At 42.9% G+C, this 242,501-nt stretch overlaps 9 protein-coding genes across 34 annotated transcripts; 4 read left to right on the top strand and 5 right to left on the bottom strand.

The window, feature by feature from the left end:
- Positions 1-35,049: 35,049 nt before the first annotated feature.
- adm2b (adrenomedullin 2b) lies at positions 35,050-40,637 on the top strand. Its single transcript, XM_036955816.1, has 3 exons — positions 35,050-35,174; positions 35,430-35,672; positions 40,189-40,637. Exons 2-3 carry the CDS (start codon positions 35,572-35,574, stop codon positions 40,619-40,621), a joined length of 534 nt encoding a protein of 177 aa, XP_036811711.1. The 5' UTR covers positions 35,050-35,174; positions 35,430-35,571; the 3' UTR covers positions 40,622-40,637.
- Positions 40,638-65,125: 24,488 nt separating this feature from the next.
- On the top strand, positions 65,126-68,159 carry miox (myo-inositol oxygenase). Its single transcript, XM_021572362.2, has 10 exons — positions 65,126-65,259; positions 65,725-65,808; positions 65,907-65,987; positions 66,184-66,346; positions 66,442-66,509; positions 66,633-66,742; positions 66,956-67,023; positions 67,120-67,169; positions 67,300-67,412; positions 67,497-68,159. The coding sequence occupies exons 1-10, from the start codon at positions 65,242-65,244 to the stop codon at positions 67,603-67,605; spliced, it is 864 nt and encodes a 287-aa protein (XP_021428037.1). The 5' UTR covers positions 65,126-65,241; the 3' UTR covers positions 67,606-68,159.
- A 120-nt stretch (positions 68,160-68,279) lies between these two features.
- Positions 68,280-80,977, bottom strand: lmf2a (lipase maturation factor 2a). The gene is made up of 15 exons (XM_021572340.2): positions 80,627-80,977; positions 75,209-75,325; positions 74,987-75,123; positions 74,869-74,897; positions 74,343-74,536; positions 73,911-74,089; positions 73,649-73,790; positions 73,405-73,530; positions 73,225-73,330; positions 72,997-73,093; positions 72,416-72,598; positions 72,081-72,249; positions 71,823-71,934; positions 71,538-71,646; positions 68,280-68,855 (listed from the first exon to the last, which is right to left on the bottom strand). The coding sequence occupies exons 1-15, from the start codon at positions 80,718-80,720 to the stop codon at positions 68,442-68,444; spliced, it is 2,208 nt and encodes a 735-aa protein (XP_021428015.2). The 5' UTR covers positions 80,721-80,977; the 3' UTR covers positions 68,280-68,441.
- Positions 80,978-81,815: 838 nt separating this feature from the next.
- On the bottom strand, positions 81,816-141,077 carry c2cd5 (C2 calcium dependent domain containing 5). 12 transcript variants are annotated; one of them, XM_021572241.2, is made up of 28 exons: positions 140,105-141,077; positions 138,940-139,062; positions 138,714-138,800; positions 138,163-138,334; positions 135,322-135,417; positions 135,060-135,215; positions 130,025-130,256; positions 125,530-125,690; positions 117,584-117,672; positions 116,216-116,324; positions 101,704-101,757; positions 99,982-100,138; positions 99,716-99,889; positions 99,161-99,352; positions 98,690-98,876; positions 98,407-98,571; positions 97,283-97,420; positions 96,831-96,894; positions 96,657-96,718; positions 91,440-91,538; positions 91,222-91,311; positions 88,493-88,565; positions 88,244-88,336; positions 87,633-87,671; positions 87,200-87,301; positions 84,974-85,170; positions 84,664-84,810; positions 81,816-83,241 (listed from the first exon to the last, which is right to left on the bottom strand). In XM_021572241.2, the coding sequence occupies exons 2-28, from the start codon at positions 139,027-139,029 to the stop codon at positions 83,116-83,118; spliced, it is 3,351 nt and encodes a 1,116-aa protein (XP_021427916.2). In that variant the 5' UTR covers positions 139,030-139,062; positions 140,105-141,077; the 3' UTR covers positions 81,816-83,115. The 12 variants fall into 12 exon arrangements, with proteins under 12 accessions (XP_021427916.2, XP_021427941.2, XP_021427995.2 ...); XM_021572266.2 differs by lacking the exon at positions 125,530-125,690 and adding an exon at positions 127,048-127,169 and having other exon boundaries at positions 138,940-139,048; XM_021572320.2 differs by lacking the exon at positions 125,530-125,690 and adding an exon at positions 127,048-127,169 and having other exon boundaries at positions 87,230-87,301; positions 100,024-100,138; positions 138,940-139,048.
- A 4,824-nt stretch (positions 141,078-145,901) lies between these two features.
- On the top strand, positions 145,902-149,803 carry tnni1c (troponin I, skeletal, slow c). Of its 8 annotated transcripts, none has more exons than XM_021572195.2 (10): positions 145,902-146,031; positions 146,177-146,258; positions 146,442-146,445; positions 146,527-146,568; positions 146,728-146,733; positions 147,730-147,771; positions 147,903-148,034; positions 148,613-148,702; positions 148,861-149,043; positions 149,186-149,348. In XM_021572195.2, exons 2-10 carry the CDS (start codon positions 146,248-146,250, stop codon positions 149,282-149,284), a joined length of 609 nt encoding a protein of 202 aa, XP_021427870.1. In that variant the 5' UTR covers positions 145,902-146,031; positions 146,177-146,247; the 3' UTR covers positions 149,285-149,348. The 8 variants fall into 8 exon arrangements, with proteins under 8 accessions (XP_021427870.1, XP_021427889.1, XP_021427834.1 ...); XM_021572159.2 differs by having other exon boundaries at positions 145,931-146,031; positions 146,223-146,258; XM_021572204.2 differs by having other exon boundaries at positions 145,941-146,031; positions 146,240-146,258.
- Positions 149,804-152,352: 2,549 nt separating this feature from the next.
- On the bottom strand, positions 152,353-195,190 carry LOC110496319 (beta-1,4-N-acetylgalactosaminyltransferase 3). 3 transcript variants are annotated; one of them, XM_036955699.1, is made up of 21 exons: positions 194,573-195,190; positions 177,292-177,347; positions 177,087-177,158; positions 165,500-165,595; positions 165,314-165,404; positions 161,359-161,459; positions 161,180-161,247; positions 160,531-160,609; positions 160,355-160,421; positions 160,086-160,238; positions 159,888-159,997; positions 159,706-159,806; positions 159,408-159,481; positions 156,479-157,784; positions 156,320-156,382; positions 156,123-156,235; positions 155,436-155,589; positions 154,948-155,020; positions 154,673-154,826; positions 154,468-154,594; positions 152,353-154,351 (listed from the first exon to the last, which is right to left on the bottom strand). In XM_036955699.1, exons 1-21 carry the CDS (start codon positions 194,709-194,711, stop codon positions 154,240-154,242), a joined length of 3,309 nt encoding a protein of 1,102 aa, XP_036811594.1. In that variant the 5' UTR covers positions 194,712-195,190; the 3' UTR covers positions 152,353-154,239. The 3 variants fall into 3 exon arrangements, with proteins under 3 accessions (XP_036811594.1, XP_036811591.1, XP_036811595.1); XM_036955696.1 differs by having other exon boundaries at positions 156,123-156,382; positions 194,573-195,189; XM_036955700.1 differs by lacking the exons at positions 165,314-165,404; positions 165,500-165,595; positions 194,573-195,190 and having other exon boundaries at positions 156,123-156,382.
- Positions 195,191-198,961: 3,771 nt separating this feature from the next.
- On the bottom strand, positions 198,962-219,322 carry LOC110496313 (peptidyl-prolyl cis-trans isomerase FKBP4). The gene is made up of 11 exons (XM_021572140.2): positions 218,882-219,322; positions 205,455-205,599; positions 205,159-205,301; positions 204,918-205,038; positions 204,652-204,808; positions 202,466-202,556; positions 202,210-202,293; positions 201,436-201,621; positions 201,155-201,298; positions 200,944-201,039; positions 198,962-200,313 (listed from the first exon to the last, which is right to left on the bottom strand). Exons 1-11 carry the CDS (start codon positions 218,975-218,977, stop codon positions 200,245-200,247), a joined length of 1,332 nt encoding a protein of 443 aa, XP_021427815.1. The 5' UTR covers positions 218,978-219,322; the 3' UTR covers positions 198,962-200,244.
- A 333-nt stretch (positions 219,323-219,655) lies between these two features.
- On the top strand, positions 219,656-233,752 carry ddx11 (DEAD/H (Asp-Glu-Ala-Asp/His) box helicase 11). Of its 4 annotated transcripts, none has more exons than XM_021572088.2 (28): positions 219,656-219,792; positions 220,267-220,422; positions 220,502-220,735; positions 220,858-220,944; positions 221,042-221,175; positions 221,281-221,338; positions 221,435-221,542; positions 221,624-221,711; positions 221,956-222,161; positions 222,249-222,323; positions 222,466-222,543; positions 222,644-222,690; positions 222,781-222,860; positions 225,704-225,745; positions 225,829-225,896; positions 226,035-226,073; positions 226,164-226,314; positions 226,478-226,609; positions 226,695-226,807; positions 226,904-226,976; positions 227,164-227,267; positions 227,373-227,522; positions 227,600-227,668; positions 227,801-227,901; positions 229,636-229,720; positions 232,189-232,264; positions 232,415-232,569; positions 232,663-233,752. In XM_021572088.2, exons 2-28 carry the CDS (start codon positions 220,291-220,293, stop codon positions 232,696-232,698), a joined length of 2,721 nt encoding a protein of 906 aa, XP_021427763.2. In that variant the 5' UTR covers positions 219,656-219,792; positions 220,267-220,290; the 3' UTR covers positions 232,699-233,752. The 4 variants fall into 4 exon arrangements, with proteins under 4 accessions (XP_021427763.2, XP_021427776.2, XP_021427756.2 ...); XM_021572101.2 differs by having other exon boundaries at positions 220,502-220,738; positions 226,041-226,073; XM_021572081.2 differs by having other exon boundaries at positions 220,502-220,738.
- LOC110496295 (WASH complex subunit 1) lies at positions 232,917-240,770 on the bottom strand. Of its 3 annotated transcripts, none has more exons than XM_021572129.2 (11): positions 240,636-240,770; positions 239,886-240,026; positions 239,588-239,699; positions 239,334-239,480; positions 237,858-237,994; positions 237,605-237,740; positions 237,219-237,411; positions 236,953-237,108; positions 236,721-236,876; positions 234,113-234,181; positions 232,917-233,998 (listed from the first exon to the last, which is right to left on the bottom strand). In XM_021572129.2, the coding sequence occupies exons 1-11, from the start codon at positions 240,641-240,643 to the stop codon at positions 233,850-233,852; spliced, it is 1,404 nt and encodes a 467-aa protein (XP_021427804.2). In that variant the 5' UTR covers positions 240,644-240,770; the 3' UTR covers positions 232,917-233,849. The 3 variants fall into 3 exon arrangements, with proteins under 3 accessions (XP_021427804.2, XP_021427797.2, XP_021427788.2); XM_021572122.2 differs by lacking the exon at positions 240,636-240,770 and adding an exon at positions 240,151-240,604 and having other exon boundaries at positions 236,721-236,867; XM_021572113.2 differs by lacking the exon at positions 240,636-240,770 and adding an exon at positions 240,151-240,602.
- Positions 240,771-242,501: the final 1,731 nt, after the last annotated feature.

The following is a 242,501-nucleotide window of genomic DNA, read 5'->3' as shown; positions in this document are numbered from 1 at the left end:
GTCTTTCTGTTACTCTTCCTCTCTGTCTTTCACACTCCGTGCTGCTCTGCTGTCGAGAAGCACCGCCACAATGCGTTAAGTCATTAAGTCACCAGGAAGCTGTGAAGCACTGGGGAAGCTGTGGAGCCAGCTGTAGACTTGCAGGATTGTATTTGAGTCTGTTATTAAATGTGTATGTTTCTGCTTTTCATTAAATCATGTATGGCTACAAATATTGTAGCCCAGGCCTGTATAGATTTGTTCATATGAGCAGAATATTGTATATTTGTTAATGTGGTTATAGAAGGGGCCGAAGGCTAAAAACAGCCAATATCTAGTTTCTACAATGTATTGTTGTTTTATCTATTTTTCTTACACTGTCCATTAACATCAATTCACTATAAAACCTTTAATCAACAAAAAGCTTACCAAAATACAAAAAAAATATGGGGAGAAAAGAAATGGGCCTAAAACATTTTATTTAAAATAACCAAAAAATACAAGGCTACATGGCAATGAATCGCCATTAAAAACTAGTTCAGGTCCAAATCTTTCAAGAATGTGCTTAACATGCTGGTCTCATACGGATTGTCGTTGAGACCAACATCCATTTTGTTGAAATGGATGTGTTATAAAGAAGTGTCCAAGTAGGCTAGGTGCTCATTTTTCTCAGATGAATTTTGCAGCGTCTTGTCATTTGTGTGGTATAAAAAAATATTATTATAATGTATCCAGTCATGTAGAATTTCAGGAAATTATTTTAGAAAGGGCTATGTTTTTCTCAGTATATGTCCCCGTCAGTCCCTGGTCTTCAGGGCTGCGTTCCTGGTTATGAAACTCTGGTGAAGTCCCTGTTGCTTGTTCTGACCTAAGAATAATGAATGCTGAGGGTAGCAATGCAGATTAGCATATGAACGACTTGCAATTCGATTGCTGGACTATCAAAGCCATCCATCTAACCCATTTATTCAGATCTGGTAGTTCAAAGAGGATCGGTTCAAAGGTAATCGATTGGGCCTAGTTATTGTTCATTAGCGGCATACATTTGCTTTCATTCTCTCTTAAATCTCTTAAAATAGCCTATACTCGTCTTGTGCAATGTATAGCCTTCTGCACTGTTGGTGAGAATCTTAAGTTAATAATTATTTAGACATGAGGTGAATATAAAAATGGTTTTAAAAGATGCTGGGTAGATCTTTTAGTATAATAGCCTATAGAGTCAACTCAAATATGGTAAAATATGAAATAGCCTACATTTTCCATATCATAATGAGACTAAATGAAATGACATAGACCAAATGGATTTGGTCATGTTTTCCTATATTACATGGACTTATTAGACTGTTTAAAATGTAGGGGGGAAAGCATTTTATATAAACATTGGATTTCTGTGTCTGAAATGTCATCATTTTAGTTTTCAGATGTTTTCTTTTGGTAGGCCTACCCATGTCTCTCCTCACCCAGATAGCCTGCTCACTGAAAGTTGATAATTGTGACTTCATTAAATTGGAATGATGTGAATAATGATTGTGATGATGGTGAGTGCCCAGTATAGCCTAACACGTTGATAATAGGCTATTGTTACTTTGTGTTTCTCAAATCACAATGTTTCAAATTCTAGTCGTGTGATCGATTATCGTAGATTTATCGGTGGTGAGTGTTTCCTAGCCTCAGTGCATCTGGGAGGAGGTGGTCTTATTCTCCATGGACTTTACAGTGTCCCAGCACTTTTGGGAGTTTGAGCTACAGGGTGCAAATTTCTGTTTGAAAAAGCTAGCCTTTGCTTTCCTAACTTTCTGTGAATATTGGTTTCTAACTTCCCTGAAAAGTTGCATATCGCGGGGGCTATTCGATGCTAATGCAGTACGCCACAGAATGTTTTTTTACTGGTCAAGGAGTGAACCGAGGGCTACATCTGTTCTTAGTTCCATTTTTTTTTTATGTGGCATGCTTATTTAAGATGGTGAGGAAAGCACTTTAAAAAAATAACCAGGCATCCTCTGCTGACAGAATGAGATCAATATCATTCCAGGATACCCGGGCCAGGTCTATTTAGAAAGGCCTGCTCAGTGATGAGGGGTGGTCGTTTGACCGCAGACCCATTACGGACGCAGGCAATGAGGCAGTGATCGCTGAGATCCTGGTTGAAGACAGCAGAGCTGGTCAGGATGATATCTATGAGGGTGTCCATATTTACGGATTTAGGGTTGTACCTGGTGGGTTCCTTGATAATTTGTGTGAGATTGAGGGCATCTAGTTTAGAGTGTAGGACGGCCGGGGTGTTAAGCATATCCCAGTTTAGGTCACCTAGCAGAACAAACTCTGAAGATAGATGGGCGGCAATCAATTCACATATGGTGTCCAGGGCACAGCTGGGAGCTGAGGGGGTCTATAACAGGTGGCAACAGTGAGAGACTTATTTCTGGAGAGATTCATTTTTAAAATTAGAAGCTTGAACTGTTTGGGCATAGACCTTAAAAATATGACAGAACTCTGCAGGCTCTCTCTGCAGTAGATTGCAACTCCTCCCCCTTTGTCAGTTCTATCTTGATGGAATATGTTGTAGTTGGGGATGAAAATCTCAGAATTTTTGGTGGCCTTCATAAGCCAGGATTCAGACATGGCAAGGACATCAGGGTTGGCAGAGTGTGCTAAAGCAGTGAATAAAACAAACTTAGGGAGGAGGCTTCTGATGTTAACCTGCATGAAACCAAGGCTTTTATGGTTACAGAAGTCAACAAATGAGATCGCCTGGGGACACACAGGGCCTGTGTTAACCTCCACATCACCTGAGGAACAGAGGAGTAGTAGGATGAGGGTACGGCTAAAGGCTGGTCGTCTAGTGCGTTGGGGGCAGAGAATAAAAGGAGCAGATTTCTGGGCATGGTAGAATAGATTCAGGGCATAATGTACAGACAGGGGCATGGTAGTGTGCGGGTACAGTGGAGGAAAACCCAGGCATTGAGTGACGATGAGAGATGTTGCATCTCTGTAGGCACTAGTTATGCGAGGTGAGGTCACCGCATGTGTGGGAGGTAGGACAAAGAGGTATCTAAGGCATGTTGAGTGGGGCTAGGGGCCCTGCTGTAAAATAAAACAATGATAACTACCCTAAACAATAGTATACAAGGCATATTGACAGTAGAGAGACATAAAGCGAGGCATAAAGCAATCACAGGGGTTGATTGGGGGAGCTAGCTAAGACAACGGGTAAGACAACAACAACAGGTAAAATGGCGATGAATGGGCAGAGAGGGTCAGTTAACTACACACAGGGCCTGAGTTCAAGGCTGGGGCAGACAGATAAACTAAATGGAGTACAGTGATTAATGAACAGTCCAGCAGGCATCAGTTATGTAGCCAGGTGATCATAGGGTCCAGTGAACAGCAATAGATGAAACAGGGAAGCCTTTAGTTAGTCATTACTACCCAAGCAAGCGGGTGACACGGCGTACATAAAGTTATGTCCGTTGTGCCCTCAACCGGCCTTTGCCGGAAGTCGATGAAGACGCTTCTGCTAGCCCCGGCCTGCTATCTTTATGCTATCTTTACCTCTGCAGACCAGTCGTGGAGGATCAGCAGGGCTCCGTGTTGACAAGGGGTCCAGGCTAATTGGCAAAAGAGGTATTGTAGCTGGAGTAATTTTGTTTGCTATCCGGGAGATGCGCCTGGCTCAAGGCTAACTGGTGAAAGCTTCGGGATAAGGGCGTTAGCTAGCTGCTACCGAGTGGCTATCTACGATGCAAAGGTCAAATCAAATCACATTTATTTGTCACATACACATGGTTAGCAGGTGTTAATGCAAGTGTTGCGAAATGCTTGTGCTTCTAGTTCCGACCATGCAGTAATATCTAACAAGTAATATAACCTAACAATTTCACAACTACCTTATACACACAAGTGTAAAGGAATGAATACGAATATGTACATATTATATAAATGAGTGATGGCCGAACAGCATAGGCAAGATGCAGTAGATGGTATAGAGTACAGTATATACATATGAGACGAGTAATGTAGGGTATGAAAACATTATATGAAGTGGCATTGTTTAAAGTGGCTAGTGATACATTACATCAGGATGGCAAGATGCAGTAGATGGTATAGTGTACAGTATATACATATGAGATGAGTAATGTAGGGTAAGTAAACATTATATAATATAAAGTGGCTAGTGATAAATTGATTACATACATTTTTCCATTATTAAAGTGGCTGTAGTTGAGTCAGTATGTTGGCAGCAGCCACTCAATGTTAGCGATGGCTGTTTAACAGTCTGGTGGCCTTGAGATAGAAGCTGTTTTTCAGTCTCTCGGTCCCAGCTTTGATGCACCTGTACTGACCTCACCTTCTGGATGAAAGCGGGGTGAACAGGCAGTGGCTCGGGTAGTTTGCACCGGGTGATGTATTGTGCAGACCTCACTATCCTCTGGAGAGCCTTCCGGTTATGTGCAGAGCAGCTGCCGTACCAGGCAGTGATACAGCCCGACAGGATGCTCTCGATTGTGCATCTGTAAAAGTTTGAGTGTTTTTGGTGACAAGCCGAATATCTTCAGCCTCCTGAGGTTGAAGAGGTGCTGCTGCGCGATCTTCACCACGCTGTCCGTATGGGTGGACCATTTCAGTTTGTCCGTGATGTGTACGCCGAGGAACTTAAAACTCTCCACCCTCTCCACTACTGTGCCGTCAATGTAGATAGGGGGCAGCTCCCTCTGCTGTTTCCTGAAGTCCACGATCATCTCCTTTGTTTTGTTGACATTGAGTGTGAGGATATTTTCCTGACACCACACTCTGAGAGCCCTCACCTCCTCCCTGAACAGCATTCGTACATAGGTATTCCTCTTGTCCAGATGGGTTAGGGCAGTGTGATGGCGATTGCGTCGTCTGTGGACCTATTGGGGCGGTAAGCAAATTGGAGTGGGTCTAGGATGTCAGGTAGGGTGGAGGTGATATGGTCCTTGACTAGTCTCTCAAAGCACTTCATGATGACGGAGGTGAGTGCTACAGGTCGGTAGTCATTTAGGTCCAGAGCTTATGGAAGGAATCCGGTGATGTAGCTTCTAGTCGTGTTGGTGAAGAGTCCGGGAGGCGTCAGCTGTGTAGCCAAGTGTTAATAGGGTCCACTGAGCAGGCTGGGATGTGGGCCTGGCTCAAGGCTAGCTTTGGGGCTGGGCCACTCGGGAGCAGCTAGCTAGCTGCGATGATATGGAGTAATGGTCCAGAGCTTACGGCAGGAATCTGGTGATGTAGTGGAGAAGAGCAGTCCGGTATGCTCAGGGTTGATATCGTGCTGTGCAGACTGGCGAGTATTATCCAAGCTAAAAGCGGCTGGTGTCTGAGCTAAAGGTAAAGGCCACTAGCAGTGGCTAACAATTACTAAATAGCGAGTAGCTAATTAGCTGGTTAGCATCTGATGGCTAGCTCCTGATGGAGGTTCTAGCTATAAGGTATAAAAATAGCAGATCCGTATCACATTGGGTGAGGCGGGTTGCCGGAAGGTAAATTTAATTTCAAAATAGAAAAATATTGAAATATATACAATAAAAGACAGGGAGGGAAATTATATATCAGTATACCACCACCTGTATACCACAGATATGACAAAAGTATATTTTTACTGTTTTAATTATGTTGGTTACCAGTTTATAATAGCAATAAGGAACCTCAGGGGTTTGTGGTATATGGCCAGTATACCATGGCTAATGGCTGTATCCAGGCACTCGGCATTCCGTTGTGCATAAGAACAGCCCTTAGCTCGGGCCTTATTGCTTAAGTATAACCCATCTCTCACTGTGTCAGCCCCTCAGCTGATTTGTTATGCTGTAGAAGCATTTCCATTATGACCAGACACATAGGTCATTCAATCACATAACACAGACACATAATTAATTCACTGAATTGCCCATGCGCGTAGTAGTAGTAAATCAAATCAAATCAAATCAAATCAAATTTTATTTGTCACATACACATGGTTAGCAGATGTTAATGCGAGTGTAGCGAAATGCTTGTGCTTCTAGTTCCGACAATGCAGTAATAACAAGTAATCTAACTAACAATTCCAAAACTACTGTCTTGTACACAGTGTAAGGGGATAAAGAATATGTACATAAGGATATATGAATGAGTGATGGTACAGAGCAGTATAGGCAAGATACAGTAGATGGTATCGGGTACAGTATGTACAAATGAGATGAGTATGTAAACAAAGTGGCATAGTATAGTATAAAGTGGCTAGTGATACATGTATTACATAAGGATACCGTCGATGATATAGAGTACAGTATATACGTATGCATATGAGATGAATAATGTAGGGTAAGTAACATTTATATAAGGTAGCATTGTTTAAAGTGGCTAGTGATATATTTACATCATTTCCCATCAATTCCCATTATTAAAGTGGCTGGAGTTGAGTCAGTGTCAGTGTGTTGGCAGCAGCCACTCAGTGTTAGTGGTGGCTGTTTAACAGTCTGATGGCCTTGAGATAGAAGCTGTTTTTCAGTCTCTCGGTCCCAGCTTTGATGCACCTGTACTGACCTCGCCTTCTGGATGATAGCGGGGTGAACAGGCAGTGGCTCGGGTGGTTGATGTCCTTGATGATCTTTATGGCCTTCCTGTGACATCGGGTGGTGTAGGTGTCCTGGAGGGCAGGTAGTTTGCCCCCGGTGATGCGTTGTGCAGACCTCACTACCCTCTGGAGAGCCTTACGGTTGAGGGCGGTGCAGTTGCCATACCAGGCGGTGATACAGCCCGCCAGGATGCTCTCGATTGTGCATCTGTAGAAGTTTGTGAGTGCTTTTGGTGACAAGCCGAATTTCTTCAGCCTCCTGAGGTTGAAGAGGCGCTGCTGCGCCTTCTTCACGATGCTGTCTGTGTGAGTGGACCAATTCAGTTTGTCTGTGATGTGTATGCCGAGGAACTTAAAACTTGCTACCCTCTCCACTACTGTTCCATCGATGTGGATAGGGGGGTGTTCCCTCTGCTGTTTCCTGAAGTCCACAATCATCTCCTTAGTTTTGTTGACGTTGAGTGTGAGGTTGTTTTCCTGACACCACACTCCGAGGGCCCTCACCTCCTCCCTGTAGGCCGTCTCATCGTTGTTGGTAATCAAGCCTACCACTGTTGTGTCGTCCGCAAACTTGATGATTGAGTTGGAGGCGTGCGTGGCCACGCAGTCGTGGGTGAACAGGGAGTACAGGAGAGGGCTCAGAACGCAACCTTGTGGGGCCCCAGTGTTGAGGATCAGCGGGGAGGAGATGTTGTTGCCTACCCTCACCACCTGGGGGCGGCCCGTCAGGAAGTCCAGTACCCAGTTGCACAGGGCGGGGTCGAGACCCAGGGTCTCGAGCTTGATGACGAGCTTGGAGGGTACTATGGTGTAGTAGGAGGAGGAGGAGGAAGAAGATCAGAGAGTCCAGACTACAACAAAGTGCAATCACATTGCTGGAGCAATGAAACACACACATCTGGAGCATCCCTACCTGTAGCAGCAGTATGTCTCTGAGAGGATCACACTCACCGGACTGGACCAGGCTGAGTGGTTCGCAAGCAACAGTCAGTGCACACGCACACACCAACTGATTAATGGACTGCTGAATGTATAGATTTTTTCTCTTGCTTTGTTTTCTCTTTTCCGTATTATGTCTATTTCTGATACTCAGGAAATGGCTGAAAATAGCCCATATTAATTTAGGAGCCTTAGGTTCATGAAATCAATAACTTGCTAACATCAGATAACATTTCATATATTAGCCATTTCTGAGACTCACCTATATAATTTATTTGATGCTACAGCAGTAGCAATACAAGGATACAACATCTATAGAAGAGACAAGAATGCTTATAGGGGAGGTTTTTCCATATACTGTATATTCAGAGCCATATTCCTGTAATGCTTAGAGAAGATCTTATGTCAAGTGTTATTGAAGTGTTGCGGTTGCAGGTTCACCTTGCACATCTAAAGCCTTTTTTTTGCGGTGTTGCTATAGGCCGCCAAGTGCTAACAGTCAGTAACTAAATCATATGTATTAAATGCTTGATAGTGTATGTGACGTAAACAGAGAGGTCTACTTTCTTGAGGACCTGATTATTGACTGGTTTTCATCAAGCTGTCTGCTCAAGAGGAAGCTTCTCACTGTAACCAGTGCCTGTAATCTGGTTCAGGTTACTAATCAACCTACCAGGGTGTTTACAGACACTACAAGAACCAGGAAGTCCACATGTATTGATCACATTTTTAGTAATACTGTAGAACTTTGTTCTAAAGCTGTATCCGTACCCATTGGATACAGTGATCACAATATAATGGCTATATCGAGGAAAGCCAACATTCCAAAAGCTGGACCTAAAATTTGTGTTTAAGAGATCATACAAAATCTTTGGCTCTGACTCTTACGTAGATTTAAATATTTGTTGGTGTGATTAATAAAATCATCTAGATGCTGCACTTGATGAATTTATGAAATTGCTTCTTCCAATTAATGATAAACATGCACCTGTTAAGGAACTGATTGTTAGAACTTTTAAAGCTCCATGGATTGATGAGGAATTTAAAAACTGTATGGTTGGAAGAGATGGGGCAAAAGGAGTGGCTAATAAATCTGTCTGCATATCTGACTGGCTGATTTACTGCAAATTGAGAAATGATATGACTGAACTCAGCAAAAAGAAGAAGAAACTATTATGAAGCCAAGATCTATTATACACTGCTCAAAAAAATAAAGGGAACACTAAAATAACACATCCTAGATCTGAATGAATGAAATATTCTTATTAAATACTTTTTTCTTTACATAGTTGAATGTGCTGACAACAAAATCACACAAAAATTATCAATGGAAATCAAATTTATCAACCCATGGAGGTCTGGATTTGGAGTCACTCAAAATTAAAGTGGAAAACCACACTACAGGCTGATCTAACTTTGATGTAATGTCCTTAAAATAAGTCAAAATGAGGCTCAGTGGTGTGTGTGGCTTCCACGTGCCTGTATGACCTCCCTACAACGCCTGGACATGCTCCTGATGAGGTGGCAGATGGTCACCTGAGGGATCTCCTCCCAGACCTGGACTAAAGCATCTGCCAAACGTCCTGCACGGTGTTGGGCTGTCAGCACAACCCCCACCTGTGGACGTCGGGCCCTCATCCCACCCTCATGGAGTCTGTTTCTGACCGTTTGAGCAGACACATGCACATTTGTGGCCTGCTGGAGGTCATTTTGAAGGGCTCTGGCAGTGCTCCTCCTGCTCCTCCTTGCACAAAGGCGGAGGTAGCGGTCCTGCTGCTGCATTGTTGCCCTCCTACGGCCTCCTCCACGTCTCCTGATGTACTGGCCTGTCTCCTGGTAGCGCCTCCATGCTCTGGACACTACGCTGACAGACACAGCAAACCTTGCCACAGCTCGCATTGATATGTCATCCTGGATGAGCTGCACTACCTGAGCCACTTGTGTGGGTTGTAGACTCCGTCTCATGCTACCACTAGAGTGAAAGCACCGCCAGCATTCAAAAGTGACCAAAACATCAGCCAGGAAGCATAGGAACTGAGAAAACCATTTGATGTTGGCAATTATTTTTATGATTACTTCAGTGACAAAGTGCACAAACTTGGGCAGTAAATGCCAACAACGAACAGTGAGCCATTGTACTCATGTATTAAAAAAAACGAATAATGAAAGAAATGCATTGTAATTTTGTAAAGTGTGGGAGAGGTGGAAAGATTGTTCAAAAATGACAAACCTCCTGCCGTTGACAACTTAGATGGAAAGCTACTGAGGATGGTAGCTGAGTATATAACCACTCCTATCTGTCATATTTTTTATCTGTGTCTAGACTAAAGTCTGTCCTCAGGCCTGGAGGGAAGCTAGAGTCATTCCGCTAAACAAGAGCGGTAAACAGCCTTTACTGGTTCTATCAGGTTGCTGCCAGCTCTTAGCAAACTGTTGGAAAAAATGGTGTTTGACCAAATACAATGCTACTTCTCTGTGAACAAATTAACAACACTTTCAGCATGCTTATAGTGAAGGACACACAACATGTACTCCACTGATACAAATAACTGATGATTGGTTGAAAGAAATGGATAATAAGAAGGTTGTATGAGCTGTGCTGTTAGATATCAGTGCAGCATTTGATATTATTGACCAAAACCTGTTGTTGAGAAAACATATGTGTTAAGGCTTTTCAACCTCTGCCATGTCATGGATTCAGAGCTATCTATTTAATAGAACTCAGAAGGGTTTCTTTAATGGAATTGTTCCTGTTCCCAAGAAAGCTAAGGTAACTGAGCTAAACGACTAGCAGTAGCACTCACTTCCGTCATCATGAAGTGCTTTGAGAGACTAGTCAAGGACCATATCACCTTATCACCTCCACCCTACCCGACACCCTAGACCCACTCCAATTTGCTTACCGCCCAAATAGGTCCACAGACGATGCAATCTCAACCACACTGCACACTGCCCTAACCCATCTGGACAAGAGGAATACCTATGTGAGAATGCTGTTCATCGACTCCAGCTCGGCATTCAACACATAGTACCGTCCAAGCTCGTCATCAAGCTCGAGACCCTGGGTCTCGACCCCGCCCTGTGCAACTGGGTACTGGACTTCCTGACGGGCTGCCCCCAGGTGGTGAGGGTAGGCAACAACATCTCCACCCCGCTGATCCTCAACACTGGGGCCCCACAAGGGTGGCTGAAGGAGGCTGAAGAAATTCGGTTTGTCACCAAAAGCACTCACAAACTTCTACAGATGCACAATCGAGAGCATCCTGGCGGGCTGTATCACCGCCTGGTACAGCAACTGCTCCGCCCACAACCGTAAGGGTAGTGAGGTCTGCACAACGCATCACCGGGGGCAAACTACCTGCCCTCCAGGACACCTACACCACCCGATGTTACAGGAAGGCCATAAAGATCATCAAGGACACCCGAGCCACTGCCTGTTCACCCCGCTATCATCCAAAAGGCGAGGTCAGTACAGGTGCATCAAAGCTGGGACCGAGAGACTGAAAAACAGCTTCTATCTCAAGGCCATCAGACTGTTAAACAGCCACCACTAACATTGAGTGGCTGCTGCCAACACACTGACACTGACACTGACTCAACTCCAGCCACTTTAATAATGGGAATTGATGGGAAATGATGTAAATATATCACTAGCCACTTTAAACAATGCTACCTTATATAATGTTACTTACCCTACATTATTCATCTCATATGCATATGTATATACTGTACTCTATATCATCAACTGCATCCTTATGTAATACATGTATCACTAGCCACTTTAACTATGCCACTTTGTTTACATACTCACCTCATGTATATACTGTACTCGATACCATCTACTGTATCCTGCCTATGCTGCTCTGTACCATCACTCATTCATATATCCTTATGTACATATTCTTTATCCCCTTACACTGTGTATAAGACAGTAGTTTTGGAATTGTTAGTTAGATTACTTGTTGGTTATTACTGCATTGTCAGAACTAGAAGCACAAGCATTTCGCTACACTCGCATTAACATCTGCTAACCATGTGTATGTGACAAATAAAAAATGTGATTGGATTTGATTTAATGGAAGCTTCTCTAATGTCAAACATGTAAAGTGTGGTGTACTGCAGGGCAGCTCTCTAGGCCCTCTACTCTTACCAATGACCTGTCACTGCCATTAAACAAAGCATGTGTGTCCATGTATGCTGATGATTATTGACCATAACCTGTTGTTGAGAAAACATATATGTTATGTCTTTTCAACCTCTGCCATATATTATACAATGGCGCCGGATCAATTGTGCGATTGTGATTTTTTTCACGTTATTTTTTACTTATTTTATACATAATGTTTCTGCGACCATCTCTTCTGACCGAAAAGAGCTTCTGGATATCAGGACAGCGATTACTCACCTCGTACTGGACAAAGATTGTTTCTTTAACGAGTTGGATGCCAAGGATTTACTTCAGACACCGGACAAGGCCCAAATCCCCGTCATTCACATGAAGAAGATACAGAGATATCGGGGATGTAAACTCAGCAAAAAAAAGAAACGTACTCTCACTGTCAACTGCGTTTATTTTAAGAAAACATAACATGTGTAATTATTTGTATGAACATAAGATTCAACAGCTGAGACATAAACTGAACAAGTTCCACAGACATGTGACTAACATGGAATGTGACATGGAATAATGTGTCCCTGAACAAAGGGGGGGTAAAAATCTAAAGTAACAGTCAGTATCTGGTGTGGCCACCAGCTGTATTAAGTACTGCAGTTCATCTCCTCCTCATGGATTGCACCACATTTGCCAGTTATTGCTGGGAGATGTTACCCCCCTCTTCCACCAAGGCACCTGCAAGTTCCCGGACATTTCTGGGGGGAATGGCCCTAGTCCTCACCTTCCAATCCAATCCCAGACATGCTCAATGAGTTTGAGTTCTGGGCTCTTCGCTGGCCATGGTAGAACACTGACATTCCTGACTTGCAGGAAATCACGCACAGAAAGAGCAGTATGGCTGGTGGCATTGTCATGCTGGAGGATCATGTCAGGATGAGCCTGCAGAAAGGGTACGACATGAGGGAGGAGGATGTCTTCCCTGTAATGCACAGCGTTGAGATTGCCTGCAATGACAACAAGCTCAGTCTGATGATGCTGTGACACACCGCACCAGACTATGATGGACCCTCCAAATCGATCCCGCGTCAGAGTACAGGCCTCGGTGTAATGCTCATTCCTTTGACGACAAACAGTTGCCTCCGGTAAGACAAGGGGTAGCGGTCTGTGTATATTTGTCAATAACAGCTGGTGCATGAAATCTAATATTAAGGAAGTCTCTAGATGTTGCTCCCCTGAGGTAGAGTATCTCATGATAAGCTGTAGAGTATCTCATGATAAGCTGTAGACCACACTATTTACCAAGACAGTAGTCATCTATATTTTTCATAGCTGTCTATTTACCAGCTGTATAAGGCCATAAGCAAACAAGAAAATGCTCATCCAGAGGCGACACTCCTAGTGGCCGGGGACATTAATGTAGGGAAACTTAAATCCGTTTTACCTCAATTCTACCAGCATGTTACATGTGCAACCAGAGGGGATAAAAACTCTAGACCACCTTTACTTCACACACAGAGATGTGTACAAAGCTCTCCCTCGCCCTCCATTTGGAAAATCTGACCATAACTCTATCCTCCTGATTCTCAATTACAAGCAAAAACTAAAGCAGGAAGTACCAGGGACTCACTCAATACGTAAGTGGTCAGATGACGCAGATGCTAAGCTACAGGACTGTTTTGCTAACACAGACTGGAATATGTTCCGAGATTCTTCCGATGGCGTTGAGGAGTACACCACATCAGTCACTGGCTTCATCAATAAGTGCATTGATGACATCGTCCCCACAGTGACCGTACGTACCCCAACCAAAAGCCATGGATTACAGGCGACATCCGCACTGAGCTAAAGGGTAGAGCTGCCGCTTTCATGAAGCGGGACTCTAACTCGGACACTTATAAGAAATCCCGTTATATAAAACAATGCAGGATTCAAGACTTCATGCTTTTCAGCTAAAATTATTACATAGAATTATTGCCACCAACAAAATGTTGAATATTTGGGGCATAAAATCATCGAAGCTCTGCAGATTTTGTTGTGAGGATAAAGAATCAGTAGACCATTTATTTTGGTAATGCCCTTAGGTAGCCTGTTTCTGGTCTCAGGTTCAGGAGTGGCTGAAAATGCATAGCATTGATCTAAAATTGACCCTAGAAATAGTACTGTTAGGAGATCTGGAGAGACCGGGTCAGACAATTACTAATATACTAATACTTTTCGTAAAAGTATTTATCTTCAACACACAATCTGTAGATTCTATTCTATTCGATTGATTGAAATTGTACGTTAAAAGATATGTGTTGCATAGAAACACGAAGTAGGTGGCCAGCAGAGATAGATGGAATGGGCTGAGAAAAGCTGAGGGTTGGTATGTGGAATTGGAGACAAGTGGGAGTGGAGTTGCTGTGTGTGAGAGAGAATGATGGTCAAAAGATAAAGGGGAAAAAAGTCAAAATAAAACATAATAAAAGTACATTTGAATGACACTAAGTGGCAGTGTTTTTACAACTAATGCCGGTTTGCCTGAGGCTGATGCCGTCCAGGTGTTTGTACACATGCATATACACACACTCATAAACTCATAAACACATACAAGAACACACACATACATGTAATAGTGCCAGACATGCACACAAACATATAAAGTAGGCATTGCTGTTATGATTTCAGTTGACCTTGATGTCCTTTGTTTTAAATGTATTATTATTTATTTTTTTGCATTGCTGTTTGCTGTTTTCTTCTGTCTTTCATTTTTTCTCTTTAGTTCATTCTCTTAGTTGTTGGTGCATTGGGGGTTCTTGGGGGTGGGGAATGGAATTATTATTATTTATATTTTTTATTCTGGGGGAGGGGCTGTGGGAGGGGTCTCGAATGGTTGAGGATCAGCTTTTGGGGAACTGTGGGGGGGATCTTGGAGGGTTCGGGCTTCACAAGATTGTGATCATGAAAAAGGAAACTATGACATATATTTTATATCACTACCACGCACCCTCACACATAAGGATGGCTCTGTTGCAGAAAGACTGATATATGTTTGATAGTGTCTTGATGCTGTATTATTTGTCCTTCATGTTCCAATAATTTAATGTTATCCCTTCCTTGTGTTTTTTGTAATAAATAATTATAAAAAATAAGAAAAAAAGAAATCCCGTTATGCCCTCTGATGAGCCATCGAACAGGCAAAGCGTCAATACAAGACTATAATCTAATCGTACTACACCGGATCCGATGCTCGTTGGATGTGGCAGGGCTTGCAAACTATTATGGACTATAAAGGGAAGCCGCAAGCTGCCAAGTGATACGAGCCTACCAGACGAGCTACAGTGCCTTGCGAAAGTATTCGGCCCCCTTGAACTTTGCGACCTTTTGCCACATTTCAGGCTTCAAACATAAAGATATAAAACTGTATTTTTTTGTGAAGAATCAACAACAAGTGGGACACAATCATGAAGTGGAACGACATTTATTGGATATTTCAAACTTTTTTAACAAATCAAAACTGAAAAATTGGGCAGCCCCTTTACTTTCAGTTCAGCAAACTCTCTCCAGAAGACTCTCTCCAGAAGTTCAGTGAGGATCTCTGAATGATCCAATGTTGACCTAAATGACTAATGATGATAAATACAATCCACCTGTGTGTAATCAAGTCTCCGTATAAATGCACCTGCACTGTGATAGTCTCAGAGGTCCGTTACAAGCGCAGAGAGCATCATGAAGAACAAGGAACACACCAGGCAGGTCCGAGATACTGTTGTGAAGAAGTTTAAAGCCGGATTTGGATACAAAAAGATTTCCCAAGCTATAAACATCCCAAAGAGCACTGTGCAAGCGATAATATTGAAATGGAAGGAGTATCAGACCACTGCAAATCTACCAAGACCTGGCCGTCCCTCTAAACTTTCAGCTCATACAAGGAGAAGACTGATCAGAGATGCAGCCAAGAGGCCCATGATCACTCTGGATGAACTGCAGAGATCTACAGCTGAGGTGGGAGACTCTGTCCATAGGACAACAATCAGTCGTATATTGCACAAATCTGGCCTTTATGGAAGAGTGGCAAGAAGAAAGCCATTTCTTAAAGATATCCATAAAAAGTGTTGTTTAAAGTTTGCCACAAGCCACCTGGGAAACACACCAAACATGTGGAAGAAGGTGCTCTGGTCAGATGAAACCAAAATTGAACTTTTTGGCAACAATACAAAACGTTATGTTTGGCGTAAAAGCAACACAGCTGAACACACCATCCCCACTGTCAAACATGGTGGTGGCAGCATCATGGTTTGGCCTGCTTTTCTTCAGCAGGGACAGGGAAGATGGTTAAAATTGATGGGAAGATGGATGGAGCCAAATACAGGACCATTCTGGAAGAAAACCTGATGGAGTCTGCAAAAGACCTGAGACTGGGACGGAGATTTGTCTTCCAACAAGACAATGATCCAAAACATAAAGCAAAATCTACAATGGAATGGTTCAAAAATAAACATATCCAGGTGTTAGAATGGCCAAGTCAAAGTCCAGACCTGAATCCAATCGAGAATCTGTGGAAAGAACTGAAAACTGCTGTTCACAAATGCTCTCCATCCAACCTCACTGAGCTCGAGCTGTTTTGCAAGGAGGAATGGGAAAAAAATTCAGTCTCTCGATGTGCAAAACTGATAGAGACATATCCCAAGCGACTTACAGCTGTAATCGCAGCAAAAGGTGGCGCTACAAAGTATTAACTTAAGGGGGCTGAATAATTTTGCACGACCAATTTTTCAGTTTTTGATTTGTTAAAAAAGTTTGAAATATCCAATAAATGTCGTTCCACTTCATGATTGTGTCCCACTTGTTGTTGATTCTTCACAAAAAAATACAGTTTTATATCTTTATGTTTGAAGCCTGAAATGTGGCAAAAGGTCGTTAAAGTTCAAGGGGGCCGAATACTATATACCATGTCATGTTGATGATGTTCTTGTTGTTGTATGTTTATTGAAAATCTGAGGTCAAATTTCCCAAAGGTCATGTATTCTGTAGGTCAGGCCTGGGCAAGTCCAGTCCTCTGGGGCCTGATTGGTGTCACACAACTAATCATGATCTTCAGTTAAAAATGCAATTAGTTTAAATCAGCTGTGTTTGCTAGGGATCGGGGGAAAGTGTGTTTAAATCAGCTGTGTTTGCTAGGGATCGGGGGAAAAGTGTGTTTAAATCAGCTGTGTTTGCTAGGGATCGGGGGAAAGTGTGTTTAAATCAGCTGTGTTTGCTAGGGATGGGGGGAAAGTGTGTTTAAATCAGCTGTGTTTGCTAGGGATCGGGGGAAAGTGTGTTTAAATCAGCTGTGTTTGCTAGGGATGGGGGGAAAGTGTGTTTAAATCAGCTGTGTTTGCTAGGGATGGGGGGAAAGTGTGTTTAAATCAGCTGTGTTTGCTAGGGATGGGGGGAAAGTGTGTTTAAATCAGCTGTGTTTGCTAGGGATCGGGGGAAAGTGTGTTTAAATCAGCTGTGTTTGCTAGGGATGGGGGGAAAGTGTGTTTAAATCAGCTGTGTTTGCTAGGGATGGGGGGAAAGTGTGTTTAAATCAGCTGTGTTTGCTAGGGATGGGGGGAAAGTGTGTTTAAATCAGCTGTGTTTGCTAGGGATGGGGGGAAAGTGTGTTTAAATCAGCTGTGTTTGCTAGGGATGGGGGGAAAGTGTGTTTAAATCAGCTGTGTTTGCTAGGGATGGGGGGAAAGTGTGTTTAAATCAGCTGTGTTTGCTAGGGATGGGGGGAAAGTGTGTTTAAATCAGCTGTGTTTGCTAGGGATCGGGGGAAAAGTGTGTTTAAATCAGCTGTGTTTGCTAGGGATGGGGGGAAAGTGTGTTTAAATCAGCTGTGTTTGCTAGGGATGGGGGGAAAGTGTGTTTAAATCAGCTGTGTTTGCTAGGGATCGGGGGAAAGTGTGTTTAAATCAGCTGTGTTTGCTAGGGATGGGGGGAAAGTGTGTTTAAATCAGCTGTGTTTGCTAGGGATGGGGGGAAAGTGTGTTTAAATCAGCTGTGTTTGCTAGGGATGGAGGGAAAGTGTGTTTAAATCAGCTGTGTTTGCTAGGGATGGGGGGAAAGTGTGTTTAAATCAGCTGTGTTTGCTAGGGATCGGGGGAAAAGTGTGTTTAAATCAGCTGTGTTTGCTAGGGATCGGGGGAAAGTGTGTTTAAATCAGCTGTGTTTGCTAGGGATGGGGGGAAAGTGTGTTTAAATCAGCTGTGTTTGCTAGGGATCGGGGGGAAAGTGTGTTTAAATCAGCTGTGTTTGCTAGGGATGGGGGGAAAGTGTGTTTAAATCAGCTGTGTTTGCTAGGGATGGGGGGAAAGTGTGTTTAAATCAGCTGTGTTTGCTAGGGATGGGGGGAAAGTGTGTTTAAATCAGCTGTGTTTGCTAGGGATGGGGGGAAAGTGTGTTTAAATCAGCTGTGTTTGCTAGGGATGGGGGGAAAGTGTGTTTAAATCAGCTGTGTTTGCTAGGGATCGGGGGAAAAGTGTGTTTAAATCAGCTGTGTTTGCTAGGGATGGGGGGAAAGTGTGTTTAAATCAGCTGTGTTTGCTAGGGATGGGGGGAAAGTGTGTTTAAATCAGCTGTGTTTGCTAGGGATGGGGGGAAAGTGTGTTTAAATCAGCTGTGTTTGCTAGGGATGGGGGGAAAGTGTGTTTAAATCAGCTGTGTTTGCTAGGGATGGGGGGAAAGTGTGTTTAAATCAGCTGTGTTTGCTAGGGATGGGGGAAAAGTGTGTTTAAATCAGCTGTGTTTGCTAGGGATGGGGGGAAAGTGTGTTTAAATCAGCTGTGTTTGCTAGGGATGGGGGGAAAGTGTGTTTAAATCAGCTGTGTTTGCTAGGGATGGGGGGAAAGTGTGTTTAAATCAGCTGTGTTTGCTAGGGATGGGGGGAAAAGTGTGTTTAAATCAGCTGTGTTTGCTAGGGATGGGGGGAAAGTGTGTTTAAATCAGCTGTGTTTGCTAGGGATGGGGGGAAAGTGTGTTTAAATCAGCTGTGTTTGCTAGGGATGGGGGAAAAGTGTGTTTAAATCAGCTGTGTTTGCTAGGGATGGGGGGAAAGTGTGTTTAAATCAGCTGTGTTTGCTAGGGATGGGGGGAAAGTGTGTTTAAATCAGCTGTGTTTGCTAGGGATCGGGGGAAAAGTGTGTTTAAATCAGCTGTGTTTGCTAGGGATGGGGGGAAAGTGTGTTTAAATCAGCTGTGTTTGCTAGGGATGGGGGGAAAGTGTGTTTAAATCAGCTGTGTTTGCTAGGGATCGGGGGAAAGTGTGTTTAAATCAGCTGTGTTTGCTAGGGATGGGGGGAAAGTGTGTTTAAATCAGCTGTGTTTGCTAGGGATGGGGGGAAAGTGTGTTTAAATCAGCTGTGTTTGCTAGGGATGGGGGGAAAAGTGTGTTTAAATCAGCTGTGTTTGCTAGGGATCGGGGGAAAGTGTGTTTAAATCAGCTGTGTTTGCTAGGGATGGGGGGAAAGTGTGTTTAAATCAGCTGTGTTTGCTAGGGATCGGGGGAAAGTGTGTTTAAATCAGCTGTGTTTGCTAGGGATGGGGGGAAAGTGTGTTTAAATCAGCTGTGTTTGCTAGGGATGGGGGGAAAGTGTGTTTAAATCAGCTGTGTTTGCTAGGGATGGGGGGAAAGTGTGTTTAAATCAGCTGTGTTTGCTAGGGATGGGGGGAAAGTGTGTTTAAATCAGCTGTGTTTGCTAGGGATGGAGGGAAAGTGTGTTTAAATCAGCTGTGTTTGCTAGGGATGGGGGGAAAGTGTGTTTAAATCAGCTGTGTTTGCTAGGGATGGGGGGAAAGTGTGTTTAAATCAGCTGTGTTTGCTAGGGATGGGGGGAAAGTGTGTTTAAATCAGCTGTGTTTGCTAGGGATCGGGGGAAAGTGTGTTTAAATCAGCTGTGTTTGCTAGGGATGGGGGGAAAGTGTGTTTAAATCAGCTGTGTTTGCTAGGGATGGGGGGAAAGTGTGTTTAAATCAGCTGTGTTTGCTAGGGATGGGGGGAAAGTGTGTTTAAATCAGCTGTGTTTGCTAGGGATGGGGGGAAAGTGTGTTTAAATCAGCTGTGTTTGCTAGGGATGGGGGGAAAGTGTGTTTAAATCAGCTGTGTTTGCTAGGGATCGGGGGAAAGTGTGTTTAAATCAGCTGTGTTTGCTAGGGATGGGGGGAAAGTGTGTTTAAATCAGCTGTGTTTGCTAGGGATGGGGGGAAAGTGTGTTTAAATCAGCTGTGTTTGCTAGGGATGGGGGGAAAGTGTGTTTAAATCAGCTGTGTTTGCTAGGGATGGGGGGAAAGTGTGTTTAAATCAGCTGTGTTTGCTAGGGATGGGGGGAAAGTGTGTTTAAATCAGCTGTGTTTGCTAGGGATCGGGGGAAAGTGTGTTTAAATCAGCTGTGTTTGCTAGGGATGGGGGGAAAGTGTGTTTAAATCAGCTGTGTTTGCTAGGGATGGGGGGAAAGTGTGTTTAAATCAGCTGTGTTTGCTAGGGATGGGGGGAAAGTGTGTTTAAATCAGCTGTGTTTGCTAGGGATGGGGGGAAAGTGTGTTTAAATCAGCTGTGTTTGCTAGGGATCGGGGGAAAAGTGTGACACCAATCAGGCCCCGAGGCCTGCTGCTTTAGGTTATCTATGTTCTCTATAAAGATTTTAGGTCGTTCCATGAGTAGACTGCCTTTTGCATCCCTTAGACATTTTAAGTAGAAATTGTGCACCAATATTGCATTTTAAAAGCCTGATGTATTAAATGAAGTGCCCTTTAATTTAGACCTCATGGGAAATTCAATACATCTTATTTTGAATAAATCAAATTAAATGTTACTTGTCACATGCGCCTAGTACTACAGTGAAATACTTACTTACAAGCCCTTAACCAACAATGCAGTTAAAGAAAAAAATACCTAAAAAATAAAAATAAAAACATTTGATTTGAGCGTTGGGCCAGTAACCGAAAGGTTGCTGGATCGAGTCCTTGAGCTGACATGGTAAAAATGTTGTTCTGCCCCTGAACAAGACAGTTAACCCACTGTTCTCAGGTAGGCGTCATTGTAAATAAGAATTTGTTCTTAACTGACTTGCCTAGTTAAATCAAAGTTACATTTAAAAATCATGTACTGCATTGTGTGCATGCCATTCCAAAACCACCCACAGGGTGGTGGCAGTTTCCTACTGTAGTACAAAGGCACCAATCCTATTGTAGCTATCACACTAATCCAGTGTCAAATGTAGACACCATTGCAGATCTACGCACCGAGTGAGTGATTGTAAATGTATAAAGGCTTTAATGGATATGTTAGTTCTGTTCTTTCAGTGGAACTGCCACTGTTGATCTTATAAATGTGAACTGCTACAGCCTTAGCCTTGTTATAAACGTCTGATAAAAGTTTTACTGTTGTTCTTTGGTCGGTCCAGAAGCGTGTGTGCATGCTTGTGTGTGCATCTGAGCCAGACAGACAGACGGATGGATGGAGACCTCAGCCAGACAGAACACTCATTGAGTCTGAGCTCAGCCTGAGGTGGTAAATTAAGATACATTCTATCTGACTTCATTACTGAAATGCAACTCCTCCATGGTGAACTGAAATTTAGGAGATCAGAGAGATGGGAAAGATACACAGACTTACTTGCACGCACACACACACACACACACAGTGGTCTGTGCTAAAAGCAGACTGAAGGTGTGCTAATGCACATATTGGACTGTGATGGGGATCCCTGAGTTAAGAGCAGAGCTAAGAAGGTATTACTGTAGACTGCTGAGTCACACACGCGCACGCACACACACACACACACACACACACAAACACACACACACACACACAAAGCATTCTTTTAATCAGGGCCAGACACTGATCCTCTAATCTCTTCACACCGTATCACTCCATCTTTCCTCCATCCAACCATATCTTACCCCAACATATCTCTCATATCTCAACTCTCCATCTCTCAACTTCTCCTGACTTCATACCGGTCTAGTTTTTCTTTCGGTTCTTGAGTGAAAGAAGCCAAGATTTCTCTTTCATTCGCTCTCCATCCCTCAATACAGAGAACCCGGTCCTGAGCTGTGTCCACATCCCTCCACCCTGACACAATGCCAAAGACAGCCTGGCCTACAAATCCAGGCCAAGAGGTTGCCTTTTATTGATTGATTAATGGCATTGTTTGGCCAGACAGTCCAGTCACCTATTGTCTCAGATCTGAATCCGTCTGAATAGAGGGAAAATTTGAAAAATGTTGCTAAATGTTGTGAAGAACTGTGATAAATCACGGTGTGGGAAATCAGACCCAGTTGATGATGGTAAGGCCGTTGACATACTGTAGTTTACATGTCAACTATTGTTGTGGTTTGGCCATGGTTTACCGCCACTGTCTCTGTGGTCTGCTCAGCTCTTCTGGATCACCATCAGGATTTTCCCAGAACTCTTGTTCCATATGTTCCCACTTTCACTCTGACTGGATTGGGAATGCCCTGGCACTGGCCGGCACTGTCAACTAACAGCTGCACACAGTTTTAGGGTGGATTGCACCAACATGGTTTAAATAATAATGACGAATACCAAAATGAGTTTTGAACAATACACAAACATTATTACATTACATTTATATTCAGTAAATTCATAATGTTTTTTCTTATATCATTAGCACTTAGCAAATGCAAGCAAACAACCTGCGACGAGGTAGGCCTAGTCATTCAGCATTTTCAAAATGGACACCGACAGAAATTCAGATAGATGATAGTTCAGATAAATTCATCAAGATGATGAGGCCTTAACTTTACTCTTCTTCAAGTCACCACAGACAGAGAGACAGACAGAGAGACAGACAGAGAGACAGACAGAGAGACAGACAGAGAGACAGACAGAGAGACAGACAGAGAGACAGACAGAGCGACAGACAGAGAGACAGACAGACAGACACTCGGTTCACCTACCATTTGAAGTATTTTATTAGGCCTATGTGGTCTAAAAAGGAAGGACAATACAATCATGAGGATCCACTTTTAAATGCACAGACAGCGCATTGCGCAAACCAGACCCTGGCAATATCAACTGGAATTACATGTCTCTATTACTAAACTTTTTTTTATTTTTTATATTTGAATGTTTGACTGTCACTGGCAAACATGGTTAAAGACCCAACAACATTATATAGTATCTCATCCTCGTCAAGAAAAGCACATTTATAATACACAAAGTAAGCAAAACAATTAAATCATTTCAACATTGGCAAAAATTATGAATAAGATACTAATGACAATTGAGATGTACAAACTATGGCATGAGGGAATGATCAGCGTATAAGAAGCAATCCGTCATTTCGATTAAGACGTTACAATAATGAGTGAGCTAAGTAGGACGTAGTCAAAATAACTATTTGTTTAGTACTTTGAAATGTACAGCGACATAATTCAGAACATGGGCCATTCTTACAGTATTCTCCCTGTACACCAAGTCAAAAACATATAATAAATAAAGGGGGAATATAAGCAGATAATGACATTTCTCTAAAACAGACTATAGGCTACATGTGCACCACCTAGTCAGAACAGTAGGCTAAGTTGAGGGGGAAAGGGACCAAGTAATGAGGGTGAGGCACATGAGCTACTAACTTACTACACAACATACACTTAGTATTACTTTCTTAGCTTCAGTATACATATCCCTGGCATATTACATAATTTATGTAATATCTAAGTCCGTGGGGATGTAGATGCGGTCCCGAGGGTAGGTGGCAGGAGTGGGTTTGCTCTCCAGAGCCTGCTGGATGTCCACATCTACATCCCAAAACACAGGGCCAACAATACAGGAGGACCGATTGATGGGCTGGTGGACACTCACAGGGCCCTCCACCGATATGGAACCACAGGGTGCGGGAAAGCAGGTCCTCCAACATCCTGGTCCCCAGGTGGTAATCCTCCTCTCTGAACAGGAGATGGTGGAAATATGGCGTTGGAGCCATGTGAGGACAAGGATGACTGTGTACCAGTGCAGAGGATGAGAAGGAAAGACTTGAGGGTGAGTGGACCTGTGACGTGCGTAATAGTGCTGGATCCCAATGGTCGCATAGCCAACACTTGGACTAGAAACGGAGAGGAGAATGTGTATGAAGTGATGTGCAGGGAGGAAGCAAGGGCCTGATCAATAAAATTCCCTGCGGCACCGAAATCCACTAGAGCTGTCCCTCTGCTCTTGTGGATTCCGGGTTGGGACGTACCGGACACCCTCCTAGCCACAATAGGGACAGAGCCCTAACTGTCTCAGACAGTGTCGCTCAACTGCGAGGGGGGGGGGGGGGGGTATTTGGCCCCTACGTTCATGGGTTCAGACTTTGACTCTGAACGGTCAATGTAAGCGGTAGAGAGGCAATTGCGGTGCCTACGCTCCCGAAGGAGGATTGTCTCCTGGGCACGCCAACTCCATCTGGACCTCTTAGCTTAATCCTCTTCTGAATAGGGCGCAGAGCGCGGCTCATTCCATCCACTGGATGCTGCCACTGTCCAAAAGGTGAGCGCATACTCCGGCGTGGTCTGACCCTATTGCCATAGTTGAAGTAGGCGCTCACCCCCCCCCCCTCTCTGCCCTCTGGTGGATGGTCAAAGACCCCCCTGAACAGAGCCATGAACCCCTCATAGGAACCCAGCTCCTCCTCTCCTCTCTCCCACAAGGCTGTAGCCCACTCCAACGCCCGTCCGGTCAGAAGGGAAATAACCGTGGCCACCTTGGAACTCTCGGTGGTAGGTGCTCCCATCTGATGAGTGAAATAGAAGGAGCACTGGAGTAGAAAGCCACAGCATTTGGATAGAGACCTGTCATATTTGGGCATCACTGTCACATTGGGCGTCGCTGACCTGGGTGGACTGTTGGCAGGGCTGGGGTGCTGACTCGCTGGGTTAACTTGTATTAGAGAATCCTCCGCTTGTTGGAGGTGACACTCCTCTGGAAATTTTGAACGTGGAGGACCTCATCCATATGTTAAGATAATGGGCATAATGCCAACCCAGAGATGGCGCTAGTGGGGCACCCATCTAGGATATATAAACAGGTGCATTATCAGTGTCTGATTAGGATGTTGTGACATGTTATACCTGAGTAAAGGACCATGTTTGATCTTTACCTAACTCTAAGACATGAGTTATTCGCATACAAATAAAAACACATTGCTGTCCCCAGTTATTCCAGCTGGTTTCGGGGTTGGCGAAGTAGGTGTCCCCGTTTGCTGACCATCTGGGAGATGTCCTGATTAACTGCTGCTTCCATTTGTTGAGGTAGTATTCTGTAATGTTGACATGGGGAGTCAGGAAGTAGGTGCAGTTAGTGAGTTTAATAATAACGAACATAAAACGATACAGAACAACAGAAATGTAAGACAAGGAAACTGAACTGATAACAAAAGAGTGCTATATAAAGTGTAAGTAATCAGGGAGTAATGAAGTCCAGGTGGGACTGATAATGAGACGCAGGTGTGCGTAAAGATGGGTTGCCAGGACCGATGGTTAGTAGACCGGCATTGCCGAGCACCAGAGAGGGGGAGCAGGAGTAGACATAACAGCACTGCCTGGATATTGTACCAGCCATGGCACCAGCAGCAAAAACACCAGAGAGGCCAAGCAAACACCCCGGAACTGACGTGAACCAAGCTCATATTGGTGTTTTGGAGAGAGCTGGAGTGAGAAAAACATTTTAGGTCCTGAATTTACAAAAATAGCTACTGCAATTTCAGGAACAGAAACTTATTCAGGGAAACAAATGCCCACTGTGTAAAGAATGCTGATCTTTTTAGTTATTTAAACAATTATTTATTAAAACAATGCTTTCCAAGCAATTTGGTGTCCTCCAGTCTTGTCCCCACTCTTGTGTTTTGGTGCTTCCAGTTCCACCCTGTATGGTATTGAGAATAACAATGTCGTAATAATACATTTTAGTACAGACAGCCTAATTAGGAATTGTACTTGTCTATTACAATATACACCTTAGGCTGCAAAATGGTTCTCAATCAAGGTTCTCCTTACAGCATTCCAGTTGCATTGGCAGCATGTTGCCATCTTCTCCATTCTCTTCAGGTAGGTCCTCAGCCTACTCGGTCGGGGAACTCGTCTCCTTGTCTCTTGCAAAAGTTATACAAAACTGACACTGCGATAATGATTGTTAGTGTAGTGCCCATCTTCGTTGCGGAGCCCCTCCTGTAGGCACAGGAATCTTTTTTTCCACACTCCAAAAACTCTCTATGATACCTCTTGCCAAGAGTGTGCAAAGCTGTCATCAAGGCAAAGGGTGGCTACTTTGAAGATTCTCAAATATAAAATAGATTTTGATTTGTTGAACACTTTTTTGGTTAATACTTTATTCCATATGTGTTATTTCATAGTTTTGATGTCTTCACTATTATTCTACAATGTAGAAAATAGTAAAAATGAAGAAAAACCCTTGAATGAATAGGTGTGTCCAAACTTTTGACTAGTACTGTATAAAAAAGTATTGAAAAATTGAGCAACGGGCTTAAAATTAATCTAGGTTGAAAGTGAAAACTAAATTTAGATTAGAGAAAGGATTTACTTTAACCAGGATTAATTTAAAACTGGGTTTAAAGTGTGGTGCAACACATTCCTGTTTCCACTGACACTTAAAATTTTAGCCAAATTAGGGTTAAATTCAAGGTGGCTCGAATGTATTTCCAAATTCGAACCTGGGTTGACTTCAAAGTACCAATGGAAACAGGGCTCAAGATTAATAGATACACCTTGATTTAACCCAGTTTAACAGTTAATCCATGTTGATGCTACCCATCCACAGTCTTTAGTCAGTGTGTGAATGGGGTATCTTACTGAAGTCATATATCACTGCAGGCTCTAACACTAACGGGTGTGACTGCCTGGGTTTGAACTTGGGTCAACTGTGTGTTTCAGGCAAGGTTACTCATCATGTAAGTGTAGTTCACTAAATCAACTCCATAACAGAGGTTTTGTTACTGAAGCTTTAAATGGGCACGGTGACACTGGACTAGGAGACACTTTTCTTCTGTACCTCACAATAAACATTTTTTAATAAATGTCACATTTTGCAGCTTGTTTTACTGAATGTCACCAGGCCAGGTTCTGGTTTAAAAAGGCCAGAGAGGTGATTGGAGGAACAGAATACGCTGAGAGTCCCGCTGACCAATAGAGACAGCCCAGAGTGACCACTGAGACAGGCCAGTAAAACAAGACTTTTTACTGTCTGTGGGGTGACCCATCTCACATCCAGTATATCTCCAATCTCTCTCATATCAATCTCTATATCATCATAGAGAATTAACACATTAGTCATTTACAACACTTCAAAAATGATGCTGTACACTCTGGATCTCTAACCATTTATAGCAGCTCATAGCTCCTTTACAACGGCCTTTATACAGTGGGTATGAGTTAATACAGAATTCATATGGGCCTATAAAGACATTTTGAGATGCTTTCCAGTTCCCACACAGCTAGAAGTCTGAAAAAAATAGTCTAGGGCTCTATTCTATCTGTATTGCTGAAGCGTTCAGATTGCGCGATAGAAATGTATAGGCAATTTCCTATTGACTCAGCCGACTTTTTCATAGTTTAACGTGAATACAGTTTCCACTAACACAGGAACTTTGCCTTTAAAGCCCCCATGCAGTCTTTGTAAAAATAAAAAAATTCATCACTCTATGTCTAATAAATCACTGTGTGTGTTTATTTTTTTATTTTTTTATTTTTTTTTACTCAAGAATATATTTTTTACCATTTATTTCACTGAGCCTCCTTTGGTACTTGAAATGCTCAGGACTGAATGTGTGGCCATTAGGAAACACGTTTGACGATATTTTCATACACAGTCCTGATTGGCTGATAAGATGGTCTAGAGCCCACCCCCTTACCCAGATGAACAGACATTGGTCTAGTATAATCAGATCACATTGTGACATCATAACGTGTGCCAATAATTTTTTAGAACAGCTCTTACACAAAAAGGCTGTTATCGTATTTTTCACGATTTCAGAGCTCTAATTCGACCTCATAGTGTGGAATGGCCAATGGTGAAAAAAGTACTATATTGTCATACTTGAGTAAAAGTAAAGAAAAAATGACTCAAGTAAAAGTGAAAGTCACCCAGTAAAGTACTACTTGAGTAAAAGTCTAAAAGTATTTGGTTTTAAATATATTTAAGTTTCAAAAGTAAATGTAGTTGCTAAATTATACTTAGGTAAAATTATGAATGATAAAAACAATCCTTATATTAAGCAAACCAGATGGCACAATTTTCACACGCCAACACTCAGACATAATTTAAAAACAAAGCACTTATGTTTAGTGAGTCTGCCAGATCAAAGGCAGTAGGGATGACCAGGGATGTTGTCTTGATAAGTGTGCAAATTGGAACATTTTCTGTCCTGCTAAGTATTCAAAATGTAACGAGTACTTTTGGGTGTCAGGGAAAATGTATGGAGTAAAAATAACATTATTTTATTTAGGAAAGTAGTGAAGTAAAATAAAAAGTTGTCAAAAATATAAATAGTGAAGTACATATACCCCCCAAAACTACTTAAGTAGTACTTTAAAGTATTTTTACTTAAGTAATTTGGTGTAACTGGAAATAGCCTACAAAAAATCTGGAAATCAAGTTTTAACTACATTGCTCCTTTAAGGTCTAGCCTGGCGATAACTAACACTCTGATGTTTTGCAGATGTTGGAGGTGTGTTGGCGCTGTCAAAAATGGGAAAAGCTGACCATGCGTTCATTGTTATGTAGTCACACCCATCCCACTCGTTCTGAACTACGTCAAGTTCAGAACGAGAAAGTGTAGGCTATATAGAAATAATTGAAAATGTATAATCATTAAATGAAATAATGAGGATTTCTATCAGCCTAATCAAGGTGTAGATTACATCTCACTTCCCAGTGTTCGAATTTGTAAACTGCATGTAATTTGTCTTAATGCAAATCTGTGCAGCTAATGTCAATGTTGGCTTTAAGCATTGGTGTAAAGTACATAAGTAAAAATACTTTTTAAGTACCAGTACATCTTTTTTTTGTGGGTCGGGGGTATCTGTACTTTACCACAGTGGCTTGTGAAAGTATTCACCCCCTTGGCATTTTTCCTATTTTGTTGCCTTACAACCTGGAATTAAAATGGATTTTGGGGAGATTTGTATTATTAGATTTACACAACATGCCTACCACTTTGATGATGCAAAATATTTTTTATTGTGAAACAAACAAGAAATAAGACAACAAAAACTGATAAGTTGAGCGAGCATAATTGGCGAACACCAAACCTGTTTGCTTATTTTTTTTCATTAAGCAATGGCTTGTTCTGGCCACTCTTCCGTAAAGCCCAACTCTGTGGAGTGTATGGATTAAGGTGGTCCTATGGATAGATACTCCAATCTCTGCCGTGGAGCTTTGCAGCTCCTTCAGGGTTATCTTTGATCTCTTTGTTGCCCGTCTGATTAATGCCCTGCTTGCCTGGTCAGTGAGTTTTGGTGGGCGGCCCTCTCTTGGCAGGTTTGTTGTGGTGCCATATTCTTTCCAATTTTTAATAATGGATTTAATGGTGCTCCGTGGGATGTTTCTGATATTTTTTTATAACCCAACTCAGATATGTGCTTCTCCACAACTTTGTCCCTGACCTGTTTGGAGAGCTCCTTGGCCAAAATCTAGGAAGAAACCTAGAGAGGAACCAGGCTATGAGGGGTGGTCAGTCCTCTTCTGGCTGTGCTGGGTGGAGATTATAACAGAACATGGCCAAGATGTTCAAATGTTCATAAATGACCAGCATGGTCAAATAATAGGTCTGGGACACGGTAGCACGTCCGGTGAACAGGTCAGGATTCCATAGCCGCAGGCAGAACAGTTGAAACTGGAGCAGCAGCATGGCCAGGTGGACTGAGGACAGCAAGGAGTCATCATGCCAGGTAGTCCTGAGGCATGGTCCTAGGGCTCAGGTCCTCCGAGAGAGAGAAAGAAAGAGACAAAGAGAGAATTAGAGAGAGCATATTTAAATTCACACAGGACACCGGATAAGACAGGAGAAGTACTCCAGATATAACAAACTGACCCTAGCCCCCCGACACATAAACTACTGCAGCATAAATACTGGAGGCTGAGACAGGAGGGGTCAGGAGACACTGTGGCCCCATCTGATGATACCCCCAGACAGAGCCAAACAGGAAGGATATAACCCCACCCACTTTGCCAAAGCACAGCCCCCATACCACTAGAGGGATATCTTCAACCACCAACTTACCATCCTGAGACAAGGTTGAGTATAGCCCACAAAGATCTCCGCCACGGCACAACCCAAAGGGGAGGCGCCAAGCTAGACAGGAAGATCACATCAGTGACTCAACCCACTCAAGCACCCCTCCTAGGGACGGCATGAAGGAGCACCACTAAGCCAGTGACTCAGCCTGGCAATAGGGTTAGAGGCATAGAATCCCAGTGGAAAGAGAGGAACCAGCCCGGCAGAGACAGCAAAGGCGGTTCGTTGCTCCAGAGCCTTTCCATTCACCTTCACACTCCTGGGCCAGACTACACTCAATCATATGACCCACTGAAAAGATGAGTCTTCAGTAAAGACTTAAAGGTTGAGAACGAGTTTGCGTCTCTCACATAGGTAGGCAGACAATTCCATACAAATAGAACTCTATAGGAGAAAGCCCTGCCTCCAGTTGTTTGCTTAGAAATTTTAGGGACAATTAGGAGGCCTGCGTCTTGTGACCGTAGCATACATGTAGGTATGTACGGCAGGACCAAATCAGAGAGATAGGTAGGAGCAAGCCCATGTAATGCTTTGTAGGTTAGCTGTAAAACCTTGAAATCAGCCCTTGCCTTGACAGGAAGCCAGTGTAGGGAGGCTAGCACTGGAGTAATATGATCAAATTTTGGGGTTCTAGTTAGGATTCTAGCAGCCGTATTTAGCACTAACTGAAGTTTATCCGGGTAGCCAGAAAGTAGAGCATTGCAGTAGAATAACCTAGAAGTAACAAAAGCATGGATTAATTTTTCTGATTTTTGCAGTAGATGGAAAAAAGCTGTCCTTGAAACAGTCTTGATATGTTCGTCAAAAGAGAGATCAGGGTCCAGAGTAACGCCAAGGTCCTTCACAGTTTTATTTGAGACGACTGTACAACCATTAAGATTAATTGTCAGATTCAACAGAAGACCTCTTTGTTTCTTGGGACCTAGAACAAGCATCTATGTTTTGTCGGAGTTTAAAAGTAGAACGTTTGTAGTCATCATCTTCCTTATGTCTGAAACACAGGCTTCTAGCGAGGGCAATTTTGGGGCTTCACCATGTTTCATTGAAATGTACAGCTGTGTGTCATCCGCATAGCAGTGAAAGTTAACATTATGTTTTCGAATGACATCCCCAAGAGGTAACATATATTGTGAAAACAATAGTGGTCCTAAAACGGAACCTTGAGGAACACCAAAAGATGAGGACAAGCCATTCACAGAGACAAACTGATAACTGACAAACTGATAAGATTTAAACCAGGCCAGAACTTGTCCGTGTAGACCAATTTGGGTTTCCAATCTCTCCAAAAGAATGTGGTGATCGATGGTATCAAAAGCAACACTAAAGTCTAGGAGCACGAGGACAGATGCAGAGCCTTGGTCTTTTTTATATTTTCTGGGTCAAGGTTTGGCTTTTTCAAGAGAGGCTTTATTACTGCCACTTTTAGTGAGTTTGGTACACATCCGGTGGATAGAGAGACGTTTATTATGTTCAACATAGGAGGGCCAAGCACAGGAAGCAGCTCTTTCAGTAGTTTAGTTGGAATAGGGTCCAGTATGCAGCTTAAAGGTTTAGAGGCCATGATTATTTTCATCAATGTGTCAAGAGATATAGTACTAAAACACTTGAGTGTCTCTCCACAACATTTATTCCATGGAACAAAACTAGGTCCAGAGTATGACTGTGACAGTGAGTAGGTCCAGAGACATGTTGGACAAAACCCACTGAGTCGATGATGGCTCCGAAAGCCTTTTGGAGTGGGTCTGTGGAATATGAATATGAATATGAATATTAATATGTGAATATTAAAGTCACCAAAAATTAGAATATTATCTGCTATGACTACAAGGTCCGATAGGAATTCAGGGCATTCAATGAGGAACGCTGTATATGGCCCCGGAGGCCTGTAAACAGTAGCTATACAAAGTGATTGAGTAGACTGCATAGATTTCATGACTAGAAGCTCAAAAGACGAAAACATATATATTTTTTTTGTAAATTGAAATTTGCTATCGTAAATGTTAGCAACACCTCCGCCTTTGCGGGATGCACGGGGGATATGGTCACTAGTGTAACCAGGAGGTGAGGCTTCATTTAGCACAGTAAATTCATCAGGCTTAAGCCATGTTTCAGTCAGGCCATCTCACATCAAGATTATGATCAGTGATTAGTTCATTGACTATAATTGCCTTTGAAGTAAGGGATCTAACATTAAGTAGCCCTATTTTGAGATGTGAGGTATCACGATCTCTTTCAATAATGACAGGAATGGAGGAGGTCTTTATTCTAGTGAAATTGCTAAGGCGAACACCGCCATGTTAAGTTTTGCCCAACCCAGGTTGATGCACAGTGGCAGACTCCACTAAGCTGGCAGGCTGGCAAAAAGGCCTGCACACTATTTCATTGTGGTGCTAGAGGAGTTAGAGCTCTGTCTATGTTGGTAGATAAGATGAGAGCACCCCTCCAGCTAGGATGGAGTCCGTCACTCCTCAGCAGGCCAGACTTGGTCCTGTTTGTGGGTGAGTCCTTGAAAGAGGGCCAATTATCCAAAGTGGATAACAATATCTCTATACTCTCTACACTCGCCAGTTTTAGCTTTAGCCAGCACCATCTTCAGATTAGCCTTAACGTCGGTAGCCCTGCCCCCTGGTAAACAGTGTATGATCGCTGGATGATTCGTTTTAAGTCTAATACTGTGGGTAATGGAGTCGCCAATGACTAGGGTTTTCAATTTGTCAGAGCTAATGGTGGTAGGCTTCGGCGTCTCAGACCCAATAACGGGAGGAGTAGAGACAAGAGAAGGCTCGGCCTCAGACTCCGACTCGCATAATGGGGAAAACCGGTTGAAAGTTTCTGTCGGCTGAATGAGCGACACCGGTTGAGGATTCCTACAGCATTTCCCTCCAGAAACCTTGAGAAAGTTGTCTGGCTGCGGGGACCGTGCGAGGGGATTTATACTAACGTTACTATCTGTACTTACTGGTGGCACAGACACTGTTTCATCCTTTCCTACACTGAAATTACCCTTGCCTAACGATTGCGTCTGAAGCTGGGCTTGCAACACAGCTATCTTCGCCGTAAGGTTCTCTGTATTTTTGAACACAATACAGGAGAATGAAAAATATATATATATATATATTTTTATTTTTTTTGTTGAATTGTGGGTGAGTCCCAGAAAGAGGGCCAATTCTCCCCAATTTCATGGTATCCAATTGTTGTAGCTACTATCTTGTCTCATTGCTACAACTCCCGTACGGGCTCGGGAGAGACCCGGCGGGGACCGTGCGAGGGGATTTATACTAACGTTACTATCTGTACTTACTGGTGGCACAGACACTGTTTCATCCTTTCCTACACTGAAATTACCCTTGCCTAACGATTGCGTCTGAAGCTGGGCTTGCAACACAGCTATCTTCGCCGTAAGGTTCTCTGTATTTTTGAACACAATACAGGAGAATGAAAAAAATATATATATATATATTTTTTTGTTGTTGAATGGTGAGTCCCAGAAAGAGGGCCAATTCTCCCCAATTTCATGGTATCCAATTGTTGTAGCTACTATCTTGTCTCATTGCTACAACTCCCGTACGGGCTCGGGAGAGACCCGGCAAGGTCTGAAGGTTGAATGTCATGCGTCCTCCGATACACAACCCAACCAGCCGTACTGCTTCTTAACACAACGCGCATCCAACCCGGACGCACCAATGTGTCGGAGGCTACACCATGCACCTGGTAACCTTTGGCTAGCGCACACTGCGCCCAGCCTGCCACAGGAGTCACTGGTGTGCGATGAGACAAGAAGATCCCTACCGACCAATCCCTCCCTAACCCGGACGACGCTAGGCCAATTGTGCATCGCCCCACAGACCTCCCGGTCACGGCCCGTTACGACAGAGCCTGGGCACGAACCCAGGGACTCTGATGACACAGCTGGCGCTGCAGTACAGCGCCCTTAACCACTGCGCCACCCGGGAGGCCTTGAACAAAAATATTAAACCAACATGCAACAATAACAAATATTTTTATGAGTTACAGTTCACAAGGAAATCAGTCAGTTGAAATAAATTAATTACGCCCTAATCTATGGATTTCATTTGGCTGGGAATACAGATATGCATCTGTTGGTCACAGATACCTTAAAAAATAATTTTAAAAAATTAAAAAGTAGGCGTGTGGATCAGAAAACCAGTCAGTATCTGGTGTTACTGTCTGCCATCATGCAGTGTGACACATGTCCTAGAGTTGATCAGGCTGTTGATTGTGGCCTGTGGAATGTTGTCCCACTCCTCTTCAATGGCTGTGCGAAGTTGCTGGATATTGGCGGAAACTGGAACACGTTGTCGCACACGTCGATCCAGAGCATTCCAAACGTGGGTGGTGAGTATGCAGGCCGTGGAAGAACTGAGACATTTTCAGCTTCCAGGAATTTTGTACAGATCCTTGCGACATGGGGCCGTTTATTATTGTGCTGAAACATGAGGTGATGGCGGCGGATGAATGGCATGACAATGGGCCTCAGGATTTTCAAATTGCCAATGATAAAACGCAATTGAGTTTGTTGTCTGTAGCTTATGCATGCCCATACCATAACCCCACCACCACCACCCTGTTTACAAAGTTGACATCAGCAAACCACTCTCCCACACATGCTGTCTACCATCTGACATGTACAGTTGAAACTGGGATTCATCCACGAAGAGCACACTTCTCCAGTGTTCCAGAGGCCATTGAAGGTGCGCATTTGCTTAAAGTTGGTTATGACGCAGATCTTCAGTTAGGTCAAGACCCTGGTGAGGACAACAAGCATGCAGATGAGCTTCCCTGAGATGGTTTCTCTAAAATCCCGTTGGAGGTGGCTAATCGTAGATAAATCAAGATCAAATTCTCTGTTAACAGCTCTGGTGGACATTCCTGCAGTCAGCATGCCAATTGTACTCTCCCTCAAAACTTGAGACATCTGAGGCATTTTGTTGTGTGACAAAAATGCACATTTAAGAGTGGCCTTTTATTGTCCCCAACCAAAGCAGGGTCTCCCCACTTCCTCTCCTCCCACAGCTGATGATTAGCAGCAGCAGGCTATCTAAACTCATTGAAAGCGGGCTCCTGTGGTTGGCGGTTGCAGTAAAACATTTTTTTTCTAAATTTTTCTCTGCCTCAAGGGCCCCCTACGGGCTGGGTCCCGGGGCTTCAGCCCTTTAAGCCCCTGCATTAATCACGCCCTGCTCCCGAATTATAAAGGCGCGCCATGCCAGCGCACTATCATCTCCAGAGTTCTGTCCGAACCCGCAAGACGCAACCGAGACTACACTGATAATTATTAACACCAAACTGGGTTAGTAGCCTACTAGGACTGTTAATATAATCTTGTTTAGGTGATTTTCAATCAGGAAAGCAATATTCTGAATAATTTAAACATTTGAAAAGTTGATTTAAATGTTTTTGTCATGAAATCTTGATGCATCGTTTTTCCATTGAATTTCGCAAAATTGCTGCTATTTTGTCACGCAATTAGCTTACAACTAAATACCGTAGTTATGATATACTGATAGTTATTTAATTTAAGGAATTCCACGTATGTTTCTTTTAGACTTCAACAGGTGCGCTGACTAAACCATTCCTCAGTGAGGGGAGATTCTGCCTTTGCCTGAGAACAGTGGAGTTTTTCTTCAGTTGAGCTTTTCTGGCCTGTTCTAACCTGTACCCGAGGGTTGTGACTCCCGCTTGCCGCCATGCCCTCACTGTTCCCGGCATGGCTCTGCTGCCTTAGCCTGCTAACCGTGGAGACACACACAATGGCCCTGCCGCGGCCAGCCCGGACACAGCCTCACAGGTACGGCCACTTCACATTATCACTGTAACTGATATAACATGGTTTTGCTGCAAACCTCTAGACTACTGTAGTAAATCAATCAAATGACAGTATGCGAGTCCTAGGGTTTAGGAGGTGAGGGTGCAAGGCAAAATAAGGCGTCATTACTTTATTATTATTTTGAAGGATGGAGATCAAGCAGTCCATAATGCAACATATTTAAGAAGAGACAGTATGAGCTAATGATATTGATCCAGACAGAGCTGTGGGCCAATCTCTGTGTTCACTGTTTGGTTCATCATATCTGTCTTTGCGATGTGTGTGTCTGCTTCAGTGTATTAGGTGGAAGGGAGAGCTGGAACATAAATTATACACCCCCCCCCCCCATCTTCTTCATTTTACACACACCCTGCCCCTAACCTCTCTCTCTGTCTGGCCATTGCAGTGGCAGTAAGTTATGTGTGAAAAGGTTACAACAACAGAATGAGGTAATTCCTCTAAAAGCCCCCGGAAGAATGACCCTGTATAATGAATGAGAGGGAGGTGGAGGGCTATGCGGGTGTGTGCGTGTGTGTTTGTTTCCATTGTGATTTAATAAGGATTGGGAACACTGATACACAATATTAACACCTCAGTTTGTGAGGGAAGGTTGAGGGGCAGTGTCTTGCTCAGTGTTGTGTGTACAGGTGTGTGTGTGTGTGTGTTTACAGTAGGAAGTAAATTGCTTCATCAGATATCTACTGTAGTGACCAGTATCTCTCTGGAAGCTGTGTTTTGAATGCTAACTAATGGAGCAGGCGCTAGTTATGGTATCTTACCACCGTGTTTCTCAACTCCAGTCCTCCACCCAACATTACACATTTGTATTATAACCTGTCACGTGTATGTGGTGGGTGTCTTACAGTGTTACAGGTCCTGTGTGGCTCAGTTGGTAGAGCATTACACTTTCAACGCCAGCGTTTTGGGTTTGATTCCCACGGGGAACCAGTCGCTCTAGATAAGAGTGTCTGCTAAATGACTCAAATGTCAAATAAATGAGACATGTAAAGAGTTGAAAAGGACAGGCGGAGGAGAGAAAGGAGAAGTAGGGAAGTAGTGTTTCTCTCATCTGAAGTGGTTGTGAGGGGGTTGGTGTGTGAAAGATGGTTGGTGTGTGCTTCTCTTTGGTTCAGGGCTCATGCTGGGCTCTAACCTGGGAGGAATGCAAGAGTAGCTCTTTATTCACACAAATGGACGTATGCACACACACAGCCCTTCCATATTCAGAGGTAGTGATCAGGTACAGTAGTCTGATGCTAGAATCAGTATTTTATCAGATCTCTGCAGACTTTATCATTTGATCGGACACAGTAGCGTTTTTTTTTTCATTCTCTCCACCCAACCTTAATCTTTATTTCCACACCAGTCAATCGTTATTAGTCACATAGAGGGAGCCGTCACCACCTCCTCTCTCATTCTCTCTCTCTCTCGTTCTCGTTCTCTATCCCTCTCCCTCTCTCTCTCTCTCTCTCTTTTTTTCTCTCTCTCTCTCTTTTTTTTCTCTCTCTCTCTCTCTCTCTCTCTCTCTTTTTTTCTCTCTCTCTCTTTTTTTTCTCTCTCTCTCTCTATCTCTCTCTTTTTTTTCTCTCTCTCTCTCTATCTCTCTCTCTTTTTCTCTCTCTCTCTCTCTCCTAATAGATATGATAGTTTATCAAAATGTTATTTGTTTTCAAATTCTTTGTGGGTCTGTGTAATCTGAGGGAATCTTATGACACACACACACACACACACACACACACAAGTAGCGGGTGGTGGTTGGTCAGTGGCCTACATTTTGGTGCCAAGCGCCTTTTTCTTCAGGAGACGACCTTGTTCTGACACGATCCCCAGGTGGTCCTGGCGCTCCAAATCGGTAGAGAGGTGTGTGTGTGTGTCTTAATGGTGCATGGAGCATAAGAAAACACTATAACTGCCAGGAAGTCAGGTGTAGGGTGCACGTGTTTGTCCTACTAATGTACAGCTAACGTTTAACATTTTACTGATGTCCAGAGGGTCTGGAAACAGAGACAATGTGTGTGTCTCTGTGACCGTTGACCTGTGTGGTTTAATATGGCAGCCGTTTTACACAGGGTCATGATGTCCCTTCAGAGAGGACTGAATAACACACTGGATTACTGGATATTAAAGATAGGCCTGCATACCAGCCTACATTACCTCACATACACTATAGTTTGGGCAGATGGTGTTGAAAATGATTTGAGCTTTATACCTAAAGCTCGTTTTTCTAGAGTGTGACAGTAAAACTTAACAATAACAGTGAAATCTGCATTTTGTCAACTAATGCCATAAAATAACAGCTACAGTACACATGCAAATGGCATAGAGAGTAATGAGAACATGGAATGTCTGTAATCCCTCCATGAGTTGATATAGCTTATGCACACTCGTCACATTAGAATGACGGCATCTGTAGGAAGACAATTGAAGGATGGAAGGGTGCAAACTAGGTAGGGTTGGCTAGCCCATCATACAGTGGAGTCACCTGATCCAAGACCTGAATTAGTGTCACCCACCTCCAAGTCTTGTTAAAAACCTACCATAGTTTCTGAGGAGGTGCTGATTGGACCATTTACTTTCTGCATTATTCAAAATGGCCTTCTATTGGAGGAAAGCCAGACTGAATCAGTGAAGTGAAATAGTAGTGAAACAGGGAGACATTCACTTTGGATTCCAGGCTAGGTCTCTTTTACATAGAACTAAACTATGGACTTTCATGTTACCAGTCAGAGTTGCTTTTACTTTTGTTTGGCGTGTGTGTGTGTGTGTGTGTGTGTGTGTGTGTGTGTGTGTGTGTGTGTGTGTGGTCAGATGAAAGAGATGAATGAGACTCTGAAGCAGACACTGTGTCTCCTGTCATCAACACGCACACTCACAGGCCATATACCCATTCATGACTAATATTTTTTAGTGTGTAAAAGGGTTCAGGTAACATAAACACTAATGTTGCAACATGCTGTGTGATCCACGCACGCACTTACTAACACAGGCTGACAGATGGATAGACACAGAAAAGGACTGTTTTAGCAGTATAGTCAAAGTGAATTATATCATGACATTTGGAGGGGCCTCAATTTTTTCACGGGACCTCCTATGTGTGGACACTTGCACATGCACCCATGTGAACATTTATGAACCTAATAAAAATGGCAATTTAACTGTAAAAATGTAATAACTTTTAATGTGGCATGAACGCAACCAGTCATGATGTCTTCATGTGATTGTCAAACAAATTCCTTCAAAAACTAGGCTAATTGCGCACATTCGTCCACTGCATAATAATTCCAGCATCCAAACAGTGCACTGTGCACTCGCCGTTTGATGAATGGAAAGACACAGCTGTTACACAACACCATAAAGTGTAATGACATGCAACGATTGTAACCTGAATTAATTGAGGCGTCTTTTTTGTAAAAAGAAAAGTCGGGAAACATGAAAAGTGTCCGAAATACAGTTGAAACCATGACAGAGAGGTGGGGGTGTTCGTTCAATTTAGAATACGTTTTGATTTTCATATTTACCACTGTAGCAGTACAAAATTGCATTTCAATCAAATTAGCATTATTTAGAGACCCCGACCCAAAGTTTAACTTTTGTTGCCTTTATGGGAGCTCATGGCTCATTCAGGGTAATTCGTACACTGAGTACAGTGTGTGTGTGTGTGTGTGTGTGTGTGTGTGTGTGTGTGTGTGTGTGTGTGTGTGTGTGTGTGTGTGTGTGTGTGTGTGTTGCATAATCGCTCAGGCAGGTCACCCAACTCATCAGACAGCCTCTTACTGCCACTCAGACTGCTGGATAAAGGAGGGAGGGAATGAAAAGAAAGCGTGGGGGGAAAACGAGGGGAGAGGCCATTGTAGTAGAGTGAGAGACAAGAAAGGAGGGGAGGGAGGTGAAAAGCCTAAGTATAAAAGATGAAGCATTAAAATAGAGAAGAGGAGTAGAGGCTCTTGACTGAGTAGGTCTCAGGAAGTCTCTCCCCCTCCTCTTTCTCACTCTCTCTGGTGTGTGTTGTTTAGACATTTCTTAAGACTTAAAAAACAAAGAGGTGTTGTTGATTAACTCTAAATACATGACTAATCATACGAGACTGCAATCATTGAATGAATCCCAAGAAATGTCTCGTAAGGCTTTAACTTAAATATAGAAACATTAATAAGCATGACTGTCATTTCTGTATGAGTTGTATAACTGGACATTTTCCCCTATACCGTATATTAAAAAAGCCAAGTTCATTTGTGTCTGGAATATGAGGTTCTTGCACAGCATATTTCTGGAGCCAGGTCTCTCGCTCTCTGCCTCTCTCAGTTCTCCTCAGGTTACCTGTTCCGAGTGTGTCTGTGAAACATTCCTCCTCGTCTCAATGCTCAAATTACACTCAGAAATCCAAGTAGTAATTGCTGTACCTGACTGCTGTACCTGACTGGGGTGTGTGTGTTTCTGTGTGTGTGTGAGTGCGTGTTTTTGCGGCATGTATGCGACTGTCTCTCTCTTTCTCTCTTAGGTTTATATTATCCAGAACCTCCTGGACACCTGGGTCGTCTTCGTCTCTCACTATGGCGACGGTTGTCACCCCGACTGTTGCCCTGGACGACAGCGTTGCCCTTAGAAACAGATGGGCCGTCTGGAGGGCCCTGCTCCCTAATGGACCCCCGAGGCAGTCTAACCTAATGCCTGACCATGAAGGCCCACTGGCCAAGCCATCCAGTCCATTGCCTGACCAGAACTACCACCTCTCTAGAGAGGGGACGTCACGGGGTCGCCGTCATGCCAACGGTAGTGGTGGGCGTGGCCAGGGTCAGCTGATGAGGGTGGGGTGTGTCCTGGGAACCTGTCAAGTTCAGAACCTCAGTCACCGACTCTACCAGCTGATTGGACAGAGTGGGAGACAAGACTCCTCCCCCATCAATCCCCGTAGCCCGCACAGCTACGGCTGAATAACTTTATCAGCAACCAACAAACAGGCACAGTCACTGTTGAATAACATTATCGTCAACCAATATACAGACACAGCTACAGCTGAATAACTTTATCAGCAACCAACAAACAGGCACAGTCACTGTTGAATAACATTATCGTCAACCAATATACAGACACAGCTACAGCTGAATAACGTAATCAACAAGCAACACAGGGCCACATCTGAATACATTCATGAACAAGACAACAACCTATACACAGACACGGCTAACGGCAGAATGTGGGTCAGATGCAAAGTGGTGGAAGAAACTTAGAGTTTTAAGTGCTGACTGTGGGTAGGGTGGAAGAAACTTAGTTTTAAGTGCTGACTGTGGGTAGGGTGGAAGGAGGTCTGTAATACCTTGTTGTTCAAGTCATTATTCCTGTCCCCAATGAGCTGAGCTGATCTACAATCCCCTCCATGATCATCCCTATATTCTTGTGTCTCTAAACTCTCAATTTCAATTATCTCTCTCTCACTCTCACTCTCTCTCTCTCTCTCACTCTCTCTCACTCTCTCGTGTCTAGTGAGCTACTTGGTCAAGTGTATTAGAAATCCGTGAAGCACTTTAAAGTAAATACTGTTTTATGTTTGCTATGACTTGAACGTTTAAAGATATGTTGTTTAATTTAACATTTATTCAAGCTTATTTGTTGTAAATATTTCACTGACTAAACCAGTGAAACGAATGTGGCCGAAATGTTTCCCCAAATGTACATTGTCTGTTTTATTCATCTTAGTCTATATCTTTGTATAAGCTGTCATATTTAATAAAGAGTATGTGTTTAAATGTGTCTTGTGAGTGTGTTGTGTCTGTGTGACAGAGAACCAGCCACCACTTTCCATGTCCACAATAACATTTCCTGCACAAGCTAATCAATGACTACTGTAGATACAGAACACACACATCTGTACTGCTGTCAAGGTCAAAGGTCAGTGTGACATGAGGTGACCTCGCTCCTCTTGCGTGATCTAGTTCACTGTGACTCATTATTGGGGTCATCACAGCTGCATTGCTGTAGGTCACTTTCTCAATCTCCAATCACCATTAGTGTATGAGGTGGTCCAGGGCTGCATGGAAACAAGCCTCACACAGTGTGGCCTCTAGTCTGTGTGCGTGCCTACATCCAGTATCCTTCTTTCTCAGTCTCTGATAAAATACTGCTGACAGATCAATACCATAGAGATAAAGATACTCTGATAGAATACTGCTGACAGATCAATACCATAGAGATAAAGATACTCTGATAGAATACTGCTGACAGATCAATACCATAGAGATAAAGATACTCTGATAGAATACTGCTGACAGATCAATACCATAGAGATAAAGATACTCTGATAGAATACTGCTGACAGATCAATACCATAGCGATAAAGATACTCTGATAGAATACTGCTGACAGATCAATACCATAGAGATAAAGATACTCTGATAGAATACTGCTGACAGATCAATACCATAGAGATAAAGATACTCTGATAGAATACTGCTGACAGATCAATACCATAGAGATAAAGATACTCTGATAGAATACTGCTGACAGATCAATACCATAGCGATAAAGATACTCTGATAGAATACTGCTGACAGATCAATACCATAGAGATAAAGATACTCTGATAGAATACTGCTGACAGATAAATACCATAGAGATAAAGATACTCTGATAGAATACTGCTGACAGATCAATACCAAAGCGATAAAGATACTCTGATAGAATACTGCTGACAGATCAATAACATAGAGATAAAGATACTCTGATAGAATACTGCTGACAGATCAATACCATAGAGATAAAGATACTCTGATAGAATACTGCTGACAGATCAATACCATAGAGATAAAGATACTCTGATAGAATACTGCTGACAGATCAATACCATAGAGATAAAGATACTCTGATAGAATACTGCTGACAGATCAATACCATAGAGATAAAGATACTCTGATAGAATACTGCTGACAGATCAATACCATAGAGATAAAGATACTCTGATAGAATACTGCTGACAGATCAATACCAAAGCGATAAAGATACTCTGATAGAATACTGCTGACAGATCAATACCATAGAGATAAAGATACTCTGATAGAATACTGCTGACAGATCAATACCATAGAGATAAAGATACTCTGATAGAATACTGCTGACAGATCAATACCATAGCGATAAAGATACTCTGATAGAATACTGCTGACAGATCAATACCATAGAGATAAAGATACTCTGATAGAATACTGCTGACAGATCAATACCATAGAGATAAAGATACTCTGATAGAATACTGCTGACAGATCAATACCATAGAGATAAAGATACTCTGATAGAATACTGCTGACAGATCAATACCATAGAGATAAAGATACTCTGATAGAATACTGCTGACAGATCAATACCATAGAGATAAAGATACTCTGATAGAATACTGCTGACAGATCAATACCATAGAGATAAAGATACTCTGATAGAATACTGCTGACAGATAAATACCATAGAGATAAAGATACTCTGATAGAATACTGCTGACAGATCAATAACATTGAGATAAAGTAAGGTGTTAGAGCAGGACTTTCGTTCCAGACCAGCACTAACACATTTCAACTGATGCAGCTACTAAATTAAAGTGTTAGAGCAGGACAGGAGCAGAAGCTTCTCTGGGGACAGAATTGAAGACCACTGCTCTATGGGAACCATAATCACAAATCTGCAAGAAATGACTTAAATATGATATCATCGATTTCTCCTATGCTATTTGTATTATTCATGGAACCTATGGCCCAGACAATTTGCCAGTCGAAGGAAATAACACCAATTTACCTAAAATCTAGTGACCACTTCATCTCATTATACGTGGACAGTGTTTTGCTAGACAATGTATCTCAATCGCTTCCAAACACACTGAAGATCATAGAGAAATTCAGCTTAATCTCAAATTATAAAATGAATCTAACCAAATCAGCCTATTGCCTCTCAAGACCCCAACGGAGGGCTCCATCTCTACTTATGGAATCCCAATCGTTTCCCCTTTAAAATATTTGGGAGTATATATATTTCCTTCCTTAGATAAAACTTTTACAGAATGCCCAAATCAACTCAATTTGACCTCAGTAGATGGACTAACATCCTTTAACCGTCAGAACACCTATTGTCAAAATGAATATATTGGGCTCATTTGAGTGGTAAGGGGTGACAGGTAGCCTAGTGGGTAGAGAGTTGGGCCAGTAACCATAAAGGTTGCTAGATCAAATCCCAGAGCTGACAAGGTAAAAATCTGTTGTTCTGCCCCTGAACAAGGCAGTTAACCCACTGATCCTAGGCTGTCACTGTAAATAAGAATTTGTTCTTAAAACCTGTTAAGGATATGGCAGACATACGCCCCCTTTGGAGAGATTGGGTACCCCTAGTAAACTGGAAAAAAAATCTGTCAAAAATTGCTAATATATGCAAATAAAAATTATTATTGGATAGAAAACACTCTAAAGATTCTAAAACCGTTGGAATTATGTCTGTAAGTATAGCAGAACTCACAGGGCAGGCATTCTTCCAAACTAGTTTTTGTGGCCATGAAAGTTGGAGCAACTTTGACGTCATGGCCCCCACCCTTCCCAACCAGTTATGATTCTGGGGACACTTTCTATCTCTTCCGCTAGATGTCCTCTTTCAGTAGAGCTTTGAATCGTTCAAATCCCGCGAGAATTGACCCTATGGGAGTGAAATTAGTGCGTGCCACGAGAGAATAGGCTGTGCGTATGGGCGCGAATTGGTCCCAGCCATTCCTTTGTTCCAGCACTCAAGAGAAGGGCAGACGATGGCCGATTGAATTGAAGTTTGTTTTGCGTGTCTAAAACATCATAAAGCTTGCTTCTGCACTTAGTTTGACCTGTTTAGTCGACATATAATATGTAATTTTGAAGTTTTGATGCGCAACTTTTCCGGACCAGAGGACGTTTTGGGTGCATTTCAGCTGATGTTATTAGCAGTAGCTAATACAAAGACGCAAGACTTGAAACCAAACAATGTATTGGGTAAGTATGAAGCCTTCCAGAACATTCTGAACGAAGACCATCGAAGGTAAGGGAATATTTATGCTTAAATCTGTGTTTCTGTTGACTCCAACATTACGTAGAAATGTAGCTTGGAACTGAGCGCTGTCTCAGCATATGGAATAGTGTGCGATTTCTGTAACGTTAAAAATAAATCTAACACAGCGGTTGCATAAAGAAGCAGTGTATCTTTCTAACTATATGTAGAACATGTATATTTAGTCAAAGTTTATGATGTCTATTTACGTTATCTTGCCGCGCTACATAGATTTCCTGCGGGCATTTTTGAGTAATTTCTGAACGTGAACTCACTGTAAATGGACATTTATGGATATAAATGGCATATTATTGAGAAAAAAAAATATGTACTGTGTAACATGTCATATTACTGTCATCTGATGAAGATTTTCAAAAGGTTAGTGAGCGATTTATTTTTTAATCCTGCGTTTGTTGATTGCATGTTTTGGCTATTCAAATGAGCTGTGTCTGGTGGTGGTTTTACATATATATGTGCTAAGTTTTTTCGCCGTAAAACATTTTAGAAATCTGACTTGCTGGCTAGATGAACAAGGTGTTTATCTTTCATTTGAGCTATTGGACTTGTTAATGTGTGGAGGTTAAATATTTTTAAGAATATTTTTGCGTTCCATGCGCCACCGTTTCAGCTGAACGTGGGAGGGTTGATTCCCAATTGGGAACCAGTATCGTAGACAGGTTAACTGACTTGCCTAGTTAAATAAAGGTAAAAACGATATTAAAAAAACATGCACATACACAGCCAACATCTCAAATGGTGACCCCATGGCCCCATAATAAATCAGTTGTTGACCTCTGACCCTGACAGTAACCTGATCCCCAGTGGTCAAACCTAGATCTCATCAACATGTCTGTTTTACAGGGATATAACCAAAGGAGGTTGGTGGCACCTTAATTGGGGAGGACGGGCTTGTGGTGATGGCTGGAGCAGAATGGATGGAAGGGCATCAAATACATCAAACACATGGGTCCCCAGATCTTCAAAAAGTTCTACAGCTGCACATCGAGAGCATCCTGACTGGTATGGCAACTGTTCGGCATTCGACCGCAAGGTGCTACAGAGGGTAGTGCTTACAGCCCAGTACAACACTGGGGTCAAGCTTCCTGCCTTCCAGAACCTATATACTAGGCGTGTCAGAGGAAGGCCCACAAAATCGTCAAAGACTCGTCACCCAAGTTATAGACTGTTCTTTCTGCTGGCGCACGGCAAACGGTACCGGAGTGCCAATGTAACGGATGTGAAACGGCTAGCTAGTTAGCGGTGGTGCGAGCTAAATAGAGTTTCAATCGGTGACGTCACTTGCTCTGAGACCTTGAAGTAGTGGTTCCCCACGGCTTTTGTGGAGCGATGGGTAACGATGCTTCGTGGGTGACTGTTGTTGATGTGTGCAGAGGGTCCCTGGTTTGCGCCCGGGTATGGGCGAGGGGACGGTCTAAAGGTCCAGGTCCAAAAGGCTCTTTAACAGCTTCAACGCCCGTCTTTGATTTTACACTGGCTGTTAATTATCTATGCATAGTCACTTTATCCCTACCTACATGTACAAATTACCCCCGCACATTGACTCGGTACCACCACCCCCTGTATATAGCCTCATTATTGTTATTTTATTGTGTTACTTTTAATATTTTCTACTTTCATTTATTTCTTAACTCTATTTTCTTAAATCTGCATTGTTGGTTAAGGGCTTGTAAGTAAGCATTTCACGGTTGTATTCTGTTGTTTTCAGCTCCGTTTCAGCTATCTCCCCTCAGCAGCCTCCACTGGATGTAACACTTCATCCTTTTTGAGACCCTGGTGAGGTGTGTGTGTGTGTGTGTGTGTGTGTGTGTGTGTGTGTGTGTGTGTGTGTGTGTGTGTGTATGTGTGTGTGTGTGTGTGTGGTGGTTACCCGTTACTATGATGTGTGATTTACTGTGAAGGTGTAATGTCGACCACACAAGTCCCTAACACAGGATGGCTGTCAGTCCCAGAGAATCTTGTTTCTCATGGTCTGAGAGTCTTTAGGTGCCTTTTGGTAAATTCCAAGCTGGCTGTCATGTGCCTTTTACTGAGGAGTGGCTTCCGTCTGGCCACTCTACCATAAAGGCTTGATTAGTAAAGTGCTGCAGAGATGGTTGTCCTTCTGGAAGGTTCTCCCATCTCCACAGAGAAACTCTGGAGCTCTGTCAGAGTGACCATCGGGATCTTGATCACCTCCCTGACCAATGGCCTTCTCCACCGATTGCTCAGTTTGGCCGGGTGGCCAGCTCTCAGAAGAGCCTTGATGATTCCAAACTTCTTCCATTTAAGAATGATGGAGGCCACTGTGTTCTTGGGGACCTTCAATGCTGCATACATTTTTTGGTACCCTTCACCAGATCTGTGCCTCGAAACAATCCTGTCTCGGAGCTCTACGAACAATTCCTTCAAGCTCATGTCTGTCAACTGTGGTACCTTATATAGACAGGTGTGTGCCTTTCCAAATCATGTGCCTTTTCAATTGAATTTTCCACACGTGGACTCCAATCAAGTTCATCTCGAGGATGATCAATGGAAACAGGATGCACCTGAACTCTATTTCAAGTCTCATAGGAAAGGGTCTGAATACTTACGTAAATAAGGTATCTGTTTATATTTGTAATACATTTGCAAAAAATTCTAAAAACCTGTTTTCCCTTCATCATCATGGGGTATTGTGTGTAGATATACAGTGCCTTCAGAAAGTATTCAAACCCCTTGACTTGTTGCACATACATTTAAAATGGATTAAACTGAGGTTTTGTGTCCTTAGTCTTCACACAATACCCCATAATGTCAAAGTAGAATTCTGTTTTTAGTCATTTTTACAATTGAGTTAAAAATGAATACCTGAAATGCCTTGAGTCAAGTATTCAACCCCTTTGTTGTGGCAAGTATAAATAAGTTCAGGAGTAAAAATGTGCTTAACAAGTCACATAATAATTTGCATGGACTCTGTGTGCAATAATGGTGTTTAACATGTACCCCACACATAAAATTAACTGTATGGTCCCTCAGTCGAGTAGTGAATTTCAAACACAGATTCAACCAGAAAGACCAGAGAGGTTTTCCAATGCCTCGCAACGAAGGTAAATGGGTAAATTGGTAAAAAAAAAAGGCAGGAAGGCTGTACAGAATAAAAATATTCCAAAACATGCATCTTGTTCGCAACAATGCATTAAAGTAATACGGCAGAACATTTGTCAAGGCAAGTAACTTTTGTCCTGAATACATAGTGTTATTATTGGTGAACAATATTAGGACCAAAGTGTAGTTTACATTGTTTAAGGGATATATCGGTGAAGGTCACCTCTACCAGGGCAATAAGAGATACCATACGTCTCTCTATACTCAGCCAAGGAGACGGAAGAATCATGTCTAAACCAATTTAGAATAGGGCAAAATGCTAGTGCCTGGAAATACAATTTATCGTTTGATACGGATAGTCCTAGGAATTTCCCTTTTTGTAAATGTGTTAATTTGATCCAGGATAGCTTAGCTTGCCAACACTAACTTCCCTGATTTATTTGATTTATATGTTTGGTTGTAGGCCCACCACTTTTAACAACAATTCTGAGTAGTCTGTATGTTTTGACACTTCCCGGGAACCACCAAGTCTGACAGCAAAGAAATCTCCAGTCCTTCCCAGCTCAAAGGTGTGCTTACTGCACCCTGTGTTGCGTGGTTACTTCTCGAAGTTGTAGCAGCTCAGCCATTGTTGGTGTGGCACTTCAGGGAGTCTTGGGTCATCGGATCACAGAATAATTCCCCTTGGTAGCCCCAATTGAGAGCCCAATCTTCTCAACACTTCTCTCTGAAGCTTTGGGATGTCAATGTAGTCAGTTGTAGTTTTCAATGCATAGACACTTCACCTTCGAGACTTGCTATTGTAGAGTCTTCTTTAGCTGAAAGATATAACAACATTTGGTGATTACTTTGTCTATAGAATTGTATTACTATCAGTGCAGAAATGTAGTGTGCAGAGCACCTAATGAAAATATAACAGCGATAACATGTATTATATTGTATTGAGCTCTAGTAAATGTAAATGTTTTAGTAATCACAATCTAGAGGACAACTCACACTTACATCATGTTGCCCTACACATTCTCCAAGGCTGGATGATGGTTACAAAGTTTGTAGTCAAGTGCTGCCAGTAGGGTTCCAGCCTCAGGCTGGAGAAGGGAAAGCAAACTGTCTACATGAGTATGTGATTCTGGAATGTCTCCAGCTCCGATTTTAGACCTAGATCAGGGTAGGCCTACTCCAGTCCTCGGGGGCCTGATTGGTATCATCCATCCCCCAGCCCTATAACTGTCACACCTGATTAAACTAATTGCATTCTAAACTGAAGACCATGATAAGTTGATTATTGGAGTCAAGCTAGCTGGGGCAAAAGTGTCACCAATCAAGCCCCCGAGGACTGGTCACAACTTGTAGACTTGTTTACGTGCTGCTGTGCAGTTTGTTGGTAACCTTACTTTGCTACCTGCCAACATTAAGTTTTTTACTTTTTAATTATGGATTTATATTTACATTTTATCCCTCGCTCAAATTTTTTCATTCAACTTTTTCACCCCGGATGCTTTATCTGGACGTGGTTCGTCAGGACCTCCAACAGCCAAAGCTAAGTAGTAACATTGACATTATGCCCTCTAATTGCAGTCACTGTACTCATAATACAGGAGAACGATCGCCTTATGGCGAGGATAGCTGTGCTGCAAGCCCAGCTTCAGACATAATCGTTAGTCAAGGGTGATTTAAGTGTAGGATAGGATGAAACAGCGTCTGTGCCATCAATAAGTACAGATAGTAGTATAAATCCCCTCGCAGTCCCTGCAGCAGAACAATTTTCTCATGGCTTCTGGAAGGAAATGCTGTAGGAATGCTCAACCGGTATCACTCATTCAGCCGACAGAAACTTTTAACCGGTTCTCCAAGGTTGAAAGTCAGGTCAGAGTCAAAAGCAGAGCCTTTTCTGGTCTTTCCTCCTCCAGTTACGGGGTCTGAGACGCTGAAGATTCGCACCATTAGCTCTGACAAATTGAAAACCCTAGTCATTGGCGACTCCATTACCTGCAGTATTAGACTTAAAACGAATCATCCAGCAATCATACACTGTTTACTAGGGGGCAGGGCTACCGATGTTAAGACTAATCTGAAGATTGTGCGGGCTAAAGCTAAAACTGGCGAGTGTAGAGAATACAGGGATATTGTTATCCACGTCGGCACCAACGTTGTTAGGATGAAACAGTCAGAGGTCACCAAGCGCAACATAGCTTCAGTGTGTAAATCAGCTAGAAAGATGTGTTGGCATCAAGTAATCCTCTCTGGCCCCCTCCCAGTTAGGGGGAGTGATGAGCTCTACAGCAGTCTCACAACTCAATCGCTGGTTGAAAACTGTTTTCTGCCCCTCCCAAAAGATAAAATTTGTAGATACAGTACCTTGCGAAAGTATTCGGCTCCCTTGAACTTTGCGACCTTTTGCCACATTTCAGGCTTCAAACATAAAGATATAAAACTGTATTTTTTTGTGAAGAATCAACAACAAGTGGGACACAATCATGAAGTGGAACGACATTTATTGGATATTTCAAACTTTTTTAACAAATCAAAAACTGAAAAATTGGGCGTGCAAAATTATTCAGCCCCCTTAAGTTAATACTTTGTAGCGCCACCTTTTGCTGCGATTACAGCTGTAAGTCGCTTGGGGTATGTCTCTATCAGTTTTGCACATCGAGAGACTGAATTTTTTTCCCATTCCTCCTTGCAAAACAGCTCGAGCTCAGTGAGGTTGGATGGAGAGCATTTGTGAACAGCAGTTTTCAGTTCTTTCCACAGATTCTCGATTGGATTCAGGTCTGGACTTTGACTTGGCCATTCTAACACCTGGACATGTTTATTTTTGAACCATTCCATTGTAGATTTTGCTTTATGTTTTGGATCATTGTCTTGTTGGAAGACAAATCTCTGTCCCAGTCTCAGGTCTTTTGCAGACTCCATCAGGTTTTCTTCCAGAATGGTCCTGTATTTGGCTCCATCCATCTTCCCATCAATTTTAACCATCTTTCCTGTCCCTGCTGAAGAAAAGCAGGCCCAAACCATGATGCTGCCACCACCATGTTTGACAGTGGGGATGGTGTGTTCAGCTGTGTTGCTTTTACGCCAAACATAACGTTTTGCATTGTTGCCAAAAAGTTCAATTTTGGTTTCATCTGACCAGAGCACCTTCTTCCACATGTTTGGTGTGTCTCCCAGGTGGCTTGTGGCAAACTTTAAACAACACTTTTTATGGATATCTTTAAGAAATGGCTTTCTTCTTGCCACTCTTCCATAAAGGCCAGATTTGTGCAATATACGACTTGATTGTTGTCCTATGGACAGAGTCTCCCACCTCAGCTGTAGATCTCTGCAGTTCATCCAGAGTGATCATGGGCCTCTTGGCTGCATCTCTGATCAGTCTTCTCCTTGTATGAGCTGAAAGTTTAGAGGGACGGCCAAGTCTTGGTAGATTTGCAGTGGTCTGATACTCCTTCCATTTCAATATTATCGCTTGCACAGTGCTCCTTGGGATGTTTAAAGCTTGGGAAATCTTTTTGTATCCAAATCCGGCTTTAAACTTCTTCACAACAGTATCTCGGACCTGCCTGGTGTGTTCCTTGTTCTTCAAGATGCTCTCTGCGCTTTTAACGGAAATGTGGCAAAAGGTCGCAAAGTTCAAGGGGGCCGAATACTTTCGCAAGGCACTGTAATTGGCCCTCTTTCTGGGACTCACCCACAAACGGGACCAAGACTGGCATTCTGAGGAGTGATGGACTCCATCCTAGCTGGAGGTGTGTTCTCATCTCATCTACGAACATAGACAGGGCTTTAACTCCTCTATGATATAGGGTGCAGTCCAGGCAGCAGGCTGTTAGCCAGTCTGCCAGCTTAGTGGAGTCTGCCACTAGCACAGTCAGTGTAGTCAGCTCAGATATCCCCATTGGGACCGTGTCTGTGCTTCGATCTTGGGTGGGCAAAACTAAACATGGCGGTGTTCGCTTTAGTAATCTCACTGGATTAAAGACCTCTTCCATTCCTGTCATTATTGAAAGAGATATTGATATCTCACATCTCAAAATAGGGCTACTCAATGTTAGATCCCTCACTACCAAGGCAGTTATAGTCAATTAACTAATCACTGATCATAATCTTGATGTGATTGGCCTGACTGAAACATGGCTTAAGCCTGATGAATTTACTGGGTTAAATGAGGCAATTACCTCCTGGTTACACTAGTGACTATATCCCCCAGGCATCCCTTAAAGGCAGAGGTGTTTTTAACATTCACAATATTTTTTTCTGTGGAATAAATATTGTGGATCTTAATGTTTTTCTTCATAATCCAGGACTATTGGACCACCATTTTATTACGTTTGCAATCGCAACAAATAATCTGCTCAGACCCCAACCAAAGATCATCAAAAGCCTGCTATAAATTCTCAGACAACCCAAAGATTCTTAGATGCCCTTCCAGACTCCCTCCACCTACCCAAGGACGTTAGAATACAAAAATCAGTTAACTAAACCACCTAACTGAGGAACTCAATTTGACCTTGCGTAATACCCTAGATGCAGTCGCACCCCTAAAAAAACAACATTTGCCATAAGAAACTAGCTCCCTGAAATACAGAAAATACCCGAGCTCTGAAGCAAGGTTCCAGAAAATAGGAATTTAAATGGTGCTACACCAAACTGGAAGTTTTCCGACTAGCTTGGAAAGACAGTACTGTGCAGTACTGAAGAGCCCTCACTGCTGCTCGATCATCCTGTTTTTCCAACTTAATTGAGGAAAAATAAGAACAATCCAAAATCTATTTTTGATACTGTCGCAAAGTTAACTAAAAGCACCATTCCCCAAGGGAGATTGGCTTTCACTTCAGCAGTGATAAATTCATGAACTTCTTTGAGGAAAAGATCATGATCATTAGAAAGCAAATGACAGACTCCTCTTTAAATCTGTGTATTCCTCCAAAGCTCAGTTGTTATGAGTCTGCACAACACTGCCAGAACCTAGGATAAAGGAAGACAGTTTTTTAATACTATATCTCTTGACACATTGATGAAAATAATCATGGTCTCTAAACCTTCAAGCTGCATACTGGACCCAATTCCAAGTAAACAACATGTGCTTGGCCCTCCTATGTTGAACATAATAAAGGTCTCTCTATCCACCGGATGTGTACCAAACTCACTAAAAGTGACAGTAATAAAGCCTCTCTTGAAAAAGCCAAACCGTGACCCAGAAAATATTAAAAAACTATCGGCCTATATCGAATCTCCCATTCTTTTAAAAAATGTGAGAGCTGTTACGCAGCAACTCACTGCCTTCCTGAAGAAAAACAATGTATACAAAACGCTTCAGTCTGGTTTTAGACCCCATCATAGCACTGAGACTGCACTTGTGAATGTGGTAAATTACCTTTTAATGGCGTTAGACTGAGGCTCTGCATCTGTCCTCATGCTCCTAGACCTTAGTGCTGCTTTTGATACCATCAATCACCACATTCTTTTGGAGAGATTGGAAACCCCAATTGGTCTGCAAGGACAAGTTCTGACCTGGTTTAGATCTTATATGTCGGAAAGATCTCAGTTTGTCTCTGTAGATGGTTTGTCCTCTGACAAATCAACTGTAAATGTTGGTGTTCCTCAAGGCTCCGTTTTAGGACCACTATTGTTTTCACTATAAATTTTACCTCTTGGTTATTTAATTCAGAAACATAATGTTAACTTTCACGGCTATGCGGATGACACACAGCTGTACATTTCGATGAAACACGGTGAAGCCCCAAAATTGCCCTGTGTTTCAGACATAAGGAAGTGGGTAGCGGCAAATGTTCTACTTTTAAACGCAGACAAAACAGAGTTCTAGGTCCCAAGAAAGAAGGAGAAGGAGATCTTCTGTTGAATCTGACAGTTAGTCTTGATGGTTGTACAGTCGTCTCAAATAAAACTGTGAAGGACCTCGGCGTTATTCTGGACCCTGATCTCTCTCTCTCCATCTATGTAACATTGCAAAAATCTGAAACTTTCTGTCCAAAAATGTTGCAGAAATATTAATCCATGCTTTTGTCATTTCAAAGTTAGACTACTGCATTGCTCTACTTTCCGGCTACCCAGATAAAGCGCTAAATAAACTTCAGTTTGCTAAACATGGCTGCTACAATCTTAACTTGAACCCAAAAATGTGATCATATTACTCCAGTGCTAGCCTCCCTACACTGGCTTCCTGTTAAGGCTAGGGCTGATTGTAAGGATTTATTGCTAACCTACAAAGCATTACATGGGCTTGCTCCTACCTATTTTCCGAATTAGTCCTGCCCTACATACCTACACGTACGCTATGGTAACAAGACGCAGGCCTCCTTACTGTTCATAGAATTTCTAAGCAAACCGCTGGAGGCAGGGCTTTCTCCTATAGAGCTCCATTTTACTATCCATGTGAGAGACGCAGACTCGGTCTCAACCTTTACGTCTTTATTGAAGACTCATCTCTTCAGTAGGTCCTATGATTGAGTGTAGTCTGTCCCAGGAGTGTGAAGGTGAACGGAAAGGCACTGGAGCAAAGAACCGCCCTTGCTGTCTCTACCTGCCGGTTCCCCAATCTCTACTGGGATTCTCTGCCTCAAACCCTATTACGGGGGCTGAGTCACTGGCTTACTGGTGCTCTTCCATGCTGTGCCTAGGAGGGGTATGTCACTTGAGTGTGTTAAGTCACTGACGTGTTCTTCCTGTCCAGGTTGGTGCCCCCCCTTGGGTTCGTGCCGTGGGGGAGATGTTTGTGGGCTATACTCCTTGTCTCAGGATAGTAAGTTGGTGGTTGAAGATATCCTTCTAATGGTATGGGGGCTGCGCTTTGGCAAGGTGGGTGGGGTTATATCCTGCCTGTTTGGCCCTGTCCGGGGGTATCGTCGGACAGGGCCACAGTGTCTCCCGACCCCTCCTGTCTCAGCCTCCTGTATTTATGCTGCAATATTTTATGTGTCGGGGGGTTAAGGTCCGTCTGTTATATCTGGATAATTTCTCCTATCTTATCCAGTGTCCTAAGTATGCTTTCTCTAATTCTCTCTCTCTCTCTCTCTCGGAGGAGGACCTGAGCACTAGGACCATGCCTGAGGACTATCTGGCCTGATGACTCCTTGCTGTCCCCAGTCCACCTGGTCGTGTTGCTGCTCCAGTTTGAACTATTCTGCCTGTGGCTATGGAACCCTGACCTGTTCACCAGACGTGCTACCGTGTCCCAGACCTGCTGTTTTCAACTCTCTAGAGACAGCAGGAGCGGTAGAGATACTCTGTAAACTGTAAACTGACATTTACTCCTGAGGTACTGACCTGTTGCACCCTATACAACCATTGTGATTGTTATTATTTGACCCTGCTGGTCATCTATGAACATTTGAACATCTTGGCCATGTTCTGTTTTAGTTTCCACCTGGCACAGCCAGAAGAGGCCACCCCTTGTAGCCTGGTTCCTCTCTAGGTTTCTTCCTAAGTTCTGGCCTGTCTAGGGAGTTTTTCAGAGCCAACGTGTTTCTACACCTGCATTTCTTTGCTGTTTGGGGTTTTAGGCTGGGTTTCTGTACAGCACTTTGTGACATCAGCTGATGTAAGAAGGCCTTTATAAATACATTTGATTGATTGAGTTTGGAGTTGACCATCCTAGACCTAGATCAGAGATAAAACTAACTCAATTTAGAATGCTGTGTTGTGCTGCAGCTGACTAAAGACAGAGCATTCAGATCAAGAACACGGAATATGCAGTTAAGAACATTTACACGATAACACTTTATGCAACTTTGCAGTATTTTATTATTTTGTGTATTTATTTTTTTACATTATTAGCCCAGAACATTTTCTGTGTTATTACATACAGCCAGAAATAACTTTTGGATATCAGAGTGGCGGTAACTCACCAGCATTTAAAAAAAAATGTAACCTTTATTTAACCAGGTAGGTTAGTTGAGAACAAGTTCTCATTTGCAACTGCGACCTGGCCACGATAAAGCAAAGCAGTTCGACACATACAACACAGAGTTACACATGGAATAAACAAACATACAATCAATAATACAGTAGGAAAATCTATATGTGGAAATGAGGTAGGATAAGAGAGGTAAGGCAATAAATAGGCCAGGGTGGCGAAGTAATTACATTATAGCAATTAAACACTGGAATGGTAGGATATGCAGAAGATGAATGTGCAAGTAGACATACTGTGGTGCAAAGGAGCAAGATAAATAAATAAATACAGTATGGGGATGAGATAGATTGGATGGGCAATTTACAGATGAGCTATGTACAGGTGCAGTAATCTGTGAGCTGCTCTGACAGCTGGTGCTTAAAGGTAGTGAGGGAGGTAAGAGTCTCCAACTTCAGAGATGTTTGCAGTTCGTTCCAGTCATTGGCAGCAGAGAACTGGAAGGAGAGGCGGCCAAAGGAAGAATTGGCTTTGGGGGTGACCAGTGAGATGTACCTGCTGGAGTGCGTGCTACGGGTGGGTGCTGCTATGGTGACCAGTGAGCTGAGATAAGGTGGGGCTTTACCTAGCAGAGACTTGTAGATTACCTGGAGCCAGTGGGTTTGACGACGAGTATGAAGCGAGGGCCAGCCAACGAGAGCATACAGATCGCAGTGGTGGGTAGTATATGGGGCTTTGGTGACATAACGGATGGCACTGTGATAGACTGCATCCAATTTGTTGAGTAGAGTGTTGGAGGCTATTTTGTAAATGACATCGCCGATGTAGTGGGCCAGTCTCCACATAACCTGTACAAAAGTGACCTCACGTCCCAATGCCCATACACAGACTAAACCTAGTCTCACACTGGGAGACCAGAAGAACGAGGGCGCCCTCTGGGGGTCACTAGTCTGAAATGCATTAATGGTAATGAACTGGCCTATTGTTTTATAAGGATTGGATTGTTATTTTAAAATGAAGTTTTCCTCAACTCTAAAAGTGCTCTACATTATACAGAGGTAACCCATCCATCACCATATCCATATGGCTACAACAGAGCAACAAGCTGCACTGCTAGACTCAATCTCAATGCCATACATGATGATAGGGATATGTATTTAGCTAATTATAAGGACCCCCCTATGGTGGGTGACAGTATAGATGTGTACAGTGATGATAGACTTATGTATGCTACTGAGCCACCCAGTTGCTTTTGACTGCTGTACAATAATGTCAAGCTAATTCAACTGTAGTGACTCTCTAGCCTCATACAACCCTCCTAAAATCTTGTGAGGTTACATTCTGTTTCGCTACACGAGAGCACAGTGGTCAGGATGGTCTTGGATCAGGCTAGTTTAGCTATCATTCCACTCATTTCCACTGCTGTCATGCTAAACATCTGACTGAAAAATCAATGAATGTGAGCTTTGAAGTACAGATTGTTTGCTCAGTCTCCGTCTGACATAGTAATACAGATATGGTACGTCACAAGCCCCTCCACACACACACACACACACACACACAAACACACATTTACAAACAAGACGTGGGTGTAAAGAGGGGTCAGGGGGTTGGTGTGGACAAGGGCAGACAAACTGATACAGTATAGACAGGCACTAGCCTTTTGGGGGCCCTAAGCGTGATTTGGTTGAGGACCCCCCCACCTCGCGGCAAAACATTTTAGTGTCCCTCCTCTTGATGGTGATTAACATTCTTTAAATTAAAGTTCCTATTCTTCAGTTTTATATATTTTGTCAAAGTGCAGAGAAAATGTGGCAATTTGATAACAAAAGCATTGCCATTTGACTCACTTTGCCATTGAGCAGAGAGGAAAAATGTGTTTTACAGCTAATTTCCTGAAATTCTACCCATTTTTCCATTTGTAGGAGAGACATTTTTTCAGTTTTAAAGCAAATTTTTACAAATTCTACACATTTTAACATGACTTATGTCATGTTAATATTATACTGTATCTGAGCGACAAAATCAATGAGTGCCCCCTAACAAAATCAATGAGTGCCCCCTGGAGGTCAGCTGGCTAGACAAAAAAATGATAAAAAAATGTGCCACAATCATGGCTAATTGTCAGCTAATTGATTGACTGGTATAAAAAGAGAAACAATTCTGATGCACAACCAAATTCGAAATTGCACCTGGAGTATTCTACTATTCTTACTTTCAACAGTAAGTTGAGACCCTGACTTGAGTTCCTTTTTGGGGTCCCTAAGTGACCTTATGCCCTGAATACAGATGCACAGTAAATGTAGACAGAGTTGGGGGGTAGTGAACTACATGTTGTTCAGCTAGCAATTTAACTACAGCAGCAGTCAAAAGTTGACACACCTACTCATTCAAGGGGTTCTTATTTTTTTTACTATTTTCAACATTGTAGAATAATAATAAAGACATCAAAACACATATCAACTAGTAACCAAAAAAGTGTTATACAAATCAACATTTATTTTATATTTGAGATTCTTCAAAGTTGCCACCCTTTGCCTTGATGACACCTGTACACACTCTTGGCATTCACTCAACCAGCTTCATGAGGAATGCTTTTCCAAAACAGTCTTGAAGGAGTTCCCACATATGTGACTCACCACCTGGATTCAGTCTTATGTATCAAAATGTGAAATGGTGTTTTTTACATTGGATAAAATAGACTCAGAGCTACAAAATGGTATATCATACACTGCATTTGTGGGACAATGGGAAAGTAATTCTGCTTTAAAAATCACCTTTGAATGTTTTGATATCTAGTGAAGAGGTCTTCTTTGTCTACACCCATTCAGCATCGTTCACACCCTCTTAAGCTTTAGCCCCACCCATCTCGTTACCTCTGGATAACATGAAAACAGCCTAACCAGCTCTGCTGGCAACAATTTCATTACGCTTTTTTTGCAAACAACGGCCATATTCAACGGGTGTTGTACACACGTCATGTAACGTTAGCTATCGAGACAGCCAGCTAACATTAGGCTCTAATTAGAAAAGCAAACAGCTCTGGGAAATGAATAATAACGCCAGCTAGGGAGCCAGCCAGCTAACGTTAGCTAACTAGTTAACAGTACACTCTAGCTTGAAATGAAACCACTTTCTGTCAAAATTAGAAACTTGTAATATCTGAAATTGTAGCTAGCTAACGCTAGACAATATTACCTGTATACGTCATCATGCATGATGGACCCGTCTCCCTGTCAGGAATGCCATACAACGGTTGCCCTTAGTTTGAAGATGTAATCTGGAGACAGGTGTTTTCTCCATCTCTTTAGCTATCATACTCTAATTCCAATGATTTCAAAACTTCATCCTCCAGAAAGTGGAGAGCAGCACTTATGCAGCTCCACTATACAATAAACGTTTTAAAAAGCTGCATTGACAGGATTACCAACACAGACTGGTGTTAATTTAATCTGGTAACAATTAAACATAGTTTGTGGATTAGATGAATAACAGTAATCAGATTAATGAAAGTAAAGTCAAAAGGGAGTACAGGAGGAGGCTGAGCACGCACCCTTGTGAGGCCCCAGTGTTGAGGATCAGCGAAGTGGAGATGTTGTTTCGTATCTTCACCACCTGACGGCAGCCCTTCAGGAAGTCCAGGACTGAGTTTAGACCCAGGGCCTCAAGCTTAATGATGAGCTTGAAGGGTACTATGGTGTTGAATGCTGAGCTTTAGTCAATGAACAGCATTCTTACATAGGTATTCCTCTTGTCCAGATAGGATAGGGCAGTGTGATGGCGATTGCAGGGTGCGTTCTCAGCCCTCTGGTGTACTACCTGTTCACCCATGATTGCGTGGCCATGCACGCCTCCAACTCAATCATCAAGTTTGCAGATAACACAACAGTAGTGGGCTTGATTACCAACAACGACAAGACAGCCTACAGAGAGGAGGTGAGGGCACTTGGAGTGTGGTGTCAGGAAAATAACCTCACACTCAATGTCAACAAAACAAAGGAGATGATCGTGGACTTCAGGAAACAACAGAGGGGGGCACCCCCCTATCCACATAAACTGGGAAGTAGTGGATAAGGTGGAAAGTTTTAAGTTCCTTGGCATACACATCACAGACAAACTGAAATGGTCCACACAGACAGTATGGTGAAGAAGGCGGCACAGTGCCTCCTCAACCTGAATATTTTGATTTTTTTAAAGGGGTGGATCAGCGTAATATTGCGGAAAGAATTGTCAGCATCATATTGAACCCCTAATATATTTTTTTTGGTAAATATATATATCCATATATATACACACATATCTATATAGATATACATACTTTTTTTTTTTGAATTTACCTTTATTATTCCCCGCAAACCCTACCACCCATCCCTCAATTGGAGTAAACTAATAAACAATCTATTTTACAATAGTTCTATTTTGTTTGTTTTTAGTCCTTCCTCTATTTCTGATGTCCATCCAGTTTGATTTATATTTGTAACTGTGCTATTTCACAACATTTCTGAACCTATATACATTTTACAGACCCCGTATTGGTTATCTTGTTATTAGTCCCACCCTTCAGCTCCATTCAACCCCTCACATTGATCTCTCAACATCCTCCATTTTGGATTTCTATTTGCCATATATTTTCAACTGTGCTGTGATGCTTCACAAAAGTACTGAACCTTTATTCTCATAGCTTCTACAGATTGTAAATTAAAAATATTATATTATTGATTGATTGACTATGGCTTTTCAAATCACCCAGTATTGCTATCTGCAGCGTTAGTTCTAGGCAAATGTTGCAATTCTTCAGCCATGCCTGGACCTGTGACCAAAAACGAGTTACACATGGACAATACCAAAATAAATGATCTAATGACTCTGCCTCCTCACAGCAGAATCTGCAGAGCTGGAAAAGATTGTATCCCCATATACAGTGGGGAGAACAAGTATTTGATAACCTGCAAAATCGTCAGTGTTTCCTACTTACAAAGCATGTAGAGGTCTGTAATTTTTATCATAGGTACACTTCAACTGTGAGAGACGGAATCTAAAACAAAAATCCAGAAAATCACATTGTATGATTTTTAAGTAATTAATTTGCATTTTATTGCATGACGTAAGTATTTGATCACCTACCAACCAGTAAGAATTTCGGCTCTCACAGACCTGTTAGTTTTTCTTTAAGAAGGCCTCCTGTTCTCCACTCATTACCTGTATTAACTGCACCTGTTTGAACTCGTTACCTGTATAAAAGACACCTGTCCACACACTCAATCAAACAGACTCCAACCTCTCCACAATGGCCAAGACCAGAGAGCTGTGTAAGGACATCAGGGATAAAATTGTAGACCTGCACAAGGCTGGGATGGGCTACAGGACAATAGGCAAGCAGCTTGGTGAGAAGGCAACAACTGTTGGCGCATTTATTAGAAAATGGAAGAAGTTCAAGATGACGGTCAATCAACCTCGGTCTGGGGCTCCATGCAAGATCTCACCTCGTGGGGCATCAATGATCATGAGGAAGGTGAGGGATCAGCCCAGAACTACACGGCAAGACCTGGTCAATGACCTGAAGAGAGCTGGGACCACAGTCTCAAAGAAAACCATTAGTAACAAACTACGCTGTCATGGATTAAAATCCTGTAGCTCACGCAAGGTCCCCCTGCTCAAGCCAGCGCATGTCCAGGCCCGTCTGAAGTTTGCCAATGACCATCTGGATGATCCAGAGGAGGAATGGGAGAAGGTCATGTGGTCCGATGAGACAAAAATAGAGCTTTTTGGTCTAAACACTCGCCGTGTTTGGAGAAAGAAGAAGGATGAGTACAACCCCAAGAACACCATCCCAACCGTGAAGCATGGAGGTGGAAACATCATTCTTTGGGGATGCTTTTCTGCTAAGGGGACAGGACGACTGCACCGTATTGAGGGGAGGATGGATGGGGCCATGTATCGCGAGATCTTGGCCAACAACCTCCTTCCCTCAGTAAGAGCATTGAAGATGGGTCGTGGCTGGGTCTTCCAGCATGACAACGACCCGAAACACACAGCCAGAGCAACTAAGGAGTGGCTCCGTGAGAAGCATCTCAAGGTCCTGGAGTGGCCTAGCCAGTCTCCAGACCTGAACCCAATAGAAAATCTTTGGAGGGAGCTGAAAGTCCTTATTGCCCAGCGACAGCCCCAAAATCTGAATTATCTGGAGAAGGTCTGTATGGAGGAGTGGGCCAAAATCCCTGCTGCATTGTGTACAAACCTGGTCAAGAACTACAGGAAACGAATGATCTCTGTAATTGCAAACAAAGGTTTCTATACCAAATATTAGGTTATTTCTAATGTATCAAATACTTATGTCATGCAATAAAATGCAAATTAATTACTTAAAAATCATACAATGTGATTTTCTGGATTAGATTCCGTCTCTCACAGTTGAAGTGTACCTATGATACAAATTACAGACCTCTACATGCTTTGTAAGTAGGAAAACCTGCAAAATCGGCAGTGTATCAAATACTTGTTCTCCCCACTGTATATATACAATGAGTCTACAACCCACACAAGTGGCTCAGGTAGTGCAGCTCATCCAGGATGGCACATCAATGCGAGATGTGGCAAGAAGGTTTGCTGTGTCTGTCAGCGTAGTGTCCAGAGCATGGAGGCGCTACCAGGAGACAGGCCAGTACATCAGGAGACGTGAAGGAGGCCGTAGGAGGTCAACAACCCAGCAGCAGGACCGCTACCTCCGCCTTTGTGCAAGGAGGAGCACTGCCAGAGCCCTGCAAAATGACCTCCAGCAGGCCACAAATGTGCATGTGTCTGCTCAAACGGTCAGAAACAGACTCCATGTGGGTGGTATGAGGGCCCGACGTCCACAGGTGGGGGTTGTGCTTACAGCCCAACACCGTGCAGGACGTTTGGCATTTGCCAGAGAACACCAAGACTGGCAAATTCGCCACTGGCGCCTTGTGCTCTCCACAGATGAAAGCAGGTTCACACTGAGCACATGTGACAGACATGACAGTCTGGAGACGCAGTGGAGAACGTTCTGCTGCCTGCAACATCCTCCAGCATGACCGGTTTGGCGGTGGGTCAGTCATGGTGTGGGTCTGCATTTCTTTGGGGGGCCGCACAGCCCTCCATGTGCTCGCCAGAGGTAGCCTGACTGCCATTAGGTACCGCGATGAGATCCTCAGACCCCTTGTTAGACCATATGCTGATGTGGTTGGCCCAGGGTTCCTCCTAATGCAAGCCAACCTCATGTGGCCGGAGTGTGTCAGCAGTTCCTGCAAGAGGAAGGCATTGATGCTATGGACTGGCCCGCCCGTTCCCCAGACCTGAATCCAATTGAGCACATCTGGGACATCATGTCTCGCTCCATCCACCACAGACTGTCCAGGAGTTGGCGGATGCTTTAGTCCAGGTCTGGGAGATCCCTCAGGAGACCATCCGCCACCTCATCAGGAGCATGCCCAGGCGTTGTAGGGAGGTCATAGAGGCACATGGAGGCCACACACACTACTGAGCCTCATTTTGACTTGTTTTAAGGACATTACATCAAAGTTGGATCAGCCTGTAGTGTGGTTATCCACTTTAATTTTGAGTGTGACTCCAAATCCAGACCTCCATGGGTTGATACATTTAATTTCCATTGATCATTTTTGTGTGATTTTGTTGTCAGCACATTCAACTATGTAAAGAAAAAAGTATTTAATAAGAATATTTCATTCATTCAGATCTAGGATGTGTTATTTTACTGTTCCCTTTATTTTTTTGAGCAGTGTATATAACATTCTATTAGTTGCAAGAATTATGTATATTAATTTAAATAGAAAAATGTGAAGATTTGTGTATCAATTCATAAACCATGTGCCATGGAATGGGTACATCAAAAATCTCTTCACAACTATTTTGCAATTTATATGGCACAGCTGTCAGTTTTTTGGTCCTTAAACCAATTTAATTTATGTTCTTATTTATCACACTTTTCTTGAACCATGTATGTTCTTTAATACAGGGCCGACATACAAGTTCCTTATACGTTTTCCCCGTTATACTTGCTTCTTCCATTTTTATGGTAATGCTGCAATTAGTTGGTTGTAATTTTGGGAAGAGCAAAAATTACAACAACAAAAAAGATTATGCCCTCAACCGCAAGGCTCTCCAGAGGGTAGTGAGGTCTGTACAATGCATCACCGGGGGGCAAACTACCTGCCCTCCAGGACACCTACACCACCCGATGTCACAGGAAGGCCAAAAAGATCATCAGGCACAACCACCCGAGCCACTACCTGTTCACCCCGCTATCATCCAGAAGGCGAGGTCAGTACAGGTGCATCAAAGCTGCAACCGAGAGACTGAAAAACAGCTTCTATCTCAAGGCCATCAGACTGTTAAACAGTAATCACTAACTCAGAGGCTACTGCCTACACACAGACTCAAATCATTGGCCACTTTAATAAATGGATCACTAGTCACTTTAAATAATGCCACTAACAATGTTTACATATATTACTCATCTCATATGTATATATTGTAACTTATACCATCTATTGCATTTTGCCTATGTCGCTCGGCCATCGATCATCCATATATTTAACTGTACATACATATTCTTATTCCATCCCTTTAGATTTGCGTGTACTATGTAGTTGTTGTGTTATTGTTAGATTACTTGTTAGATATTACAGCACTATCAAAACTAGAAGCACAAGCATTTCACTACACTCGCATTAACATCTGCTAACCATGTATATGTGACCAATACAATTTTATTATCTTAAGGGTAGATTTAGTATAGCTTAATTTCTTCCAAGTGTGAAGTAATTAGTAGATTCATAAATAATATTTTCAGAGTAGCTTCCCAACACTGAATGTAAAAAAGGCTTAATTTGGTAACCTCACGTTACCTGGGGTAATACAGTTCAAGCAGGCATTCACTGTCTCTTCGCATGACCTTCACCTCTGGTTCTCTCTCCATTCCTCTTTTTCAAGGATCAAAAATGTATGTTTTTTTCTGTTTGTTTTGTTGTTTGTTCTGTTGGAAAAAAGCCAGACATTCCATCACTCAACAGGGTGCAGCGGTCTAAGGCACTGCACCTCAGTATCACAAACGGCTGTGATTGGCAGTCCCATAGGGCGGCGCACAATTGTCCCAGCATCGTCCGGGGTACGCAGTCATTGTAAATAAGAATTTATTCTTAACTGACTTGCCTAGTTAAAGAAAAGGTTAAAAGAATTATGGTAAATAACGGAGACAAATACGCACACAAACACAACTCTCAAGACCAGCCCAAACCAGATACCCGTTGATCATAGTTAAGGACTCACTGTTCTCTCAAGGAAAACAAACACGCTCTCACACACGTACACACAGAGTAGTCCAGCCAGATGAACCCCGTTAGTCGTTATCTCAGTGGGGGCGGAGTTAAACTATCACTACCTGTATGCTGTGAGGGTGTATGACATAAGTGTTAAACTAGAGGGGTATATACAGGACAGGGTCTGGGGTTGCACTTTAGAGGAGCCAGCAGACCCATACTTACTCATAACCGAATGGACTGACGGACTGACCTCACCATGAGGGTCGTCAATATTGTACGTATGACTGTAGAAAAGTAGAAAAAATATATTTAGCTATTACAGATGTAGGATCTTCACTTGATCAGCCTGTTGCAGGAAAACGTTCCTGTAATGCAGGAAATGTAAAGGTTTAAAAAGGCTTCTGAAGTTAATTTACACTGACATTTCAAACTTGATTTTCCCTTACGAAAAATGCATCAAGGTCTACAACATTAATATAATATAATTAATATAACCCACACAATGCCTGTTTCTGCAGCATTGTTGAGGCAAATGTGTCTGTCTGTATGTGTCTGTCTATCATAAGTTTAACTTGGTGTTATCATGCATCTGATAATCAAATAATATTTTGTGTGATCTACTGCTACAGGTAAAAATTTTGTAGGTCTAATATTTCTATTTGATACGTATGGTGATTTCTATCACATTCGCCATGTTAAGATGCGTACTTGACTTTGTTTGTCTGTCCCTCTGTTTCAGGGTCCAGACCCATCTCTGGCATACCGTCCTATCTTAGACCTGGAGCAGAAAGACAAGGACAAGACAGAATACAGGAATTTTGAGGTCAGCAAATTAGTATGATTATTTACCTTGGTTGCAACATAATATTACTGTTTTAAGGCTGGTAATCACAATACATCTGTAATGTGTGTATGTAACAGAGCGGGAGTCTGATTGATCGTGTGTATAACACATACAAGCTGATGCACACCAACCAGACCCTGGACTTTGTCAAGCAGAAGGTGAGTCTGTCAAGACAGGTTCAGCGCAAATGCAAACTGTGTGTGTCAGGAGAGCAGGCTACACCAACCTGTAATGTTTAACAAGGAGTGTAACTGTGACTGTTAACATTTAAGATGTTATGTAATATTGTCTAATGTTGCAGATAACATGAAAATACCACTCATTAACCTTCCCCACTCCTCCTCTCCTCTGCAGCACTCTGAGTGGTCAGGTTGTGGGCATGCCCAGATGGAGGTGATGGAAGCCGTCATATCGCTGGACCAGCTTGTTGATGAGTCCGACCCCGATGTCGACTTCCCCAACTCATACCACGCCTTTCAGACCGCTGAGGGCATCCGCAGGGAACACCCCCACAAAGGCAAACACACGCACACACACACACACACACACACACACAAGTACGCATGCACACATGGTTCACAACTCCTATCCTTATCTCTCGTCCCTCTCCAGACTGGTTCCAGTTGGTGGGGCTGATCCATGACATTGGGAAGATCATGGCTCTGTCAGGGGAACCCCAGGTGAATGCCTCTCGATGTTACCCTGATACAGGTTGTGATGCTAGGCTACGCTAACAGCAGTGGTAAAATGGCTTGTAATGTTAGGCAACGCTAGGCTAACTGCACTGTGTTCCTGTCCTGCAGTGGGCTGTAGTGGGGGACACATTCCCAGTGGGGTGCAGGTTCCAGAATGGCATTGTGTTTCGAGGCAGTACCTTTGTGGACAACCCCGATGACAAAAACCCTGCTTACAAGTACTGTTACACTTCTCTTTTTACCAATCTAATAAAAAAAGTCTTATCAAACCCCATCATTCACTGCACAACATGCCGGCTACAAGCCAGCCTGGAGAAGTGTTTACATTATGCCATTTAGCAGACACGTATATACAGAAAGTTAATGTGCCATCTTATATACTTAATTTAGATGATAACCTCTTCTTCACCTCATCACCTCTCCCACTCTAGTTCTGAGTGTGGGATCTATAAGCCAAACTGTGGGCTGGACAATGTGCTCATGTCCTGGGGCCATGATGGTGAGTAACACATAAACATACACACAGTCACCACTGTAAGGCACATGGGCCTGCACAGTAACACTACTGAACTGCTGTCTGTGTTGTTTGTTCCAGAGTATCTCTACAGGGTCATGAAGTTCAACAAGTGCACCATCCCAGAAGAGGTGAGAATTGGGGTCTATGGTTCTACATTAGCAAAGAGAATACAGGTTTACAAAAACCCAGTGGTTCTAGTTTAAGACTGCTGCTCAGTGTTAACTCACCTAAGTCTTCACTCCTCTGTTCTCCCTCTAGGGTCTGTATATGATCCGATTCCATTCCTTCTACCCCTGGCACTCCCATGGAGACTACATGCACCTCTGTGATGACAAGGACATGCGCATGATTCCCTGGGTTCGCGAGTTCAAGTACGTCTCAACACACACACGCTGAAATATATTTTCTCTACCCTCTCTGCAGTCAGTTTGACCTCAAACATTTGACCCCTACAGTAAGTTTGACCTCTACACCAAGACCACTGAGCTGCCTGACATAGAGAAGTTGAAGCCATACTACCAGTCTCTCATCGACAAGTACTGTCCTGGGGTACTGAAGTGGTGACAAACACAGACAGATGGGGCAGCCACACATACCCCCACCTCAAATGTTTCATAAATCAATTAACTATCACAATTCATTTCTTTCCCACCCTCTCTCACCTTCATAGAGATCATATCCAGCAGCAACACCAAGGCATCTCCTCAGATATGGGTAACACTATTAGCTTTATCTTCAACAGACCTGGATAACCTTTACCATGTTGTTGTCATCTGTAAGTCAACTACATTATATTCTAATGACAGAACATCCTAAAAGTGTTGTTTGTTGCTTAGAATGCTGATTACATTTCATATGGTTAATAATGAAGAACCAAATGGATACATTTCCTATCTTTATTATAAATGATACAAAAACATTAACATTTTCCATTCATGGATGTGATGTTTTTTCAAACGTGGAAAGACGCTTGGCAGGAAAGTGCAGAATTGGTGATTCAGTACATTATATCTGGCAGCTAAGCAAAGGACCACAGTGGCAAACCAAACACCCTTTAACACACACACACACACACACACACACACACACACACACACACACACACACACACACACACAATGACAAGGAAACTGACAAAAAAAATGATTTTCTCTTGATTGGAATAATACTACAGATAATTGGAAAACTGTCTATTCATTTCAAATAAAGTGATTGTCAAATGTAGAATAAAGCATCAACAAAATTCTTTGGTTAGAAGGTTATTGTTGGCGAAAGGCAGACAAGTAGTCAAGACAGGCAGCTTTCTCTTGAGCACTTGGACACAGAGACTGTTAGTGGAAGGGAGGGCTACCAAATCCCGTGTTTAGGGGTCAGGAGAAACTCGTTATTTCTTGAGACAGTCAGTCAACACTCCCCTCTTCTTCTCCGTCCTCTTCTTCTTCCAGTTCATCTCTTACATCGTTCTCTTCTCTTTCACTCTCCTCGTCTTCCCCCCTTCGCTCATCCTCTTCTGTATCAACCTCCTCCCGATCCTCCTCCTGTCTTTGTCCTAGACCATCTTTGTCGTTGGAATTGGCCTCCTTAGCATCAGGGTGGTGGGGTGGAGCTGTGGGTTTTGGTTCAGCCTTGGCTGCAGTAGGTTTGGTCTTGAGTGTAATTTCCAGCTGCAATCCCCGGAGCAGACAGAGGGTGACACTGCAGAAGAGGAGGCTCCAGAGCAGCAGGGGTGCAGATACACCCCTCACCTGAGAGCGCACCCACTTCACCACCTGGGGCACAGCTGCCTCAGACACACGCCGAGGGAGGGACTTATCCTACACACACGGGTCAGACACAAGGACATACAGGACTCACACACTTAGTGCTTGCTGAGAACTACAGGTAGTTCGTTAGTGCATTTGTAAAGTATTGACTTTTTGCACATGCTGTTATGTTTATCCTAAAATGGATTAAATAAAAATCCTCAATCTACACACAATACCCCATAATAAAGTGAAAACCGGTTTTTAAAGAATAAAAACGTAAACTTATTTACATAAGTGTTCAGACGCTTCACTATGAGATTTTTAAAAATGTGCTCCGGTGCCTCCTGTTTCCATTGATCACACTTGAGATGTTTCTACAACTTGATTGAAGTCCACAGGTGGAGAATTCAATTGACTGGATAATTTGAAAAGGTACAGAACTGTCTATATAAAATGTCCCACAGTTGACAGTGCATGTCGGAGCAAAAACCAAGCCATGAGGTCAAAGGAATTGTCCGTAGAGCTCCGAGACAGGATTGTGTAGGGACAAATCTGGGCAAGGGTACCAAAACATTTCTGCAGCATTGAAGGTCCTCAAGAACACAGCGGCCTCCATCATTCTTAAATGGAAGAAGTTTGTAAGTACCAAGACTCTCACTAGAGCTGGCCACCCGACCAAACTGAGCAATCGGGGGAGAAGAGCCTTGGTCAGGGAGGTAACCAAGAACCCGATGGTCACTGACAAAGATGGAAGAACCTTCCAGAAGGACAACCATCTCTGCAGCACTCCACCAATCAGGCCTTTATGGTAAAGTTGCCAGACGGAAGCCACTCCGCAGTAAAAGGCACATGACAGTCTGCTTGGAGCATGCCACAAGACTCTCTGGTCTGATGAAACCAAGATTGAACTATTTGGCCTGAATGCCGAGCGTTACGTCTGAAGGAATCCTGGCACCATCCCTACGGTGAAGTATGGTGGTGGCAGCATCATGCTGTGGGGATGTTTTTCAGCGAAAGGGAATGGGAGACTAGTCAGTATCAAGGGAAAGATGAACGGAGCAAAGTACAGAGAGATCCTTGATGAAGAGCACTCCGGAGTGTTCAGGACCTCAGACTGGGGCGAAGGTTCACCTTCAACAGGACAATGACCCTAAGCACATAGCCAAGCCAAGCCAATGCAGGAGTGGCTTCAGGACAAGTCTCTGAACGTCCTTGAGTGGCTCAGCCAGAGCCCAGACTTGAACACAATCTAACATTTCTGGAGAGACCTTCAACAAAGTATTGAGTAAAGGCTCTGAATACTTATGTAAAATGTGATATTATTTTTTCTTTTAATAAAATGTGCAAAAAAAAATCCCCAAATCTTTTATCCCCGTAACTAGGGATGCACAATAGATTGGGTAAACATATCGGAATCGGCCGATATTAGCTAAAAATGCCGGCATCGGCCCGATGTCTAGTTTAACGCCGATGTGCAAAACCAATGTCAAAGCTGACCTACATACCTATATAACGTAGGTAGATGACCTACATACCTATATAACGTAGGTAGATGAGGTACATACCAATATAACGTAGGTAGATGAGGTACATACCAATATAACGTAGGTAGATGAGGTACATACCAATATAACGTAGGTAGATGAGGTACATACCTATATAACGTAGGCAGATGAGGTACATACCAATATAACGTAGGTAGATGACCTACATACCTATATAACGTAGGTAGATTACCTACATACCAATATAACGTAGGCAGATGACCTACATACCTATATAACGTAGGTAGATGACCTACATACCTATATAACATAGGTAGATGATATGCAACACTATCACAATCTGCTACACGTGCAACACTTTCATTCCTAATCTAGACCAAAATGTCTGCTGTGTGGATCGAGCAGTCAACAAGTCCAGCAGTCAATTGAAAGAGTAGGAACATTTCAGCGAGACAACTCAAAGGCAAAATCCATTATCGGCAAGATAATGGAATTCATTGCCCTTGACAATCAACTGTTCTCTGTTGTGGATGATGTTGGCTTTCGCCGACTGGTCAAGCACCGGTACACACTACCAAGTAGGTGCTATTTTTCAGATGTTGCCCTACCAGAGTTACACAGTATTGTTGAAACACACCCATGAGCCACTTGCTTCACGACTGACATTTGGACCAGTGATGTCAGCCCCATGAGCATGCTGTGAACAAGCGATTCGATGGCGTTCTCTCTGAACCTCTACTGTGTCGACACCATGCTCAATGCTAGGTACTAGGACCGCTACTTCAATGCAGACAAGAAACAGGGTTTATGTGAAATGTTACAGACATGGCTGGACAAGATGGAAACGGACACAGTGACAGTGCAAACCGAGGAAAATGCCACAGATGAACAGACAGAGCTTTAACTTCACTGCTTGACATGTATGATGACATTCTGGTTGAGACTGAACAAATTAACAAAACAGCACAGCAAGTAATTGAAAGAAATCAGTTTCGATTTTTGCTGGTAATGGGGACATACGTAAATGTCAACAAAATAACCTCGTGGTCAGTGTGTTTGAACTATTCAACTGTACTAAAATGCTTAAAAGGCCGCTTAAATTTGAAATATCGGTATAGTTTTTTTGGCAAGGAAAATATCAGATATCGTTATCGGCCAAAAATGTAATATCGGTGCATTACTAGCTGTAACGTAACAAAATGTGGAAAAAGTAAAGGGGTCTGAATACTTTCCAAATGCACTGTACCTTGAGTCCATGCTGGCTAAGCATGCTCTCCAGGAAGGTGTCGCCCAGATACACTGTGGGATAGAACTCCTCTATGTACACCCTCCTCCACCAGCGCTGAGGATACGACCTACAACACACACAATACAATATGTCAGCTGTGACATTGACTCGCACCTTAACTGAGGATTTCTGCATTTCCTCAAAGATGTCGACATTCAGATTATTGCTGCGCAACATGAATCAACTACCTCATCACCCATCGGTTCTCTGTGTGTATGTGTGTGAGAGAGAGTATGTACTAACCCATCAGCTAGTGTTTTAGTGAACCAGTATTTGTAGCGGTGAGCTCTGAGGTATGTGGGAGGCTGCTGGTGGAACGGGTACTGAGACACATCTGACTGGATGAGCTCAATCACTGGAGAGAGAGAGAGAGAGAGAGAGAGGGGCAAACGTTAAGATATTTTACAATACAGTAAATACAATACAGTTTGTGTTAATGTGGCTGTATTGGCAGTAATGCACTGCCATTAACCTCAAAAAGAAGAAGTGTGTACACCCTACCGTCCGTCTTGCCCTGCAGCAGTCTGTATATTAGGCTGGTGAACCAGGGAGAGTGCGTATGTGTTCCCAGGGCTGCAAACCACATCTGCCAGTCCAGCCGTGGTTGATGAGGGGTGATGACCGAGGGAGGGGCACTGAGGTTCCCTGGCTTATACATAAATTCTATCTCCTAGAGGGGGAGGAGAGAGGGTAGGACAATGGAGACAATTAAAAGTTGGATGAAAAAAAAGAATAGCCTTGGTTAACTTCAGCTTTAAAACAGATTACAGAAACATTACAAATGGGCAAAAAAAAAAACACCTCTCCATATACACCTCTCCCACACACACCCCTACCGTCCAGGTGACTTTATCCATGGATCCCTCAATGACCACCTCGGGCCGGCCCCCCACCCCAGTCATGCGTCTGAACAGGCCGTAGGAGTTGACCAGCTGGTAACGACTGACCGCATCATAACCCCGACGCACCCCCGGCCACACACTGGCGTTACTGTCATACTCTATGAAGGTGAATGGGACCTGGACAAACAAACAAAACACACACACACACACACACACACACACACACACACAGGCCGTAGGAGTTGAACAGCTGGTAACGACTGACCGCATCATAACCCTGACGCACCCCCGGCCACACACTGGCGTTACTGTCATACTCTATAAAGGTGAACAAGAACATGCTGGAACACACAAAGTATGACATGCCTTACCTGAGAGCAGGTACCATTATTCTAGATCAGTGGATCCCAACCAGGGTACTAGGAACCCTGGGGGTACTTGGCCTATTCATAGGGAGTACTTCAGAAGACTCACACGAGATGGGGTACTTCAGGGATACTCCAGGCAGAGCTAAATTCAGTTGGTACAGTAAACAAAAAGGGTTGGGAACCACTGTTCTAGAGTGTTCTACTCACCAGACTAATGGCAAACATAGAGACAGCAGCAGCACCAAACACTGTCCACTGGACTGTACCCAAAAACCTCTTGAAGAACCCTTCCACACACGCACACCTACAGAACACAGACACACATGTAAATACACACACAGCAGTATCCCAAAGCCTCCTGAAGAAACACTCTACACACACCAACACAACACACAGACTAGACCACTTTCCCAGAGAGGTGTGTGTGTGTGTTACCTGAACATGGAAGAGACTAGTTCCCAGGTGAGAGACAGTACTCCCAGCCAGACCGAGGGGAAGGTGACAGTCTTCAGGAACTGGTTAAACTGGTGGAAGGTAAACACTGAGGAGATAACCAGCAATAACAGTCAAAACAATGATTATCTACTACACCTGATAACTGACACGCACACACACCTGTCCTGGAGGAGACAGTCCACTTGTCCCAGTTGATCTGCAGGTCAAACCATGTGACCGTTCCGAAGCCAATTAGAGCCCAGACTGCGATCTCCACCACAAACCCTGCCCACCACAACGAGGAACCTGATTGGAGCAGAGACAGAACCAGGGAGTACATGTCACATCCTGCCTCCAGTAAAACTGACTGACTGTCCTCAATGCAAGTTACCTACACAGTGTGTATGTGCCAGAGTGTGTGTACCTTGGTTAGGGTTAGGAGTGTATTTCTTGCGTAGCCAGAAGTATATATGCTCGTCATCCAGCAGAGACAGACACATCGTCAGAGTCAGGAGGTTGAAGAAGTTATAGTTTCCAGACAGGATGATCAGCACCTGCAGTACCACCTAAATACCACAGGGTGACAGAAAACACTGCACTTCACCTAACCGCCAGAGGGGGGAGACAGACCAAGTCCCCAAACTGTTGATGACAAAATGCTACAACATACACAGAGTTAATCTGACCTGCATATAGAAGGCCCCGAGGCGAAGTCGTCGTAGAGGGCTGAGGAAGAGGAATGGAGCAGCGATCTCAATGGTGAAGGTGGCTACCACAGACAGCTTATGCCACCAGACGGGCAGCTGGTGGGCAAACCAGGCCAAGGGTGTAGGGATACACTGGGTCTCATAGTGATATGTCAGCGCTAGAGACACACACCACCACAGGTTAGAGGCACACATCAACAGGCTAGGGGTGTAGCTACACTGGGCCTCAATGATATGTTAGGGCTAGAGAGAGATATACACGTTACAGGCCAGAGACGGTGTGATACACTGGGTCTCTGTGGTACATCAGGGGGAGAGAAAGACGCTCAGAAACAGCAGTCTGAGTGGCAGTAACATGTCTGATGAGTTTGGTGACCTGCCTGAGCAATTATGCAACACACACACAGCTACCTGTGAGGCCCCACCAGGTAGGGCAGCGGGAGGTGAGTTTGACGATTCCGGAGGCGAACATCAGTCTGAACAGCAGCCAACGGACCAACCAGAAGGTCACAGGGTTGTGCTCCCTGCCCGCTCGCCACCCCCGCAAAGACGTCACCGGGGCGATGAGCACACAGAGGAACCCCGTCTCCAGGAGAAGAGAGTCCCTGGATGCAGTCGCAGAGAAAGGAAGAAAAGGGGAGGGAGAAGGTAGAGAGAGTGTTAGGACCCAGAGACTGAGCATGCCCAGACAGGGCTAATGTTGTACTGTTTTCATCATGATGCTACTATGGTGATGTTGTTATCAATGTGTTATAGTGTTTATAATCTGGCACCTGACAGATGCAGTTGCACAGCAGTAGGAGCACCAATCACACATACACATCACAAGACGACTCATTCTCATACACACACTAACAGCAGTACTGGGGTGTTAATTAACATGCAACCTCAGGGTGGCATTCAGTCTCTGGGTGTGGCAAACACACACGCAACTCACCACTGGAAGTAGAGGAAGACCTGTCCCACCTGGAAATTCAGGCAGAGTCAGAGATCAGGCATACTGTATACTGGCTCCCGCTACAGCAGTGTGTATATGTGTGTGTGGTATAACTGACCTGGTACATTGACAGGTACACGATCCAGAGAAATAGAAACACCAAGCTGTCTCTGAGTGATTCCAGTACTGTAGCAGCCAGGCTCAGTGCTGCCCCCAGCAGGCAGAGCAGCTCCATGGCAGTCTGGGTGTCAAGACCTAGAATACAGTTTACACTGTTAAGAGTCTATTCAAATGATCAGTTAGTCACAATACATTACTAAAATGTTCTTTAGGAACTCACCCAGACGTGGTGCGAGCCACAGTAAGGTGGGAGAGGAGAGGAGCTGCTCCCAGAGAGCCTTACCACTGTACCGCAGTTGCCACCGCGCTGGTAACAGGCCATCATTTCCATACAGGCCTGGAAAACACACACCTTGTCAACAGGGAGAAGTAGTAACTTGTACTGGAGGTTAACTTTAGGATGTAGTTCCATAGGAGGAAAACTCCTACAAGCCTAACAGAACACCTAGATAACATTTTTATTATATTGGTGTGGAAGGACCACCAGAGGGCAGGCTGGGCTCATGGATAGTAGCCCAACAAGGCATGGGAGACAAGGTAACCGGAGGCAATTAAGCACAGCTGACGGTACTAATGACATACTCTCCTTCCCCTATAAGAGAGAGAATGGAACCAGCAGAGAAGGGGGGGAAACTATCTCTGGAAGATGGCCACCGAGAGAGAGGAGCTATCCAGGAAGAACCACTAAGACGGTGACAATCCCGTGACTTTTTGTTGTAGTTTAAAGATAAACCTATTATGTTCTTGTTTCATCTGGAGAAGAAGATGTATGTTTTTCCTTGGAAGATTTTCATTGATCATGTTGGAGTGTTTGTGTTGACCCAATGCCCTCAATAGAGAACTGTGTTCAATCAAGAAAACCTACTCCTGACTCGTTTATTCCACCTTCCCGCTTTAGAGTGACACCCAATTACTTGGTCCGCTCACATTGGACATTCGGTTCTCTCTCCTCAATAGCTATTGAACCAAGTATGCCTTGACAATGAAGATGGTACACTACATGGCCAAAAGTATGTGGACATCTGCTCGTTTCCCCCGCCCTTTGCTGATATAACAGCCCCCACTCTTCTGGGAAGGCTTTCCACTAGATATTGTAACATTGCTGCGGGGACTTGCTTCAATTCAGCCACAAGAGCATTAGTGAGGTCGGGCATTGCTGTTGGGCGATCAGGCCTGACTTGCAGTCGGCGCTCCAATTCATCCCAAAGGTGTTCAATGGGGTTGAGATCAAGGCTTAACCCCATCAAACACACCGATCTTGACAAACCAATTTTGTATGAACCTCGCTTTGTGCACGGGGGCATTGTCATGCTGAAAAAGGAAAGGGCATTGACCAAACTGTTGCCACAAAGTTGGAAGCACTTAATTGTCTAGAATGTGAATATATTTTATGACATGATTTTTTGTTAACTAGTAAATAGTAGCCTACAGCAATGTGTGTTTAAATAATTTCTAACTTGTTCATTTCTGCTAGTTAGTTTTGGCTACCATGCGGGTTTTAGCTTGCTTGAGCCTGCTAACTGAGGAGTGTTCATTCACCTGTTTCCATACATGTTTATTTTTAAAACTTATTACAAAGGAGTTGATTAATCAAACTGCTTAACTATTTATCTGTACATGGAATTGTATTTGTTTTTTTTTACTCATTTTTTATCTAAATCTTTACAGGAAAATGCCATGGGCACTATCTATTGTGTGGAGACATTTCACTGCAGCTAATTAGAAGGAAAAGCTGTGTACATTTGCAAATACTGTGTCAAATCATATGTGAAGAATGCAACAAAGATGCAGAATCTGGCCAAATGCATGAAGTTCCCTCAGCGCTCACAACAAGCAACCTCTGACAAAAGTCCCTCTACTTCGATTTGTGGTGAAAATGATGAATCAGACACTTTATTGATAGCATCATCTCATGGTCCTCCTGGACTCTGAAGTGTTTTTGACTCAATGGAGGAACGTAGTCAGAAATGCTGATGAATGTCTTGCTCGAGCTGTGTATGCAACTGGTTCACCTCTGATGCTCACAGGCAATGTGTATTGGAAGATATTTCTGAATGTTCTTCACCCAGCATACACCCCTCCAACCAGACATGCTTTATCTACTCATTTGCTTGATGCAGAGTTCAACAGAGTTCAAGTGACGGTCAAGCAAATCATAGAGAAAGCAGAATGTATTGCAATCATCTCTGATGGGTGGTCGAATGTTCATGGGCAAGGGATAATTAACTACATCATCTCCACCCCTCAACCAGTATTCTACAAGAGCACAGACAAGGGTCAGACACACTGGTCTCTACATTGCAGATGAGCTGAAGGCAGTCATCAATGACTTGGATCACAGAAGGTATTTGCACTTATGACAGACAATGCTGCGACCATGACGGCTGCTTGGTCTGTGGAGTGGAGGAGCCCTACCCTCACATCACACCCATTGGCTGCGCTGCTCATGCATTGAATCTGCTCCTCAAGGACATCATGCCACTGAAAACAATGGATACACTCTACAAGAGAGCCAAGGAAATGGTTAGGCATGTGAAGGGTCATCAAGTTATAGCAGCAATCTACCTCACCAAGCAAAGTGAGAAGAATAAGAGCACCACATTGAAGCTGCCCAGCAACACCCGTTGGTGTTGTGTTGTCATCATGTTTGACAGTCTCCTGGAGGGGAAGGAGTCTCTCCAAGAAATGGCCATATCACAGTCTGCCGATATGCAAATCCCCATCAAGAGGATCCTCCTTGGTGATTTATGTTGAGAGAGAGAGGTAAGCAGCTTGAAACCTAAAGCAGTAGCCATCGCATGGATTGAGGGAGACAATGCCATCTTGTCTGATGTGCCCTGCCCACTTCACTGTTGCTCCAAGCCAAGGAAACTGCAGTTCTGAAATACATCAAAAAGCGTGAAGACTTCTGCCTGAAGCCCATACACGCCACAGCGTACATGTTGGACCCCAAGTACACTGGCAAGAGCATCCTGTCTGGTACAGAGATCAACAAGGCCTATGGTGTCATCACTACCGTGTCTCGCCACCTTGGCCTGGATGAGGGCAAGGTTCTTGGCAGTCTGGCGAAGTACACTTCCAAGCAAGGGCTTTGGGATGGAGATGCAATATGGCAGTCGTGCCAACATATCTCATCAGCCACCTAGTGGAAGGGACTGAGGCTATTTCCCCTGTTGCCTCCATCATCCTCCAAATCCTACCAACATCAGCCACCTCAGAGCGCAACTGGTCCTTGTTTGGGAACACACACACCAAAGCACGCAACAGGCTGACCAATACAGGTGTTGAAAAATTGGTGTCCCTCCGGGCAAATTTGAGGCTTTTTGAGCCTGACAACGAGCCATCCTCAACAAGGTTGGAAAGTGACAGTCTAGATGAGGACTCAGAGTCTGATGTTCTAGAGGTGGACATTGAGGAGGTCCAGGGAGGAGACATGAGAGGAAGACAACCAAAGCTTTAGTTTCTAGACTATCATTTTACAGATGTATGTTGAAAACGTTTTTGGGAGATGCGATGGATCATTCAATATTCCCTTATGTTATTCAGTGAAATCATCTCATGTGCACCATCAACTCATTTAATTAAAGTTTCATTAGTAACTAAATTGTTTTTATAGTTTTTCTCTCTCTCTATTGGAAGGATTTAATCATTTGCAATTATGTCTCCATTTGATATGGTAAATATATCCAAAGCAAAAAAACATCTACATTTAAATGGTATTAAATTAATTTGCATATATTCCCGTTAATTTCCATGGAAAGTTTCCACCTCCGAATATTCCCCAAAATGTGCATTAAAATTTCCCTTCACTAAAGGCCTAGCCCGAACCATGAAAAACAGCCTCAGACCAATATTAGTCCTCCATCAAACTTTACAGTTGGCACAATAGGTAGCGTTCTCCTGGCATCCGCCAATCCCAGATTCGACTGCCAGATGGTGAAGCGTGATTCATCACTCCAGAGAATGTGTTTCCACTGCTCTAGAGTGCAATGGCAGCGAGCTTTCCGCCACTCTAGCCAATGCTTGCCATTGCGCTTGGTGATCTTAGACTTGTGTGCGGCTGCTCGGCCACGAAAACCCATTTCATGAAGCTCCCGTCAAACAGTTATCGTGCTGACGTGTCTTCCAGGGGCAGTTGAAACTCGGTAGCGAGTGTGGCAACAGAAGACAGACCATTTTTAAACGCTACGTGCTTCAGCACTCGTCGGTCTCGTTCTGTGAGCTTGTGTGGCCTACCACTTCGCGGCTGAGCAGTTGTTTCTCCTAGACGTTTTCACTCCACAATAACAGCACTTACTGTTGACCAGGGCAGCTCCTATGACTGTGCCACAGTCTACTGCCAATGTTTGTCTATAGAGATTGAATGGCTGTGTGCTCGATTTTACACACCTATCAGCAACGGGAGTGGCTAAAATAGACAAATCCACTAATTTGAAGTGTTGTTGACATACTTTTTGTTTTTATAATAAGATTTGGAATTTAAATTTTCAATAGCTCTTACAGAAAGCGTGCCATGACTATGAAAATTATGTATTCAGAATCAGGGAAGGATGGAGAAAATCCACCGCTTATTTTTTGGGGGAAATTTCAGCAGTTTTGTTTATGCTTTCAATCTGCATACTTTCCAACTTTCAAGCTGGTAGAGCTACCTCACGAAATGTCTATGCCTCTTGTCGTAGTGTACATTCCTCTCATGCGGTCTGCATGTAACCGCCGGGGGATACAGGCAAAATGAATTCTTCCTCTTCTGTGGATGTTATATTAAGGTTAGAAACAAACTTTAAGGTGGTTTACCGCCACCAATTTGACTCAAGCTTGGACCAGAGACAGGGAAGGTGTAAATCCTACTAATACTAAAAAATAAATAAATACTACATCCCCTAAAAATTATATCAGCAGTTAATTTAAGCTTTTTAACACCATTACTCCTTAAATCTAAGAACAACCTCTCCCCTTCCTTCCCATATTGCTGTCACTGAAATAGAATGTGTTCCACTCAATGATTTAATTACATACAGTTTTGGGGAGATGTTTGTCCATCTGCCCCAGATTCAGAATATATAATTTCCATAGTGATTCAGAAAAAAACATGTGGATTTTTGTCCATCCACTTCCAATTCAGAATATATCATTTTAGTAATGGAACACTTGGTGTAAGAGCTAATTAAGATCATAATACGATTTCACTTTTTTTTTATACTCCTGATTCAGAATATACCATCTTCATAGTCATGGCAAGCTTGGTTCAATAACTACTATTGAGAATATCGAATATTCATTATAAAACTAAGTGTTCCTTGGTCAGGAAAGTTAAAAAATTACTTAACGATATGTGGCCAGTGTCTAGAGACAGAAATAAGTCGAGCTAAGTATAATTAGTGTCTACCGTTAGCTGGCTAAAAATACTTAGCTAAACTAGACAGCAACAGAGTAACAAGCTTGATAGCTAGCTACAGGGGAACACGTTCCCAATGCAAAAAAGCAATGAAACTTGAAATATGTTTTTGACTTCAAAGTCAAGTACAATGCTATAGGAGGCTAGCTAGCTGGCTAACAGCTGCTAGCATACCATAACACTCATAACTGTCAAGAAAGCTATTCTAGCTAGCTAAATGGGACAGCTAACTAGATATATCACCTGGTATCTGCAGGTAGAGGGAGACGAAGGCGACCATGTAGATGAGAGCCATGCACCAAAGGAACAGGCGGCGTGGCAGAGTAATGTAGCCCATGTCTGCTGTGTGGAGGCCCTTTCTGGAATCTCCTCTCTATCCGTTTCTGCAGGACGCGACAGTAATCTACTGTAGTGGAACGGGAAGTCGGTGTGGGATTTTCACATAACCTGGAGACAAGTCCCTATCGGTGGATCAAAATGGTGACATGGGGGTAAAGGCGTGGGCATGGGTTCCCATCAATTATGTTTATATACACTAGACTTCCCGGGAGCGCTGGTTTGAAGCCACTGCACTTCCATCTGATCTTGGCACTTCCGCCATTCAAAAAAATACTTTGAATGCATTTCTATAGCTTCCTATGTCATTTCTGCCACATATTTTATATTACAGACACCTTATTATACTTACACATGATGACCTAAACATATAAAACATATAAAAACATTTTTCTCAAAGTATACATTTTTGAAAGCTCTAATATTACTGTCCCCACTACACCAACAAATACGTGTAATTCTGTCCTTGAAAGATTTAATTTAAATACTGTAGAATACCATTAATTTCTATGAAGGACTGGTTCTACCAATATAGCTGATCCAGTGACTTCAAAGTCTCTCATTGCCCAATACATAGAAAATAGCGATCCAGGGTTTATATATACATCGTTGGTTCCCACTAAATGTGGCCGCAGCGTAGTCAACATTATCTATATCGACAACAAACATTTGTTTTTGTTTTAATTTAGGGTTAATCATTAGGTGCGCAGTGTGTTTAAGGTTAAGGCCAAGATTACAATGTAATTAGAGAAATAGGCAGGGTTATTACTTTGCCACTTGCCCAGATAGTGAGGACCGGAGGGGTTGGGGAATCGTGTCAGCATGGCCACTTCAAGCTACACCCACCAAACGTACGTCAGTCTGTTCAATACGTTTTGGGGAAACGTGTCGTCCAGTACACACCGTTTCGCAACGTTGCAAAAGTTTAAGCGATCTGAACGCACCTCTGTGTAACTTGATATTTCCTTGTCATGTACAAATTAATCAGTTTCAAAGCATTCTTATCTGCTTTGACATCAAAATGCTTTCAGTAAAAACCATTTATAACAGGAGATAATTGATAGGCACCGATAGACCGGACCAGACACTGGCAGGCTGTTTTTCACTATAGTTCAGTTTATTGTGCAGTACTGTTTATCTCAGGCAACAAGCTGACAGAGTCATGGCAATAGTAGACACATGCTGCTAGACACTAAGTAACACACTCTATATTTATTTATATTCAAGTCTTACAGAGAAAGAGAAACAGGTTGTATTCATTAACAGTAGAACGCATCACGTACCCTTACTTCTTACACAATGAATCAAACTTCAAGGACTTCATTAGACATGCAAAATTAGACACCACTAATATACTTTAACTTTATAAAAATACTAAAATCAGATTTTAGAGTAGATTTACGCAAATAAAAGTTATCGTTGCACCCAGACTATGAACAAAAAGAGGTCATCGCAATAAGTTTATTTTCCAGCATTTACATGATTGTTAAAAACAGGAGAGTTCAGTAGTATGGACACCGTTGAGGCCGCAGTCAGGACAGCCAGGAGTGTGACAGGAGGCTGTCCACAGGGTGGGTGTATGTTTGTGTGCATGTTTGCCAAAAACATTGTCATACAGTGACAGACAATTAAACTCAATTTTGTTCTCTAGTATGGCCATCTTCAGTAGTGGCTACCCTGTACTGCAGGGGTCCCAAATTACTAAATCGTGGGCCTACTTTTCCTTGAGCAGATGGTCAGGGGTCCAGAAAATAGTTATAAATAATTAGTACCCTTCAAATTGACCACAAGAATCCCAAACAGATATAGTATTTCACAAAAACAATCATTTCACACGATTTGATTTTATTATATTAGGATACGATCACATATGCCTATAGCTATGCGTGTGAATACTTGGAAACAGATTTCCTAAATTAAAATCACTTTGAGCTAATTTCCTGGTGATTTTACAGTCTTATGTCAAAGAACAAAAATGATATAAAACCATGTTTTGTTTTGCTCTGAAATGATATAAAACCACACACGGGTCGAATTTGGCCCACGGGCTGCCTATTGGGAAACCCTGCTGTACTGAGTATGGTACTCTTTACCATGGCTGTGTACTAATGACTACCCTGTACACTTTAGAATGGCCGGCTAGTGACTGCTGAGTCTGGATGGAGAGCAATCAGTCTTTTAGCTGCCTAAAACTTCACTATGTATTGGAATGTCTATTATATCACCAACAGACAGACAGACAGACACAGACAGACAGACAGACAAGACATTACATAATGCCTCTAAATGGCTTATGTAGAGTGCCTTAATGGACAATTTCTCCATCAATTAGTCTGTTTATGGCAGACATAAATCACAATTATTTGGATGGCTAGACTCAAGTGTGTGTGTGTGTGTCATGTGGTCCCATCAGCCCCAGTGGTGCTGGTCTGTCCGCAAGTAATCAGAGGGGGTATGGCCTCCTGGTCTGATTCTCTGACAAAGATGACAGCATCACCACTAACATTAATCAGACACTGAGCCTGGAGAGAGACAGAGAGAGAGAGAGAGAGAGAGAAGGGCGAGATAGAAAAAGAAGACAGACATGAGGGTCTGTAGTCCTTTGCACTCACAGCCCGTCATCCCGTACACGGGTTGAAAATGTCAGATTTTGTTATTGAATTAGTTATTAAGTGCCTAAATTGGAACACAGTGGCTGTACAGTAACATGACATGCATGACGTCAGAGCTCCAGTTATCTGCTTCACAGCACTGTATGAGTTTTGACTGACAGCCGTTATAAACTTGAGCATCAAGTGCAACAACATGCTCCCAATCCCTCCTGCTAACTGGGCTACTTTTTTGCACATCTGTTCTCTGAGTGAGGGACATGCTGTAAACCGAGAGGAGTTGATGTGTTCTAAAAGATGATGTTGAGGAATATAATAAATACCACTGATGTCATGCAAGCTAACCACACACCCATGCACCTCACATTTCCTTTTTGAAAACTCAAGTAATTTACAGAATCAACGTTTGTGATCGTTATGTTTGATCCAATTACAAGGAAAACATGCGTTATACCCTGGGTTGTCCTGAACAGAATGAACCTGTTTGTTATATTGTGGAGAAAATTTGCAGTGGAACACGCACTTGAATGCACTCATGACTCCGTACTATGCTCACTAAAATTACAATCTGTTTGTCTGAAGTGCCTTTTGAAAGCCTAACACTGTGAGATCGTATTTTATAACTTAGCTAGCCATGTTGGCAATAGAATAAGATATCAAATGATGCCCACCTGACCCAGATTGCAATTTATAACGGAACATTTTTTAAACATCAAAAGTAATTGTGTGATGGTGAGGACACAGTGCTGTGTTCCAAACAATACACTTCAAGTGTTCTTGCTCTAGTTCCTCAATATCAAAGCTAGAAGAGCTACAAAAAAGCACCTTATAGTTGAAGACTCTTTCCTTGTGTCATAAAAGTGCATTGAAATGACTTAGGAACTGTGTACAGTTGACAGGTGTGTGGCCACTTCAAGACAACCTCTCACTCAAACCCTTGTAATCTTGTTTTCTTATCTTGCACCTACTCCAACATTTCAATGAATATTCTTATTGTTACTGAATAAATCCAGAGTATTTTCAGATTTTGTTATTGACAAATGCTGTGTAAAAGTACAGTAAATATAAAAAGCACATCAAATCAAGTGTAATGTTTGGAGTCTGCTCATTTACCCATAACCTTCAATGTGTTATCTTCGAATTGCTACCATGGTCATACCTATGCTTATTATAGTTCATTTCAATTTGGCCCAAACCACATAGGTCAAGTTCCACGAGTGTAAGGGGTTAACCTGGTGGTTCTTTGAGAAAATATTGTAGTTCAAACAGAACAATGCTATAGGCCTCCAGTTCTTTAATTAAAAGAGCAAATGAACAGTGTGTGTGTGTGTGTACCTGGTTCTTGTTGGGATTTTCCATGAAGACACACTCCTTCATGCTGTATGACACTACGGCGTTGCCCCCCAAAGCTGCTACATGGGCACGGACCATGGCAAACACCTCCGCTATGAAGGAATGCAGGAACCCACTTACACCCCCCTCCTAACAAACACACACAGGTAAATATGTTCATCTTTGCGGAATTATTGCAATGAGCTAGCAGAGGAACAGACTACGCACACCACAGAAAGACATGTAATCATTTCCTACTCATCTCTGATGACACCTGCAGGAATCTATTACACAAACGTGTGTGTGCGTGTACCTCTCGTAGTGACGTGGTCTCTCTAATGAAGAACATGTTGATGATTCCCAAGTATTTGACTATACGCGTCCTGGGGAGAAAGGACAGAGGAGTCATCTTCACCACGGTAACAGGGGCACCGCATGGCAACGACCTGGTGGAGCGTAGGGACCGGGACCGCACCTCTGGGAGAGGACTGCAGCGCTCTGAGGACGAGGCTGGAGAGAGAATGGGGGAGAGAAAGGGAGCGAGCGAGAAAAAAAGGGAGGGAGGGATGGAGATACCAGACTCAGCCTTTAGATGGTGCTACAAAGAATATGATGAGCTATGAGCTGGAGGAAATGGATATAGAGTGTGTGTGTGGAGTTTGAATGCAAACTACAAACGGGTTAAATTTAGGCAGATCCAAATGAGAGCTGGTAACTTTGGAAAAGCACATTTTGAATTAGGGATATCTAATGAATTTCTTTTGTCCACATTTATTTTTCCTCAGCCAACAACATGAGTAAGCAACAGCAAAATCAGACAACCCCATAGTAGAATAGTTTATTTATTAAATTGGTCAGCTTGTCACAATCTATACGAGAAAATAATATTTCTCTCAAGCGTTAGGAGCATTCAAATTTCTGCACAGGAAGAGAAACATGCATGCCCAGTCATTGTACAGCGTTCTTAATGCAGTGGTGGGAACACACACATTTGAAAGCAGTTTTGAAGAGGAGGATCTTTTACTATGCTCATTTCTCAACTCCTAAAAATGTGGGAACTGCACCATTTTAAGCAGCTAGGTTTATGCACATCTAGCACTAGCCAATAGTGTTGAATGCATGGGGAGACCAGGGCTAAATGGCTAAATGTGGCACGGGTCAGGTGTAACTGGTAGGCCTACATTATATTCACTGTACATGGTCCTTTGATGAGTGCCAGTGGCACATTTCCAGGGACTTTCAAACCATCAATATGTTGCTAACTAGCAACAAGATCATTTTTAGAGTTTGGTCTAGCTAATGATCAGCCCAATGGGGTAAATACAGATGAGAAACCCTATGCTTCAGCTTATTTATTTATTGCCACTATACTGCATCAGTTGGGCTACAGCCTGACGATATGGAGAAATATGTTATTGGGCTCATTTCTGGAGGGGGAAATTATATATTTGATTCATTTGAGTAAAGTGTCCATTTAAAAAGTTGCCATAACTTACCTTACAGTCAGTCATTCTATCAAAAAACGTGTAGGTCCCGCCGCGACCTGTAATATTCTGTGATAGGTGTCTTTGTCAGTATATATTGTTTAGGCTCGCCCACAAACTAGGGACCCCACACCTCCCAAATGAACCACTCACTCACTATAAGCTGTGAGTTAGTTAGTTTGTTTGTTTGTGTGTGTGAGAGAATGCGCAGCAGTGTAGCATGATGACAGTATAATCACAGTGATGAAAGCGATGAGCTGCCATGCACCATTCAGTGACAGACAGGCAAACAACCATACAGCCTCTGCAAACAGACAAGACAGACGTACATACAGACAGACAGACTGGCCAGGCCTTGTGTGTGTGTGCATGCATTTACCTGTTTGTGTGTGTGTGTTAGAGTCCCTATGTGGCCTTGTTTAAATTAGCGTGTGTGTGTGTGTGTGTGTGTACGATCGATACAAAACAGAAACAAATTAGGCAGTCTGCTAAGCAGAATGATTCAATCAAGCCAGAGTGTGAAAGATGTTCCATCTCGTAACATAGTGAATGATGCTTCAATCCGACCTGGGACCTTCAGAGCAATTTGAATAACATTAAGTCTGCATCTCAAATCCCTCCCCACTCCCGAGTTAGAGCATTACACAGGGATCTGCCATATGGCTCTGTTCCAAAGTAGTGCATTAAAGGGAATAGGGTGTGATTTGAGACATGTCCTGTTTTTTAATCCCAGTTAATTATGCCCAGTTATCATCACAGTTTATGACAAAGTTCATTTATGTAGCATCAAACTGCAATTCCCCCAAGTCGCCAGCTTTAGTGAGATATGTTTTTAGTGTGTTTTAAGATCCTCTTTCATGTTTACTTCCTCCATGTCTGTCACTATGGCGACAGGGTCAGAGGTTATACGCTGGCTGTTGGTTGGTCATTCCTCTGAGGGGCGGGGCTTCAACTTTCACACTCTAGTTAATCAGCTGGTGCATGATCTGTGATGCTCCGCCCCCCAGCGGCAATTGGGGAGGGATGTGTATGTTTGTGTGTGTGTGTGTGTGTACCAGAGTTTGCTAGCGACTGTGTCCTCCTACTTGTCTTAACTGATCCTCGTCTTATGGTGTGAGCTTTCAGCCTAAGCAGCTCTAGCCAGGTGCTGCATCTGTCTGCAAAGGAACCGTAATCAACCGAGGAAACTGGAGAAACATACACACACACACACGTGCACAAGCTCGCACACACACACACACACACACACACACACACACACACACACAACATCCACACCGCATACATGCGCGTGCATACACACACCACACACGTTCCGAAAACCGCATACACCCATGACATAGAACATAATATAGACACATAAAGAAAAAGAATATAGAGAAAATAAAAGGAGGAGGTTGGGGCGGAGCAGGAGAACAAAAGGATGAGAACTTAAAAAAGGGCCGTGGTAGCCATGGCAGCAAGGAGGGGGTGGGTGGGGGAGCTTACCTCGAGATGAGGAGTGGGTCATGGCACTCTCTGGAAGACCTGTCGACACACACAACCACAGATGTTGACTCTTCAGGCCTCAGCAAGATACGACACACTGTATCTCAATACCTTACAGACACTTCCTTATACCTGGTCCTATATCCACATCTTGTTCCCTTGTCCTAAATCCTATCTCCTAGGTCTAGCTCCTAGTCCTGGCTGTTGTGGAGGGCGGCCATTTTGGTTTAACCCCAGCTCTCTCTCCAGATCAGTGATGACCAGGATTGTTTTTCTTATAGTCATCACAGTGCTACTCAACATAGCTCTACACACACAGACATGGCTGCAGGTCTAAAACACCTGAGAGAGGATGTACCTGGTTATACAGTTACATTATTTACCTGGTCATACAGTCACAGGCGGTAAAGTCATGTTTAACACAACTACTACAGAACATATTGAAATAGAGGACAGAGTAGAACACTATGGTTAAGGGAGCTTCAAGGAGTGAAACGTTCCAGGCGCTTAGAGGATTTCTGATGTTTTGTCTGCTGAGGGATGGCTATTGGAGGTTAAAGGTTAGGCAGTTGTTAGTGATCCAGGATTATAAGAGATAAGGATTGGTGTACCTGAAGGTTTGGCTGTAGGCTGGTTGTTGGAAGACGTTGACTCTCCACACAGCTCCATAGAAAACTGTAGCTGCTCTTCATTCTCACCACTCCCTGGAAAACAAACAAACACACAGAGTTTAATCTCTTTCACTCCTCAACCCACCCAAGTGCACTAACTAAAATCTCAAGTGTCTCGTCTCCTTCAGCTCTCCATAACACCAGACTCTTATCTCTAACCCCTGAACTACAGCCTTTGAGAATACTAACCCTTGTTAAGAGCCTTGTCTGCTGCCAGCTGAGTCTCCTTGTCAAAACTCATGGCTACAGCTGTCACCGCCACCTGGAGAGGACAGGGGGAGAGAAAACGGGAGAGGGTATGTGAGAAAATTAAACTATCATTACCTTGTCGCTATCATTTATTGACACTAATATCAGGTAAAGTGATAGGGGGAAAAATGTATACAGTTTCATATTGCAGTATTATTTTTGGGTATTGTATAGATATTTGACTCAAAGTATCGACTTCTTAAAAAGATAGCTTTAGCTAGCGCTAGTCAGCTGTACAAGCACTAAAACCCATCCTATAGCCCAGGTAAGGCTGAGCGATATGGCCTAAAAATCTTATCCCGATTTTTAAAAACATATAGGGGTTTCTAGATTTTTTCAAATGTTTTTTAAATATATACTTTTTTACTTAATACGCGTTGTTGTACAATTAAAGGTAAAATACACTTCAAATGGTGCATTTCAAATAGTCAGCAATAATCTAATGAATTCAGGGCTTGTGAAGTTATACCTAGGCTAAATATAAGCCTTCCACAACCATAAGACCCACTAATAATTTAAGAATGTTATCAAAATAGTTTAAACTGCTTTTTTTGCAATAATCACTGATCTGGCTTTCAAGTCTGTCTATGAAAATGCCCCTTTTTGTTACAAATTTAACTAGAACCATGCATAATGCACATTCACTAATAATGACTAACATCTTGTAGCAGCCATTAGACTCCACCATTTTTTAAACACGGCTCTCATCAACAATCTCTCAAGCCCACGTGTTAGTGATTAGTCAGCGAATCTTTATATTTCAAGTTTAGCCAACTTGGGATCTATTTGCAAGCTAACAAGGTTGAACAGTTGAATTGTTATGAACACACCATTCGGTCTGTCTCCAACTCTTTGAAAAGCATGTTAGCCTGTCCACATGTTGAAATCAAGCGGCCTACCTTATTTCTCAGAATGGAAACAAGTTGCCAATTCCTTATATAATTGTGTTTTATGTTTATTGCACATTTATAAAACACAGACTAGTTAACAGTCTTTGGCTAAAATGCTGCTAGCGGTATGTGGTACCACAATGCCGCTCGCGACTAACAGAATTCATTTTCCAGAATCAATGTTCATTGATACTCTCGTTTCAGTATTGTCTGCTCTGCACGCAATTTGGGTAGTTGAGACATAAAATGGTCTCGTTAGAAAATTTTACTTCTCCTCTATTACAGTAAAATAATGTCTCACTTTGTTTTTTGGTGTCCATGTGACCGATTCTGTTGGACCAAATCTCAAATAGAGAGTTGTCAGAGAGGAAGATGTAATCTCAACTTTGTTGGCGAATGGAGGCAGGGGGAGGGGCTTGGTGTGTGTGTAAACCATAGTGGAAAAGGCGAAGTTGAAAGCAAAGATTTTTATAACTAAACCAAGATAGACCACAGTCTTTCGTTCCCAATGAGAACAAATGAGTAATAGTGGGCAGAACAAGCAAGGAGGTGGGCAGACCAAGCACGAGCTAGCGAGATCCTATTTGCCTGTTCTAGCATCATCTACATATTTCCGTAAGGGAACGCCTACTCTGTGAAGCGAGTGCGTGTAATAACTCAATTCGCCTTTGCACTCCTTCTAAACGACGCAATTTTTTAAAACTGTAACAAAGGGTAAAGTCTACTCTACTTAGTCCCCTCTGTTCAAAACAGATTCTAGTTTTGGAACAGAAAACTGTATTGAGATCAAATGTTTAATTGATGAGAAAATTTGCAGAATGTCGACCAAAATCCATCTCCTTTCACTGCTGGCCACTGGGCTTCCTCTCACTAGTGGAAACACCGGGCAGATGCTTCAAATTTATACATCCAGTGAAATATCTGTTTCATTGTTCCATCTGTGGTGAAAGGTTTCACTCTTGCTAAAATATTGTCCAAAATTAGGGCAATGCATTTTCTAGAGGCTATCTTTGAACCTAAGCTTGTCGCCTGCCTTCCTGTCTTGTTAGGGCGGAGACATGCATTTCATCATTATATACAGACCTCTAATGTAAATGGGAAGGTGCACACAACACAAGAGGAGTGAATGAGACGAAATCAAAAATACAACATGAGAACAAGCGGACATAAATGCTAAAAAAAAAAACGGAGAATAACAAAACCTTGATTCTTGCGATACAGGCATTTGGAATATGGCACACAAACATATCGCCCAGCCCTAAACCCAGGGTTATTCAACTCTTACCCTACAAGGTCTGGAGCCTGCTGGTTTTCTGTTCTACTTGATAATTAATTGCACCCACCTGGTGTCCCAGGTTGAAATCAGTCCCGGATTAGAGGGGAACAATTAAAAAACGCAGTGAAACTGGCTTCGAGGCCCAGCGATGAGTTTGAGGAATATAGCTTATTCTCCATCTTCTTTTTAAATAGTGAGCCAACATGTTTTCAGCACTTATTTCCCTGAGTGAACAAAACAACATTTCTCATGCTCTCTCGTCTCTCTGCAGCAGATGCATAGTGAACAATATGTTGGAACATCAAATCAATAAAACACCTTTATCGAAACGCAATACATATAGGATCGTGAGAATCGCAATACATATCGTATCAGCACCTTAGTATCTTTATAATATCGTATCTTGAGGTCCCTGGCAATTCCAATTCCCTAATACTGACCAAAATGTTTATAGGAAATATGAACAAAATAGGAGAGGTGTTCTTAGGTGTGTGTCTTCTCACCTGTATGAGTTCTTCCTCTGGTACGGCTACAGTGAAGTTGAGATGGCATAGACAGCAGGGGATCATGGAACGTAACTTAAAGTATAGACTCTACACAGACAAATAAAAAGCAGACATTTCAATTTAATACAGAAGTTAAAGATTACGTAGATTAAGTAAGAGGAACACCAATGCATGGGCTTGACCAGCGTATCCCCATTGTGCGTGTGTGGTCTTACCTTGAGTAAATTCTCACAGAGGTCAGTGAAGATCTTGTTGAGGCCCTGGTTGGTCAGATTGGCATTATTGAGTCTGTACACCCTGACGGATGTAAACATCTAGGAGGGGGGGGATTGGCAAAGAACGAAATATAAACATATTATAATCTCTCAATAACCTGTAGAACAGTAGTAGTAATTGCCAAGTAGTAGTAGTACACTCGTACAGCATTAGTAGTAATACAGTAGTAGTAGTGCAGTAGTAGAAGTTGTGTAGTAGTAGAACAGTAGTAGTTGTACAGTAGTAGTAGTAGTAGTAGTAGTAGTAGTAGTAGTAGTAGAAGAATAGTAGTAGTTGAAGTAGTACAGTAGTAGTAGTACATTAGTAGTAAAAGTTGTACAGTAGTAGAACAGTAGTAGTAGTAGTATTAGTAGAAGTAGTAGAAGTTGTAGTAGTACAGTAGTAGTAGTAAAAGTTGTACAGTAGTAGTAGAAGTAGTACAATAGTAGAAGGAGTAGTACTAGAACAGTAGTATAAGTAGTAGAATAATAGTAGAAGTAGAAGTAGTAGTAGAAGAACAGTAGTAGTAGAACAGTAGTAGTACAACAGTATTAGTACAACATTAGTAGTAGTAGTAGCAGTACAGTAGTACAAGTATTAGTATAAGTAGTACAGTAGTAGTAGTAGTAGTACAGTAGTAGTAGTAGTAGAACAGTAGTAGTAGTAGTAGAACAGTAGTAGTAGTAGTAGTACAGTAGTAGTAGTAGTAGAACAGTAGTAGTAGTACAGTAGTACAGTAGCAGAAGTATTAGTATACGTAGCACAGTAGTAGAAGTAGAACAGTAGTACAATAGTAGAAGGAGTAGTACTAGTAGTAGAACAGTAGTAGAAGTAGTACAATAGTAGAAGGAGTAGTACTAGTAGTAGAACAGTAGTAGTAGTAGTAGTAGAATAATAGTAGTAGTAGTAGAACTAGTATAGTAGTAGAACTAGTATAACAGTAGTAGTATAACTAGTACAGTAGTAGTAGAACAGTAGTTGTAGTAGTACAGTAGTAGTAGAAGTAGTACTAGAGTAGTAGAACAGTACTACTAGTAGTAGAAGTAGTACAATAGTAGTAGTAGTAGAACAGTAGTAGTAGAAGTAATACAGTAGTAGCATAACAGTAGTAGTAGTAGTAGAACAGTAGTAGTACAACAGTAGTAGTAGTACAGAAGTACAGTGGTAGAAGTATTAGTATAAGTAGCACAGTAGTAGAAGTAGAACAGTAGTAGAAGTAGTACAATAGTAGAAGGAGTAGTACTAGTAGTAGAACAGTAGTAGAAGTAGTACAGTAGTAGTAGTAGAACTAGTATAACAGTAGTAGTATAACTATTACAGTAGTAGTAGAACAGTAGTAGTAGTTGTAGAAGTAGTACAGTAGTAGTAGAAGTAGTACTAGAGTAGTAGAACAGTACTAGTAGTTGTAGAAGTAGTACAGTAGTAGAAGTAGTACTAGAGTAGTAGAACAGTACTAGTAGTAGTAGAAGTAGTACAGTAGTAGTAGTAGAACAGTAGTAGTAGAAGTAATACAGTAGTAGCATAACAGTAGTAGTAGTAGTAGTAGTAGTAGTAGTAGAACAGTAGTAGTAGTAGTAGTAGTAGTAGTAGAAGTAGTACTAGAGTAGTAGAACAGTACTACTAGTAGAAGTAGTACAGTAGTAGTAGTAGAACAGTAGTAGCAGTAGTAGTAGTAATAGAACAGTAGTAGTAGTAGAACAGTAGTAGCAGTAGTAGTAGTAGTAGTAGTAGTAGTAGTAGTAGAAGAAAAGGTTGTAGTAGAAGTAGTACAGTAGTCGTAGAACAGTAGTAGCAGTAGTAGTAGTAATAGAACAGTAGTAATAGAACAGTAGTAGTAGTAGAACAGTAGTAGCAGTAGTAGTAGTAGTAGTAGTAGTAGTAGTAGTAGAAGAAAAAGTCGTAGTAGAAGTAGTACAGTAGTCGTAGTAGTAATAGAACAGTAGTAGAACAGTAGTAGTAGAAGAAAAAGTTGTAGTAGAAGTAGTACAGTAGTCGTAGTAGAACAGTAGTAGCAGTAGTAGTAGAACAGTAGTAGAACAGTAGTAGTAGAAGTAGTAGCAGTAGTAGTAGTAGTAATAGAACAGTAGTAGCAGTAATAGAACAGTAGTAGAACAGTAGTAGTAATAGAACAGTAGTAGAACAGTAGTAGTAGTAGAACAGTAGTAGTAGTAGTAGAACAGCAGTAATAGTATTAGTAGAAGTAGTACAGTAGAAGTAGAACAGTAGTAGTAGTAGAAGTAGTACAGTAGTAGAAGTAGTACTAGTAGTAGTAGAACAGTAGTAGTAGTACAGTAGTAGTAGAATAATAGTAGTAGTATAACTAGTATAGTAGTAGTAGTAGAAGAGTAGTAGTAGTACAGTAGAAGTAGAACAGTAGTAGTAGAACTAGTACAGTGGTAGTAGTATTAGTAGTAGTATTAGTAGTAGTAGTAGTAGTAGTAGTGGTAGAACAGTAGTAGTAGTACAACAGTAGCAGAACAGTAGTAGAAGTACAACAGTAGTAGTAGTAGTAGTAGTAGTACAGTAGTACAGTAGTAGTAGTAGAACAGTAGTAGTTTTAGTAGAACAGTAGTAATAGTAGAAGAAAAAGTCGTAGTAGAAGTAGTAGCAGTAGTAGTAGTAATAGAACAGTAGTAGCAGTAGTAGTAGTAGTAATAGAACAGTAGTAGAACAGTAGTAGTAGTAGAACAGTAGTAGTAGTAGTAGTAGAACAGCCATAATAGTAATGGTAGAAGTAGTAAAGTAGTAGAAGTAGAACAGTAGTAGAAGTAGTACAATAGTAGTAGTACTAGTAGTAGAACAGTAGTAGTAGTAGTACAGTAGTAGTAGAATAATAGTAGTAGTATAACTAGTATAGTAGTAGTAGAAGAGTAGTAGTAGTACAGTAGAAGTAGAACAGTAGTAGTAGAACTAGTACAGTGGTAGTAGTATTAGTATTAGTAGTAGTAGTAGTAGAACAGTAGTAGTAGTACAACAGTAGCAGAACAGTAGTAATACAGTAGTAGAAGTACAACAGTAGTAGTAGTAGTACAGTAGTAGTAGAAGTAGAATAATAGTAGTAGTAGAACTAGTAGCAGTAGAATAGTAGCAGTAGAATAGTAGTAGAAGTAATATAGTAGTAGTAGAACAGTACTAGTACAGTAGTAGTAGAACAGTACTAGTACAGTAGTAGTAGAACAGTACTAGTACAGTAGTAGTAGAACAGTACTAGTAGTAGAAGTAGTACAGTATTAGAAGTAGAACAGTAGTAGAGGTAGTAGAACAGTAGTAATAGTAGAAGTAGTACAGTCATAGTAGTAGAACAGTAGTAGTAGTAGGAGTAGAGCAGTAGTAGTATTAGAAGTTGTACAGTAGTAGAAGTTGTACAGTAGTAGTAGTATTAGTAGAAGTAGTACAGTAGTAGAAGTAGAACAGTAGTAGTAGTAGTAGTAGTAGTAGTAGTACAATAGTAGAACAGTTGTAGTAGTAGTAGTACAAGTTGCACAGTAGTAGAAGTAGAACAGTAGAAGTAGTACAGTAGTAGTAGTTAGAACAGTAGTAGTAGAACAGTAGCAGAACAGTAGTAGTACAGTAGTAGAAGTACAACAGTTGTAGTAGTAGTTAGTAGTATAGCAGTAGTAGTAGTACCGTAGTAGTAGTATTAGTAGTACAGTAGTAGTAGAACAGTAGTAGTACAGTAGTAGTAGTAGTACAGTAGTAGTAGAAGTAAAAGTTGCACAGTAGTAGAAGTAGTACAGTAGTAGTAGTTAGAACAGTAGTAGTACAGTAGTAGTATTAGTAGTAGAACAGTAGCAGAACAGAAGTAGTACAGTAGTAGAAGTAGAACAGTAGTAGTAGTAGTAGTACAGTAGTAGTAGTAGAACAGTAGTAGTATTAGAAGTAGCACAGTAGTAAAAGTAGAACAGTAGTAGTAGTAGTACAGTAGTATAATAGTAGTAGTAGTAGTAGTAGTAGTAGCAGCAGAACAGTACTAGTAGAAGTAGTACAGCAGTAGTAGTATAAGTAGTACAGCAGTAGTAGTATAAGTAGTACAGCAGTAGTAGTAGAAGTAGTAGTACAGCAGTAGTAGTAGAGCAGTAATGGAAGTAGCACAGTAGTAGAATAGTAGTATAAGTAGTACAGTAGAAGTAGTATTATAATAGTAGTAGTAGCAGTATAACTAGTACAGTAGTAGTAGAACAGTAATAGCAGTAGTAGTACAGTAGTAACAGTAGTAGAACAATAGTAGTAGAATAAGTAGTACAGTAGTAGTAGAACAGTAGCAGTATAAGTAGTACAGTAGTAGTAGAACAGTAGTAGTAGCAAAAGTAGTACAGCAGTAGTAGAAGTAGTACAGTATTAGAAGTAGAACAGCAGTAGTACAGTAGTAGGAGTACAGTAGTTGAAGTAGAACAGTAGTAGTACAGTAGTAGTAGTAGTAGTAGTAGTAGTAGAACAGTAATACAGTAGTAGAACAGTAGTACAGCAGTAGTAGTAGCACAGCAGTAGTATTAGAAGTAGCACAGTAGTAAAAGTAGAACAGTAGAAGTAGTACAGCAGTAGTAGTAGAAGTAGTAGTACAGCAGTAGTAGTAGAAGTAGTAGTACAGCAGTAGTAGTAGAAGTAGTAGTACAGTAGTAGTAGTAGAACAGTACTAGTAGAAGTAGTACAGCAGTACTAGTAGAAGTAGTAGAGCAGTAGTAGTAGAGCAGTAGTAGTACAGCAGTTGTAGAAGTAGCACAGTAGTAAAAGTAGAACAGTAGTAGTAGTACAGTAGTAGTACAGTAGTAGTGGTACAGTAGTAGAACAGTAGTAGTACAGTAGTAGTGGTACAGTAGTAGTAGAACAGTAGTAGTAGTAGTACAGTAGTACATTAGTAGCAGTAGTAGTAGTAGTACAGTGGTAGTAGAACAGTAGTAGTAGTAGAACAGTAGTAGTAGTACAGTAGTAGAACAGTAGTAGTAGCACAGTAGATGTAGTAGAAGTAGTACAGTAGTTGTAGTAGTACAAGTAAAACAAATATATTTCAAATTTAACCTTTATTTAACTAGGCAAGTAATTCAAGAACACGTTCTTATTTATAATGACGGCCTACCCGGGCCAAACCAGGACAATGCTGGGCCAATTGTGAGGAGCAGTAGTAGTAGAAGTACAGTAGTAGTGGTAGTAGTAGCAGTGTTTCAGTGTGTGAGTCTGACCTGTAGCCCTGAAGTCCAGTTGTAAATCCCAGGCATGACCTCCGTGTTACAGCTGTAAAACCCTGGAGAGAGAGACAGGTAGATGGACAGACATCGTAAAAGAGCATAGCTGAATAGAATAGAACATTTCTTGTAGAACAGTGTGTGTGTGTGTGTGTGTGTGTGTGTGTGTACCTGCAGGCATGGGGGCATCAGTGAGAAGGGATTGGATGTCCTCTACTGCATCAGTGTCATCAATCTAAAGACATGAAAAGAAAAGCATGAACACACAGATTTGATGTGATTTATTAGGATCTCCATTAGCCGACACTAATGGTCCAGCTAGTCTTACTGGGGTCCAACACATAAACAAAAATACATTTTGACAAAAGACTACAATTTCCATACATTTAAAAACATGAACATGTAGTGTGTGTGTGCATCTATCAGTTACACATACATGTCAGTACATACACACAACAAGTAGGTCACATGGGGGAGATGTGTTGTGCCGTGAGGTGTTGCTTTATTTGTGTTTTCAGATCCTTTACAGATCATATGCCCACACACTACAATTACACATCCAACATAACACACACCCCTACGGTACACACACCCTACAGTACAGTGCACACAGCCAACCATACCTCCAGTACGAAGGCGTCCTTCTTGCCGTGGGACAGGTCTAGTTCTGACAGCTCATCTGAACTCTCAGAGGTAGACCTGAACAGTCTGGACCGCTGTCTGTCAGGGATAGGAGACCCCACCACCTCCTCTATACACTCCTACAACAACAACAACAACAACTCAACAATATGTGTGTTTGTGTGTGTGTCTGTCCATCCCTGTCCGGGTTGTGAGACGCTGAGTTAGTCACCATAGAAACACCATCAGTTCCAACCTCATACTAAGTAGAATGATTAGGTCATTCCTAATCACACCCAATTCTACCCACACCCAATATTGTGCAATCATCAGAGTACGTTTCTATATTAGTGATAATCACACACACACACATTTTAATGTGTGTGAGAGTGTACTCACATAGAGCTGTGATTCTAGACTGTACTTAGACAAAGCTGTGATTCTCGACTATCATAAAGCTGTGAATCTAGACTAACCTAGAGCTGTGAATCTAGACTGTACTTAGAAAGAGCTGTGATTCCAGACTATCATAAAGCTGTGAATCTAGACTGTACTTAGTCTGGAATCACAGCTTTATCTATCATTAAGGTGTGATTCCCAGACTATCATAAAGCTGTGATTCCAGACTATCATAAAGCTGTGAATCTAGACTGTACTTAGTCTGGAATCACAGCTTTATCTATCATTAAGGTGTGATTCCCAGACTATCATAAAGCTGTGATTCCAGACTATCATAAAGCTGTGAATCTAGACTGTACTTAGACAAAGCTGTGATTCCAGACTATCCTAGAGCTGTGATTTTAGAGTGTACACATTTACTGTCAAGCTGTGATACTCATACAGCTGTAATTTTAGGACACCTCATATATTGTGATTCTAGAGTGGGTGTACTGAGATAGAGCTGTGATTTTAGAGGGTGGGGTACTCATATAAAGATGTGATTAATAGAGAGGCTAATGTGCCATGCATCACTCTAATTGGGCATGCTAGTACTGTATTCAGGTCAGTGAACGCCTCAGGGTCCAACGTAAATAACTTCTTAATAACCAGAGAAAGACACAGAGAGGAATTAACTATGATGTTCCACACAGACGTGTGTGTGTGTGTGTGTTTGTCTCTCTCTCACCGGGGGGTGTATGTTGTAGAGCTCCTTATTCATGGCGATGGTGTCGTTGATGCGCTTCTGCATGGTTGAAATGTGTTGGTCATAGCTCAGGTCACTGGGGGTCTTACCAGCTATCTGGATACCACCTGGAGCTGGAAGAGCTGACAGGTATACACCCGTTGCAGACTGGACACACACACACACACACACACACACACACACACACACACACGTCAGATACACACCTTGTAACAGACATGAGGAGGGGGTCACACAGACGCACACACTCAAACACAGGACTTACAGCTAGTCCTAGGAGCATGTTTTCTCCCACACTGATCTGAATGCGGAGCCCAAACAGAGCGTTCATGCAGCGCAGCTTCAGTTTGTTCATCAACTGGGTGTGTAGCTCATACTCCATGAAGGGGAGGAGGTTAGAGATGGCTGTGGCATTCACCTCCCCTTGGGCCTTCTTCTTGGTACGACACAACCTGCAATATAACACAACATTACACACACACCTCCCTGGGCCACCTTCTTGGTACGACACAACCTGCAATATAACACAACATTGCACACAAGCCTCCCTGGGCCACCTTCTTGGTACGACACAACCTGCAATATAACACAACATTACACACAAGCCTCCCTGGGCCACCTTCTTGGTACGACACAACCTGCAATATAACACAACATTAGACTTCTTCATAGGAAACAGTTTAGAGGAACAACACAAAGACAGGATATATGTTTGTAGTGGTAGTGTATGCGTTACCTGGCCTGTATGAGGCAGCCCTTCCCAGTAACAGCAGCCTCAGCAGGTAGGTCTATGGTAGTAAAGAGCACATCAGGGACCTTCTGTCTCCTACAGTGGTAGCAGTATGTGAGCTGAGCTGGGAACGGCATGTTGAACTCATCATATGGGATGTGACAAAATCCACAGCTAGGGGGTGACGCATCATCAAACCTGGAATACACACACACTGCTCAGAAAGTATGCTAAAAAGCTATGAAATTCATTCATTCATTAACATTTTACATTAAGTCATTTAGCAGATGCTCTTATCCAGAGTGACCGGAGCAATTAGGGTTAAGTGCCTTGCTCAAGGACACATCAGCAGTATATCCACTTAGTCAGCTCGGTGAACCGGCGACCTTTCGGTTACTGGCCCAACGCTCTTAACCGCTAGGCTACCAGCTGCCTCATTACACCACTGTCCATTTAGAAGTAACCCATGACTAGGTTAATTAGTCTAAAACCCTCCCAGCCACTCAAGTTCTTTCACCCCTACACTAACACCCATCCAACACAGTGTGTGTGTGTTCCTACCCCAGCCAAGATGAGCTAACTTCCCCCTCTGCCCTCTCCGACCCAACCATGCCGAGGGGTGGTTGCCTTGACAACCTTTGGTCGCTGCCGCCGGCGTCCAAACAGCCCTCACGCATGAACCTGGGATTCAACATGGCCGCCGTGCCCGACGCAGACAGGATACACACCTCCTCACTGTGGGCGGAGGGGAGAGGGGAGTAGAGGGTGATATGGGGATGTTAAAATTAGTATAAAATTAAATCCCTTTCTTTGCCCATCAAACAGACCTTGAAATAGAGGTTGGTCTAAGTATGGTGTGTGTAATGTACCAGATGGTGGTACTCTCGCTGTATCCCACCACAGCGTGGCAACCCAGGGCTTTGGCATGAGACTTGATCTCCTGACGAATCTCCTCCCACCACGCGTCCCTCGTCTCTGGCTCGTCTGCAACACACACACACACACCGTCATACACAGATACACACAGTCACACATTCATAGCGATACACGCACAGACACACTGGCTGGCTACCTGACTGACTGTTTGTCTACCAGAATCTAGCAACTATCAGAAATTAGCTGACCATCAGAAACTAGCAGCTATTAGAAACTGGCAACTTTCAGAAATGTACTGACTATCACAAACAAACTTTTGGAAGAAACTATCAGAAATCAGTGACGGAAACTAGATACTATCAGAAACTAGCTACTATCGGAAACAACTGACTATTAGAAACTAGCAACTATCAGCAAATAGATCTGTCTGACCAACAGAGAATCAACTGACACATTTAGCTGATTTGGCTAAAAGGTGCATCATAGCAAGCAGATACCACTTAGCCAACTGTCAGTTTGTAACACAGTGAACATGATGTTGATGACAAATATGAAGACAATGAAGGTGTTTAGTTAGTGTCTGGGCTGTTCTCATCTCCTATAGCATTATCTCCAGGCCAGCCAATCACAGGAAGACAGGGATCTAGTGGGTGGAGTAATGGGGTGGCGTCCCAAGTCCCCTGCATCTCCTTACCTTCATGCCCATTACAGGAGGGGTTCAGTAGGGCACACCAAAGCTAAACATTTTGAAAATGGAAAACGAATAAGAGTATTCTTATTGGACAAGTTCAGGAAGTGCCTTCCTGTTTCAAAACGTTATCTCCAGGTTCTGTGCCCCCTGAACACAATAAGGCCAGGAAAGGAGGAGGAGAGGAGACCATCTCAGAGCATTCATCATATTTAAATGAGGGACATTTGGTGGAGGCTGAACCATGGGTCCTTAATAATGACCATTGGTCCACGCCATACCTCCTTGGACAGGCCACATGCACACAACAGAGAGAGAGAGAGAGAGACACAGAGAGAGAGAGAGAGAGACATCGAGACAGAGAGAGAGACACACAGAGAGAGAGAGACAGGGAAGCTCACATCACGTGCACGCGCAAGGGCGAGCTCATGAACATGTGCACGCTCATGGGCAGAGGGCCATATTCATTCATCACAGAGTCTAAACCACCTCATCCCTGTCTTTATCTCACTACACTACTCTCCGTTGCACTCCCTCCCTTCATTCATGTACCCCCCTCCATTCTCTTGCCTTTTCCCCCCTCCCTGTATGAATACGGCCCAGTGGAAGCCAGGGATGATATGCACATGCCCAGACTATCTTTGTGTGAACCTGGACAGGTTTGTCCACAATGCAGATGCTTTGCTGGGTTAGGGGAGCATTAGGGATGCATTGCGTTACAGACTGCTGTAGCAGGAGAAGCCTGGTAGGGTGGGCTAGCCAAGCGGGGGGGGGGGGGGGGGTTAGCACATGCTCAGCACACACACACAAAGACAAGAGAGAGATGGCAGCTCAGTGAAAGATTGGCTAGTGACTACTGCACCAAAACACTGACAGAGATTTAGCCTGGAGGATTAACAAGATGTTTGCACACCCATAGTTGTGTGTGTGTGTGTGTGAGCTGCCATGTCTCCAGTGTGTGAAACCAGTAGAAGGAGGGAGGTACCTGCAGCAACACTATTCCAGTCTAGCAGTTTGTAAGAGCGTGTGTTACCCAATGCTGGGCCAGAACAACACACACCATTAGTACAGAAAGAGAGAGAAAAAGAGAAGATACAAACTACAACACAAGACAACAGCACCACAGTCATTGCAAAGACAGACCACTGAGTCAATACCAGAGCCTAGCAGAGAGAGAGAGAGAAAAGCAGATACTGTGAGAAGAAAAATGATCCAAGAGAGATGCTGTGGAATTAGAGGAGGGAGAGAACTATAGCCTAAAGAGGTGAGAACGAGAAGAGGCATGCACTAGCAGATCCACTGCTTTCATAAAGTATTCAGACTTTATTTATTTATTTTGTTGTGTTATAGCCTGAATTTAAAATGGCTTAAATTTAGATTTTTTTTGTCACTGGCCAACACATAAAAAATCCTTGAAGAGAAACATGGTTTAGTCTGCTTTCTAACAGACACTGGGATACATATTCACCTTTCAGCAGGACAATAAACTCAAACACAAGGCTGCATCTACACTGGAGTTGCTTACCAAGAAGACAGTGAATGTTCCTTAGTGGGCGAGTTACAGTTCTGACTTAAATCTACTTGAACATCTATGGCCAATGATCAACAACCAATTTAACAGAGCTTGAAGAATTATGAAAATAATAATAGGCAAATGTTGCACAAACCAGGTGTGGAAAGCTCTTAGAGACTTACCCAGAAACACTCTGAGCCAATCAGTTGTGTTCTGACAAGGTAGGGTTGGTATACAGAAGATAGCCCTATTTGGTAAAAGACCAAGTCCATATTATGGCAAGCACAGCTCAAATAAGCAAAGAGAAACAACAGTCCATCATTACTTTAAGACATAAAGGTCAGTCAATATGGAACATTTCAAGAACTTTGAAAGTTTATTCAAGTGCAGTCTCAAAAACCATCAAGAGCTATGATGAAGCTGGCTCTCATGAGGACCGCCACTGGGAAGGAATACCCAGAGTTACCTCTGCTGCAGAGGATAAGTTCATTAGAGCTACCAGCCCCAGAAATTTCAGCCCAAATAAATGTTTCACAGAGTTCAAGTTACAGACAAATCTCAACATCAACTGTTCAGATGAGATTTGCTGCAAAGAAACCACTACAAAAGGACACCAATAATAAGAAGAAACTTGCTTGGGCCAAGAAACATGTGTATTTCCCACCCAAAAGCATGGAGGAGGTGGTGTGATGGTGTGGGAGTGCTTTGCTGGTGACTGTCTGTGATTTATTTAGAATTCAAGGCACACTTAACCAGCATGGCTACCACATCATTCTGCAGCGATACGCCATCCCATCTGGTTTGTATTAGTTGGACTATCATTTGTTTTTCAACAGGACAATGACCCAACACACCAAGACTATTTGACCAAGAAAGAGAGTGATGGAGTGCTGCATCTGATGACCTGGCCTCCACAATCCCCTGACCTCAACCAAATTGAGATGGCTTGTGATGAGTCAGACCGCAGAGTAAAGGAAAAGCAAACAAGTGCTCAGAATATGTGGGAATTCCTTCAAGACTGTTGGAAAAGCATTCCTAATGAAGCTGGTTGAGATAATGCCAAGAGTGTGCAAAGCTGCCATCAAGGCAAAGGGTGGCTACTTTAAAGATTCTCAAATATAAAATAGATGTTGATTTGTTTAACACTTTTTTGGTTACTACATGATTCCATATGTGTTTTCTCACAGTTTTGATGTCTTCACTATTATTCTACAATGTATAAAATAGTAAAAATAAAGAAAAACTCTTGAATAAGAATGTGTTCTAAAACTTCTGACCGGTAGTTTATGTAAATATGATATTTCCATATTTCCTTTTCACGTGACCATGTTGTTTTCACTTTGTCATCATTAGGTATGTGTGTAGATGCCTGAGAAAAAAATATTGAATCCATTTTGAATTCAGGCTGTAACACAACAAAATGTGTAATAAATCAAGGAGTACGAATAATTTCTGAAGGCACTGAATCTCTAGTCTAAAAATTAGGCTAGGCCTAATGTTTTTCTACAGTACTGAGAGTTAAGGTGAAAATACTAGGGCTGTCAGAGTTTAATCAGTTAATTAAAGTTCACTTTTTGTGATTTTTGTGCACTCTTTTTTATCGTCTGAGTGTTCAAAATACACTGAAAACATCCCAAATACATAAAATTACACGATTACAGTCATAGATTATGTTTCATGTCTGAAATTGATTAAAATAAGAATGTTCAACTTCTTTCACCCCAAAAAATGTTTGGGGATCTTTTTCTACAACTGTTAATGTCAGGTATACGCACCATCTAGCCTGCTGAATGGTCCTGGACCCTCTCAAGACCTCCACAGCTCTACATCCCAGATTAACCTTTCTCCTAACCATGTAATATCGAACACTACACCACAACTGACAGACAGAAAGCAGCTGCTCTCTGTGTAATGGGTGATACTGCGATGACACACTGACAATATTTTACTGGGTGTAAAGTCTCCGTTCAAATCAGAGGAGTCTGACAGACACCTTCTCTTCCACTGCACTTCACCTCTTGTTCCAAAGCCACATCTACCGCTCCCACAATACTCAATAGTGTTTTCATGATGCCAGAATTTTTACTTTGATACCAATACCAGGTTTAGTATCACAATGTTTGATACCATCATATTACTCAATACCACTGCAAAAAAAGAAGTCATATTAGCCAAAGTCACAAAATTAACAACTCAGCGACTGCTCTGGGTAACGTTTGAGTTCAATATCATTACATTGAAAACATTTTGCATCAACATTTTTCAGAGACAGCCATGTATGAATAAATAAAATGAATAAATACAAATAAATAAATAAAAATGGACTTTTTACTAACCTAACTACATAATTTATTTTAAACTGGGTAAATCAAGACAGCTACGTCTTGAGTGGTAGCGGTAGGCCTATCCACAATACAGGTGAATGCATATTCAATAGGAGTGTGTGCATGCATTGCGTTATTGAGCTTGGCTGAACGCGATATACACTGCTCAAAAAAATAAAGGGAACACTTAAACAACGCAATGTAACTCCAAGTCAATCACACTTCTGTGAAATCAAACTGTCCACTTAGGAAGCAACACTGATTGACAATACATTTCACATGCTGTTGTGCAAATGGAATAGACAACAGGTGGAAATTATAGGCAATTAGCAAGACACCCCCAATAAAGGAGTGGCTCTGCAGGTGGTAACCACAGACTACTTCTCAGTTCCTACGCTTCCTGGCTGATGTTTTGGTCACTTTTGAATGCTGGCGGTACTTTCACTCTAGTGGTAGCATGAGACGGAGTCTACAACCCACACAAGTGGCTCAGGTAGTGCAGCTCATCCAGGATGGCACATCAATGCGACCTGTGGCAAGGAGGTTTTCTGTGTCTGTCAGCGTAGTGTCCAGAGCATGGAGGCGCTACCAGGAGACAGGCCAGTACATCAGGAGATGTGGAGGAGGCCATAGGAGGGCAACAACCCAGCAGCAGGACCGCTACCTCCGCCTTTGTGCAAGGAGGAGCAGGAGGAGCACTGCCAGAGCCCTGCAAAATGACCTCCAGCAGGCCACAAATGTGCATGTGTCTGCTCAAACGGTCAGAAACAGACTCCATGAGGGTGGTATGAGGGCCCGACGTCCACAGGTGGGGGTTGTGCTTACAGTCCAACACCGTGCAGGACGTTTGGCATTTGCCAGAGAACACCAAGATTGGCAAATTCGCCACTGGCGCCCTGTGCTCTTCACAGATGAAAGCAGGTTCACACTGAGCACACGTGACAGACGTGACAGATTCTGGAGACGCCGTGGAGAACGTTCTGCTGCGTGCAACATCCTCCAGCATGACCGGTTTGGCGGTGGGTCAGTCATGGTGTGGGGTGGCATTTCTTTGGGGGGCCATGTGCTCGTCAGAGGTAGCCTGACTGCCATTAGGTACCGAGATGAGATCCTCAGACCCCTTGTGAGATCCATATGCTGGTGCGGTTGGCCCTGGGTTCCTCCTAATGCAAGACAATGCTAGACCTCATGTGGCTGGAGTGTGTCAGGCATTGATGCTATGGATTGGCCCGCACGTTCCCCAAACTTGAATCCAATTGAGCACATCTGGGACATCATGTCTCGCTCCATCCACCAACGCCACGTTGCACCACAGACTGTCCAGGAGTTGGCGGATGCTTTAGTCCAGGTCTGGGAGGAGATCCCTCAGGAGACCATCCGTCACCTCATCAGGAGCATGCCCAGGTGTTGTAGGGAGGTCATACAGGCACGTGGAGGCCACACACACTACTGAGCCTCATTTTGACTTGTTTTAAGGACATTACATCAAAGTTGGATCAGCCTGTAGTGTGGTTATCCACTTTAATTTTGAGTGCGACTCCAAATCCAGACCTCCATGGGTTGATAAATTTGATTTCCATTGATCATTTTTGTGTGATTTTGTTGTCAGCACATTCAACTATGTAAAGAAAAAAGTATTTAATAAGAATATTTCATTCATTCAGATCTAGGATGTTATTTTAGTGTTCCCTTTATTTTTTTGAGCAGTGTACAACATCCGTGATTAGCATTTAGCCACGCTAGCAAGGTGTTGGAAAATGGTTTTTCATAAGTATGCATATTTTCCCTGCCTTCTCATCATTAAATCAAGTTAAGGAGGATTTCGAAGCCTATGCAGCCTTAATGGAAAATGTTTAAGGTTTGAAATGAGAGATTAGAGAGTTTAATAGTCACATGTACAGGGTTGCAGATGTAATTACAGGGTTTGGTATAAATCTTGAGCTCCAACAATGAACAAAATTAAATAAACCCAAAATAATAATATATACATATTAACAACTGTGGCAATGATACATGTCCATTGGGGTGGGGGCAGGGTAAATGTCCATAGGGGGAGCAGTGGGCTGACTAGTGGTGCATATTCAGCATGATGAATGTCCATTGGGGTGGGGGCAGGGTAAAAATGTCAGTTGAGGTGGGGGCGAGAAACAAACCGGTCCACCAGGGATATGAATGTTTACATACAATGCGTTTGGATGGTAAGATGAAACGACTCAATATCGCCATCTGCCGGACTTTAGGCTACCTACAAAGCTGGAAGCTACCAGTATCTTCTTCCATTTTAAAGTGTTCTGGCCTGTATGGACATTGTTTTGTGAACAGTAGTTAACAGTTTCAACATTTCTACATGCCGTGTCGCATTAAGTGTGTTAACTTGTGTAGCATGAATGGGGAGCTAACATAATGTAGCCGGTGCGAACTAAAATAAAGAGTCGGCTGAGCTGATAGACAGGCTTGATCCGTGAGACACAATTAACAGAAGAACCAAAAATAATTCTAGTATCAAACAGTTTTTCATGATCTAGTATCGAAAAAGTACAGAGGTTTCGGCATACTGTGCAACACTAGTACTCAGACAAACGAAGGCCCTAAAAAGCTCATCATCGGGCACCCGATGATGCATTGGGCTGATTGCACAACCCTCTGGAGAGCCCTGCAGTTGTGGACGGTGCAATTGCCGTACTCTTCAACTATACCATGGAGGAAGTCCCACAGTCTGTGTGAAGGGACCACTTCAGGTAGTCAGTGATGTGCACGCTTTTGACCCTCTCCACTGTAGCCCCGTCGATGTGGTGGGGGTGCGCACTCTGCTGTCACCTGTAGTCCATGATCTGCTCCTTTGTTTTGTTGACGTTGAAGGAGAAGTTATTTTTCAGTGTGTGTGTTTGTGATTAGGGCTGTTGTGGTTACTGTATTACCGCTACACCGACGGTCATGAGTCAGGAAGGCAGTCAAATTCCATGTGACCGTTTAGTCACGGTAATAAGGCTTCTCCTATCTCTGATGCTGCTTATGGTCATTAGTAGCCTACCAAACTTTCTAACTGCCTGGTACTCAGCATTATTGTCCCTCTAATCACTCTGACATCAATGTAAATGTAATAAAACACTTCATGAGAGCCCATGAACTCATGTTGAGCAACCTTTCAATAGGCTATGCAATTGCGCAAGAAAACAGAGTGATTGCCTCTAGTAAAAAGAGGAGGATCAGCTTTCTATAGGCTAGGCTACAATATTTATTTCTCAACTTTCTTAATATTAAGCACATTACTTATATTTACAACAGGACTATAGACTACCTGGCTGGTATGAAAATAAAACACAGCAAAAAGTGTCCTCCATTCATTATTTAAGTGCATAGATGAAATGTATAGCCCAACATTTAAATTAATAACAAAATTAGGCATATAGGAATACCTACTTCTTTGTTAACCGCTAAACCCAGCCGCATTTGCGCACTCCCTCAGATCGCTTGGAGAAAATATCCTTTCCATTTTATTCAGCTTTGTTCAATTGTTTTCTTCATACCATAAAATAATGTGACGGAATTCGAAGCAAATCTTGTCTGCTAAATTAACTAGTGTAGCCCACCTAACATAAGGACAACTCAGAGTATGCTATTCTGTTCTTCTGAAATAGACTACATTTTTTTCATATCATGCTTCTTTAGACCTGTCTAAAATAAATAATGGATTTATTGTGAAGGTGTAGGATATATGACATGGATTTATTAGACTTTTTAAAATGTAAATGTACCAAAGGTCAGCATCAGTGGCTTGTAGGCTGTGTGTGGAAGCCAGGAAATGCAAAAATGTGTTTGTTATTTAACAGTAAATTGTTGATGACATTTTGTGCCCTATTTGTGATGCTTAGCAAAACTAGTCTGAACATGTGAAATCCGCTCTTTTCTGGATGGAATAAAGTGCGAGTGAGAAATATTAATCTGCCCGGCCTTGAGGTTATCATGGGTCCACCCCTACCTGAACGGGTACGGGCCCAAAATGTTAACTTTTCCCTCAGGTCTTGTTTGATTGTCATCGGGTCTATGTAACTATAGCTGATAGACCCGAGTGAACCCGAATGGTAAGCTCAACATTTTCATACCATCCTTCTCTCATCCCGGGATTTACAGTATTACCGGCATAGCTAGTAGCTACCGAATGTACTTTTTGGTGAGTATGGACATTTACATGTGAAAGTGAACAAGAGAAATTGTCCAAATAAACAAAGTTGGGATGCATGCTTTTCTGAAGGAAGAGCGGCATGTGTCCATGGAGTAGATGTGAAAAGAACCGAGGAGGAAAAAAAAGCTAGTAGGAAGCACAGATAGATAACTCACCCAGAGCTCTTTGACTTCTGGCAGAAAGTCATAAGATATCTGATGGCAAACATTTAGTAGTGAATTGCATATAAGTGTAACTTCATCACCTTAAGTGCACTGCACAACAGAGACCTGCAGACAGATATAGAATACTATGGACTAACCATTAAAGGGATGCTTCGGGATTTTGGCAATGAGGCCCTTTTTCTAATTCCCCAGAGTCAGCTGGAGTCATGGATACCATTTTAATGTCTCTGCATGCAGTTTGAAGGAAGCTGCTAACTTACACTAGTGAAATTGCTAATTAAAGTTAGCACAATTACTGGTAGTCTATGGGTATATTCTAGCATGCTAGTAGATACCCATATACTTCCATTCTTTTGCAAATGCTAGTTATCATTGACTCACAAAACTACCTCTAACTTCCTTCATACTAGACATGGAGACATAAAAATGGTATCCACAAGTTCATCTGACTCTGCGGAAGTAGATAAAGGGCCTCATTGCCAAGATTATCTGGTCTGATGAAACCAAGATTGAACTACTTGGCCTGAATGCCAAGAGTCACATCTGGAAGAAACCTGACACCAACCCTATGGTGAAGCATGGTGGTGGCAGCATCATGCTGTGGGGATGTTTTCAGGGACTGGGAGACTAGTCAGGATCAAGGCAAAGCTGAACGGAGCAAAGTACAGAGAGATCCTTGATGAAAACCTGCTCCAGAGCGCTCAGGACCTCAGACTGGGGCGAAGGTTCACCTTCCAATAGGACAATAACCCTAAGCACACAGCAAAGACAACACAGGAGTGGCTTTGGGACAAGTCTCTGAATGTCCTTGAGTGGCCCAGCCACGGACTTGAAACCGATCTAACATCTCTAGAGAGACCTGAAAATAGCTCTGCAGCGACGATCCCCATCCAACCTGATAGAGCTTGAGAAGATCTGCACAGAAGAATAGGAGAAGCGCCCCAAATACAGGTGTGCCAAGCTTGTTGCATCATACCCAAGAAGACACAAGGCTGTAATCGCTGCCCAAGGCGCTTCAACAAAGAACTGAGTAAAAGGTCTGAATACTTATGTAAATGTTTCAATTTTATTTTTTTAATAAATTTGCAAAAATGTCTAAAAAAACATTTTTTGCTTTGTCATTATGGGGTAGTCTGTGTAGATTGATGAGAAAACATTTTTTTCAATCAATTTTAGAATAAGACTAAAGTAACAAAATGTGGAAATAGTCAAGGGGTCTAAATAATTTCCAGAATGCACTGTATCTACAAAGAAATATGGGAGATTGGAAATGATGAAGACAATTACATTGATGGAAGCCACAATCTATCTGCAATATTAAAGCTTATCTACCCCTTAAAAAAAAACACACAAATGACTAGAGGGAGTCCGACTGCAATTGATTTGATTGTGCCGACTGGCTCAGACTTGCAGTGCTGTGTTAAAGAAAATTACAGCGAGTAACTGTGACTAGCACATAGTGTTGCTGAAGCTGCAACATAATTATAGCCATTTCTTTCATAAAAGTTCATGTTACTGAAATGTATAATTTGTTTAGAAAGAAAAAAAACATTCCCCTTATCCCTCAACCCTTGCTCTCTTTATGTGACACGTATGCTTCGCATGCACTTGACCAATAGGGCCTGACCTATAGAATATCATATTCACAAAAATATAACAAACTCTGAACACCATAACACATGACAGCAAAATGGATGCAGAGGACATGATAAACTCTAAACGGGGGAATGTTTACTGGTTGCACAGGAGGTAAAGGGGAAGTCAGATGTGTGGAATAAATTGGACTAATTACGGAAAATGGATGGAGCATATTAGGCCTGTGTGCCAAACAGGCGCTGTTAGATTACAATATAATTTCTGACCTTCTGGAACAATGTAAACAACACAAAATACATTATAAGCGTACCAGAGAATTGGATGTAACGTTTAGTTTTTTTGTAAAGCCTTTATTACAGCAAAGACTAAAAATAGTTACATTAATTCGTGAATGCAATTTCTGAAATGGAACGGTTTAGGTCTATTCATTGTTTATGTTAATTATTAAATGGTTGCGTTGTTATTTTAAAACTAAAACGCTTGATTGCATTTCACATCATGAATGACTCGTATGCTGTGTGATGACATTAACTAATGAATGATTGATTGATACAGTAGCCTATATAAGTATTGAAATACAGACCTAAATTAGTTAAGGGATTAAGACTAAACAGGATGTGCTCTTAGGCCTACAGCTCGATGGTGGTTATAAAAGGCTGCCATACTAAGCCTACTAATGATAACGACATTACTTATTATATTGATGATCATAATAATAACAGTAATAATAACAATAAGAAGGAGATCATGAGAAAATGAGGGTTATTATTATTATAAATACAATCTCTGACAATTTGGAACAGTGTAAACAATACTACATAAATTATAAATAATACCAGAGGCTGGTCTAACAAAAAAAGTGTAAAGTCTTTATTACAGCAGAGCAAAGATTAAAAACAGCAGATAATGTGAAATTGTTGCGCAAGTCTTGGTTCTCACTGAATCAGTAGGCTATCAACCAAACACTAAAACAGGCAACAGAAGCAGGATCTGTCTTATTTCTGTAGATATATATGGATATGGAATCCAGGCACATTTAACAGTTAGGCTATTGATTATACACCTAATTAAGTTGGGTTTCCTCTCTCCTCACTTTTCATAGACAGTTAAGGTAAGGGCTGTTTTCTCATCTCTTGACTCTGCTGCAGCCTCCTCCTCATTGTTCTCAACACCAATATGCCATGCTGGTTAACTTTGCTATTATGCACATAGCAACATGGTCTAGGAAAAGGCATCAATTCAACAGCCACTGTGTTTCAGAACCGCGGACAGCGACCACTATCCAATGCAGGAGAAAGCGCATGTTATAAAATCACATTTTTATTTGTGTTGCACCAAAATCTTAATTGTGCATAAACTGGAATAATAGTGTGGCGTTTCTCTGGCATTTCAAAGATCGTACAAAAAAAAACGTTTGTAATGATCTTTTACCAGATCTAATGTGTTATACTCTCTTACATTAATTTCACAATTCCACAAACTTCAAAGTGTTTCCTTTCAAATGGTATCAATAATATGCATATCCTTGCTTCAGGTTCTCAGCTACAGGCAGTTAGATTTGGGTATGTCATTTTAGGTGAAAATTGAAAAAAAGGTCAGATCCTTAAGAGGACTGATGGACTGTGCCACCACAATGGCCTCCACAATGGATCAGTCCAATCAGAAAGGCGCAAATCAGACAGGTGTCTTGTACACCATGATTATTATTACTATTTTGCTACTGCTCGACTAAAAGAAGTCTCGGTCGACCAACAGCCTATTGACCAAACAATCGACCAGTCGACTAAATGGGGTACGCCCTAATGTATTGTCACATGTATTTAGCGCATCTTACCTGGATATGGTTGTATCAGATTTACCCTCAGAGGGGAATGCCTTGTCTCCCACAAAGACATATGGGCTCGGTGTTTGGGTCCCTGGCAAGCACTCTGGCCTTGGTAGCGGTAGCTGGCCTGCAATGAGTAGGGAACCGGAGTTGCTTTGTGAGAAGATTCCCGCATCTCCCTTCCAACCATATGAGCCCACGTCGATCATGGTGAAGCGGTACTTTGCATCGCAGATTGCCATTAGGATCAATGGGAAAAAAGCCCTTGTAGTTGTAGTACTCGCTGCCTGAGTTTGCCGGAGCTTGGACCCGAATGTCTTCCGTCGACAGCTCCTGCACAAAATTGATAACTCCAACGCCGCTGAAGCAAGTTGTCAAATCTGGCAACAGACATCCGAAAGTACTGAAAATGTATTTCCTCGTCAATGCTTTGCATAGGTTCAACAAGAGACATGTATTCTCCATCGTCCACTCTTATAGTGTTCAGTGGATGAACTTCTTGCCATTTTCTCAGTCTTTCTTTTTCTCTTCCTGAGTAGTAAGAGAAGTTTAAACTCTTGCTGTTCAAGCTCTAGCAATTGCAATTCCTGAGAGACATGTTAGCTACTGCTTCTGTGGCAAAGAATAGAAGCATAGAACACCAGACTAGCCAGACATTCAGCTAGCTGATATTTGTAAACACAAAGGCATAGAACACCGAATGAGAAAGTTCAAATGTCGTCACTAGCTACGAGGCTTGGGCTGTCACGCCCTGACCATAGAGAGCCCGCGGGGTTCTCTATGGTGTAATAGGTCAGAGCTTGACTAGGGGGGGGGGTTTCTAGTTATTATAGTTCTGTTGGTATGCGAGTATGGTTCTCAATTGGAGGCAGCTGAATATTGTTGCCTCTAATTGGGGAGCATACTTAGTGTCCCCCTTTTCCCACCTGCGTTATGGGATATTGTTTTGTTTAGTGCTTATGTGCGCTACGTACTGCACGTTTGTATATCTTTGTTGTTTTTTTGGAAGTTTCACTAGTAATAAAATGTGGAACACTACTCACGCTGTGCCTTGGTCCACTTATTTATTCAACGAACGTGACATTGGCAATATACAGTTTATACTGGGGTATTTCAAAATAACGACGGTATGATTTACAATATTATTTAAAAATACATATATATAATATTATTATTTTGTTTTTTTCCCGTGCTACGTCACTGCTTATAAACTAACTATTGTTTGTGGACTTCAGGAAACAGCAGAGGGAACACCCCCCTATCCACATCGATGGAATAGTAGTGGAGAGGGTAGCAAGTTTTAAGTTCCTCGGCATACACATCACAGACAAACTGAATTGGTCCACTCACACAGACAGCATTGCGAAGAAGGCGCAGCAACGCCTCGTCAACCTCAGGAGGCTGAAGAAATGCGGCTTGTCACCAAAAGCACTCACAAACTTCTACAGATGCACAATCGAGAGCATCCTGGCGGGCTGTATCACCGCCTGGTACGGCAACTGCTCCGCCCTCAACCGTAAGGCTCTCCAGAGGGTAGTGAGGTCTGCACAACGCATCACCGGGGGCAAACTACCTGCCCTCCAGGACACCTACACCACCCGATGTCACAGGAAGGCCATAAAGATCATCAAGGACATCAACCACCCGAGCCACTGCCTGTTCACCCCGCTATCATCCAGAAGGCGAGGTCAGTACAGGTGCATCAAAGCTGGGACCGAGAGACTGAAAAACAGCTTCTATCTCAAGGCCATCAGACTGTTAAACAGCCACCACTAACATTGAGTGGCTGCTGCCAACACACTGACACTGACTCAACTCCAGCCACTTTAATAATGGGAATTGATGGGAAATGATGTAAATATATCACTAGCCACTTTAAACAATGCTACCTTATATAATGTTACTTACCCTACATTATTCATCTCATATGCATACGTATATATACTGTACTCTATATCATCGACTGTATCCTTATGTAATACATGTATCACTAGCCACTTTAACTATGCCACTTTGTTTACATACTCATCTCATATGTATATACTGTACTCGATACCATCTACTGTATCTTGCCTATGCTGCTCTGTACCATCACTCATTCATATATCCTTATGTACATATTATTTATCCCCTTACACTGTGTACAAGACAGTAGTTTTGGAATTGTTAGTTAGATTACTTGTTGGTTATTACTGCATTGTCGGAACTAGAAGCACAAGCATTTCGCTACACTCGCATTAACATCTGCTAACCATGTGTATGTGACAAATAAAATAAAATTTGATTTGATTTGAACTATAAGTTAAGTATAACTATAAGAAACCTAAGATGTGTAAAATAAATGATATCCTGCTCAGTGCTCCAGTTATGCATTTGGTTTGCTAACTTTATAGCTAAGTTGCTAGATGTCAAGATCAAGCTTCTTGGTTACAGCAGAGACATTCAATCTCCTCCTGGATGAAAATCCCTGTTGCCTAAATCGTTTTGTGCATCTCCCAAAAAAATGTATAGTGCCCCTTGTGTGCACTTCCGCTTATACCGTATACGCCGGTATGGTACAGAAACGGTATGACAGTTATGAACATCAGGATACAGCCCATCCCTACTAGCTAGAGTCAAAGAGAGCCACGGACCCTCTTGCTTGGTAAACTACCCTGGCTCTCCCAAGCCCCATAGTGGATATACACTACACAAGGTGGACTTCCTCTCTATATGGAACGCAACGTCTATGTGGACAAAAGTGCGTACTGCCCATAAAAAAACCTGCCTCCGCCCCCTTGCACATGCATGCAAGTCCATCAACGGAGTGAAGCTTGTAGCCACCTTAAGGCTTCGGAGTACAGACCACATCAGGTCAGAGCCTCCTTCAGCCCAAAAGACCAACACACAGCCAAGCCACAGCACACCCCAGCCATGCACTACAAAACCTCAATACCAGGGGACAGCAAACACCACACACAGCACAGAGAGGAAGCTACTACACACACACAACTAGCAGATCCAAGTCCCCATAACCACAGATCTAGGATCCGATTAACCCACCCATAATCCTAAACATTAGGAGGATGAAAATATAATCTGACCCAGTATCAGTGATCCAGGCGTTGGGCCATTAACCGAAAGGTCGCTGGTTCAAATCCCAGAGCTGGCAAGGTGGAAAAATCTGCCGTTCTGCCCTTGAGTAAGGCAGTTAACCCAGAACAAGAACTGCTCCCTGGGCACTGACGACGTGAATGTCGATTAAGGTAGCCCCTCACACCTCTGATTCAGAGGGGTTGTGTTAAATGTGGAAGACACATTTCGGTGGAATGCATTCAGTTGTGCAATTGACTAGGTATTCCCTTTCCTTTCCCAGTTGTTAGGGCTTAGCAGTTCCCAACAGGGCAGGATAGGGCTGAAGGCTTAATGTGAACCTCTCTTTCTCTGGAACATGGTGGGACAGACTTCAGGAAGAAACTGTAGAAGGATTCACCTGCTGTAAACATGGGCTGTAGGCTATTCCCATTCTCCACCCTTCGGGAGAAGTAGTACACACTTTGGGAGAAGGGTGTATAATCGGAGGGGGGGGGGTGTAATGGACCAATAATGTATATAAATCTTTGGTGCTAGCACACACAGAATAGGATCAATGATATAGCTACATCGCTAATATTTTTAAACTCTAGCAGACTAACGCGCTGATCCCACTGTGTGCGTTACCCCTCTAGCCATTTATTGATCCTTAATACAGATGATCCCATTGAGTTTAAACATCTCTTTAACAAGAGTGATCGGTCATGTCATAATCTAACTAGCCTGGAAACACAACCTACACGGCAACATGGATTACAACCTGTAATACATGTTGCTGTGTTCTCCAATAGCTGGGACCGTGTGGTTGTAGGGAACTCACCAGGGTTGTGTATGCGGTCAAGCAGCTTGACCGAGCGGGCGCTGACCACTCCCCCGATGTGAACCAGGAAGCCGGGGGGAAAACAAGTCAACGTGAAGAAGGGGAACTCCTGAAAATACACAGGGTCAGAAAAAAGTCTGGTTAGGGGTCAAACATGTCTGTGAACTCTGGTTACCATGGAAACAGTAGCATTAAGGATTTTGCGCTCAACCCTATCCTCATTTTACAAAAAGATTCAGGGTTGTAAGGGCATAAGACAGAAGATAAAAACCCACACTGACTGAAAGTAGTATTAACATACGTCATTAATTTAGTAGCAGCAGCAGAGTAATCTGCTAAATTAGTTAGTGTTGGTTCATCTCTTCTACCTCAGATACACAACTAGACAGATGACAGGCAGACAGAGTATACAACAGGCCTCAAGTCAAGGTCTGGAGGTCTGCAGTACTGCTGGTTGGCTTTTTGTCCCTGCTAGTTAGTTCAGTTAATTGATTATCACCGAGGTCTGAACCAGTCCCTGATTAGAAGGGGAAGGATGAAAACCAACATCACTGACCTCGAGGTCAGGATTTGAATAACCCTGATATACCGTTTATACAATAACAGCATACAAGTAATACAATGCAGAGTTTAATTGAAAATGTCATTGTGTGACAGAGTCAGCCTCCTGCTGTGACGGTCAATAGTCAACCCAGGTGTGAAGTGTGATCCAGGACAGGTGTCATCCAGATGAGGGGGTAGTGAGTGGAACGGCATCTCCCCATGCAGAGTGAGGCTGTGTGTTTCAGCCATGCCAATGTTATTCATACAAATTGCTACAGCTGGTCTAGACCAGCAATTTCCCAACCTGAGTAAATGTGACATTGCCATGGTAACGGAGTGGATCGTGCTGGTCACCATCGATCAGGGGACTAAGGCTGCATCTCAACTATCTACCTTCTCTCCTCTATCTGCACTGGTGACAAATGACAGAACTGGACAGGTAAAAGCATATTGCTAGTAGGTATCCTCCATGTTGCTTCTTTCTGTCCTGTGTTAACAGATCAGTACAGATGGAGAAGATGAAGTCACTGTAGAATTTTGAGAAACAGCCCAACTCAAGAGTAGAACCCATGAGCAGAACCCAGACAGGTAAGACAGGTTTGATAGAAGCATCCAGAACAGTGAGTGTGTGTGAAAGAGGGACATACCCTGGTGTTTACAAATATACCAGAGGATGAGGCTCCCTGAGAGGAAGGAGTGGTCAAGAACATGGAGAAAGAGAACATTCACTCTTACATAATCATACTTCACCCTCACACACACTTCACAATTACCCTTTCACATAGCACAATGCCGTACGGTGTGTGTGTGTGTGTGTGTGTGTACCCTCTGTTCCAATGCTGATTGGGCCTGCTGCCGGAGGAGGGTCTTCAGAGGCCCTGCCTCTTTCCCAACGCTGATCCCACTCCCCATCCCTGATAGGATTAGAGAACAACACTTCACCAATCACATCGCTTCATTACAGACCGCAGGCATTCCTCAAGAAACATAGGAAATAAGTAAGTACCCTTGCCAGGCCTTGGCTTGTGCGAGCCGGAACGCCTCGACAACCATGCAAATCCCATATTAATCGTATCCCTTAGACTTCTCGGCTAAGATCTACAAAAATATGAACGCAACATGCTAAGTGTTGGTCCCATGTTTTATACACTGAAATAAAAGATCCCAGAAATGTTCCATATTCACAAAAAGCTTATTTCTCTCAAATTCTGTGTACACATTTGTGACAGGTATGGCATATCAAGAAGCTGATTTAACAGCATGATCATTACACAGGTGCACCTCATGCTAGGGACAAAAAAAGGCCACTACAATGTGCAGTTTTGTCAAACAATGCCATAAGTTGAGGGAGTGTGCAATTGGCATGCTGACTGCAGGAATGTCCAACAGAGCTGTTGCCAGATAATGAAATGTTAATTTCTCTACCACAAGCCGCCAATGTTGTTTTAAAGAATTTGGCAATATGTCTAACCGGCCTCAAAACCACACCATCCCAGGACCTCCACATTCTGCTTCTTCACCTGTGGGATCATCTGAAACCAGCCACCCGGATAGCTGATGAAACTGTGGGTTTGCGCAAACAAAGAATTTCTGCACAAACCGTCAGAAACGGTCACGGGGAAGCTCATCTGTGTGCTCATTGTCCTCACCAGGGTCTTGGCGTCATAACTGACTTCAGTATGCTCACCTTCTATGGCCACTGGCACGCTGGAGAAGTGTGCTCTTCACGGATGAATCCCGGTTTCAACTGTATCAGACAGCGTGTATGGCGTTGTGTGGCCGGAGCATTTTGCTGATGTCAATGTGAACAGAGTGCCCCATGGTGGCGGTGGAGTTATGGTATGGGCAGGCATAAGCTACGGACAATGAACACAATTGAATTTTATCGATGTCAATTTGGATGCACAGAGATACCGTGATAAGATCTGGAGGCCCATTGTCGTGCCATTCATCCACTGTCATTACCTCGTTTCAGCATGATAATGCACGCCCAATGTCACAAGGATCTGTACACAATTCCTGGAAGCTGAAAATGTCCCAGTTCTTCCATGGCCTGCATACTCACGAGACATGTCACCCATCCATTGAGCATGTTTGGGATGATCACACCAGATACGGACAGGTTCTGATCCACTCCCCTATTTTTTTTTTAAAAGGTATTTATATTCCCAGTCATGTGAAATCCATAGATTAATCCAATTAATTCATTAATTTAAATTAACTGATTTCCTTAGATGAACTGTAACTCAGTAAAATCTTTGAAATTGTTGCATTTATGGCCTCCCGGGTGGCGCAGTGGTTAAGGGCAGCTGTGCCACCAGAGACTCTGGGTTCACGCCCAGGCTCTGTCGTAACCGGCCGCAACCGGGAGGTCCGTGGGGCGACGCACAATTGGCATAGCGTCGTCCGGGTTAGGGAGGGCTTGGCCGGTAGGGATATCCTTGTCTCATCGCGCACCAGCGACTCCCATGGCGGGTCGGGCGCAGTGCAAGCTAACCAAGGTTGCCAGGTGCACGGCGTTTCCTCTGACACATTGGTGCGGCTGGCTTCCGGGTTGGATGCGTGCTGTGTTAAGAAGCAGTGCGGCTTGGTTGGGTTGTGTATCAGAGGACACATGGCTTTCAACCTTCCGTCTCTCCCGAGCCCGTACGGGAGTTGTAGCGATGAGACAAGATAGTAGCTACTAAAAACAATTGGATAACACGAAATTGGGGAGAAAAAAGGGGGTAAAAAAACGTTAAAAATTGTTGCATTTATATTTTTGTTCAGTGTACATTGTAATTACCACATATTTGTTAATGACAACATTCCCATAGATCTACCTGTGAGGATAGAGTCCAAATAGCTTTATTATCCCCTCTGTACACTACTCTACCTGCCACTGGCCTGGCCTGGCCTGGGAGGCTGCAGACTATGCCACCTTATGGACTCATAAAACAGGGGTGGGGATCTGGACATGCCTTAAACCACACATTGAGGTGGAAAAATGGACAGGGGAAGGTGGTCACTCCAAGGCAGTCAAGTATGAGGCCCAGATACCAGCAGGGATGGACAGTTTACCCAAGGCTAAGTGGGGTATGGTCAAGTAGGGCTAAGCTGGTTTGGAAAACGTGTGCAAATAGTGCTTTCAGAAAGTATTAAGACCCCTTGACCTTATTCTATAATGGATTAAAACATATTTTTTTACCTTCATCAACACACTACCCCGTAATGACAAAGCAAAAACAGGTGTTGAGAAATGTTTGCAAATGTATTAAAAATAAACTGATATTACATTTACATAAGTATTCAGATACCAGAATAAATGATCTATTGATTCTGTCTCTTCACAGCAAAATCTACAGAGCTGAGATTTTTATATATATATATATATATATATATATATAGTATTCTGTTGGTGGCAAGAATTGTATAAAATCATTTAAATTGAAAAATCAACTGTTGTTTTTTGTACCAGTTCATAAACCATGTGTCATGGAATCGGTACATCGAAAATATCATCCCATTTATTTTGCAACCTGTATGGGTCATCTGTCAACATTTTTGTCCTCAAATTAATCTGGTATATTTTTCTATTTATGCCAATTCCTTTCAGCCAATTTGTATCTTTAATATATGGCAGGCAAAAAAAATTCCTACGTTCTCCCTTTTCTCCTTCATTTTTGTGGTAATGCTGTAATCAGCTGGTTGTAAATTTGGATTTAGCTGATATTCCCATAGATTTTCGATAGCTGCATGTGACATGAGTCCTCCGTTTCTATTCATAATATCATTAATAAACATAATACCTTTATTTATTTTTATCCATAAAGAATGTTTTTTTTAAAATATTAAATCAGTATATTTTAGTTTAACCATAACATTTGTTATATCTTCTCTGGAGGATAAAACAGAAATTGTAACCAGCCTGTTCAAGAAAGGGCTATACCTAAAACAAAAATGTAATTTTCAATCAGTCATTAATGAGAAGTTGTAATCTAATTGTTTACTCCATGTGTAACTCTGTGTTGTCTGTTCACACTGCTATGCTTTATCTTGGCCAGGTCGCAGTTGTAAATGAGAACTTGTTCTCAACTAGCCTACCTGGATAAATAAAGGTGAAATAAATTTTGACAAATTTTTTAAAAATATGAAGGAAAAAAAGGCAATTTTTGAACAATGGATTAGCCTTTCTTAATAATCTACTGGAGAACCGATTTAGATTTAACTATAACTTATGTATGAGTGAAGCTTTTAGTGAGAGGTTTAAACCTTTAATAGTTTTAGCCCCCCAAACTCATATTCATTACATAAATTAGGCATGTTTAATTGTCTGACTTATCATTCCAAAAAAGTTTAATTTAAATATTTTTTGCTCATATAAATTTTAAAAACTAGTCATCTGGAGTAGTAAGTACAGTTGAAGTCGGAAGTTTACATACACTTAGGTTGGAGTCATTAAAACTAGTTTTTCAACCACTCCACAAATTTCTTGCTAACAAACTATAGTTTTGGCAAGTCAGTTAGGACATCTACTTTGTGCATGACAAGTAATTTTCCCAACAATTGTTTAGACATATTATTTCACTGTATCACAATTCCAGTGGGTCAGAAGTTTACATACACTAAGTTGACCAGTTGGATTTAGGGGGGCGCTATTTTAATTTTTGGATGAAAAACGTTCCCGTTTTAAACAAGATATTTTGTCACGAAAAGTTGCTCGACTGCATATAATTGACAGCTTTGGACGTTTCCAAGACTGCAAAGATATTGTCTGTGAGTGCCACAGAACTGATGTTACAGGCGAAACCCAGATAAAAATCCAACCAGGAAGTGCCGCATTCTTTGAAACCGCCTCATGCCAATGACTCCTTATATGGCTGTGAATGAGCTACGAATGAACTTACGTTTTCCCCAAGGTGTCTACAGCATTGTGACGTCTTTGTAGGCATTTCCCTTGAAGAATGGCTGTAAGGGACCATATATGGTGTCTCCCGCAGAAAACCTTGCGTAAAATACTGAGGCAGCCATTTTTCCAATCCCTTCTTATGAGAAACCAACTGCCTCGACGGATATATTATCGAATAAATTTGTTAAAAACACCTTGAGGATGGATCCTAAACAACGTTTGCCGTGTTTCTGTCGATATTATGTAGCTAATTTTGAAAAAAGTTTGGCGTTATAGTTGTAGCATTTTTCAGTCGATTTCTCAGCCAAGCATGGTGAAGAAATGGGAGCTTTTTCGCCTACAAAAATAATATTTTTGGAAAAAAGGAACATTTGCTATCTAACTGGGAGTCTCCTGAGTGAAAGCATCCGAAGTTCTTCAAAGGTAAATTATTTAAGTTGGTTGCTTTTCTTATTTTTGTGAAAATGTTGCCTGCTGCCAGCAGAGCCTAGCATAGCATTATGCCATGATAAACTTACACAAATGCTGGTCTATCGTTGGCTGTAACGCATATTTTGAAAATCTGAGATGACAGTGTTGTTAACAAAAGGCTAAGCTTGTGTTTGAATATATTTATTTCATTTCATATGCGATTTTCATGAATATGAAAAGTTTCTAGGGGTATTTATGTCCGTTGCGTTATGCTAATGCATTTGAGGCTATGATTACACTCCCGGATACGGGTTTGCTCGTCGCAAGAAGTTAAACAGCTTGGAAAATTCCAGAAAAGGTTGTCATGGCTTTAGAAGCTTCTGACCTAATTTGAGTCAATTGGAGGTGTACCTGTGGATGTAAGTCCTACCTTCAAACTCAGTGCCTCTTTGCTTGACATCATGTGAAAATCAAAAGAAAATCAAATTGCAGACCTCCACAAGTCTGGTTCATGCTTGGGAGCAATTTCCAAATGCCTGAAGGTACCACGTTCATCTGTACAAACAATAGTACGCAACTATAAACACCATGGGACCACGCAGCCGTCACACCGCACAGGAAGGAGACGCGTTCTGTCTCCTAGAGATGAACATACTTTGATACGAAAAGTGCAAATCAATCCCAGAACAGCAGCAAAGGACCTTGTGAAGATGCTGGAGGAAACAGGTACAAAAGTATCTATATCCACAGTAAAACGAGTCCTGTATCGACATAACCTGAAAGGCCGCTCAGCAAGGAAGTGGCCACTGCTCCAAAACCACCATAAAAAAGACAGAGTACGGTTTGCAACTGCACATGGGGACAAAGATAGTACTTTTTGGAGAAATGTCCTATGGTCTGATGAAACAAAAATAGAACTGTTTGGCCATAATGACCATCGTTATGTTTGAGAAAAAAGGGGGTGGCTTGCAAGCCGAAGAACACCATCCCAACCGTGAAGCACGGGGGTAGCAGCATCATGTTGTGCAGGTGCTTTGCTGCAGGAGGGACAGGTCATTGAAAATAAGAATTTGTTCTTAACTGATTTGCCTAGTTAAATAAAGGTACACTACCGTTCAAAAGTTTGGGGTCACTTAGAAATGTTCTTGTTATTGAAATAAAAAGGAAAACAATTTTGTCCATCAAATTGATCAGAAATACAGTGTAGACGTTGTTAATGTTGTAAATGAGTACTGTAGCTGGAAACGGCTGATATTTAATGGAATATCTAGATAGGCGTACAGATGCCCATTATCAGCAACCATCACTCCTGTGTTCCAATGGCACATTGTGTTAGCTAATCCAAGTTATCATTTTAAAAAGGCTAATTGATCATTAGAGAACCCTTTTGCAATTATGTTAGCACAGCTGAAAACTGTTGTTCTGATTAAAGAAGCAATAAAACTGGCCTTCTTTAGACTAGTTGAGTATCTGGAGCATCAGCATTTGTGTGTTCGATTACAGGCTCAAAATGGAAAGAAACAACAACCTTTCTTCTGAAACTCGTCAGTCTATTCTTGTTCTGAGAAAGGAAGGCTATTCCATGCAATACATTTCCAAGAAACTAATGATCTTGTACAACGCTGTGTACTACACCCTTCACAGAACAGCTAAAACTAGCTCTAACCAGAATAGAAAGTGTGTGAGGCCCCGGTGCACAACTGAGCAAGAGGACAAGTACATTAGAGTATCTAGCTGGAGAAACAGACGCCTCACAAGTCCTCAACTGGCAGCTGCATTAAATAGTACCCGAAAAACACCAGTCTCAACGTCAACAGTGAAGAAGCGACTCCGGGATGCTGAGTTGCAAAGAAAAAGCCATATCTCAGACTGACCAATAAAAATAAAAGATTAAGATGGGTAAAATAACACAGACACTGGACAGAGGAACAATGTCTACACTGTATTTCTGATCAATTTTTTGTTATTTTAAATGGACAAAAAAAAATTGCTTTTCCTTTCAAAAACAAGAACATTTCTAATTGACCCCAAACTTTTGAACGGTAGTGTACTTAAAACCGTAATTTAATCTCCCACCATAATAATAGCTCCATTCGTAGCTTGTAAACAATAGATTTTTTTGAAGAAGAAGTGGGAATCATCATTATTTGGCCCACATAGATTATTAGCCAGATCTGTTTAAGGTCCAATTTAAAATAAAACACTTTTTTTTTTAAAGAATCCATCTTCCTTGATGATCTGTTTGCACAATCGAATCAACATTTACATTAATTAGTATAATCATGGAAACAGAGTACACCAGAGCTCAATTTTAAGTTTCATAGCAAGGGTCTGAATACTTATGTAAATAAGGTATTTCTTTCTTTACAACATTTTTCAAAAAACCTGTTATTGCTTTGTCATTATTGGGTATTGTGTGTAGATTGATGATGCAAAACATTTATTTAATCAATTTTAGAATAAGGCAGTAACATTTAATGTGAAAAAAAGGAAGGGGTCTGAATACTTTCCGAACGCATTGTATACGGCTGTTATAGAGGTTTCTAAGGGGTGGTTATAGAGGTTTCTAAGGGGTGGTTATAGAGGGAGTTTGTAAAAGGTGTTTTAGACATTCAAATGTTGTACTCTGTGCCCTACCTGAGACTATAATAAACGGCTATTTAACTTTAAGTGTAACAGGTGTTATACAGGATGTTGTTTGGCTTTGTGACACCTGCAAGCTGTTATAGTGTTATGAAAAGAGTGTTGTCAGGACTGTTTCAGGACTTTCCTACCAAAGGCTGCCATCAGCTCTTCACTGAATGATACTCTCTCTCAACACATACCCCTCTGATTGGACAGAGGGGAGAGGGGGCAGGGTGTTGGCTTGGGTGGCCGACAAGGCTGCACAGGATTGGCCCAGAGGGAGGAAGGGGCTGGGAGTCGGAGGAGAGGGTAGGGGAACTGGGACGGGAGACAAAACTCTCTTGGGAGGAGTTCACTGTGGGCCAGAGAAAAAGGTGAGGAAAGCGAGAGTGACAGGAGAGGAAGAGAAGAGAGCGATAGAGGCAGGTGGGGAGAGGAGAGAGGTGAGTCAAAAAACAAGACATCAAGAAAAGCAGAGAAGAAAGGGACAGCGGAGGTAAGTCACAAGATCTTAAACCTGACAGGAAAACATAAGGAAGGAAAATACAAATCCTTTAGGAAGAAGGGAGTAGAGAAGAGAGGAAGGAAGGGGGGTTCCTAGGGTGTATTTCCACCAGTAAGGGGAACCATGTCATGCCCTAGGGGGTGTACGGGTTATGACGTGGTCAACCCCAGAAATCTATGGTCCACAGCTGCTGTGTGTGTGTGTTTCTAACACAATGACTTGAAATATATCAATTAAATAAGGAAATGGGATGGAAAAATTAAACAGTCAGGTCCAGAGTGGGGGGTGAGGAAAGGAGCAGACAGAGTGTGAGGAAGGGTGAGGAGGGTGGTGGGGTCTTACCCATCTTGGGCGTCAGACTGAGGTCTGTGTCTGAGGAGGAGGACTGGCGACTGCATAGCTTGGATGGAGAGAAGGGAGGAGGAGAGGAAGAGGAAGGAAGTGTTCTGAGAGGGGTGGGAGGGACAGAGAGGGGGTGGGTTGGGTCCTCACTGAACACGGGCCTGCCAGGAGAACACACACACGCACATCAGTCACCTCACCGTGTGTGTGTGTGTGTGTATGTATGTATGTATGTGTGAGAGAGGTATGTGGAGTGCAAATGACTGGGCTGCAGAACTAAAAAGCCAAGCACATGAAGCGTAAACAGAAGCACACACAGATATATAGAACTGAGGAGGAAAGCATGGCAGAAACACACAACACAACATGGGCCAACCCAACAACACTAAAGGGATGAGTAGTTTCCTGAATTGGAATTGAAAAGGAATTGAGGCCAACAGACTCCAGGGTGACTGCCCCTTGGAGACAAATATAGTTGATTGAACTGAACTAAGGTAGATGCTTGGGGCCCTAAAAAATCTGCATTGGACAGGATCTCAGAATCCAGACATTAAAACGGAATATAATGAATATTCATACATTTATTGAACTTACGGTACTAGAAAATGCATTAATTTGCCCAAGTTAATCATAAGACATGAAATGAAGTGCTGTTTCAGAAACTTTCTGAAACGGCACAGGAATGCACATCTCTGTGTATGTGTGCAGTGCGCATGCATGTCTACACTTTGTGTAGCCGTTGGCGATGAAGCTAATGATAACAATCTTCTGGTAGAGATGGAAAGACTTTCCCAAAAACCTTTTCAATTAAATGTAGCCTATGCCTACCAGACAGAATGATATCATGATCATTTAAATCAATCCAGTGGCCATTTGTTTTGCAAACCCTGCAATCACATGAGCACTAACAGAAACACCACTCACCAAACAACGGTCTCTTTCTGGTTTGCACTTGCATTAAAGGGTAACTACACACAAAACTTTAACATGTTTCATTTTTCCCAGACCTCAAACGTGGTCTCCTGTTGTGGTGTAAACACAGAGATGTGCATTCCTGTGCCGTTTCAGAACATCCAATGTTTTTGTGAGCAGAACGGAATTTGGGAAAGAACTACATAGAATCAGGCAAAATTAGGACAGGTGGAAGGGATGGATCTGATTGGGCAGGGGCTCTATGATTGGCTACGGGGGACACAAGAAGAGGAAGTGTTTGGGGCTGGTGATGTCACAATCTCATCCAATGGCAAGGAAGAATGGGCTCAGAGGTTGATTTTTGTGGTAACTATCTCACCGATGGCTATCCATTAGTTTCTCTGTCTCATGCTCTATTGCTCTCCCTTTTCCCTCAGTTTACCTCGCTCTTCTATGTCTATCTCCTTATTTCTCTTTTATAATCGCTCCCTTTCTATGTACGAGTGAAGAACCATGTAGGAACACAGATTCTGGGACTCCCTCCCTCTCAGGGAAGAGCCTTCCTGCTCTCCCTCCCTCCCTCTCGCTATTTTTCTCTGTCCGTACCAGTAAAGACCAGAGTAGGGACAGAGACAGAGAAGTTCTGGGAGTGGGACAGTCTCTGAGAGCTGCAGGCTGAGTGGACAGGGCTGTTGTGGCTGGAGCGACATCCGTGGGCCAGAGGAGACCTGAATCAATCACCATGTAGAGACGGACAGTGGACCAATCCAAACGCATACAGCAAGAGAAGAGCCAATCCATGTGCAGCAGAGGCAGAGAAGAAGAGAAACACAACACACCACAACATTGCAGCAAAGAAAAATAGAGCACAAGAAAAGACAATAAAAAATAAAGAGGAGAGGTTGTCTACCCCCTCCTTTTGCATTATAACACCCATAACACCACATGCTGCAGCTAAAGAAAATGCTTGCACCGGCACCCACCCTACCTTCTTTTCTCTCTCCATTCATCCACCCCACCTTCCTCCAACCATACTAGCAGGAACAAGCTCATGCACAGCCCTCAGACACACACACACAGTCAAATGAGAGAGAGAACAGCACTAACATGCAAATGCAAAGAGAGTAGAGCCATTAGAAACAGACAAAAAGACAGACACAAGGGAAGGGGGCTGTGTCCATGTGCATATCTCAAATATGGCATATACTATAGCTTTGTCACATGATATAACACACACACACACAAACCCCAAGTGTGACAGGACGTCTCATAAGGGGCGTTTGACGTTAGTTCCTACTTCACAGTAGGGCTGTTGGAAAAAATACATATACATTTTTGGGGGGACAGAAATGCCTTCTTGAACATGTGAACGTTCATGTGCCTTAATTAGAAACTTGTATGGGATCCGTAAATATGACAAATGTAAACTCATTAAACTAGTTTAGCGAAGGAGAAAACACTGAGCTATATAGGGAGAAAGACAAGATCTTTCCTGGCTAGCCATTCTGGGATATGTTCCGGGATTCACCGGATGACATTGAGGAGTTTCAGTCACAGGCTTCATTAATAAGTGCATCAACGACGTCGTCCCCACAGTAACCGTACGCATGTACGTATCCTAACCAGAAGCCATGGATTACAGGCAACATCCACACTGAGCTAAAGGCTAGAGCTCCCACTTTCAGGGAGTGGGAAACTAACCCAGATGCTTTTTATAAATCCCGGTACACCTTCCGACAAACCACCAAACAGGAAAAACATCAATACAGGACTAAGATCTAACCCTACTACACCAGCTCTGACACTCGTCGGATGTGGCAGGGCTGGCAAACTACCACGGATTACAAAGGGAAACTCACCCACTAGCTGCCCAGTGACACGAGCCTACCAGACGATCTAATCTAAATGCCTTCTATGCTTGTTTCGAGGTAAGCAACACTGAACCATGCTTGGAAGCACCAGCTGTTCCGGACAACTGTGTAATCATGCTACCATAGCCGATGTGAGTAAGACCTTTAAACAAGTTAACACTCAAAAGGTGGATTACCAGGACACATACTCAGAGCATGCGCTGACCAGATGGCAAGTGTCTTCACTGAAATGTTAAACTTCTCCCTAACCCAGTCTGGACCCACTCCACATCACATACCGCCACTACAGATGACGCACTCTATTGCACTCCACACTGCCCTTTCCCACTTGGCCAAAAGGAACACCTATGTGAAAATGCTGTTCATTGACTACAGCTCAGCGTTCAACACCATAGCTTAATGATGAGCTTCGAGTGCACTAAGGTCACTGGGACTGAACACCTCCCCCTGCAAATGGATCCTGAGCTTCATGAGGGTAGGCAACAACACATTCGCCACACTGACCCTCAACACAGGGATCCTCAGGGGTATGTGCTTAGTTCCCTCCTGTACTCCCTGTTCACTCACAACTGCGTAGCTGCTCACGACTCCAACACCATCATTAAGTTTGCCAACGACATGGCAGTGGTAAGACTGATCACTGACAACGATGAGACAGCCTATAGGGAGGTCAGAAGCCTGGCAGTGTGGTGCCAGGACAACAACCTCTCCTTCAATGTGAGTAAGACAAAGGAGCTGATTATGTACTACAGGAAAGGGCCAATCACTCCCCATGCACATCGACGAGGCTATAGTGGAGTGTGTCAAGAGTTTCGGTGTCCACGCTACTAAGGATCTATCATGGTCCAAACACACCGACACAGTTGTGAAGAGGGCACGACAATGCCTCTTCCCCCTCAGGATGCTGAGAATATTTGGCATTGGTCCAGATCCTCAAAAAGTTATACAGCTGCACCATCAAGAGCATGTTGGCTAGCTGCATCGCTGCTTGGTATGGCAACAGCTTGGCATCCGACCCTAAGGCGGTACAGAGTGTAGTGTGTTTGGCCCAGTACATCACTGGGCACGAGCTTCCTGCCATCCAGAACCTCTATACCAGGCGGTGTCACATTTTTCTCTGAGACTTCTGCCACCCAAGCCACAGACTGTTCTCTCAGATACCGCACAGCAAGCGGTACCAATGCAGTCTGAAACCAACAAGACCCTGAACAGCTTCTAACCCCAAGCCATAAGACTTCTAAACAAGAATGCTAAATGGCTAATCAAATGGCTACCCGGACTACCTGCATTGACCCTTTTTTTGCACTGACTATGCACACACTGGACTCTACCCAAACACATCCTTACACTGACACCCCAACACACATACATAACATGCACACACATATGCATACTGACACCACACAATTACACACTGTATTTTTATTTGTTATTCACTGTGTATTTATTTGTTATCTTTAACTCTGCATTTTTTTTTGTATTTACCCGCAAGTAAGCAAGTGTATACTAAGCATGTGACAAATACAATCATACAATAAGATCATGTCAATTTGACATAAGCCCTCAGAGAAATCTGGTCACAAATGAAGAGAAAGGCAGAAATACTGAGACACACACAGGAGTTAGTCCAAAGGCAGGGCACAAACACATACACTCTCTTGCTCTCTCTCTCACACACACACACCATGCTCATGCATTCGTTCAATACTCACTCTTTGATTTCCTTAGAGGGGGAGTTGCAGGCATTGGATGCCGGGGCAGTGTTGGGGTGTGTGTTGGTGTTGGAAGCACTCCCAGGGATGAGTTTGTCCAGAGTGCAGGCTGTGCCGATGGCTCGGACCACCAGACCCGACTCTCCCTCCAGATCAAAGCATTGCAGGTAGCCCACCACCGCATTACCACCCATCTCCAACACCTTCAGACCGATCTTCCTCTGCAGCTCACCTACACACACACACGTTCTGATGTAATATACTCTAATACTATAGGATACTTCTATAGTATAATATATATACAGTTGAAGTCGGAAGTTTGCATACACTTATGTTGGAGTCATTAAAACATGTTTTTCAATCACTCCACAAATGTCTTGTTAAGTAACTATAGTTTTGGCAAGTCGATTAGGACATCTACTGACTCAAGTAATTTTTCCAACTATTGTTTAGACAGATTATTTCACTTATAATTCACTGTCTCACAATTCCAGTGGGTCAGAAGTTTACATACACTGAGTTGACTGTGCCTTTAAACAGGTTGGAAAATTCCAGAAAATGATGTCATTGCTTTAGAAGCTTCTGTTTGACTCAAATTATGTAAATTAGCCTATTGGAGGTGTACCTGTGGATGTATTTAAAGGCCTACCTTCAAATTCAGTGCCTCTTTGCTTGAAATCATGGGAAAAAAAATTAATTATCAGCCAAGAACTCAGAAAAACAATTGTAGACCTCCACAAGTCTGGTTCATCCTTGGGAGCAATTTTTAAAACGCCTGAAGGTACCACATTCATCTGTACAAACAATAGTACGCAACTATAAACACCATGGGTCCACGCAGTCGTCATACCGCTCAGGAAGGAGACGCGTTCTGTCTCCTAGAGATGAACGCTCTTTGGTGTGAACAGTGCAAATCAATCCAAGAACAGCAGCAAAGGACCTTGTGAAGTTGCTGGAGGAAACAGGTACAAACGTATCTATATCCACAGTAAAACGAGTCCTGTATCGACATAACCTGAAAGGCCGCTCAGCAAGGAAGAGGCCACTGCTCCAAAACCGCCATAAAAAAACTGCACATGGGGACAAAGATCATACTTTTTGGAGAAATGTCCTCTGGTCTGATGAAACAAAAACAGAACTGTTTGGCCATAATGACCATCGTTATGTTTGGAGGAAAAAGGGGGATGCTTGCAAGCTGAAGAACACCATCCCAACCGTTAAGCACGGGGGTGGCAGCGTAATGTTGTGGGGGTGCTTTGCTGCAGGAGGGACAGGTGCAGTTCACAAAATAGATAGCATCACGTGGAAGAAAAATGTGGATATATTGAAGCAACATCTCAAGACATCAGTCGGGAAGTTAAAGCTTGGTTGCAAAAGGGTCTTCCAAATGGACAATGACCCCAAGCATTCTTCCAAAGTTGTGGCAAAATGGCTTAAGGACAACAAAATCAAGGCATTGGAATGGCCATCATAAAGCCCTGACCTTAATCCTATAGAAAATGTGTGGGCAAAACTGAAAAAGCATGTGTAAGCAAGGAGGCCTACAAACCTGACTCAGTTACACCAGCTCTGTCAGGAGGAATGGGCCAAAATTCACCCAACTTATTGTGGGAAGCTTGTGTAAGGCTACCCAAAACATTTGACCCAAGTTAAACAATTTAAAGGCAATGCTACCAAATACTAATTAAGTGTATGTAAACTTCTGACCCACTGGGAATGTGATGAAATAAATAAAAGCTTAAATAAAATCATTCTCTCTACTATTATTCTGACATTTCACATTCTTAAAATAAAGTGGTGATCCTAACTGACCTGAGAAATAATTTTTACTAGGATAAAATGTCAGGTATTGTGAAAAACTGAGTTTAAATGTATTTGGTTAAGGTGTATGTAAACTTCAGACTTCAACACACACAGTATATCACAAAAGTGAGTACACAATTTGTAAATATTTGAGTATATCTTTTCATGTGACAACACTGAAGAAATAACACTTTGCTACAACGTAAAGTAGTGAGTGTACAGCTTGTATAACAGTGTAAATTTGCTGTTCCCTCAAAATAACTCAACATACAGCCATTAATGTCTAAACCACTGGCAACAAAAGTGAGTACACCCCTAAGTGAAAATGTCCAAATTGGGCCCAAAGTGTCAATATTTTGTGTGGTCACCATCATTTTCCAGCACTGCCTTAACCCTCTTGGGCATGGAGTTCACCAGAGCTTCACAGGTTGCCACTGAAGTCCTCTTCCACTCCTCCATGACGACATCACGGAGCTGGTGAATGTTAGAGACCTTGCATTCCTCCACCTTCCGTTTGAGGATGCTCAATAGGGTTTAGGTCTGGAGACATGCTTGGCCAGTCCATCACCTTTACCCTCAGCATCTTTAGCAAGGCAGTGGTCGTCTTGGAGGTGTGTTTGGGGTCCTTATGTTGGAATACTGCCCTGCAGCCCAGTCTCCGAAGGGAGGAGATCATGCTCTGCTTCAGTATGTCACAGTACATGTTGGCATTCATGGTTCCCTCAATGAACTGTAGCTCCCCAGTGCCGGCAGCACTCATGCAGCCCCAGACATGACACTCCCACCACCATGCTTGACTGTAGGCAAGACACACTTGTCTTTGTACTCCTCACCTGGTTGCCGCCATACACACTTGACACCATCTGAACCAAATAAGTTTACCTTGGTCTCATCAGGCCACGGGACATGGTTCCAGTAATCCATGTCCTTAGTCTGCTTGTCTTCAGCAAACTGTTTGCGGGCTTTCTTGTGCATCATCTTGAGAAGAGGCGTCCTTCTGGAACGACAGCCACGCAGACCAATTTGATGCAGTGTACGGCGTATGGTCTGAGCACTTAACGCTGACCCCCCAACCCTTCAACCTCGGCAGCAATGCTGGCAGCACTCATACGTCTATTTTCCAAAGACAACCTCTGGATATGACGCTGAGCACGTGCAGTCAACGTCTTTGGTCGACCATGGCGAGGCCTGTTCTGAGTGGAACCGCTGTATGGTCCTGGCCACCGTGCTGCAGCTAAGTTTCAGGGTCTTTGCAATCTTCTTAGGCCATCTTTTTGTAGAGCAACAATTCTTTTTTTCAGATCCTCAGAGTTCTTTGCCATGAGGTGCCATGTTGAACTTCCAGTGACCAGTCAGTACGAGGGAGTGTGAGAGCGATGACACCAAACACACCTGCTCCCCATTCACACCTGAGACCTTGTAACACTAACGAGTCACATGACACCGGGGAGGGAAAATGGCTAATTGGGCCCAATTTGGACATTTTCACTTAGGGGTGTACTCACTTTTGTTGCCAGCGGTTTAGACATTAATGGCTGTGTGTTGAGTTATTTTGAGGGGACAGCAAATTTACACTGTTATACAAGCTGTACACTCACTACTTTACATTGTAGCAAAGTGTCATTTCTTCAGTGTTGTCACATGAAAATATATACTAAAATATTTACAAAAATGTGAGGGGTGTACTCACTTTCATGATATACTATATATACAGTGGGGCAAAAAAGTATTTAGTCAGCCACCAATTGTGCAAGTTCTCCCACTTAAAAAGATTAGAGAGGCCTGTAATTGTCATCATAGGTACACTTCAACTATGACAGACAAAATGAAAAAAAAATCAATCCAGAAAATCACATTGTAGGATTTTTAATGAATTTATTTGCAAATTATGGTGGAAAATAAGTATTTGGTCACCTACAAACAAGCAAGATTTCTGGCTCTCTGTAACTTCTTCTTTAAGAGGCTCCTCTGTCCTCCACTCGTTACCTGTATTAATGGCACCTGTTTGAACTTGTTACCAGTATAAAAGACACCTGTCCACAACCTCAAACAGTCACACTCCAAACTCCACTATGGCCAGGACCAAAGAGCTGTCAAAGGACACCAGAAACAAAATTGTAGATCACAAGAACGGTGAGCAAAAATCCCAGAACCACACGGGGGGACCTAGTGAATGACCTGCAGAGAGCTGGGACCAAAGTAACAAAGCCTACCATCAGTAACACACTACGCCGCCAGGGACTCAAATCCTGCAGTGCCAGACGTGTCCCCCTGCTTAAGCCAGTACATGTCCAGGCCCGTCTGAAGTTTGCTAGAGAGCATTTGGATAATCCAGAAGAAGATTGGGAGAATGTCATATGGTCAGATGAAACCAAAATATAACTTTTTGGTAAAAACTCAACTTGTTGTGTTTGGAGGACAAAGAATGCTGAGTTGCATCCAAAGAACACCATACCTACTGTGAAGCATGGGGTGGAAACATCATGCTTTGGGGCTGTTTTTCTGCAAAGGGACCAGGAAAGAATGAATGGGGCCATGTATCGTGAGATTTTGAATGAAAACCTCCTTCCATCAGCAAGGGCATTGAAGATGAAACGTGGCTGGGTCTTTCAGCATGACAATGATCCCAAACACACCGCCCGGGCAATGAAGGAGTAGCTTCGTAAGAAGCATTTCAAGGTCCTGGAGTGGCCTAGCCAGTCTCCAGATCTCAACCCCATAGAAAATCTTTGGAGGGAGTTGAAAGTCCGTGTTGCCCAGCAACAGCCCCAAAACATCACTGCTCTAGAGGAGATCTGCATGGAGGAATGGGCCAAAATAACAGCAACAGTGTGTGAAAACCTTGTGAAGACTCACAGAAAATGTTTGATCTCTGTCATTGCCAACAAAGGGTATGTAACAAAGTATGGAGATCAACTTTTGTTATTGACCAAATACTTATTTTCCACCATAATTTGCAAATAAATTCATTAAAAATCCTACAATGTGATTTTCTGGATATTTTTTCTAATTTTGTCTGTCGTAGTTGAAGTGTACCTATGATGAAAATTACAGGCCTCTCATCTTTTTAAGTGGGAGAACTTGCACAATTGGTGGCTGACTAAATACTTTTTTGCCCCACTGTATATACACTATATATATTATATACACACACACACACACACACACACACACACACACACACACACACACACACACACAGTAGAGAAAGTTAGATAGCTGGGTTATGTACCAGACATGAGGGAGATGAGTCGCTGGCGGGCCTCGTTAGAAGCCCTGGGGGTTCTGATGCGGTCAATCCACTGGTACTCCGGGTCCTCGTTCACCACCAGCTCCTCAACAAAACCATGGACCAGCGCCGCGCGGTAACACCTCGGGATGGATGTTGCTAACACATGCATAAACACCTTATCATCATTCATTATCATCATCAGCCATTTCTTGTGACTAGATCTCTCTACTATAGTACATCCCCATAGGGAACCAGGACTCACTGCAGAAGAACTTGACCCCACAGGAGGACTGTCTGAAGCGGTTTAGGTCGTTGAAGAGGTCCACCTTTACCAGAACATTAATCTCCCCTCTGATACCTGTAGGAGAGGACAGAATGAACAGAAACATTACTACCAGACAAAAACACCACCGAACCATAGAAACTAGAGATCGGCCGATTAATCGGAATGGCCGATTAATTAGGGCCGATTTCAAGTTTTCATAACAATCGGAAATCAGTATTTTTGGGCACCGATTTCCGATTATTAAAAATAAAATAAAACCAACTTTTTTTTTATACCTTTTATTTAACTAGGCAAGTCAGTTAAGAACACATTCTTATTTTCAATGACTGCATAGGAACTGTGGGTTAACTGCCTTGTTCAGGGGCAGAATGACAGATTTTCACCTTGTCAGCTCAGGGGTTCCAATCTTGCAACCGCACAGTTAACTAGTCCAACGCTTTAACCATTGCACTCCACGAGTAGCCTGCCTGTTACACGAATGCAGTAGAAGCCAAGGTAAATTGCTAGCTAGCATTAAACTTATCTTATAAAAAACAAGCAATCATAATCACTAGTTATAACTACTAATCCAGTTTAGCAGGCAATATTAACCAGGTGAAATTGTGTCGCTTCTCTTGTGTTCATTGCACGCAGAGTCAGGGTATATGCAACAGTTTGGGCTGCCTGGCTCATTGCAAACTAATTTGCCAAACTTTTATGTAATTATGACATACATTGAAGGTTGTGCAATGTAACAAGAATATTTAGACATAGGGATGCCACCCATTAGATAAAATACCGAACGGTTCCGTATTTCACTGAAATAATAAACGTTTTGTTTTCGAAATGATAGTTTCCTGATTCGATCATATTAATGACCAACGGCTCGTATTTCTGTGTGTTATTATGTTATAATTAAGTCTGATTTGATAGAGCAGTCTGACTGAGCAGCAGCAGGCCCGTAATCATTCATTCAAACAGCACTTTTGTGCGTTTTGCCAGCAGCTCTTCGCAAGCACAGCGCTGTTTATGACTTCAAGCCGATCAGCCTAATGGCTGGTGTAACCAATGTGAAATGGCTAGCTAGTTAGCTGGGTGTGCGCTAATACTGTTTCAAACGTCACTTGCTTTTAGATTTGGAGTAGTTATTCCGGCTTTTGCGGAGCGAAGGGTAACGATGCTTCGAGTGTGGCTGTTGTCGATGTGTTCCTGGTTCGAGCCCAGGTAGGGGCGAGGAGGGGGACGGAAGCTATACTGTTACACTGGCAATACTATAGTGCCTATAAGAACATCCAATAGTCAAAGGTATATGAAACACAAATGGTATGGAGAGAAATAGTCCAATAAATACTATATTAACTACAACCTAAAACCTCTTACCTTGGAATATTGAAGTCTCATGTTAAAAGGAACCACCAACTTTCATATGTTCTCATGTTCTGAGCAAGGAACTTAAACGTTAGCTTTTTTTACATGGCACATATTGCACTTGTACTTTCTTCTCAAACACTTTGTTTTTGCATTATTTAAACCAAATTGAACATGTTTCATTATTTATTTGAGGCTAAATAGATTTTATTGATGTTTTATATTAAGTTAAAATAAGTGTTAATTCAGTATTGTTGTAATTGTCATCATTACAAATGTAAAAAAATAAATAAATCGGTATCGGCGTTGAAAAATCATAATCGGTCGACCTCTAATAGAAACCCCAACTCTTCACAAGCACACTCCTCTCCCCTCTCAAACCAGGAAGACAGGCGCTACATCATCATTACTAGATAGATACCGTTAAATAACAGCTTTTAGTAAGGCAGTGTTTTTACAGCAGAGGAACAACATGCACTTACAGGCTGTTACACAGAGAACACTGTGTATTTCTTTAGAGGCCTGGTTATGTATCTGAAAAGTACCACTGTGGCCATGCACTGTTGATGGGTAAGTATATAACTTGTGTCATAGATAGTGGAAGTATATAACTGACTGTGTATAGTGTGGTAGATGGGGAATTACACTGAAGAAAAATATAAAACACAACATGTAAAGTGTTGGTCTTAAGTTTCATGAGCTGAAATAAAAGATCCCAGAAATTTTCCAGATGCACAAAAAGCATATTTCTCTCAAATTTTGTGCAAATTTGTTTACATCCCTGTTAGTGAGCATTTCTCCTTTGCCAAGATAATCCATCCACCTGACACGTGTGACATATCAAGAATCTGATTAAACAGCATGATCATTACACAGGTGCACATTGTGGTGGGTACAATAAAAGGCCACTCTAAAATGTGCAGTTTTGTCACACAACACAATGCCACACGTCTCAAGTTGAGGGAGCACGCAATTGGAATGTTGACTGCAGGCATGTCCACCAGAGATGTTGCCAGAGAATGTTAATTTCTCTACCATAAGCTGTTGTTTTTGAGAATTTGGTTGCATGTCCAACCAGCCTCACAACCGCAGACCACGTGTATGACGTCACAGACGAGCTGTTTGCTGATGTCAACGTTGTGAATAGAGTACCCCATTGTGGTGGTGGGGTTATGGTATAGGCAGACATAAGCTACGGACAGTGAACACAAGTGCATTTTATCAATGGCAATTTGAATACAGAGATACCATGATGAGATCCTGAGGCCCATTGCGAGGCCCATTTTCTTTAAGGTATCTGCGACCAACAAATGTACATCTGTATTCCCAGTCATGTGAAATCCATAGATTAGAGCCTAATTAATTCATTTAAATTGACTGATTTCCTTAAAGGATGTTTAACTCAGTAAAATCTTTGAAATTATTGCATGTTGCGTTGATATTTTTGTTCAGTATCTATTAGAAACGCACCGTGTATAGTGTCGTAGATGGGGAACCATCCAGAGATGACGGTAGCAGCCTCGCTGGACAGCAGAGGGTCGATGTCAATGTAGACCTTCCCTATTGCGTCGTTGGCACTGTAAGTGTCATGGTCCAACACTGTGATCTGTAACGGCTCATCCTGTAAATCCTCATCATCCACCTAGAGGAGGGGGGACAAAGTTGGGGAAACAATAATACAGGACAATCATGTTGACTCTACTGGGTTCGCCCCAGGATTTTTTAACAAGGTGATGCTGCTGAGTATGGCCGGGGGATGGACGGGGGATGCCCGGAGGGGCGCAAAGATTTTAGCATGTTTTAACACATGTAACTGACATTTCCTGCAATCTAGAGCAAAAATGGCAAATATAGTTGTTTTTTTTACATTGTGGCGCAGCCAGTCCACAAAGTGGCGAAGTGCCCCTCTTACATTCTTTGCTACACCCTGCTGCAGCTTCTTCACCCTGTAATCCTATGCTATTCACAAACACCTTCCTTCACAGAGAAATAAGTCAAGAAGTCATATTCACACATTTTACCTCAAATTTGAACCACTCTGAGTTCCACTGTGGGTTAAGGGACTTGGGGTAGACATCCGTTTTGAAAGTTGTGTTGCCAAACTTGACCTGTAAGACACAACATCAATGAAGAACACCACAAGACTAGTACTGCATCACTGTAACGAAGTATATGTGTTGAAAGGGTTGTAAAATTACGTTGACCTGATGTTTTTTTCAGGGTAAACTTAGAATGGACCATGCTCACCTCTACAAAGGCATCAGTGAGGTCGCTGGCTCTGTCCATGACTGGTAAGTGACGCCCCGCCACAATCTTAGCTTTCAATTTACCCGGCATGATTCAGCTTTGTCATCACCTTCGGATCAAAGACTTACAGGTAAATAATTGCATTACTACAACAGCAATATTGTGTATTTTACCTGTATTCACCAGATCATGATAAAACCTGGCCAGCAGCATACCACCCTGCATCCCACTGCTGGCTTTGTTTTGAAGCTAAGCAGGGTTGGTCCTGGTCGGTCCCTGGATGGGAGACCAGATGCTGCTGGAAGTGGTGTTTGGAGGGCCAGTAGGAAGCACCCTTTCCTCTGGTCTAAAAAAATATCCCTAGGGCAGTGATTGGGCCATTGCCCTGTGTTAGGTGCCATCTTTCGGAAGGGACTTCAAACGGGTGTCCTGACTCTCTGTGGTCACTAAAGATCCCATGGCACTTATTGTAAGAGTAGGGGTGTTAACCCTGGTGTCCTGGCTAAATTCCCAATCTGGCACTCATACGGTTACCTAATCATCCCCAGTTTACAATTGTCTCATTCATCTCCCCTGTAACTATTCCCCAGGTCGTTGCTGTAAATGAGAATGTGTTCTCAGTCAATTTACCTGGTTAAATAAAGATGAATTGATTCATGTGCTACCAGATCTAAGGTCTCACTGCAGTTGTGGCTACTGAGTAGTAGAAGGCTTATGCGAGTCCTGCTTGGTCCTGACATGGTCAGGCGACATATGTTGGTGACAGTTGACATACAGAGATTGACATGTACCAGCAAAGCAACATATTCTGGCCATGTAGCTATAGCTAATACAGTGGTCGTTCTACCTTATTACTTGTTTCACTGACGTTACTGTAATATGTAAGATAAGTTAGCTAACTGGTTTATAGAACTAGGTTACTTGGATGACAGACTTAGTTAGCCAACGACTGATTCTGTTAATCAGCCAGTTAACTAATTGAGAGCTTATTGCAACAGCCACACAGTTAGCTTAGCTTGACGTTACTGCATAGCAGTTGACTGACAGGCATGCATAACGTTACCCCCTGTATTTCTGTGCGACCAGGTCGCCACACAACATAATGAAATATGTTACAAACAGTATAACAAACTGGCTGTTATTAGACGTCATTGAGTGTCCTTACCCGGACTATGTCAAACGAGAGAGCTGGGGAAACAGCAGCGTTTTTTCAGACGGACTTTGTTGGCAGCCCGCGCGCCAGACCTCCGCATCTCTACCAAACATGACGAGATCTTCTCTCAAAAGCCCGGTAGATGTGGCTAATATTTACTATAACTACGCTTTATGGCCATTGACTGCTTTAAAAAAAAGCTAATTCAAATTCACTGTACACACATTGCGGTTAGCATCCCCGGCCAGCTCAACGAATGGAAAATGCTAGCCAGCGCTGTCTTCTCTTCTGGTGGAAAGGTGGTGACTAAATCTTGTTCACGAGATGTAAAACTGTAACACGGGCTTCATCTTCACGTTAGGCTTTCTCATACTTAGCCCAACTGACCGCATGATGTCGCTATTATTCCATTTACGTCGTTTGTAATCTTACTTTACGCTTTACTATTTAACTAGGCAAGTCAGTTAAAAACAAATTCTTATTTTCAATGACGGCGGAACAGCCTTGTTCGGGGGCAGAACGACAGATTTGTACCATGTCAGCTCGAGGATATGAACTTGCAACCTTTCGGTTACTAAGCCAACGCTCTAACCACTAGGCTACCCCGCCGCCCAGGGTGTCACAAATGGACCGGATCGTACGTAAAACATCCTCCACTCAGGCTGCACTTGTGTCCGTAACCTCCTTAGCTCGATTTAATGGTTTGTTGGTGAAAAAAACGGGGGACATATGCACACTGTCTTAATAAAACAACATTTTCAACCACCATGCTAGAGTGTCTAATGCTAACGTTACTTGCTGATGTTGCCCACCGTGTTCAACCAGGAGTAAGCAAAAAGCGCAAGAGGTGTGCAACATCCAGAAGTTGTCCGAAAAAACAAAAACACGATTTTTTTCCCACATATGAGTTGAGTAAATCAACGCCTGTGCACCCTAAATGGAGGATGTTTCATGTACAAACCGGTCCATGGGGGAGAGAAGTTTTTTACCGGCTGGTCTCATTAGTCAGAAAACAACATAAAATGAATAATAGCGCCACCTTGCGGCCGGTTGGGCCTGTCCCATACACAATGAGGTGAAGTGTGTACAGTATTAATATAACAGTAGATGTAATATGCACTAAAATAGATACATATGCGTCAGATTTTGCCATATCACTTATGCCCTTCAAAATGATCCACAATGAGGGAGAGATGGAGTGTGTGTGTGGCTGTAAGTGTGCACATATGGACCTTAAGTCCCCACAAGAATAGTAAACAAATAGCAATTTAACCAACTGGGGAGGTCAAATGCTATTTCTAAGGGGTTTACGGATTAGTTAGAATTAGTGTTAGAATTAGGGTTAAGAACTAGGGTTAGGTTTAGCTTCGGTTTTATGGTTTGGGTTAAGGTTAGGTTTTAGGGTAAGGGTTAGTGTTAGGTTAAGGGTTAGTGGGTAGGGAAAATAGGATTTTGAATCGGACTGAATTGTGTGTCCCAAGTTATACAAGACTGTGTGTGTGTCCGTGCTGTTTGCTAGGTAGATTTGTCTGAATTAAATGATAAAGCCTTCTTCTTGACACCTGGTTAGTTTGTCCCCGGGGGTGTGTGAGGGGATAGGCTGATATTTTAATCTCCGAGCACACAGATATCCATAGCATCCTTGGAACCTTTTTTCTTCTCTCTGCCAAAGACCCAATGGCCGCTATCAAGGTTACATGGCAGGCTGAGTGGCCGAGCTCATTTCCATTTCAATCTCTCCTTCCTCTCCTAACCCCCACTCCTAGGAATGGATAGCAGTTAGGATACAGAGAATAGACTGCTGTATACAAAAATAGACCCTGGTCATTACACACTTAACATAATATATACAGTGGGGCAGAAAAGTATTTAGTCAGCCACCAATTGTGCAAGTTCTCCCACTTAAAAAGATGAGAGGCCTGTAATTTCCATCATAGGTACACAGACAAAATGAGAAAAAAAAATCCAGAAAATCACATTGTAGGATTTTTTATTAATTAATTTGCTAATTATGGTGGAAAATAAGTATTTGGTCAATAACAATAGTTAATCTAAATACTTTGTAATATACCCTTTGTTGGCAATGACAGAGATCAAATGTTTTCTGTAAGTCTTCACAAGGTTTTCACACACTGTTGCTGGTATTTTGGCCCATTCCTCCATGCAGATCTCCTCTAGAGCAGTGATGTTTTGGGGCTGTTGCTGGGCAACACAGACTTTCAACTCCCTCCAAAGATTTTCTATGGGGTTGAGATCTGGAGACTGGCTAGGCCACTCCAGGACCTTGAAATGCTTCTTACGAAGCCACTCCTTCGTTGCCCGGGCGGTGTGTTTGGGATCATTGTCATGCTGAAATCCCCAGCCACGTTTCATCTTCAATGCCCTTGCGGATGGATGGAGGTTTTCACTCAAAATCTCACGATACATGGCCCCATTCATTCTTTCCTTTACACGGATCAGTCGTCCTGGTAACTTTGCAGAAAACAGTCCCAAAGCATGATGTTTCCACCCCCATGCTTCACAATAGGTATGGTGTTCTTTGGATGCAACTCAGCATTCTTTGTCCTCCAAACACGACGAGTTGAGTTTTTACCAAAAAGTTATATTTTGGTTTCATCTGACCATATGACATTCTCCCAATCTTCTTCTGGATCATCCAAATGCTCTCTAGCAAACTTCAGACGGGCCTGGACATGTACTGGCTTAAGTAGGGGGACACGTCTGGCACTGCAGGATTTGAGTCCCTGGCGGCGTAGTGTGTTACTGATGGTAGGCTTTGTTACTTTGGTCCCAGCTCTCTGCAGGTCATTCACTAGGTCTCCCCGTGTGGTTCTGGGATTTTTGATCACCGTTCTTGTGATAATTTTGACCCCACGGGGTGAGATTTTGCGTGGAGCCCCAGATCGAGGGAGATTATCAGTGGTCTTATATGTCTTCCATTTCCTAATAATTGCTCCCACAGTTGATTTCTTCAAACCAAGCTGCTTACCTATTGCAGATTCAGTCTTCCCAGCCTGGTGCAAGTCTACAATTTTGTTTCTGGTGTCCTTTGACAGCTCTTTGGTCTTGGCCATAGTGGAGTTTGGAGTGTGACTGTTTGAGGTTGTGGACAGGTGTCTTTTATACTGATAACAAGTTCAAACAGGTGCCATTAATACAGGTAACAAGTGGAGCACAGAGGAGCCTCTTGAAGAAGTTGTTACAGGTCTGTGAGAGCCAGAAATCTTGCTTGTTTGTAGGTGACCAAATACTTATTTTCCACCATAATTTGCAAATAAATTCATTAAAAATCCTACAATGTGATTTTCTGGATTTTTTTGTTGTTCATTTTGTCTGTCATAGTTGAAGTGTACCTATGATGACAATTACAGGCCTCTCTCATCTTTTTAAGTGGGATAACTTGCACAATTGGTGGCTGACTAAATACTTTTTTGCCCCACTGTACATTGCACATTACCCCTGTCATACACATTGTACACATCTCATAGTCACATAATACATATTGCACATTTCCCTTGCATCACAGGCACTCTTACCACTGCCCCTGAAAACCGGAGGCATCGGAGTTCTCCCGACCCAGCTGAGGGTGATGGCGTACTAACACAGCTCAGCTTTACATCTTGTTGTTTAGGTATTTAATAGACATAGGAATGACGCTTACATGTAGGGAGCCTATAGTGTCTGCCTGAGGGGAGGCGCTTATTCATGGAATGAAGTACAAATAATTTTCTGCGCTTGTCTGGTAATGGTCTTTTCAAAAATTGTCGGCAGGGATGGCGGTTGCTTCACAACCATGACCTTCATGGCAGTTTGTATCAGGCATGCAATTTGAGATTTCAGTTGGACTGATAAATTGCCAAAATAAACTGTGATCCCATATCTAAGGATATTCTCTATAACCGCATGATAGAAAAGGAACATTATTTTCTGGTCAACTCCAAAAATCTGAGACTATGTAGGAAAGAGGCTTTGTTGGACTCCGACACTCTCTATTTGGACCTTCTAGCTAAGCACATTGTCCATATGTACACCTAGGTACTTGTATGAACTAACCTATGCTATGTTAGCATTGTGGACAACCACAGGGGTGTGTGGTCACCGACAGATATGGGGTCAAACACCATCTCTTTTGTTTTCTTTACATGAAGGATGAAATTGTGCTCATCACACCACTTGACAAACCTTTGAATCTCTGACCTGTACACAGTAGTATCAGCCTAATACAATAGACCAAGAATGGTGGTATCATCTGAAAACTATACAATGTAATTATCAGGATGACTGCTGGTTCATTCATTTGTGTACAGTGTGAATAAGATGGGCAACCTCACACAACCCTGTGCTAATGTCTCTAGACTCAGAGAGGGTTGCATTAACGTTAACCTGCTGAGTCTGGCTAGTCAGGAATGAGTGGTACTGCCGAATGGTGTAGGGGTTAACACCCCTCTGCTTCAACTGGCCCTCCTGTTGCAGACCCAACTGCCATTGCATGCCCTTCGTGGAGAACGCCTTTATTTGTGACTCTAAACAGTAAACACTGTGGATGCCATAAAAAGCATAAATCAATGGGTTGGCCACATTATGGTGGTGTCAGAGTAGTCATTAATTATGATTTCTGAGCACAGACACATGCAAGACAAGCTGTTAGTCTAATCACTGGAGATTGGGCAGGGCTAGACTGGGGCTGAGGAGGGGGCTGGAGCTTGGGAGTTGGGGCTGGGGTGTAACTGGGTTAGTTTGGGCTGGGATACAGCGCTATGCGAGAAGGCTGGGTTAGGTTAGTGTACAGGGTTATGAGAACACTGAGGCTGGGTATAGCACAGGGCTGTGGTGAGTCTGTCACCTGTGAATGATCTATGGTGAGGCAGCGGCTGGGTGGGAGACAGATGGAGGAACGGGCCGCAGCATTGTGTTGAGGACAGAGATAGCAGCAGAAAGGTTACTGAATAAATAGAACACAGTGGAACATCTGCTGTTGACTTAACATAACATACCCCAGGCTCTAACAGTAGACTTTGGGAGAATCTCAATTGCACTCTCCTTGCGTCCCCTCTCCTCGCCTCCTTCTCAAAAACCCATTGGAGGAGAAAGTTAGTTAGAGGGAAGGGACCTCTGGCTTTCTCATCCAATGGGTTTTGAGATGGAGGCGAGTAGAGAAGAGAGAGGACGCGAGGAGTATGCAATTGAAATTCTCCCTATATTCACAAATAAAAGGTGCTGTCTGGAACCTCGAAATGTTCTTCAGCTGTCCTCATAGGATAACCCTTTGAAGAACCCTTTTGAGTTCCATGTAGTGGTTAGAGTGTTGGGCCAGTAACCGAAAGGTTGCTGGATCAAATCCCCTGGCTGACAAGGTACACATCTGTCATTCTCCCCCTGAACAAGACAGTTAACCCACTGTTCCCTGGTAGGTCATCATTGTAAATAGGAATTTGTTCTAAACTGACTTGCCTAGTTAAATAAATAAAAATGTAGGACCCTTTCCACAGAGGGTTCTATGTAGAACCAAAAAAGGGTTCTCCTAGGCAAAAAACCCCTTTGGAACCTTTATTTTAAATTTTTAAAGAGTGTACCTCTCTCTCAAACACATACACTCACTCAAACAGCACAGCTCGATCACACCAGATCATTACAGTAACTTAACTGAATACAGTGATAGAGCTGTGTCTTGTGTGCTGTTTGGGTTATAATCTTGTCAGGCTGTGGGAATCTGTAACATGAGTTAACAGTCCAAGATTTCCAGTTGATCCCGCATGATGGACTGATTGATTTACAGCAGTGTCACCGGGTCACAGGAGGGATGGCATGCTTCACACAGGCAGCCAATACCATTGTCTGGTGTGTGTGTACTATATATACCAGCCGATGCCTACATGCTTGCACAAAAGCCTTCAGTCCAAAAGCTTTCGACAAAGAGAGCACCTAACAGTGCAAATCAGGTAAGGGAACATCAGTAGAGGATTTAGTGATTATTATCAATCAAACTGTCTTATTATTGATTTGGTAATGTATTGCACTGAATGGTAGCTAGTTAATGTTCATTTATCATACTCATACCATGAGGGGTTTATGCCTCAACTGTAGTTTTTCAGGGATGTCTCTCTGACTCTACGTCTCTGATACAAAACAGACTGCTCTCTCTCAAAGGTTCAACAATGGCTGATGAGTAAGTACTACTTTTTAGAATGTTGTTACATAGGCAGTGTTTATTTATCCTAAATAGCTAATTTGTCATATTGAAATGAATGCTTTGTTCAGAAGTGAGTGAAGTCCATGCATTCATATGTCTGTCTGTCTGTCTGTCTGGCTTTCTCTCTCTCCCTCCTTCAACTCTAAATGGCCATTGCAGTGATGTAAGTTTTTCTTTGAACTCTTTTGAAGTAAATCAAAATGAAATGTTTTGATATGTGTACTGACTGTGTGTGTGTCCTCAGAATGCCCCCATGCCAATGGCTCCAAAGGTCGAACACACCAAGGTAGATCTAATGTAATAATTGTCCATCTGTTACAATGGAAATGTGTCTGGAACTCTGCTACCAACACAACACACAAAGCGCTCCCAACACATCTACAGGTGTTATCAATATCAATGTTAATGCTCCTCTCTTGTTTTACCTCTCTTGTTTTATTTTCAGGGAAAGGTATGACAGGTGTGGGTAGGACTGAGTGGGGTACGCCAGTCAGAGAGACTTTGGCTAATTTTAGAGCTGGATGCCATGTTGCTGCCTCTGAACATTATATTAATCCAAGTCTTAACAAGTATTTGCATTATAATTTTTGCAGTTCAGTTAGCTAGCTTTGTGTAGTTAACTTAATAAAATAATATGTGAACTGCTAGGCCACTATTGCCCAGGAAGAAGCAAAATGGCTGCTGCTGAATTATGTAATGCTGTGTAAATGTGTCTTCATGTGCTTTTTGGTTGAAACCGACATCCCCAATCTCTCTATGTTTATGGCTCTGGGATAGACCTGTGTGGGGTATGGCTGTAGGAATGTGTGGGGTAGGGCCATTGCGCTCAAATATAATGCGTACCGGAACCTAAATATAAAGAGTACCGGCACCCAAAATGAATACTGGCACCTATTTCAGTCCACCTCGAGCACTGGGTAGGACTGTAGGAATGTGTGGGGTAGGGTTGTGTGGGGTAGGGCTGTGTGGGGTAAAAATGCATGGGGTAGGGACTTGTGAGGTAGGCCCGTGTGGGGTAAGTCTGTGTTGGGTAAGTCTGTGTGGGGTAGGGATTATTGGGGTAGGGATTTGTGGGGTAGAGTTATGTGGGTTAGGGTTGTATATACAGTATTACAGTCTTAGGGAAAAAAGGTGCTATTTCGAACCAGAAAGGGTTCTTTGGCTTTCCCTATAGGAGAACCCCTTTTGGTTCCAGGTAGAACCCTTTCCAGAGGGTTCTACATGGAACCCAAAAGAGTTCTATCTTGAACCAAAAAAAGTTATACCTGGAACCAAAAAGGCAGATCTATTTAAGGAGCAATACCACATATTCCAACTGTTTTGAAACAAGCAAACTTCCACACTGGCTTTACACAGATGTGGCCCAAATCTAGGACCTTGGAACAGAATGTCACACCCTCAATTATTAAACACTTATTTAAATAGAATTTATTGGTTTTATTTTCAGCCCAAGTCCAAGATCTCATCCTCCCGCAAGGTGTCACTGAAGGTAACAAGCATGGACGCAAACACATGCACACAAAAGCACCATCTCCTCCACACCGTCAAGCTGCCCAAAACAGCTGATAGAGTAAGACACACACACTACCTCTCCAACCTCCGTTCGTCTACCCCCACCAGATCCTCCTATTGTCACGTGCATTAGAGGAGCTGGAGGCAGAGAAACAAGCCAGAGAGGAGGAGAAGGTTCGCTACCTGGGGGAGCAGCTACCGCCCCTGCAGGTGTCTGGCCTGTCCTTGGAGGAGCTGCAGGTGAGTGACAGACACTACAGCAAATCTGGGAGGAGCATGAAGAACTACAGAGTTACTTTACCATTAGAAATAAGGGCTACCTCCCGAGTGGCGCAGCGGACTGAGGCGCTGCATCGCAGTGCTTAAGGCGTCACTACAGACCCGGGTTTGATCCTAGGCTGTGTCATAGCCGGCCGTGACTGGGAGACCCATGAGGTGGCGTACAATCGGCTCAGTGTCGTCCGGGTTAGGGGAGGGTTTGGCCGGACGGGACTTTCTTGTCCCATCACACTCTAGCAACTCTTTGTGGCGGGCCGGATGCCTGCAAGCTGACTTTGGTCGCCAGCTGGTGCGGCTGGCTTCCGGGTTAAGCGAGCAGTGTGTCAAGAAGCAGTGCGGCTTGGCAGGGTCGTTTATCAGAGGTCACATGGCTTTTGACATGCGCGTCTCCCAAGTCCGTAGTGGAGTTGCAGCGATGGGACAAGACTGTACCTACCAATTGGATATCATGAAATTGGGGAGAAAAAAAGGGTAAAAGTACAAAATAAAATAAAAGTACAAAATAAGGGCTAAATGTATACTGTGTGTATGTGTTGTAGAAACTGTGTAAGCAGCTCCATACCAGGATTGACCAAGTGGATGAGGAGCGCTATGACTGTGAGGCCAAAGTCTACAAGAACGGCAAAGATGTATGAAACCACGTAACCACCTACAGTACTACACACCTTCACACTTATTTAAACAAACATCAAATCATCCATCATCTAATTGATCATCATTTTATTAGTTTAATGTCAGGGACCATGTACAACAAATAGCAGTCATCTGATCCCTCCCCCCACTGCAGATCCACGAGTTGAAGCTGAAGGTGATGGACATGGGGGGTAAGTTTAAGAAGCCAGCTCTGAGGAAGGTCAGAGTATCAGCAGAAGAGATGATGAGAGCACTGCTGGGCACCAAACACAAAGAACATATGGACCTCCGATCCAACCTCAAGTCTGTTAAGAAAGAGGACATCAAACAGGAGAAGGTGAGCAAACATGAAACGACAGACAGAATACAGACAGCAAAACCGGGATCTAACAATAAGCCTGATGAATTGATTCGGGCCAGCTAGGACTGGTTTGATGCGGTTATTTCTGGTCTGATGTGGTCTTGTTTGCCCCCGGCAGGAGGGCAACCTGGAAGTGGGAGACTGGAGGAAGAACGTGGAGGCCATGTCTGGCATGGAGGGCAGGAAGAAGATGTTTGATGCTGGCGGGGGCCAATAAGGTGGTTCCTCACCACATGGTGGTGGGGACACAGACTTCCATGACACTGAGGAGTAAAAAAAAATGTTGGAGAGAGAAGAGAGAGAGTGGAGATAGTGAGAGGGACTGGGAAAACCTGTGTCCATGACTGAACTAAAGGTGCACAACTCAGGTCCTAAACCAGGGCTTTAAGACACCACACTTCACACTTCTGAGTCTCTGTGTCAAAGGTATTACTGCTGTAGAGCTCATGTTGCCTGCTGCAGGTTATAGCGTAGCTACAAAAGTGCCTATCAAATCACTACTGCATTTAGTCTAACCAATGTTCTCTCAAGTAGTATCTTTAAAAAAAAATCAAGTTAAGTTTAAGGAATGTGAATATACAAAACTGCCCAATGTTCTTTGTAAAAAGTCAGAAACTTGTAAATAGTAATTGTGTTGACTTAGCCTACACATACTGACTTGTCTGTAGTAACATAGCCAAAGGAAATGACATAACCACAAAAACATATTAAAAATCACTGTAATTCAAAAACCGAAGGTTGTATGTATGAATGTTTGACAACCAGTTGCACAACATGCTGTAGCACCACTATTATAGTATACTGTATACTGAACATAGTAGAATTACACGGTTACACCTGTGGCGTCTCATGAGTCAACAAAACAATTAGATGCTTCATTTTCTATTTTATGAATTGACAATTTCAATATAAATTAGACAGTGATGAATGTACTCTGCATACCACCATGCAGGCAGCTGACTGCATGTATCAGTGTGTGTAGAATGGGATGACCTTGTCTTCAGACATCCTGACAGTGTAAAGGCACAGTGTTAACCTCTGACCCAGGATATACTTAGCCTCTGTTCCTTCCAAGAATTCATTCCACTCTGACAAACGCCTCAGACACGTCACAGGCGACCTCAGTATAACATCACTGAATGACCTCGGAATGACAGGCGAAGGTTGAGAATCAGAAACACCTCAGGCATGCAAAAACAGAGGCCACCAGAGGTGGAACACAGGTGTGTGTGTGTGTTGGCTCACTCGTTCGATGTCTGTATATGTACAGATTTAAAAAAAATACTTGCTCACTCAGAATAGTTTTTTTGCAATTTTGTGCCACCAAACTTCAAAGAAACGTAATATAACATCATGTTGGATAAAAAAAATTAGGATCACAAACTGTAAACTCTATTTATTGCTACAACTAAAGTAGATGGCTTGGCAGATGAAAAACAGCAGCTGACGTTTTGTCAAAACTGGTCATAAACCAGTACAACTCACAGTCGCAGGTTAAAGGGTCCTATAAATTACTCTTGGTGGAAGGAGTTGATGTTGCTGTGGTCCAGGTGTAGCTCTTCCAAGGATGGTAAGTAAAGGTTGAGGCTGTCTCGTGAATTTGTTTGAACTAAGAGAGAGACCGCTCAGGTTCGTCAGAAGCAGAAATACATTGTGAATGAGACTATCCCTGTCTGTGATAAGTTAAGACTTCTTTACCTAAATGGTTTCCACTCAAAGACAGGTGTTTGAGATGAGAGGGCCAAGAAGGATTCTCCTTTAACTCAATTCTATTGGGGCTCAAGTCCAGTAACTCAAGACACTTAATCTGATGGGTGTGGTTGGCGATAGCATGGAGTTTCGTAAACCTGTTTTTTCTCAGGATGAGTTCTTTGAGCCCTGGGAATATAGGGTTGTGTTCACACTCAAAATGCCAAAACCCTGCAGTCTGTAGGACCTGGTTAGAGAGGTCCAACACCTGCAGGTTTGGCAGGCCTGAAATCAGACCACAGAGCATGAAGTTCATAACAGTCCCGGAGATCCTCAGCTTTACCAGACTTCTATTAATATGCAGTACCAGTAAAAAATATGGACACACCTGCTCATTTTACTTTGTAGAATAACGAATAGTGAAGACATCAAAACTATGAAAAAACACATATGCAAATAATCTGCTCAGACCCCAACCAAGGATCATAAAAAGTCAGGCTATAAATTCTCGGACAACCCAAAGATTCCTAGATGCCCTTCCAGTCTCCCTCCGCCTGCCCAAGGACATCAGAGTACAAAAATCAGTTAACCACCTAACTGAGGAACTCAATTTAACCTTGTGCAATACCCTAGATGCAGTCACCATTTGGACAGGTTAAAAGCTCTGATGTAAAGTCCCCTGTTTAGGGGCCCTGCGTGGTTCTGGTACTGATTCAGACTGATTTTTAGCCCTTTTTCTCCCCAAATTCGTGGTATCCAATTGGTAGTTAGTCTTGCCCCATTGCTGAGAGGCGACGGTCGAGAGCCGTGCGTCCACCGACATACGGCCCCGCCAAGCCACACTGCTTCTTGACACAATGCCCGCTTAACCCAGAAGCCAGCCACACCAATGTGTCGGAGGAAACACCGTACACCTGGAGTCGATAAAGCACGATGGGACAAGGACATCCCGGCCGGCCAAACCCTCCCCTAACCCAGACGACGATGGGCCAATTTGTGCGCCACCTCATGGGTCTCATGAGGAGATTCTGTGCTACTTGTGCTGCTTTAACATACTGAACGAATGAGGTAGTCATAAAAAAAAATTATCGAAAACTATTATTGCACATAGTGTGAGTCCATGCGACTTACCATGTGAATTTTTACTCCTGAACTTATTTAGGCTTGCCATAACAAAGAGAGTTGAATAACTATTGATTCAAGACATTTCAGCTTTTCATTTTTAATTAATTGTGTTTATTTTTGTAATTTTGTAATTTTTGTTTTATTTTTTATATTTTAAGTAATATCTTAATTATTGTTACAAATGTATGATGCTCATTTTCCTGAGTCTCTACTCTTTTGTTTGAAAATAAATCGTTTTTACAGCATGGCAGACCGTTAGAGCTCCCAAGACTGGAATGTACAGCAAAACAGAAAGGGCGTGTAGACACGAGACAGAAGGTAGAAACAGCTGCCATGAGTCTGACTTCAGTAACAAAAAGGTCAGATACATAGACAAGGTATTGTGATACTCCCAATCACATTGTGAAATGGAACACAAAATGTAGCATTTTTAAAGCGGCAGTGCCGTCAAAAACAGGATTTCCAGTTTTATTTTTTTTATTTTCACACGGCGGTCGAAATAACACTGAAATTGTGAACATTTTGATAACGCCCTTTTTGTGTAAGAGCTGTTTGAAAAAAAATGCCTGGAATTTCAAGCCTGTTCAGGTGGGTGTTTTTTTTGGCCCAGATCATGACATCAATCTGATTATTCTGACCAATGACCAGCCATCGATAATTTGCATTGCATCCTCCTACTTTGAAGGGGTAAGTGGAGTAGGTTCTCGACTAGAGTTTAGACGATCCAATTCGGGAAATTAGGGCTGTGTATGTAAATATATTAACATTTGTATCAACACGTCCAAAATGATGAGACAAAGCATTTCAATGGCAAAAGGAGGCTCATGGAAATAAATTATAAAAATATATTTGGAGTTATTTTCATGAAATAAACAGTGATTTATTAGACATACAGTGATGATTTATAAATCTAATGTAAAAGACTACATGGGGGTTTTAACTGACAAGTTCAGGTAGTATTTCCACATTTCAAAAGTTTAGTTTTGTGTCAACTGAACCCCCAGCTTCGCCGGAGCTGTAGAGAAGGCACGGAGTAACATTAAAAAAAATTGTTAACTTGCACAAGGGGTTTGGTGCGGGATCCTCTTAAGTATAATCCATAGAAAATGACATAGACAGCGCTCCCGAAGGATACATGCAATAGGCACAATGTGACATCCAAGAGTCAGTAATATGTAGTAGAGCTCTACAGTAGCAGAGCTATGGAGCAGGCACTTATGAATACAGAAGGCTTCATAATGCACATCGCATATTAAAGGAAATATCCCCATCCAGTACAGTAAACTTGCCTGAATCAGAAGTGATCCCCCTTTTCACGTCTTAATTAATTATATGAATAAAACAATGTTTTAAACCAAAAAAAATACAAATCACAGTGATACAGTAACATTGTTGCATTTTGTCATTGTCAATAAATAAGCTGAACCCTGAGTACATACAAATGCTGTATGATCCATGACATTTAAAATTGTGTGTGTGTAGGTGTGTATCGTCTCTGTCTTTGGTTCGGCAGCCCAGGATTGTCCAGACTAGTTCATCAGTACCAGTGACCAGAGCAGGTCATCACTGCTCCCAGTTTTCTTATTAGTCTCTTCACTCTACCAAAGACATCTGTCTTTGTCTAGCCAAAGGAAAATATCCACACTGTGTACATTTTTACTACAACAGTATCTCCTTAGAACAGGATCCTCAGCAGTGTGTTGTTAAAATAGAGTAAACCAGTAGTATCATGTTTAAATAGAGTACCCAGTAGTGTTTTGTCCACCTTTTCTCAATTCCAGTTGTTGAGGTCTGATTCGGGACTGGGGACTGATTCGGACGCAGGTTGTTATTGATTGTCATTAGTCTTTCCCTGGAACAGCTTAGCAGTGGTCATAAAATCTGTTTTGCAACCCGAACCACACTGCTAACCCAAACAATTTTGACTTGGCAGCTGGCCCATCTTGCAGAAACAGCTCAGTTCTGCCTCCAGGGCAAGAATCATGACAATAAACATCAACCTGTGATTCAGACCTGGGACACTGGACGAGTGACTCTCTGGTCAACCAGCAGTACTGCGGATCTACATATTCAGATTTGAGTACCTCTGCTCTAGTTTTCAGTAGTGTCTTTTTCCAGGACAATCAGTACTATGTTGTGTTCCATCATCACCACACCCTCAAACCTTTTGAGTGACAGGGATATCACCCAATGGTGTCAGGAATCCCCATCGTCCTGCCCTCTCATTAACTGATCGACAGCTGTAAATGGCTGATACGAGGAATGGGGACGTTAAAGTGTGGCAGTTTCCTTGCACCCACGGATGAGTCGTCGTGGGTACGGCTGCATCACTGAACGTTTTGGCTGTGTTGTTGTGGGTTACGTGCCGCTGCGTTGGGTGCGTCTGTTCCACATGCCACGTTTAGAGTGGTAGTGATGTAGGAAGTTCCTCATGTAGATACGCTCCACCTCCAGACCCGACTGCAGAATCCTGACACAGAGCAGGGGAGAGCAACATAATTCCTATTAATGATGAGATTGACAGAGCAGGCATGAGCAACAGAACACACACAAACATGCACCAAACAACCATAGACAAACACACACCTGTCCAGCAGCTCCCAGTCCTCTCCTCCCCAGCGGTCAGTGAAGTCATGTGTGTTCATGCCTCCTGCAGCATCCAAGTCAGACTTATAGATCCCCAGCAGACCAAACCCATTCACCTCCCAGTAACCTGGAACACACACAGAGACGTGTGAGACGTGTGTGTGTGTACATGCTTGTGTGTGTGCACGTGCTTGTGTGTGTGTACCTCTGGGCTCCCTAGGCGTAGCCCCACAGTCCAGTCTCATGACGATAGGAGCGAAGGCCATGTGTCCCTCCACACAGTGTTTCCTGACTGAGTCGATGATGGAGGGGGGGAAGTGGATGTGGAGGTCACACAGAAACACTATACTGTGCTCATTCTGGGGAGGAAAAGAGAATATTTATGCCCATTTCATGAAACTCAGTTGATGTATGGAACACAAAACAGGACACACCCACTGTCTGTCACAGTGATGATGTCACTGATCATGTCTCACTCACAGTGATGAGGTCGATGCCGGCCTGTAGACCAGCGGAACGCTCAAAGTTCCCACTCAGCTTCAAGTATTGGTACCTGGTACACAGAGGCAAGTTATCAGGGGTGAAAGTAAGCCGCACGGTTCAATCATTCGCTTATCACAATCATTTAAGCAACGATGCCAACACGGTAGGATTTTACACCATCATTTATTATTGCCGCATCTCAGCCAAATGAAAAATGAGCAAATGGACTAGAAAATTGGTGGTATATGCTCCAAAATGCAGTGTGGTTTCATATCTGTGACGAGAAAAATGAGACATTTGATCAAGGCATAGATGAATGTCCAAGACCGAGACAGCAGTGGACAACACCTCAACATTAATGCTGGAATTATTTTAGAGTGGAGGAATGTGCACAAGTAGTCTACGGGAGGCTTTCAGATGATTGAAAATGGTTTACATACAATTTTTATAATTTATTGCTCAATTAAATGCCACACACTGCATACCTGTGCAGGGTGGATGCCTTTAGTGCTGCCTCTATGTCCATGTCAGTGCTGTTGTAGTCGGTGATGATGAGGTTGAAGTTGGGGTCTCCAGTGGTCTGGTACAGACCCTCCATGTCAACTATCAGCTGCTGCACCCAGCGGGCCTGGTTCTTTACTGACACACACAGATAGACACCCACAAGAATAAAGCAATATATCGCCCTACAACAGCAGGAGAGTAGCAGTAGGGTGTGTGTTTGTGCGTACCTGGTACGATGAAGTGGACAGTAGCAGTAGGGTGTGTGTTTGTGCGTACCTGGTACGATGAAGTGGACAGTAGCAGTAGGGTGTGTGTTTGTGCGTACCTGGTACGATGAAGTGGACAGTAGCAGTAGGGTGTGTGTTTGTGCGTACCTGGTACGATGAAGTGGACAGTAGCAGTAGGGTGTGTGTTTGTGCGTACCTGGTACGATGAAGTGGACAGTAGCAGTAGGGTGTGTGTTTGTGCGTACCTGGTACGATGAAGTGGACAGTAGCAGTAGGGTGTGTGTTTGTGCGTACCTGGTACGATGAAGTGGACAGTAGCAGTAGGGTGTGTGTTTGTGCGTACCTGGTACGATGAAGTGGACAGTAGCAGTAGGGTGTGTGTTTGTGCGTACCTGGTACGATGAAGTGGACAGTAGCAGTAGGGTGTGTGTTTGTGCGTACCTGGTACGATGAAGTGGACAGTAGCAGTAGGGTTCCAGTGAAAACCAACAGGGTTGCAAAGCAACATCTCAGGGGCAGGGCGAAGCGGCGGGAGTCCCCGGGGGCGAGATAGTCTGTGGCGAATCAGAGTATAGATGTAGTGTGACAGGCGAAGGTGTTGGCCATTCACATCCCTCAGCTCCAGCTCCAGGAAGTACCTGCTGCCTTGAGCTCCATCCACTCTCCTCTCAACGTTCAGCACACGCAGCAGGCTGAAACGCCTAGGGAGGGAGGGAAGGACAGGTTTAACACACACTCACACTTCCACATGTACTGTACACACACACACACACACACACACACACACACACACTGACCCATGGTGTCTGTGGTTGAGTTTGTCCATGAAGGCCTTGACGACAGGCAGAGCGTCTCTAGGGCGGAGCAGCAGGTTACCAGACACGTTACAGCGGAGGTCTATCCAATCAGAGCGCATCGCTTGGAGGTCTAAAGGGGTCACCTGGAATGTCTGAGCCCAGTTCACCTCAGGGTCAAACACTGGTCGAGGGGTGGAGTCATAAGACAAGCCCTCCACCTCTTCAGAGTCTCCCTCAAGACCCCATAAAGACTCACTCACACCCACCTCCTCCCCCTCTCTCTCACCACCTCCCCCTCTGTCAACCCCTTCAACCAGACGGTCCATCCCTCTGACCACACCAGGGGGCAGATCCCCGTGGAGTGTGTTGTCATAGTCAGGTTGCGGTCGTGACTTTATCTGTGGTTGTGCTCGGAGGATGACATCTGTCTCTAGGACCTGGACTCTCTTCCTAGTCACAGTTGCTTTGTGGTCCGACTTAATTAGCGGTGGTTTAACCTCAGGCAGTCGTGTGGTCGACTGTTTGGTAACCGCTGACCACAGCTCTAGTGTACGGTTAACAAGTCTCCGCCCTCGACCGACCCTGATGGACCAATTAGAGACAGTGGGAGGTGGGAGGTGCTTCAGGGGATTGGGTGTTGCGCTACCCCAACCCCTCGGACCAGGCTGTTGAACACGCCGGTGACTCCCTTGCAGCTGGGGAAGCTGAACTTCTGGTCCGTCTCCCTCTACTGGCAGGTTCTGGTCTAGTTTTTGTGGTGCAGGTAAAATCTTTAACCCGGCTGAGGTCTGTTCGGCTGGTCTCTCTCTTCGTCTGGTTTGTTTTCGGGCTACTGGTCCCATAACTTCGTTGTCTCCTGGTTTCTGTTCCCCTGCTCTGGACTTCACAGGTCTGAGTTGTTCTGCTGGTCTGTCTGCTGGTCTTTCTGCTAGTCTCAGCTGTTCTGCTGGTGTAGTCTGTAGTGATGTATGTGACCCAGGACCAGGGGGGATCCCCAACCCATCCTGTTCTGTTGCTCTGGTCTGGACTACAGCTTGTTGCTTTACTACAGCTGCTGCATTTGTTTCTCTCCTCTTCCTCCTCTTATTATACGTGAGAGTATCAAACATGTTTGTGTGTGTAGGTGCCCTGTTGGCCTGTGGCAGGGAGAAGAGTTTACGTCGTCGTCTCTGAGTGTAATCGTCATAGTCGTCTCCATAGTCAGGAGGGGCGGGGTCTTTCTTACTAGCCCCTCCCACATTTGGAGGAGCCTCGCCATCTAACCTCTCCTCTGGGACCGCCTTTCTCCTCCTCAAGATGCCATCAACTACCAAACAACACGCAGACAGAGAAGAGTGTTAAAATATAACCAAGGCCGACCTGCGACAGTTCATATACACTGCTCAAAAAAATAAAGGGAACACTAAAATAACACATCCTAGATCTGAATGAATGAAATATTCTTATTAAATACGTTTTTCTTTACATAGTTGAATGTGCTGACAACAAAATCACAAAAATGATCAATGGAAATCAAATTTATCAACCCATGGACGTCTGGATTTGGAGTCACACTCAAAATTAAAGTGGATAACCACACTACAGGCTGATCCAACTTTGATGTAATGTCCTTAAAACAAGTCAAAATGAGGCTCAGTAGTGTGTGTGGCCTCCACGTGCCTGTATGACCTCCCTACAACGCCTGGGCATGCTCCTGATGAGGTGGCGGATGGTCTCCTGAGGGATCTCCTCCCAGACCTGGACTAAAGCATCCGCCAACTCCTGGACAGTCTGTGGTGCGAGACATGATGTCCCAGATGTGCTCAATTGGATTCAGGTCTGGGGAACGGGTGGGCCAGTCCATAGCATCAATGCCTTCCTCTTGCAGGAACTGCTGACACACTCCAGCCACATGAGGTCTAGCATTGTCTTGCATTAGGAGGAACCCAGGAGGAACCCAGGGCCAACCGCACCAGAATATGGTCTCACAAGGGGTCTGAGGATCTCATCTCGGTACCTAATGGCAGTCAGGCTACCTCTGGCGAGCACATGGAGGGCTGCGCGGCCCCCCAAAGAAATGCCACCCCACACCATGACTGACCCACCGCCAAACCGGTCATGCTGGAGGATGTTGCAGGCAGCAGAACGTTCTCCACAGCATCTCCAGACTCTGTCACGTGCTCAGTGTGAACCTGCTTTCATCTGTGAAGGTCACAGGGCGCCAGTGGAGAATTTGCCAATCTTGTTCTCTGGCAAATGCCAAACGTCCTGCACGGTGTTGGGCTGTAAGCACAACCCACACCTGTGGACGTCGGGCCCTCATACCACCCTCATGGAGTCTGTTTCTGACCGTTTGAGCAGACACATGCACATTTGTGGCCTGCTGGAGGTCATTTTGCAGGGCTCTTGCAGTGCTCCTCCTCCTGCTGGGTTGTTGCCCTCCTACGGCCTCCTCCACGTCTCCTGAGTTACTGGCCTGTCTCCTGGTAGCGCCTCCATGCTCTGGACACTACGCTGACAGACACAGCAAACCTTCTTGCCACAGCTCGCATTGATGTGTTATCCTGGATGAGCTGCACTACTTGAGCCACTTGTGTGGGTTGTAGACTCCGTCTCATGCTACCACTAGAGTGAAAGCACCGCCAGCATTCAAAAGTGACCAAAACATCAGCCAGGAAGCATAGGAACTGAGAAATGGTCTGTGGTTACCACCTGCAGAACCACTCCTTTATTGGGGGTGTCTTGCTAATTGCCTATAATTTCCACCTGTTGTCTATTCCATTTGCACAACAGCATGTGAAATTTATTGCCAATCCGTGTTGCTTCCTAAGTGGACAGTTTGATTTCACAGAAGTGTGATTGACTTGGAGTTACATTGTGTTGTTTAAGTGTTCCCTTTATTTTTTTGAGCAGTGTACTTTTTAACCAAAGAAAAATGTGTGTCTCCTACCTCTACCTCTGGCCCGGCCCTCTCCCTCCTGCCCCTCTGGCTCATCCAGCCTCATGTACCTGGAAAACCCATACCTAGAGAGTGGTGATACGGGGTGAGGGGTAGAGAGGGAATGTTATCATCTCTCTCTGACGACATTATCCATAACTTCAGTGATTGCACCCTGCCCTCTGCTGTTTGGTAATGGTAACGACCTCATACAGGTTAAGCCGCTTCTTAGACCAGAGTCATAGATAGAGAGCTAACAAATACAAACACTCTCCCTATCCCTCTCCCGGCCTCTCTCCCTCCTTCTCACCTGTCCAGGTATAGGGGACTGTCGTGGTAGAAGCAGGTGTTGTCTGTCTCCATGTGTGTGAGCCGCGTGTAGTCGTTGGGATAGATGTAGGACATGTGGACCTGGAGACACACAAACATGGTAATAACACGCTCATTTCTGTTAGTTATAGGGATTCGAGGTGGAATATTTATGGTACTTACAAATTGCAGGCCTTGGTATCGCAGCAGAGGGAAGCCTTTGATGATGTAGCTGGGTTTATAGGAGCAGTCAGGTAACACGCCTTGTAGGAACCTACTGTCTAAGGCAGGGACTACACACACAGAGTTATTTGTTCAATCTAGTGACTGTAGTGTTGTGTGTGTGTGTGTGTGTGTGTGTGTGTGTGTGTGTGGTCTTACTCTGGTATAGGGTGTCGCGTGGGTCGACTCTCAGCATGTCGGCTGCAGGCTGGTTGCTCAGCTGGTTGTCGGGCTGGTTGCTAGGCGAGCGGGTGTGACTAGCAGCCGTTTGGGGTACATGAGTGATGTCACTCATCCTCAGAGCAGACTCATCTGTACACACACACACAAACATCTGAAATACATGTCTGAAATAACAGTTAGGTAGTTAAAATTTGTTAGTAATATTGAATAGCTAGAGTGTGTGTGTACGTGTGTGTGTTACTCACTGCTGTAGAGGGATATGTACTTGGAGCTGATGACTGTAAACCTTAGACCCTCCTGGTTCAGCTGCCACTGTGTCAAAACAAATACACACACACACACACACACACACACACTTAAAACTACTGCCCAGATGCGCGCGCACACACACACGAAAGTGTAGAGAAGAGGGGAAACTCACCGCCACCTCTATGTGGTCTGTTCCTCTGTCGTTCTGTTTATGGACTATCTCAAAGAAGTACCTCCTTTGAACTGACAGCCTGCAGAACACACAAAACAGTTACTGTATGCTAGTCTCTGATATGCAGTTGTAGATGCCTGCCATGTCATGCCCCTTAACTGTGAATGCCTTTCTTCCTCCCGCTTCCATAGCTACCTCCCCCTCTCCTGCCAATACCTGACTATCACCTCCCTCCCTCTATCACCTCCTTTAACCTCTCTCCCCCTGTCCCCCTCCCTCTTTCTACTCTACCCCTCTCTAGCCTGTGGTCCATGCTTCATTATGGTAGTTGTGACAGCTTCTTTTGTCAGGATCAAACCCATGTCTCCCTGCACCATTCATCATTGTACACACCCACACTCACCTCAAAAGGTGTGTTTGTGTACATTTCTGAATGTGTGTGTGTGTTCATCCTGGCTCAGTAACATAGCTGAGCCACCACAAGAAGAAAAACAACCTCTGCTAAAAATAACTCTCAGCCCTGTGTTTGGATATATTTTCAGTTATTCACTTGAAACAAATAGATTCATACACAATTTTGCTTCCCGACAAACTTCCGGAAATCATAGCCTTCACTCATACACACCCACACAGTGTTTAGCTGACTCACCAAACCGGTCTGGATGTCTGACTGGCATACTTCCCAAACTCACCAGGAGCAGTCCACTCCATGCCAGTCTGCAAAACACCACACACATTCAGAGAGCTGCCAGAACCCCAAATAAACACTATCATTACAGTCACTGTAGACATCTTAGGTCCAAACTGACAAACACTCTCAGAGCCCACCTTGCCAATCCAGGCCAGTAGCTGCAGGTTGAGTGGAGAGTTATCCCGGCTCAGCCAGAACTCAGAGTTATCATCAGAGCTCACCGCAAACACAAACTCACCTGGAACAAACAGACACACAGAGATGGCAAATCTAGTCAGATAATTCTTTGAATTAGGTGTTCCTCTGGGTTCAGTGTTTGGACCCCTGTGGTTCAGTCACCCTGTGGCATGTAAAGTTGTCAGAACTGATCGTATAATTGAATGGCTGTCTTACTGCACCAAACACAGTTGTCAAAAGCCTTAGTGTTACTATTCACCCAACTTAGATGCTTTACTTCAGAGATCAACAACTACATTCAGCCTTGGGACAATTTTGTCTTGAGTGGATGGTCAGGGTCACGGAACATAATTACAAATAACTAATTTGTAGACTGTGAATTGACTGCAAGAAGCCCAAACATACATAATATTTAACTAAAACAAGCATTTCAAACCTTGCTTACATTTGTATACGATCACATACAGTACCAGTTAAAAGTTGACACCTACTCATTCAAGGATTTTTCTTTATTTTTAAAATGTTGTACTTTGTAGAATAGTGAAGACATCAAAACTATGAAATAACACATATGGAATCATGTATTAACCAAAAAAACTATTGAACCAAAAATATATTTTCCATTTTAGATTCTTCAAAGTAGCCACACTTTGCCTTGATGACAACTTTGCACACTCTTGGCCGTCTCTCAACCAGTTTCACCTGTAATGCTTTTCCAACAGTCTTGAAGGAGTTCCCACATATGCATATCGTCCTTTTGAAAATCAAATTATAGTGCAAACCAGATGGGATGGGCATATCGAACCACACATGCGGAGATCATCCGTACACCTACTCTGCGTCTCACAAAGACACAGCGTTTGGAGCCAAAAATCTCAAATGTGGACATATCAGACCAAAGGACAGATTTCCACCAGTCTAATGTCCATTGCTCATGTTTCTTGGCCCATGCAAGTCTTCTTCTTATTGGTGTCCTTTAGTAGTGTTGTTTTTGCAGCAAATCGACCATGAAAGCCTGATTCACGCAATCTCCTCTGAACAGTTGATGTTGAGATGTGTCTGTTACATGAACTCTGTGAATCATTTATTTGGGTTGCAATTTCTGAGGCTGGTAACTCTACTGAACTTATCCTCTGCAACGCAGGTAACTCTGGGTCTTCCTTTGCTGTGGCGGTCTTCATGAAAGCCAGTTTCATTGTAGTGCTTGATGGTTTTTGTGACAGCACTTGAAGAAACTTTCAAAGTTCTTGAAATTTTCCAGATTACTTTAAGACATGAAGGTCAGTCAATGATGGACTGTCGTTTCACTTTGCTTATTTGAGCTATTCTTGCCATAATATGGACTTGGTCTTTCACCAAATAGGGCTACCTTCTGTATACCACCCCTGCCTTGTCACAACACAACTGATTGGCTCAAACACATTGAGGAAAGAAATTACACAAATTAACTTTTAAAATCTAATTTTATTTGTCACATACGTGTTTAGCAGATGTTATTTTGGACGTAGTGAAATGCTTCTATTTCTAGTTCTAACAGTGCAGTAATGTCTAACAGTAATATCTAACAATTTCACAACAATACACACATCTAAAGTAAAGGAATTAAGAATATAAATATTGGGTGAGCAATGTCAGAGCGGCATACACTTAGATACAGTAGAATAGAACAGTAAATACACAAGATGAGTAACGCAAAACATTTAAACATTAAAGTAGCCAGTGAAAAGTAGCCAGGGATTCCAAGTCCATGTAACCTCAGCAAAAAAAGAAACGTCCTCTCACTGGCAACAAGGGGGGGTCAAAATAAAAAGTATCAGTCAGTATCTGGTGTGGCCTCCAGCTGCATTAAGTATGTCAGTGCATCTCCTCCTTAAATCACCAGATTTGTCAGTTATTGCTGGGAGATGTTACCCCACTCTTCCACCAAGGCACCTGCAAGTTCCCGGACATTTCTGGGGGGGGGAATGGCCCTAGCCCTCACCCTCCGATCCAACAGGTCCCAGACATGCTCAATGGGATTGAGATCTGGGCTCTTCGCCTGCTGTGGCAGAACACTGACATTCCTGTCTTGCAGGAAATCACGCACAGAACGAGCAGTATGGCTGGTGTCATTGTCATGCTGGAGGATGAGGGTCAGGATGAGTCTGCAGGAAGGGTACCACGAGGGAGGAGGATGTCTTCCCTATAACGCACAGCGTTGAGATTGCCTGCAATGACAAGCTCAGTCCGATGATGCTGTGACATTCCTTCGACGATAAACGCGAATCCGACAATCACCCCTGGTGAGACAAAACTGCGATTCGTCAGTGAAGAGCACTTTTTGCCAGTCCCGTCTGGTCCAGCAACAGTGGGTTTGTGCCCATAGGCAATGTTGTTGCCAGTGATGTCTGGTGAAGACCTGCCTTACAACAGGCCTACAAGGCCTCAGTCCAGCATCTCTCAGCCTATTGCGGACAGTCTGAGCACTGATGGAGGGATTTGGCGTTCCTGGTGTAACTCGGGCAGTTGTTGTTGCCATTCTGTACCTGTCCCACAGGTGTGATGTTCGGATGTACCGATCCTGTGCAGGTGTTGTTACATGTGGTCTGCCACTGCGAGGACGATCAGCTGTCTGTCTGGTCTCCCTGTAGCGCTGGCTTAGGCATCTCACAGTACTGACATTGCAATGTTTTGCCCTGGCCACATCTGCAGTCCTCATGCCTCCTTGCAGCATGCCTAAGGCACGTTCACGCAGATGAGCAGGGACCCTGTGTATCTTTCTTTTGGTGTTTTTCAGAGTCAGTAGAAAGGCCTCTTTAGTGTCCTAAGTTTTCATAACTGTGACCTTAATTGCCTATTGTCTGTAAGCTGTTAGTGTCTTAATGACCATTCCACAGGTGCATGTTCATTAATTGTTTATGGTTCATTGACCAAGCATGGGAAAGTGTTTAAACCCTTATAATGAAGATCTGTGAAGTTATTTCGATTTTTACGAATTTTCTTTGAAAGACAGGATCCTGAAAAGGGACATTTCTTTTTTTTGCTGAGTTTATATAGGGCAGCAGCATCTAATATGCTAGTGATGGCTATTTAACAGTCTGATGGCCTTGAAAAATAGCTTCTATCTCTAGGTCCCAGCTTTGATACACCTGTACTGACCTCGCCTTCTCGATGATAGCGAGGTGAACAGGCAATGGCTCGGGTGGTGGTTGTCCTTGATTACCTTTTTGGCCTTCCTGTGACAACGGGTGCTGTAGCTGGACTGGAGGGCAGGTAGTTTGTCCCCGGTGATATGTTGGGCAGACCGCACCATCCTCTGGAAAGCCCTGTGGTTGCGGGCGGTGCAGTTGCCGTACCAGGGTTTTAGGTGCCGAGCCAAATTTCATCAGCCTCCTGATGTTGAAGAGGCGCTGTTGTACCTTCTTCACCACACTGTCTGTGTGGGTGGACCTTTTCAGTGATATGTACACAGAGGAACTTGAAGCTTTCCACCTTATCCACTGCGGTCCCGTCGATGTGGATAGGGAGCCCTCTGCTGTTTCCTGAAGTCCACGATCATCTCCTTTGTTTTTCTGACATTGGGTGAGAGGTTATATTCCTGGCACCAGCCTTCCAGGTCCCACACCTGTTAATTGAAATGCATTCCAGGTGACTACCTCATGAAGCTGGATGAGAGAATGCCAAGAGTGTGCAAAGCTGTCATCAAGGCAAAGGGTGGCCACATTGAAGAATTTGTTTGAAGAACACTTTTTTGGTTACTACATGATTCCATGTGTGTTATTTCATAGTTTTGATGTATTCATTATTATTCTACAATGTGGAAAATAGTAAAAATAAAGAAAAACCCTGGAATGAGTATGTGTGTCCAAACCTTTGACTGGTACTGTATATCTGGGAAAACTTTGGAACAGATTGCCAAAATTTTAAAAAAAATACCGTCGGTATAGGGGTGGAGATAGCCAAAAATCCTGAGGCCGTAGTTCATCCACCTGGGAGAAACAGCCAACTTCTTTACTGTGGTTCTGGACTAGAGGAGAGAGCAAGAGAATGGGTGTAGTCTTCAGTTGAGCTATGACATGTCATGTCATGTATATATGTTGGCTCGGGAACTGTGTGACTCACGTGTGGGTAAAGAGGGTAATGCAGGTTCATGCGAAGCTGAGCTGTAGAGCTGCCACACCAGTCCTCAAAGGTATGGAGATTAGCCCGTCCCTTATACTGGGGGGGAACACATGACAGTTTGATCCCATAATAACACCCCAAGACAGTTTTATTTATTCTTTATTTAACTAGGCAAGTCAGTTAAGAACAAATTCTTATTTACAATGACGGCCTAGGAACAGTGGGTTAACTGCCTTGTTCAGGGGCAGAACGACAGATTCTTGTCAGCTCAGGGATTTGATCTAGCAACCTTGCGGTTAATGACCCAACGCTCTAACCACTAGGCTACCTGTCACCCCAGTTATCTGAGCTGTGAGTGTGTGAGAGAATTAAGCAGGTCAGATCCAAAGCCTATAAGGAGGAGCTGTCTTCAGCTAACAGCAGAGAAGCTAATGATTGGTCATTAGCTTGGTGGCTACAGTCGCTTAGCTTGGTGACAACTAGTCCCAATGTGGCCATGATTTATTACACAGATGGAAACTAAAAACACCCCTAGTCTCTCACGAATGTAGGATAAAATTATATTTTAACTTACTCTACCAAAGTCTAACAAAGTTGCTAAAACACGTGACAAAATGAAGAAAGGAAGGACGGCATGTGAACGGCCAGCCGGGCAAATGGCTGGAGCTTTTGGTAGAAAAATAAGATAGATAAGCCTGAGAAGACAGCTGTGTTGATATGTGACATTTCTCTGACAGAGCGCAATGCTCCTCTATTTTTAATGTGAAGCTCTGAGTTGTCTGACAAACTGCACGATTGTGATTAGCTTGAAAAATCTGTAAGGAGTAGGTCAAACAATAGTTACTAGTTTTACATTTGGGTAACTGAGTGTACAAAACATTTGAAAAATATTGTTTTTAAAGTATACATTTTCTTTATTATCATTTCCCCAAACCCTACCACCCCTCCCCTAATTGGAGTAAACTAAATGGACAACACCACTTAGGCTTCTACATACATTTCACAGACACTATTTATTAGTGTCTTTTTAAATCCCATCCTTCAGCTCCCCTCAACTCTTCCCATCGATCTCTGAAAACCATCCAGTTTTGATATCTAATTGCAATGTGTTTTAACGGTGCTGTTTCACAAAAGTTCTGAACCTTTCCATTCTCAGTTTCTACAGACTCTAAATAAAAAAATTAAATTTTTACTAAGAGTATTGTTATTGATAGATTGACTATGGCTTTAAGTCACCCGGCAATGCTATTTGATATATTAGCTCCAGGTTTTTTTTGTTGCCATTCCTGAACCTGCGACCAGAAACAAGCTACATATAGGCAGAACCAAAACAAGTGATCTAATTAGTCTGTCTTCGCAGCAACATCTGCAGAGCTGGGATGGTTGTATCCCCATATGCATAACATTCTATTGGTTGCAAGAATTTTGCATAATAATTGAAATTGCAAAACTTAGTTTATGAACTGATGAACAAAACCATGTGCCATGGAAGCGGCACATCGAACATTTCTTCCCAACTACTTCAGTAACCTGTATGGTGCAATTTTTTGCTCCTTAAATTAAACTGGTATACTTTTATTTATTTATCACAATTTGCTTTAACCAATGTCTTCAATGCAGGGCCGACAGATCCTTACATTCTCCCACTTGCCTCCATTTTTGCAGTATTGCTGCAATCAGTTAATTATAATTTTGGATAGATCAGACATTTCCATATACAGTGAACAAAAATCGAAACTCAACATGTAAAGCGTTGAGCTAAAATAAAAGATTCACAGACATGTTCCAAAGATAATTTCTCTCAAATTGTGCACACATTTGTTTACATCCCTGTTAGTGAGCATTCCACCATCCACAGGACAGATGTGGCATATCACAAAGCTGATTAAACAGCACCTCATGTTGGGAACAATAAAAGGCCACTCTAAAATGTGCAGTTTTGTCACAACACAATGCCACAGATATCTCAAGATTTGAGTGTGCAATTGGATTGCCAACTGCAGGAACGTCCACCAGAGTTGTTGCCAGAGAACTGAATGGTAATTTCTCTACCATAAGCCGTCAATTTAGAGAACCGGCCTCACAACCGCCAACCACCTTTATGGCATTGTGTGGGCGAGCGGTTTGCTGATTTCAATGGTGTAAACAGAGTGCCCCATGGTGGCGGTGGGATTATGGTATGGGCAAGCATAAGCTACGGACAACACACACAATTGAATTTTATCGACAAGAATTTGAATGCACAAAGATACCGTGCCATTCATCTGCCGCCATCGCCTCATGTTTCAGGATGATAATAAAACGACCCCATGTCGCAAGGATCTGTACACATTTCCTGGAAGCTGAAAATGTTCCAGTTTTTCCATGGCCTGCATACTCACCAGACATGTCACAGTTTGAGCATGTTGGGGAAATTCTGGATCGACGTGTACGACAGGGTGTTCCAGTTCCCGTCAATATCCAGCAACTTCACACAGCCATTGAAGAGGAGTGGGACAACATTCCACAGGCCACAATCAACAGCCTGATCAACTCTATGTGAAGGAGATGTGTCACACTGCATGATGGCAGACAGTAACACCAGAAAACCTCCTGGTTTTCTGATCCACACTCCTACCTTTAAAAAAAAAGGTATATATGACCAACTCATGCATATCTGTATTCCTAGTCATGTGAAATCCATAGATTAGGGCCTAATTAATTTATTTCAATTGACTGATTTCCTTATATGAACTGTAACGCAGTAAAAATCTTTAAATATTGTTGGATGTTGCATTTATATTTTTGTTCAGTATATTTGTTAGCTGCATGTGTGACCCATTTATGATCTCATTAACATGTTTTGTTTTTGTGCACCTGGCTACCGTGTCAGCGTGCACTGCGCCCGGCCCACCACAGGAGTCGCTAGTGTGCACCGGGACAGCAACATCCCTGCCGGCCAAACGCTCCCCTAACCCGGACTTCGCGACAGAGCCTGGACTCAAACCAGAAACTCTAGCGGCACAGCTAGCACTGCGATGCAGTGGCTTAGACCACTGTGCCACTCGGGAGGCCAAGCCCTGTATTTCTAGCCCTTTAATATTATTGTTGGATCTGATTTTAAAAGTGCCATTTTATTATGGCCAATGAAATGTTAGCTAGTGGACAACCCTGTTTTACTCCTCTTGACAGTTTAATACTTTCTGAGAAGTAGCCATTATTTACTATTTCACACCCGGGGTCGGTATAATAACTTTAACCCATAGTACAGTATAAGAGATTCTACAAAATTAAAATAGTCCAGGCATTTATATATAAACTCAAGGACTTTTCAAAAATCAGCTATGAATAACAGACTTGGTTTACCACATTTTTCATGTTGTATTGTTTCCGCTACTTGTCTTAAAGAAAACGTGTCTGATTAGGATGAATAATATTGGACAATACCTTCAAGTCTATGCATTTTGCTAGAATTATTGCATCACAACGCTGAAGTGTAAGGGGCCTCCAGTTGTTTTTTTAGGTGGACTCGATCTTTCTATTTACCACCTTGGTTCTGTTTCAGTAATAGTGAAATCAGACCTTCTTGCTGCCTATCTGATAGTCAACCAATTTTATAGGAGTGGTTAAAAAAGGTTTGATATACCTCAACAGGTATGCTGTCCGTCCATGGAGTTTGTCCGGACTTAAAGGATTTAACTGTATCAAGAAGTTCCTCTTCTGTAATGTGGCCTTCACGTCAGTCTTTCTGTACAGCTCTTCATTTTACACGATAAATAGAAGAAAAATTATTCTTAGAATTAACGTCAGTTAGCTTCCTCTTTCAAAATAGTGTCTGGCAGTCTCTATGGGGGTGCCACAGGGTTCAATTCTCAGGTCTTTTCTCTGTATATATCAATGATGTTGCTCTTGCTGAGGGCGATCCCCTGATCCACCTCTACGCAGATGACACCATTCTGTATACTTCCGGCCCGTCATTGGACACTGCTATCTAACCTCCAAACGAGCTTCAATGCCATACAACACTCCTTCCGTGGCCTCCAACTGCTCTTAAACGCTAGTAAAACAAAATGCATGCTTTTCAACCATTCGATGCCTGCACACGCACGCCCGACTAGCATCACCACCCTGGATGGTTCCGACCTAGAATATGTGGACATCTATAAGTACCTAGGTGTCTGGCTAGACAGAAAACTCTCCTTCCAGACTCATATCAAACATCTCCAATCTAAAACCAAATCTAGAGCCGGCTTTCTATTCCGCAACAAAGCCTCCTTCACTCACGCCGCCAAACTTACCCTAGTAAAACTGACTATCCTACTGATCCTCGACTTCGGCGATGTCATCTACAAAATAGCTTCCAACACTCTACTCAGCAAACTGGATGCTGTTTATCACAGTGCCATCCGTTTAGTTACTAAAGCACCTTATACCACCCACCACTGCGACCTGTATGCTCCAGTCGGCTGGCCATCACTACATATTCGTCGCCATACCCACTGGCTCCAGGTCATCTACAAGTCTATGCTAGGTAAAGCTCCGCCTTATCTCAGTTCACTGGTCACAATGGCAACACCGACCCGTAGCACGCGCTCCAGCAGGTGTATCTCACTGATCATCCCTAAAGCTAACACCTCATTTGGCCGCCTTTCCTTCCAGTTCTCTGCTGCCTGTGACTGGAACGAATTGCAAAAATCGCTGAAGTTGGAGACTTATCTTCCTCACCAACTTCAAACATCTGCTATCTGAGCAGCTAACCGATCGCTGCAGCTGTACATAGTCCATCGGTAAATAGTCCACCCAATTTTACCTACCTCATCCCCATACTGTTTTTATTTATTTACTTTTCTGCTCTTTTGCACACCAATATCTCTCTACCTGTACATGACCATCTGATAATTTATCACTCCAGTGTTAATCTGCAAAATTTTAATTATTCGCCTACCTCCTCATGCCTTTTGCACACAATGTATATAGACTATTTTTTTCTTTCTACTGTGTTATTGACTTGTTTATTGTTTACTCCATGTGTAACTCTGTGTTGTCTGTTCACACTGCTATGCTTGATCTTGGCCAGGTCGCAGTTGCAAATGAGAACTTGTTCTCAACTAGCCTACCTGGTTAAATAAAGGTGAAATAAAAAATAAATAAATAAAAGTAATTTGTAACAAGTTACTGTTAATTATTTTGGGGAGCATTTCTACATTTGAAGATTTTTTTAAAATCCCCATATTCCAGCCAGTTTGCTTTATTTTTTATAATATATTACACTTGATCTTTCTGGAATAAGTTCCTCCATTTATTTTTATGCCAACTTTCTGTGCCTCTATGGTACCATTTTTATTGAATTCTATCTATTGTTAGTTCCTCCATTTCATGACAAACTTACCAGTTGAATCCGGGTGAAAGCTATGATCCCTTGATGTTAAATCCACTTCAAATCAGTGTAGATGAAGGGGAGGAAACCGGTTAAAGAAGGATTTTTAATCCTTGAGACATGGATTGTGTACCATTCAGAGGGTAAATTTGCCTTTTAACGAGGTATGGTAATAGCTGCCAGGTGCACTGGTTTAAGTGTGTCATGAACTGCAACGCTGCCGGGTTGTTTCAGTGTGTATATCAAGTATGATCCACCACCCAAAGGACACCCAGCCAATTTAACACAACTGTGAGAAGCATTGGAGTGAACATTGGCCAGGATCCCTGAGGAATGCATGACACCTTGTAGTCCATGCCCAGACAAATTAAGGCTGTTATGATGGCAAAAAGGGGGTTCTAATCAATATTAGGAAGGTGTTGCTAATGTTTTCTAGACTCCGTGTATGGCTGAGGAATATGTAATGCGCCCAAATGATATACATCTCAAAATAATAAGTCTAATGGGTGAAAAGCAAATTAAGAATATCCAATGGCTAGATAATAAAATACTGTACAACTTTAGAGTAAGACTAAAAAAAACAATGCCTTCCAATAAGATGAAAGTAAAACGGGAGGTTGAAGCCTCCTTGTGAACGAGTTACAAAATAAAAAAGTGTCATTAAAACTTTATTTTGGAGAGCCACACTTATTTTGAAATATAACTACCAATAATTTAATGAAAGTAGCCTATAGCAGGTGCTCCCAAACGTTTTCACTCAGGCCCCCCCTTCCAGCATTGGGGAACATTCCACGCAACCCCTATCGCACAAGCACTGTTCACACCGCTCATTGGTGAAGAGAATTTTGCAAGAATATTTGCAGTTACAGCTAATTTTCTTGCAATTCTATACCTTTTGCCATGTCAAAATTTTATTTTATTTAACTAGACAAGTTAGTAAAGAACTAATTCTTATTTACAATGACAGCCTACCAAAAGGAGACAAATGTAAAATAGAACACACCACAACAGAGACCTAAGAACACAACATAGCATGGCAGCAAAACAACATGGTAGCAGCACAAAACATGGTACAAACATTATTGGGCACAGACAACAGCACAAAGAGCAATAAGGTAGAGACAACACATCACGTGAAGCAGCCACAACTGTCAGTAAGAGTGTCCATGATTGAGTCCCAATGAAGAGACGGAGATAAATATTATTAAAAAGTCCAGTCGGAATGTTTTTTTTGCAGCTTGTTCCAGTCGCTAGCTGCAGCGAACTGAAAAGAGGAGCGACCCAGGGATGTGCGCTTCCCGGACCTTTAACAGAATGTGACTTGCAGAACGGGTGTTGTATGTGGAGGATGAGGGCTGCAGTAGTCATCTCAGATAGTGGGGAATGACGCCTTAGAGGGTTGTATAAATAAGCATCAACCAGTGGGTCTTGCGACAGGTATACAGAGATAACCAGTTTACAGAGGAGTATAGAGTGCAGTGATGTGTCCTATAAGGAGCATTTGTGGCAAATGTCATGGCAGAATGGTAAAGAAACAGCTAGCCATTCGAGAACACCCTTACTTGCCGATCTATAAATTATGTCTCCGTAATCTAGCATGGCAGGATGGTCATCTGAATCAGGGTTATTCTGGCAGCTGGGGTGAAAGGGGAGCGATTACCGTAGAGGAAACCAAATCTAGATTTAACTTTAGCATGCAGCTTTGATGTGCTGAGAGAAGGGCAGTGTACCATCTAGCCATAATCCCAAGTACTTGTATGAGTGACTACCTGAAGCTAAACACTCAGAGGTAGTAATCACACCGGTGGGGAGAGGGGCACTCTTCTTACCAAACCACATGACCTTTGGTTTTGGAGGTGTTCAGAACAAGGTTAAGGGCACAGAAAGCTTGTTGGATACTAAGAAAGATTTTGGTGTAGAGCGTTTAACACAAACCCAGAGAGGGGCCAGCTAAGTATAAGACAATCATCTACATGTAAAATGGATGAACGAGCTTCCTACTGCTGAGCTATGTTGTTGGTGTAAATTGAGAAGCGCGTGGGGCCTAGGATGGAGCCTTGGGTTACTCCCTTGGTGACAGGCAGTGGTTGAGACCGCAGATGTTCTGATTTTATACACTGCACTCATTGAGGGAGCTAGTTTGAAAACCAGGCCAAAGACCACTCAGACACCAATACCCTCACAAAAACAAAATGGTCAAAAGTATCAAAAGCTTTGGCCAAGTCAATAAAAATAACAGCACAACATTGCTTAGAATCAAGGGCAATAGTGACATTATTGAGGACCTAAGGTTGCAGTGGCACATCCATAGCCTGAGCAGAAACCAGATTGCATACATGAGAGAATATTATAGAACCCAAGAAAGCCAGTCAGTTGATTATTGACAAGTTTCCTACACTTTTGATAAACCGGGCAAAATAGAAATGGTCCTATAACAGTTAGGATCCATTTGATCTCCCCTTTAAATAAAAGACACACAGTGGCTGACTTCCAAGCAATTGGAACCTCCCCAGAAACGAGAGACAGGGGCAGCAACCTATCATCACCAAGCCTTAAAGAGAAAAAGGGTCAAGTTTAAGGAGCTCCTTCAGCAACTCGGACTCTGACTGCCTGCAGGGAGAAACTTTGTAGCAAAGCAGGGGGGGGGGGGGGGGGACATGGGCAGCTGTGAGGAGGAGGGTTTATTCTCCAGGTCTTTAACCATTTTGAAGAACTTCTTTGAGTTAGACTCAGAGAACTGCTCCTTAAAAAGGAACTAATTTTGTCCTTCCGGATAGCCTGAGTGCACATACTTCTCATTTGCCTGAATGAGGGCCAGTCAGCCTGAGTATGAATGTGCCGAGCATTTCACCAAATGGAGTTCTTGAGGTGGAGTAACTGCCAGATCATGGTCATACCAGGGACTGAACAGGTTTTTAATTCTCATTTTCTTTAGGGGTGTGTTTGTTAACAATACCACTGAAAATATAAAAAAGAAGGTCAAAGAGTCTCCGACAGAGAGAAGCTGATTCTATACCAATTTACAGAGGCCAGGTCATGAAGGAAAGCTTGCTCATTAAAGTTTTTTTAGCAAGCGTCTGACAAATCAGGAGAGGTTGTTTCACTGAGCAGCCATTACAAACACAGGCTGTAAAACAGTGATCACGAAGGTCATTACAGAAAAAAAACTGATGCCTATCAGGATTATTTGTGAGGATAACATCAAGTAGAGTAGCCTTGTCTGGGTGTTTGGAGTCATAACTTGTGGGATTGGTAATCTCAGGAAGATTTAGGGAGTCCCATTGCTTTAGGACTTGGTCAGGTGGTTTCAGCATGCCCCAGTTTAGGTCACCTAGCTGGACAATTGCAGACTTAGTGGAAGGGACCAGGAGAGCATTTAGGGTACAGGCCGGTGCTGATGGTGGACAATAGCAACCAGCAACAGTCAACAAAGAGCTATTGGAAAGTTTAATGCTTAAAACCAGAAATTCGAATTGTTTGGGGACAGACTTCGTGGAGACAACCAAGCACTGAAGATGTTCCTTGGCAAAGATTGCCACTCACCCGTCTTTGGAAGATCTATCTTGCAAAAAACAAAAAATATCCAGAAAGGTTAACATCAGTTTTCAAAACACTCTTCCTTAACTACGTCTCAGTAATGACCAACACATCTGCATTGGAGCTATGAACCCAAACCTTCAATTGATATATTTTAGGCAATAGGCTTCTAGTGTCAACTTGCAGAAAATCCATGCTTTGAAGCAGATATCAGAGCACAAGTCAGAATTGGGGCTAGCAACAGTAGATGGGCCTTGGTGGATGGGCACATTTTCAGATATCACCAGCAAGAATACAATCAGGGCACGGCCGAGGACAGGGAGAGCTTTGCAGTGTTGATTTATGACAATTGAATTTGCATTAGATGGCAACGAGATCATATTGTACAACAAGTTCATCAGGTAACATCAAATACAAAGCCGGCAGGAGGTGGTTAGAATAGGACGGGAGGCAAAAGAGTCCGTGTCCCACGGTTGGGTAAACAGGCAAGTTCATAGTCAAAGCATGCAGGGGTCATGAGGTAAATAGCATAAAGCACAAGAGAGAAAACAACTTGGGGCTAGCCATTGTAAGTTCAGAGTCACTTGCCACAACAGTGTGTGTGCTGGAGGCAAGCAAAAGCTTGGGAGAGAGGGGGGAATGTGGCGGGGGTACCTGTACCAGACAGGGGAAAGGATAGGATACCAGGACAGGACAGATAGTGAACAGATCGCCAGGTGGAATCCAAGTAGGAGTGCAGCTGGTAATGAGAGTAGGTGTCACACGTCCTTGGGAGAAGCTTTTTTCAGGAGGCAGATTCTTTGTAGGAAATCCCAGCTAGCTAGCAAGTCTCATTTTGAAAAGGAGGTTGTAAGTCATCTCTTCAGTTTTGGCGAATGGTTCTTTACGACGTCCAAATAAAGTTGTCCTGTGGCTGTTGTATTTTGGAGATTGCGAGGAGGATATTTTCTGATGTGATTAAAGCAACAGTACTGTTTCTTATTGAGGTAATTTACAATTGAAGTGTCCTGGCTGCATATCAGTTCAAAATAGAGATGAATCCAGGGGTACTGTATTGTAATAACCTCTGCACAGATTGAGGGGGATTCAAAAGGCATTTGGGTGGGGGAGGTTGCGAAACTCTCCTGCCATTGTTGGGCTAAAAGTCTGAGTTTCTCACTTCACACCCCAGTGCAATTGATCTGTTATGTCCTAGCAAGCTCAGTAGCCTTAATTTAGCATTCAGTCCTTATAAAATGAAAACGTATCACTGGCATTTATTTAGCTGACATGGGCTAGCTAATGTGTATTCATATGATATTTGAGTGAATAAAAATGTACAGAAAGTTTAGGCTTGGTGTTTTTAACTTTACAATGTCGTTTTGTAAATTTAGTCCACTGTAATTACTGCAATTGCAAAAGGGGTCTCTAATGATCAGTTAGCCTTTTAAAATTATAAACTTGGATTAGCTAACACAACATGCCATTGGAACACAGGAGTGATGATTGCTGATAATGGGCCTATGTAGATATTATATATATTTTTTAATACTTTTTTATATATATAAATAAATAGGCCGTTTCCAGCTACAATAGTCATTTACAATGTCTACACTGTATTTCTGATAAATTTGATGTTATTTACTGGACAAAAAAAAAATTGCTTTTCTTTCAAAAACAAGGACATTTCTAAGTGACCCTAAACTTTTAAATGGTAGTGTATATCTGTTGCTTTTATTTTGTTTTGTTTGTGGGACCAATACATTGGCTATGCCTAGGCTAAACGTTCAGGCACTTGAGATGTTTTATTTTTAAAAACTAAATATCCCCTGTATGTTCCGACACCACCACAATGTTTGAGAGAGTTTGGTGTTGTGGCCAGTTTTTAAAGTGAACAATAACTTTTCGGCCCATCCAGTTTACTAAAAAAAACAGTGCAATTACCACAATCGTACACTTGGGAGAGGTTGAAAGGACACTTAAACGTACCCTGGATACCCCATAACATCACCACAATGTTCACAATGAGTGAGGTTGATATGGTATAAATTGTGCTTGAGACTGAAAAAAATTGCATTTGGCGATTGCAAATATGTAATAGCACTGGAATTATCTACTTTACAGGCATATGCCACTTTGGAGAAGTTTAGTGACACTTGGAAATGTCCCATGACCACACCTGATACTAAAACATCTGCCCATTTCTAGTTAGGTCTATCAACACAATTTTTTCATGAAATTGTTCACATATTGTGGAAGCCATCTGATGCGTTTCCAGCTCTGGGCATCAATAATGCACGTATAGCTTGTCATTGAAAGATTACTTCCTAAATAAAATGTTTAAAAAGCATATAATAAAAAAAGTTATTTTGTGTATTCTGAACTCTTCCTCAAATGTCTTTCCAAATATACCAAGTTTTGGCATGTCAGAATCAATGTATTACACATGAATAGCAGTTACTTTTGGGTATGTCTATTTAGGCGTAAATCTACATTTTGCCATTAAGTTAAAGTGGTGAAGCCTTTTGTATAAGATTCTACAAACTTAGCACAGCAGCACACCATGATATAAAAGAAACATGAGGACTCCTACTTAGATTCTGCTCAAACACTGATTACTACTATACACTAAGGCCTAAATACACACACAAGGGGGGGGTGAGCAAGCCTGGGCAGGTTGTGGATGCTTCCTGTGAGGTGAATAAGAGAGCGTACCTCTGGCCTCCAGGGCTGTGGGGTGTAGCTGGAACGCCAGGCTTCTGAATCCTCACTCGCATCACCTCCAAACTGGAAAACGCACAGATGAAGCAACTAATTATATTTTGTGATAACTGGTATGTGACAAATTCTTTCCCATACACACCGTCTCCTACACGCTCTTACCCTCTTCATACTATCCCTGTCTCCCCCCCATCCTTACCAATCTCTCTTGTGTAGGAATTCTCCCGGGGCTATCCTCACTAGCAAGACTGAAACCTGCACAGAGAGAGAGAGACAGAGAGAGAGACAGAGAGAGAGACAGAGAGAGAGACAGAGAGAGAGACAGAGAGAGAGACAGAGAGAGAGACAGAGAGAGAGACAGAGAGAGAGACAGAGAGAGAGACAGAGAGAGAGACAGAGAGAGAGAGAGAGAGAGACAGAGACAGAGAGACAGAGAGACAGAGAGACAGAGAGACAGAGAGACAGAGAGACAGAGAGACAGAGAGACAGAGAGACAGAGAGACAGAGAGACAGAGAGACAGAGAGACAGAGAGACAGAGAGACAGAGAGACAGAGAGACAGAGAGACAGAGAGACAGAGAGACAGAGAGACAGAGAGACAGAGAGACAGAGAGACAGAGAGACAGAGAGACAGAGAGACAGAGAGACAGAGAGACAGAGAGACAGAGAGACAGAGAGAGAGAGAGAGAGAGAGAGAGAGAGAGAGAGAGAGAGAGAGAGAGAGAGAGAGAGAGAGAGAGAGAGAGAGAGAGAGAGAGAGAGAGAGAGAGAGAGAGGAGGGAAGAGATTTTAGAAAGGAGAGAGACACACAATTCTAGGGTCTAGTTAAATGTTAAACCCATAGAATTAAGAATTAGAATACAAGAATGGACATAACATTCTTATGTTGGTCAGGGAGTTGGTCAACTTCGGTTTGCCAGTGCTGTGATAAGATTGTGTAAAATAATGAATGTGAAGAATAATGAATGTGAAGAATTGATATAGTGTACAGCGCAGTCGGAAAGTATGCAGACCTGGACTTTTTCCACATTGTTACGTTACAGCCTTATTCTAAAATATTTTTATTTTTTTATTTGTCATCTTCACACAGTACCTCACAACAAAGCAAAAACTGTTTTTGAAATTTTAGCAAATGCATTATGAATCAAAAACAGAAATATATAATTTACATAAGTATTCAGATCCTTTACTCAGTACTTTGTTGAAGCACCTCCGGGAGCAGTTGCAGCCTCAAGTCTTCTTGGGTATGACACTACAAGCTTGGCACACCTGTATTTGGAGTGTTTCTCCCATTCTTCTCTGCAGATCCTTTCAAGCACTGTCAGGTTGGATGGGGAGTGTCGCTGCAAGGCTATTTTCAGGACTCCGCAGAGATTTTCGATTAGGACATTTAGAGACTTGTTCTGAATTCCCTCCTGAGTTGTCTTGGCTGTGTGCATAGGGTCATTGTCCTGTTGGAAGGTGAACCGTTGCCCCAGTCGGAGGTCCTGAACACTCTGGAGCAGGTTTTCATCAAGGATCCCTCTGTACTTTGCTCCGTTCATCTTTGCCTCAATCCTGACTAGTCTCACAGTCCCCGCTTCTGAAAAACATCCCCACAGCATGATGCTGCCACCACCATGCTTCACCGAGGGATGGTGCCAGGTTTCCTCCAGACGTGACGCTTGGCATTCAGGCCAAAGACTTCAATCTCGGTTTCATCAGACCAGATAATCTTGTTTCCCATGGTCAGAGTCATTAGGTGATTTTTGGTAAATTCCAAGCTGGCTGTCATGTGCCTTTTACTGAGGAGTGGCTGCCATCTGGTCAACTCTTTATTTTAGTTCGAACCGGCTACATTATGTTAGCTCCCCATTCATGCTACACATAAGTTAACACACTTAATGCGACACGGCATGTAGAAATGTTGAAACTGTTAACTACTGTTCACAAAACAAAATGTTCACACAGGCCAGAACAGTTCACACAGGCCAGAACACTTTACAATGGAAAAAGATACTGGTAGCTTCCAGCTTTGTAGGTAGCCTAAAGTCCGGCAGATGGCGATATTGAGTCGTTTCATCTTACCATCCAAACGCATTGTATGTATACATTCATATCCCTGGTGGACCGGTTTGTTTCTCGCCCCCACCTCAACTGACATTTTTACCCTGCCCCCACCCCAATGGACATTCATCATGCTGAATATGCACCACTAGTCAGCCCACTGCTCCCCCTATGGACACTTACCCTGCCCCCACCCCAATGGACATTTATCATTGCCACAGTTATGTATATATTATTATTTTTGGTTTACTTAATTTTGTTCATTGTTGGAGCTCAAGATTTATACCAAACCCTGTAATTACATCTGCAACCCTGTACATGTGACTATTAAACTTAAATTTTTAATTGAATTTATTTGCAAATTATGGTGGAAAATAAGTATTGCAGATCCTCTCAAGCTCTGTCAGGTTGGATGGGGAGCTTCACTGCACAGCTATTTTCAGGTATCCCCAGAGATGTTCGATCGGGTTCAAGTCTGAGACTTGTCCCAAAGCCACTCCTGCGTTGTCTTGGCTGTGTGCTTAGGGTCGTTTTCCTGTTGGAAAGTAAACCTTTGCACCAGTCTGAAGTCCTGAGCACTCTGGAGCAGGTTTTCATGAAGGATCTGTCTTTACTTTGCTCTGTTCATCTTTCCCTTGATTCTGACTAGTCTCCCACTCCCTGCTGCTAAAAAAACATCCCCACAGCATGATGCTGCCACCACCATGCTTCACCGAGGGATGGTGCCAGGTTTCCTCCAGACGTGGTGCTTGGCATTCAGGCCAAAGACTTCAATCTCGGTTTCATCAGACCAGATAATCTTGTTTCCCATGGTCTGAGAGTCATTTAGGTGCCTTTTGGCAAACTCCAAGCGGGCTGTCATGTGCCTTTTACTGAGGAGTGGCTTCCGTCTGGCCACTCTACCATAAAGGTCTTATTTGTGGAGTGTTGCAGTGATGGTTGTCCTTCTGGAAGGTTCTCATCTCCACAGAGGAACTCTGGAGCACTTTCAGGGTGACCATCGGGTTACCACCATGACCAATACCTTCTCCCCCGATTGCTCAGTTTGGCCGGACGGCCAGCTCTAGGAAGAATCTTGGTGGTTCTAAACTTCTTCCATTTAAGAATGATGATGGCCACTGTGTTCTTGGGGACCTTCAATGCTGCAGACATTTTTGGTACCCTGATCAATGGAAACAAGATGCACCTGAGCTCAATTTCAAGTCTCATAGCAAAGGGTCTAAATAGACATTAACAAGACGTGGTGTACATATTCTTTATCCCTTTACACTTGTGTGTATATAAGGTAGTAGTTTTGGAATTGTTAGGTTAGATTACTCGTTGGTTATTACTGCATTGTTGGAACTAGAAGCACAAGCATTTCGCTACACTCGCATTAACATCTGCTAACCATGTGTATGTGACAAATACATTTGTTTTGAATACTTAAGTTTATTTGTAATACATTTTTATATCATTCTAAACCCGTTTTCGCTTGGCCATTATGGGTTATTGTGTGTAGATTAATGAGGATTTTTTTTATTAAATCCAAAAAGTTACAAAATGTGGAAAAAGTCAAGGGGTCTGAATACTTTCCAAATGCACTGTACCTGTGTAAGCTAGCCAGTTTTAGAGGAATGATTCCATATATTTTTTTCAAATTAACTGCCAATATGCCAACATTCCATTCAAACTTGCTGAAATCAGTCGATAGGATTTAGACTAGTTGTAAATGCAACAAGTACTAATATTGTATCATAATAGCATTCAAAGCTTCCTAGAAAACACAATCTGAGACATTTATGGTCTGTTTACAGAGTTGAGGCTATTTATACAGAAAATTGGTACAAAACCCGTAAAACTATTATAATTAAATGACAATATTTTAGGTTGACTATAATTCCATTACACAATTTCTGATACATCACATCCTTTCTATTTTCCTGCATAATTAAAAGCAGGAAAGGCATAAACTGCAATTCATTCCAGACTGGTTTGGATTTATCCCAGATGGCTATCATTTAGTACAGCAACCCTAATTTGCTACAGGGGCAAGTGCCTTGCTCAAGTGCACAGACATATCTTTCACCTTGTCGGTTCGGGTAATCGAACCAGCAACCTTTCAGTTACTGGCCCAATGCACTAACCCCTAGGCTACCTGCTGCCCCATTATGGAACTGTTAGGGATAACAGAGATCCTATTAAATTACTGGAGGGGCTATGGTTAAATCTGTTATCACACAATCAGCTCATAAAAAAGGAAATGACACATGCACACGAATCTAGTTAGCCACTGCCATCCGTTGAATTATCATATTCCACCGTTTGTAAAATTCATAGTCATTTGAATATAGCGCGGGGGAAATGCCCAGTGGACAGGGTAGATATTTAAATGTAGGTGTAGAGGCATGACGCGTTTGGAATTCCATGATCAGAACACTAAAGCTGCATGAACTGTCAAGTCTAAACCCTGTTTTTGGTAAAGACATGGATTGGGTGCATGCATTTCATGATACTCGTTTGCTACAAAACCTTGCTAAAACAAGGACCAGCAAAGTTTCATCTCTTGGTAAAGAGTCAATGTCACCACGGAAATAGTCTCAAATTCATGTCAAAGCCGCTGCAGCCCTTCAGTCAGCAGTTTGTTTGTTACACAACGTAAAAATTTAATTTAAAATACTTTTTTTTTTCTCCTCTCATTGCTCCTTTTATCAGCTGTTAGATGTGAACCAGGCTTACCTTTACTGCTCTTGGGTTAAGTTAGTCAATTTGAAAATTATGTTCATAAAGCGAAAAATAGATTATACATACAGTAGATATTTTACGGTTATTTTCATGACCGTCTTCATCCATAATCGTCAGTTACACGATTATACAATTACCGCGCCAGCCCTATTTAACCCTTTGTAGTCGTGGGAATTGGCCTATATGGCTAGGGATAAAGAGTCATTCCACCTTATAAAGCACAGATTTTAAACACCCACCATCTCAGATTGTTCTGAAATTGTTAATTTTCTTAGAAACATTAGCATTCCTGCAACATTATCTTGTTGAAATAGAATTTTATCTCTTTGAAATGAACCTAATGGATTACATTTAAATGATAAAATTGTAATTTATAGGATTCATATAATGTCAAGAAATAGAGTACCTAACATCCAAATTGGACAAAACTTTTTAGAACAATGAGCTAAACATGAGTAAACGAAAGGACTGGTCAAAAGCCACCCACGGACCCCCACACCAATTCAAAGGTTTGGCGTCACAAATGTTTTTGAAAGAAAAGCACATTTGTCCATTAAAACAACATCATAGTGATCAGAAATACAGTGTAGACATGGTTAATGTTGTAAATTAATATTGTAGCGGGAAACGGCAGATTTTTAATGGAATATCTACATAGGCGTACAGAGCCCCATTTTCAGCAACCATCAAACCAATGGCACGTTGTGTTAACTAATCCAAGTTTATCATTTTAAAAGGCTAATTGATCATTAGAAAACCCTTTTGCAATTATGTTAGCACAGCTGAAAACTGTTGTACTTATTAAAGAAGCAATAAAACTGGCCTTCTTTAGACCAGTTGAGTATCTGAAGCATCAGCATTTGTAGGTTCAATTACAGGCTCAAAATGGCCAGAAACAATGACAATTCTTCTAAAACTCGTCAGTCTATTCTTGTTCTGAGAAATGAAGGCTATTCCATGTGAGAAAATGCCAAGACACTGAAGATCTCATACAGCGCTGTGTACTACACCCTTCGCAGAACAGCAAAAACTGTCTCTAACCAGAATAGAAAGCGTGGGAGGCCCCGGTGCACAACTGAGCAAGAGGACAAGTACATTAGAATGTCTAGTTTCAGAAACAGACAACTGGCAGCTTAATTAAATAGTACCCACAAAACACCAGTCTCAATGTCAATAGTGAAGCAGCGACTCCAGGATGCTGGCCTTCTAGAGTGAGTTTTTCCCCACAAAAGGGCTTTATTACAGACATAAATACTCCTCAGTTTCATCAGCTGTCCAGGTGGCTGGTCTCAGATGATTCCGAACGTGAAGAAGCCAGATGTGGAGGTCCTGGGCTGGCATGGTTGGGAGTACTGCCAAATTCTCTAAAATTACATTAGAGGCAACTTATGGTAGAGACATTAACATTCAATTCTCTGGCAACAGCTCTGGGGGACATTTCTGCACTCAGCATGCCAATTGCACACTCCCTCAACTTAAGACATCTGTGGCATTGTGTTGTGTGACAAAACTGCACAGTTTAAAGCGGCCTTTACATTTTCCCCAGCAAAGTTTCACCTGTGTAATGATCAGGCTGTTTAATCAGCTTATTGATGTGCCACACGTCAGGTGGATAGATTATCTTGGCAAAAAGAAAAATGCTCACTAACAGGGATGTAAACAAATTTGTGCAAAGAATGTAAGAGAAATGCAATTTTTGTGCATATGGAACATTTCTGGGATCTTATTTCAGCTCATGAAACATGGCACCAACATTTCACATGTTGCGTTTATATTTTTGTTCAGTGTAGTATCAGTTCTGTGTCTGACAAGTAGTATGGAGCTGCGGCTTGGGGGATATTGTTAATTCATCCTATGTAATGTATTTCCAATGAATGTGGTGATGTTTTTGCTTCCCCTATTCCGAAATAAGTAATTTCGGTAGTTGGGCTTATGTCCCATCCTACATTCTGTTATTAACAGGTTCTCACCACTAGATGGTGTTCCTTCTATTAGGTTAAACAAGTTTGAATATTCGCCACCCCCTCAATTAAAAAATGTATTATTTACAATGGCGGCCTATCCCGGCCAAACACTGACTACGCTGGGCCAATTGTGCGCCACCCTATGGGACCCAATCACGGCCGGGTGTGATACAGCCTGTATTTGAACCAGGGACTGTAGTGATGCCTATTTCACTGAGATGTAGTGTTTTAGACAGCTGCGCCACTCGGGATAGTTCCAAAAAATTACATTATTGGTTTCAGCCTGGAAGCAGTCTATGGTCAAGGTATGACAGCAACCCATAATTGGTTTTGTTGGCCACTGTTTGAAACAGGGGTTCTGAACCGGATCTAACCCCCAAAAAGTTACTTTTTACACTGAGTGAACAAAACACTAAGGATAGCTTCCTAAGATTGAGTTGCACACCCCCTTTTGCCCACAAGATGGCCACCGTTTTACGGTCTCCTAACCAATTGTGCTATTATGTGGGTTTTTTCGCGATATTTGTAAATTATTTTATACATAATGCTTCTGCAACCGTATCTTACGGCAGAAAAGAGCTTCTAGATATCAGGACAGCGATCACTCACCTCAGATTAGATTTCTTCAACAGCAGCAAGCAGGACTCACATGATATTCTCCAAACAACCCACAGGCCAGACATCCCAATTATTCGCAAAAGGAAGCGACGCAGAGGACAAAGAGCCGGATGTAATATTCTATGCTTCACGGAATCGTGGCTGAATGATGACATAGATATTCAGCTAGCGGGATACACGTTGCACCGGCAGGAGAGAACAGCACACTCCGGTAAGACGAGGGGGGGGCGGTCTGTGCAGATTTGTAAACAGCTGGTGCACGAAATCTAAGGAAGTCTCTAGATTCTGCTCACCTGAATTTTAGTATATTGTGATAAACTGCAGGCCACACTACTTGCCTAGAGTTCTCAGCTATACTTTTTGTGGCCGTTTATTTACCACCACAGACAGATGCTGGCACTAAGACCGCACTCAGTCAGCTGTATAAGGAAATAAGCAAACAGGAAACCACTTACCCTAGTGGCCAGAGACTAATGCATGGAAACTTAAATCAGTTCTACCAAATCTCTATCAACATGTTAAATGTGCAACCAGAGGGAAAAAAATTCTTGATCACCTGTACTCCACACACAGAGACGCGTACAAAGCTCTCCCTCGCCCTCCATTTGGTAAATCCGACCACAACTCTATCCTCCTGATTCCTGCTTACAAGCAAAAATTAAAGCAGGAAGCACCAGTGACTCGGTCTATAAAAAAAGTGGTCAGATGAAGCAGATGCTAAACTACAGGACTGCTTTGCTATCACAGACTGGAACATGTTCCGGGATTCTTCCGATGACATTGGGGAATACACCACATCAGTCACTGGCTTTATTAATAAGTGCATTGAGGACGTCGACCCCACAGTGACTGTACGTACATACCCCAACCAGAAGCCATGGATTACAGGCAACTAGCTCAGTGGGAATAAGGGTAGAGCTGCCACTTGCAAGGTGCGGGACTCTAACTCGGAAGCTTACAAGACATCCCGCTATGCCCTACGACGAACCATCAAACAGGCAAAGCGTCAATACAGGGCTAAGATTGAATCATACTACACCGGCTTCGACGCTCGTCGGATGTGGCAGGGCTTGCAAACTATTACAGACTAGAAAGGGTGGCAGAGCCACGAGCTGCCCAGTGACACGAGCCTCCCAGACGAGCTAAATCACTTCTATGCTCGCTTCGAGGCAAGCAACACTGAGGCATGCATGAGAGCATCAGCTGTTCCGGAGAACTGTGTGATCACGCTCTCCATAGCCGACGTGAGCAAGACCTTTAAAAACAGGTCAACATACACAAGGCTGCGGGGCCAGACGGATTACCAGGACGTGTCCCCTCCTGTACTCCCTGTTCACCCACGACTGCATGGCCAGGCACGACTCCAACACCATCATTAAGTTTGCTGACGACACAACAGTGGTAGGCCTGATCACCGACAACGACGAGACAGCCTATAGGGAGGAGGTCAGAGACCTGGCCGGGTGGTGCCAGAATAACAACCTATCCCTCAAATGTAACCAAGACTAAGGAGATGATTGTGGACTACAGGAAAAGGAGCACCGAGCACGTCCCCATTCTCATCGACTGGGCTGTAGTGGAGCAGGTTGAGAACTTAAAATTCCTTGGTGTCCACATCATCAACAAACTAGAATGGTCCAAACACACCAAGACAGTCGTGAAGAGGGCACAATAAAGCCTATTCCCCCCCAAGAAACTAAAAATATTTGGCATGGGTCCTCAGATCCTCAAAAGGTTCTTCAGCTGCAACATCGAGAGCATCCTGACCGGCTGCATCACGCCTGGTACGGCAATTGCTCGGCCTCCGACCGCAAGGCATTTCAGAGGGTAGTGCGTACGGCCCAGTACATCACTGGGGCAAAGCTGCCTGCCATCCAGGACCTCTACACCAGGCAGTGTCAGGAAGGCCCTAAAAATTGCCAAAGAGCCCAGCCACCCCAGTCATAGACTGTTCTCTCTACTACCGCATGGCAAGCGATACCGGAGTGCCAAGTCTAAGACAAAAAGGCTTCTGAACAGTTTTTACCCCCAAGCCAAAAGACTCCTGAACAGTTAACCAAATGGTTACCCGGACTATTTGCGTTGTGTGCCCCCCAACCCCTCTTTTACGCTGCTGCTACTCTCTGTTCATCATATATGCAGTCACTTTAACGATACCTACATGTACATACTACCTCAATAAGCCTGACTAACAGGTGTCTGTATATAGCCTTGCTACTCTTTTTTTCCCCAATGTCTTTCTGTTTAATTTCTTTACTTACCCACACACACACCTTTTTTTTGGCACCATTGGTTAGAACCTGTAAGTAAGAATTTCACTGTAAGGTTTACACCTGTTGTATTCGGCGCATGTGACAAATAAATGTTGATTTGATTTGAGAACAGCCTCAATTCATCAGAAAATGGACTCTACTAGGTGTCGAAAGCATTCCACAAGGATGCTGGCCCATGTTAACTACAATGCTTCCCACAGTTGTATCAAGTTGGCTAAATGTCCTTTGGGTGGTGGATCACGCTTGATACACATGGGAAACTGTTGAGCATAAAATACCCAGCAGCGTTGCAGCCTTAAACACGCTCAAACTGGTGCACCTGGCACCTACTACCACAGCACGTTCAAAGGCACTTAAATATTTTGTCTTACCCTCTGAATTGCATACATACACAATCCATGTCTCAATTGTCTCATGGCTTAAAAATCCTTCTTTAACCTGTCTCCTCCCCTTCATCTACACTGATCAAAGTGTATTTAACAAGTGACATTAGTAAGGGATCATAGCCTTCAACTGAAATCACCTGGTCATACTGTCATTGAAAGAGCATGTAGAGCACGACACCATTCTGTATACTTCTGGCCCTTCTTTGGACACTTAACAACCCTCAAGGCAAGCTTCAATTCCATACAACTCTCCTTCCGTGGCCTCCAATTGCTCTTAAATACGAGTAAAACTAAATGCATGCTCTTCAACCGATCGCTGCCTGCACCTGCCCAACATCACTACTCTGGACGGCTCGGACTTTGAATACGTGGACAACTACAAATACCTAGGTGTCTGGTTAGACTGTAAACTCTCCAAAGTTAAATCTAGAATTGGCTTCCTATTTCGCAACAAAGCATCCTTCATTCATGCTGCCAAACATACCCTTGTAAAACTGACCATCCTACCAATCCTCGACTTCGGGGCGATGTCATTTACAAAACAGCCTCCAAATAGCCTCCTACTCAACAAATTGGATGCAGTCTATCACAGTGCCATCCGTTTTGTCACCAAAGCCACCATTGCGACCTGTACGCTCTCATTGGCTGGCCCTCGCTTCATACTCGTCGCCATACCCACTGGCTCCAGGTCATCTACAAGACCCTGCTAGGTAAAGTTCCCCCTTATCTCAGCTCGCTGGTCACCATAGCATCACCCACCTGTAGCACGCGCTCCAGCAGGTATACATCTCTGGGCACCCCCAAAACCAATTATTTCTTTGGCCGCCTCTCCTTCCAGTTCTCTGCTGCCAATGACTGGAACGAACTACAAAAATCTCTGAAACTGGAAACACTTATCTCCCTCACTAGCTTAAGCACCAGCTGTCAGAGCAGCTCACAGATTACTGCACCTGTACATAGCCCATCTATAATTTAGCCCAAACTACCTCTTTCCCTACTGTATTATTTTATTGTATTTATTTATTTAGCTCCTTTGCACCCCATTATCTTTATTTATACTTTGCACATTCTTCCACTGCAAATCTACCATTCCAGTGTTTTACTTGCTACATTGTATTTACTTTGCCACCATGGCCTTTTTTTTGCCTTTACCTCCCTTATCTCACCTAATTTGCTCACATCGTATATAGACTTGTCTCTACTGTATTATTGACTGTTTGTTTCACTCCATGTGTAACTCTGTGTTGTTGTATGTGTCAAACTACTTTGCTTTATCTTGGCCAGGTGGAAATTGTAAATGAGAACTTGTTCTCAACTTGCCTACCTGGTTAAATAAAGGTGAAATAAAAAAATTAAAACTGTAATGTTTTGCACACTCAGTGTATAGCGTTCCTTTTTAAACCTCTGAAATCAAACGTTAACATTTAGCTCGACTTCAAATTATTTCACCAAATCAGTGAGGATAGAGCAGCTTACTATGGAGGGGGCAAGCTATTGTTTACATGTATTGGACAGACAAGTGTAGGGCACGAAAGACTGAAATTTTGCAGGTGGAGAGAAAGCGAGAGTGGAGGAGGACGGCTGGCTTGAAGCTCAGGGCATGTTGTTATGACATGCATTATCGGAATTTGGCCGACAGAAATATACCAACGGGCGAGTGGCTTCTATTAAGTAACTTTGAATGTCTTTGAACTACTGAGAATTGGATTAACATTGGACAAACTGGCTAACAAGCTGGTGTATGCAGTGCAGCACCAGATTAAAATAGAAAAACATCTTGCATTTATGTAGGTAATGAATCCCATGTGAAATGTTCAAACTACATCATCCTTAATTAGCATTGAAAGGTAGGTAGTTTACACACAAAGATTTTCAGCTAGCAGGAAGAGATTGGAAAAAGTATGATTGACAGAGTGAGGACCTTGAATAGGTTCTGTTGCATTTTTTTGTGGGATTGAAAAAAAAAAAAACCCTGTGTGTAACAGTATTAAGCAGTTCCCGCGATTTCAAAATAACAGTTATGTTCCAAAACAGTATAGATCCCTTTCATTCCAGGTTGGGATTCTGTTCCTTGAAAAATTTATCCTTTTTTTCAGTTTTCAGTTCCCTGACCCAGATCCCAACCCCTGGTTACAAATGCTGACTTTGCAGTCTTTGTGGCACAAATCCAATGCAAGTTAATGGTACCAATATCAGCATTTTCCCACTTCATGTTCAAATCATCCTGAAGTATAAAAAAATTAACTTTTTTAAAAAGTATGCAGCCCAATGACGTTATTTATAGATGATTTGGCTATGAAGCGTGAAAGTGATAAAATTAGGTACCACTGACTTGCATTGGATTTGTGCAACAAATGCATAAAATGTACCATCTGAAACAGCGGCCAGGTAAACAAAACCAAAGCATGGGTGGCTGTCATACCCTGTAAGCAGTCTATGGACAAGGTAAGTAAACAATTATATACCTAATAGCAGGAACAGCACCATCTAGTAGTCAGAACCTGGTAATATCAGAATGTAGGTGTGTGTGTGTGTGTGGGGGGCAACACTTTACATGTCACAGCTCTATATTTTGTTTGAGTGTACATCGAGTCATCGTAAATGTACAGCATATACCTCACTTAGACAACAAATTTGCAAAAGTTGAACAATTACCGGGATGTATTGGACCAACTTATTGTTGCACGACAAGTGGAAGTTCAGAATGGCTGTCAGTCAAAACTCTAACAGCACTGTGGAGTACAGAGCCAGAGCTTTGAGGTCATGTTCAATTTAGGCACTTAGAGTCCAAATCTGCATTTATCAACCCTTATACAGGTATGAGTGTAAAGGGTAAGTCAGCACACACACCCCTCGCTTCCAAATACAACCCTCTATGGCTGATGTTCCAATAAGGGTTGTCTGCTCGATTCAAGACCATGTTAGCCCAGAGAGCTCAAGCCTAGGAATCAGGTCTGGGAATGAACACCAGCCTTCTGGACTCAGAAACACAAACCAGGCACAAAATGAGAAGAAAAAAAATCCAGAAAAAATCACATTGTAGGATTTTTAATCAGTTTATTTGCAAATTATGGTGGAAAATAAGTATTTGGTCAATAACAAAAGTTTCTCAACACTTTGTAATATACCCTTTGTTGGCAATGACAGAGGTCAAACGTTTTCTGTAAGTCTTCACAAGGTTTTCACACACTGTTGCTGGCATTTTGGCCCATCCCTCCATGCAGATCTCCTCTAGAGCAGTGATGTTTTGGGGCTGTTGCTGGGCAACACGGACTTTCAACTCCCTCCAAAGATTTTCTATGGGGTTGAGATCTGGAGACTGGCTAGGCCACTCCAGGACCTTGAAATGCTTCTTACGAAGCCACTCCTTCGTTGCCCAGGCAGTGTGTTTGGGATCATTGTCATGCTGAAAGACCCATCCACGTTTCATCTTCAATGCCCTTGCTGATGGAAGGAGGTTTTCACTCAAAATCTCACGATACATGGCCCCATTCATTCTTTCCTTTACACGGATCAGTCGTCCTGATTCCTTTGCAGAAAAACAGCCCCAAAGCATGATGTTTCCACCCCCATGCTTCACAGTAGGTATGGTGTTCTTTGGATGCAACTCAGCATTCTTTGTCCTCCAAACACAACAAGTTGAGTTTTTTCCAAAAAGTTATATTTTTGGTTTCATCTGACCATATGACATTCTCCCAATCTTCTTCTGGATCATTCATTGCTCTCTAGCGAACTTCAGACGGGCCTGGACATGTACTGGCTTAAGCAGGGAGACACGTCTGGCGCTGCAGGATTTGAGTCCCTGGCGGCGTAGTGTGTTACTGATGGTAGGCTTTGTTACTTTGGTCCCAGCTCTCTGAGGGTCATTCACTAGGTGATTCTGGGATTTTTGCTCACCGTTCTTGTGATCATTTTGACCCCACAGGGTGAGATCTTGTGTGGAGCCCCAGATCGAGGGAGATTATCAGTGATCTTGTATGTCTTCCATTTCCTAATAATTGCTCCCACAGTTGATTTCTTCAAACCAAGCTGCTTACCTATTGCAGATTCAGTCTTCCCAGCCTGGTGCAGGTCTACAATTTTGTTTCTGGTGTCCTTTGACAGCTCTTTGGTCTTGGCCATAGTGGAGTTTGGAGTGCCAAAAATCTTGCTTGTTTGTAGGTGACTAAATACTTATTTTCCACCATCATTTGCAAATAAACTGATTAAAATTCCTACAATGTGATTTTCTGGATTTTTATTTTGTCTGTCATAGTTGAAGTGTACCTATGATGAAAATTACAGGCCTCATCTTTTTAAGTGGGAGAACTTTCCCAATTGGTGGCTGACTAAATACTTGCCCCACAATACTTACCCCACTGTATTTATAGGCAATGCTATGGGGTTAGCATGTGAGTGTAGCGGGGGTTGAGGTAGGGAGAGAGTACTGGTGCTCTGGAAGTCTGTCATTATCACACGGGTGGAGAGTAGCTCTCGAAAACCCTACTCCATGTGTTGGGTTTTCAGCAGTTACAGTCACCCACATTTGGCTCCATATGAACTACAATTCCCACGCTGTGTTTTAACATTTAGAAAAGTCTATAATCATTGTTTAAACCGGTTTTCGAAACATTTGCAGATCTTATCTTTGATATCAGCGAGAAATAAAATGCATCAAATAAAAAAGACAATTACTGTAGAAGTTTTTGCACTGATCCACAAGCCATGTGCCTCAAGTGGATTGATTACACTTCCTTCCCAGTTATGGCTTACACACAGGTGTCCGGAGCACGCTATATAGCTAAATAGCACAGGTGGCTGTCTGTCTTCCGTAAACAAGAGATGTAACATGGAGATATGGTTAGTGTTCCCACACAGCCATAAAAAGGTGTATAGTAATTTAACCTTAATTTATTGCTGATATGAAAAGATGCTGTATTTGTTTTTAGAAACATAAGTAATGTAAGCAATGCATGGTAATGTATAGAGCAAGCATCAAGGCTCTTCACAAAAACTCCCCGGTCAGATGATACTACCATCAATAGGCACTAAAGCAGCTCGTGTCTATGAATGGGGTAGGTGGAGAGTGGATACATGGTCATTTTAGAGTATTAGACAGAAAAATCATATTTTTAACTCAAAATATAAGAGATTCTATCCTCCTCCTTTCCCTCTTCCCGTGATTTTATGTCTCTCTCGCTCTCCTCTCCCTAGGTGTATGGGCACATAGACCAACATCCGATATACAACATTTGTCCCATCACTATACAGACACACATACTCAGAGGGTGATGTCCTCACTCCCCATTGTGAGGAGGCTCAGGAATGCACTGTTTGTACCTTCTAAGGCAGCTCCTTCATGAGGCTTGGCGTATCTCTGTCCCTTAGTGATGAAGATACAGTTGAAGTCAGAAGTTTAATACACTTAAGTTGGAGTCATTAAAAGTTGTTTTTCAACTACTCCACAAATGTCTTGTTAACAAACTATAGTTTTGGCAAGTCGGTTAGGACATCAACTTTGTGCATGACACAAGTCATTTTTCCAACAATTGTTTACAGACAGATTATTTCACTGTATCACAATTCCAGTGGGTCAGAAGTTTACATACACTAAGTTGACTGTGCCCTTAAACAGCTTGTAAAATTCCAGAATATTATGTCATGGCTTTAGAAGCTTCTGATAGGCTAATTGACATCATTTGAGTCAATTGGAGGTGTACCTGTGGATGTATTTCAAGGCCTACCTTCACACTCAGTGCATCTTTGCTTGACATGTGAAAATCAGCCAAGACCTCAGAAAAAGAAAAAAAAATTGTAGACCTTCACAAGTCTGGTTCATCCTTGCGAGCAATTTCCTAACGCCTGAAGGTACCACGTTCATCTGTACAAACAATAGTATGCAAGTATAAACACCATGGGCCTACGCAGCGGTCATACCGCTCAGGAAGGAGACGCGTTCTGTCTCCTAGAGATGAACGTACTTTGATTTGCACAAACAGCAAAGGACCATGCGAAGATACTGGAGGAAACAGGTACAAAAGTATCTATATATCCACAGTAAAATGAGTCCTATATCAACATAACCTGAAAGGCCGCTCCCAAACTGCCATGAAAAAGCCAGACTACGGTTTGCAACTGCACATGGGGACAAAGATCATACTTTTTGAAGAAATGTCCTCTGGTGTGATAAAAAATATAACTGTCGTTTGGCCATAATGACCATTATGTTTGGAGGAGGCTTGCAAGCCAAAGTTAACCATCGCAACCGTGAAGTACGGGGGTGGCAGCATCATGTTGTGGGTGTGCTTTGCTGCAGGATGGACTGGTGAATTTCACAAAATAGATGGCATCATGAGGAGGAAAATTATGTGGATATATTGAAGCAACATCTCAAGACATCAGTCTTGGTCGCAAATTAATCTTCCAAATGGACAATGACACCAAGCATACTTCCAAAGTTGTGGCAAAATGGCTTAAGGACAACAAAGTCAAGATATTGGAGTGGCCATCACAAAGCCGTAGCCTCAATCATATAGAAATATGGGCAGAACTTAAAAAGCATGTGCAAGGAGGCCTACAAACTCAGTTACACCAGCTCTGTCAGGAGGAATGGGCCAAAATGCACCCAAATTATTGGGGGAAGCTTGTGGAAGGCTACCCGAAACATTTGACCCAAGTTAAACTATTTAAAGGCAATGCTACCAAATACTAATTGAGTGTATGTAAACTTCTGACCCACTGGGAATGTGATGACAGAAATAAAAGCTGAAATAAATCACTCTACTATTTTTCTGACATTTCACATTCTTAAAATAAAGCAGTGACCCTAACTGATCTAAGACAGGGCAATTTACTAGGATTAAAAGTCAGGGACTGAACTGAGTTTAAATGTATTTGGCTAAGTTGTGTGTAAACTTCTGACTTCAACTGTATGTCTCTATGTCCAGAAGGAGGTGTATTATTCATTTTCTCTCCTTTACAAATGCACACACACCTCTTGAACAAGAACTGGAAGGAGTGTGCATTTGAGGTTGTGGGAGAGAGGGGGGATGGGGTTAGGAGGGCCATCTTTACAGGAGTGTGTGTGTATTGACAACAGCGTTCCAAAACTCTGCCCCCTCCAGCCCCAGGTATGAGGCTACCACTGCTACAACAGTCCTGTAAATCTCTCATGTCAGCAGCCCATCAGCAACACCTTACATCTTTCTAAAGTTGGCTAGAAAGTTCTTAGTCCTTACAACACAGGATTTGAAAAAGTTGTTGACTACAGTGGAGAGTAAGTGTTTATTTTCCACCTTGCAGAATAGGCCAACCATTCAATGACACTATGGAATGTACCATTGATAAAATAGCCTAGAATTGGTGAAAAACTATCAAGTTAGCTCATTTGGTAATACAGTTGATTAACTACCAGTACACACACACACACACACACACTTGTTGATCATCATAGTAAATGGTTCAGAAAGCTATCCATGATAGCCTACTCACGACTCTTGGTGCTTCTCCACGGCTTAGTAGCAACAAACTCGTGGTAGACAGCGAAAGCTCCCAACATCAGCAGAACTAAGAACAGCATATGTTTCCCACTCCGTCTCAGTTTCTTCAGCGGGAAGAAAGACTTGACCATGTTGACTGATCTCCCTGCTGCTTGCTCCCGGGGACCCAGTCAGTGAATTTGGCGGCTTTGTTCGTTCGGCAAAGTTGGACCAGGCTGACCGCCCGTCAGTCTCGCAACCCCGTTCGCGATACACGGACGGCGACCCCAACACTCCCACCTCCCGATGGTGGCGAGGTGACTTATTTCATCCCGTAAATAACCCGGCAGGCTCCGGCTTTGAGTTTGCTTTGACTCGAGCGCTATGTTGAATTTACCCCTGTTTAATCGAGTAGAGACTGGCTGTTGGGTTGGTTGACTACTACAAAGCTACATATCGAACTAAACAAAAACCATAGCAACCCCGCACTGTTTTCTGTGCCCTTCTCGCTTCACTGCGCAAACACAAACAGAACAAGCACATAAGCACCCGCTCAGAGAGATTTATGGGTGGGGTTACGTGGCCACGCCCGCGTCGTATCGCAGCCAGTTGCACAGGTTGTAGGTTTCGACGAGATGGGATGCAGTTTTTGTAACCATAACTCTTTCCCTAACCTTAACCTAATTCTTCTAACCTGCTACGAAAAGTCAAATCAGGTAGAAATCTGGGAGAGGCTATACGGACACGCTTGGTGCCCAAATTGATGACGTGTGTCGCGCAGCTGAGAGTTGAGACGAATGGATTAGGTTGAGTCAGTTGTCCTAAACCATTCCCAGCGAGCTCATTTATGCTGGCAACAATAGCATGGCGCTAGTTAAAACTTGTAAAATAAAGTAAAATGTATTTCAATGGGCGAGGTAGAAATAACTTGTAGTATTGGTCACCTTCTGGAAGTCACCTTGACATGACATGCTAATTAGCTAATGTATCAAGCTGGTGTGAATGACCAGTGCAAGTGTTGTATCCATGTGTAGCCAGCAGATCCGACCCACTTGCTTACAGCTGCACTAGGGTCGGACAACATAACTGTGTAGATTAAGGCAATGGGGAGTTTGGAAAATGTACCGCAATCCAGGGATGAGATGCGTTGTACTCTGATTTTTCTCTTTATCCCAACTGTTACACCGAGAAGATTGAACTAGCAGTCTTTCAAATGGTGCTCCTTAAGGCAACCCGCGCACATTCATCCAAACACCTACGTTTATTGTAATGGTATTCTGCGATTGTTATTAGGCCTACACAAAATCAAATGTATTTGTCACATACACATGGTTAGCAGGTCTTAATACAAGTGTAGCGAAATGCTTGTGCTTCTAGTTCCGACCATGCAGTAATATCTAACAAGTAATATAACCTAACAATTTCACAACTACCTTGTGTAAAGGCATTAATACGAATATGTACATACAAATATATAAATGAGTGATGGCCGAACGGCATAGGCAAGATGCAGTAGATGGTATAGAGTACAGTATATACATATGAGATTAGTAATGTAGGGTATGAAAACATATTGTAACGACCCTGGGTTTATAAACGCGGAAATCGACTCTGCCTCACGAGCATGCTTTTTCAGGCACAGTCGATAGCGCGCCGGACCTCGGGCTAAAAGGTCGAGGGTTCGAGACCTGCTAACTGGTGTTTCATTACAATATTAAACAGCATGGTTTAAAGTGGCTAGTGATACATTACATCAAGATGGCATGATGCAGTAGATGGTATAGCGTACAGTATATTCATATGAGATGAGTAATGCAGGGTATGAGAACATTATATAAAGTGGCATTGTTTAAAGTGGCTAGTGATACATTTAATTACATCAAGATGGCAAGATGCAGTAGATGGTATACCCAACAGTATGTATATACATATTAGATGAGTAATGTAGGGTAAGTAAACAGAGCTCAGGCTGCGACAGAGCCTGGGCTCAAACCCAGAATGTCTGGTGGCACAGCTAGTACTGCGATGCAGTGCCTTAGACCACTGCGCCAACCGGGAGGCCTCTTTTCAGTCTTCTGAGGGGGAAAAGGCATTGTCGTGCCATGATAGTTCGTAGGTGATGTGGACACGAAGGATCTTGAAACTCTTGAACCGCTCAACTACAGCCCCATCGTGGTGAATGGGGGCGTGTTCGGCCCTTCTTTTCCTGTAGTCCACGATCATCTCCTTTGTCTTGCTCACGTTGAAGGAGAGGTTGTTGTCCTGGCACCACATTGCCAGGTCTCTGACGTCCTCCCTATAAGCTGTCTCATCGCTGTCGGTGATCAGGCCTACCACTGTGTTGTCAGCAAACTTAATGATGGTGTTGGAGTCATGCTTGGCCATGCAGTCGTGGGTGAATAGGGAGAACAGGAGGGGACTAAGCATGCACCCCTGAGGGGCCCCCGTGTTGAGGATCAGCATGGCAGATGTGTTGTTGCCTACCTTTACCACCTGAGGGTGGCCCGTCAGGAAGTCCATGATCCAGTTGCAGAGGTAGGTGTTTAGTCCCAGGGTCCTTGGCATAGTGATGAGCTTTGTGGGCACTATGGTGAATGCTGGGCTGTAGTCAATAAACAAAATTCTCATATAGGTATTCCTTTGGTCCAGATGGGAAAGGGCAGTGTGGAGTGCAATTGAGATTGCTTCATCTGTGGATCTGTTGGTACGGTATGCGACTTGGAGTGGGTCTAGGGTTTCTGGGATGATGGTGTTGATGTGAGCCATGACCAGCCTTTCAAAGCACTTCATGGCTACTGACGTGAGTGCTACACGGCGGTAGTCATTTAGACAGGTTACCTTCGCTTTTTTGGGCACAGGGACTATGGGGGTCTGCTTGAAACATGTAAGCATTGCAGACTTGGTCAGGGACAGGTTGAAAATGTCAGTGAAGACACTTGCCAGTTGGTCTGTGCATGCTCTGAGTACACATCCTGGTAGTCCGTCTGGTCCTGTGAATGTTGACCTGTTTAAAAGTCTTGCTCACAGAAATTCACGCACTTATTAAGAGAACATCCCTGGGCATCCCTACTGATCTGATCTGGCGGACTCATTAAAGTCAAATGCTTCATTTGTAAATGATGTCTGAGTGTTGGAGTGTGCCCCTGGCTAGCTGTAAAAAAAATAATTTAAAACACAAAAGACAATTGTGCTGTCTGGTTTGTTTAATATAAGCACTTTGACATGACTTATACTTTGATACTTAGGTATATTTTTGCAATTACATTTACTTTTACTTAGTATTTTACTGGGTGACTTTCAGTTGAGTCTTTCTATTAAGGTATCTTTACTCAAGTATTACCATTTGGTATTTTTTAGACCACTGCCAGTGGAGAAGTTATTGTATGGTCAAGTTAATGTATCCGGAAGCATCACACCGGGTCCTGTTCAGTGTTTTGTTGTCATAGTCAAACTATGCTGGCAGCTCTATCGCTAGGGATTGAATAGCTTATGTCAGAGTGTGTGACAGCCTGTGTTCATCAGAAGAGTCAGTGTCTGTAAGATGACACTGCGGATGGCCCTGCCTTGGCGCCCAGTAACCCAATGTGTGTGTTACCCAGCAGTGACCCTGCAATGGGGAGAGAAATCTAACGTTCAAGCCTTGGATCGGCCGTCTTTAAGTCTTCATACAGAAGTCTTCGTATACAAGGTTATAAGAGCATATAGAAAATAAAATCCGTAACTGAAGTAGCTACAATATTGAATTCATTCCGTAGGAACCTGTCCTCTTTTACATTGACAGCAAAGAACTACAGGTGAAAGCAAAAATCTGATATAAGCTACGCATCCATCATGTTGCTTTCACCGGGCTGGTTTTCCCTCCTTTATCTCCAGCCACAGCATGTGACCTGAGCATGTTTACCTATTCAATGAGATGGAAACCAGGACACAGTTGTATGTGAAGGAAACAGGAAGTAGAGCCACCTGATAATGTCATGGCCACCTAAGCAGCCATGCAGGTGAAAGGAGAGACAGGTTCAGCTGATGGTCAGTACTACTGACCCACCACCAACTGAACACAAATGTCTAGTGAACGGAGTTAGCCTAGTTCCTGTTTGTGGTGGGTTCATATCCACAGTTAACAGAACAATAACTTCAACAACTCTGGTCTGATCTAGGATAATGTCGATCCAGATCTGGTTCAGATAGCTGGTTTACAGAAGAGGGTGGTAGGTTTGAGCTCTGTATTGGCCACGTATACTGATTTATATGGCTCTTATATGGGAGAATTGCTTTTGGTTCACCCAATTAGTTTGCATTTGAATCTTGTAAAAACTACTTTTATTGTTTCCACTGTATACTACAAAATTGATTGGTCAAAAGATAGTGACCGAAGTACAAAAAATGAGGAGACAGACCAGAGTTTGAGTAATTTCTGTTTATTAGTCATTAGAGCCTTCAGTCTGAGAACCAATCGTTATGCTCCAATCAGATAGACCTCCCCCAACCAACCAGCATGCAGTTGACACCCCAAACCCTGACCAATCTCACTCCCTAGCTGCTCTGCTTCACAGGACCTTGTTTAGCTGAACCTAGAGCCAGGTCTGCTGGAGATGCTGTATGCAAGAATAAGATTACAGTAAGTCTGCATCTCAAATGACACCAATTACCTATATAGTGCACTACTTTAGTAGCCAACTCTGACCATTGGTCAAAAAGTAGGGCATATTGAGTCATCTACAACAGGATTTCCCAAACTCGGTCCCCCGCCCCCCGCCCTAGCACTACACAGATAATTCAATTAACCAACTTATCATCCAGCTTTGATTCTTTGAATCAGCTGTGTAGTGTTGGGGGAAAATCTAAACGTGCAACCATTGGGGGCCCCAGGATCGCGTTTGGGAAACCCTGATCTACAAGGTATAGAGTGTCATTTGGAATGCAGACAGACTACAGTAAGACTATATATGTAATGTGACTGAGCTTGATACTGGTTCAGTCTGACCAGAATAAGCGGCTTAAGCTGCTTCACACACACCCTTCTAGGTGTGAAGTAAATCATCATCCCATGAAGAACAATTAAGAGAAATCATAAACCCAGAGTAAGAACATACAGTGCGTTTGAGAAGCAGAGAGCAAACGTTTAGTTAGCATGACTGCTGCTAGAGAGGGAGCTGCTACTGTCACACATGTGTATGTGCGGACACGCATGTGTATGTGCGGACACGCAGTCACACATACACACGAAGCAGTCCCCAGGAGTTGATCAGTTGGCCCTGGAAGGTGGTGAGAAGTGAAGGGGATTTGGGGATTAGCCCTTGCTGGGTGAAAGGGGGGTTTACACACACACACACACACACACACACACACAAATACGCACACCCAGTACTGGGCTTCCAACTCCATTAAGCAAAGACCTCTATGAGTAAAGGGGGGGGGGGGGACAGCCTGCTAACCAGAGGGATGGGGGGCACTCCTTTTAGCCACACCTCCTGAGTGCAGTCAGCTACAGAAGGCCCACCCAGCCAGCTAGCTGCCATGACGATAGCACGCAGACACACACACACACACACACTCACACAGGGGATACAATTGAGCCATGGACACACACACACTTATCACAAACACATTCTCTCTTTATAAACACAAATGTCTGAAGTTTTAAAAGTCTTCATGACACAGTCTGACTTCTTTCTCCAGTAGTCATCACTCCTGTCCTCCACTCTCCTCTACATCCATCCCACCTACGTTCTCCGTCCCCTTGTCAGCCTCCTTCTGTTCATCACAGCAGAAACAAAGAGAGAGACATTAAAACAGTAATTTACACTGAGTATACAAAACATTAAGAACATCCTCTTTCCATAACATAGGTCACCCAGGTGAAAGCTATGATCCCTTATTGATGTCACTTGTTAAATCCACTTCAGTGTAGATTTAGGGAAGGAGACAGGTTAAGGAAGGATTTTTAAGCCTTGAGACAGTTGAGACATGGAATGTGTATATGTGTGCCATTCAGAGTGTCAATGGGCCAGACAAAAGACTTAAGTGCCTTTGAAAAGGGTATGGCAGTAGCTGCCAGGCACACTGGTTTGAGTGTGTCAAGAACTGCAATGCTGCTGGGTTTTTCACACGCAACAGTTTCCTGTGTGTATCAAGAATGGTCCACCACCCAAAAGGACATCCAGCTAACTTGACAACTGTGGGAAGCATTGGAGTCAACATGGGCCAGCATCCCTGTGGAACGCTTTCTTATATGATGCTAAGTGTGGGTTAATCTGTTCTGATGTCTCTCCAGTATTCAATCTCAACTCACCTTGGGGCTAGGGGAAGAGTTTAATCTGTAGGAGCTAGGGGAAGTGTAGCGTGGCTACAGGAAATGTGTAGTGTGTTGGCTGTTTGACTCACCTTGGCGTCCCTCTCTGCGAACTTCTGGAACATGTTGGCGTAGAGCCTCTTGTCCTTCTCATGCTGCTCCTTAATCTGTTTCTGGCACAGAGCCACCTGGGAAGGCAGACAGAGAGCCCCGGATCAGACAAAGAGCAAGCAGAGATGGACATCCAGATGAGAGGAGAGGGAAGTTTAGACGGGGCACATAAAGACCATTCTAGTACAGTACCTGGCTCTTGGCGGCCTTGTTGCTAGGATAAAGCTGGGTGACGCGCTGGAAGTCTGCTCTCGCCCTATCAAACTCCTTCATGGCAAACAGCGCCTCCCCCCTCCGGAATAGAGCCTTTTCATTGGATTCGTCTAGCTCCAGGGCCTTCGCACACAAGCGAGAGAGAGCAGAAACCAAAAGTAAGTGGGGGAATAGGTTTGGTGTGGAATATTTAGGAAGTCAGATATGTTCAGATAAAGTCAGGTCAGGTGTGTGTGTCTCCTAATCGAGTCTGTGTGTACCTTGTCACAGTTGTCGAAGGCAGAGCTTGGTTCCTGAAGCTTGATGAAGCACATGGCCAGGTTGAGGTGAGCAGCCAATCGCAAGGCTTTAGCTTTCTGGTCCTCCCCCTCAGGCAAACTTGATTCATTCTCCAGCCATGACACAATCCTCTTATACTGGACAGACGCTTGGCGATGCTTCCCTTCCTACACACACACACACACACACACACACACACACACACACACACACACACACACACACACATTATACTAAACAAGCTTACACAGTCTCACCTCAGAATTATACATTCATCCAGGTTTCTCAAACATCAAATGTCAAAGTGTTTCAGGTTATCTCCGAAATCTTAAAAGTTAGGCATTAACTGCAAATGGCTACGGTAAGGGTTAAGGTTTGGGATAGGCTTAAAACAAAAATCTAAAAAACAACTTTCCATCGCTGCTGGTTTCAAACATGCAACCTTTTGCACCAGAGGCAGACGATTAAACCCATCCACCAACCCCACCGCCCTAGCAAAAATGTAACTTATTTAAAGGCAACAGCGCGTTTCCACATCATCTCCCGACATCCCCAGACAAGGCTGGATGTCTAATACTGACTTGTATCACGGGTGACCTGGCTAGTTATACTGCACTGCTGCTTGAAGCTACTTCCCTCCACCCACACACAGGTAGCCTAGCGGTTAAGAACCTGTCGATGTGCCCTTGAGCAAGGTACTTAATCCTAATTGCTCCTGTATGTCTCTCTGGATCTGCTAAATGACAAATCTAAACCTTGAAGTACTGTGTTCCTTTCTCCTTAATGATGACGCTCTGCTCCAGTTTCTCTGCTGAGTTCATCTCCCAGGATTCCTTAGCCTGGGGAACAGGAAATGCTTCAGTCAGCCAGCAAATCACCTCTCAAAACACCAGACTCATCTGGGGTACACTTAGTAGGTAAACAGTTTGGAAATGTCATGAATAAAATGCCTAAGGCATGTCCCTGGACAGGGCTCTCTGGTTGATATTGCTAAAGGGTGAGGGGTCATACCTTCTCGAAGGTGGTCAGTTTGAGTTTGTACTGCAGAGTGGCTCCACCAGGAATACTGTACTTGCTGCTTCCTATGTTTCCATAGCCATACCTTAACACACACACACACACTTAGAAATTCATATCGACACACACTACAATTAGATATCCATACATACACAGCCACACAACTCAGCCAATATAATGGTGTGTTCTCTGGGTATACACTGCTCAAAAAAAATTAAGGGAACACTTAAACAACACAATGCAACTCCAAGTCAATCACACTTCTGTGAAATCATACTGGCCACTTAGGAAGCAACACTGATTGACAATACATTTCACATGCTGTTGTGCAAATGGAATAGACAACAGGTGGAAATTATAGGCAATTAGCAAGACACCCCCAATAAAGGAGTGGTTCTGCAGGTGGTGACCACAGACCACTTCTCAGTTCCTATGCTTCCTGGCTGATGTTTTGGTCACTTTTGAATGCTGGCGGTGCTTTCACTCTAGTGGTAGCATGAGACGGAGTCTACAACCCACACAAGTGGCTCAGGTAGTGCAGCTCATCTAGGATGGCACATCAATGCGAGCTGTGGCAAGAAGGTTTGCTGTGTCTGTCAGCGTAGTGTCCAGAGCATGGAGGCGCTACCAGGAGACAGGCCAGTACATCAGGAGACGTGGAGGAGGCCGTAGGAGGGCAACAACCCAGCAGCAGGACCGCTACCTCCACCTTTGTGCAAGGAGGAGCAGGAGGAGCACTGCCAGAGCCCTGCAAAATGACCTCCAGCAGGCCACAAATGTGCATGAGTCTGCTCAAAAGGTCAGAAACAGTCTCCATGAGGATGGTATGAGGGCCCAACGTCCACAGGTGTAGGTTGTGCTTACAGCCCAACACCGTGCAGGACGTTTGGCATTTGCCAGAGAACACCAAGATTGGCAAATTCGCCACTGGCGCCATATGCTCTTCACAGATGAAAGCAGGTTCACACTGAGCACGTGACAGACGTGACAGAGTCTTTCTGGACTGGTGGAGAACTTTCTGCTGCCTGCAACATCCTCCAGCATGACCGGTTTGGTGGTGGGTCAGTCATGGTGTGGGGTGGTATTTCTTTGGGGGGCCCCACAGCCCTCCATGTGCTCGCCAGAGGTAGCCTGACTGCCATTAGGTACCGAGATGAGATCCTCAGACCCCTTGTGAGACCATATGCTGGTGTGGTTGGCCCTGGGTTCCTCCTAATGCAAGACAATGCTAGACCTCATGTGGCTGGAGTGTGTCAGCAGTTCCTGCAAGAGGAAGGCATTGATGCCATGGACTGGCCCGCCCGTTCCCCAGACCTGAATCCAATTGAGCACATCTGGGACATCATGTCTCGCTCCATCCACCAACGCTACGTTGCACCACAGACTGTCCAGGAGTTGGCGGATGCTTTAGTCCAGGTCTGGGAGGAGATCCCTCAGGGGACCATCCGCCACCTCATCAGGAGCATGCCCAGGCGTTGTAGGGAGGTCATACAGGCACGTGGAGGCCACACACACTACTGAGCTTCATTTTGACTTGTTTTAAGGACATTACATTACTACCTGACATGACTCCTTGCTGTCCCCAGTCCACCTGGCTGTGCTGCTGCTCCAGTTTCAACTGTTCTTCCTTATTATTATTTGACCATGCTGGTCATTTATGAACATTTGAACATCTTGGCCATGTTATGTTATAATCTCCACCCTGCACAGCCAGAAGAGGACTGGCCACCCCACATAGCCTGGTTCTAGGGAGTTTTTCCTAGCCACCGTGCTTCTACACCTGCATTGCTTGCTGTTTGGGGTTTTAGGCTGGGTTTCTGTACAGCACTTTGAGATATCAGCTGATGTACGAAGGGCTATATAAATAAATTTGATTTGATTTGATGATTAAATCAAAGTTGGATCAGCCTGTAGTGTGGTTATCCACTTTAATTTTGAGTGTGACTCCAACTCCAGACCTCCATGGGTTGATAAATTTGATTTCCATTGATCATTTTTGTGTGATTTTGTTGTCAGCACATTCAACTATGTAAAGAAAAAAGTATTTAATAAGAATATTTCATTCATTCAGATCTAGGATGTGTTTTTTTAGTTTCCCTTAATTTTTTTGAGCAGTGTATATTTCTCAAAATAACAACATTGTATGTAGACTAGGTTTATAATGTATGTGTGTATATTACTTGGGTTTGATGATGAAGAGTGACTCCTCTCCCTGTTCCATGGCGGTCAGGGCTTTCTCCACCCCACTTGGCAGACCCAGACTCTTTCCATCTCCCAACTCAAACTTCAGCTCCCTCTGGTCAAAGACCTTGCCCTCACAGCTGCCCTCCACGCACACTGCAGGGGAAAGAGACCGAGAAAGGTGTGAGCGATTGTAGCCTGTACAGTAGGTCTTAGTTTGGAATATCCCTGTTCCTTTTTGATGATGATATGTTTGTGTGTGTACCTTCTACGGCAGCTCCTTCATTAGGTTTGGAGTATCCCGCTCCCTTAGTGATGATGCGACGGATAATTCCTCCATCCTCTCCCTCAGTGATGTCCTCCCCTCGAAACTCAAACAGCTCCACCTAACACACACACACACACACACAAAACCCCCATTTAAGCACCCAGTCACACACGTCAATGTTGACACAGAATGTTTACCTAAAACAGACTTAATCCCTCACAGACAGACAGAAGGTTACCTGGAAGACAAGAGTAGCATTGGGGGGTATCTTCGGGGGGCTGCCGGCGGTGCCATAGGCGTACTCTGGTTTACAGATCAGCTGGCTAATCTCTCCTACTTTCATAGTAGCCACTCCCAGGTCCCACGCCTTGATTACCTGACCTACACACACACGTCAAATGTTTTGATCACCTGGCGTGTACTTCAACACACAACACAAGAGAGAGACACGTACAGTACACACACACACAGAGGTAGAGATAGAGAAAGAGAGAGACAAGTACAGTACACACACACACACACACACACACACACCTTTGCCCAGCTCGAAGGAGAACTTCTCTCCTCGTTCGCGACTGGAGTCAAATGGGGTTCCATCCAGCAGCGTGCCAACATAGTGAACAAACACCTTGTCCCCCGTCATAGGCAGCTCTGTCCCTGTGCCCTCTTGCTTCACCAACTACAGATGTAGGAGAGGGAGAGAGGGAAAGAGTGACAGTGAAGGTTAGTTATGCTGTAGCAGTGTATGGCATAGTCGGTCTGTGGTAGTGTTAGGTATTTTATTAGGATCCCCATTAGCTGTTGCAAAAGCAGCAGCTACTCTTCCTGGGGTCCACACAAACCATAACATAATACAGAACATTAAATAGACAAGAACAGCTCAAGGACAGAACTTCATCAATTTAAAAAATGTATGTAAAAGAGGCACACGTAGTCTACATATCAATACATACAAACTATGTAGGTCAAATAGGGGAGAGGCGTTGTGCTGTGAGGTGTTGCTTTATCAGTTTTTTTTAAACCAGGTGTGCTGTTCATTAAAAACAATATGAGATGGAAGAGAGTTCCATGCAATAATGGCTCTATATAATACTGTACACTTTCTGGAATTTGTTTTGGATTTGGGGACTGTGAAAAGCTAAACGCCAAGTAATTTAGTCTCCTCAACTTGTTCAACAGCCACACCATTCATTACCAGATTCAGCTGAGGTATAGCACTTAAGGAATTATTTGTACCAAATACAATGCGCTTAGTTTTAGAGATGTTCAGGACCAGTTTATTACTGGCCACCCATTCCAAACCAGACTGCAACTCTTTAAGAGTTTAATTGACTTCATTAGCAGTGGTTGCTGATGCGTATATGGTTGAATCATCAACATACATGGACACACGTTTTGTTTAATGCCAGTGGCATGTCCTTGGTAAAAAATAGAAAAGAGTAGAGGGCCTAGAGAACTGCCCTGCAGTACACCACACTTTACATGTTTGAAATTAGAAACGCTTCCATTAAAGAAAACCCTCTGAGTTCTATTAGATCAACATCTCTGAAGCCAAGATATGGCAGAGGTTGAAAAGCCATAACATCATTGTTTTCTCAACAACAGGTTTTGGTCAATAATATCAAATGCTGCACTGAAATCTAACAGTACAGCTCCCACAATCTTATTATCCATTTCTTTCAACCAATCATCAGTCAATTGTGTCAGTGCACATGTTGAGAAATAGCATTGTATTTGGTGAAACACCATTCTTTCCAACAGTTTGCTAAGAGCTGACAGCAAGCTTATATACAGTGCCTTGCGAAAGTATTCGGCCCCCTTGAACTTTGCGACCTTTTGCCACATTTCAGGCTTCAAACATAAAAGATATAAAACTGTATTTTTTTGTGAAGAATCAACAACAAGTGGGACACAATCATGAAGTGGAACGACATTTATTGGATATTTCAAACGTTTTTAACAAATCAAAAACTGAAAAATTGGGCGTGCAAAATTATTCAACAACAAGCTCAGTCTGATGATGCTGTGACACACTGCCCCAGACCATGACGGACCCTCTACCTCCAAATCGACCCCGCTACAGAGTACAGGCCTTGGTGTAACGCGCATTCCTTCGACGATAAACGCGAATCCGACCATCAAACCTGGTGAGACAAAACCGCAACTCATCAGTGAAGAGCACTTTTTGACAGTCCTCTCTGGTCCAGCGACGCGGAGTTCGTGCCCATAGGTGACGTTGTTGCAGGTGATGTAAGGCAGGTCCTCACCAGACAACAGGCCAACAAGCCCTCAGTCCAGCCTCTCTCAGCCTATTGCGGACAGTCTGAACACTGATGGAGGGATCCTCAACTGCCCGGGTTCCTGGTGTAACCCGGGCAGTTGTTGTTGCCATCCTGTACCTGTCCCGCAGGTGTGATGTTCGGATGTACCAATTCTGTGCAGGTGTTGTTATACGTGGTCTGCCACTGCGAGGACGATCAGCTGTCCGTCCTGTCTCCCTTTAGCGCTGTCTTAGGCGTCTCACAGTACGGACATTGCAATTTATTGCCCTGGCCACATCTTTTTTTGCTGAGTTTAGTACACCAAGGTAGGAGAGTCACACACACACACACACACACATACTTCTGGTATTGGAGTTCTTGGTTCTGTGGATCGAGCGGATGGGGAGCCAGCATCCTCCTGAATCCTCCTCACCATGGCTGCAGAAGCTGGGGTCCTTGGGATATGTTGCCTCCTCGGGATTAGAGGTCTTAATAATACCTTGCCCAGATCCTTGAGAAAGAGCTGTCTCCTCTGCAGCTTCTTTCTGTCCCAATCTGGGTTCAATGCCATCCAGATGACAAGCGCGTTGCATGCCGAGATCCAAGAACGTAGGGTTCTTCTTTTGCAGTTGTAGTCAGTCACCAGCTTGTCTAAATTGTCCACCCCTCCTTTTGTGGCATTGTGATCCATTATGATTTCTGGTTTTTGATGTTCCTGGCCACAGATTCTCCCATCCCTATGTAGCGTACTCATGAGTACCACATTTTTGCCTTTATTTGGCACGTAGGACACTGGGAATGTGTCAAACTTAGAGCAATTGATAGTGGTTGAATACATGGAACAGGCCTGAGCTCTTCATCTTCCAAAGTGGAAGACACTCCTTCCACACTAGCTTCTCTCCCTCTGAGCAGAGATTATTTTTGCCATACTGATTGATTGTGGTAAGGAGCCACACATGCAAAGCTATTTATTGGTTGTGTCCCTCCCCCAATTGGCACCTGGCTGGGGTAGAGTGTAAAAAAAAAAACATTTTTTCACCGCAATGTATCAAAATAATCTATTGTAATAATATTGTGCCGGTTACAGCAAGACATTGTGTAGTTTCACACACTACAAAAGGTAAAGAGTGTGTGAAAAGCAGGAGATAGCACCAAGAACCTGTCTGTCTCCCTGCCTATGTTGAAACAGCAGGCCCAGGGAGGAGGAAGACAGAATGAAGGCACATAGCAAACCTTTGTTTAATTTTTTACTTGTTTTCACCAAGACACACTTATTCCCCTCGGGTCCAGTGGACCCAAACACCACATATGTAATATAAATGTGTAGCGGGGTGCACAGTGTGCACTCAATGAAAATGTGTTATTGCACATGTTCTTCACAGAAAATGAGCAAAGGCCAATGAGTCTCAGGTTTAATTTTTTTTATCATTTCGTTTAGTAAACACTGACAATTGGTCCTACAGACCCAAACAAGGGTTAAAGATATGACAGATAGGAGTGGCTAGAGTCAACTACTACCCTCAGTATCTTTCCATCTAAGTAGTCAATGCCAGGTTTGTCATTATTGATCGTTAACAATTATTTTTCTACCTCTCCCACACTAACTTCACAAAATTCAAAACGTGCAATGCTTTTCATTCATGATTTGTTTTTTTTATGCATGAATACAATGGCTCACTGTTCATTGTTGGCATTTCCTGCTCAAGTTTGCCCACTTTGCCAATTAAGTAATCATTAATATAATTGGCAACATCAAATGATTGTGATAAATACTCCATCTGATGTTGTTGAATTTATCTTTCTGCCCATAACTTCATTTAAAAGTAATCCTACATTTTTTCCATAATTCTTTATATCATTGATCTTGGCTTCATAATACAAGTTTAGAGGTCGACCGATTATGATTTTTCAACGCCGATACCGATTATTGAAGGACCAAAAAAAGCAGATACCGATTAATCGGACGAGTTGTATTTATTTATTTGTAATAATGACAATTACAACAATACTGAATGAACACTTATTTTAACTTAATATAATACATCAATCAAATCAATTTAGCCTCAAATAAATAATTAAACATGTTCAATTTGGTTTAAATAATGTAAAAACAAAGTGTTTGAGAAGAAAGTAAAAGTGCAATATGTGCCATGTAAAAAAGCTAACGTTTAAGTTCCTTGCTCAGAACATGAGAACATATGAAAGCTGGTGGTTCCTTTTAACATGAGTCTTCAATATTCCCAGGTAAGAAGTTTTAGGTTGTAGTTATTATAGGAATTATAGGACTATTTCTCTTTATACCATTTGTATTTCATATACCTTTGACTGTTGGATGTTCTTATAGGCACTTTAGTATTGCCAGTGTAACAGTATAGCTTCCGTCCCTCTCCTCGCTCCTACCTGGGCTCGAACCAGGAACACATCGACAACAGCCACCCTCGAAGCAGCGTTACCCATGCAGAGCAAGGGGAACAACTACTCCAAATCTCAGAGCGAGTGATGTTTGAAACTCGCGCACCCCGCTAACTAGCTAGCCATTTCACATCGGTTACACCAGCCTAATCTCGAGAGTTGATAGGCTTGAAGTCATAAACAGCGCAATGCTTGAAGCATTGCGAAGAGCTGCTGGCAAAACACACAAAAGTGCTGTTTGAATGAATGGTTACGAGCCTGCTGGTGCCTACCATCGCTCAGTCAGTCTGCTCTATCAAAATATAGACTTAATTATAACATAATAACACACAGAAATACGAGCCTTAGGTCATTAATATGGTCGAATCTGGAAACTATCATCATCACAAAACTTTTATTCTTTCAGTGAAATACGGAACCGTTCCGTATTTTATCTAACGGGTGGCATCCATAAGTCTAAATATTGCTGTTACTTTGCACAACCTTCAATGTTATGTCATAAAATTATGGCAAATTAGTTCGCAACGAGCCAGGCGGCCCAAACTGTTGCATATACCCTGACTCTGGGTGCAATGAACACAAGAGTAGCGACACAATTTCACCTGGTTAATATTGCCTGCTAACCTGGATTTATTTTAGCTAAATATGCAGGTTTAAAAATATATACTTCTGTGTATTGATTTTAACCTGTTAGATCTCTAGGGGCGCTATTTCATTTTTGGATAAAAAACGTTCCCGTTTTAAGCGCGATATTTTGTCACGAAAAGATGCTCGACTATGCATATTGACAGTTTTGGAAAGAAAACACTCTGAAGTTTCAGAATCTGCAAAGATTTTGTCTGTAAGTGCCCCAGAACTCATTCTACAGAAGAAACCAAGATGATGCATCAACCAGGAATTAGCAGAATTTCTGAAGCTCTGTTTTCCATTGTCTCCTTATATGGCTGTGATTGCGCAAGGAATGAGCCTACACTTTCTGTCGTTCGCCCAAGGTCTTAGCAGCATTGTGACGTATTTGTAGGCATATCATTGGAAGATTGACCATAAGAGACTACATTTTCCAAGTGTCCGCCTGGTGTCCTGCGTGGAATTCGGTGAGCAATTGCCAGCTGCTCGTACTTTTCCATTTGATATAGGGGAGAAACCATGTGTCCAAGAACGATGTATCAATGAAGAGATATGTGAAAAACACCTTGATGATTGATTCTAAACAACGTTTGCCATGTTTTCAGTCGATATTATGGAGTTAATTTGGAAAAAAGTTCGCGTTTTGAGGACTGAATTTTCAGATTTTTTTTGGTAGCCAAATGTGATGTATAAAACGGAGCTATTTCTAATACACAAAGAATCTTTTTGGAAAAACTGAGCATCTGCTATCTAACTGAGAGTATCCTCATTGAAAACATCAGAAGTTCTTCAAAGGTAAATTATTTTATTTGAAGGCTTTTATGTTTTTGTTGAAATGTTGCGTGCTGGATGCAAACGCTAATGCTAACGCTAAATGCTAACGCTAAATGCTAACGCTAGCTAGCTACTTTTACACAAATTATTGTTTTCCTATGGTTGAGAAGCATATTTTGAAAATCTGAGATGACAGTGTTGTTTACAAAAGGCTAAGCTTGAGAGATGGCATATTTATTTCATTTCATTTGCGATTTTCATGAATAGTTAACGTTGTGTTATGCTAATGAGCTTGCTGATAGATTTACACAATCCTGGATACAGGGTTTTTTTCATAGCTAAACGTGACGCAGAAAACGGAGCGATTTGTCCTAAACAAATAATCTTTCAGGAAAAACTGAACATTTGCTATCTGAGAGTCTCCTCATTGAAAACATCTGAAGTTCTTCAAAGGTAAATGATTTTATTTGAATGCTTTTCTGTTTTTTTGTGTAAATGTTGCCAGCTGAATGCTAATGCTAAATGCTACGTTAGCCATCAATACTGTTACACAAATGCTTGTTTTGCAATGGTTGAGAAGCATATTTTGAAAATCTGAGATGACAGTGTTGTTAACAAAAGGCTAAGCTTGAGAGCTAGCATATTTATTTCATTTCATTTGCGATTTTCATGAATAGTTAACGTTGCGTTATGGTAATGAGCTTGAGTCTGTATTCACGATCCCGGATCCGGGATGGGGAGATCAGAAAGGTTAAGAAAGGCATTGATGTTTATGGTTAGGTACAGTTGTGCAACGATTGTGCTTTTTTCTCAAATGCGCTTTTGTTAAATCATCCCCCGTTTGGCAAAGTTGGCTGCTTTTGTTAGGAAGAAATAGTCTTCACACAGTTCGCAACGAGACAGGTGGCCCAAACTGCTGAATATACCCTGACTCTGTTGCAAGAGAAGTGACACCATTTCCCTAGTTAAAAGAAATTCACGTTAGCAGGCAATATTAACTAAATATGCAGGTTTAAAAATATATACTTGTGTATTGATTTGAAGAAAAGCATTGATGTTTATGGTTAGGTACACGGAGCAACGACAGTCCTTTTTCGCGAATGCACACCACATCGATTATATGCAACGCAGGACACACTAGGTAAACTAGTAATATCCTCAACCATGTGTAGTTAACGAGTGATTATGATTCATTGATTGATTGTTTATTAAAGAGAAGTTTAATGCTAGCTAGCAACTTACCGTGGCTTCTTACTGCATTTGCGTAACAGGCAGGCTCCTCGTGGAGTGCAATGTAAGGCAGGTGTTTAGAGCGTTGGACTAGTTAACTGTAAGGTTGCAAGATTGAATCCCCGAGCTGACAAGGTAAAAATCTGTCGTTCTGCCATAATAATAATTAAAAAATAATAATAATTTTAAAAAAAGAAAATCGGCGTCCAAAAATACCGATTTCCGATTGTTAGGAAAACTTGAAATTGGCCCTAATTAAATCGTCCATTCCGTTTAATCGGTCGACCTTTAATACAGTTTCTTCTTTTTGTTGTTGTTGAGTTGTCACATAAGTCTCAATTTGCAGTAAGTCAGCCAGTCAGATGTGCACCCAGACTTATTAGCCACTCCTTTTGCCCCATCTCTTTCAACCATACAGTTTTTAAATTCCTCATCAATCCATGGAGGTTGTAAGAGCTCTAACAGTTCTGACAGTCAATTTCTTAACAGGTGCATGCTTACTTTTATGTAGTCTAGTACTTTGGGCTGCTGTTGTGTTTAGGTCTTGGGTTGTGGGCTCAAACTGTTCAAAGGGTGATTTATTTGTGTGATGATGTGGAAACTGTCTGAGACACCATGTGCTGCAAGTATTTTCGCCTTTAGCGAAATACACCATGGGCCAGAATGACTGACAGTCACTCTCACACACACACACTTCTCAGTGTCAACATTGACCAGCCACACTGCCTGCAGAAATAGGATATTCAGCTGGGAAGGGTCAGGTCACCAAAACCAGAATGAGAATCTCCACCCCCCCAAAAATATGGCAGGCTCCAGAAAACGTCTAGGTAACCAGATATGTTTGCTGACAAACAAGAAACTATGAAATGCTTATACCCAGGCCAGAACCTTCTAGCCAAAACTACGACACTTCTAGATCACTGCTAAGTCTGAATAGTGATGACTAGACATTTGATAGTTAGCTGCAGAAACACATATTTCAGTGACCGTACAAACTACCTAGCAATGATAAAATCTCTGATTACATGGGGAAGTGAGATGCACCCAGCTGCAACCCCACAGCAGCCTGAGACTGAAACTAGCCTGTCACTAAAACCAATACTATCGCCATCTAATGGCCCGTGGTTTCCTCACGGGTGGTCAGGGCTCCACAGTGCAAGGATTTAAATCACATTTGTGAATAAAAAGTCAAGTATGAACACGTTTATAGTAAAATAATTGCTGCAGTAGTTGTTTTCAAAGTATTTCTGCCATTTTGTTTCATAGCTGGTAAATTAAATCGCACAAAGTCAAAGAACAACGAATCTTATATTTACTTGAAACAAAAGTCTACTGAAGTGAGACTTTTCCTCGCGTTACTTGGCCATTTGTATTGTTTTGTTCACAAGCTAGGTTATTTCAATATGTTTAAGTTTCAATTGCTAGGGAAGAGAAGACAACTATTCTACTGGTCAAACCCAATCTCACAGGCACAAAATGACTTGTCGTGTTACCATGGTAACCTCCCACCCTTAAAGGGGCAAGTGAAAATGTTTTATATGTGATATTTTGGTTAAAAGACTCAAATTAAAACAATATCACATTTCTTACTAGTAAAATATTTGTTTTAGAAACATTACAAAGCATGCTCATCCGTTTTTTGGTGTTTTGTTGGTGTAATTTTGTCCAGTAAAACATCTGAATGGCCGGTAGATTTTTTTAATCTACCTGCCACAGTGGCTGGTGGACCAAAATGTAAATGTTATGCCCTGCCTCCTTTCCTAGATTCCTTTCCTCTCTAATGGCCATGGTTTATCTCTACCACATACAGTGGGGCAAAAATATATTTAGTCAGCCACCAATTGTGCAAGTTCTCCCACTTAAAAATATGAGAGATGCCTGTAATTTTCATCATAGGTACACTTCAACTATGACAGACAAAATGAGAAAAAAAATCCTGAAAATCACAATGTAGGATTTTTAATGAATCTATTTGCAAATTATGATAGAAAACACTCTAAAGTTTCCAAAACTGTTAAAATAGTGTCTGAGTATAACAAAACTGATTTGGCAGGCGAAAACCTGAGAATAATTGATTCATGAAGTAGGATTTTTTTTTTTTTTAGGTTTCTATTCAATGCCATTACAGTATCCATTGACTTAGGACTCAAATTGCAGTTCCTATGCCTTCCACTAGATATCAACAGTCTTATAAATTGTTTCAGGGATGTATTCTGAAAAATGAGGGAGTAAGAGCAGTCTGAATGAGTGGACCCTGCCGTGTCACAGAGCTTTTTCATGGGCGCGACTGAGAGTGCCTTTCTTGTTTACCTTTTATATTGACAACGTTATTGTCCGGTTGAAATATTATTGATTATTTAGGCTAAAAACAACCTGAAGATTGATTATGAACATTGTTTGAAATGTTTCTACAAACTTAACGGATACTAGTTGGATTTTTTTGTCTGCCTGTTGTGACTGCGTTTGAGCCTGTGGATTAATGAAGAAAATGTGCAAACAAAACTGAGGTTTTTGGATATAAAGAGACTATCGAACAAAAGGAACATTTATTGAGTAAATGAATGTCTTCTGAGTGCAACCATATGAAGATCGTCAAAGGTAAGTGATTCATTTTAACTCCATTTCTGACTTGTGTAACTCTTCTACTTGGCTGGTTACTGTTTGTAATGATTTGTCTGCTGGGCTATGTTCTCAAATAATCGTAAGGTATGCTTTCGCCGTAAAGCATTTTTTAAATCTGACACCGTGGTTGGATTCACAAGAAGTTAATCTTTAAACTTATCTAAAATAGTTGTATCTTTTCTGAATTATTATAATGAGTATTTCTGTATTTTAATTTGGCGCTCTGCAATCTCACTGGATGTTGGCCAGGCGTCCCACATACCTAGAGGTTAACATCAAATTGATCAGAAATATGGTGTAGACTAGAGGTCGACCAATTATGATTTTTCAACGCCGATACCGATTATTGGAGGACCAAAAAAGCCGATACCGATTAAATCGGCCAATTTTTTTATTTATTTATTTGTAATAATGACAATTACAACAATACTGAATTAACACTTATTTTAACTTAATATAAAACATCAATAAAATCTATTTAGCCTCAAATAAATAATGAAACATGTTCAATTTGGTTAAAATAATGCAAAAACAAAGTGTTGGAGAAGAAAGTATGATGTGCCATGTAAAAATGTGTGCCATGTAAAATATGTGCCATGTAAAAAAGCTAACGTTTAAATTCCTTGCTCAGAACATGAGAACATATGAAAGTTGGTGGTTCCTTTTACCATGAGACTTCAATATTCCAAGGTAAGAGGTATTAGGTTGTAGTTAATATAGAAATTATAGGACTATTTCTCTCTATACCATTTGTATTTCATATACCTTTGACTATTGGATGTTCTTATAGGAACTATAGTATTGCCAGTGTAACAGTATAGCTTCCGTCCCCCTCCTTGCCCCTACCTGGGCTCGAACCAGGAACACATCGACAACAGCCACACTCAAAGCATCGTTACCCATCGCTCCACAAAAGCCGTGGGGAATAACTACTCCAAATGTAAAAGCGAGTGACGTTTGAAACAGTATTAGCGCACACCCAGCTAACTAGCTAGCCATTTCACATTGGTTACACCAGCCATTAGGCTGATAGGCTTGAAGTTATAAACAGCGCGGTGCTTGGAAAGAGCTGCTGGCAAAACGCACGAAAGTGCTGTTTGAATGAATGATTACGGGCCTGCTGCTGCTCAGTCAGACTGCTCTATCAAATCAGACTTAATTATAACAGGCTCAACATGGCCAGAAACAAAGACCTTTCTTCTGAAACTCGTCAGTCTACTCTTGTTCTGAGAAATTAAGGCTATTCCATGTGAGAGTCTTGGTGGTTCTAAACTTCTTCCATTTAAGAATGATTCAGGCCACTGTGTTCTTGGGGCCCTTCAATGCTGCAGAAATGTTTTGGTACCCTTCCCCAGATCTGTGCCTAGACACAATCCGGTCTCAGAGCTCTACTGACAATTCCTTCGACCTCATGGCTTGGTTTTTGCTCTGACATGCACTGTCACTGCACTGCACCACTCGGTAGGCCCTCACTGGCTTATTTACAAAATTACACTGATTGGCCCAAGGGGGAATTGCATCATTCGTGAGAGGATGACATGTATAGTTTTATGTTGTTCTTGATACCATATCTTGTTTGGAGGTTTTTTGACTGATGTCACATTATGCAAAAATGTGCAAGCTAGCCAACCAACAACTATAACGATGTATTTCAACAACCAACCTGTCTATGAAGACATAAAATGCGCAGTTTGAGGTACTCCGTGAAGTGACATTGCAAGCTCAGTGCTGCCCCCTTACCTCAAGTCCAAGGCTGACCGGGGTACTGCAGCCTGCCATTAGCTACTAAATGGGGTGCCAGGGTAGCCTAGTGGTTAGAGTGTTGAACTAGTAACCGGAAGGTTGCAAGTTCAAATCCCCGAGCTGACAAGGTACAAATCTGTCGTTCTGCCCCTGAACAGGCAGTTAACCCACTGTTCCTAGGCCGTCATTGAAAATAAGAATTTGTTCTTAACTGACTTGCCTAGTTAAATAAAGGTAAAAAAACATCCTTTTTATTCAATTTTTTATATAAAATCGGTTCAAGGTCATACATCTGGTTTAATATAACAAAATATTGGTATCATGACTATAATGGTAGGCTGAACAATAGAACAAGTCAAAATTCACCCAAGGCTTTAAAATGGCAAAAGAACGTTGGCTAAGCTGGAACACTAGCACGAGCCCAAAGCAATTGAATGGAATCGAACGGTCGCAGAGCCTCTTCTGACCGGAGTGATGCTTGGAATTCCTTTTCACCTAAAAGGCACAAAGAAATGTATCCCTTTTTATTTTTCTACTACCATCTGCTCTTAGGACGAAACTGAAAAATAACTTGTGTAGAAAGTAAACGTCCTCACCTCGATGGTGCCAAGTGTGCTTATGTCTGCATTATGAGGAAGTAAGAAAAAAATTGCAACTTTGACTATTTCTGGTCTAGCGATCGATGACAGCAGAGTATACTGCCCAACCTTATGTAATTAGAAAGAGATTATCCTGATTAAAATGGTTTACGATTTGAAAAAATAATGAAAATATACACATTGCAAGATATTTGGCAAAATATACCAGCATGCCTCTCCATAGGAAAACAAAGGGAGAGGCTCAACGTTCCAAGGGCAAAAGGTATTCCGGGGCTAGTGTTTGATGACAGCGGAGTACGCTGCCTTACATAATTAGAAAGAGGAGGTTCTCATGTTTAAATGGTGTCCGACTTGACAAAAATGAAAATATACATATTGCAAGATATTTGGCGAAAGACAGACATACCTATATTTCCCTACAGTAAACAATGGGACAACCTCAAAGTTCCATGAGTAATTTTTTGTTGTTGTTTACATTTTAACTACCAGAAATGTGGGCAGATCTCATTGACAACAATAACAAAGCAGCCATTGTGACATAGAACAATAAACTGGGAATAGAACTTTCAGAAGGAGAGTTGGTGCCACGGTGCACAATAGAACGAAGTAATAGGAGCTGCCAGGTTGAAAAATGCCCTAAAATATGGCCTGTTTAATTCGTGATTACTCCAAAACTACTGCAAGCAGCTGGGACATATGGTAATATTGTGAAACTGGGCTCCATGGCAGATGCAATGAACTGGGGGGCAGGTAGCCTAGTGGTTTGGGTGTTGGGCCAGAAACCAAAAGGTTGCTAGATCGAATCCCTGAGCTGACAAGAATCTGTCGTTCTGCCCCTGAACAAGGCAGTTAACCACTGTTAACTGGCCGTCATTGTAAATAAGAATTTGTTCTTAACTGACTTGCCTAAAGGTTAAATAAAAATACATTAACTAGTTTTTATCAGAAAAGGGCATTATTAAAAACGTCATGTGTCCAGCCTAACAATGCCTGCAGAACCATGGTCGGCATTGAACTTCGTGGCTTCAATGCGAGGATTGAAGTCATTCTCCCCTGGTTAACAACCACAGCCAGTAGTTGGCGATATTATGGTTTTAGTCACAGGCTGCTGCGGGCCTGCACCTGGATACTACAGGGGGAAGATGGGGCTGGTTAGGAAGCTAGCACGGTCGAGGTGACGTCACGATGTGAGGAGCTCGTTAGCCAGCTAGCTAACGTTAGTTAAGTTTAGCCCGCAGATATAACTACAGTAGCAAACCCCAAATGTTGCATATAGATCATGGACTGCGCTGCAAAATCTCACTAATCTAAAGTACCCTTCTGTAGCCAACTGACCAAAATATTTTTGCATTTTTATTTTCATTCAAGCTTGCTAGGTAGCTGGTTATGCCATTCAATGAATTGCTATTGGCTAGATAGCGAGCAGGCTAACGCTAGCTTGTTAGCTCGCTAGGAGGTTTCCACTAGTTAACACAGCTGCAGAGTCGACATGGGCGATATCGTACAAATTCGTGACAACAAAAATGTGCTTTTTGTCTTAAATTAAGGTTAGGTTTAGGTGTAAGGTTGGCAGTGTGGTTAGGGTTACGGTTAGGTTTAAAATCAAATTTTAAGAAGATAAATATTAGAAATAGGCGGGGTTTAAGACTTTGTGGCCGTGGTAACTAGTGACGACCGCTAGTTAGTTAGTTACCTTTAAAACCCCTCCATCTTTCTTCTGCGTGATATCCTCTCCCTCCATTGGTAATGGGATGTTCTGTCCTTCGTTGGTCACCTCTTCCGCAGTCATAGCCCTGGAGAACTTCTTTCTGCAAACCTCTCCTTCTCAGCTAGCTGACGTTAACTAGCAAACCACACAACTGCAAGTTGACTGCCTAGATTAGAGCTAGCTACCAACTACGGTTCTGCAGGAGAGCTGCGCCACAAATCAAAGCTAACGCGCTTGATGGCTTTAAGAATCAGCTTTTCTCGTTAGCTATATTTTGGGTTTGCACTTTTAGTGCCAAATTACGCTGATGTCAATCGCTGTGCACCAGTCTCCAAACTGAAGTTGTGCCGTTGAGTTGCTTAGCTAGCTAATAAGTCCAGAGGTCCACTTTGCTGTGTTGCTTGCTTGTTTCTCTGTCTAGCATCTGACAGTTGTCTAGGCTGCTAGCGTCTGGAAGAAGGGCCGAGAACTTTCGATACGCTGCAAGGGGGGGTGGCGGGCTTTGGAAGGGACGTCGTGAAGTGACTCATCGCCATCTAAACAAATACTGTACATTATCTCACACATTTCTTTCTTGAGTAGTAAACACAGCGAGGAATATATATATTTTTTAAATAACAATAACGTTTTTTTGTGGTGGGAGAAAGAGCATTGTTTTTTTACGTCCATCTTTCATATGATCAAAATCTTTAAAATAAAAACCGACACTCAGCTCAGCGCTCTCTCGCCACGCCGCCCGGGTACGTCCCTCTTGACGTTTCATTTCACCGGCGTGTCATTGGTCCGTTTCTGAAACGCTTGGCGCGCTTGTAGAAGATGCACGAACTCTGTCAACACATATTTGCTAGCTCCAGCCAGCCTCCAACTAGCCATTGAACTAAAATCAAACAATACCTGTGAGTATTTCTATTTCTTGTTTTAACTATTCAACGGTTAAGTGTCACGATCGTTTCGAACTAACATAATCGACAACTGACCAGACTAGGAAGTAGCTAGCTAATGCATGCTCCATGCAATGTAGCTATAGCATAATCATTATTTGCCAAGGCTTACAGTCCCAGACATAACGTTACAATGTAAAATGTCTGTGGAAAATGTTAGACAATGATCTAAAACCATTGATCTAAAACCCATAGGTAACAGGGTACTCCCAATGTGGTGTCACATCAGTTACCATGTATTGCATTGAGAAAGTCCAGTAACGTTAGTTTAACTGAGAATTCTCAACTTCTTGATATGATAATGCTCAGCTTACAACAGTTCTGCTACGAAAAAAGTACCTAGCTAGCTCTAAATCTGCATTTCATGTTCTAAAGAGTTTATATAGTACAGGTAATTACAACTGAGTTTGTCAGTGTTCTAACCCCCAGGCAGCAAGATCATTATTAGCAGTGATGGAAGAGGCTGGTGCCCCCCACTTCCCCTTCCCCTACCAGCCATACCCCATCCAGGAGCAGTTCATGCAGGCCCTGTATGGGGCACTGGAGCACGGCAAAGTCGGCATCTTTGAGAGCCCTACTGGAACGGTGTGTGTGTGTTCATATCTATGTAATAACGTGTGTGTCTATCTGTCTCAGTCTGTGTATTAATATATTGTTGTTCCAGGGCAAGTCTCTGAGTCTGATCTGTGGAGCTCTGAGCTGGCTGAGGGACCATGAGGAAAAGAGGAGACAGGAGGCAGACAGACTGCTGCAGGGGGATGGAGGTACATCTCTCTCCATCTCCTCATCCCTCTCTACCACAACATCCTCCACCCCGCCATCCTCCTCTGCTGAGCCTGACTGGATCACTGACTTTGTGCAGAAGAAGGCAGAACGGGACTTTGTGTCTAAATTGAAGGTAGTGGTGTATATATGTGTGTGGAGGTTGGGGGGGTCTTTGAGGTAGTTTGGTGTGACTTATGTGTTTACAGAATGTTAGCATCACTCTTGTGTTTCTGTATCTTTGTGTGTGTGTGTCAGGATGAAGAGCTGCGGAGGAAGAAGAGGGAGGAACACCTGGAAATGATCAGAAACAACTCTCAGCTGAAATACGCTCTGAAGAGAAAGGTAGAGCATAACATTATAATACTCTTATGTGTATAGCTGAGTAGTATAGCTGTATACAGTAACAGCTTCAATGTTGTGCGTGTGTGTGTATATGTAGAGCTGTGAGGATGATGAGGCAGTGAAGCTGCTGCAGCTAAGTAAGGACCCCCAGGAGGGGGAGCTAAACAACCCTGAGGAGGAGCTTATTGTGGCTGAGTATGAAAGCGATGACGAATCAAAGACCAAGAACAAGTAAGGACAACCCAATTACTAGGCCACAATTGAGTGTAGCTTAATAAAATAGTATAGCGTTTTTCAATTTGACAACATAATGACACCCCTGTCTCAACTCGATAGGTTCTGTGGTGGTGATGACGATGATGAAGATGACTTGTTGGAGGAGCACGTCACCAAGGTATATTTGGGATTCTTAGGTTATTTCTCTTATGTAGAATTTTGTCCTTGGTCAACACCACTTAGTGTGTGTGTGTTCGCGCGTGTGTTTCATCAGATCTACTACTGCAGCCGTACACACTCCCAGCTGGCTCAGTTTGTCCATGAGGTACAGAAGAGTCCCTTCAGCCAGGACATCAGCCTGGTCCCACTGGGGTCCCGACAGGTACACATACACACACACCGGCCTTTACACATTCTTTCCATTCCTGTAGATCCTGTGTATTAATAAGCTGTGTCTGTGTAGAATATGTGTGTAAATGAGGAGGTGCGTCGGCTGGGAAGCGTCCAACGTATCAACGACCGCTGTATGGAAATGCAGAAGAACAAACACGGTGAGAACATATGCTCCCAGAATGTATGGGGTATCATGGCAATGCTGACTCAACAAAATATGGTTATTCGGTATCTCAGTAAGGGAATTCATATTCAAAAACTGTCTTGGTGAATCAACTACAGTTAAGGAAAGTCATATACATTTATTTTAGGAGGAATCTATCCTTTTTAAAGAACTCCAGACCTGTCGTTTTGCTCTCTTTTCTCAAAGATGTCCTCTCTTTCTCCTGTATTCTCTCTCAGACCAGCGTCCGAAGGAAGTGGAGGGTGGTAAGAGGAAGAGGGGTGCGCCTAAGGCGGTGTGTCCGTACGTAGGGGCTCAGGGGCTGCAGACACTGAGGGATACAGTGTTGGGGGCGGTACGAGACATAGAACAGCTGCTCAGCCTGGCCAGAGAAACACGCTCCTGTCCCTACTACGCTACACGCCTCGCTATACCCCCCGCACAGGTACACACCATCACACACACCTTTTCCCTCAAATGATTATGGTATTACATTGTGAGACCCTGGTCTTTGATGTATGTGTGTGTATAGCTGGTGGTGCTGCCCTATCAGACTGTACTTCATGAGGGGACGAGGAGAGCATCGGGGGTGCAGCTCAAAGGACAGGTTAACCATGCTTAAAACACACACCTTTGAACATGAATATTTTAGCTATATATATATATAACCGTGTATTTCGCCCTTGTGCTATCTCTACTTATTCTACAATGTATTGAGCTGTTTTACCTGTTTGATTTGATTGGTTTAGGTGCTGATCATAGATGAGGCTCACAACCTCAGTGACGTTCTCTCCTGTATACACAGCTCAGAACTAACTGGAGCACAGGTACACACACACACAAGAACTGTAGTTTGTCGATGTGTCTGTGGTAGAATAATATTTGTTGCTGTCTATATTGTTTAATTAAGTTTTATACTGTGTCCAGCTATGCCGTGCACACTCCCAGCTTGCACAGTACTCTGAACGCTACAGGTAAACACACACACACACATACACACACACACACACACACATACACACACACGGTGTCTGATTGTGTGTGTGTGTGTGTGTGTGTAACAGGAGTCGACTGAAGGCCAAGAACCTGATGTACATTAAACAGATCCTTTTTGTGGTGGAGGGGCTGGTGCGTGTGCTGGGAGGTAAGTGTGTGTATGTGTGCCCTGTGAAAAAGAGCCAGAACAAGATCCCTATATACAGTGCATTCGGAAGGTATTCAGACCCCTTCACTTTTTCCACATTTTGTTACGTTACAACCTTATTCTAAAATTTATTACGTAGATTCTTTCCCCCTCATCAATCTACACACAATACACCATAATGACAAAGCAAAAACAGGTTTTGCAAATGTTTTTTTTAAACAACTGAAGTATCACATTTACATACAGTGGGGCAAAAAAGTATTTAGTCAGCCACCAATTGTGCAAGTTCTCCCACTTAAAAAGATGAGAGGCCTGTAATGTTCATCGTAGGTACACTTCAACTATGACAGACAAAATTAGAAAAAAAATCCAGAAAATCACATTGTAGAATTTTTAATGAATTTATTTGCAAATTATGGTGGAAAATAAGTATTGCAGATCCTCTCAAGCTCTGTCAGGTTGGTTCGGGAGCTTCACTGCACAGCTATTTTCAGGTCTCTCCAGAGATGTTCGATCGGGTTCAAGTCTGAGACTTGTCCCAAAGCCACTCCTGCGTTGTCTTGGCTGTGTGCTTCGGGTCGTTGTCCTGTTGGAAAGTGAACCTTTGCACCAGTCTGAAGTCCTGAGCACTCTGGAGCAGGTTTTCATGAAGGATCTCTCTTTACTTTGCTCTGTTCATCTTTCCCTTGATTCTGACTAGTCTCCCACTCCCTGCTGCTAAAAAACATCCCCACAGCATGATGCTGCCACCACCATGCTTCACCATAGAGATGGTGCCAGGTTTCCTCCAGACGTGATGCTTGGCATTCAGGCCAAAGACTTCAATCTCGGTTTCATCAGACCAGATAATCTTGTTTCTCATGGTCTGAGAGTCATTTAGGTGCCTTTTGGCAAACTCCAAGCGGGCTGTCATGTGCCTTTTACTGAGGAGTGGCTTCCGCCTGGCCACTCTACCATAAAGGCCTGATTGGTGGAGTGCTGCAGAGATGGTTGTCCTTCTGGAAGGTACTCCAATCTCCACAGAGGAACTCTCGAGCTCTGTCAGAGTGAGCTTCGGGTTCTTAGTCACCTCCCTGACCATGGCCCTTCTCCCCCTCAGTTTGGCCGGGTGGCCAGCTCTAGGTTCAACACTTCTTCCATTTAAGAATGATGGAGGCCACTGTGTTCTTTGGGACCTTCAATGCTGCAGAAATGTTTTGGTATTCCTTCTCCAGATCTGTGGCTCGACACAATCCTTTCTCTGAGCTCTACGGACAATTCCTTTGACCTCATGGATTGTTTTTTGCTCTAAGATGCACTGTCAACTGTGTGACCTTTTATATTGACAGGTGTATGCCTTTCCAAATCATGTCCCATCAATTTACCATAGGTGGACTCAAATGAAGTTGTAGATACATCTCAAGGATGACCAATGGAAACAGGGATGTACCTGAGCTCAATTTCGAGTCTCATAGCAAAGGGTCTGAATACATACAGTACCAGTCAAAAGTTTGGAGACACATACTCATTCAAGGGTTTTCTTTATTTTGACTATTTTCTACATTGTAAAATCATAGTGAAGACATCAACACTATGAAATAACACATAGCGAATCATGTAGGAACCAAAAAAGTGTTAAACAAATCAAAATATATTTCAGATTCTTCAAAGTAGCCACCCTTTCCCTTGATGACAGCTTTGCACACTCTTGGCATTATCTCACCCAGCTTCACCTGGAATGCTTTTCCAACAGTCTTGAAGGAGTTCCTACATATGCTGAGCACTTGTTGGCTGCTTTTACTTCACTCTGCGGTCCAACTCATCCCAAACCATCTCAATTGGAGGCCAAGTCATCTGATGCAGCACTCCATCACACTTATTCTTGATCAAATAGTCCTTACACAGCCTGGAGGTGTGTTGGGTCATTGTCCTGTTGAAAAACAAATGATAGCCCAAACCAGATGGGATGGCGTATGGCTGCAGAACGCTGTGCTAGCCATGCTGGTTAAGTGTGCCTTGCATTCTAAATAAATCAGACAGTGTCACCAGCATCATCATACCTCTTCCTCCATGCCTCACGGTTGGAACCACACATGCAGCGATCATCCGTTCACCTACTCTGCGTCTCACAAAGACATGGCAGTTGCAACCAAAAATCTCAAATTTGGACTCATCAGACCAAAGGACAGATTTCCTCCGCTCATATCCATTGCTCATGTTTCTTAGCCCAAGTAAGTCTCTTCTTCTTATTGGTTTCTTTTTGTAGTGTTTTTTTTGCAGCAATTCGACCATGAAGGCCTGATTTCACCATTCTCCTCTGAACAGTTGATGTTGAGATGTGTCAGGAAGCTGGTTGAGAGAATGCCAAGAGTGCAAAGAGTGGCTACTTTAAAGAATCCCAAATATAAAATATATTTTGATTTGTTTAACACTTTTTTGGTTACTACAGGATTCCAGATGTGTTTTTTCATAGCTTTGATGTCTTCACTGTTATTTTACAATGTAGAAAATAGTAAAAAATAAAACCATGGAATGAGTAGGTGTGTCAACGTTTGACTGGTACTGTATGTAAAGAAGGTATTTTTGTTTTTAATACATTTGCAAACATTTCTAAAAACCTCTTTTCTCTTTGTCATTATAGGGTATTGTGTGTAGATTGATGAGGATATTATTTGTTTAATCCATTTTAGAATAAGGCTGTAACGTAACAAAATGTGGAAAAAGGGAAGGGGTCTGAATACTTTTCGAATGCACTGTATATGGTAATAGCTCTATCAGTACTCTGAACGCCTTCTGTTAGGCTAAGTGGAGTTTAAAACATATTAGATATAAAACCATGTTATATCTATCTATATTGTCTTTAGGTAAGGTGGGGCAGAATCCACACAGCCAGACTACTCAGCCAGGTAAGAACAAACGCACGCGCACACACACACACACACACAAAACACACACCGTGTAGTGACCTTCCCCTCACTTTGTCTCCCAGTAACCGAACTGCTGACCATCAACAACTTCCTGTTCAAGGCTCAGATAGACAACATCAACCTCTTCAAGGTAACCACGACCACAACTAGATCACAACCACAACACACTGCGATTGGCACAGAAATTGGGGAAGGGATTGATGGATTCTATGGTTATTGGTGACAAATTGCTTTGCTTCCTTCTCTTCCTCTTTGTCTCTCTATGAAGGTACAGCGATACTTTGAGAAGAGTATGATCAGCAGAAAGGTAAGTGTAGTGTGTGTGTGTGTGTGTGTGTGTGTGTGTGTGTGTGTGTGTGTGACTGTGTTTTTCTAATGTTGTTTGTTCTCTTTCTAGCTGTGTGGCTTCATAGAAAAGTATGCAGGTACAGGTGTGACGTCACACACACAAACCTCACACACACAGACAGCCAACAAAGAGAATCGTCGGACTGAAGGCCTGAACCGCTACCTACAGACACTGCAGAGCAGCCAACAGCCTGACACAGGTAAACACACACACACACTAGGAATGTCACCTTGTAAAATGTTGACGGTATTGTGATGAACCAAGCTACCTGATGTACGAAAAACGGACTGTCACCATGTTTAAGGTGCAAGGACTGCCTAACAGAGACACTCTCTCTGTCCCCCTCTCTCTCTCTCCTGTAGAGTCACCTCCAGGCCAGCAGGGAGCAGCAGAGGAGAGGGAGCTGGCAGCATCCCCTATGATGCAGGTAGAGGGCTTCTTCATGGCTCTCACCAACGCCAACACTGACGGACGTGTGGTGCTACACACACAAGGTACACACACACACCCCAACTTCTCTGTTGAGCAGAAACTAGTTTCTCCCAACATGCTAATGTTTCTCTACCTCTTTCTCTCCAGGTAATGTAGCGGTGAGTAGTATGAAGTTCCTCCTGTTGAACCCAGCGGTCCACTTTTCTCAGGTGCTGAAGGACTGTAGAGCTGTCATCATCGCTGGAGGAACCATGCAGCCTGTAAGAACACACGCATGTACTCATTCTTATCTTCATCCCCTGTGATGACCTAGGCAAATTAAAGTCAAGACGACTACTCTGTGCGTCTGTGTCTAGGTGTCTGACTTTAAGCAGGAGCTGTTGTTCTCTGCTGGTGTTGGAGCGGAGCGCATCATAGAGTTCTCCTGTGGTGAGTACCCTAAGATAGATCTGGGAGGACTGGGGGTAGTTAGCTAGAATAAGAGAGCAGGTTAAAGGTCAGTGTTATAGTGATAATAAACCATAAAGTAATTTCTCATTGAACACAGATACTAATTGGTTCTAGCTGAGAAGCTCCTGGTTTGGACAAACTGACTGTGTGTATGTGTGTTTGGCAGGTCATGTGATTCCTCCAGAGAATATCCTACCCATAGTGCTGTGCAGTGGCCCGTCTGGTCAGGAGCTGGAGTTCACCTTCCAGAACAGAGACACACCACACATGGTTACATACACACCTTTTAAAACGGCATTATGCCATTCTGAGAAGCCAATGTTAATGCTAATGGGCAGAGGGGAGTGTAATGTGTATGTGTTTGTGTGTGTGTAGATGGAGGAGACTGGCCGTGTGCTGTCTAACCTGTGTAACGTGGTGCCGGGAGGCGTGGTGTGTTTCTTCCCTTCCTACGATTACTCCAGAAGGATTCTGGAGAACTGGGATGCCAGCGGAGTTCTGGCACGCCTCTCTAGCAAGAAGAAGGTACACATACCATCTTGCTATCAAGTATATATGTTTCTCTCTTGAAAGTCCATATATTCAGTGTATGTTTCTCTCAGATCTTCCAGGAGCCAAAGAAAGCCAACCAGGTGGAAAAGGTGCTCAATGAGTTCTCACGCACAATCCAGGTGAGACACAAAACAAACTACCATCACTTAAAATGACTACAAAACACCTCATCTCACCTTTATGAGATTTAAACATCAGATAAAGATGTTGCTTTTTGGAAAGATTGTTGAATGACTATCTCTCTCTCTCAGAGGTGTGCTGTGGATGCGGGTACACTCTCTGGAGCGTTGCTGTTCTCTGTGGTCGGGGGAAAGATGAGCGAGGGTATCAACTTCTCAGACGACCTAGGCAGGTGTGTGTTACAGATCTCTCATTGTGAAAGCATCGGTTGTTTGTTTCTTGGATAAAGACGGTGTATGTCAGGGGTCGGTAACTAGATTCAGCCGCTGGCCGATTGTTGTCAGAGCGGATGGTCAGCGGAACATAATTATAGTAGTTGTGGTCAATTTGTGGTGTACAAATTAAGCCCAAAGAGACATTGTATTTGAAAATAACAATAATGTCATACCTTTATTACATTTACATGATCATATACAGTGCATTCGTAAAGTATTCAGACCCCTTGACTTTTTCCACGTTTTGTTATGTTACAGCATTATTTTAAAATTGATTTAAATAAATGTTTTCCCTCATCAATATACACACAATACCCCATAATGACAAATCTAAAAAGTTTTTGGGGGTATTTTTATTTTTGCAAATGTATTAAAAATGTAAAACAGATACCTAATTTACATAAGTATTCAGGACCTTTGCTATGAGACTCGAGGCACAGATCTGGGGAAGGGTACCAAAACATTTCTGCAGCATTGAAGGTTCCCAAGAACACAGTGGCCTCCATCATTCTTAAATGGAAGAAGTTTTGAACCACCAAGACTCTTTTTATAGAGCTGGCCGCCCGGCCAAACTGAGCAATCGGGGGAGAAGGGCCTTGGTCAGGGAGCTGATCAAGAACCCGTTGGTCACTCATACAGAGTTCCTCTGTGGAGATGGGAGAACCTTCCAGAAGGACAAACATCTCTGCAGCACTCCACCAATCAGGTCTTTATGGTAGAGTGGCCAGACAGAACACACTCCTCAGTAAAAGGCAAATGACAGCCCGCTTGGAGTTTGAGAAATAAGATTCTCTGGTCTGATAAAACCAAGATTGAACTTTCTTGCCTGATTGCCAAGCGTCACGTCTGGAGGAAACCTGGCACCATCCCTAAGATGAAGCATGGTGGTTGCATCATGCTGTGGGGATGTTTTTCAGCGACAGGGACTTGGAGACTAGTCAGGATCAAGGGAAAGATGAACAGAGTACAAAGTACAGTGAGATTCTTGATGAAAACCTGCTCCAGAGTGCTTAGGGCCTGGGGCGAAGGTTCACCTTCCTACAGGACAACAACCCTAAGCACACAGCCAAGACAATGCAGGAGTGGCTTCGGGAAAAGTCTCAATGTCCTTGAGTTGCCCAGCCAGAGCCCAGACTTGAACCCGATCAAACATCCCTGGAGAGACCTGAAAATAGCTTGTCAGTGACGCTCCCCATCCAGCCTGACCGAGCTTGAGAGGATCTGCAGAGAAGAATGGGAGAAACTCCCCAAATTCAAGTGTGCCAAGCTTATAGGGTCATACCCAAGAAGACTCGAGGCTGTAAGGTGCTTCAACAAAGTACAGAGTAAAGGGTCTGAATACTTATGTAAATGTATTTAAATCGTTTTGATTAATTTTTTTTATTTGCAAACATTTCTAAACCTGTTTTTGCTTTGTTATTATGGGGCATTGTGAGTAGATTGATGAGAAAATAAAACATTTAATACATTTAAGAATAAGGCTGTATCGTAACAAAATGTTTAAGTCTAGGGGTCTGAACACTTTCTGAATGCACTGCATGTCCTTTTTTTTTTTATTCACGGGAATACTTGGAAACAGATTTCCTCAAATAAACTCATTTTAGCTGGAAAATCACCAGGTATCAGTCTTTATTGACCCAAAACTAAAATGCCGGCCCCTGTTGTATGTTAATAAATGTGTGTGTGTGTAGGTGTATTGTGATGGTAGGGATGCCATATCCAAACATCAAGTCTCCAGAGTTAAAGGAGAAGATGGCTTACCTGGACAAGAACCTGGTGAGACGGAAAACACGCGCATACACATTTTTGGGTATTCATTTACCATTCTCACCCTTCTCATAGGGGCCAATTCCAACTTAGGAATTTATGCCTTTCCTACACAATGAATGCCTTTCCTACCTTATTCAGTCACCTAACGTGCTCTGCAGGTGTGGCTACGTTGCGCACTCTGAATACATTTCATTCAACTGCTGAAAACCCTCTCACTTGCTGGCTAACTGATTTTCTCAATGAGTTTTCATTCAATGGGGTTTTGAGTACATTTATCTTAAGCCATCCCTTTAAATATGGTGCACCTTTTAATTATCATTTTGTCGACAGAATAAATAAAATACATCGAGAGAACAGGTTCACAAAATAGGGATCAATTTAAAGAAAGTCATCTATGCATATTCGTCTCCATTTCAGCACCAACTGGTAGATAAAAAAAATACTCACATTTTGTAGATTTAGGCACATTTTAGGGTTAGGAAAGTATGTATGAATCATAAAAACAGTTTAGAGAGCCTTTACACACAAAATAATAAAACAAGTGGTTTGATTCATCCTGAAAGTTGTCATATTAAAGTTCAATCCATGAAATATTAGAAGGTGGGGAAAAGTGTATAATAGGGGTTGAACAATAATCCTATAAATATACCCTAATCATGGAACTGTATGACAATGGTCCAGTCGTGGTGAACCGTGCATCAGGCTCCAGGTTTAACCTGCTATATGTCTGACTTCCATTTTTTTTTCACCTTTATTTAACCAGGTAGGCTAGTTGAGAACAAGTTCTCATTTGCAACTGCGACCTGGCCAAGATAAAGCATAGCAGTGTGAACAGACAACACAGAGTTACACATGGAGTAAACAATTAACAAGTCAATAACACAGTAGAAAGAAAAAGAGTCTATATACATTGTGTGCAAAAGGCATGAGGAGGTAGGCGAATAATTACAATTTTGCAGATTAACACTGGAGTGATAAATGATCAGATGGTCATGTGCAGGTAGAGATACTGGTGTGCAAAAGAGCAGAAAAGTAAATAAATATAAACAGTATGGGGATGAATGAGGTAGGTAAATTGGGTGGGCTATTTACCGATGGACTATGTACAGCTGCAGCGATCGTTAGCTGCTCAGATAGCAGATGTTTAAAGTTGGTGAGGGAGATAAGTCTCCAACTTCAGCGATTTTTGCAATTCTTTCCAGTCACAGGCAGCAGAGAACTGGAAGGAAAGGCGGCCAAATGAGGTGTTGGCTTTAGGGATGGTCAGTGAGATACACCTGCTGAAGCGTGTGCTACGGGTGGGTGTTGACATCGTGACCAGTGAACTGAGATAAGGCGGAGATTTACCTAGCATGGACGAATATGACGAATATGTAGCGATTGCCAGCCGACTAGAGCATACAGGTAGCAGTGGTGGGTGGTATAAGGTGCTTTAGTAACAAAACGGATGGCACTGTGATAAACTGCATCCAGTTTGCTGAGTAGAGTATTGGAAGCTATTTTGTAGATGACATCGCCGAAGTCGAGGATCGGTAGGATAGTCAGTTTTACTGACTATCCTACCGATGGAGGCTTTGTTGCGGAATAGAAAGCCGATTCTAGATTTGATTTTAGATTGGAGATGTTTGATATGAGTCTAGAAGGAGAGTTTACAGTCTAGCCAGACACCTAGGTACTTATAGATGTCCACATATTCTAGGTCGGAACCATCCAGGGTGGTGATGCTAGTCGGGCGTGCGGGTGCAGGCAGTGAACGGTTGAAAAGCATGCATTTTGTTTTACTAGCGTTTAAGAGCAGTTGGAGGCCACGGAAGGAGTGTTGTATGGCATTGAAGCTTGTTTGGAGGTTAGATAGCACAATGATTCAAATAGGCTACATGTCCCATATTATTGCACAACGTTGCCTAATATGGTCCACTAATGCTAGCAACCCTCAGGAACAACTACACCGTTGTGACAGAGGAAAGAAAGGTGAATGGAATGATGCAAAAATACATGTATGTGGGTGGCTCCCGATAGTGGCTAATATTTAACATGATACAAATTGTAAAATAAAACTGAGAAAAGCCTGGGCATATAATCAAATCATTCTAAAGGTCATACATAAACTCTTTTTCCACTGGGAACCGGGAGGTTCGCTAGACCTTATTCATGGTTTCCTCGCGCATATCACTGCTGGAACAATTGGAGAATTAAGTCGAGGTCAGAATACGGTGTTTCTGTAGACACTTTCATTTATTCAAGCTCCACCTCAAACAAATCGTGGGTGAATAGCATGCTATTCTCAAGCTTAAGTTCAAGGTCAGAATACGCATAGAGAGAAAAGTGAATAAAAAGGTAATTACGTTTCATTTATGCGCGCTTAACTCTGGTCAGAACCTGGGCAATAGAGATGAATGGAAAACTCAGTCCATCCTGCATCATTAATTGTTAAGTCTATGGCTTAGGCACACTCACACTCTGTTCTGTTTCAGCCTCACTCTGGTGGGAGGAGTCCAGGCCAGGCTCTGATAGAGAACCTCTGTATGAAGGCTGTCAATCAATCCATAGGTACTCTCTATATTTCTACACCTTCTCAGTTAACTATAGATTGACTATCTATCTGTATTACAAGCTACGTTGTATACCCCTGGCCTAATCAATCACTGTACCCCTAATCAAACAATCTTCTGGGGATGACCTCATTTCCTCTCCCCACAGGAAGAGCCATCCGTCACCGTGAAGACTATGCATGTATCGTTCTGTGTGACCGACGGTACTCCCGACCTGCAACGCTGGCCAAACTCCCCGACTGGATCAGAGCACACACGCACACACACACCAGCTTCGGCCCTGCCTTCGCCAGCCTGAGACGGGTAATACACACACACCTGCAATGGATAATACACACACACTATGTCTGTAGAGCACATGCCCTCTGACCCAACTCCTTCTTTTCTCTTTCTCAGTTCTTTATGGAGAAGAAGAAACAGCAGCAGCTATGAGAGGAAGGGGTAGCAGGTGTTCTGGTGTGTAACGCTGGTCAGAAGAGAGCTACCTCACCTCTCGGATATCCTCGCTCTGGAGACAGGACTTCTGATTGGATTCTCCTCGAGGGATGTTAAAGCACACACTCGTCAAAGCATGATGGTTGAGGCTCTTTGTATGTTTTACACCCATACCTCTCCAACAGTACAGATCAGTCAACTCTCCACTGCCAGTATTTTATGCAAAATAATTTTTATTGAATGATGTTCATAACATTCTGATAGAAATGTTGTGCTGCTTTAGTGTGGTGTTAGTTATGTAATTATATTTACGTGTTACTTGATTATACTTAATAATGCTGAGATGAGGTCTGACTTATCTCCTGTAGTTGTTTGTCCAGTATTCTCTCAATAAGGATCATCTGGAACAGGGATGGGCAACTTTGATGGGCTGTGGGGGCCACACAAAAAACGGAACTCACGAACAGCCGCAGTGGCTCGTGGGTCTGCTGCTCCCCCCATGAGCAAACATTTTTTGCGCCCCCCCCTATAGGGTGGAGGCAAATGTTTGCAGTTTTTAATATGATAACTGATGATCAATGGGCTCCACCCGGGTCTGTAATTCAACAATGCTTACTACAAGTTTAGATAGATTGGTAAATTAGCTGGCCACTAGACTAAATCATTTTTGCTGACATGGGCTAATTGAGTGACTGCTGATGCACAACCAAATGTCAAAACTGCACCTTAGAATAATATAATACATAACGTAACAGTAAGTTGAGAACCTGACTGAGTCAAAAAATATATACATACAGTTGCCCATCCCTGATCTTGAAGGAACCCTACAGACAGTACAGCATCACATTTGTTTTTTAGGGATCCCAGTCTAAGGCACTGCATCTCGGTGCAAGAGGCGTCACTACAGTCCCTGGTTCGAATCCAGGCTGTATCACATCCAACCGTGATTGGGAGTACCATAGGGCGGCGCATAATTGGCCCGGGGTAGGCCGTCATTGTAAATAAGAATTTGTTCTTAACTGACTTGCCTAGTTAAATAAAGGTAAAAAAAAATATATCGAGTGTTAGTTTCCTTCCTCAGTATTCTTTTCTTTGATTGGCTTAGAGCTAGATGTGCTCAGAGTTCCATTGGTTCTGATTGGCTAGTCTCAGGCCTCCCAGTCGTCCTCGTCTTCAGTGGTTGGCTGATGGGGGGCAGGAAGAGGCGGGATTACATCGGACATCCTAGCGAATGCGCTGCCAGATCCAGCTGGGCCCTCCCCTGAGTCCCCGCCTACAGGACCCTTACCAGAGATACCTGGGAAACACACAAATTCTACTATCACCAAGACCTAGAAATACTACTACACTACTATCAGAGGGACAATAACCCAGGGGAGATGAGAGAAGAATGGGGGAGGAGCGTTCTCACCTTTCCTTCGCATGGCCAACTTATTGAAGAGATCTGACATGAAGTCTCCTCCACTGGCTGCTGCTACCACTGAGAGAGGGAACACAATGCAGTGAAGCAGAGATGATATTACATTTCTATGGCATTTTTAGTACAGTGGAGAGAGACCAGAACAGTTACATCTACTGTAGCTACACACAACATAAATAGTTCAGCTAGTGAACAACTAGTAGTCTTTATTTCATGTTCAGATGAACCCCGCTGTTAAATTTTTGAGTGGTCCAGCAACAACTGAACCAGCACTAATGACTGTGGACTCACTCAAAGGTCTAACACACAAGCTTGCTCACTCACACACAGCAAAGTCTTACAGATAAAAACAGAGTGTAGTTAAATCAGTGCTTTAATGAAGGTAATGTTTATATATCTAAAGGTCATGCAGCCCTGAGCTGTTCTCTATGACTAGTTAGGTAACTGTTGTTTGGAGTCTGCACACACACACACTATGTCCCAAATATGCTCTGTAAGTTAAATCAGCAGTTAAAACAATAAAGCGTTCTCCCCACCACTGTTTCAGCAAAACGTGCAGGGATGGGGCTGGAGAAATGTAACCACTCAAATTCAATCCATGATATCAAAATTATAGCTTTAACTGTTTTAGATTACACAGTGTTTCTTTATATTTACATTTGAGTAAAACAACCTTATATTTTGGGTTCTGATGGGATACGACAGTTGAACTACGCTCATGAGGCATTGATAAGTTGTACTCTTTAAGAATCAATGGGTACATACAGTGCCTTGCGAAAGTATTCGGCCCCCTTGAACTTTGCGACCTTTTGCCACATTTCAGGCTTCAAACATAAAGATATAAAACTGTATTTTTTTGTGAAGAATCAACAACAAGTGGGACACAATCATGAAGTGGAACGACATTTATTGGATATTTCAAACTTTTTTAACAAATCCAAAACTGAAAAATTGGGCGTGCAAAATTATTCAGCCCCTTTACTTTCAGTGCAGCAAACTCTCTCCAGAAGTTCAGTGAGGATCTCTGAATGATCCAATGTTGACCTAAATGACTAATGATGATAAATACAATCCACCTGTGTGTAATCAAGTCTCCGTATAAAATGCACCTGCACTGTGATAGTCTCAGAGGTCCGTTAAAAGCGCAGAGAGCATCATGAAGAACAAGGAACACACCAGGCAGGTCCGAGATACTGTTGTGAAGAAGTTTAAAGCCGGATTTGGATACAAAAAGATTTCCCAAGCTTTAAACATCCCAAGGAGCACTGTGCAAGCGATAATATTGAAATGGAAGGAGTATCAGACCACTGCAAATCTACCAAGACCTGGCCGTCCCTCTAAACTTTCAGCTCATACAAGGAGAAGACTGATCAGAGATGCAGCCAAGAGGCCCATGATCCACTCTGGATGAACTGCAGAGATCTACAGCTGAGGTGGGAGACTCTGTCCATAGGACAACAATCAGTCGTATATTGCACAAATCTGGCCTTTATGGAAGAGTGGCAAGAAGAAAGCCATTTCTTAAAGATATACATAAAAAGTGCTGTTTAAAGTTTGCCACAAGCCACCTGGGAGACACACCAAACATGTGGAAGAAGGTGCTCTGTTCAGATGAAACCAAAATTGAACTTTTTGGCAACAATGCAAAACGTTATGTTTGGCGTAAAAGCAACACAGCTCATCACCCCGAACACACCATCCCCACTGTCAAACATGGTGGTGGCAGCATCATGGTTTGGGCCTGCTTTTCTTCAGCAGGGACAGGGAAGATGGTTAAAATTGATGGGAAGATGGATGGAGCCAAATACAGGACCATTCTGGAAGAAAACCTGATGGAGTCTGCAAAAGACCTGAGACTGGGACGGAGATTTGTCTTCCAACAAGACAATGATCCAAAACATAAAGCAAAATCTACAATGGAATGGGTTCAAAAATAAACATATCCAGGTGTTAGAATGGCCAAGTCAAAGTCCAGACCTGAATCCAATCGAGAATCTGTGGAAAGAACTGAAAACTGCTGTTCACAAATGCTCTCCATCCAACCTCACTGAGCTCGAGCTGTTTTGCAAGGAGGAATGGGAAAAAATGTCAGCCTCTCGATGTGCAAAACTGATAGAGACATACCCCAAGCGACTTACAGCTGTAATCGCAGCAAAAGGTGGCGCTACAAAGTATTAACATAAGGGGGCTGAATAATTTTGCACGGACAATTTTTCAGTTTTTGATTTGTTAAAAAAGTTTGAAATATCCAATAAATGTCGTTCCACTTCATGATTGTGTCCCACTTGTTGTTGATTCTTCACAAAAAATACAGTTTTATATCTTTATGTTGAAGCCTGAAATGTGGCAAAAGGTCGCAAAGTTCAAGGGGGCCGAATACTTTCGCAAGGCACTGTATAATTCATTTATAAGTCCAAAAATGGATGTAGCAACTGCTGATTTCCCCTTTAAAGAACTGGAGGCCTGTAGCGATCATTGCTCTGTTGGGACTATAAAATGTTCTCAAAGAGTCACCAGGTTCAAGAGTAATCTCTCGTTTGTCATTCAAGAGGAGAAATCAAGACACTCATCCACCTCTCCCTCCCCTCTTCTCCTTTACCTTGTTCCTGCTCCTTCTGTTTTTTTTTCTCCATCTTGCGTTCTTTGACGTTGCGTAGTTTGGCCTTTCCAATGCCTCCAGCGTTGCGTATGGACTCTAGTAGACTGGCCCGGCTGTTTGATTCAACCACCTCGCTGGGAGCGCCCACTACAGGAGCTGGAGGTAAATACACTTTTCAAGAGAAGGAGAGTGTGTTTGTGTATAGTGTGTGTGTATACTGTGTGTGTGTTACCTGTGCTGGCGTCTGCAGGGCTATTTGCAGGCTCTGGTGGGGGAGGAGGTGGAGGAGGGGGGAGACCAGGGGGAGGGGTGGGGATATGTGTGGGCTCTGGTGGTGGGGGAGGGGGAAGTGGGGGAGGAGGCGGGACTGCAACTTGGAATTGAGAACCTGTAACAAACAAACAAACAATAGACCAATAGAAACATTTGCCTCATTTGATATGACCGATTTCCATGGAAACTTCTGTATAATCCACACAAAAGAGACAGTCTGTGTACCGGGCATGTCCTCCCCAGAGAAGGAGGGTAGTTCAGGGAAGGTGTGTGTGGGTCCAGAGGGTGCGATGCCGGGCCCCAGGTCTTGGCTGTAGGACAGGTCGTCAGCAATGCCTGGCAGGTCTGGTAGGTAGGAGGGGACGTCTATCTCTGGGACCTGACCCAGGTCTGGAACATAGAAGTAGCTCTCTGCTGTCTACAGGGACAAATGGAGAGGGAATGAGAGCAGGAGGAAGAAATAAAGTGTAATAATTTACTGTCACACTTTAACTTGTTAGTATGGCCCATTGAAAAAAATATTATAGTCCAAAGACAGCAATGCCACAGGCCCCCAGTTATTTCGAGAATAGTGTGGGAGTGTGTATACAGTATGTATGGTGTGTGTGTACCTGTCTCTCCAGCTGTTCTCTCTTGGTTATGGATAGGGGAGCGTCAAATGGTTTCTCTTCCTTCTCTGTCTCCAGAGTGGTGTGTGTTTTAGTCACCGCCCCAGCCAGGGGGTCCAGGAACACATACTTCTTATACCTAAACACATATACGACCAGTTAGAGTGTGTGTGTGTGTGTGTGTGTGTGTGTGTGTGTGTGTGTGTGTGTGTGTGTGTGTGTGTGTGTGTGTGTGTGTGTGTGTGTGTGTACTAACAGGTTCTCTGTAGTATTAAACAGCAGCAGGGAGCTGACAGAGGAGATGTTTCGAGGCAGACCGCCCAGCCCCTCCTCGGTCTCATCCTCCGAACGCTTCTTACTGCTCACACACACCGGGTAATAACACAACTTCTCCTAGAGGTGGACAGAGAGAGAGAGGGGTGTAGAACAAGAGAGGACAGATATTAGATGGGATGAGTCTAGTAAGAACCTCCTTCAGTAAACACAAATGGCCACCAGACGTAATCATGAATTGGCTTTGCTTTCCATCTCTGTTTTTGTACGAAATGAGAGCTAGTAGCTTTCCAATAGAGACAGCCTTGCAGGTAAGAGAAAGAGAGAGAGAGACAAATTCAAAACCTTCAACAGAATGAATAACTCCCACTCTTTCTCTTTTTGTCATCAGCCTCTGTCTATTTCTCTCTCCCTCACACTCATTCACTCGCTCTCTCATCTCCCTCTCTCTCTGCAGTGCTTGAGGTTTCATAAATAATACATCTCTGAGCCAGGAAAGTGCACAAATCGTTCTCTCCCTCTCAGACACAGCAAAAACATACTCCTGTTTCTGTAAGTTTTTGGTTCTGGCAGCGAGGGAGAACTCAGTGGTGTTCACTATCAATAATGCACAATTTCACTGCTGAGCTGAGGTACACACACACAAAGAACTGCAATGCTGCTGGGTTTTTCACACTAAACCGTTTCCGGTGTGTATCAAGAATGGTCCACCACCCAAAGGACATCTAGCCAACTTGACACAACTGTTGGAAGCATTGGAGTCAACATGGGCCAGCAACCCAGTGGAATGCTTTCAGCACCTTGTAGAGTCCATGTCCCGACGAAGGGCAAAAGGGGTGGGGGGTGCTACTCAATGTTAAAATGACATGAGCTAATTTGCTAGTGTTTTTCAGTCTCCCCCCCAAAAAAAATGTTTTGACCCGCAGGCTGCAAGTTGGGGAACCCTGGTGTAGGGAGTAGTTTCCTGTGGGTAGTTTTAGTCAGGGCTTTTCATGTCATGTCCCCAGGTCAGAACAGGTCACATGCGCCGAATACAACAGGTGTAAACCTTACTGTGAAATGCTTACTTACAAGCCCTTAACCAACAATGCAGTTCAACAAATAGAGTTAATAAAATATTGACTAAATTAAATTACATTTAAAAAATCTAATAATTCAAAAAGTAACACAAGAAATGTACATAACAGGCACGTCTGTAAATGCAGCAGTAAAAGCCCTGTGGACTAAGCAGACTGTATATCGTGGATGAAAGCCAAAAAGGTATGGTCATATTACATATCTAAACAGCTAGGCCTATACTGCTAAAACACTGCATTTGCTTTTGCATATACAAACTAGTTTAGCAGTGTGGAGGAGCCAGTGCTTTCTGTTTCCAAAGTCCTACAATCTGCAAGACCTCTGAAAAATGCAGGTCCTTTGTACTGAAATGTTTTACATGTGTGTGTGTTATGTGTGTTACCTGCAGGGCCTTGTCGTCAAGGGGTCGTAGTTTGGCCTGTATACGGTATCGGGGGCGTGTCTGGGAGGCAGGGTCTGTGGCTCCACTGAAGATGGAGGAGTAATCCTGGAGACGCTCTGGAGCTGGATACTTAGCACTGGAGAACACCTACACACACACACACACACACACACAGTACTCAAGTATTGTACTCTCAGAGACCTGCATGTATTGGGAACAGTGATTAGAAGGGGAACATGTGAAATGTGTGTTACCTTGGTGGCCTTCTTGCTACCTTTGATCTTGTTGACACGGGCCTGGGCTAGCCTGATTCGATCTGTCACACTCTGCAGCTGACAGCGGTTCCGCTCTACACTCTCAGACACTCTACACACACCAGGGGAAAGTCACAGTATGTGAGTGTGTGTGTTCTGCTGATAAAGTAGTTAAATGTGTGTCATGTATAAACCAAGAGCATCTTAGCTAACAGGCATCATATGTAGAACATGCTATTTTAGGATGACTTACAAACCTCTTATCTGTGTCTGTGTGTGTGTGTGTGTGTGTGTGTACCTGGTAAAGATGTCAGTAGAGATAGTCTCTAGGTAGAGCAGGGTGTCTGCTATCTGGTGAACAGCCTCCTCCCTCCTCAGGTCTGACTGTATCAGAGGCACAGAGTACACCTGACCCTCCAGACACTGCTTCACACTCATCCTACACACAGAGAGAGCGAGAGGGAGAAAGACAGTGAGTGAAAGAAAGAAAGGGGGGTGCCGAGGGACAAAGGGATCTTGCAAACGGAACTCTGAAAGCAGAATGCTGTAAGTAGCTAACTAACCTTTTTGACTTTTCACCTACAGGTGCTTGTGACCTCTCTTTCATCTGTCGCTCTCATTCTTTCTCCCAGACTCAGCTTACCATTTAACCTTAGCTGACGTGACAGCTCTGGTCCTTCCTGGACCTGTCACCTCATACACAGATAAATAACCTGGGAAGTGACAGCCTTAGCAACTCATACTTATAATGATGTCCCATATAACAAAGTTAGCATTGTGTACTGTCCAGTTAGCTAGCTAGCTATAAAGCTAGTGTATCTTCCGTGCAGCGAGATCATGTAAACATTTTACATCCAGCTCTCAGCGGCCCCAGCCACTGACGTGCTGGAGTCATCATCTCCCGGGCAACAGCCCTCTCTCTCCGGGTTGTGGACCCAGACAGCTCGGGAGATTGGCACACTCTCAGCTGGAGTCAAATAACGTTACTCATTGAGCTATCTTACTATCGACAGTATAATTAAGTAAATATATGTTTCATTGGTCTTACCTGACCATTGACAGCGTGTAGTGTGTACACGGCCGCAGGTATCTATCTAATAGTTGGTTGTTTATTACTTTCCGCTAAAACACAACGACTCTGTCTGTCAGACTGTCTACTTCCGCATGGTCATACCGCGTGACAGGTTCTGTTCCTTAAAGGGACAGTTCACTCACAATACAGACATTGAGGCTGTGCCAGATAAATATATATTAATGTTTCATGCCACATACATTATTTAAGATAACATATATCATAGATGTCTTATACCATATTGTTTTTGTGTTCATCTTGGCCATGTTCTGTTATAATCTCCACCCGGCACAGCCAGAAGAGGACTGGCCACCCCACATAGCCTGGTTCCTCTCTAGGTTTCTTCCTATGTTTTGGCCTTTCTAGGGAGTTTTTCCTAGCCACCGTGCTTCTACACCTGCATTGCTTGCTGTTTGGGGTTTTAGGCTGGGTTTCTGTACAGCACTTTGAGATATCAGCTGATGTACGAAGGGCTATATAAATCGATTTGATTTGATTTGATTTGATTCTACATTCACTGATCCCAGTCAAGGAATGAAGGACGGAAAAAGCTCTAATTTAAATGATTTGAATAAGCACAACTACTCCATGGCTCGTTGCTGAGAATTCTAATCCCTGTGCACAAGTTCCCAGATGTTTGACTTTATCTATTACTGATGTAGCATCCAGAGGTTCAAACCTCTTGGTGTAATGGCTAAGATTGGACTGAGAGAATCAAGGTCACAGGTTCAAGTCATGCCATATCTACTACATGGGATGTGAGATCTATCCATCTATCAATGTGTGTGGGAATAGGCATGTGTGTGTGTGTGTATGTATGTATGTACAGTATGTATGTATGTATGTATGTATGTGTGTGTGTTATATCACAGAAGAAAAGCACTCCTTTCATCTTGTCTACTGCTGCACCATGGAAACCATCTGTAATGTGCTCTCTCTCTCTCTCACACACACACTCACTCACGTACGCGCACACACACACACACACACACACACACACACACACACACACACACACACACACACACACACACACACAAACAATGTCTTACTATACATGTCAAGACTTTTTGGATTCCCATTCAAAATTCTACCTTCCCATAGCCCTATCTTCCCCTACCCCAAAATAAACCTTAACCTTAAACCTAACTCTTACCCCGATCCTAACCATAACCTTAACCTTAACCCTAACCCCTAACCCTAAATGTAAGCATAATAAGCCTAATTCTTAACCCTAAACCTAACCACTAACCTCTAACCTTAACAATAACCCTAATTCTAACCTTAACCCTAATTTGAACCCTAAGCCTAAAATAGCCTTTTTACAAGTGAGGACTGGCAAAATGTCCTCAGTTCTCTGCATTTCAGTTGGTTTGCTATTCTTGTGAGGACGTCTGGTACTCACAAGTATTGTAAAATGTGTATACAAACACACACACACACACAAATAGTATTATAATTTATCATTACCAACAGGATAGGAGACCGATCAAACACACACGTAGATGACAGTAAGCAAGCAGCCCTTTGGTAACAGCACAGTCAGTAGGGGATCACCATGGCAACAGTCAGTAATGGGTTACGATAGCAACAACACAGCGCAGAATCAAAACACCAGTTTGATTTCATTCAGCCTTTATTTGACAATTTTGTCCAGATGACCTATGTGAGCCATTAGGCCTACCAATGATGACCTAGAGACAGACACAGCTGCAGACTGAGACAACCACCACACAAATCAAATCAAAGTTTATTAGTCAAGTACACAGTTTAGTAGATGTTATAGCAGATGCAGCGAGCTCCTAACAGTCAATGAAATGTCAAACAGGTACACAAACAAAT

This window comes from Oncorhynchus mykiss, chromosome 2, assembly GCF_013265735.2.
Source record: "Oncorhynchus mykiss isolate Arlee chromosome 2, USDA_OmykA_1.1, whole genome shotgun sequence".
Taxonomy (NCBI): domain Eukaryota; kingdom Metazoa; phylum Chordata; class Actinopteri; order Salmoniformes; family Salmonidae; genus Oncorhynchus; species Oncorhynchus mykiss.
Note: the sequence above shows the minus strand (reverse complement) of the source record. Positions and strands in the feature narration are given on the sequence as shown.

Excerpts from the sequence above, each read along its gene's own strand:
- adm2b (XM_036955816.1), top strand. The coding sequence starts at position 35,572 with ATGCCCTCACTGTTCCCGGCATGGCTCTGCTGCCTTAGCCTGCTAACC. Across the intron at positions 35,673-40,188 it reads GCCCGGACACAGCCTCACAG|GTTTATATTATCCAGAACCT; the intron begins GTACGGCCACTT and ends TTTCTCTCTTAG.
- miox (XM_021572362.2), top strand. Across the intron at positions 67,024-67,119 it reads CATGTCCTGGGGCCATGATG|AGTATCTCTACAGGGTCATG; the intron begins GTGAGTAACACA and ends TGTTTGTTCCAG. Across the intron at positions 67,413-67,496 it reads CCCTGGGTTCGCGAGTTCAA|TAAGTTTGACCTCTACACCA; the intron begins GTACGTCTCAAC and ends TGACCCCTACAG.
- lmf2a (XM_021572340.2), bottom strand. The coding sequence starts at position 80,720 with ATGGGCTACATTACTCTGCCACGCCGCCTGTTCCTTTGGTGCATGGCT. Across the intron at positions 74,090-74,342 it reads TACCTGGTGGGGCCTCACAG|CGCTGACATATCACTATGAG; the intron begins GTAGCTGTGTGT and ends GTGTGTCTCTAG. Across the intron at positions 68,856-71,537 it reads TTAGCCAGCATGGACTCAAG|GATAAGTCCCTCCCTCGGCG; the intron begins GTACAGTGCATT and ends CCGTGTGTGTAG.
- c2cd5 (XM_021572241.2), bottom strand. The coding sequence starts at position 139,029 with ATGCCGGGTAAATTGAAAGCTAAGATTGTGGCGGGGCGTCACTTACCA. Across the intron at positions 125,691-130,024 it reads CCCTCTAAGGAAATCAAAGA|GCCCGTGTTCAGTGAGGACC; the intron begins GTGAGTATTGAA and ends TTCTCCTGGCAG. Across the intron at positions 91,312-91,439 it reads TCTGTGAGAATTTACTCAAG|AGTCTATACTTTAAGTTACG; the intron begins GTAAGACCACAC and ends TTGTCTGTGTAG.
- tnni1c (XM_021572159.2), top strand. The coding sequence starts at position 145,958 with ATGCCTACATGCTTGCACAAAAGCCTTCAGTCCAAAAGCTTTCGACAA. Across the intron at positions 146,032-146,222 it reads CACCTAACAGTGCAAATCAG|ACTGCTCTCTCTCAAAGGTT; the intron begins GTAAGGGAACAT and ends GATACAAAACAG. Across the intron at positions 148,703-148,860 it reads TCTACAAGAACGGCAAAGAT|ATCCACGAGTTGAAGCTGAA; the intron begins GTATGAAACCAC and ends CCCCCACTGCAG.
- LOC110496319 (XM_036955696.1), bottom strand. The coding sequence starts at position 194,711 with ATGGTCAAGTCTTTCTTCCCGCTGAAGAAACTGAGACGGAGTGGGAAA. Across the intron at positions 160,610-161,179 it reads CAGACATCCAGACCGGTTTG|GCTGTCAGTTCAAAGGAGGT; the intron begins GTGAGTCAGCTA and ends TGTGTTCTGCAG. Across the intron at positions 154,595-154,672 it reads TACGCCTAGGGAGCCCAGAG|GTTACTGGGAGGTGAATGGG; the intron begins GTACACACACAC and ends TGTGTGTTCCAG.
- LOC110496313 (XM_021572140.2), bottom strand. The coding sequence starts at position 218,977 with ATGACTGCGGAAGAGGTGACCAACGAAGGACAGAACATCCCATTACCA. Across the intron at positions 202,557-204,651 it reads CTCTTCATCATCAAACCCAA|GTATGGCTATGGAAACATAG; the intron begins GTAATATACACA and ends GTGTGTGTTAAG. Across the intron at positions 201,299-201,435 it reads CCTTCGACAACTGTGACAAG|GCCCTGGAGCTAGACGAATC; the intron begins GTACACACAGAC and ends TTGTGTGCGAAG.
- ddx11 (XM_021572081.2), top strand. The coding sequence starts at position 220,291 with ATGGAAGAGGCTGGTGCCCCCCACTTCCCCTTCCCCTACCAGCCATAC. Across the intron at positions 226,315-226,477 it reads CAGCCAACAGCCTGACACAG|AGTCACCTCCAGGCCAGCAG; the intron begins GTAAACACACAC and ends TCTCTCCTGTAG. Across the intron at positions 227,268-227,372 it reads ACAGAGACACACCACACATG|ATGGAGGAGACTGGCCGTGT; the intron begins GTTACATACACA and ends GTGTGTGTGTAG.
- LOC110496295 (XM_021572113.2), bottom strand. The coding sequence starts at position 240,194 with ATGAAAGAGAGGTCACAAGCACCTGTAGGTGAAAAGTCAAAAAG. Across the intron at positions 237,995-239,333 it reads TTGACGACAAGGCCCTGCAG|GAGAAGTTGTGTTATTACCC; the intron begins GTAACACACATA and ends GTCCACCTCTAG. Across the intron at positions 236,877-236,952 it reads CCCTGCAGACGCCAGCACAG|CTCCTGTAGTGGGCGCTCCC; the intron begins GTAACACACACA and ends ATTTACCTCCAG.